This window comes from Budorcas taxicolor, chromosome 5 (genome assembly GCF_023091745.1).
Source record: "Budorcas taxicolor isolate Tak-1 chromosome 5, Takin1.1, whole genome shotgun sequence".
In the NCBI taxonomy this organism is placed as follows: Eukaryota; Metazoa; Chordata; class Mammalia; order Artiodactyla; family Bovidae; genus Budorcas; species Budorcas taxicolor.
Window position 1 is genome coordinate 49,601,056 of NC_068914.1, and position 288,358 is coordinate 49,889,413.

General features: G+C 37.8%; 1 protein-coding gene and 1 pseudogene across 1 annotated transcript; both read right to left on the reverse strand.

Moving 5' to 3' along the window:
* Window positions 1-1,727: 1,727 nt before the first annotated feature.
* On the reverse strand, window positions 1,728-236,877 carry KCNC2 (potassium voltage-gated channel subfamily C member 2). Its single transcript, XM_052640262.1, has 4 exons — window positions 236,218-236,877; window positions 9,663-10,590; window positions 7,433-7,597; window positions 1,728-1,789 (listed from the first exon to the last, which is right to left on the reverse strand). Exons 1-4 carry the CDS (start codon window positions 236,875-236,877, stop codon window positions 1,728-1,730), a joined length of 1,815 nt encoding a protein of 604 aa, XP_052496222.1.
* A 43,369-nt stretch (window positions 236,878-280,246) lies between these two features.
* On the reverse strand, window positions 280,247-281,040 carry LOC128048072 (cyclin-G2-like; annotated as a pseudogene).
* Window positions 281,041-288,358: the final 7,318 nt, after the last annotated feature.

The following is a 288,358-nucleotide window of genomic DNA, read 5'->3' on the forward strand; positions in this document are numbered from 1 at the left end:
TAATGAGTTTAAGTCAAGTAACTTTTAAGAACTTAAAACAAATCTGAGACTCCAAATGGGTCAATTTTGACAAATAGGCACTGAAAATTCTACAACATAATATGACAAGCTAGTATAAGTGGTTTATTAAAAATAAATGATACAGTTAGTGTTTGTGGATCTAACCAACAAAGGAGAAATAAAGGAAATTAAGACAGACCTATAGTATACCAATATCACTGCTTTTATGATCACAGCACAATCTACTGCAGGTCCACAAAGGGTAATTCACAGAGGTGTGGGCCTTACTGGAAGCTCCAGAGATGTTGATCGTGACTCTGGCTTTCTTTGATGTGAGATGGCCAAAGCTGTTGACCCATGCATACATGTTGGTATTTACAGCTGTTTCACGGACACCAGCCAGTCCTCAGCAGACCACTCATATGGGCAGCACCAAATGAGTTCCAGCCACAGCTCTTGCATAGGCTTCTCATGCCTCATGAAGACGCCAGGATCTCTTCCAAGTGCAACCTGGTCACGTCAGGGCACATTCAGCAGCAGAAGTCTGTTTCCAGAACAGTCCTTGGTATGGCTAAATTCCACTGTCCCTTTTTCAGCAGTCAAAAATCCATGATAAATTCTGTATAACACTGCAGTCAATAACAGCAGCACCAGACAGTATATTAATTCCTTTACCATAAAGTTGTGTTTAATTATAACTTTCTATGTGTAGTGTTATCAAAAGCATCACTGAATCTCTAAATACCAGTTGTTTACGTCTGGGTAAATACATTGCTGTACAAGGTCTCTGACATGCAGGTCATGCTCTAGGACTTGGGGATATAAAGTAATACATGTTATGTGGCCAATTCTAAAAGTGACAACTGTCTCCCTAACTGGAAATAAACATGAGCATTAGGAATCAGCAGTCTCAAGGATCCTAAATGCCTTAAAAATATTGTTTATCTCTCAATTTATAGTATGGTATTTTCTTCCCTCTCATGTCCAATACATCAGACACACTACCGCTATTGCATTTGTAGGGATGTGCAAACAGAATGTCTTCCACTTGGACAGAATAAGACACCCTGAGGGTTTCACTGGTGTGTCCTGATGAATTCTGGTTGCTAGGTAGTAGAAACTGACACTGCAGCAGGCAGTCAAATGCAACGGTAAAACTGCTGCTTAAATCCTGCTTCTCAAAAAGGTTCACAGTACTGATTAACTTAGGTAGTCTACGGGGCATCATTAATTTATACACAAAGCAGAGAGGCTGTTCCAAGTAGTGAAGAAGGCAAGGGGCAGTGGAGAAGACCCAGTACTAAAATCATGAACACCTTATCAAGGCATTTCTGTGCTTCATGGAGACAGATGGCATATACATATAAGACAGGGAGCTAAGACATACGGACAAAACAACATACAGGACAAAGCACCTGATTAAACACTGCCTGAAAACCTGATTAATGCTGTCAGTCGGGAATTTAAGGCTGGTCAAGAAAGCTTCCTGTGAACAACAATGCTCTTTGTTGTTTGCAAAAAATCTAATAAATTAAATAAAAGAAGGGGGTAAAAAAGACAAGAATTTTGAGTGGTATTTGGCACCCTGACTCTGAAAACGATGACAAATTCTGGGATTGAAAAAAAAAAAAACCATGAGTCTAGTTCCAAATAGCAATTCCTATCTGAACGATGCAAGCCTGGCTGGCAGTTACCTTTCTCTCATGTTTTGTGCCTTCCCCAAGCCATTAAGTAAGAGATCTGGCCTCGGCTTGCGTGTAACCAGTAATGACAATCTCTTTGCAGTTATCTGTGTGCAAACAACCAGAGACATTCAGAACTCCAATACAGCATTTTGGAAGAAAAGTAAATCAATCAAGAAATTAAACTATTTAAAACAAATTTTTTTTTCAAAGCCTTATAAAGAAAAAAAAGATTGTCAAGGAGAAATTCACCCTCCCTGCCCCACAATTCAACATGCAGAACAGTCAACCAGTGCTTTCACATCAGCAGGATGGTTCGATGCAAGTACACATATCCCGAGCCCTCTGCGGTCCCCGAACTCTGCGACATTGCTTTCAGGTGATAAAGACAAGATGGTCCATGCAAATGAGCTGACCAAAGTCACGTTGTGTGCATTCAAAACAGAATCCCAGACATCTTCAGAATGGTTCAGAGTCACAAGAAATGAAGTCCCCATGAAGTAGCTGGCATTTGGAAGCACAATGATATAAATATATCTCCCTGAAGATGTGTTTATGTATTAGGCTACCCGCCAATATCTGATGCTATCTGTCATTTTATTGCGAAAGGAGATCAGGGCAATTCATAAGGAGAAGTGGTAGCACTACTAGGATAAGATTCGTTTAAAGCCAGGATAAGATTCGTCAGCTACCCAAATGGCATTTCTGACTTCAGATAGTAGTATCATGCAGGATTTATACTGTATTAATGGCGTCTGGAGTAACTCTACATTTAATTTTTTCCATTATGGGGTAAACAGTACTTGAATTAAGACCATTTAGCCAACTGATGCAGTTTGGTTTACAAGATAGATGGGATGGGAGATCGAGAGCGCCTCAGAGGACAAGGAGAGTTGTAAGGTGAAGTTACTGGAGAGAGCCTCAGAGCATTGCCTGCCAAGCCCGCTATGTTGTTTAAGCTTCGGGATTTTTCATATCCTTTTATGGAAAAATGCACAGACATCAGTTGAATTCAACCAGAAAATAGACACAGACAAACAATATCATGCAGGGTAATCAAAGTGCTATTTTTGAGCTCAAAGAATTTGCTTACAAAGAATTCAATATTGAGACAATTTACAACTCTAAAAAAAAAAATGAAGCTTACTGTAGCTGTCATTTCCAAAAGATTAAGCCAGCTATCACAAATTACTATTGTAATACTTCAAAATCTATTCTTTTCCAAATATAGTTTGTATTGATGCAATTTTGACATATTCAGTATCAGAAAACTTTTAAGAATTATGCAAAGCAACTTAAGTAAGATATAAATTTGGCTAATATTTTTAAATTTCAGAATATGTCCCTGAAAAAAAAATAAATGAGCTATTTTTTCTCTTTTCATTCTTATTTTAGTATTCACTAAGCTAATAAAGCTTGCTTAAGTTTAAGAGGACAACTCTTTCCCAGCATCTTTAATCTTCCAGCTTTATGGGGTTAAAAGGATGATTCATCAATAATGGCTTTTAATGCCATTATCTAGGTGATGTAGAATGAACGCCTATTTCTAATCCCTTGTATTAATAAATAAATAAATATATAATATAAACTGAGTCATCATTTCAGTAAACTTAAATCTGATTTTGATTATATATTTTCAGCTGATTCTTCCCTGCCAGGAATGAAGAATTTGATATTAATCCACTTTTTCTTCCTATTATCTTGCATTCTAATCTTCTGTTCATAATAATCATTGACTTACAGAATCCTTCGCACTTACAGGTCTTTCCAACAAACTTTAACCCACTGATTTGCCTTAGCTGCTCAACCCACACCCCATCAAGGACACTTTTAGGAGGAGTATATATTGTGGTATTTTTTATTAGAAAAGACTAGAGGCAGGTAAACGAGGTAGTGAGTACCTACTGTAAAAGTAGAGGCAAAATTGTCTTAAAAGGCAGGCAATCATTAACTGAAAAAAAACAGGCATTATTATACAATTCAGTAAATAAATGTTCTGACAGCCCCACTGAAAAAGTGTTATAGATCCGGAAAATGAAACAGCTCTGCCGTGGGGTAAGGTTTGACTCGTAGGAACCCCCTCTCTACATACACACCCACAAACTTTCAAGCAGATTAGATGTTTTCTTTGATATTCTGTCGATGAAAATTTATGTCATCCACTGATTACAGTAAAGTTCTCTAGGACGTAATTTCTGCTAATGAGAAAATTATCTGCCTATATGTTTTATTAGTATTTTGAGCTATAAAGCATAAGAGCTGGCATATATTTCATTCTGCTCTGCTGGGTGATGGAATAGTTAATGAGAGAATGTCCTAAATAATTAAAAAGGAATTGCAAGTCATTCATTCTTACATAGGGACCTTCACATTCCTAGAGGGCTAATTATCATTACTCTTCTGTAATGTGATTGGAAATATAACTAGGACTTGTAGAAAGAATAATTTATATAAGTTGACTTGGATTTTTAGTGTAACCTAAAAATGTAAACTAGGCTATAAACATTGATTGGTTTTGATTAAAAGCAACCTCGTGAATATACATGAATCAAAGAAGTTGCTAATAACTATAAACCATCCTTGTAAAAATATACATCTTGTTCCCCACAATAACCATGTTCCCTATGAGACTTCCACAAAAGGTAAAAATCTGTTTAAAAATTTATATTAATCATGTTATTTACATGTAAATCTTGGTTGCCCTTGCAAATGTTTAGTTACTTTTCTGAATTATAGTCATTAAGATAAATATTATTTATTCTGTTTATAAGTCCTTTTAATAACTATGATTTCAGTGTCCATTTGAGAAGGGTTCCCTTATAATTTAGTAACAAGTATTTAATTAGTAAAATTATGTTTTTCATATACATTTATTCTCCCTTTATTCTGCAGGTTCATTATGATTAGAAAACTTGACAAAATTTTGCCTCATCAAGCTTTTATTGAATGGAATGACTGAAAATATAATTTATGAGAATAAGCAATACTGAACTCAATTTGAACTAACATCTAAATACACGATATACACTTTATACAGCTTTTAAAAGCACATATTTGTTTGGGGCAATATTGAAACTGCCTATTTGTGCACTATCAACGAGATGTTTGTGTTCATGTAAAATGATATATAAATAAAACTACTGTATAAATAAAATCATAGGTTCTAAGTTTTGGGAGTCCATTCTTTTAGGTAATCCACATGTTTTCCTAATGCATGCCCAACTGCATTTACACTTGTTGATAGAAAAAGAATACAATGGGAATCCAGTCATTTTTCTCATCTATATAGGGGAGAATTTACATAACTCAAAAATCAGGTCAGTGTAGGAAACGATTAGAAGCATACAGAAGATAAATATGTGAGTGGGAATAATAGAAGACATCTCTAATCTATATAAAGGAAACAGGAGAAGAAATGAATGGATTTCTAACAGACATGACAAAGAAAACACTGAGAAGATTAAGTAAAAATAGCCAGAAATGTTACCAGATCTAGGAAAAAAAAAACACAGATCTACAAAATAACTAAGCAAGAATGAAAAAGGATTTGCTTATAGTGAGAAATGATGAAAAATAAAAAGCTCATAGTTGGGTTTTCAAAGATGCTCTCATTGATAGAATTTGTATTTGTGAAATAAGATCACATGTATAATTTTCTCATATAAACACAATATCTTATTAATTGCTTTGCTATGGAATTTTGCCATTTTACAGGAAAACTATATTAATACAGGTGCTTTACAGTTTTCAAAGTCTTCTTAAATATGTGATCCCCTTTGACAGTTTAAAATTCAAAATATTATCTAACATAGAAGAAAAACATTCTAGCTAGAGTCTTAACATGTAACCCTAGTATAAATATTGCATGTGATATTTTATTGAATGATGCTTAAAATATATCCAAATATAACCACATAATACATAAAAATACATATATACACATATGGATATATGTATATACATATATAGTGATTAAGATTACAAGGCACTTTAAGTACTATATTCTATATTATTAGTTATATACATATATTTTGTTTAAGTACTGTGATAGAGTATTAATTATAAAAATATTTTAAAACTATTGTAACAATATAAAATAGTGAAAAACTAGATAATTGAAATACATTTTGGTACAAGAGATAGATGCAAAGAGTGACAGTTCTTGGAATGAAGTATAATTTAAAATATTACACGTTAAAGAAACAAAAGAAGAGTCCTCTGTCTTCTCTTTTGTATGGAGACAGAAAGAACAATGTAAAGTGCTCAGAAGAAACAAAAATGAAGCACAACATGGGTAATGAGCTATTTCAAAGGAAATAGGCTTCATAAAATAAATATTTTAGACTAAAAGTGGTAAAGTATTCTGTAGGGAGAAATTGCAACGAATAGCAAATAAGCACAATATTTTTAAAATGCAGTTGCACTAACATGAAACTTTTAGAGTGGCTTTTCATTCAAATTCAGTCAATTGCCTAAGAAATTATTATTTCTTCATAAGAAATTTGTAGTTCTTTCTCTATTCTGTCAGTAAATCGACTAAAATAACCTTGGCACTAAAGCAAATGGAATTCTCAAAGTAGAAGGTGTTCTAAGAGCATACCAGAACTTTGACAAGGGTGGGTTATAAGTGTCATGAAACTAATTTCTTGAGGATAAAAAGGGTCCAATTCTTTGGTTGGCAAAGTTTAATAAAATGAAAATGAAAACTAGCACCTAAGGAATAGTCATAGATGGTTGATACAATCTAGGGAAATAAAACCACATGCTGGAGTGGAGCTTCAGTATCCTGCTATATTTCTTAACCAAGATGCCTACCTAATACAACGTATCCATTCAACAGATATTAAGTATCTTCTATGAGCCAGGAATTGTTCAGTGTCAATTAAAAAATAATAATAAAATGATTACTACCCAGAAGAGAAATTTTGTAAGTACATTTTGTAAGTACAGTAAGTAACCTTTCCACTGATTGGGTATACTGTTCTGTATGGCCAGAGGATCATGTACCTTAGCAAGCTCCTGACATTGAGATTAATTACTGGGGGAAATTTGCCCAAACACTGGATAAGAGACCATTAAGTGAAGTTGCTCAGTCGTGTCCGACTCTTTGTCATCCCATGGACTGTAGCCTACCAGGCTCCTCTGTCCATGGGATTTTCCAGGCAATAGTACTGAAGTAGATTGCCATTTCCTTCTCCAGGGGATCTTCCCGACCCAGGGATCCAACGCAGGTCTCCCACATTGTAGACAGACGCTTTACCGTCTGAGCCACCAGGATAAGAGACCATTACAGTATGTTTAATGCTTTACTTTAAAGAAAAAGCTTTATTATTGTTTTATAATTATCAACCACGTGTCAAACAGATGCATAGAGTTAATTAGTGAGTTTAATTCATTGAAGAAAAAAGATAACTTTTCAAGGCTGCTGAATATATTATATTAAAACAATTAAATGATTGACTTAATTATTAAATACTTCATTACAATTCTGCCTATAGACAAATGAAAAACCAAAAAATAAAAAAAAAAAGAAAGAAGGGTGAAATGTCTTTCAGATATGACAATCAAGTTGGCTGTCATGATATATATTTTTAAATGTTTATAATGAGATAAGATGTAATGAGGCAAAAAGCACTATGATATCATAGTTGTTCCTAGAAAATGATGAACGAGCATTTTACGTCACTCCATACATTTGCAGCATTTAATTGCTATGTCACCTGTCAGGATGTGATGAAATGCATGCCTACCTTTCCTGATCCCTCCATCAGAAGTGCACGTGTAATCACCTGCCGTCAGCAGGAAACATGTTTCCCCTCTTCTGTGTCTGTCTCTGGTACTAGAGCGCCTGATGGGGAGCCTTTCTGGGGGTGATAATGGCGGCTCACTTCCTGCACTGTCGTCACCTGATAACACTGGTCACAGCGCCGTGCCCATTGACAGACAGTGATGATGAGGAAATGAGACAATACAAAGAGTTTACACCGAATGTCCATAGTACAGTCACTCGATAATACAAAATACAATAACCACAACATGATAAGAAAAGAATTTTCATCACTCGTCACAAAAACTTACATGGAGCAAAATGGAAATGTATTGAAAAGGAGAGAAAGGTTCTCAGGGAAATTTTAATTTCATGTTGGATTTTATCTAATATGACAACGACTTTTACAAAACTAACATGATTCAAAGTAAGTGTGATAATGTAGTAGCACACGAAATTAATATCTTTCCACTTTTGACAGGTTATCTAGATACTGTACGTCTTTAAAAATGGAGCCTACTGAAGGAAAAACTCCTAAGTAAATAATTGTCTTTGCAGTGCTAAAAGACATATGCTTTAATTATTTTCTGAAAATAATTTTTTCCAAATTTCATAATGAAAACAATCCCAAAGTTTACAGACTTTGTGTCCAGGTTCTCTGTTTTGAAGTGACATAGTATTTTTGAGCATAACAATGGAACAACATCACCTTCTCCAAACGCCCTTGAAACATTTACGTCTAAATACTTGCCAAAGACTTTCACGTCCTATAGCCTAGATACTAGCTTGTAACAGTGCTTGCCCAAGCTGAGAGTGTGTCCTCCTTTCCATGCCCTTCAGAAAAGCTCTGCACAGGTACCTCAGAACAATCCAATAAGGGCAGCAACGCAAACTTTCTTTCACAAGGACATTCCTGGACAGCAACTCTCAGATACATACTGACAGAATTTGCAAAACAATCTACTAAATAAACATAAGGACTTTGAATAAAATCTTTTAAAAAGCAGTTCAGTCCCAGTCAAGTTCCTCCCCACACCCTACCACCATTTAATCCATAATAGCTTCTGGGAGCTAAGGAGGCAACCTGTGAAAATGTCACTTGCTTTTTCCATTTGTATGCTAGTTTGCTTGTTTTGTTTAATCAGTGTTATTTCTAAATAATGCTAAATTATTCACATGAGATTGTCATAAATTATTTTTCTACAGGAAAAAGATTAAACTATTTAAGTTATAGGGAATGCATATATTTAGCATTTCATAGATGACAAAAAATTAGTTAAATTGTGAGGTCTACAATATATTTCATCTGTACTAGACATAACAGATTAGAGAAGACACTATTTATCACTTTGGCAAACTGAATGTCAATTTACAGTCAATTAACTCTAGATTATCTATGGCAATAGAGAGAAGAAGGAATTCAGCTAATTTCAAGCAGGAATTTATCCAAAATTATATTCTGGAAGGGAAAAGCGACCAATGCAGAATGTATAAAAAAGGAAATCTACAGAGAAATTCAACCTTCCTATTGATTAGCCAAACCAGATCATCTAGACCCTGCATAATGTTGGGCTGATTGTACTACACAGCACTTTACCCAAAGCAAAGGGATTATATTGAAATAGCCTAACTTAAGAATAATGAAAACTTAATCAACCCTCCATAATATTAATGAGGAAGACCTTTCCTTTCCAAAGGGCACTCTTACATATCACCTCTTCAGTGTTTAGGCCTTTGAAACGTAAACATCCATTCTTTTTACATAACTTCTTCTTGTGAATTAGGTCAAAATGCATGGCCCCGTGTGGCAGAGATAAAACTGAGACAAACACACCAAGCCAAATGATATGGAGATCAACATTTTGAGAATGAAGGATGGAAAATGTCCAATATCATACCACCACATCGTGCAGGGAAACAAAGAAACAACGGCACAAAAGCAACAAACAGGCAAAAGAAAATATTGGCGCCGTCAGCACAGGGCATTCCCGTCAAAGCAGGAGAACTCTATAGACCAGCTATGCGGACTTCTACTTAGGATTCATTTAGAAAAGCTACAGTCTAGCTATCTACGAGCCTGACACCAACAGATTTTGTAAAGGGGTAGAACTGAAAACTCCAAACATTTGCAGAAAATGAGAAGGTGCCTTCTACTTAAGGGACATACTGGTCTATAAAGTATTTAATGGCATGCATTTGAAACCGTGCCTTACCTGATCTGTTATGTTCCAGAAGCCGATTGTCTTTGCCCAGACACGTGTCACCCTGTTTGCTGTTGCAGGCCATGTTTAATTCTGTCTTGCAAAAAGTAGGCGAGCTTGCCTGAGGAGCAGGAGGGATGTGCTTCTTTCTTTTTCTTGGAAGCTTCTGCTTCGCCATTGCCAAGGAGTAGTACATTCCGAAGTTGTTGACAATGACAGGCACTGGCATGGCTATTGTCAGTACTCCAGCCAGAGCACACAGGGCTCCCACCAGCATCCCCGACCACGTTTGGGGGTACATATCTCCATAGCCCAAGGTAGTCATGGTCACTACAGCCCACCAGAACCCAATGGGGATGTTTTTGAACTGCGTGTGCTCACTAGCTGAAGGGTCGTTGGGCTGGGCACCCACTCTCTCCGCATAGTAGATCATAGTAGCAAATATCAAAACTCCTAGAGCCAGGAAGATTATGAGCAGCAAAAATTCATTTGTACTCGCTCGAAGAGTGTGTCCAAGCACCCTCAAACCTACAAAATGGCGGGTGAGCTTGAAGATCCTCAAGATCCTCACAAATCTGACCACTCTGAGGAAGCCAAGTACATCTTTAGCAGCTTTAGATGAGAGCCCGCTGAGGCCCACCTCTAAGTAGAAGGGTAGGATGGCCACAAAGTCAATGATATTCAAGAGGTTTTTGACGAATTCAAGTTTATTGGGGGAGAAAACAATACGGACTAAAAATTCAAAAGTAAACCATACCACACATACTCCTTCTACATACGTCAAGGCAGGATCTGTTTCAATTTCATACTGTGGAACCACACTGGTGCCATTGGTGACTGATTCTGTCTTGTTTTTGACAATATTGAAAGCTTCGTGTGTCTCCAGGCAAAAGGTTGTGATTGAAACCAGGATGAAGAATAAAGAAGCAAAAGCAATAAACTGTAGAGAAAAAAAAAAGAAATAAAAGAAGAAACATAGAATGATCTGAACCATAATATACTTCAATCCAAGTCTAAGAGCACTTCCTGTAGATGAAGAAGTATAAACACATTTTTTGGAGATTTCACTTGGGATGTTACTCAACTGTAAGAACTCAGACATGTAGGTAACATCCATTAGAGTTGCACAGGAAGGATGTTTCAAGTTTTTTTTTCAGCTTATATAGATTAAAAGTTTTGATTTATGTTGGAAAACAATTTGACTCTTTTGTGTAAGAAAAACAGCAAAAAATAAAATCCTTGCAATCGAATGTTAAAGGGCAGCAGGCTGAAAAAAAATAATAAATGTAGACAATGGCTCCAGATATTGGTTACGATCCTAGAAATCTTCGTGTATTAGATCCAGATTGACAACCATAAATATAAGGTGCAGTCTACACTGATGGAAATTTGGAAGCCACCCATATTTAACTGCAGGCTTCTTCTTAAATGTTCAGATTATCATGAGGTGTGAACATGAGAAAACTATCTGAGTTCTGCTACCATTTATATCAACCAAAGGTGAAGTCTTGCAAACCTAAGGAAGAAGAGTTGGCATTGAGACTGAAGGGAGAGAAACAATTGAGGAACAAATTAAGAGGCATTCTTCCTCTCCTGAAAAAGAACTTCAAATGTTAGAATAATATGTTAAAAAGTTATAAAATATATGTTATAAAGGATTTTTAAAATTCAACATTTTTTTGGCCAATAATATATGACTAATACACACACTTACTAATACAGAATAATAATAAAAGCTCCCACTTATATAGTTCTTACTAGTACCAAACATTCTTCAAAGCAATTTACATAATTAACTCACACAATCCTCATAAGGACACTACACTGTCACCTTTTATGGTCACAGAGTTTGTAACTTTTCCAAAGTCATAAGATTAACCTGATAAGTTTTGCCCCAGATTCTGTTCCCATAACTACCAAACTCTCAGATGTAGAATACAAATATGTCGAAACCTTTATTTAGTTTAGGATCACATTCTTCTTAATATGAAAGATCTGAAAATCTGAGACCCAGTGTCATGTGAAGTGCATAACACTGTTGCCAGCTGTCAGCACCGGAGGCTTTCAGAAAAGCTGGCAGATCCCTGGCACTCTCTGAGTGTGCTCAGATTGGGCATGCTCACTGAGCATCAAGAGACTCCCAAGAGTCCTTGAATATCTAAACAAATGAGTTATTCAGGAGGAAGAGGTCATCAGTCAAATAGAGGGAGATCTTTTTGAGAAATAGTATGACACGTCCCGAACCCAAAGCTCTTCCCTAATACCTGCTTCTCAACTAAACATTGAAAAGATCTAAGTTTCAAGAAGAGATTGAAATCATCTCCCTTTTTCCCTGGTTGAGTTTCAATGTAAGAGATACACAGATCTTGCCAAATACATGCAATACACAAAAAGACTGAAAAAAAAAAAAATCTTAGGACTGAGATTATCTGCCTTAAAGAAACTTCTCAAGAGGCAGGGGAAAGAGAGGGGTAAAGGATTAAGAGGTACAAACAATTATGGATAAAATAAGTAAGTTATAAAGATATATAGTACAACTTAGGGAATACTATCCAATAGTTTTATTAACTATAAGTTGAATACAGCTTTTTAAAAGTTGTAAATCACTATGCTGTACATCTGAAACATATAATATTGTACATCAAGTATAACCTCAACTAAAAAGGAAAAGAAAGTGAAAGTGAAGTCGTGTCCGACTCTTTCCAACCCCATGGACTGTAGCCTACCAGGCTCCTCCATCCATGGGATTTTTCCAGGCAAGAATACTGGAGCAGGTTGCCATTTCCTTCTCCAAAAAAGGAAAGAACCAGCCCAAATTATGCACTAGTTTCTCTGCAGTATGCTAGTAAAGTACATCATTCATATTAATATTATAAGTCATGTAAATCAAGGCTTTGCCTTATTTTTCCATTCCTATCTTCCAACTTCCCTTGGTTTTGACGTTACAGTTTGACTATGATCTTTTCCAGATATACTGTGAGATGATGGCATTTTTTTTCACTTAGCTTTTCCTTCATACAAATAAATATACTCTTTTTAAGTCAACTACTTATTCTAACACTCAATATCACTAGGACCTCAGAGATTCTTTAAAATATTACATCTTTTGGAGAAAGAATCAATTATCTTTGATCTGTGTGTCACTTCTTTACCTAATCACAGTTTCATCTCTGGATCTGAGAGTCACGCTCATTTCTGACTCCCCCCACCCTGCTCTTTTGTCACTAGAGCCTCAGCAGTGTGACATACTGAGTCCTCCACAGCCGCCCCACACATCCCACCACGGCGTCCAGAATTTCAGGCTAAGCGTCTAAGGGTTTAGTGGGCAAATTCTATCTGTGAGATGTTAGAGAGTACAAAGCAATTAAAGTAAACTGCACTTTTATCTTTGATCCCAGTGTTTCTGAGTCAGCATTTTCTCTGGCTAAACTAAGTTTTCAGTCTCAACTGTTGTCCACCTACACTCTGTAGTGAATAGAGTGGGAACTTCAACGTTGCTCATTCAAAATTAGTCCTGACTTACCACCTCTCATACAACAAAGACAGTTTTCAACCATACTTTTATGCTCATCATTATAAAGTGCTAAAATCTTTTCCAGTCAGATATTTTTTTACACTTCATTCATTAATTCAACAAGTATGTTGAGTGCCTCTGTATGCCAGGCCACAGGGATAGGGCCTTACTTTAACAGTAGTAAACAAAACACAATCCCATCCTTTGAGGAACTCACAATCCACTAGGTATACAGACATTAAATATTTAACTACACAAAATTACACAATTGCAATTATAATAAATTCAATGAAAGGAAAAAATAACCTAAAACTTTATTTAGACTGAGAGGTTATAGAAACCTCTGAGAAAATATCAATAGACTGGACTTTAAAGGATAAGCGGAGGTCAACCTGATAGAAAGGAGAGATGTGTATCACACAAGAGAGAAGTTTTAACAAAAATGTCTGGAATTTCTTAAGTGATGCCTTGAAGGGAACACCAAAGGAAGAGTAGAGTAGACTTTCCAGGTCTGCCTCTTTTGCACAAATTGTGATGAATAAATCCCAAATTAGCACGGAGATCCTCACTTTTCAAAGGTTTTAAATCAACCAAAAATATTACCTGTATTTGAATTTAAAATGAGACTGTAAGGTGACTTTTGAGGTTTGAGTGCTGGTAGAGTCCCTTTGGACTTTCTATATTGGGAGACCTATAAGAATTAACTTGTCTTAAATTATTGCACCAGCCCCATTGACTGGGATAAAGTGAAAATAAAAGATATATATATTAAGATGGCTTCTAATTTAAAGCACTATGAAAATACTTGAAATCATTATTACCTCAGTAAGAATTACTGGAACTTACTGTTTATGTTCATTAAACAAGTTATGTTACCAGGAAAAGGTCAAAAAAGTCTTAAGATACCACACTAGGTGGCTAGGATTTAAGTAACATGAATCATTTTGTACTAGGACATTATTTAAATACCCCCCTCATATTTCCAAAACTGTGCTCACATTCATTATAACACATCTGGGCTTACATAAATGTGAATTTCTTAGCCCTACATCAGATGTCAGATTCCATTGTTTGGGGAGATGGAATTTGCATTCTACAGGCTTTCTAGGTGATTGCTATGCGTAGTATAGTTTGAAACCTCTGTTTCTGTGTTTTTTCAACAGACTGATAACACAAGATTGATAATTGATTACTAAATGAATTGGAGTAGTTTTTAAATTTTAAGCATTTGTAGACTCTTAAAAGAGTTTTCCTAAACCTTAATAAGAATAGCTAACTATCTCCTATGTAATGGGATGTTTATGGCCCATGTGTGTTTATGTTAAGACAAAATTCTGGCTTCTACACAAATAACTGAGTAAGCAAAGCAACAGAACAGTTTCTAAATATACACAATTCTAAGACACAAAACTTTAGAAACCAAAAGTCTGGTTTTATGTCATTTGGATCTTTCATTTATCAAAAAATTTTATTAGAATTATTTAAAGAACCACATGATGATTTTTGCATTTGTTATTATTCTACATTGTAGTCTTTATAACTCAATATGTCTTTAGCTTTTAAGGACTTTGTACATCTGCTGGTATGATAATATTATAACATAGGAAAACATAGAGAGTATGAAAAATAGAAATAAACTTTGATATGCTTGGAAATATACAGGATTCATCTTCTAAGTAGATGATTATTTTGTTTAAAAAACAGCTAGATAGGTCATTAATAAAGGCTAAGGACACTTGGTATGGTCAAGAATAAGAAAGCTGTAACTGAAAGCCAAAGGTTACTTCATTATTACATGGTAGGGAATTAGAAGTTGGCTTCTGTCAGCCTGCAAAAGAGGATGTTAGGAGAAAGTTGAATTCTAACAAGAAGGAAATGGAAAAGGTCTCCAAAGACAAGGAGGAAAAGTCCATAATGCGAGGACAAACAATTAGAAATCCCCCCACAGATAGTCAGTAAAGAATCTGTCTGCAATGCAGGAGACCCGGGTTCGATTTCTAGGTTGGGAAGATCCCCTGGAGAAGGAAATGGCAACCCACTCCATTATTCTTTCCTGGAAAATCCCATGGACAGAGGAGCCTGGCAGGCTGCAGCCTATGGGGTAGCAAGAGTCAGACAACTTAGTGACTATACCACCACCACCACCACAGATATAGCGAAAGAACCTTAGGAGACTAACGGAGAATATTAAATTCTAAGATGATGCTCGCTTTCTTATGCCTCAGTAAAAGGTGGTTTTACAAAACAGCTTGGTGTTGAATGTGCTCTGAGTAATGAAATTCTTGGACCATGGGAGGATGACAGGAGGGCAGCAGGCAGCCAAGGAGGAAACATACATAGTCAGATTCAAAAACATAAGAGAGCAACAAATAAGAGTAAAAGGGCATTAGGAGAAATTGAGCCCCCAGTAAAGTCCTTGGAGATACTGGGAGACAAAGCTTCCCACGGAGTGAAGAATAGGATCTCAGTTTACTATGAATTTAGTTTGAGCATCAAATGAAAGGGTAGCTCCAGAAATCTTGAAGATCTAGGATTATCCAGAGGCTACACCTGGATTTCTTTAACAAAGGATTTTAACACTTTATTTGAACTTAAATCTAGGAGTCTCAGAGATAGAAAATGTCTTCCTTTGTTCCTAACTCACAGATTGCATCAAAATGAGTAAATGTGAGGTTACAATGAATAATATTAAGAAAAAGAAATACAAAAGGAAAGAAATAGGGGGAAAGAAGACTTTAATTAATTATTTATTTATTTTTCTCTCCACTGAATTGGTAACTGCTTAAGGACTTGAATATTGTTATATTCATTTCCATATCCCTTGATTCTGTCACAGTTCAGTTCAGTTCAGTCGCTCAGTCGTGTCTGACTCTTTGCGACCCCATGAATTGCAGCACACCAGACCTCCCTGTCCATCACCAACTACCAGAGTTCACTCAGACTCACGTCCATCGAGTCAGTGATGCCATCCAGCCATCTCATCCTCTGTCGTCCCCTTCTCCTCCTGCCCCCAACCACCGCCCCCCCCACCAGAATCAGAGTCTTTTCCAATGAGTCAACTCTTCGGATGAGGTGGCCAAAGTACTGGAGTTTCAGCTTTAGTATCAGTCCTTCCAAAGAAATCCCAGGGTTGATCTCCTTCAGAATGGACTGGTTGGATCTCCTTGCAGTCCAAGGGACTCTCAAGAGTCTTCTCCAACACCACACTTCAAAAGCATCAATGTATGGCAAAACCAATACAGTATTGTAAAGTAAAAAAAAAATAAAAAATAAAAAAAGCATCAATTCTTCTGCACTCAGCCTTCTTCACAGTCCAACTCTCACATCCATACATGACTACTGGAAAAACCATAGCCTTGACTAGACGGACCTTACTTGGCAAAGTAATGTCTGCTTTTGAATATGCTATCTAGGTTGGTAATAACTTTTCTTCCAAGCAGTAAGCATCTTTTAATTCCATGGCTGCAGTCACTATCTGCAGTGATTTTGGAGCCCCCCAAAAATTGAGTCTGCCACTGTTTCCACTGTTTTCCCATCTATTTCCCATGAAGTAATGGGGACCAGATGCCATGATCTTCATTTTCTGAATGTTGAGCTTTAGGCCAACTCTTTCACTCTCCTCTTTCCCTTTCACCAAGAGGCTTTTGAGTTCCTCTTCACTTTCTGCCATAAGGGTGGTGTCATCTGCATATCTGAGATTATTGATATTTCTCCTGGCAATCTTGATTCCAGCTTGTTTTTCTTCCAGTCCAGCGTTTCTCATGATGTACACTGCATATAAGTTACATAAGCAGGGTGACAATATACAGCCTTGACATACTCCTTTTCCTATTTGGAACCAGTCTGTTGTTCCATGTCCAGTTCTAACTATTGCTTCCTGACCTGCATACAGATTTCTCAAGAGGCAGGTCAGGTGGTCTGGTATTCCCATCTCTCTCAGAATTTTCCACAGTTTATTGTGATCCACACAGTCAAAGGCTTTGGCATAGTCAATAAAGCAGAAATAGATGTTTTTCTGGAACTCTCTTGCTTTTTCCCTGATCCAGCAGATGTTGGCAATTTGATCTCTGGTTCCTCGGCCTTTTCTAAAACCAGCTTGAACATCAGGAAGTTCACGGTTCACATATTGCTGAAGCCTGGCTTGGAGAATTTTGAGCATTACTTTACTAGCATGTGAGATGAGTGCAATTGTGCGGTAGTTTGAGCATTCTTTGGCATAAAACTGGAATGAAAACTGACCTTTTCCAGTCCTGTGGCCACTGCTGACTTTTCCAAATTTGCTGGCATACTGAGTGCAGCACTTTCACAGCATCATCTTTCAGGATTTGAAACAGCTCAACTGGAATTCCATCACCTCCACTAGCTTTGTTCGTAGTGATGCCTCCTAAGGCCCACTTGACTTCACATTCCAAGATGTCTGGCTCTAGATGAGTGATCACACCATCGTGATTATCTGGGTCGTGAAGATCTTTTATGTACAGTTCTTCTGTGTATTCTTGCCACCTCTTCTTAATATCTTCTGCTTCTGTTAGGTCCATCCCATTTCTGTTCTTTATCGAGCCCATCTTTGCATGAAATGTTCCCTTGGTATCTCTAATTTTCTTGAAGAGATCTCTAGTCTTTCCCATTCTGTTGTTTTCCTCTATTTCTTTGCACTGATCGCTGAAGAAGGCATTCTTATCTCTTCTTGCTATTCTTTGGAACTCTGCATTCAGATGATTATGTCTTTCCTTTTCTCCTTTGCTTTTCTCCTCTCTTCTTTTCACAGCTATTTGTAAGGCCTCAACAGACAGCCATTTTGCTTTTTTGCATTTCTTTCCATGGGGGTGGTCTTGATCCCTGCCTCCTGTACAATGTCATGAACCTCATTCCATAGTTCATCAGGCACTCTATCTATCAGATCTAGGCCCTTAAATCTATTTCTCACTTCCACTGTATAATCATAAGGGATTTGATTTAGGTCATACCTGAATGGTCTAGCGGTTTTCCCTACTTTCTTCTATTTAAAAAGTCTGAATTTGGTAATAAGGAGTTCATGATCTGAGCCACAGTCAGCTCCCAGTCTTGTTTTTGTTGACTGTATAGAGCTTCTTCATATTTAGCTGCAAAGAATATAATCAATCGGATTTCGGAGTTGACCATCTGGTGATGTCCATGTGTAGAGTCTTCTCTTGTGTTGTTGGAAGAGGGTGTTTGCTATGACCAGTGCGTTTTCTTGGCAAAATTCTATTAGTTTTTGCCCTGCTTCATTCCGCATTCCAAGGCCAAATTTGCCTATTACTCCAGATGTTTAGTTAGTATTTAGTATGACTGGATGGATGAATAGAAGGGTAGAAGAATTAATTTAAAATGAACAAAATAATAAGGTAGAACACATTTTGATCATGATAAAAATGATGTGAAAAGGAGAAATGAAAAAATACGCATGCACACTGAAGCAAAAATTCAAATTTATAGCAGAAACAAATTAAATTTGTCCAAATGTTGCCAATAATAGCTTCCATTCACTCAGCTAATAAAGCTTGTGTCTTACCTGGGATTTGAGGAAGAAAACTATACTGCCATCTTTCTCTTCCTTTTCCCCTGTGATAAGACTACAAACTCCTACAAGCATTAAATAAAAATAAAAAGAGGCATGTTAAATACTAATTAAAAATTTTTAAAGTTTTCTAGACAAGATGCTGCACGTTGCCTGACTTCATAGGACTGCTACATCACCTAAGGCAGTTTCAGGATGGGAATATCCTGCTAAAATATTGGTTTGTGGTTCCAAGAAGCAGTTACTTCTTCTCCATAAGCTCAGTGTCCATGCTTAGCAACACAGAGTGCCCAACACGCTCTAATTTTTTTTTTCTTGATTAGCATCTATGGAGAAGTCCTCAGAGCCCAGGTTGTACATGGAATGTATTATGTCTAAAAGCCCCAAAGCAAACATTCAAGTAAGATTCTCCACGTATACATAATAGGCTGAAAGAAAGGTGAGGATAAATGTGGTATAGTTTTATGTTTCATCATTTTCTTTTTCGTGTAAGTATTAAAATACATATAGCTGAACTCAAAAGCTAACTAACATTATCTACCATCATACACAAAAATAAACTCAAAAGTATTAAAGACCTAAATGTAAGGCTGAAAAACATCTAGATGAAAACATAGGCAGAACACTCTTTGACATGTCGGTGCTGCTGCTGCTGCTGCTGCTGCTAAGTTGCTTCAGTTGTGTCTGACTCTGTGCGACCCCATAGACGGCAGCCCAAGAGGCTCCCCCGTCCCTGGGATTCTCCATGCAAGAACACTGGAGTGGGTTGCCATTTCCTTCTCCAATGCATGAAAGTGAAAGTGAAAGTGAAGTCACTCAGTTACCAGGCTCCTCCATCCATGAGATTTTCCAGGCAAGAGTACTGGAGTGGGTTGCCATTGCCTTCTCCACTTTGACATAAATCACAGCAGTATTTTTTTTGGATTCATATCCTAAAGTAAAGGAAATAAAAGCAAAAATAAATAAACAAATGTGAACTAATTAAACTGAACAGCTCTGCATAGCACAGGAAACCATCAACAAAAGAAAAAGACAGCTTAACGAATGGGACAAAATATTTGCAAAAGATATGACTGATAAATGACTAATACCCAACATAAATAAGCAGTTCCTACAACTTAACATCAAAAAAACAAACAATTCACCTAAAGATGGGCAGGAAAAACTGAGTAGACATTTAGCCAAAGAGGAAATGCAGATGGGTAATAGGCACATAAAAAAATATTCAGCATCACTACTCATCAGGGAAATGCAAATCAAAACTGTGATGAAATATCACCTTACTCTTGTTAGAATGGCTACTATCCAGAAGAACACAAGTAACAAGTATTGGCATGGATGTGAAGAAAAGGGAACACACGTGCATTGTTGGTAGGAACGCAAATTGACACAACTACAGTGGAAAACAGTACAGAAGTTTCTCAAAAAAATAAAAATAGAACTACCATATGACCCAGCAATTCCACTCCTGAGTATATACCACCTCCAAAAAACCAAAATATTAATTCAAAAAGATAAATGTACTTCAATGTTCATAGCAATATTATTTATAGTTGTCAAGATATGGAAGCAACCTAAATGTCCATCAGCAGATGAATGGATAAACAAGATGGGTGTATGTATATATACATGTACATATATACATACATACAATGGAATATACTCAGCTATAGAAAAGAATGAAATATTGCCATTTGCAACACCATGGATGGACTTACATGGCATTATGCTAAGTGAAATCAGTAAAACAGAGAAAGACAAATACTGTGTGATATCACTTATATGTGCAACCTAAAAAATACAACCAACTAGTGAATAGAACAAAAAAGAAGCAAGCTCACAGATATAGTCAACAAGCTGGTGGTTACCAGTGGGGAAAAGGAAGCAGGGAGGGGGAATATACAGGGGAAGAGATTAACAGGTACAAACTATTACATACAAAATAATCTACAAGCATATGTTGTACAACATGGGGAATATAGCCAATATTTTATAATAACTATAAATGGGTGTAACCTTTAAAACTGTGAATCACTGTATTGTATGTCTGTGACCTATATGATATTGTATAGCAACTATACCGCAGTAATAAAGTTTTTTCTGATTCCACTCCCTGTGACCCAATGACTGCTCCAGAGGGATTCTAACACCTTTGGTCACCTGGACCCACATCTTTGGCACTTCTCTCAGCTCAACACCTTGGCCAGATGTTGCCAAGGAACATCGTGGTTAAGTGGAATAGCTGGAACCCTGCATGCTCTGATTCTTCATAGTACTTGGTGTCTGTGGATTGTCTACAGTTGTGCTCTGCAGCCCAAGTCAAGCCTTTGGATGGCTGTAGCTCCAGTCAGTTTCACAGCAGTCTCATGAGAGACCCTGAGCCAGAGTCATCCAGAGATCAAGCCCTGAGCCTTTGGAATGGGAGCACTGATTCCAAGACCCTAGACAACCAGAGAACTAACCTTAGGGAGTATCAAATAGTGAGAACTCACGCAAAGGAAACCACTTGAATACAAGACCCAGCATCACCCAAACACCACTAGCACCCTGTGTAGAATGCCTCATCTAAACAACAAACAAAACAAAAATACAAATGAATCATCAGCAGACAGAAGTACCACCTCACTCAGCCTTGCCCATCAGAGGAAAAACAAACAAGCAAAAGAAAAGTGAAAGTGAAGCCACTCAGTAATATCCAACTCTTTGTGACCCCATGGACTGTAGCCCTCCAGGCTCCTCCATCCATGGAATTTTCCAGGTAAGGATACTGGAGTAGGTTGCCATTTCCTTCTCCATGGGACATTCCCAACCCAGGGATTGAACATGGTCTTTCTCACTGCAGGTCTTCCACACTTTACCATCTAAGCCACCAGGGAAGCCCAAAACAAGAAAACAAGCAAAAACTCACCACAAATTTCACCCTATTCAAAGCTCACACAAACCACTGGACCAATCTTAGGACAGCAGAAACCAAAAGGAAGAAAGAATTCAATCTTTTTCAAGGAAAGAACTCAACTTTCCTTGAAACCTGGGAAAAGGAGACCTCAAACACAATAACTTTAAAAAAAAAATGAAAAGGCAGAGAAACACTGCACAAATGAAGAAACAACCTAGAAAAACATAAGTCCAAATAAATGAAGAGAAAATAGGCAAACTACCTGAAAAAGAATTCAGAATAATGATAGGAAAGGTGATCAAAAACCTTGAAAACAAAGTGGAGAAAATGCAAATATCAATTAACAAAGACCTAGAAGAATTAGAGAAAAAAACATACAGAGACAAACAACACAATGACTGAAATTAAAAATACTCTAGAAGGAATCAATAGTAGAATATCTGAAGCAGAAGAATGAATCAGTAGGCTGGAAGATAAAATGGTGGAAATAACTTCTGAAAAGCAGAATAAAGTAAAAAGTATGAAAAAAGCTGAAGACAGTTTCAGAGAACTCTGGGATCATATCAAACACACCAACATTTGAATTATAGGGGTCCCAGAAGAAAAAGAGAAAAAAAAAGGGTATGAGAAAACTTTTGAAGAGTTTATAGTTGAAAATTTCCCCAACATGAAAAAGAAAATATTCAATCAAGTCCAAGAGGCACAAAGAGTCCCATACACAATAAACCCAAGGAGAAACACACCAAGACACATACTAGTCAAACTAACAAAGACTAAACACAAAGAAAGAAAATTGGAAGCAGCAAGAGAGAAGCAACAAGTAACACAACGGAAACACCATAGGCTTAACAGCTGATCTTTCAGCAGAAACTCTGCAGGCCAGAAGGGGATGGCAGGATATATTTAAAGTACTAAAAAGGAAAAATCTACAACCAAGATTACTGTACCTGGAAAGGATCTCATTCAGAGTTGATGGAGAAATAAAAAGCTTTTCAGACAAGCAAAAATTAAGAGAATTCAGTACCACCAAACACATATAGACTGAAAGTGAGAGGATGGAAAAATATATTCCATGCAAATGGGAAGCAAAAGAAAGCTGCAGTAGCAACCCTCATATCAGACAAAATAGACTATAAAATAAAGATTATAAGAGATAAGGAAGGGCACTATATAATGATCAAGGGATCAATCCAAGAGGAAGACATTACAATTGCAAATATCTATGCACCCAACACAGAAGCACCTCAATACATAAGACAAACACTAACAGACATAAAAGGAGAAACTGACAGTAACACAATAATAGTAGGAGACTTTAACACCCCACTCACACCAAGGGACAGATCCTCAAAACAGAAAATTAATAAGGAAACACAAGTCTTAAATGATACATTAGATGAGATGGATCTCACAGATATCTTCAGGACATTCCATCCAAATGGAGAAGAATACACCTTCTTCTCAAGCACACATGGAACATTCTCCAGGATAGACCACATCTTGGGTCACAAATGAAGCCTCAGTAAATTTAAGAAAATGGAAATCGTATCAAGCATCTTCTCTGACCACAATGCTATGAGACTAGATATAAGTCACAAGAAAAAAAAAAAAGTGTAAGAACACAAACACATGGAGACTAAACTATATGTTTCTAAATAAACAACAGGCTACTGAAGAAATCAAAAGGGAAACCAAAAATTTTCTAGAAACAAACAAGAATGAAAACTCAACTAAAAACCTAAGGGATGCAACAAAAGCCGTTTTCTAAGAGGGAAGTCTATAGCAATACAATCCCACCTCAAGAAACAAGAAAAACATTGAATAGACAACCTAACTTTACACTAAAACAACTGGAAGAAAGAAGAACAAAAAAACCCCAAAATTAGTAGTAAGAAAGAAATCATAAAGATCCAAGCAGAAATAAATGAAAAAGAAATGAAAGAAACAATAGTAGAGATTCATAAAACTAAAAGCTGGTTCTTTGAGAAGATACACAAAATTGACAAACCTTTAGCCAGACTCATCAAAAAAGAAAGAATCAAATCAACAAAATTAGAAATGAAAAAAAAAAATAGGTTACAACAGATAATGCAGAAATAGAAAGGATTAGAAGAGACTATTATAAACAACTATATGGTAATAAAATAGATAACCTGGAAGAAATGGACAGATTCTAACCCAATTACAAGCACTGAAATTGAAACTGTGATTTAAAAATCTCCCCAAAAGCAAAAGCCCAGGACCAGATGGCTTCACAGGAGAATTCCATCAAACATTTAGAGAAGAACTAATGCCTATCCTTCTAAAACTCTTTCAAAAAAATTGCAGAGGAAGGAACACTTCCAAATTCATTCTATGAGGCCACCATCACCCTGATACCAAAACCAGACAAAAACAACACAAAAAAAGAAAACTACAGGCCAATATCACTGATGAACATAGATGCAAAATCCTCAACAAAATTTTAGCAAACAGAATTCAGCAACACATCTAAAAGCTCATATACCATGATCAAGTTCAGTTTATTCCAGGGATGCAAAACGAGGATTCTTCAATATACGCAAACCAATCCATGTGATACACTATATTAACAAATTGAAAGATAAAAACCATATGATCATCTCAAACGATGCAGAAAACGCCTTTGACAAAATCCAGCACCCATTTATAATTAAAACTCTTCACAAAATGGACACAGAAGGAACCTACCTTGACCTAGTAAGAGCCACATATGATAAACCTGCAGCAAACATTATTCTCAATGGTGAAAAATTGAAAGCATTCCCCCTAAGATCAGGAGCAAGACAAGGGTGCCCACTTTCACCACTATTAATCAACATAGTTCTGGAAGTCCTAGCTACAGCAATCAGAGAAAAAAAAGTAATAAAAGGAATCTAGATCAGAAAAGAAGAAGTAAAGCTCTCACTGTTTCCAGATAACATGATACTGTACATAGAAAACCCTAAAGATAGTATCAGAAAATTAATAGAGCTAATCAGTGAATTTAGCAAAGTTGCAGGATATAAAATCAATACACAGAAATCACTTGCATTTTCATATACTAACAATGAAAAATCAGAAAGAGAAATTAAGGAATCAATCCCATTCACCATTACAACAAAAGAATTAAATATCTAGAAATAAAGTTACCTAAGGAGACAAAAGAACTGTACACAGAAAATTATGACACTAATGAAAGAAATCAAAGATGACATAAACAGACAGAGAGGTATCCCATGTTCCTGGGTAGGAAGAATCAATATTGTGAAAATGACTATACTACCAAACACAATCTACAGATTTAATGCAATCCCTATCAAATTACCAATGGCATTTTTTCACAGAACTAGAACAAAAAATTTCACAGTTCATATGGAATCACAGAAGACCGTGAATAGCCAAAGCAGTCTTGAGAAAGAAGAATGGAGCTGGAGGAATCAATCTTCCTGACTTGAGATTATACTACAAAGCTACAGTCATCAAGACAGTATGGTACTGGTGTAGAAACAGAAATATAGACCACTGGAACAAGACAGAAAGCCCAGCGACAAACCCATGCACCTGTGGGTACCTTATTTTTGACAAAGGAGGCAAGAATGTACAATGGTGCAAAGACAGCCTCTTCAATAAATGGTGCTGGGAAAACTGGATAGCTACATGTAAAAAAACGAAATTAGAACACTTCCTAACATGATGCTAAAGCTGAAACTCCAGTACTTTGGCCACCTCATGCGAAGAGTTGACTCATTGGAAAAGACTCTGATGCTGGGAGGGATTGGGGGCAGGAGGAGAAGGGGACGACAGAGGATGAGATGGCTGGATGGCATCACTGACTCGATGGATGTGAGTCTGAGTGAACTCTGGTGGTTGGTGATGGACAGGGAGGCCTGGCGTGCTGCGATTCATGGGGTCACAAAGAGTTGGACACGACTGAGCGACTGAACTGAACTGAACTGAACACCATACACAAAGATAAACTCAAAATGGATTAAAGACCTAAATGTAAGACCAGAAACTATAAAACTCTTAGAATAAACATAGGCAGAACACTTGATGACATAAATCAAAGCAAGATCCTCTATGACCCACCTCCTAAAGTAACGGAAATAAAAACAAAAGTAAACAAGTGGGACCTAATTAAACTTAAAAGCTTTTGCACAGCAAAGGAAGCTATAAGCAAGGTGAAAAGACAACCCTCAGAATGGGAGAAAATAATAGCAAGTGAAACAACTGACAAAGGATTAATTTCCAAAATATATGAGCTACTCATACAACTCAATGCCAGAAAAGCAAACAACCCAATCAAAAAGTGGGAGAAAGACCTAAACAGACATTTCTCCAAAGAAGACATACAGATGGCTAACAAACACATGAAGAGATGCTTAACACCACTCATTATCAGATTTTCCCTGGTGGCTCAGAGGTTAAAGCGTCTGCCTTCAATGCGGGAGACCTGGGTTCTATCCCTGGGTCGGGAAGATCCCCTGGAGAAGGAAATGGCAACCCACTCCAGTATTCTTGCCTGGAGAATCCCATGGACGGGGAAGCCTAGTAGGTTACAGTCCACGGGGTCGCAAAGAGTCAGACACGACTGAGTGACTTCACCTTTACTCATTATCAGAGAAATGCAAATCAAAACTACAATGAGATATCACCTCACACTGGTCAGAATGGCCCTCACCAAAAAGTCTACAAACAATAAATGCTGGAAAGGGTGTGGAGAAAAGGTGAATGCTCTTGCACTGTTGGTAGGAATGTAAATTGATACAGCCACTATGGGAGATGGTATGAAAATTCCTTAAAAAACTAAGAATAAAACCGCCACATGGCCCAGCAATCTGACTCCTATGCATATATCCTGAGGAAACCAAAACTGAAAGAGACACATGCATCCTATTGTTCATCCCAGCACTATTTACAGTAGCTAGAACATGGAATCAACCTAGATGTCCATCAACAGATGAACAGATAAAGAAGTTGTAGTACATATACACAATGGAATATTACTCAGCCATAAAAAGGAACATATTTGAGTCAGTTCTAATGAGGTGGATGAACTTAGAACCTATTATATCAAGTGAAGTGAGTCAGAAAGAGAAAGGCAAACACTGTATTCTAATGCATATATACAGAATCTTAAAAAAATGGTTCTGAAGAATTTATTTACAGGGCAACAATGGAGAAACAGACATAGAGAACAGGCTTATGGCCACGGAGAGAGAGGAGGAGAGGGTGAGATGTATGAAGAGAGTAACATGGAAACTTACATTGCCATATGTAAAATAGCCAATGGGAATTTGCTGTATGGCTCAGGAAACTCAAACACGGGCTCTGTATCAACCTAGAGGGGTGGGATAGGGAGGGAGATGGGAGGGAGGTTCAAAAGGGAGGGGAATATGTATACCTATGGCTGATTCATGTTGAGGTTTGACAGAAAACAACAAAATTCTGTAAAGCAATTATCCTTCAATAAAAAATAAATTAATTAATAATAAATAAATAAAAATAAAAAGAAAGCTAGATAAATAAATAAACTTGAACTCAATAACTAATTCATAAGTTCCAAGACTTAAAAATGTAATGAGAACCAGACTGATTAAATGATCCTCTTCCACCCTCCCCTAGCCCAGGATCACTGATAATACTGTAGCACTTTTCTATCAGTTTTGTTACTGATGCTAATTCCTCATCAGCATTTTGAAGAACACTTTCACAAGTTCTTCAAAGAGAAGGACTTGATATCTATCCTTAAAACTAAGGACCAGACCTAATCCATGGCAAGAAGTAGGTGCTCAGTTCTTATGAAATTAGTAAAACAGCACATTTAAAAAATATCTGTTATGTAAAAATTATGTTGGCCAGAACACAGAATCTGTCTTAAAATTCACTTCATCTTATTAATTCACAGATATATGAACCTTCATTGCAAGTTTTAAAGGGAGAAAAAAGTTGAAGAAAACTTAAACTTGCCTCTATTTTTTAACAACAGTTAATGAGACAATTTTATACTTGGACATAAACATTATAAGAAGCTTTTCTAAGGCATATTACCTAAAATATATGCTAAGGAATTTGTTTTTACAGTTCCACATGAGGTGCACCTATTTTTAGCTTGTATTTCAAGGGCATTATATATTTTCCAAATGGGAAGGCTTCATTCCTATTATGCTCATTCTGTTTTACTCTCTTAAATAAATACATGAGAAGAGCAAGGACTTCCAACGATAAAGCATCAGAACCCACAGTGCCTCTTGATCCAAAATTTCCACTTTCAGAAATTTACTCTGGTAAAATATGTATACAGAAATACAAAGACATATGTAGGGCATTCATTTAAGCATTATTTGTACAAAAAAGAAACAGAAAAAATATAAACACCATGAGTCAATGGTATGGCCATGGTATGGTTATAAACTTGCATCACAAAAGAATGATATAACAATATGTACTGACACAGAATGATCACTAATGAAACACACTAAACAACCACCCAGCTCCTAGTAATTACTATGTACCAGACTCTATTCTGGAGAAGGCAATGGCACCCCACTCCAGTACTCTTGCCTGGAAAATCCCATGGACGGAGGAGCCTGGTGGGCTACAGTCCATGGGGTCGCTAGAGTCGGAGACGACTGAGTGACTTCACTTTGACTCTTCACTTTCATGCATTGGAGAAGGAAATGGCAACCCACTCCAGTGTTCTTGCCTGGAGAATCCCAGGGATGGCAGAGCCTGGTGGGCTGCCATCTATAGAGTTGCACAGAGTTGGACACGACTGAAGCAACTTAGTAGTAGTAGTAGTACTAGTAGATTCTATTCTAAATGGCTGTGGCATGACCATGCAGAGTTGAATCCCATTCCTTTCTTTGTGTATAACTAGTGCGTACAAATAAGTAGAAATGCTATATTCTTAGCAGCAGTTATGTTTGGGTGTAAGAGTGTGGCCTTGAGTGAGTGTGTTGCTGTTAATGGAGAATCATAACTGATTTTATCAATGCAAACCAAGTTAACATTTATCACAAAATTTTAAATTATGTGTTTTAAGTTTTAATTTTAAAACAAAACTCAAAGAAAATAATGACCAAAAGAGGATTAAACCTGCATCTTCATTCTTGATGACCATTAAGCTTATTTCATTTGTCCATAGAAATTATACATTGGCAGTTTGTAATTTTTCTTCTTTTCCACAGCATCTGAAACTCAGCAGATGCTCTTAATCATGTCTGTATTCAGATCCCATACACTAGCTCTGCCGTGCTGTTCACAGAACTGTGGTCTCTAAGGAGAGAAGTTTCTTTCATTAGTCAGTCTGTCTTCAAGGGCCAATCAAACAGGGACAGCGAGAGCCCAGTGTCTGCTGGCTCCATGCAGAGTTGACAATCACTTTGACTTCTTAAGCCAGTAAAATCAGTTTCTCTTCATCCAAGTTTATCATGAAGAAGCAGTTTCACGTACATTACTGCATTTATGGTACAGAAATAGGTTGAAGAAAGCTGATCACCTAACGTGATTACTAAACTCAGAAATCAGGGAAGAAGATTAAGCTAGAGGTAACTGTATGTAGGGGACAGTGGTGGCTCAGAGGTTAAAGCGTCTGCCTCCAATGCGGGAGACCTGGGTTCGATCCCTGGGTCGGGAAGATCCCCTGGAGAAGGAACTGGCAACCCACTCCAGAATCCCATGGACGGAGGAGCCTGGTGGGCTACAGTCCGCGGGGTCGCAAAGAGTCGGACACAACTGAGCGACTTCACTTTCACTTTCAACTGTATGTAATCATGTATGTGTTTATAACATGCTATGTGTTTCATATATACATATAAAATGAGTTTATGTATGATAGATGGGTATTATATATAGTAGCTATAGGTTAAATATAGACACAAAATATTATATAAATAGATATAGAAATAGACATATATAGAAATGGACAAAAAACCCAAAGATATAGAACAATATAAGATTTCTTAAATCAAGAAAATATACCAAAATATTACTTTTGGCTACTGAGACTTACGTGATCCCTAATAAATATCTTCCATCATGTTTTTTGGTATCTTTATCCAACATATACATGATTCTCTCTACACTTTCTTTGCAATAGACTGATTTCACTGAAATTTTAGTTGTTTGTTTATAATCAAGCCCTAGTCACTCACACCCAAATATAATTTTCCAGGATACAGGCAAAAGAGGCCTGTGTATAATATTAGTATCATCATAATGGATTGTGTTATTCAAAGATAGAGAACTAGAATTAAGTCATCAGATATGAATATACAATGTCATTTTACTTCTCTAAGTCTCACAATACAATCTAAACTGTGTCATTAATACACTTTGTGAAGATAATTTTTACAACTCTTTCATTAGACTAAAGAAAAATTCTATGCCTTTTCAGTCATAAGAATAACAGATCACATATTGTCATTTCAAAACATAAACATGAATTGTATACCTTAGATGCCAATCATTGAAAACTCTCCTCAAACCAAATTTTCCATCTTTAGCATATATTGATTTGCCTTAAATTTATTTTTTAAATGATTCAGCTTGCCTTGAAATGATATGATGCATGCAACAATGATCTAGGATTACCTAGACACAGGCAGATTTTAATCCCCATATCACATGAACCCCAGTACATCTTTCTTTAGACTAGCAACTACTTTCCAAAATGAATTACTTAAGAGTCCTTGATTTTACTTAGTTGAAAGTGAGGGAGGTGATGGGAGGATTAGATGAAGGTGAAGGAAGGTGACTAGTTTGGAAACACCTGCCAGAGATTCACTGACTCTGATAAAAATGCTTCTTTCAACACTATAGCACTGTGGTTAAAACACACTCTACCCAATGACACGCACACCTGTCTACCTCTGCGATACACAGATACAGCTATCAGAGTATAGCCTGTGGATTTATAGAGGTCCTTAGAACTTTGCCTTGGTCTATAAAATCAAAATTGACTTTGTAATAATATTAAAATAATTTTGGCATTTTTCATTGTCATTGTCTCACCAGTTTACAGAGAAGTTTTCTAGAGGCTACATGACATGGTGTGTTACAACAGACTGAATGCACAAGGAGATATGAGAATCCAGCCATCTTCTAGTAAGTCAGACATGAGATTTGCAAAAATGTAAAATGATGCCACTCTTCTCACATTTTTTTTCTTTCAGAGATGCTATTCTTTTAAAAAATTATTTTTATTAAAAATGTTTGCTTATATCACTGAGTCATGTCCTAATCCAGGAAAACAGGTATCTCTCGATCCTTCTATAATAACTAATAGGACTCACCAATGACTCTATTGTTGGTGTTCAGTTGCTCAGCTGTGTCTGACTCTTTGTGAGCTCATGAATTTCAGCATGTCGGGCTTCCCTGTCCTTCACCATCTCCTGGAGTTTGCCCATGTCCATTGAGTCAGTGATGCCATCCAACAATTTCATCCTCTGTCGTCCCCTTCTCCTCCTGCCTTCAATCTTTGCCAGCATCAGAGTCTCTTCGAAGGAGTTGGCTCTTCACATCAGGTGGCCAAAGTACTGGAACTTCAGCTTCAGCATCAGTCCTTCCAATGAATATTCAGGACTGATTTCCTTTAGTATAGACTGGTTGGATCTCCTTGCTGATCAAGGGACTCTTAAGAGTCTTCTCCAGCACCACGGTTTGAAGGCATTCTTCGATGCTCAGCCTTTTTCATTGTTCAGCTCTCACATCAATACAAGACTACTGGAAAAACCATAGTTTTGACTATATGGACTTTTGTCGCCAAAGTAATGTCTCTGCTTTTTAATATGCTGTCAAGTTTTGTCATTGCTCTTCTTCCAAGGAGCAAGTGTCTTTCAATTTTATGCCTGGAGTCACCATCCACAGTGATTTTGGAGTCCAAGAAAATAAAGTCTGTCACTGTCTCCATTTTTTCTGCATCTATTTCCATGAAGTAATGGGACAACATGCCATGATCTTTGTTTTGTGAATGTTGAGTTTTAAGCCAGCTTTTTCACTTTTCTCTTTCTTTGTGACTCTACACAAGATCACTAGTTCTCCAAGGTGATCTTTAATAGAATTATATGCTTTATTACATTATAAAATAAATAAATCATGCATTTATTACGTTAATAATTTTAAAACTATCACACATGAACTGAGCTCTAATCTAAGGAGTTCTTGGTATTCACAGAAATCTGGAATAATCAGAAATACTTGCATCCACTGATTATGTATTGAAATCTCTGGAAATCTGGTAAGCTTATTTATTTCCACAATTCCAATTACCACCAATGCATGAAATATTAATCTTCAGCTTATACTTTTTCCTTTGTGACTTGTAGTTCTCCAAATCCATACAATTCTTCCATCTCAATTAAATAACAAGTAATATGGAGGTAATCAAAACAATAACTCTCTTGGTCCAGGTTCTCTAGAGAAACAGAATCAATACAATATATCTAGGTATATAAAAAGAGATTTATTATGAGGGATTGGCTCACAATATTGCTGAGGTTGAGAAGCCCCATGATCTGCTATCTGCCAGATGAAGGCTTTAAAAAGCCAGTAGAGTCCCAGTTCAAGTTTTGTAGTCTCAGAATTAGAGTAGCCAATGATGTAAGCCCCAGTCTGAGTCTGGTGGTCCAGGAACCATGTGTCCAAATGTCCCAGGGCAGGAGAAGATGGATGTCTCCAAACAAGCAGAGAGCTAATTCACCCTTCTGGTTTTTTGACCCTCAACAGTCCATCCACACTGGTCCACTGATCTTGTTCAGTCAGTGGATAAACTAAAATGTTAACTTATTCCAGAAACACATTCAGAAATAATGTTTTACCAGTGATTAGGGCATTCCTTATCCTAGCTGACACATAAAATTAACCATCAGAGTAGATGTTATACATTGTATTACTGAAGGTTTCAAAGGAACTTCAAACTGTACTTGCCTAATATACATTCAAACCTGATATTTCTATTCTATTATATTTTCTGTTATTTTGAACCATCATTTGCCAACAAACTGTGGGAAATTTTTAAAGAGATGGGAATACCAGACCACCTGACCTGCCTCCTGAGAAATCAGTATGCAGGACAAGATGCAACAGTTAGAACTGGACATGGAACAATAGACCGGTTCCAAATAGGAAAAGGAGTACATCAAACAGTTAGAACTGGACATGGAACAACAGACAGGTTCCAAATAAGAAAAGGAGTACATCAAGGCTGTATATTGTCACTCTGTTTATTAAACTTATATGCAGAGTACATCATGAGACATGCCGGGCTGGATGAAGCACAAGATGGAATCAAGATTGCATGAAGAAATATCAATAACCTCAGATATGCAGATGACACCACCCTTATGGCAGAAAGCGAAGAAGAACTTAAGAGCCTCTTGATGAAATTGAAAGAGGAGAGTGAAAAAGGTGGCTTAAAATTTAACATTTAGAAAACTAAGGTCATGGCATCTGATCCCATTATTTCATGGCAAATAGATGGGGAAAGAATGGTAACAGTGAGAGACTTTATTTTGAGGGCTCCAAAATCACTGCAGATGGTGACTGCAGCCATGAAATTAAGACACCTGCTTTTTGGAAGAAAAGCTATGACCAACTTAGACAGCATATTAAAATCAGAGCTATTACTTTACCAACAAAAGTCCATGGTCTAGTCAAAGCTATGGTTTTTCCAGTAGTCATGCATGGATGTGAGAGTTGGACTATAAAGAAAGCTGAGTGCCAAAGAATTGATGCTTTTGAACTGTGGTGTTGGAGAAGACTCTGGAGAGTCCCTTGGACAGCAAAGATCCAACCAGTCCATCCTAAAGGAAATTGGTCCTGAATATTCATTGGAAGGATTGATGCTGAAGCTGAAACTCCAATACTTTGGCTACCTGATGTGATGAACCAACTCATTGGAAAAGACCCTAATGCTGGGAAAGATTGAAGGCAGAAGGAGAAGGGGACAACAGAGGATGAGATGGTGGGATGGCATCACTGATGGCATGCACCTGAGTTTGGGTAGGCTCCAGGAGCTGGTGATGGACAAGGAAGCCTGGTGTGCTGCAGTCCATGGGATCACAAAGAGTCAGACACAACTGAGCGACTGAACTAACTAATATTTTCTGTTATTTTGAACTATCATTTGACCGTTAACCAACTTGGTACCTAGATTCCTTATTTATTTTCCCAACACCTTCAGCTGTTGAATCACTGAGTCTTATAGTTTCTCAGACTTAAAATTTCTCTAGTATTTTTCTCCTGTCTCTCTATTCCCAGTGCCGGTGGTTTAGCTTTTAATTTGCCTTTAATGAGCTTGTCCTTGATTACTAGGAATAAGCATCCCTTTAAGGGAACAAATGTAATTATGTCACTCATCTGCTTAAACGTTTAATGGCTCTCAATTACAGGATAACACACTATGTTCTTAATATGTCATTCAAAAAATTGCTTTATGTAGACCTTACACACTTGTCTACTGTGAACCTCCCTATCCTCCATGATGCACCAGACACTTCAATCCTCATGCATTTGTACATGCATCTCTTTGCTCTGTATGACTGGCAAGAACCACTTAATATTCTAGACTCAACTCAGAGATCACTTGGTCTTTGAAATAAATCCCTAAAAATCTGAGGCAAAATTAAATACTTTCTTGATAGGTTCCTGTTCATATCTCTCCTATACCACCTCCCTCATTTCTACAATATTTTATTTCTGTTCCTTTGGTTGAATATAAGCTTGTGACAGCAGAAATCTTCGTTCCTCTTTTATTTCAATGTCATTGAGTTGGTGCTTAATAAATATTGGCAATAGCAAAGAATATGCTCACAGCAAACATAAAGTTTACCACCACTTGGGTTCACTTATTTACACGCAGCCACTTCCTTCAAATGGATGTTTAAAAAGGCTTATGAAAACAACACACATAACAGATTGGAAAGAAAAGTATAAACTAAGACTAATAAAGGAACATCTGAGTGACAAGAGCAGGGCAATGTCAGAGATGAAAAGAGAAAGAGGAAGATTCAAGGGAGAGGGATTAAAATGTCAATTTCCGCAGACTTCAAAGACGATAGAAATGGAGAAAGGTCTTCTGGATGAGATAATTAGGGCATCACTAGTTTCCCTTATTGAGTACTTCTAGTGAAGAAAAAGGAGAGAATAGATTTCAAGGGATTAACAAACTGTGGGTACTGAGAAGTATGAGTTGTAAATAAACACACACACACACAAATTACTGCTTTCACAAGGGTAAGTCAGTTTTGCTCATAGGGATTATTACAGATTTTAAATTTTTGCTCGACTTGCTATAGGAATAAACAAAACGGGCTAGCTCTGAAAAATGTAAAAAAGTTATTCAGCTAATACAGCAGCAGACCACATTTTTGAAACTGTGAAGTCAAGAGCTTAGTCATGAAAGCTAATACCAAATATCCCAAATATGATCACTGAAACTGTCCAAATCATAGACATTTTCGATCCATAACCAATCAGCAAAATATGGTAACTTGCTGTTGTTCAGTCACTCAGCTGCGTCTGACTCTTTGTGACCCCCTGGACTGAAGAACGCCAGGCCTTCCTGTACCTCATCATCTCCGAGTTTGCCCAAGTTCCTGTCCATGGTAACTACACAATTATTTTATACCATTTTTAACTAATTCCACCTCCCAAATCTAATTCAGTATTCACTGTCTTCAGCGGCATCAGGAAACTAGGAAATTGAGGGCAGTACCACCAATGACAGTTTGTAGGATTAATGAGTGATTTAAAAAAAAAAAAAAAAAAAACAACTAGGATTAGTTTTAAGATGTCAAGAGCAATACCGTCTTTGTCATATAAAAGGCAGCAACTAAAAATAATAAAAACAAAAATTTAAAAAAAAGCAATACTACTATAATAGGTAAAATTCAATGAGGATATCTGTCCTAAAAAAAAATTAACATCTGTTTTAATCCTGCAACCATATTGTAAGTAGATTTCATTATCCCATTTTAAAGAAAAGTTGCAGAGACTAAGGTCAAAGCTCTGTTTTCTAACATGAATTGATTCTCTGAATTTATCTCTTATTAAGACAAGAATCTTCAACTATACTGAATACAAATATTTAGAAAATAAGTATTACAATATTCCAACAAATAGCATTTTATACACATATATATGTACAAACACTCATGCACAGAAACATGCTAAACTTGGGTCATCAATAGTGCAAAAGTAGCTAAGCCACAAAAATAAAATTCCTAAACTTTATTCCTGATTTCTCTTATGGGTCTTTTTATATAGTACTTTTTCAAGGTCCTTATAAAATAAATAGAATAATAACCAAATGCTGATTCTTCATAAGCAAAAATAACTAAGCAAAGAGGTTTCAGGCTAGAAAGCAACTGTGTGTTCATTATTTGGACAAATCATACATTTTGCTCCTAGAGCATCTTTAAAAAGTCTGAAGCTTGCATGAGTGGACAACTATGAGCTAGGTTCTTCTCCTTTACATATTTGTTAAAAATCTATTTTTTAGCTAGAGAAAGAAATGGTTGTTTTCACAGGTTATTTAGCTCATTTAGACTTTGCAGAGCAAGGTTTATAGGACTTGCCCTTGACAGAGAGACAATGAAGGGAAGCTTCTGAATATTTAATAGAGCTAGAAAATCCTACAGTTAATATTCTCTTGAGCTTGCATGGTGCTGACTTAGAAAGAAACCCAAAGTGTCTCTTTTCCACATTGTAGAATCTTAAAAATTCTGTATGCTTTAAAATGACACTCAAAATTTGAATTGGTTTCATTCTTAAAGGTAAAACATTTAAACTATGTGCTAAAAGTCCTTAGTTAATCAGGAAAAGGTAACTTTGACCTGTACTTTATGTTTTTGTTGATGTCTCATTTTTTATCACTTTATTTCTTGTTTTTAGAGCTTCAATAATCTGGCAACAGCTCAAGGTTTATCTAGGTTTTGTTTTGTTCTGCTTTGTCACTTTTGTTTTGCTTTGTTTGAATCAGGGACACATTTTAGGAATGCTAAGCAAATCAGCCATCTAATGCCATTTTAACAGCTTTTGCACATTCAACATGCTTTGTTGATTTTGATTTTATAAATGTGAAAATTTCTTTAAGACAGTAAATTTTGAAAGAACTAGGATTGGAGAAGGAACCCCCATACAAAAATGTCCTTCTCAAATGGTTACAGTAATCCTTCACTGAATATATTTAATGACATACTGTTTTGTTTCTTCTCTGTTCTGCAATTTTATTAATTGTGCAAGAGTCTAATTCAATTTGGTAAATGTTTCTTGTTCGACTATTAAGTTGAAGCCTCTCTGCCTGAGATTTTGGAAAAACCAAGACAAGTTCTTATATACAAAGAGCATGTATTTGTGGGGGGATATAAAAAAATAAATGCTTCAGATAGAGATAAAAATAGTTCATTCAATAAGAAAGAGACAAAATATGTAAAAGTCAGCCATCCACCCACCTCATATTTCTCCAGTTAGAGCACCCAACTCTCATAGAGGTCATCAGTTGCAAGCCAATTTGAATGAATATTTTCATGTTCTCATCCTCAAAAGCAGTAAACACTAAAGGTCCTCTCTCTTTGAGATATGTACAGTAAATGATTTCCAGTCTACCATGTCCTTCTGATTTTCTCCCTACTTCTCTGGACAATACTTTCCGGTTTTCTTTGAAAGGTCCTCTCTTCCACTTGATCTCCAAATGATGGAACAACATGCAACTTGGCTGCAGACCTGTTTATATATCTAGGTGACCTCATATGATCCAATGATTAAAAATTCATCCATTTGCTTCTGATTCCAAACTTATATTCCCAGCTCTGGCCTTGCTGAACTCTAGACTGCATTCTTGCTCAATGGCTTTCTTGTCATTGTCACTAGATATGATGTCAAGTAAGTTCACCAAATTTTTTAATTTCTCTCTGATCTGTTCTTTCTCTCTTCCTCTTTATCTCAGTAGAAAGAACACTGGTAGATATCTCAGTAGACAGATCTAACCAGTCAGTCCTACAGTCCTGAATATTCATTGGAAGGATTGATGCTGAAGCTGAAACTCCAATACTTTGGCCACCTGACGCGAAGAACTGACTCACTGGAAAAGACCCTTATGCTGGGAAAGATTGAGGGCAAGAGGAGAAGGGGATGACAGAGGATGAGATGGTCAGATGGCATCACCGACTCAATGGACATGAGTCTGAGTAAACTCCAGGAGTTGGTAATGAACAGGGAGGCCTGGCATGTTGTAGTCCATGGGGTCACAAAGAGTGGGATACAACTGAGCAAATGAACTGAACTGAGAAAACTGGTGTGTGTTTGTGTGTGTGTGTATGTGTGTGTGTGTGTGTGTGTGTGTGTGTGTGCTCAGTTGTGTCTGACTCTTTGTGACCCATAGACTGCAGCCCGCCAGGCTCCTCTGTCCATAGAATTTTCCAGTTAAGAATACTGGAGTGGACTGCCATTTCCTTCTCCAGGGGATTTTTCCTGACCCAGGGATTAAAGCCACATCTCTTGCGTCTTCTGCATTGCAGGCAGATTCTTTACCACGGCATCACCTGGGAAGCCCTGGAACACTGGCACTCAAGTATTCAAGTGAAAACTGAGAGCTCATGTTAGCCCTTCCTTTTCCTTCTCACTTCAGAGTCTAATTCACCAACTCACTGGAGTCAGGAGGCAATCATCCCTTTGAGAAATCACCAGTCTTTAATTAATCTCCTTATTCCCATGCTTCCAGACACCAAAGTTATTATAGTTATCTATGGCTATGTGAATATTATCTCAAACTTAGCAAAGTAACAGATATTTATTATCCCAATTTCATATCAGTCAGGGTTACCTACCTGGGTGGTTCTGGCACAGGGCTTCTCCTTGAAATTGTAGTTAAGATTTCAGCTAGGAGCTGTGGTTACTTCAGGCTTACCTGGGGCTGGCATATCTATTTCTAAGGTAGCACAGTCATAGTCTGTTTCCAGGAGACCTCTATTCTTATTGTCTATTGAGAGAAGGCCTTAGTTTCTTACCATGTGGGCCCCTTTCCACGTGGCCTTGAGGGCCTTTAAAACATCTGCCCACACCAGGGATCCATGAGGAATACAAGAGAGAGAGAAAACAAGGAGGAAAATGTGATGTTTTTTGTGACCTAGTCTCAGAAGCTACTTTATGCACCATCACTTTTTCCACATTGTCTGTTAGAAACAAATCACTAAATCCAGCCCACTTTCAAAAAAGAAAAATCAAACACCATTTTTGAAGAGAGAAATATCAGGAATTAGGGGAACATTTTTAAACCACCACAGCCTTTCTCTGCCCAGAGTGCAGGGCCTTTATACAAAACAACCCCAAGACAATCATAACGCATGGAGAGTGGAATTAAAGGGCTCTGAAAATGACTGATTCAAGAACTGAGAGTCTGTGCAGATACCAATGCAGAGAATGCTGCTGCTGCTGCTGCTGCTAAGTCGCTTCAGTAGTGCCCGACTCTGTGTGACCCCAGAGACGGCAGCCCGCCAGGCTCTCCCGTCCCTGGGATTCTCCAGGCAAGAACCCTGGAGTAGGTTTCCATTTCCTCCTCCAATGCATGAAAGGGAACAGTGAAGTCGCTCAGTCATGTCCAACTCTTCGCGACCCCATGGACTGCAGCCTACCAGGCTCCTCCATCCATGGGATTCTCCAGGCAAGAGTGCTGGAGTGGGTTGCCAGTGCCTTCTCCGAATGCAGAGAATAATTTTTACTAAAAGAAATCTAGGTGGAAAAACCTAATGTTAACAAGAAAGACTGAAAGAGATTCAAAAATTCTCTGGGTAATTTCAATGAAAAGGGACAGTCTAAATGTATAACCTACAGGGACAAACCTTCCTTCAAATGAGGAAAGCTTCAGAACATGTATAAACTTGGCAGCGGAGAAAAAAGTGAAAAGCACCTCTTTTCAAGAAATGGCAAAAGGAGGTTCTGCTAATTAAAAGCAATCTCAGGAAAAGTTAGGTTTCATTTAGGCAAGGAGGTGGAAGAATGACAGGAAAGTGAGCTATAAGCTATATCAGTCTGGTCCACAGGCTAGGTGACTTAAACAAAACATCAGAAATTTATTTCTTGCAATTCTGGAGGCCAGAAGTACAACAGAAAGGCAGGTTGTTTCTGATAAGACCTCCCTTCCTGGCTTGCAGATGGCTACCTTCTCCCTGTGTCCTGACGAGGTCTTTCTTTTGTGTCTGCTCATTCCTGGTAGCTCTTCCTCTTCTCATAAAAAGATAATAGTCTTGTTGGACTAGAGTTCCACCAATATGGCCTCATTTAACCTTAATTACTTGCTTAAAGGCTCTGTCCCCAAATACAGTCATATTAACAGTTAGGGCTTCAATATAGGAATTTGCAGGGTCGATCAGGAGACATAATTCAGTCCTCAATACTGAACTGGTTAATTCATAGTCAGAGTGCATTGTGGGTTTCACGGGACCACGTGATAAAAGAGAAGAGCATCACAGTCCAGGTTGTTGTAGGCACAGGAGGGAGTTAGAACAGATGTTGAGAAAGTGGGAACATATAATATGGAATGAGATCAAAAAGTAAGGACACACAGTCAGAGTCAGGTGTGGAAGGTAACTGATAAATAATGGGGTGTTGATCTTCAAGCAAGAAAAAACTGCAGTGCAATGAGATGGAAAACATTCCATATTGAGTGAGTATAATAAAAAGTTGGAAATTAGAAGTTATTCAATGTTCAATGTATATATTAGAAACTTGGTTTGAATTGGAGCAAAATTATTAGCCTTCTCAGAGCATCTACCTGCCTTGTCTGAGCCTCGAAGGGAAATTCTTCTTCACACAGAAGTCATCTTCGACATCCAGATTGAAAGGACAGTGATAGGAGTGTATTAGCAATAGGCTTAGGCTGGAAGGAGAAGCAGATATGAATAAGCAGTAGCTTGTCATTTCATGAACTGAATCACCTCAAATACTTCATTCAATAAGCAATCATTGACAATGCTGGTGGTAAATTCAAGAAAATGTTTGAGATCCTTAAGCTTCTTTTTAAACATTCTGGCAGAAGAGACCTGTACACCAGAGACAGGACAAATTCTGTCACAATTTATGACAAACATGTTCAGGCAGGTTAGAAGCTGAATGAGGAAAATTAGATGCAGAAGCAAAACTGGTCAAGAATGCCTACACTTCCTTAGCATGCCAATGTATTAATTTTCACAATCAATTATTATTTTTGCCCAACATATGATTCACAATAATGTGGATGATTTTTGAAACATTCCAACTAAAATTACATAATTTTCACTTTCTTGGTGTTAAAAAAATGATTTCCCAACTATAAGTTCCTAACAGTAGGGATACAATCTTAAAAACAAAAACTACCCATCACATTTGAAACTATTATTAAATTGTTAAAACCAGACTGATTCCAGGGCTTCCCTGACGGCTCACTAGGTAAAGAATCTGCCTGTAATGCAGGAAACACAGGAGACGTGGGTTTGATCTCTGGGTTGGGAAGATCCTCTGGAAAAGGAAATTACAACCCATTTCAGTACTCTTGCCCCAAAAATCCCATGGACAGTCCATGGGCAACAGTCCATGGGGTCGCAGAGAGTCAGACACGACTAAGTGACGGAACAACAAGACTGATTCCAAGGTAAATAAATACTGAGAAGCAAAAACTGATACGCATGTCCCTTAATCTTTCTTAGATTCTACTTTGAAATGAGCTGTCATTAGCTCCTTTGTTCTTTTATTCCATTACTTCAGTACTCTAAAGTGCTATAAGATCCAATCTCTCTTTGTAGATTCTAAAAGGTTGTTCAGCTAACCCTGCCAAGTTGGATAAGCAGCATCACCTCCCCATAGCATCTTTTAGTTTTTGTGACTCGGCTCCATGTTTTGGCTGTGACTGTTGGAATAAAGCATCCCAATTTTTCTTGAAATAATTATAACTTTTCATTTCCTGGAAAAAAGCTTGAGTATACTAGAGTCTTCTGATCAAGAAGTATAGTAAGTGTTTCAGCTAATTGTATTAGGAAGACAACAAATATTTCTCTAAATTATGTTAAAAAGAAGATACAGAAATGTTAACTTTTTGTTACTGTTATTAGGTTATGATTTCTTCCCATTGAATTTTTGCTTGCTATTGTCAGCATTAGTAATTATTTTCAACAAGACAGATGCTTTCAAACGTGGCCTTTGAGATGGCAATAGAAATTATGCTCAAAAATGTCATTTGCAAGTTTACTTCCTGTGACAGGGTGTATAGCCTTTTAATTTTGAATTTAACTGATCAGAAATGTTCTCTTTTTTTTTTTTATTTTTTTACTTTACAATACTGTATTGGTTTTGCCATACATTCTCTTAAATTTTGAAGTTCCACGTTTGAATTTTGAGGACTTAACCTCAAATTAAAGTACACCATTTACAACTTTTACTCCAGGCAAAAGTTTTTGGTATGTTATTTGGATTCTGAGTGTATACACTCCACTATACACACATGTGTGTAGCATAGCACCAATATGCTATAAAAGTTATATAAAACTGATGAAATTGTGTGTATATTTTCCCAAATAACACAGGCAACTAGATAGATGGAAAAGGGAAACTAATACCAGTGAATTTCTTTACTATTTGAGCATATAATAACCTTTACCCACTAATTTTATTTTATTAGCTAGAGTTTACATTATGAAAACAAAGCACAAAATTAAATATAATTATCAGTATTTGAAAAATAGACTTCATTGGTAATGCAAGACTGAATCACTGGATTCAATGAACCCCCAGTGGGGCTGGAAACAGTAACAATCAATATTTTTTGGCCGTTTCTTCAAAAGACCCCCAAAACGAAAGATTCAACAGCAGTGTGAGTGCACTCCTTCAGTGTATTAGTGTGCCTCAGGTGAAGCCCATTTGATCTAACGTCTTAGAAACTAAGCAAGTGAGTTTACTTAAAGTTGATTACTTAATGTTTATAAATTCTATTTTATAATATTATAAATAAGCATGATATTGCCAGTTACTTGTTTGCTCTGAATTTTTAATTGCATAAATGCTCAAAGACAGCATTCCATATGATCAGGCTTTTCATGACTAACTTAATGAAATCACATTTTTGTTTTCCATTTGCTACAAACCCCATTTGCACCAATTATTCAGAATGAGAAACACAGTTATGAAAATCTCATCTCGCAACACTTGATACCAATGTCCATCTCTTAAAAATAAGACGTTATTCCTTTTTTATAGAAATATAAGAATAATTCAAGAAGCCCTAACTTTACAATAGTAATATTTTCTTCTCAGCCTTCTTTATGGCTTTTTTTATCTTTACCATCTGGCCCTATTTTTTATAGGTAGCCAATGTTTAAAGTATCATAATAAAATTTCTAGTTTGCCTTAAGTTATACTACAAATTTTGATTTTATAGGATGTCTGGTATAGTAAAAATTAATATTTTCCTACAAAGACGAAGTTAAAACTATAATGCACTCCTTACACCACATAAGAAATAGTAATTTTTTTTTCAACAGGGCAAAATCACTTATAAGTTGGATTACATAAATGTCATAACCTATGTCTGCTGCTGCTGCTGCTAAGTCGCCTATGTCTAAAGATTCCTAAATAATTTAAGCTTTGGGGCTATAATTGCAGTTGAAATAATTTATTTGCATGTAAAAATAAAAAAAATTTGGATACTAAACTAAATCCAATAATTCACTTAATGTCAACTAATGTTAATGAAATAAATAGTACTCTCTTACTATTTAAACGATACAGTCACATTACAGAGATCTGATTTTAAGCCATGTGTTCTTTCTCTTTAAGTAATTATTCATCATTTAATTAATAAACCTAAACTGTTAATTTCAATAAATCTAACATATATAAGAACTGGAATAGATATATGTATTCTTGTCCATACCAGTTAATTGAAAATAAATAAAGATTTTTCAAATTTAACAGGACATGGTTTAAAAGTGATATTGTTACCTTAAATATACCAAGTAAATGTATTCCAATTGTTTTTTGTCTATTACACGTTAACAGAAAATTAAATTTTAGAGCTATAAAGCAGTTTCAAAGCATTTTGTCTAATCTCTTCAATTCATGGATGAAAAAAGCCTAAGAAGTTAGGTCTCATGTCCAGGGTCACCTAGTTTGTGACAAAATCTCTAAGTAAACACCATAGTATTTACATAGTTATTTTAAAAATTTTAAACACAAGTAAACATATAAATTATAAAATAATGTAATATATTATGTCCGGTTTGAGAAATTCAGTGGGCTCAGTGGTAAAGAATCCACCTGCTAATGCAGGAGATGCAGAAGACACGGGTTTGATCCCTGGGTCAGGAAGACCTCCTGGAGGAGGAAGTGGCAACCCATTCCTGTGTTTTTGCCTGAAAAATCCCATGGACAGAAAAATCTGGCAGCTATAGCCACGGGGTCATGAAAGAGTTGGCCGAGACTGAGCACACACACAGTCTTCTCTACATGCATCTAACCAACATTTATTGAACACACAGAATAGGTAAGACCCATGAAAAATCAGCTAACATGACAAATATAGATAGAATCCTTCACTGGCCGAGCCACAAGGGAAGCCCAAGAATACTGAAGTGGGTAGCCCACCCCTTCTCCAGCGGATCTTCCTGACGGAGGAATCGAACTGGGGTCTCCTGAATTGCAGGTGGATTCTTTACCCAGTGAAGCCCCTTATGCACTTAGAAAGTGAAAGTGAAGTTGCTCAGTCGTGTCCGACTCTTTGCGACCCCGTGGACTGTAGCCTACCAGTCCACCAGACTGAATCCCCTCCGTCCATGGGATTCTCCAGGCAAGAATACTGGAGTGGGTTGCCATTTCCTTCTCCAGGTGATCTTCCCGACCCAGGGATCGAACCCAGGTCTCCTGCATTGCAGGCAGACGCTTTAACCTCTGAGCCACCAGGGAAGCCCAATAGAGAGTTCCTATAAAACTTCTGTTAAACTAAAGTAAACCGGGTCTAATGCAATGATCATAACGTTTATCTCTGAAGCAACAAAACTGATTTTCCAGGGAAGGAGAAAAAGTGGCAAATGTACAGAGTGTTAATAGACTCTACTAATCTGAGACAGAGTGGAGCCAATTTTGCATACTTTGAGGGTTAAACCACGGTATGGAAAGCGGTGGCATGTTACTGCACTTCTGCTTCCCTGGTAGCTCAGACAGTAAAGGATCGGCCTGCCATGCAGGAGACCCAGGCATGTCACTTGTGATGTAAATGATGAGCAACGAATTGGGTCCAAATAGGGAATGGTCTTAGATGCCGTAAGAAACATTATGTAGTCTGTGTTCACCATGGGTATCCAAGAAAAGTTGTAAACATGGTAGGGACATAATAAACACCTTTTTATGAATTCTAATTGATGACAAGGAAGTAATTTTGGGAGGGAAAAAAAACTGAATAGAGTATATCCCAATCAACTAGGCAAGAGAGGATGAAGCCATGAGTTAAAGCCAGGGCAGCAGCCGTGAGGATGGAAAAAGGAAACAGGTTCAAGATAGATTTCTGAGGTGAAACAGATAAAAGGGACGAATACATTTTGTTACGAATTATTTAATGAGGTGAATTTGTAGAAAGCAGAAGTTAGAAACAATAAGAGGAGAAGCTATACAGACAAATTGTGCTGTGCTTAGTCGCTCAGTCGTGTCCGACTCTCTGAGATCCCACAGACTGCAGCCTGCCAGGCTCCTCTGTCCATGGAGATGCTCCAGGAAATAATACTGAAGTGGGTTGCCATGCCCTCCTCCAGAGGCTCTTCTCAACCCAGGATCAAACCCAGGTCTCCCCCGTTGCAGGCAGACTCTTTACCATCTGAGCCACCACACGAGCACATACGGACAAATTAAGTATGCCTGCCTTCTGTGGGAACTGTCTACTGACAAAAAGATTATACTTGTGCTGATAAAGTTAAGCTCCAAAAAGCCAAAGGAGGAACAAAATTTGAGGAGTAGAGTATTAATCACTTCAGTCGCTCAGTCATGTCCGACGCTTGGTGACCCCATGAACTGCAGCACGCCAGGCCTCCCTGTCCATCACCAACTCCCGGAGTTCACTCAAACTCACATCCATTCAGTCGGTGATGCCATCCAGCCATCTCATCCTCTGTCGTCCCCTTCTCCTCCTGCCCCCAATCCCTCCCAGCATCAGAGTCTTTTCCAATGAGTCAACTCTTCACATGAGGTGGCCAAGGTATTATTAACTAGTTACAAATATCAGGGAGAAATCAAAGAAAACTTAAGATGGGTCTTTGGACTTGGGTAATGGGAACTAATCAATAATGAAAATGAGAATCTTTTCACGGGAGAGGGAGTATTCAGCCCAGAAGCAAACTAAGTTTAGAAATGACTAGCATATAAGAAGGGCTAACTGTCCTTCACAAAACGCACCCTAACAGGAAAACAAAGTCTTAAAGGACAGGAACATTTCAAGAAGGTCTGCTTGTCTGCCTGGTTTTTGTCTTCTTTTAGAAGATATTTTGAGTAGAATACTCAAAATAGGCAGAAAGAAAGAAATCAGTGGAAAGGAAGAGCTTGAATATACAGGAGTAAGCACACATCTATGTGAAAATATCTTTAACAATTAAAATTAAAGGACCGCTGAAACAAGTCAAAAGAGCTAAAATGTAGCTTGCTGCTTTCGTATAATCTAAAAATCAAAACAACTGTCACCTTAGGCTTAGTGTACTGTTTCCACTGAATGATTACAGTGGACCAAAATTTCACTATGCAATATTGCTTCTACACAATGACTACTGCAGACAAATTCCAATGGTTTACACAGATCTTTATTTCAGCTCTTGCTATCTAAGCATAACTGGGCTTAATTAAGCATTCTTTATTACCAAGCACTTAAAAAGATGAAAGGAAGTCTCTTTACTGTGTAAATCAAGAAAAGGAAAGCATTCCCTCCTCCACCTTCACCCTCTGGGTAGAACCTTCTTGCGGCTCTAGGGGATAAATAAAGCTTCAAGACGAGAAGGAGTTATCCTCTCTTCTCATTCTGTCTTCTCTATCTTTCAGGAAGACCCAGAGGAGTAAGGTTGGGCCTCAGAGGGTCATTTTTACGGCAGTAAAGTCAATTTCAATAGTCCCAACTATACATCAAGAAAACAATAAACAGGATCTAAGTGACTCCTCTGCAAAAATTTCATGAGTAGGACATTTCTCTCTCTGGCTTCTTTACTCATCCATAGAAATGTGGCTCTTACCGATCATTAGCTAAGCTCTATGAGTAAACTTAAGAAAATGCATTTACTCAATAAAAGAATAATAAACAAGAATATGCTTCTTGCCAGTAAAATAAACGTTTTACAATACATTTTTAGACAAGCCATAGTCACACTTTAACTTGTATAATATTAAAAATTGCAAAGGTAAATTCTTTCAAGGAGAATGAAATATTTTCAGAGAAAAATTCCTATAGTCTTACACCTACATTGCCATTTCATCTCAATCCTCAAGGTGATACAAATAGAATTTTTTTTAAAAAATGCTTGATATATTCTTAAATGTAGAATTATAAAATAATAATATACAAATGTATAAATGCATTTATAATACATTTAATTTATATGTACCTTTATAAGATGTCTATGTATTAATTTCATTTGAGAAAATGACTTTATAAATTGCAAATGTTGATTAAAACAGCATTTGTGGGAAATAAATGGATAGTGTAAATATTCTGAAAAATATTTTTCAGACTAATTGGCTAAAATATATCCACAGAACATATAAATGCAGAGGGAGAAAATTACATATTAAAATTATAAGCTTTAAAATTAATAGCCTATTTTATTAGCAACAGATGTATTTTTCACATTAATTCTTATATTTATTTTCCTAAATTCTTTATTTTCATCTTTCTCATGGTTTTCCTATACCTAATCACATTTTCATGGTTTAACTGAAAGTGAATTTTACTGGACTGAAGTTGAAACGTATCTTCACCATTTACTATCTGTGCAACTCTGGCCATTAGTGTCTCACTTTAAGGAGAGAGATAATAAAACTCTACCTAGTTACTATTTCATCTCCAGAATTACCTGATCTATGTAAAAGGCATTGCATAATGCCAGGGTTTCTTCTGGCATAAAAGATGTCTTGAAAGTAATTTAAATTAACAATAGCTTTGGACAGACTAATTTCCAAAAACACTACCATGCTTCACCAGGTCCCAGGATTTAAGGAACTGAAAGAAAGGATTTCTGATTCCCAGCGTATACCCCATGAGAGGAGCCAACACAGGCAGCACGAGTTGAAAAACCTAAATCACAGTCCTGAGCATTTATTGAGGAGGTACTTAAAATATTGTTTTATCTCCCCACTTCTACTTAGTCATACCAGGTTTAAGAATAAAGGAGTATCCTAAAAATATACGCACACTTTTAAAAATTTATGTTTTTACATAAACACTTCAAAAGGAAAGTGAAAGTGAAGTCGCTCAGTCGTGTCCGACTCTTTGAGACCCGTGGACTGTAGCCCACCAAGCTCCTCTGTCCATGGGATTCTCCAAGCAAAAATACTGGAGTGGGCTGCCATTTCCCTCTCCAGGGGATCTTCCCAACCCAGGGATCGGACCCAGGTCTCCCGCATTGCAGGCAGACGCTTTAACCTCTGAGCCACCAGGCTATTATTGAAACCCAACACATTCTTTGTTACCTTAAACAGTTAGCTTCATGACTTTTGGGGAGTTATCCTCTGTACTTTATGCATATTATATGTTTTCAAATAATTAGAAAATAATGAACTATGCTTCTTACTAAAAGCATACCCCACCAAATAAATTTCTTTTGTCCTTCAGTAAACATTTCAGAATACACCAATTCCCCAAAGCTAACACCACAGAAACAACCCTCCATCCAAGTGAGAGTGAGCTAAAGTGCTGGTTAATAGAATGCCAGATACAGAGATTATATTTCTATAAATATCTTTCAAATGAAAGCTCAGTAGGGGTATTTCTTAAAATACTGTCAATTTGATATGTGCAGCATTGCTGATATAGAATTAATGTCATGGAGCTAGCTGCAAAATTACATAGACTTCTTTCTATTAATGCCTCTGTTACTTGACTTTTCACAGCTGTTATTAAACATCATGTCATCAAAAGAGAGAAGAATTGAAGTGACTTTGACATTTGTGAGCGCTGTGGCAAGACAATGTAATATCTAATTTGATTCAGTTAGGCTTAAAATTATGCTAATTACTCATAAATAAATTCAACATAGATTATTTAAAATGATATTTATGGGAAAAAAAGCCTAATAATGGTAAAAAGGAAATTTATTCTTCTGTAATTATAAAAAAGTACTTCATAAATATATTCTTCAAGAAGATCCTTCCTGAGATCTTTCAGGAAGTCCTATTATTTAAATGTGTGTATTACAGAGGCTCAATCTCCCTGCATAGCTGAAGTCTTAAAAATAGAAGGATAACATCTGGGAAACCCAAAGATATGAAATGTCAGGATATTTCAAAGAGAAAACCAACAGAAAAGTCAAGTAAGTCCTATATACAATAGGTCATTTTATTATTAGCTTTCAGGAACTCTCTTATGGAGCTCAAAAATTTCTCTGGAACTTGCTGAGCGCCTGGGAATGACAAGCTTAACTTGCAATCTTCTTTCACTTGTCAGTTTCAATCAGACCTTTAATGCTATTTCAGTAAAGCTTTGTGAACCAAAGATCTTGAAATGGCCTTGATCTGACATGATTTTAAGACACAACTCTGTCAAATTGCCAAATAAATATAACTTGTAGACTATTCAGGGATTTAGGATCTCCTGATAAGACAGTTTCCACTGCAGTGGGCAGAATGGTGCCCATTCAAAGGAATAGAAATATACCCCTCATTACAAAAATGCCTATTTATATCAAAGGAAAACAAATATGATATAAATTGCAGCATACTGGGCTGAGAATTCTAAAGCTCATTACCTGATTTCATAACTCTGCACAGGTTGTTTATCTCTTTTGACCTGACATTCTATCATCATAAAAGAGTTACTGTCATATCATTGATCAGTCAGTCTAAGCACACAATATCTGTACAACTTTTTAGCTTCTCTGAAACAAATGTTATCATTTGGTAATAACAATATTTCTATTTTTCAAAATAAGCATACTTTTAAAGTAAGTTCTTGGCTGGCTGAATTCTGCTGAAAAAAACTTTTGACTGAAGGTGGGAAATACATTTTTAAAAAGCTTGCAAAGTCAAAGGAATATTTTTATATAAATTTCTGAAATCCACTCTCAAATTTTGTATCACTTCCTTAGACAGGTAAGATTTTCACAAAATTAAACTTATTTTGGGGCTTCTCTGGTGGCTCAGTGCTAAAGAATTAAACGTGTTTCACAACAGCACCTTAACTGAGTGTGTTAGTATGTTTAGTAGAAATTTTCCCTCATTAGTTGTAATCTTACATTAGCTTCAGGTAGATACAGATGATCATATTTTGAGTATTTTGCTTGTTTCTTTGTTTACAATACTTTTCACAATTAGAAAGCCTGCACCTAAATTTAGGAGATTGTGAATTATGCTTATAAGCTATGTGCAACCAAGATATCTCTTTAAAGAAGGAAGAATATAAAATACAAAAATAGATGATTTCAAATGCCTCTATTAAATAAACCATGGGAATCGTTTAAAATTCTAGAGAGCATAGAAATATTGTCCTAATATATTGCTGTTTCTAAATTGACAATTTTTAATTCAATGAATCCAAGTAAAAATAGATACAATTAACCTAATCAAGGTTGATATTTTATATTGGGGTTCCTCCTAAATATTCTGGGCAAGTGACTTTTCCATTTGTCAATTTCACATAATTGTTGTTGTTCAGTCCCTAAGTCGTCGACCTCTTTGCAACTCCACGGACTGCAGCACGCCAGGCCTCTCTTCACTATCTCCAGGAGTTTGCTCAAATTCACATCCATTTAGTCAGTGATGTTATCTGACCATTTTTCTCTGCCACTCTCTTCTCCTTTTGCCTTTAATCAGGGTCTTTTCCAATGAGTCCACTCTTCTTATAACATAGCCAAAGTATTGGACTTTCAGCATCAGTCCTTCCAATGAATATTCAGGGTTGACTTCCTTTAGGATTGACTGGTTTGATCTTCTTGCTATCCAAGGGACTCTCAAGAGTCTTCTCCAGCACTACTGTTCAAAAGCATCAATTCTTGAGCACTCAGCCGTCTTTATGGTTCAGCTCTCATATTTGTACATGACAACTGGAAAACCCATAGCTTTGACTATACGAACCTTTGTCAGCCAAGTTATGTCTCTGGTTTCTTATATGTTGTCTAGATTTGTCATAACTTTTCTTCCAAGGAGCAAGCATGTTTTAATTTCATGGCTGCAGTCATCATCACTTACAATGTTGCAAACATTAGACGTGAGATACTGACACCACAGAGATATATATGATATAGTCCCTAACCTCAAAGAGACTGAAGCGCTAAACAAGTGAGATTAGTAAAGTAATACTTACTGTAAAGGTTTAAAAAGTATTGTGTTTGAGAAACAGTGTGTCTACAGAAGAAAGAAAGAGGCCTATCTAACTCAGGAGGACAGGAGAACTCACGTCAAATAAAGTTCAGCTCACTGAAGGAGAGAAAGGTGTTTCTAGATCAAGAGAGAAAAGGAAAAGATACTTTAGAAAACAAGATATGCAGTATTGTTGAGGGACAGTTTTATGTGGAGGAGTAGATGAATGTCAGGCTAGAAAGATCAGACAAAAAGGAAATAATTTAGGGATCTGAATTTAATCTATAAACACTAAACTCTAAGCCCAAAATAATATTGAAGGTCTATGAAAAACAATGATAGAGTCAGACCTATACTTTATAACTCTACTAAAGTGTGAACTAACCACATGTGGTTGTTGTTGTTGTTTGGTTAATTTTGTTTTATGTATTTATCCTAAACCTCATCCCACCAGGCCAATGTTGGTAGTTAAACTGTTCCAGTCAAGATGTGCTATGATTCCTCCTCTCATTATTCCTTCAGAAGAAAACACCCTTTCAGGATCTGAATAATCTTCTTAACCTCTTTGTAGGAAAAAATGAATGTCTCTAAACATTAAATCCAAGTCTCAGGAGAACAAAACACAAAAATTCCTCAATACATATATTTCCTAATCTGAAGACTGAAAAGGAATTAATGGAAACCTCTTTAAAAAGAAAACACGTAGCTAGTCTTGAATCTATTGGGTTGGGTAGAAGGCTGCTGCTGCTAAGTCACTCCAGTCGTGTCCAACTCTGTGCGACCCCACAGACGGCAGCCCACCTGGCTCCCTCGTCCCTGGGATTCTCCAGGCAAGAACACTGGAGTGGGTTGCCATTTCCTTCTCCAATGCATGAAAATGAAAAGTGAAAGTGAAGTTGCTCAGTCGTGTCAGACTCTTAGTGACCCCACAGACTGCAGCCCACCAGGCTCCTCCGTCCATGGGGTTTTCCAGGCAAGAGTACTGGAGTGGGGTGCCATTGCAGATGACAGCTATGATTGCATTATTAGTTTCTAAAATGTTAGAGTTTTGACCTAAATGTTGAAACTTTAAAAACATGAAATTATGGTTGCATTCATGCTCTAAATAAAATAAACTGTATACCATTACTCATATTCATAACTTAGGAAGTATACCTAGGAAGAAGTAAAATACAAGATTTTTCCTCATATCATTTTACAAGCATCTGTTAGAATGGATCTAAATAAATTAACTCCTATCTAAATTTACCTTAAAGATCACTCTTCTATTTAACATTTGCAAGTGACATGTCATCATAAAAACAATGGCAATGTTTCCTAACAATCAAACTACTGGTAAAGTGCTTTCAGGTAGAGATGCTATACGAAGGCCCGAAACCCACTGAGATATTTTAGTTCCCACCAACTTAGACCAGATGTAAAAATATCAAAAAATATTGCTTATCATGCGTAAGCAATGCCAGAACTTTCTCTGGACACAGAATTCTAGAACACTGACAGAGCCTTTCTATATGCCTAGAGTTTTCAATCAACTTATCCTTTTATATAATAAATGAGTGTGACTCTTTGTGATCCTACGGACTACAGTCCACCAGGCTTCTCTGTCCATGGGATTTTCCCCATAAGGATACTGGAGTGGGTTGCCATTTCATGCTCCTGAAAATCTTCCCAATCCAGGGATCGATCCCACATCTCCTGTGTCTCTTGCACTGCAGGGGGATTCTTGACCACTGGACCACTGGAGAAGCCATAATAAATGGTAGAGTTATTGTTCGGTATAAATTTCTAAGTTCATGTTATGATTAACCTCCAGAATGTGAGACTCTTGAAACTTATTCATTTCAATAATCCCAATACACATTACTGTAGTTTCAGCATGAAAATTGTTGACTTGCTGTGTATTTTAATATCTTATTCTGCAGCTAAATATATCTATTTCACTCTACCAAATTAAATATATTAAAGCATTATTGAATTTCAATAAAGCTTAAGCGTAAGATATTTTCTGGTTTGAAATAGCTGCAAATTTTACCAAATCAATGAAAAAAACATGTCAACTCATAGTTTCACCAACTTTAAAAAGTAGATCTATTATATCAGTAGTACAGCTTGTTAATACCAGTGCTAGTTTCATTAGTATTTGCTGAGAAAAAAATCACTTTTGTCCTTATTATTTAAATAAAAATGCAACCATATCTATATGATAAACCTCATTAAAATCAGTCAATTTCCTAAGACTTAATAACTCCTGTTTTCATGGATCTGAATGACTCATACAATAATTACTTTCCACACAGGGTCATTTTGGTAATATCTCATCACATGCTGTCTGGCCAAATTTGTTTTCTAATTGGATATTCCACGGCTCCGAGTAACTTTGAGAAAACAAGGTAAGGTTTCTGATGCAAATCAACTTCTTGGCAGTACTCATTTGTTCTTTTATTGTTAGTCCATTTTAAGTTTGAAGGGCAAAAATTTCCTCTCTTCTAAAGGATTCCAAAATATACCTTAATTTGTAACCATGGACTTGTCAACTATCTTAAAATAAATATAGCAACCATTAGACTCCTGGAAGGGAAGACTAGGTTTATTTAGGCAATATCCTTTGTTAGACTAAGTAATGATAGGATAAGACCTCCCAAACATATTACAAAAATTTACAAGGAAAGGGACAAATGAGTTGAACCTCCACTTCCTCTGGCACTTAGGACAGGAAAGGAGGATGGAAAGCAGGATACTGAAGGGCAGAGTACATAGTATCCAGGCTGGGAGGCTGGTGTTGCAGAAAGATATCATACGTTCAGTTACTCTCTGAGCCATAAGAAGAGTCTACTCAGAACTCAGGTTCTCCGGCTATCTTGTTCTTGTCACTTGTCTTCATGTTCTGTGTTCTTTCTTCCATTTCTATGTGACTACGTTCTATAAAACATAACACATTCAGCCCATCTCAGGCAACTCATATAGAATATTCATTAGGCAGAATGGTCAAGAATAAGAAACCATAAATTGTGAATAAGTGTAGGAAGAAGTAGTCTGAATGAAGATTCCAGAATGCTGGGTGTGTTCTTTCACAGGCTCACAAGGCCAGAGTGGTAGTGGGAGACCAAACTGGCTGGAGTGCACTTTATAGTAACTTCAGGTTTTAGGATATATAAGTATAAAGGAGTTTAACTCCTGCCATTGCTCACACTTATGTGTCTGAACATTCAATTTGACATTTCCACATAAATCTATGTTCTCTTATTGTAACGACTTTAAAGAAAGTGGGACACTAAAGAATACAAAAAGAGTTGTTGACTGGTAATTGCAATTTCCTTCAGTACAATCAGTCTTCATCATCATAATAGTCAACACATATTGAGAGTTCTTATTACAAAACCAGTATGTTTTCATAAATATTCTATACATGCGCCAAATCCTGTAATCCTCAGGGAAATCCCTTCTATAAATGAAGTGAAACATACAGACATTAGCTTGTGCAAGTTCACATACACAAGGCTGGGATTCCAATCTAGTTAGTCAGCTTCTGTTTTAACTAGGAGAATAAATCTGGTAGGCAAAAGGAATGTCTTAGGATGGCATCACTGACTCGATGGATGTGAGTCTGAGTGAACTCCAGGAGATGGTGATAGACAGGGAGGCCTGGGGTGCTGCGATTCATGGGGTCACAGGGAGTTGGACATGACTGAGTGACTGAACTGAACTGAAAGATATTAGTGAGGATATTTTCAAACGTAATTTATATCCCTGAGATACTGGAGTTTGAACAGCCTTTTTTAATACTACAAGTCAATCAAGTTGGGTATGACTAGAGACTATTTAAGCAATGGTAGCATAAATTTCTCTAGATTCTATCTATACCCAAGCACCTCCCCAGTGGCTCAGCAGGTAAAGAATCTGCCTGCAATGCATGAGATGCAGGAGACATGGGTTCGATTCCTGGGTTGGGAAGATCCCCTGGAGGAGGGCATGGCAACCCATTCCAATATTCTTTCTGGGAAAACCCCATGGACAGAAGAGCCTGGTGGGCTATGGTCCATAGGGTCGCAAAGAGACAGACATGACTGAAATGACTGAGCACACATCTATACCCAAGTTTAACGTAAGAGCATAGAGAATTTTATGTGTATATTATTAACATCACTAAAATAAATATGTACTAAACACAAAAGCTTCATGTTTTACCATGAGAAGCTGAAATTAGACTAGGAGGTCAGAGAAATTAAATTCCATGTTTCACATAGATCTTAGAATATACCACCAAATTGTGTATGCAACTTCCAAAATGTTTTTGGTGTTGTGGTAACAGTATATAGGAATATGTTAAGCCATATTTATGGTCTGTGCCTCTGCCACTGTTAAACATGAATAACGATCAAAGGCTTGATCTTTCCTATGGATAAATTACCAAATGCTTTAGAACTATAATTTATCCATGATTCCCCAGAAGTTCTCCAGTGAACTACCTTAAGGAATGCAATTTTCTTCATTCTTGAGTGGAAAGACTGTATGTAAACTTTGAATATCAAAAAAAAAAAAAATGTTCAACTGTGAAAAACAACCTAAGGTCTCGAGATCTTAAGAACAGTGTATTTAGTATAGCAGGCATGTAATACATATCATGGAATATTTTGTTGACTAAATGAATGACTGAATGAATAAATACATTCTCAGCCCCTTTGCTAATATATCTGTGTTTAAAATAGGTATGTTTGTATGACGGTGTATATGCTTATAAGCTGTTTGATCATCATAACTAACTGCAAGGTAAATCTTATCATGAATCATAAAAATATGCAGTTTCTGTACAAGGCCAGAATTCTAAACAAAAATAAAATAAAAACTCAGTTACTGAACATCAAAATCTGGAATAAATATAAGCATATAAAAGTCTACTGAATTTAACAGCTCTTACTCAGTTTCTCAATATAAAATAACCAAATAACCAAAAGTTAAGAGAATTGTATATCATATTTTTAACATTTTAGATATGGAGAGAGGGGCAAAGTATAGCACCCCTCTTTGAAATAAAGCATCTCCTTTGTGGATGCAGTTCTTTTGGTGGGGGACAATGTGTTTTCTTATTTTTGTCTCTGAAGACTTTTCACATTTTATCAGCAGAGAGAATAAAAATGAATAAATGAGCTTAATTTTACACAACCAGTTTAATTTTACACAAAAAATTTCCTTTTTTAATTTCAACATATACTGTTTTTGTTCTTATTTTCTTGCTCAACCTTGTGATCAGTTCTGTTAGCAATGAATTACTCCTCCAAAATAACTTGAGAATTTAATTGAAGATAACTTTTAAAAATCAAGAATGCAGAAAAAGTAATTAAATAACATGCTAAGACAAGTAGATGAACTATGCAAGCAATCTTTTATCTGTGGCATTTGTGCACCAAGATTGAGGATTAGAACATCTTGTTTGGAACATGTGAGCGAGGAAATGCTTGTATTCACCATCATGCACAAGCTTCACTCACAGTGATAAAACAGAAGAAAATGCAAGACACTGAGAAAACTACTCAAGCTGTCTCTTGATATAAGCCAACTAGCCATGCATAAAGAGAACACAGTTCAATTCAACATTTGAGCTTCAGTTTTACAGTAAAAACAAAAGGCATTTTTCAATACATATAAACATCTCTATAAATGGAAATGTTGTACTGGGCTAGAATTTTACTAAACGACACATAACAGATCAAATTTTAAGACATGATTATCCTTGAAGAGTTACTTTATAAAAATAAATACGGGAAACCTCATTTAAAAACAAACAAACATAACTAAACAAAAACAGAGCCATTGATACAGAGGAAAAACAGTTACTAAAGGAGACCAGATGGGGGAGGAGAGAAACAGGGGAGGGAGACTAGCAGTACAATCTTCAGTTACAAAATAAATGAATCACATATGTGAAATGTATATTGTGGGGAATATAGTCAACAGTTACGTATCTTCGTATGGTGACAGATGATAACTAGACTTAGGGATCATTTTGAAATCTATAGTACATGCAATCAGTATGTACCAGAAACTAACATATTGCTATAGGATAAATTAATACTTCAAAAACAAACTAATAGAAAGAGAGCTCAAATACGTGGTTACCATAGGCAGGGAGTGAGAGGGGTGAAAGAGGAATTGGATGAAAGTGGTCAAAAGGTACAAGCTTCCAGTTATAAATTAGTACTAAAAATGTGATGTACAACATGATAATTAACATAGCTGTATGTTATATTTGAAAGTTGTTAAGACAGTAAATCCCAAGAGTTTTCATCAAAATATTTTTCTATTTCTTGAATGCTGTTATCTATTTAAATGATGGATGTTCATTTTATATAGAGAAAGCAATGGCACCCGACTCCAGTACTCTTGCCTGGAAAATCCCATGGACGGAGGAGCCTGGTAGGCTGCAGTCCATGGGGTCGCAAAGAGTTGGACACGACTGAGCGACTTCCCTCTCACTTTTCACTTTCATGCATTGGAGAAGGAAATGGCAACCCACTCCCGTGTTCTTGCCTAGAGAATCCCAGGGACAGGGGCTGCCGTCTATGGGGTCGCACAGAGTCGGACATGACTGAAGTGACTTAGCAGCAGTTCATTTTATAATTGCGGTGACCATTTCATGTGCATGTTAAGTCAAATCACTGGGCTGTACACCTTAAACTTGAACAGTGCTGTATGTCGATTATATTTCAATAAAACTAGAAGAAAGCACAAGTAAAGTTGGGAAGCTCTAAGGAGGAGCTCTCACCACGGATCACATACTGCGGCAGGAAGAAAGATTCCCTCCTGACCCGGCCACAAGCGTCCCACCGCCTGCAGCCAATGAAGAGCCGCCACCACTTCCCTAATTTCCTCCTGATACCTACTAAAGGCTAACCTCCCATTTGTCTTCTCGGACTTGCTACAGTTTGCCCCAGTTTGGATGACCCAAACTGCAAATTTCTCTGATCTTCACAAGTAAAGGAAAATTCATTTTGCTGGTAAAATAACTGGCTCTTTTGTTCTTCAAGCACACACCACCTTTCTCTAACCTTCTCTCCTCTGGTTACACACCAGTCACCTCTCTCTGCCACACACACACACACACACACACAAACACGACTGTAATATGCCTATACTGGAATTTCATTCCTAGATAGTTGTTTTGAGTTTGTCTTTGATCATCCCATGATGGCACAACCCTCAGTACAAAGTGCCGAGCTAAGCATTAATCAGAAGTCACATTAGTGGACTAAAATTGATGGATCAGTTATGGCTTCTTAATCTTCTTATGGCAAATTCCTCCCAGAAAGAAGATATGCTAGCATAGGGTAAAATTAGTGGTTTCAGAAATGACTTTCTATTCTCTGTAATTATATTCTATAGCCTCCCTATAACTCTACACATTATGTCTTCAGTATCCATGTCTTCAGTATCCATTCTATTAGAAGAGTAATATCTTTAACAACTTTTCCCCAATAATCTTTAAACGTCCTGGTATAGCATTCTAACTAAACCAAATCCCCTCCCAGAGAGTTTATTTTCACAGCAGGACTCTGGTATGTCAACAGATTTAAATAATCAATGTATTCTGCCACATTCAATTCCTGGGCAATTTATATTTTATTTATATCACTGTGTTCCTATTGGAATAAAGTAGAAGCACCATCTGACACTGCTTATTCTTTTCTCTTCTTCCAAATTGCTACTTTTTAAACATTTATTTTGACCTTAGAAGACTCTGGCAGAAGACGAGGTTTATAGAGACAATAAAATATAATAATGAGACCTAAGACTGACTTGACCTACCTCAAAATACTTTTGTTCTATAGATTTACAGCTTTTGTAATAATTTGGTTGCTGGGGATAGTTTGCTAAATATTTTATCTACAAACAGCCTGATTCACTTCTTGTGATAAATTTCCTCAGCTATTCTGGAAAACTCTAGCAATAAAAATGGAAGGTAATGAAGTTATACCTATATAACAGCTTGAGACCATGAAAACTATTTATACCTAAGAAGAGAGAAACATAAATGCCTCAGTGGAAACACACACAAATTGAAAATCATGACGCATAACTTTTAAGTTTAGAAAAACAAATATAATCCATACTAGCAGATGAGTGCATGCGTGTGTGTGCGTGTGTGTGCGTGTGTGTGTGTGTGTGTGTGTGTGTGTGTATCTTGTGCTCCGTCACTCAGTCACATCCTACTCTTTGCAATCCTTTAGACTATAGTCTTCCTTGGTCCTCTGTGTGTGATATTTTTCAGGCAAGAGTACTGGAGTGGGTTGCTCTTTCCACCTTCAGGGGATCTTCCCAACCCAGGGATTCAACCCACGTCTCCTGCGTCTCCTGCATTACAGGCAGACTCTCTACCACTGAGCCATCTGGGAAGCCTATTAGCAGACATCCTTTGATCTAATTGTTTGGTACCTATAAGCGTGTGCTGGACCCAAAGCCAACACAATAAGGACTGGACCTTTTTACTGGTTCCTAAGCATCTTCAAAACGATTATGTTACCAAAGGAAAAATTTATTCCAATTTCCTAGAGTTTGCATTTCCATAGAATCTCTTGAGAACCACTTAATTTCTTCTCAAGCTTAAATAAGTTGCTTTTCTGATAAGTACTTTCAGAATGTGTGAAAGACAAACAATAATACTTATTTCTTATTATTACTTCAGTGGTGTGAAGATTAATTAAAACACTGTTTGCTGACAACTTTGAAAAGTGCCATATAAACACAGGGTATTACAACTCTGAGGAGTAAGAAGCTACCTTAGGGAAGTTTAAATCCTGGGAATTAATGATTCATCAGAAGGCCTGTAATAATAATTTTACTTAAAGTTATGTGACAGTGCCCAAGCATGGCCAAGAGGAGCTACGCCACGTCCAAGGTCAGGGGCGGCGGCTGGGAGGAGCTACCCTATGTCGTAGGTCAGGGGCAGCGGCTGCGCTTTGCTGGAGCAGCCGTGAAGAGATACCCTATGGTAAAGGTAAGAGAAACCCAAGTAAGACAGTAGGCGCTGAGAGAGGGCATCAGAGGGCAGAGACTGAAACCACAATCACAGACAACTAGCCAATCTGATCACACGGATCACAGCCTTGTCTAACTCAGTGAAACTAAGCCATGCCATGTGGGGCCACCCAAGACAGGTGGGTCATGGTGGAGAGGTCTGACAGAATGTGGTCTACTGGAGAAGGTGATGGAAAACCACTTCAGTATTCTTGCCTTGAGAACCCCATGAACAGTATGAAAAGGCACAAAGATAGGACACTGAAAGATGAACTCCCCAGGTCGGTAGGTGCCCAATATACTACTGGAGATCAGTGGAGAAATAACTCCAGAAAGAATGAAGGGATGGAGTCAAAGCAAAAACAACACCCAGTTGTGGATGAGACTGGTGATAGAAGCAAGGTCCAGTGCTGTAAAAAGCAATACTGCATAGGAACTTGGAATATTAGGTCCATGAATCAAGGCAAATTGGAAGTGGTCAAACAGGAGACGATAAGAGTGAACATCAACATTCTAGGAATCAGGGAACTAAGATGAACTGAAATGGGTGAACTGAACTCAGCTGACCATTATATCTACTACTGCAGGCAGGAATCCCTTAGAAGAAATGGAGTAGCCATCACAGTCAACAAAAAAATCTGAAAGGCAGTACTTGGATGCAGTCTCAAAAATGACAGAATGACCTCTGTTTGTTTCAAAGGCAAAACATTCAATATCATGGCAATCCAAGTCTATGCCCTGACCAATAATGCTAAAGAACCTAAAGTTGAACAGCTCAATGAAGACCTACAAGACATTCTAGAACTAACAGCAAAAATATGTCCTTTTCATTATAGGGGACTGGAATGCAAAAGTAGGAAGTAAAGAAACACCTGGAGTAACAGGCAAACTTGGCTATGGAGTACAGAATGAAGCAGGGCAAAGGCTAATAGAGTTCTGCCAAGAGAACACACTGGTCACAGCAAACACTCTCTTCTAATTACACAAGACAAGACTCTACACATGGACATCACCAGATGATTGACACAGAAATCAGATAGATCATATTCTTTGCAGCCAAAGATGGAGAACCTCTATACAGTCAGCAAAAACAAGACCGGGAGCGAGCTGTGGCTCAGATCATGAACTCCTTATTGCCAAATTCAGGCTGAAACTGAAGAAAGTGGAGAAAACCACTAGACCATTCAGGTATGACCTAAATCAAATCCCATATGACTATACAGTGGAAGTGAGAAATAAATTTAAGGGACTAGACCTGAGAGACAGAGTGCCTGATGAACTATGAATGGAGGTTCGTGACATTGTACAGGAGACAGGGATCAAGACCATCCCCAAGAACAGGAAATGCAAAAAGGCAAAAAGGCTATCTGAGGAGGCCTTACAAATAGCTGTGAAAAGAAGACAAGTGAAAAGAAAAGGAGAAAAGGAAAGATATACCCATTTGAATGCAGAGTTCCAAAGAATAGCAAAAAGAGATAAGAAAGCCTTCAGCGATCAATGCAAAGAAATACAGGAAAACAATAGAATGGGAAAGACTAGAGATATCTTCAAGAAAATTAGACATACCAGGGGGACATTTCATGCTAAGATGGGCTCGATAAAGGACAAAAATGGTATGGACCTAACAGAAGCAGAAGATATTAAGAAGAGGTGGCAAGAATACACAGAACTGTGCAAAATACATCTTCATGACCCCAATGGTGTGATCACTCATCTACAGCCAGACATCCTGGAATGTGAATTCAATGGGCCTTTGGAAGCATCACTACGAACAAAGCTAGTGGAGGTGATGGAATTCCAGTTGAGCTATTTCAAACCCTGAAAGATGATACCGTGAAAGTGCTGCACTCAATATGCCAGCACATTTGGAAAACTCAGCAGTGGCCAGAGGACTGGAAAATGTCAGTTTTCATTCCAATCCCAAAGAAAGGCAATGCCAAAGAATGCTCAAACTACTGCACAATTGTACTCATCTCACACACTAGTAAAGTCATGCTCAAAATTCTCCAAGCCAGGCTTCAGCAATACATGAACCGTGAACTTCCTGATGTCCAAGCTGGTTTTAGAAAAGGCAGAAGAACCAGAGATCAAAGTGCCAACATCTGCTGGATCAGGGAAAAAGCAAGAGAGTTCCAGAAAAACATTTATTTCTCCTTTATTGACTATGCCAAAGCCTTTGACTGTGTGGATCACAATAAAGTGTGGAAAATTCTGAAAGAGATGGGAATACCAGATCATCTGAACTGCCTCTTGAGAAATCTGTATGCAGGTCAGGAAGCAACAGTTAGAACTGGACATGGAACAACAGACTGGTTCCAAATAGATAAAGGAGTATGTCAAGGCTGTATATTGTCACCCCGCTTATTTAACTTAGATGCAGAGTACATTATGAGAAATGCTGGGCTGGAGGACGCACAAGCTGGAATCGCGATTGCCGGGAGAAATATCCATAACCTCAGATATGCAGATGACACCACCCTTATGGCAGAAATTGAAGAAGAACTTAAGAGCCTCTTGATGAAAGTGAAAGAGGACAGTGAAAAAGTTGGCTTAACGCTCAACATTCAGAAAACTAAGATCATGGCATCTGGTCCCATCACTTCATGGCAATAGATGGAGAAACAGCAGAAACACTGGCTGACTTTATTTTTCTGAGCTTCAAAATCACTGCTGATGGTGACTGCAGCCATGAAGTTAAAAGATGCTTACTCCTTAGAAGAAAAGTTATGACCAACCTAGATAGCATATTCAAAAGCAGAGACATTACTTTGCCAATAAAGGCCCATCTAGTTAAGGCTATGGTTTTTCCAGTTGCCATGTACGGATGTGAGAGCTGGACTATAAAGAAAGCTCAGCACCAAAGAATTGATGCTTTTGAACTGCAGTGTTTCAGAAGACTCTTGGAATCCCTTGGACTGCAAGGAGATCCAACCAGTCCATCCTAAAGGAGATCAGTGCTGGGTGTTCATTGGTAGGGCTGATGTTGAAGCTGAAACTCCTATACTTTGGACACCTGATACAAAGACCTGAATCATTTGAAAAGACCCTGATGCTGGGAAAGATTGAGGGCAGGAGGAGAAGGGGATGACAAAGGATGAGATGGCTCTATGGCACCACTAACTGAATGGACATGGGTTTGGGTGGACTCCAGGTGTTGGTGATGGACAGGCAGGCCCAGTGTGCTGCAGTCCATGTGGTCAGAAAGAGTCAGATATGACTCAGCGACTGAACTGAACTGAATTGATAGAATGACATTGGAAGTGAGATTCCTATAACTGTACCTCCTACTATCATGAACAGGTTTCGTGTAAAAGAAAAATCTATCATAGAAACTAATCTCCAGGAAAATACTGTTACTAGCACTCATAACATCCATATGAAAGAAGGACATGCATGCAAATTCACTTCAGTTGTGTTCGCCTCTCTGTGACCCTATGGACTATAGCCCACCAGGCTCCTCTGTCCATGAGATTCTCCAAGCAGGAATACTGGACTGGGTTGCCATGCCATCCTTCCAGGGGATCTTCCTGACCCAGGGATCGAACCCCCATGTCCTATGCCTCCTGCATTGGCAGGCAGGTTCTTTACTGCTACCACCACCTGGGAAGCCCCACCCTAGAAAAGGACAGACAGCAGTATTTAATAAGTGCTATGGTGCTGGTATAGCAGACACGGTGCCAATTATTTTTACATAAAGATCTCACATGAGGTTTAAAATAATCCTTAACGCAGACAGGTATAGTTTTAACTATTTCAGAGGTGATGAAACAGTCTCAACATGTTCAATAATGTGCTCAAATCAAACAGCCTTTACCTACCAGAGCTAGGAACTCTACCCAGGTCTTCTGCTCTTTGCATTTCAACATGTTGTACTTATTTTAATGGTCATTGTCAAAAATATAATTGATATTTCTACTATTAAATGAGAATTTAAACTCCCTAAAAGTAGAGAGAGTAGACTCTTCCCTATGAGTGAGTAGATATCACCTGGTATCTAGGTAGATACTGCAATAATTAAAATTTAGTCACTACCACTGTGCAGAAGGAAAATTCAGATTGTTAATATCACACATAAAATGAAAATACAATAAACAACTTAAGAAAATGACATTTGTAACATATGTGACCTTGATTAGCATACTTGATATGTAAAAAACTTTTTTATAATTATACATTTTTAAACATATGAGTCAAAGAACACAAGCAGCGAATTCACAGAGAATACGGACGTCCATCTTCTGTTCTTTAATGTTTAGCTTCACTCATAATAAAAAAATAACACAATTCAACACCATAAGATATCTGCTGCCAATCAAATGCATATGTGAACCAATGTTTATAAAATTGGGGGAGTATTTTTCTGGTTGGAGTATAAAGTCATACAACATTTCAGAAAATTTAATAATCAAATAAACCCAAAATTTTAAAAATTTAAATTCTATTTGATCCAGAAACTCTTTGAGATTCTCACTCAAAGGAATTAAGCTTTGATGTGTATTCATCATGGTGGTGCTTTTCATGGTAAAAACATGGACATTACCTCAATATACATGTTATAAAGGATAATTAAGATAAATCCTGGAGCATTCATATATTGAATTACTTGCTAAACAATTAAAACAGCTTTTAGAAAAATACTAAATGATACAAAAAAGATTCATAAATTTACTGAAAAGTTATCAGGGTGCAAGTTACTATTGAGGATGATTGTATTTTGTTTATATAAAGACAGCATATATTTCATTTTTACATCCACAGATAGAGACATATATATAAAGAGATGGAAAGACATCTGTATAGCAGAGATAGAACCAGAGATAAATCAAGAAAGACAAAGACAGATACACCTCCTGAGATAGGTGTGGAAATAAAATACAGATAGAGGTACTTACATAGAGAAATAAAATATATCTATAGAGATAAAATTACACTTTCAGAAATACATGAATCTAGATGTATATATACATATATCTTTAAACAGCTAAAATTTAGAAGTGGCTAACTAAAGGTAATCAGAGAAGGCAATGGCACCCGACTCCAGTACTCTTGCCTGGAAAATCCCATGGACGGAGGAGCCTGGTAGGCTGCAGTCCGTGGGGTCGCGAAGAGTCGGCACGACTGAACGACTTCCCTTTCACTTCTCACTTTCATGCATTGGAGAAGGAAATGGCAACCCACTCCATTGTTCTTGCCTGGAGAATCCCAGGGACGGGGGAGCCTGGTGGGCTTCCGTCAATGGGGTCGCACAGAGTCAGACATGACTGAAGTGACTTAACAGCATCTAAAGGTAGTGAAGATTTAATTTTTTTTTCTGTTCATCTGCCTTATTTTGCTTAAAAATTTACTAATTTTAGAATTTTTTCAAAATTAACATGCAATATTATGTTTTTAAAAAATCATTTGTAAAGACAAAAAAATTATGAATAAAGGTCAGCATCATCTTATCAAGAACAGTATCACTGCTGTTTTCTGTTGGCTGTTTTAATTCACAGAAAGAAGAAAAAATCATGACCCTTTTAGATGTCTCCAATCACAATTTCTGTTTATTGACTGTATCAGTAATTAATTCACAAAAATATTTTAAAACTTTCAGGTTTACAATAGAAAGTCCTTAGAGACAACCACACTAGGTGCATTTAACTGGACAATGTGTACAGAATGCAACATTTGTAGTTAACTTGATAAGATTATTAAGGGTACATGGTAAAGCCAAAAGAGAACAGTACCTTAGAAGTCATGAAAATAAGAGCTATAATCCCACTCCTGCTGTTTTCCAGGCACAAAGCTTTGAAATGTTTCCTGAAAATTTCTATACCTCATTTACTTCATTTACAAAACTGGGCTAAAACTAACTGCCCTTGTACCTTAACAGAGATATGTAAATAAACTCTGGTAGTATGTATAAAATCTAAGAAGACTTACATAAGCATTACAATCAGTGTGATTATTATTATTTAATAATGAACCAAGAAATTGACAACTTGAGTTAATTATCATGCTTGTTAATCAGTATAAAATACTTACATTTAACACTTTAAGACTTTAAGAAATTTTACTATAATAAATACATGATTTTCTAATGTTTTTCCTACCCTTCTTTAATATTATGTATGGCAAAACCAATAGAGTATTGTAAAGTAAAATAAACTAAAAATCAAAAACATTTTTTTAAAAAATAAACTATAAATGCACTGTACTATAATTAAAATTCAGAAACATCAAGGTAAATAAAATACTTCATTAAATTCAAAGAATAAATAAGTTCATTTTTATTTCCTCTATACTATAGTCTTGGGCCAAGTGGAAAATGTAAGCACTAATGTTCCTAAATTGGAATGCACCCCTTTAATTAGAATCCTGTGTTTAATTTTTGCTTTGAGTGCTTCATATTTCTCTTGAAGTATCCTAGAGTTAAACCACCTCAAGTGTGTTCAGGAAGAAAGCTGGAAAATGTGGACATCAAAGAAGTAATTCACCCTAAAGTATCTAAGGAGCATCTTCTTTACCAAATACTATATGAAAAGGAAATCTTGCTCTCCAGGGGTTCATAATCTAGTTGATTTTATATCTGTATCTACCTATCTGGCTATCTAATAAATAAAATACATATATATAAATATATATACATACATTAAAAAATGCAAAATGGTAGAATTTTAAACCTCTCCAAAAGCTGTAGGAATTCATAAAAATAGGACATCATCTTAGTTCTAGTATTTTTTGAATTATGCTGCTACAGTTAGGGAGTGACTGAGCTAGGATTCAAACTTTTGTCATTTGAATTCAGAGCCTATGATTTTGCCATCTACACAGAGGCTGACATATTTGAAAATTCCATTAACTCTCTTCAGTCACATATATTTTACTGTGCTTAAGAGTGATTTCTCAAATGGTGTCTCTAGGAAGTTTATTGGCCCAATAAAAGGTCATTATTATTCATCTCTCACACTAGTCTCCTAAAAATAGATTCATTTCAATTGATTATGATCCCTTATCTAGTAGCTTTCCAAATTCTTATATCTCAATATACAAAGAACAAGAAAATTAGAAAATTAAAGATTAATCTAAAGCTGTGTCGTTAATGCAGTGATTGTGATGGAATAACATTATGCTGGGATTCAAAACACCTGATTTCCCCACTCTACACATTTCTTAATGAAATTTCGTTTCTGCTGAAGGTATGAGCATAACTCATGTCCATGCTAGTTCTAAAATTTATAGCTTTAATATAATTCAGCTTTTTTAAACAAATATTTTCCACCAGTAGTATGTTCCATTCATATTCTAGAAATGATTTAGGTTGTAGGAAATATCAACAGTGACTATAAAATTTCTCTACCCCAAACTTCCAGAAGCCATCATTTTGCACTTGGAAGGGCTTGGGTTGGTGTGCGTGTTGGGTGAAGTGGGAGGAAGAGTAGAGGAGACAATGGGTGAGAAATATAATCATTAGAAGACATGATTTCGTACCAAATGTGCCATAAATGGCTCCTGGCTGTTGAGCCATCTGCATTTCCTAGCATCTGTCAAGTACGCAGGTTAAGTGACTTGGAAAAACGTGCATAATGAAAGGATAATGAAGAGAATTTAGCCGAAACAAGAAATAAGATCTGTTTTTCTACCTTCATTTGCTTGTTATGTTCTGTTATCTTGGTGCTCTCCTCTTGAAATACTGAAATGGATGTGACTAACGCAGATCTGTCTAACGTGTTCTTAACCTGCATTTGGTCAGGTAATAGACAAGCTCAGGGAGGTGGTAAGTCAGCACCAGGATTCAGGGCTAAGACATATGTTTAGTTCACCTTCAAACAAGTAGAACACAGTTCCTTAAAAAGTAGATTCGCTTACCAACAAAATATAATTTAAGATAAAAGATAAGAGGAAGTTTAAGAAGCGGAAAAAAAAAAAAATGAACACGTGCAATTTCCCACATTAGCTAATAATACTATTCCAGTGAACTGGGTTTATTTAGTTGAGTCATCCTTCTGTAGTGAGGAGTCCTCAACCTCAGAATCAACCAAAGACAGACTGAAATACTCAGGCTGAGAATGGGTTGATGGGGATGCCTAATACTACTCCATTTCATATACTCTTTCAACAGATTTTGGTATCCACGGGGTCCTTGAACCAACTCCTCTCAGATACCAAGGGACAGCTGTACCTGGCTCAACCAATAAATTGGAGTTGAGTAACTAGAAAATTTTTTTTTGCAATGCTTCTTAATGTTCAACAGCACCTTTAGACTCACTTATTCATGTAGTTATTCAACAAAATGGAAATTATTGAAATAATTCTTTTGCACCAAGTTCTTCGCTGCATACTGGGGATGCAAGAATAAAGAACTTTGTTAGCCTCTACACTTATGGAGCTTGGAATTTGAGAAGGAAAACACATAAACAAATCATTCTTGGTCTACATGAAAAGGGCCATGTGAAAGAATGTTCAGTGCTGAACCACTTATCTTCAAAAAAAACCTCCAGTTAAACTTAGTTAATGTTTGCATCCCCATACTAAAGGTAGCATTGGCCTCTGGAGATATAGCAGGATTTTTTCCAAGGCCTGAGAGCTAAAGCAGAATCATAAGACTTTTCATCTCTAACATTCACCTTAGATTTAGTACATGCCCTCTCTTCCAATTAGTAAGGATAATATTCTAGAGGTTTAGATTTATAAATGTTTTGGCAATTATTTTAGGTATGTAGAGTAATATCAGCTTATATATTAAATATCAGCATCATTTTATAAGCAATTGTTCCTACAATTGGTCACTTCAATAATTTTTAAACCTCTAATAATTGCATAAAGACATGATAGTTTTTTCTTGTTTTTTAATTAATTCATTTATTTTAATTGGAGGCTAATTACTCTACAATATTGTAGTGGTTTTTCCCATACATTGACATGAATCAGCCATGGGTGTACATGTGTTCCCCATCCTGAACCCCCTTCCCGTCTCCCTCACATCCCATCCCTCTGGGTCATCCCAGTGCACCAGCCCTGAGCACCCAGTCTCATGCATCGAACCTGGACTGGTGATCCATTCACATATGATAATATACATGTTTCAATGTTATTCTCTCAAATCATCCCATCCTTATCTTCTCCCAGAGTCCAAAAGTCTGTTCTTTACATCTGTGTCTCTTTTACTGTCTCATATATAGGGTCATAGTAGATCTCTCTGGTAGCACAGATGGTAAGGCATCTGCTTACAATGCAGGAACCCAGGTTCGATCCCTGGGTCTGGAAGATCCCCTGGAGAAGGAAATGGTAACCCACTCCAGTACTCTTGCCTGGAAAATCCCATGGATGGAGCAGCATGATAGGCTACAGTTCATGGGGTCGCAAAGTGTTGGACACGACTGAGTGAGTACTGGAGAGGGTTGCCAAGGTAAGAGAAACCTAAGTATGACAGTAGGTGTTGCAAGAGGGCATCAGAGGGCAGACACACTGAAAACATAATCACAGAAAATTAGTCAATCTAATCACACTAGGACTACAGCTCTGTCTAACTCAATGAAACTAAGCCATCCTGTGTGGGGCCACCCAAGATGGGCAGGTCATGGTGGAGAGATCTGACAGAATGTGGTCCACTGGAGAAAAGAATGGCAAACCACTTCATATTCTTGCCTTGAGAACCCCATGAATAGTATGAAAAGGCAAAATGATAGGATACTGAAAGGGGAACTCCCCAGGTCAGTAGGTGCCCAATATGCTACTGGAGATCAGTGGAGAAATAACTCCAGAAAGAATGAAGGGATGGAGCCAAAGCAAAAGCAATACCCAGTTGTGGATGTGACTGGTGATAGAAGCAATGTCTGATGCTGTAAAGAGCAATATTGCATAGGAACCTGGAATGTCATGTCCCTGAATCAAGGCAAATTAAAGTGGTCAAACAGGAGATGGCAAGAGTGAACATCGACATTCTGGGAATCAGCGAACTAAAATGGAATGGAATGGGTGAATTTTACTCAGCTGACCATTATATCTACTACTGCGTGTAGGAATCCCTTAGAAGAAATGGAGTAGCCATCATGGTCAACAAAAGAGTCCAAAATGCAGTACTTGGATGCAATCTCAAAAACGACAGAATGATCTCTGTTCGTCTCCAAGGCAAACCATTCAATATCACAGTAATCCAAGTCTATGCCCCAACCAGTAATGGTGAAGAAACTGAAGTTGAACGGTACTATGAAGACCTACAAGACCTTTTGGAACTAACACCCAAAAAAGATGTCCTTTTCATTATAGGGGACTGATATGCAAAAGTAGGAAGTCAAGAAACCCCTGGAGTAACAGGCAAATTTGGCCTTGAAATACGGAATGAAGCAGGGTAAAGGCTAATAGAGTTTTGCCAAGAGAACGCATTGCTCATAGCAAACACCCTCTTCCAACAACACAAGAGAAGACTCTACACATGGACATCACCAGATGGTCAACACCAATATCAAACTGATTATATTCTTTGCAGCCAAAGACGGAGAACTTCTATAGAGTCAGCAAAAACAAGACTGGGAGCTGCCTGTGGCTCAGATCATGAATTCCTTACTGCCAAATTCAGACTGAAATAGAAGAAAGTAGGGAAAACCACTAGATCATTCAAGTATGACCTAAATCAAATCCCTTATGATTATACAGTAGCAGTGAGATATAGATTTAAGGGACTAGATCTGATGGATAGAGTGCATGATGAACTATGGATGGAGGTTTGTGACATTGTACAGAAGACAGGGATCAAGACCATCCCCAAAAAAAGGAAAGGCAAAAAGGCTATCTGAGGAGGCCTTACAAATAGCTGTGAAAAGAAGAGAAGTGAAAAGCAAAAGAGAAAAGGAAAGATATAAGCATCTGAATGCAGAGTTCCAAAGAATAGCAAGAAGAGATAAGAAAGCCTTCCTCAGCAATCAATGAAAAGAAATAGAGGAAAACAACAGAATGGGAAAGACTAGACATCTCTTCAAGAAAATTAGAGATACCAAGGGAACATTTCATGCAAAGATGGGCTCGATAAAGGACAGAAAAGGTATGGACGTAATAGAAGCAAGATATTAAGAAGAGGTGGAAGAATACACAGATGAACTATACAAAAAAGGTCTTCATGACCCAGATAATCACGATGGTGTGATCACTCACCTAGAGCCAGACATCCTGGAATGTGAAGTTAAGTGGGCCTTAGAAAGCATCACTACGAACAAAGCTAGTGGAGGTGACGGAATTCCAGTGGAGCTATTTCAAATCCTGAAAGATGATGCTGTGGAAGTGCTGCACTCAATATGCCAGCAAATTTGGAAAACTCAGCAGTGGCCACAGGACTGGGAAAGGTCAGTTTTCATTCCAATCCCAAAGAAAGGCAATGCAAAGAAGGCTCAAACTACTGCACAATTGCACTCATCTCACACGCTAGTAAAGTCATGCTCAAAATTCTCCAAGCCAGGCTTCAGCAATACGTGAACCGTGAACTTCCAGATGTTCAAGCTGGATTTAGAAAAGGCAGAGGAACCAGAGATCAAATTGCCAACATCCACTGGATCATCAAAAAAGAAAGAGAATTCCACAAAAATATATATTTCTGCTTTATTGACTATGCCAAAGCCATTGACTGTGTGGATCACAATAAACTGTGGAACATTCTGAAAGAGATGGGAATACAAGACCACCTTACCTGCCTCTTGAGAAACCTATATGCAGGTCAGGAAGCAACAGTTAGAACTGGACACAGAACAACAGACTGGTTCCAAATAGGAAAAGAAGTATGTCAAGGCTGTATAGTGTCATCCTGCTTATTTAACTTATACACAGAGTAAATGCCAACCCACTCCAGTGTTCTTGCCTGGAGAATCCCACAGACAGCTGAGCCTGGTGGGCTGCCATCTATGGGGTCGCACAGAGTCAGACATGACTGAAGTGACTTAGCAGCAACAGCAGAGTACATCATGAGAAACGCTGGGCTGGAAGAAGCACAAGCTGGAATCAAGATTGCCAGGAGAAATATCAATAACCTCAGATATGCAGATGACACCACCCTTATGGCAGAAAGTGAAGAGGAGCTAAAAAGCCTCTTGATGAAAGTGAAGGAGGAGAGTGAAAAAGTTGTCTGAAAGCTCAATATTCAGAAAGCTAAGATCATGGCATCTGGTCCCATCACTTCATGGGAAATAGATGGGGAAACAGTGGAAACAGTGTCAGACTTCATTTTTGGGGGCTCCAAAATCACTGCAGATGGTGACTGCAGCCATGAAATTAAAAGACACTTACTCATTGGAAGGAAAGTTATGACCAACCTTGTTAGCATATTGAAAAGCAGAGACATTACTTTGCCAACAAAGGTCCAACTAGTCAAGGCTATGGTTTTTCTAGTGGTCACGTATGGATGTGAGAGTTGGACTGTGAAGAAAGCTGAGCACTGAAGAAGTGATACTTTTGAACTGTGGTGTTGGAGAAGACTCTTGAGAGTCCCTTGGACTGCAAGGAGATCCAACCAGTCCATTCTAAAGGAGGTCAGTCCTGGGTTTTCTTTGGAAGGAATGATGCTAACGCTGAAAGTCCAATACTTTGGCCACCTCATGCGAAGAGTTGACTCATTGTAAAGACTCTGATCCTAGGAGGGATTGGGGGCAGGAGAAGGGGACGACAGAGGATGAGAAATATGGATGCCATCACTGACTCGATGGACGTGAGTTTGAGTGAACTCTGGGAGTTGGTGATGGACAGGGAGGCCTGGCGTGCTGCGATTCTTCGGGTCACAAAGAGTCGGACACGACTGAGTGACTGAACTGAACTGATATAGGGTCATTGTTACCATCTTTCTAAAGAGAAACATCAGTACAGTTTATTAACGTATATATATGGAATTTAAAAAGATGATACATTTTTTTAAATTGATCTTTTCCTAGTGCTTTCATTATTTTGAGGTTCCTGATCTTTAGCACCCAAAGCAATTACCATTTGGTTTTTCTTTTTGATGCTCATGACCTTAGTTCAATGTCCACATTAAACTCTTTCAAATTAAATCTTAGGGAAACCCAAGGCAACACTGCTACTTACCTGATAGATCCCCATCCATGGGTGTATGTTATTGCCAGGTTTAAAAATGCAAAGCCTGGGAAGAGGCTGGGAGTGGGCCAGGGATGAGAACATGAAAATAGGCTAGTGGAAAACTGCCTCTTCCCCCCAATAATTTGACTAAAGTGTTTCAAATGTAACTCTGTGGCCACCAGTGTCATCCTCTTCCTTTCCCCTTAAACTCTTGATTGTCTCAAGTGACAGAACTATAATTTCCATGGTAACAGAAACTAGCTTAACACTTGAGTGATGGACTTTTTATTTGATGGATCTGGATTTACATCCAGTCCATGACACTTATCAGCTATAAAGCATTGGGCAGCATGTTTATCTCTCATCTGTGAACTGGAAGTTAAAAACACTATTGATCCTGTAGGGTAATTATAAGCATTTAATGAGGCAATGAACATTGTGTTCTAGCACAGTGTCTGGCTTATAGTGAAATCAACGGAATTTTTAGCAAATTATGCAAAAATGAAGTTCTAAGTTTTAATTTCCACATCTGTGTAAGTGAAAATAAATTATCCCTTAAAGTCTGAGAATTTAATGAGGTAATACATGAAAGTATTTCACCTGGTGTCAGGTCTATAAAATGAGCTCAATAAAGGTGAACTTTTAAAATACTGCACAAGTATAAAGTTACAGTGGAAGCTTGCTTAACCTCTAATTAACTAATTGCCCAGACTAACCAAAAATTCTGTTCTTTGTGTAAAACACATCAACTGATGTTCAAAGTTTCCAAACACCATGGCTAGTAACACACTTGGCAACTACGGTAACTGTAGGCCTTAGTTTGTCTGGAACCATCATAATTTTATTCTCAAAAACTTCTAGATGTGGAAGATAAATTATATGCCTACTATACAAATAGTGTGCCTGCCACACCTTCCAGAAAATTTGTACACTCACCAAGTACTCTCTGGATTCGTTTACAGAGCTGTTTTTGCAAGTGTTCCTTATTATTATAAACTCATAATCCAAAATATTTTATAAAAACTGATGAAAATGCTATATTTGTTTCATATATGCTTTATACCTATAAAATGCTATAGAATTGAATATAATTTAATTAAAAATTTACATAAACTAATGAAAACTTCTACAGCATTGGACATGAGAGAAAAAAAAAAGATCAGAAGATGGGATTAGAGACTTTTTGAAAATGTAGAAACTTCAGCACTCTTTACTTTCCAAGTTTAAGTGCTTATTCTCATTCACTGAAATTCAAAGTAAAAAACGTAGAGAATGAAGAAAAGAAAACACTAAATTTGTCACTGGATTCATACTCACATACATACATTACCACTGCACCTCAAAATAACCTTGCAAGGAAATAATTTGTCTAAGTCCACTAATAAGCAACAGTGCTGAATCACAAACCTAAATGAGTCTGAAACTGAAGTCCTTGGTCTCAGGAGCTAGAAAATAGCTCCCTCCACTCCCATAATGAAGACACAATATGTAAAGGCTGGCTGCTGCTGCTACTGCTAAGTCGCTTCAGTCGTGTCTAACTCTGTGTGACCCCATAGATGGCAGACCACCAGGCTCCTCCATCCCTGGGATTCTCCAGGCAGGAACACTGGAGTGGATTGCCATGTCCTTCTCCGTAAAGGCTGAAGTGAGCAAGAAAATAAAATATCTTTCGAATTGAAGCCCAAAAGGCTTAATTTGTTAATTCTGGAAATGGACAATATACAATTTTTTATACAAAAGAGTTAAGGATACTTAAGGATAAGAGTTAATAAGTTAAGAATACATCATTATGCTCTATGTCAGCATTCCACTAAGATAGATAGATAGATAGATAGATAGATAGATACGGGCTTCCCAGGTGGCACTAATGGTAAAGAACCCACCTGCCAATGGAGGAGACACCTTCAGGCCCTGGGTTGGGAAGATCCCCTGGAGGAGGGCTTGGCAGCCCACTCCAGTATTCTTGTCTGGAGAATCCCCATGGACAGAGGAGCCTGGCCAGCTACAGTCCATGGGGCCTCAAAGAGTCAGACATGACTGAGTGACTAAGCACATTGACAGATATATTTTTAATTGCAAAAGGAAACAGTGAAGAGAGATTGAGTACATCCTGGTGATTTATTTTCTGTTATCATTCTACTGAAAATTAAGTGCCTATATAATTCTGTTATAACACGGTAAAGGCATATATTTAATCTGCAGTCCTGCAATATATAAACTTTAATGTTAAATACAGAACTGCCATTCATTCTCAGTGCTCACTATGTAATACTTCTAAATTGATAACCTTCTATTAGAGTACTGTGTAATATGACTATAAAATAGTCTATAAAATAGTATCCAGTTTCATCAGTAATTGATTTGGGCTCTCTTTAATGCAACCTAGTTAGATTTAAATTACGATTTATGAATTTTAAAATATTGAACTGTTTTACCTACATGTTTCCCTAATGTCAGTGGGAGATGTGCAGCTAAAAGAACATGCAACACTTAACAATTTTGTACTTAATTGGACACTTCTTTTCCATTTCCTTTATCAGTGATGATGGTGGATTACTACAAATGGAATTGTGATCTCCAAATTGTTCATAATGCACTCTGTTTTAGATTTAAATACTTATAAAATATCTAGATTTCTAAATTACAAATATAAATTATAAAATTATAAATATCTAAATTATAAGTAAGGTATTAATTTAATACATTACATAAAATGTAAAACACTCTCGACAGTCATGTTTCAAGTACTTGGTAAACACACGTGGCTGGGGTCAGCCATCGCGGGCAGCGCAAATACAAAACAGCTATTGGAGAGTCCCTATATAGGTTTTAGAAGAAACTCTTTTCAGTTTTCATTTTCCATGCATAAAAGTCCAGTTTGTGTCTTTCTAACAAACTAGAGTGGATTTTTAAAATATTTTCATTATTATTAATAAACCAGGTACCTTCTAGGGAGCCCCAAATCCTCACATCAATAGCCTGACATCTCTACCAGAAGTCTCTAAATATCCTCATAAACTCTTACTTTGGGAAACTCTATGTATCTGCCATACACAGTTCTCCAAAGCCCCTGTTTACCTTCTTCTTCTATTTATGTTTATGGTACTACCATCTCCACAGCTACATCAAAATAATTTTTAAAGTCATGCCTTTGATTACTTCCTTTACCTCTCATCATGACCTCTAAAGTGGTCACCATGCCATTTCTTCAACCACATAATTCTTTTTTTGCCTTGTCCTCTTCTCTACCCTCACTGTAACTCTTAACAATCTTTTTCTCACCTTAATCTATGTTCCAGACAAACACCATATCAGTCTTATTAAAACGTAGATAAGATGACAGATCCAACTACAAAATGAGAGGCAAACTCCTGAGCATAGCATTGCTGCTAAGTTGCTTCAGTTATGTCCAACTCTGTGTGACCCCATAGATGGCAGCCCACCAGGCTCCCCTGTCCCTGGGATTCTCCAGGCAAGAACACTGGAGTGAGTTGCCATTTCCTTCTCCAATGCATGAAAATGAAAAGTGAAAGTGAAGTCGCTTAGTCTTACCCAGCTCTTCGCAACCCCATGGACTGTAGCCTACCAGGCTCCTCCGTCCATGGGATTTTCCAGGCAAGAGTACTGGAGTGGGGTGCCATTGCCTTCATAAACCCCAACACATGTTACAGACACCCCTCCACAATGCCTTGGTAACTTCTGTTGGCATATTTTGAAGCCTTTTCCAAATAGCTAAAAATAAATTCAAGGTCTTTAAGGTTTGTGACCCTCAGTTTTTCTACCATAAGTGGAGGAAAGAATAGCTACTTTCAAGGATAATTAGAGCTTAAAATAAGCCATGTAACAAATTTTTGCTGTTGTTATCATCATCATCTTCAACCTCATCATTAATTTGGCTTTAAACCCCCACATCTCTAGTTGCATTTTCAAAGAAGTCTGCATAGATGGAGTGGTAAAGATTCCTATGTTTCATTTCACTGGTGAAGGAAAATAGGTCAGACAAGGCACCATCCACTTGCCACGACCAATCCTATCACTGAAGGGTAGCCTGAGGATCGCAATGACCTTCTTATTACCACTAAAAGTTACTCAAAGGTGTTGAGGCCCAATGCTAAAAACAATCTTAAATTATTTTTATAAGATTTCTGAATGCAGTAGAAAAATGTCCATTGTGCTCCAACACCTGATACAAAGACCACATCTGTAGTCTCTATGCCTTATTGCCCAGATAGATTATAATACTGAGTCTATCCGGTTGGTAATGTTATCCCCTTACTACTAAAGAAGAATTACTGGAATATTGTTCTTATAAGGCTTATCTCAGTTTTCATCTTTTGTTTCCTCCAGTTTTTATTTAATCGATGTACAGCACAATATAATTTCCAGGTGTACTGCATAATGGTTTGAGTTGCATACATCATGAAATGATACCACAATGAGTTCAGTGAATACCATCATCTCATTTAGACACAACATGAAAGAAATAGAAAAAATATATCATATCCTTGTGATGAGAACTCTTAGGATTTACTCTCTTAGCAACTTTCATATATACTGTACAGCAGTGTTAATTATATTAATCATTAATTATATTAAATCATTAATTATATTAAATCCCTAGTACCTGTTTTCCTTAAACTGGAAGTTTGTACCTCTCAACCACCTTCACCAATTTTCACTTTTCACTTTGAGTTTTTTTAATTCTTTAAGGTTTTCTAGCTCTTCCTGCAGCAACAATTTAGGAACAGTTGTCAATAAGATAGCTCCCTATTGATTTAATAAAGGCAACTTGTTATCAGCAAAAGCATCAAATTTGCTGAAGGATTATAACATTTGAGTAAGGCTGGCCTAGCAAATGAATCTTTGAATCTCAGCTTTCTGCACACACAGTCCTATTCTGAAAAACATTAAAAAACTGCTTGAAAACTAATTTATAAAGCACTACTTTTGTCCTCATAGAAAATAGGTGGAGAGACAGATATTAAGTTGCTCTAATTAAAAGGTGTTCAGTTTCTACAATGCAAACTATGTTTTTTTGTGTGTGTTTCATTTTGTTATTGAAACAAAGTTTAGAAGTTGTAAGAATATGTGGAGAATTCTCTCTCACTGATGACAAAACTATTTCTGGGTATTTTTGAGAAGCAAAACAGAATGCTAAAAGGCCTTAGTGTGTGTGCTTAGTCAGTGAGTCGTGTCTGATTCTTTGTGACGCTATGGATTGTAGCCCACCAGGCTCCTCTGTCCATGGGGTTTTTCAGGCAAGAATACTGGAGTGGGTCGCCATTCCCTTCTCCAGGGATCTTCCCAACCCAGGGATCAAACCTCAGTGTCCTGCACCTCCTGCATTGCAGGTGGACTCTTTAACCCCTGAGCCATCAGGGAAGCCCATAAGGGCTGTAGACAAATATAAAGTTGTGTCCTTTAAAACATATGCAAATACTATTCACTTTGGTTGTAAGACACAAACTTATGAGATGTCAGTTAATTTCGTGATTAACGGCAAATGTTCAACTCAATTGTGGTTAATGGTTAATTAAGGAAAACAATGTTGACTTTATAGTGTTTCCCTCAAATACCAACATTACTTCATTATAACCATGTGTCTCAAACTGTGTCTCCTAGATCAACAGTATCAGGTACATCTGAAACACTTGTTTGAAACATAGATTACTGGAAGAATTTGAATTTTGGAGTTAGGGCCTAATCTACATTTTAACAATCTCCTCAGATAACTCCTGGAGAAGGCAAAGACACCCCACTCCAGTACTCTTTGCCTGGAAAATCCCATGGACGGAGGAGCCTGGTAGGCTGCAGTCCATGGGGTCGCTGAGGGTCGGGCACAAGTGAGCGACTTCACTTTCACTTTTCACTTTCATGCACTGGAGAAGGAAATGGCAACCTACTCCAGTGTTCTTGCCGGGAGAATCCCAGGGATAGGGGAGCCTGGTGGGCTGCTGTCTATGGGGTCGTACAGAGTCAGACACGACTGAAAAGACTTAGCAGCAGCAGCAGCAGCAGATAACTCCCAGGTAGCCAAACTTTAAAAACAATGCACTATGTTATTTTGAATTAAAGCAATTAAGTGATAAAACCAAAGGCAGATAAAAGGTCAGGTGGACCATTTCCCTCTCTTCTTTAAATCACATGGAACAACTGAAGTCCTTACTTTAGATATAGGGTATATATGCTCAGTTGCTCAGTCATGTCTGACTCTTTGCAACCCCATGGACTGTTATCCACCAAGTTCCTCTGTCCTTGGAATTTTCCAGGCAAGAATACTGGAGTGGGTAGCCATTCCCTTCTCCAGGGGATCTTTCTGACCCAGGGATAGAACCCTTGTCTCCTGCAAGTCTCCTACATTGGCAGGCAAATTCTTTACCACCGGGCTTCTCTAGTAGCTCAGCTGGTTAAACAATCTGCCTGCAATGCAGGAGTTCAGTTCAGTTCAGTCGCTTAGTCGTGTCCAACTCTTTGCGACCCTATGAACTGCAGCACGCCAGGCCTCCCTGTCCATCACCAACTCCCAGGGTCCACCCAAACCCATGTCCATTGAGTCGGTGATGCCATCCAACCATCTCATCCTCTGTCGTCCCCTTCTCCTCCTGCCCTCAATCCTTCCCAGCATCAGGGTCTCTTCAAATGAGTCAGCTCTTCGCAACAGGTGTCCAAAGGATTGGAGTTTCAACTTCAGCATCAGTCCTACCAATGAATACCCAAGACTGATGTCCTTTAGGATGGACTGGTTGGCTCTCCTTGAAGTCCAAGGGACTCTCAAGAGTCTTCTCCAACACCACAGTTCAAAAGCATCAATTCTTCGGTGCTCAGCCTTCTTCACAGTCCAACTCTCACATCCATACATGACTACTGGAAAAACCATAGCCTTGACTAGATGGACCTTTGTTGACAAAGTAATGTCTCTGCTTTTTAATATGCTGTCTAGATTGGTCATAACTTTCCTTCCAAGGAGCAATGCAGGAGACCCCGGTTCAATTCCTGGGTCTGGAAGTTCGCATGGAGAAGGGATAGGTCACCTACTCCTGTATTCTTGGGCTTCCATGGTGGCTCAGATGGTAAAGAATCCACCTACATACTGGAAACCTGGGTTCAATATCTGGGTTGGGAAGATTTCCTGGAGGAGTACATGGCAACCCACTCCAGTATTCTTGGCTGGAGAACCCCATGGACAGAGGAGCCTGGTGGGCTACAGTCTACGGGGTCACAAACAGGCAGGCACAACTGAGACACTAAGCACAGCATACATGTAGGGCACAGTCAGTGTGTATAATTACCCTGCAGCATAACAGATCTGGTTTTTAAATCTTCTCGACAAAGTTTTGATAGTTTAAATAGGAAAACAGACTGATGCTTATATTGCCAACATAAATTTACTTGTAAAAATATCTTAATCAGTGTAGTACTTCTCTAGGGGGAAAAAAAGTTGATTTTTCATTGCCTTGCAAACATATTCAAATATATTTTACTCAACTTAACATTAAAATTCATTGATGACAACTTGTACAAATATCTTCAAGGCAAATTGAACATAGACATCTATTCCTAAAGAATGAGACTCTCCCTTCAGAGAGTGATAATTATGATAATCAGTTGTAAAAAATTCTGAACAACAATTATAAAAAAATTAAAATTTCATGGTTGACAAAAATAAAAGAATAATTGTCAATCTTCCCTTCTCCCTTTCATACTTCTGTCACAATCTCTAAGGGAAAGACATATCAAATATTACATTTAGCCTTGAAGACAATATTCTTTGAATAAAAAGAACAAATAAATAACTTTGCTCAAAATTAAACCTACTATGTAAGCTTATCATATTCAATATTCTTGCATACTGTTCAATGAGCTCAACACAAATCTTTATCATAAGATTGATGCTGACTTGAAAAGGTCATGAGTCCAGGATATGATTGTAATTTGACCTTTAGTGTTTTTTAATCGGTTGAATATTTATCTGTTCTGTCTCCTGTCCTTGAAACCACTAAGAAAATGAGGACAGCAAACACAGAGAACCAATACAACAATTGAAAACGTCCTTTTTTATTGCTTTATGAATTCACAAGACTCTAAAAACTTTGGCAAACATACACATGAAACATATGCATATTCAGATGGAATGGCAGCAATTCACAAATTAAATGAAATTCAAGAAAGTCTTCTTTTAAAATCCGTTCCCTTTTTTCACAATATCAGTTGTCTCAGTAGTGTCAACTCTACATATATTATAGGATTAGTTTATGTCCATTAAAAGGAAAAAACTGTATTCCAGTATGTTCCTTCTCTCATGCATTTCATGGAAAATCAGTCTCTGTAAGAAGCTAATAACCCAACAAGCCTGATTTCTTCAGATGCAACATCTATTCTTTAGACCTCTTCAGCACTGCTTGGTCATCCGTGGACTTGTGGAAGATTAAAAGACTTGAAACTCGGGTTTAATTTACTCAGGGATAAAGGGCTTATTTCATCCAGAAGTGTAGACAGCAACATAATACAAGTAAATTATTCGTAAAGTAAAAGGGCTAATGAAGTTTCATAGACAATTTGTAACTGGGACTGTGTTTAGGTACAGAGAACACAGCACAATCTGACACCGACTAGAGCTTATTGAACTAATTTTGCTTTGATTTAAATGACCAGCTAAGACACATAGCAATCCACAGAAGAATAAAGCTTTTCAGAAAAAAAAATTAGCTTGTAATCTTCATGATTTACAAATAGTAAACATATATGTGGGGCTTTTCAGGTGGCACTAATAAAGAATCTGCCTGCCAAGGCCAGAGGCACAAGAAATGCGGATTCGATCTCTGGATCAGGATGATCCCTCAGAGTAGGAAATTGTAACCTTCTCCAGTATTCTTGCCTGGAAAATTCCGTGGGCAGAGGAGCCTGGAGGGCTACAGTCCATGGTGTTGCAAAGAGTCGGACATGACTGATCGACTGAGCACACACTAATACGTATGTACTGACCAGTGAGAAACAGGTAACATGAGGCTGCTTTACTAGAAGGTTCCCCTTTAAGAGAGAAGTTTAGTACATTCTGAATTTATAATAATACATAGTTTCAGTATAATGCTTTACTAGGCCCCCTTTTTAAAATATTTTAAAGTAATTAAAAATTATTCTCCACTACCCAGCAATCCCACTGCTGGGCATACACACCGAGGAAACCAGAATTGAAAGAGACACGTGTAGCCCAATGTTCATCACAGCACTGTTTATAATAGCCAGGGCATGGAAGCAACCTAGATGTCCATCAGCAGACAAACGGATGAGAAAGCTGTGGTACATATACACAATGGAGTATTACTCAGCCATTAAAAAGAATACAGTTGAATCAGTTCTAATGAGGTGGATGAAACTGGAGCCTATTATACAGAGTGAAGTAAGCCAGAAAGAAAAACACCAATACAGTATACTAATGCATATATATGGAATTTAGAAAGGTGGTAATGATAACTCTGTATGCAAGACAGCAAAAGAGACACAGATGTATAGAACAGCCTTTTGGACTCTGTGGGAGAGGGTGGGATTATTTGGGAGAATGGCATTGAAACATGTATAATATCATATGTGAAATGAATCACCAGTCCAGGTTCGGTGCATGATACAGGATGCTCGGGGCTGGTGCACTGGCATGACCCAGAGGGATGGTACAGGGAGGGAGGAAGGAGGGGGATTCAGGATGGGGAACATGTGTACACCTGTGGCATACTCACGCTGATGTATAGCAAAACCAATACAATATTGTAAAGTAATTAGCCTCCAATTAAAACAAATAAATTTATATTAAAAATAATTATTCTCCAGTACACACACAAAAAAGCAAATTCTTGCCACCCTTTTGGGTTGAGGCTCAGAATACAGTCTGCACATTTAGTGACTAGTTCACAGTTTGGATGGATACAACTTTCTGCTTGTTAAAAGTAAAATTAAATATGATTTCTCTTTTAAAGTTATCTTTTGATTTTTCAATTACATAAGTATTGAACATACACAAGTACATATTGAAAGTAAAAAGCTATCTGCTCCTCCTATACTAACATCAAATATTCCACCAACTAATACTTTATGAATGGACTACCAAAGCATATGGCTATGAAGCTAATACATGGTTAAATGAATGGTCATTCTCAAGTTGAGTGAATTAGAAGTCTGTCAAAGGTGATATAGCAAAATTATTCTGCTCTTGTATGCTTATGAATAAATGCACCTATTCTCAGCTTAAAAGTGGGAACAGAATAACAAAATTCTCCCCTCTCCTCTCATATTTATATTCAGTAATATTTTGCCTTCTCATTTATATCAATTCTATATATAAACCTTCCCTTATCCAGGGAAATGTCTTACTCATAAAATTCTTGTTTCTGTTTAGCAAGAATATTCACTGTTCTAACAGCAAGGTTTCCAAAAGGATAATTCAAACAAACATTGAGAAGTTTCCAGGAATTTTTAACTGAATCAGAACTGATAAAAATTAATTAGCTACATCTGTCCTCATGACAGTCCTGATGTGGGAACAATAATCAAATGAAAACTCTGCCAACAGAAATTGGCAGTGATAAAAGACTTACTGTATCCCTCTCTCCAATGTAAATCCCCACTTCAAAGACATTACAGAAAATGATGTTGCAATGAGATGGATGGTAAGTGAACTGATGTGCTTGGAAACAGACCAATGCATCTAGGAACATCAAGCTTTTTAAAAAGCAACAATGGGTAAAACTGGGAATTAACAACACCTAATGTCCCCTTGATTGAACAAAGTCTTAAAGGCATCATGCTTCACAAAGTGAACAATACATTGTCAGCACATTTAAACAGTGAAGGAAGACTTGTGTTTATGCACTTCTGTTATACAGATAACAGAAGAAGTGTAAGGGTGGAGAATTATAAGGATGGAAAATGATTTATAGCTGATCGTTAACAAAGAAAATTATGCAACCATACTTTCTGCTGTCCTATCCAATTTATGACTTTAATCCTTAAGATGTCCCTCAGTGCTGGCAGGGAATTCTACTGTATTCTCTTTTTCACCTTAAAATGCATGAGTGTATTTGCACTTAGGACCCATGCTTGGTTTCATGCATAGCTTTCATAGACTTAAGGGTTTTTTTTAACAATTTATTAATAGGACTCTCACATTTTGCATTGCCTGTGCTAGTCAAATCTCTATATTCCTCTACTGCTGCTGCCGCTAAGTAGCTTCAGTCGTGTCCGACTCTGTGCGACCCCATAGATGGCAGCCCACCAGGCACCCCCGTCCCTGGGATTCTCCAGGCAAGAACACTGGAGTGGGTTGACATTTCTTTCTCCAGTGCATGAAAGTGGAAAGTGAAAAGTGAAAGTGAAATCGCTCAGTTGTGTCTGACCCTCAGCGACCCCATGGACTGCAGCCTTCCAGGCTCCTCCATCCATGGGATTTTCCAGCAAGAGTACTGGAGTGGGGTGCCATTGCCTTCTCTGCTATATTCCTCTACTTTCCCAATATTTATTATTGCTTTCTTTTATTCTTCTGGTGTCTTCTCCTTTCATCTCTCAGTTTGGGTATATTATTGTACTAAAAAGGAAATGAAAACAATCAAAAGAGAATTTCCACCTCCTCCTGCAACCATATTCAGCAACCTACATCTGTATACATATAAAGTTGGGTCTCCTTCTATTAAATTAAATAAATGTTTCTCATTTTATCTAAAACCACATAACCCACAGGGAACATAACTTCTACTTAATGAAAAGCCAATCCCATGAAAAGCCAATAAATCTGCCTAATTGTGGGATGCAGTATTAGGAAACCCATTTTGCTCTTGCAACTGAGCTACAATCCCCACTCCGCCTCTATTAGTACCAGAGGTAATATTTTAGGATCTCTGTCTATTCATTCATCTTATTTTTCAGAACAAAAAAATTTTAATGTTGTTTGTGAGTCCTTCAAAGACCTCAACAGAGATCTCTTAATTAAATATTTGTTGAAAGACTGAATAAGTGAAATGTGTTCTTTAACATTTGTTTACATTTACCTAATTTACCAAGTAACCTTAATTTTTAAAATTTCCTGATATTTACTTCCTTACCATAATCATGATATTTTTCTTATCCCATTAATAGTAATGTGGATGGGTATAGGAATCTGTTTCAAGTAAGACAGTGATGCTCAAAGACTCAGTTTAGTTGAGAAAATAACTTAGAATGGCTTACAGTAAAATGGTAAATTATGGATGACTCTACAGAACTGAGTTTTCACCCTCTCTCTATAACTTCAATTTACAGCTTGATTGAAGTCCTTAATTTTCTCCATATACCACAATGAACAAATTCCACAATGTGCGCTCTGTTACACTACTTCCCTGATCTGGGGCTTCCCTCATAGCTCAGTTGGTAAAGAGTCTGCCTGCAATGCAGGAGACCCTGGTTTGATTCCTGGGTCAGGAAGATCTGGGAAGATCCCCTGGAGAAGGGATAGGCTACCCACTCCAGTATTTTGGGGCTTCTCTTGTGGCTCAGATGGTAAAGAATCCACCTGCAGTGCAGAAGACCTGGGTTCAATCACTGGGCTGGGAAGATCCCCTGGAGAAGGGAAAGGTTACCCATACCCACTCCAGTATTCTGGCCTGGAGAATTCCATGGACTGTATACTCCATGGGGTCACAAAGAGTCAGACACGACTTAGTGACTTTCACTTCACACTACTTCCAACCAAGTCGATTGCAAACAGCTCAGCTCAATTTTATCTCCCTTTAGGAATAAAGATACACTTTAATTTCCCATGCTTATAGGAGTTTCAAACTGAGAAGAATGAATTAGATTAATGTTTTCTAATATTGTTGATTTCATGAAAATATTTTAGAAAGAGTTTTGGGGAAGTGGGGAAAATAGGAAAGAACTTCAGTGGATTCTATACTTTCTACCAGAGCAAATCTGTATTTGCTTTCGTTATTCATTGAGTTTTCTCATAATATTTGTTTAAGATATTCTTCTGCTAAAACTTGTCTAAGTCTCCTTAACAGTTCTAAATGATTAAATAAAATATTATTGTTGAATATAGGAAAAAAGCACAGAGACAATTTGTTACTCAAGGATCTATGTTAAAGAAAGAAATGGAACACTTCGTCAGAATAAATACTGAGTAAAAGGCAAGTGATTAATTATACAATTATAGGGGGGAAAAAAAGAATGAGTAATAAATAACAGAAGAGTAAGAAAAAGCTGGAAAAGCACATATTCATCTCTATTATCATTACCCTACTTCCCTTAAGCATTTAGGAAATGAGCTTAACCAGATTTAGGAATCTTTAAAAATTCTGCAATTCATAGATGGAGAGATGAATTTAAAATCAAGTATAACTCATTTTGCTTAGTGAATAAATAGTATCCTCATTATTTTCAGGCCTTTAAGGAATTTCCACTTTAATATTAAGGGAGAATAATTTAATTTACATAAATGTAAACCTAAAAACAGAACTACCTTATGACCCAGCAATTTCACTCCTGGGTATATATCTCAAAAATACAAAAACACTAATTTGAAAAGATATACACACCCCAATGTTCATGGCAGCATTATTCACAATTGCTAAGATATGGATATAACCTAAATGTCATAAATAGATGAACAGATAATGAACATGTGGTATATATGTGTGTGTGTGTGTGTGTGTGTGTGTGTGTATATATATATATGAATTCTTTACCAGCTGAGCTACCAGGAAAGCCATATATATATGTATATATTTATAATATTCCATAATATTCCATTATGGAATATTACTCAGTCATAAGAAGAATGACATTTTGCAGTTTGTAACAACATGGATGACCATGGAGAGTATTATGGTTAGTGAAATGAGTCAGACAGAGAATAACAAATACTGTATGATATCACTAATATGTAGAATCTAAAAAATACAATGAACTAATGAATATAACAACAACAACAAAAAAAAACCAGACTCACAGATATAGAGAAGAAACTAGTGGTTACCAGTGGGAAGAAGAAAAGGGCAGGGTCAATATAGCAGTAAGGGATTAAAAGGTACAAACTGTTTTGTACCTCTTAATTTTATATTAAATAAGTTATTAGAATATATTGCATAATATAGGGGGTCTGGCCAAAATTTCATAATAACTGTAAATGGAATATAACCTTCAAAAATTGTGAATTATTATATTGTATACCTGAACTTACATAATATAGTTATATAATAGAGTTACATAATAGAACTTACATAATCCAGTGTAGCTCAGTAAAAATATGTAAATAAATAAAATAAGGAATGAGATATGTTCATGCAAAAACCTGTATATGAATGTTAAATCAGCTTTTATTTCATTTCTAAAACTTGGAAGTGACCAAGATATCCTTCAATAAGTGAATGTACAAACAGGTACATTTTTACAATGGAATATTATTCAGTGATTTTAAAAATGAGCTATTGAACCAGGAAAAGACATGGAAGAAACTTAAATGCATATTGGTAAAAGGCCAAACTATAGAAACAGCAAAAGATCAATGATCCCCAGGAGTTTGGGGTGGGGAGGAAAGGATAAATGGATGGAGCATAGGGGATTTTTAGCACAATGAATATACTATTATAATGGCAGATATATGTCATTATATATTTATCAAAACTATAGACTGTACAACACAAAGAGAAAGTGTGAGCTGAAGACTTTAAATAATAATAATGTGTCAGTATTGGCCCATCAATTGCAAACAAACGTACCACTTTAATGCAAGAAGTGGAAATGGGAGGACAGGAGGGGAGATGCCAATGGGAACTCTGCACTTTCTACCCAAATTTTCTGAAAACCAGAACTGTTCAAGAGTAAATAAAGTCTATTTTTAAGGTTCATAAACATGAGAAGAGAAAAATAAAAGTACACTAGTGAAGTAATTTTACCTTACAAAATAGCACTAGAAGCCTATATATACCATGATTTCTAACAGCAAGGATTTTGAAGAGAGCTCAACCAGCATTTCAACTGAAGCTTTGCTATTTACCACCTGTTTCACCTTGGAGAAAAAGTTTTAATCACTCAAAAACTAAGTTCCATCATGTACAGGAAAAAGATGATATTTGTACCTATTTCCCTCCTTCTGTTTTATCTCAACATGAAATATTAAAATAACCCAATAATGTCCTTTTATTTGTTCTTTTGGAAATAAAAACAGTATCATGTTATGAGATGGTTCAGTTTGAATCATTGTTTTAAATTACTACCTTCTGCCTACTCAAGTTCTATAGTAAGAAAGCTTATTATTTACATTATTATTAATATGTATAATTAAGAAGTCTTGCTCATTTTCAAGCCTTAAAGAGGCGGTGAATTTAGAGCAATAAAGCTCCAAACTGAGCTTCATTATGTAGATGCAGTTCTCATCCAGATAAGGGCAACTTAGAGACATGATAATATTATTGAATATTTCATGTTAAAATACATTACCAGCATTTATGAGAAGCCTTTTAAGCACTTACATGTTTCACTGGGCACTTATATTACTGTGCAATCTGTTGCTATATGTAAAATATTTATTTCACATCACTTTGGTTTGTTGATTCAAGTTTTATTTCCATGGAGAACTACAGAGAAGCTTTTCAAACACTTTCTAAAACTACCTTAAATCCTCCTTATCTGTGGAATACTTAAATTGTGTTGGTCTGGTGCAGGGAATTATTTCTCAGAAATCATCCTGGAAGAATTCTGAAGCGATACAAGAATCATAAGCCAGTGTGGTCTGAGAAAGGCTGGTAGAGCTGTTGATACACAGAGTAGGGCTTTGCCCTCAGAGAACATGGAAAGATTCCGCTCTCAGTGTCCTGCTGATTCATTGTTTGACCTCTCTAAAGGACTCTTCCTTACTAGTTGTTGAAAATGAGCAAAAGATGTCAGTATCTTCTACATTCTTTAGTGGCAAATTATAAATTAATAACCTTAACTTATGATACAAATCTGAAACAGACATATTGCTAAGAAATGCAAAGCATTATCATTATTTATGCAAAATGTGATAAAAACCTGAACGTATTAATTTGAAGAATTATGAGTAGTGTCTAGAGGAATGACACAATGCAAGGCGTCATTTGTTCTGAGATAAATTTACTTTCCATTTCTAAGATTCAAATGAGAGAAAGAACTTGAATATTTCACCCACAAACACACAACTCTACAATGCATCCAGGGATTTTGGAGTTGAATTTAATTCACATTCAAATAAAGTTCAGTTTTTGCACATTTTTGCTTTGTTTTGTCCATGAAAGGCCCAGCTGCTTGCCCAGCTGCCTATCAGTCATTCCAGATCATAGCTTTATTTGTGTGATTCTGTACTCCTGCTGTTCCCTTTGGAACTAAAAATTGTAGATATATATTTTCTTTGTTTTAAGGTCATACGAAAAGCTTCTGACTCTATGAACATGAAGATTATAAAGAAGACATTATTTAGAGATTCTTATACAAACATAAGGCACTTATAAGAATTCACCCTGATTGAGTTATTATGGCTTCCTTAGCTGTTGAATGACCAATCATCTCAAGATAAAGAACTCAGCTTGTGCTCAAATAGTAGATTTCTATCATTCCATTTCACTCTCAAGTCTCCATCGAATAACTTCTAGTTAAAAAACAAAATATATCACAAAAAATGTCAAGTTTCCAAGACCCATAACATTTGTCAGAATGAACAAAAGAACTGTGGGCTGTGGATAAGTGAAACAACAGACCAGGATCAAAAGAGCTTTCTCTGACTCCAAATGGTGCTAAGACGTTGGGAAACTATCTGGACATCCATTTACACATAACAGCTAAGGAAAATAGGCTAGATGAATGTTTTTCAAATTGAATTCCAGAACATCTGGGTTCTGTGAAGGTATTTGAAAGGAAGGCTAAGGCAGAAAAAAATAGAGAAAGAAAATTTCAGATGGGTAGGATTTTTGCTCCCCTTTTCATTAGAATCACTCTGCACTAATCTTTCTTTGGTTTAATAAAAATGTTTTCTATACATGCATTAAATAATTGGGTTATTTCTATAGTCTTTTTCATATCTAAGAGTCGAACCAGAGAAAAATTGATGAATTTCAGACAAATCCTGATCAATATGTTCCTCAAACAGGTTACATCAAAGGGTTGCTCCTCCTTTGGTTTGTTTGTTGTTATTATGGTCTTATGTACTTAATGTACAAATTTCAGCATGTCCACACAGCAAAATACATTCTGGAAATCCAAACCAACTAACAAAGGCAGGAAGACAATGTAAAACTATATTAATAAATAAATTTCCCTAAAGAAATTACTGATATAGAATTTTGCATACTGAATTGATGTATAATTTTACATGGAAATAATATTTATATAAAACATATGCACATCATAAATTTTTGGATATCATTAAGTACTCCACTTTGCTCTTATTATGAACCATACTGCTACTACCATTTCAGTGGTCCTCTTTCCTTACTGCCTACATATAGATAGTCTTAATGTATATTCATAATGATTACAACAAATCCAAAATTATAGTATGAAATGTTGACTGCACATATTTTTAATACATTTTTGTCTTAGGGACAAACTTGACAAATCTAAATATCAAATTAATATTCCTTAGATCATAAACTACAAACTCCATACAAGCAGTTAACGATAAAGGTGAAATCAGGAGTTTAAATAATCAGATAGCAAGAGAAATACAACATGAAAAAATAGTAGGAATTATGAAGCAGTGGAAGTGTTTAAATAAAGCAGATCTCCAAACATCATATATAAGTATCAGCTCAATTTGATGATAGACTTAAAGGTAAAAGCAAAACTACACAATTTTTAGGGACTTCTCTATAGCTCAGATAGCAAAGAATTTGCCTGCAATGTAAGAGAGCCAGGTTTGACCCCTGGGTCAGGAAGATCCCTTTGAGAAGGAAATGGCAACCCACTCAGCATTCTTGCCTGGAGAATCCCATGGACAGAGGAGCTCAGTGGTCCATGGGGTCACAGAGTCGGACACAACTAATACAGACACAAACACACAATTTCAAGAAAATAGTTTTAAATTATCTTCACAAAATTCTGTTAGACTCATCCTTAGGACACAAACGAAGGAGTCTTAAAAATAGATAAATAAAAATCTATCAGAAGTAAAAATCTTCTGTTTTCTCTTTTCATGCTAAAAACATGTCACAATAGGCAATAAACTATAAGAAAGTAATTACAAAATGCATTATTAAAGGACTTAATCCACAATATGTAAAGAACTCTTATAACTCAATAAAAAACCAACAGTACAATCTAAAAAAGAACAAAAGATCTGAACAGACACTTCATCAGACAAGAGATGAAAATGATGAACAGGAACATGAAAAGACGCTTAATATTATTAGCCATCGGGGAAATGCAAATTAAACCACAGTGAGATACTACTATATACAATTACTAGAATGGCTAAATTATGTTTTTTTAAGTGCAATATAAAATTCTAACATGGAAACTCTCAAACATTGCCTGGTAAGAGTGCAAAATGGTACTACTTTGAAACCAGGTTGACAGTTTCTTATAAGATTACAATCATATCTACCATGTGACCCAATAATTCATAGAGTAATTACCCAAGAGAAATGGAAACTTGTGTCAAAAAAGGCCTATATACATATTCTTCACTCACAATTGCCCCAAACTGGAAACAACCCAAACTTCCATCAGCAGATGAATGGATAATCAAATTGTGACAGGTTCATACCGTGAAAACTTTACAGCAATACAAAGCAACAACAGTGATGAATCTCAAAAGCATTATGCTGACTGAAAGAAAGCAAGCTACGCACTGTATGATTCTATTTATTGGACACATAGAATAGGGAAAGCAGTGATTTCCAAGGGTGGGATGACTGGGAGCAATGAAAGAAGTAAGACTGAATCCAAAGGGGCATCACACTTTGGAGTGACGGAAATCTTCCTGTTTTAATTAAGGTGTTGCTTCCAAGTGTATACATTCACCAGAACTCATCAAACTTTGACCTGAAAAGAATGTTGTTTCATTCATTTCTAAAATGAATAAGCATATCTTTTCAAAAAACAGATCTACTCTATCTGTGGTTCAACAATAGAGAGCTATTTTTTTCAAGTCATTAGAAAAATATATGCATAGACAGAAAATTCATGGACTCTTTCAGTTTATTCAGAACTTTTTCAGTATCAGTTAAGAGAACCACATGTGATCTGAACTTCCTTGAAAAATCCTATGTGAAATTACAATAAGAAAAAAATAAAAATGAAAATGGAAATTAACACAGAAATACTGGTAAGAAAGAAACTTAGAAAAACCATAATACAATAAGTGCTGTGGCATATCGTGCATATTACAAGAGCAGTAGGGCTTTGCTGCTGCTGCTGCTGCGAAGTCACTTCAGTCGTGTCCGACTCTGTGCGACCCCAGAGACGGCAGTCCACCAGGCTCCCCCGTCCCTGGGATTCTCCAGGCAAGAACACTGGAGTGGATTGCCATTTCCTTCTCCAATGCATGAAAGTGAAAAGTGAAAGTGAAGTTGCTCAGTCGTGTCCGACTCTTAGCGACTCCCTGGACTACAGCCTACCAGGCTCCTCCATCCATGGGATTTTCCAGGCAAGAGTACTGGAGTGGGTTGCCAGTGCCTTCTCCAGTGGGGCTTTAGGTAGCACAAATTCTTAGGACCTCTATCTTGATTAACTCCGGAGTGCCTCTCATGTCACACTCCCCTTCCTGTGGCCCTTTCATGGCCGCTGAAAATGGAAGAGCATCTTCTTATGGGATTTACTATTCTTCTTTCCCCTCAGTTCTTAAGGAGTTGACAACAGGGCCCTCCTAGTCAGACCACAGTAAGAGTAAGCCATCCAGATTAATTTGATTAGGGGGTGATAAATTTGGGAGGACTACCCTATTAATGTATTTGCATGTTCCTCTACTGGTTGCTTTTGGGGGGCACAGATAATATAGTTTGCTCCATTAAATAACTGCTGATACAGTGTTTTGAGAAGTCCAAGGAATGACAGGATTGAGCAAAGCACAATGAAAATCTTACAAAGAAGCTTCTACTCTTTCCTTACAGTGACAGACGCTCTGCCGTCCCCAACTCTTTGTGACCCCATGGATTGTAGCCCACCCAGCTCCTCTGTCCATGGAATTCTCCAGGCAAGAATTCTGGAGTTGGGTAGCTGTTCCCTTCTCTAGGAGATCTTCTCAACCCAGGGATCGAACCCAGGTCTCCCTCATGGCAGGCAGATTCTTTATTGTCTGAGTCACTAGGGAGGCCATCTCCTGACAATATACGGACCTAAAGGCCTGGAGGGCTAAACAGCTGTCTCCATTGATAATACCAAGGGAAAAAAGGTGCACAGCTCTTCAGTTGCCCTGACATATGCTCACACATGAACAACGATACCATACTTTGGGGGAGGTATTTGATATTTGATATTGGTCATGAAAACACAGACTTCCCAAATGATTCAGAAAAAAAGGGGAATGTTTATCCCAGAAGATATGAATCAAGATCACTCTGAAACTGCAAGATCATCACACCAGCGTGTAACCACACACACACAAAAAAGTGGTAATTCCTAAAGTTTGGGTTTCATGCATATAGTCAACTATTTGCCTTAAGTTTTGTTTTTTCTTTCCTGAAGCTTTAGGTGAATCATTTTGCATTCATTCCACATTCTTCTCCTACATATGGGTTTTCTAACCTTGGGTCTGAACACAAGACTATATGGAAATACTACTACACAGAGCTCAGGAGATCTAAGACCTTATTACCTCTGCAACCTGACTAAATCAATTAACTGCAATGACACTCAAGTTTCTTTTTAAAAGGTTCTTTAAATGCTAAAAGATATCATTCTATTGGATGACAAAGGAAGAGGAATAAAATGTAGTTTTCTGAGCCATTTATGTCATGATGCTGAATTTAAATTACATCAATAAAATCTTAAATTTTTAAGTCTTTAATTTTTCAAAGTACTTTCACATACCTCATTTTTAGTCCACAAAATTACAGTCTAAAATTTTGTCTTTGGTTTTATATATATTAATCAACATAGCATTAGTGAAAACTAAACATTGATCACATGTAAGTATATACATATAAATATATTTTGCTCATATATTTATCAATGTAATTAATGAGTTACATTAATTACTGCTGAATAGGTTAGAGTAGAATAAGTGTATCCTATATGTTGTCAATGCAGTATGATCTAGATGATTCCTGCTTTTTCTGAGCAACTGTAATTGTATTAATATCTCTGCTTTGGAAGAATACTTAGTCAGCATCACCTACATATATAGAACACAATTTTCTGTTGCATTGGACAGGGAATCAGCCTTGTCCTCCAAAGAAAACTGGTTGAGAGACATCTCCAATCACATTTACTAATGGCATATTAGCAAGTTATAACACTAAATTCCATACAATATCTAGCTTTTAGGAAGAGAAATTAGGGCTTCCCCAGTGGTTCACTAGTAAAGAATTCATCTGCAATTCAGGAGACGCAGAAGACTAGAGTTCAACCCCTGGGTCAGGAAGATCCCCTGGAGGAGGGCATAGCAGTCCACTCCAAATTCTTGTCTGAAAAATTCCATGCACAGACGAACCTGGCGGGTTACAGTCCGTGAGTTCAAGAAGAGTTCAACTGCCTAAGGCTGAAGGGACTGAGCCCCCACGCAGAAAGAGAAACTATGTCTTAAAGAAAGAATGATCCCTTTCTTCTATAACAAGAGTACGGAGTGGTGGCTGTGTGGCGCATGAGCTACCTCTCATCCAAGGCAAGGAGCAGCAGCCGTGAGGAGCTACCGCACGTCCAGGGTCAGGAGTGGCAGCCTTGCTTTTCTGGACCAGCCATGAAGAGATACCCCACATCCAAGATAAGAGAAACCCAAGTAAGACCAGGAGGCACTAAGAGAGGGCAACAGAGGGCAGACAGACTGAAACCATAATCACAGACAACTAGCCAATCTGATCACACGGACCACAGCCTTGTCTAACTCAATGAAACTAAGACATGCCCGCGGGGCGACCCAAGACGGGCGGGTCATGGTGGAGAGGTCTGACAGAATGTAGTCCACTGGAGAAGGGAATGGCAAACCACTTCAGTATTCTTGCCTTGAGAACGCCATGAACAGCAAAAAGATAGGACACTGAAAGATGAACTCCCCAGGTCGGTACATGCGCAATATACTACTGGAGATCAGTGGAGAAAAACCTCCAGAAAGAATGAAGGGATGGAGCCAAACCAAAAACAACACCCAGTTGTGAATGTGAGTGGTGATAGAAGCAAGGTCCGATGCTGTAAAGAGCAATATTGCATAGGAACCTGGAATGTCATGTCCATGAATCAAGGCAAATTGGAAGTGGTCAAACAGGAGATGGCAAAAGTGAACGTCAACATGCCAGGAATCAGCGAACTAAAATGGAACGGAATGGGTGAATTTTACTCAGATGACCATTATATCTATACTGTGGGCAGGAATCCCTTAGAAGAAATGGAGTAGCCATCATGGTCAACAAAAGAGTCCAAAAGGCAGTACTGGGATGCAATCTCAAAAACGACAGAACGGTCTCTGTTTGTTTCCAAGGCAAACCCTTCAATATCACAGTAATCCAAGTCTATGCCCCAACCAGTAATGCTGAAGAAGCTGAAGTTGAACGGTTCTATGAAGACCTACAAGACCTTTTAGAACTAACACCCAAAAAAGATGTCCTTTTCAGTATAGGGGACTGGAATGCAAAAGGAGTAAGGCAAGAAATACTTGGAAAAACAGGCAAACTTGACCTTGGAGTACACAATGAAGCAGGGCAAAGGCTAATAGAGTTCTGCCAAGAGAACGCACTGGTCATAGCAAACACCCTCTTCCAACAACACAGGAGAAGACTCCACACATAAACATCACCAGATGGTTGACACTGAAATCAGATTGATTATATTCTTTGCAGCCAAAGATATAGAAACTCTATACAGTCAGCAAAAACAATACCAGGAGCTGACTGTGGCTCAGATCATGAACTCCAATATTGCCAAATTCAGACTGAAACTGAAGAAAGTGGAGAAAACCACGAGACCATTTAGGCATGACCTAAATCAAATTCCTTATACAGTGGAAGTGAGAAATACATTTAAGGGATTCGATCTGATAGAGTGCCTGATGAACTATGGATGGAGGTTTGCAACACTGTATAGGACACAGGGATCAAGATGATCCCCAAGAAAAAGAAAAGGAAAAAAGGCAAAATGGGTGTCTGAGGAGGCCTTACAAATAGCTGTGAAAAGAAGAGAAGCAAAAGAAAGTAGAAAAGGAACAATATAAGCATCTGAATGTAGAGTTCCAAAGCATAGCAAAGAGAGACAAGCCTTCTTCAGCGATCAGTGCAAAGAAATAGAGGAAAACAACAGAATGGGAAAGACTAGAGATCTCTTCAAGAAAATGAGCATTACCAAGGGAATATTTCATGCAAAGATGGGCTTGATAAAGGACAGAAATGGTATGGACCTAACAGAAGCAGAAGATATTAAGAAGAGGTGGCAAGAATACACAGAAGAACTGTACAAAAAAGGTCTTCACCAACAAGATTATCAGTATGGTGTGATCACTCACCTAGAGCCAGACAGCCTGGAATGTGAAGTCATGTGGGCCTTAGGAAGCATCACTACGAACAAAGCTAGTGGAGGTGATGGAATTCCACTGGAGCTATTTCAAATCCTAAAAGATGATGCTGTGAAAGTGCTGCACTCAATATGCCAGCAAATTTGGAAAACTCAGCAGTGGCCACAGGACTGGAAAAGGTCAGTTTTCATTCCAGTCCCAAAGAATGGCAATGCCAAAGAATGCTCAAACTACTGCACAATTGCACTCATCTCACTCCCTAGTAAAGTAATGTTCAAAATTCTCCAAGCCAGGGTTTAGCAATATGTGAACCATGAAATTCCAGATGTTCAAGCTGGTTTTATAAAGGGCAGAGGAACCAGAGATCAAATTGCCAACACCTCCTGGATCATCGAAAAAGCCAGAGAATTCCAGAAAAACATCAATTTCTGCTTTATTGACTATGCCAAAACCTTTGACTGCATGGATCACAATAAACTGTCAAAAATTCTGAAAGAGATGGGCATACCAGACCACCTGACCTGCCTCTTGAGAAACCTGTATGCAGGTCAGGAAGCAACAGTTAAAACTGGACATGGAACAACAGACTGGTTCCAAATAGGAAAAAGGGTACATCAAGGGTGTATATTGTCACCCTGCTTATTTAACTTAGATGCAGAGTACATCATGAGAAACGCTGAGCTGGAAGAAGCACAAGCTGGAATCAAGATTGCCAGGAGAAATATCAATAAACTCAGATATGCAGATGATACCACCCTTATGGCAGAAAGTGAAGAAGAACTAAAAAGCCTCTTGATGAAAGTTAAAGAGGTGAGTGAAAATGTTGGCTTTAAGAAAACTAAGATCATGGCATCTGGTCCCATCACTTCATGGGAAATAGATGGGGAAACAGTGGCTGACTTTATTTTTGGGGGCTCCAAAGTCACTGCAGATGGTGATTGCAGCCATGAAATGAAAAGATGCTTACTCCTTGGAAGGAAAGTTATGACCAATCTAGACAGCATATTAAAAAGCAGAGACATTACCTTGTCAACCAAGGTCCATCTAGTCAAGGCTATGCTTCTTCAGTGGTCATGTATGAATGTAAAAGTTGGACCATAAAGAAATCTGAGTGCAGAAGAATTGATGCTTTTGAACTGTGGTGTTAGAGAAGACTCTTGAGAGTCCCTTAGACTGCAAGAAGATCCAACCAGTCCATCCTAAAAGAGATCAGTCCTGGGTGTTCAGTAGAGGGACTGATGTTGAAGCTGAAACTCCAATACTTTGGCCACCTCATGTGAAGAGTTGACTCATTTGAAAAGACCCTGATGCTGGGAAAGATTGAGGGCAAGTGGAGAAGGGGACAACAGAGGATGAGATGGCTGGATGGCATCACTGACTCAATGGATATGCATTTGGGTGGCCTCCAGGTGTTGGTGATGGACAGGGAGGCCTGGCTTTCTGCAGTTCATTACATTGCAAAGAGTCGCACTGACTGAGCGACTGAACTGAACTGAACTGATCAGAGATGTTATGGGGAGGGAGGTGGGAGGGGGGTTCATGTTTGGGAACACATGTAAGAATTAAAGATTTAAAAAAATAAAATAAAATAAATATGTGGAAAAAATTAAAAAATAAAAAAATAAAATGAATGTTTCACCTGAGAATTGTTATTTCAGTGGCAGTCTCATTCGCCATTTTTGATATGTTTTCACATACATTTAGGTATGTGGTTGGGATTTCAATCCCTAATGTCTACTCAAAAGTCAATCCAGCACAATCTAAGAGGGCAGTTTTACCTACTTTTATTTGATAAAATGACTATTACAATTAAAATTTTCACATTAATGAGAATGGTTAAGCTCAAGATTATACAGTATTCAGAGATTTGCCAATTCATTATGGGGCAGTTTCATAGGGTGGAACTATTCTGGGAATACAGAAGGCTAGGTTACATGTGATTTGTAAAAACAAAAGGAAAAAAAAAGAAAAAAACCTTGTTGCAGAGTTGGGTAGTTGATCTGTTATACCTTTTGAGGGTACAGTTCTTAGTTTAAAAAGGCAACAATAGCAAAAAGAATTAATTAATTCAGTAGGTGAGCATAAATAAACCTTGATTTCCACAAAAAGAGTATTTCTAAAAAAGAGAAAACTTGACTAGTTTCTTAAATAACCTTTTCTTCCTGAATGTAAGCATACTCTTCCTTAAGAAACTAAAAGGACCAAAAATAAAGATTCCATATTGTCTGCTTTAATACCAATTTCCCAAAGCTTTAGGTGCAGTGCTAGCAATTATGTGGGATTTTCCTTATTCTTAGCACCAGTGATGAAAGTAAGAACAGAAAAGAAAAATAAAAATTGCATATATATTCCTCTATGGCCAAATTTAACAAGTCTTGAAATTGCTAGAAAATGAGATTTCATTCAAAAGGAAGAGATGGCATTTAAAACACCAAATCATCAAGTTCAAACTGCTTATCCTAGCAATGCAAACTGACAGCATATGCACACACATAATCAAATGGGAAATAGTAATAGTACATCTTAATAGACTGCCCAGCACAAAAAGTCAACGGCCCAAGGGATATGTCAAGAATAGTTTCTTCACATGCATTGCTCCCATGCTGTGCTGTGTCACAGAGTGATTTCATCAATGGAGAGTATACGAAGCTCTCAGGCAACGAGACTACATCTTTATTCACACCCAGCTTCTTTACGTGGGAAGAAGAAATCAGGTTACCTTCTTAAAACAAGCAGCTCTTTTCTTGGAGTTAGCAGTGAAGGCTTTTTCTAAAAACCATATTTCTGTGTATGCATAGGAATCGAAAGGGAAGGAAAAGGAACTATTTTCCAAAAGTGAGCGGAGACAAAAGTATATAGTGGGAGAAGATTTGATCCTTTTACAGAGGAAAACTCTATCATTTGGAAGTTATTTCAAATATAATCATTAAATGCAAATTAGATAACTAGGGTGACATCTGCACTGGTTACAGACCTCTAATTTTGGAGAGCCCTAGTAGCTAGCCCAGAACACCACATCAGCAGCCAAAACAACCCTCAATAAAAGCTAAAGCAATGCAAACGCTATCTGGACATTTCTTGAAGGCCTATATTTTTTAGAGTTCTCCCTCAAAATATTTATTACCAATAGGCAAAGAAAAGATTTCTAATTATAAGTACGCTGTGCTTAGTCGCTCAGTCATGTCTGACTCCATGGGGATTCTCCAGGCAAGAATACTGGAGTGGGTTGCCATGCTCTCCTCCAGGGGACCTTCCCAACCCAGGGACTGAACTCACGTCTCCTGCATTGTGGGCGGATTCTTTACCATCTTTGCCACCAGGGAAGCCCAAGAATACTGAGTGTATGTGCATATGTATATATACAGATATATATATATACACACACATTTCTAATTACACATACATACAGGTTAAATTGTATGTACATATGTAATATATAACTATGTGCTTGTGTACATGCTCAGTCTCTTCAGTCATGTCCAGCTCTTTGCGACGCTATGGGCTAAGGCCCACCAGGCTCCTCTGTCCATGAGATTCTTCAGGCAAGAATACTAGAGTGGGTTCCCACGCCCTTCTCCAGGGGATCTTCCCCACCCAGGGATCAAACCTGCGTCTCCTGCCTCTCCTGCATTGGCAGGTGGGTTCTTTACCACTAGAACCACCTGGGAAGCCCAATTATATAACAGTATAATATATTAATTATAAAATAATATTATATAATAATTATATATACATATAGTTTAAATTTGGCTTCCCTGGTGGCTCAGATGGTAAAGATTCTTCCTACAATGCAGCAGACCTGGGTTTGATCCCTGGGTCAGGAAGATTCCATGGAAAAGGGAATGGCTACCTACTCCAGTATTTTTGCCTGGGGAATTCCATGGACAAGGAGCGTGGTGGACTATACAGTCCATGGGGTCACAAAGAGTCGGACGGGACTGAGTGACTAACACACATAGTTTATATACGTATATATTTCTGTGGATTCATGTCAATGTATGGCAAAACCAATACAGTATTGTAAAGTAAAATAAAGTAAAAATAAAAATTTTTAAAAAAATTAAGAAAAAAGAATACATACATATATGTCTATGTTGTTTTTAAGATCGAAGAGTTGTCTCTTAATGGAGCCAATTAGGGGACTACAGAAAAAATTAGGTTCTTTTAACATGGTGAGCTTTCAGAGTTTTCAGAAAGCGGCATTGCCCATGGAACATGTCCCCTCCCATACAGGTTTATTGATAACGGATCTTTTAATAGAGGACAATGCCTTTGATTTTACAAGATAATTTCTTTCAAACAGCAGTCCATGGAATGGAATGTTTTGATTTGAACTTTTCCCATATAATATAAAAATCTGTAACTAACACTTCCTCAGTGCAGGTCTTCACAGTTTGAGAAGAGCCCTGGGATGGAAGATGCCTCCACCAAGTGCAAGTATGAAAGACAAACCCGGGTGCCCAGAGGTGAGATTAAGAATGCTGAGACACATGCAGCTTTCCTGAAGAATGTGCTGAATTGCTGAAAATATCACCTTTAAGGACAAATCATAAGCTCTCTAAATGAAAATGATTAAAAGGGTTAAATTTAACTCCACGGAAAACAAACAAGCCAAAGAATGTACTTGGACATCTCCAACCATAAGTCAGACTAGATGTGGGGCTGAGGACCACTACTGTCATTTCCAAACATGTGAGGGGTTTTCCCTCCTTACTGTTGTTATATAAAATTGTTAAGGAGGGCCTATTATTTGTCCTTATCCATTTGTTTGAAATCTGCAAATATAGCCCCTCATAAAATCCCACTAGTTACTTTCCGTAAGATACCAAAGCGAGGACAATATTTACACATTCTGGGGATTGATCCTTATTCTTCACTGCCAGGGTTACGGAGTAACTGTTCTACTTAGCATCAACCATTCTTCAAGATCGTCTATATCTGTTACCTCATTTGCATATTATACTAGACCTTTATGGTACAAAAATATCCTCATTCTAAAATGAGGTGGATAAAATTTAACATTAGTAACTGGAATCCACATGGCTAGTGGGAAGACTGGAACCACAAATCAGATTCCAAAAATCCACACTCATTGTATGATATGACATACATCGAGTATACAGGGATCAGTCCAACGCACTCCCCACAAAAGAGGCACCGAAAGAAACAATACTGATAATCAGTACAATCAGCTTGTTCTCTGGCCACCATTATATCTATGTAGTTTACTTCTGAGCATAGTTTTGAAACATATCTAATTTATATATCAATTTAATAATACTCCTTGTGCAATGTGTATATATATATATATATATGCATATAAGGAAAACGACAGAATAATTAACTGGTCTAAGGTCATACAAAGTAAATGGTAGAGCCGGTTTTCAAACCTCGGCAATATGATTCCAGTCTAAAGAATCTTACCAGTAGCTTACACTGCCCTTTACAGAATAAAAGCATGTTCCGAGTTTAATGCCATGAAATTAAAAGACACTTACTCCTTGGAAGGAAAGTTATGACCAACCTAGATAGCATATTCAAAAGCAGAGACGTTACTTTGCCAACAAAGGTCCATCTAGTCAAGGCTATGGTTTTTCCAGTGGTCATGTATGGATGTGAGAGTTGGACTGTGAAGAAAGCTGAGTGCCGAAAAATTGATGCTTTTGAACTGTGGTGTTGGAGAAGACTCTTGAGAGTCCCTTGGACTGCAAGGAGATCCAACCAGTCCATTCTGAAGGAGATCAGCCCTACGTGTTCTTTGGAAGGACTGATGCTAAAGCTGAAACTCCAATACGTTGGCCACCTCATGCGAAGAGTTGACTCATTGGAAAAGACTCTGATGCTGGGAGGGTTTAGGGGCAGGAGGAGAAGGGGATGAGAGAAGATGAGATGGCTGGATGGCATCACCAACTCGATGGACAAGAGTTTGGGTAAACTCCAGGAGTTGGTGATGGACAGGGAGGCCTGGCGTGCTGCGATTCATGGGGTCACAAAGAGTCGGACACAACTGAGCGACTGAACTGAACTGAACTGATAATCCACTAATTCAATAGGCTTTGATCTAAGTGCCTGAGATGAAGCTAGAATCAAAACATATCAAGGTCCCTGACCTCCAAGAGGCTGTATTCTAGTGGAGAAATCAGGAAACAGGCATTATCAGTAAGTAAAATATATGGCATGTCAATGCTTTGGATAAAAATATAAATAAGTGAAATAAGAAAGTTTAGGTATATAAGAGGTGAAGATATGCTGTTTTAAATTTCTTACTATAGAGATGGCATTTAAAGAGAGAACTGAAGGAGGTGATGGTAGTGGTTTAAATTTGGTGGTAGAAATGGAGAGAAATATCAAATTCCAGATATATTTTTGAAAGCAGAGGAAATAGAATTTCTTAAGGGCTTCCCAGTGGCAGTAGTGGTGAAGAACCTGACTCTCAATGCAGGAGTCATAAGAGATGCTGGTTCATTCCCTGGGTTGGAAGATCCCCTGAAGGAGGTCATGGCAACCCACTCCACTCTTCTTTCCTAGAGAATCCCATGGACAGAGGAGCCTGGAGGTCAAGGTCAACAGGGTTGCAAACAGTTGGATACAACTGAAGCGACTTAGCACACACACATACATGCAAGAATAGGATATAGGGAGTGAAAAAAAAGGAGAGCTTAAACTTGACTCCAGTGTTTTGGAGTCACAGAATAAAGTTGCCATATCTTGAGGGGGGAATGCTTTTCAAGTAGCTGTTTTAGGGCTTACCAGAATTTCACTGAGTCATGTTAAGTCTGTAATGATGGCCATAAGGCAACAAGGAAGAGATGTCCACTGCAGCAGCTGAATACAAGAATCTAGTTTGGAGAAGAAGACGATATGAATGAATGTTTAGAATTCGACTTTTTTAGACTGGAAGAAATCACCTACAGAGGAAACTAGAGAAGGTGAAGCTTTGAGGGCTGAGTTCCTGGAGACTCCACCATTAGGACATTGGGCAGAGGAGGAAACAGCAGAAGAGACCAAGAAGAATTGAGCTGATCGCTTGTGTCAAGTGCTGCTGGTAAGTGTTAGTGTTGCAAAGATTAATGATTTCACCTTAGCTAGAAATCACAGGTGACCTTGAAAACAGCAGTCTCTGATATTGAGCGCTGAAAGCCTGAGAGCAGTAGGTTCAAGCATGACTGGTAAAATGGAGAAAGTAGAGAGAGAAAACAGACAACTCTTGAGAAAATTTTATGTAAAAGAGTGCAGAGAAATAAGGTGGTGGCAGGAAGAAATTATAGTATGCTGATAAAGATTATTCCTGGCTAAGAGAAAAAGCAATGACAACTAAGAGAGAAGGGAGAATTGCTGGGGTGGTGTCATTGAGAAGAGGAGATGAGCTGGATTTATTGAAGAAGAGGAGAGACTGCCACCAGATGGGAAGAGGGAAGACCCACTCATGGAAACAGGAGGGAAAGCAAATGATGAGGATATGGCCAAAAGATGTAGACAAGCACCTAGAAGCACATGTAGGTTTCTTCAAATTGCTACAATTTTCTCAATAATATATAAAGGGAATAAAATACAATATCAATACAATCACCACTAATAGAGACGGAGCATCAGCTGTGTAGCAGGCACAGGGCTGGGTCCATTCATTATGTGATAATACCTCTTTTAGTTTAGATACTATTCTTACATCACTGGGCGTCCCTGGTGGCTCAGCTAGTAAAGAATCCTCCTGCAATGTGGGAGACCTGGGTTTGATCCCTGGGCTGGGAAGATCCCCTGGAGAAGGGAATGGCTACCCACTCCAGTATTCTGGCCTGGAGAATTCCATGAACTGAATAGTCCATGGGGTCGCAAAGAGTCGGACACAACTGAGTGACTTTCACTTCCACTTACATTACTATGGAGAAAGCTGATATCAGCAAGAAAACAATTCATATATTCAATTTCAAAAATATGTTTTTAATTCCACACAAACTAATATTTAGGGAAAGTCAAAATTAATAGAATAACAATATATAGTAAGGAATAGCAGATTTTAGAATCAAGTCAATCTTCTGTTAGCAAATTTATTCTTTTTTCTTTCATATTAAGAAGATAAGCCCCCTAAAATATCACAGGGATATGAACAGAGTTGAAAGAGTAGGAATAATAGCTCATTGTAAAAAGCTTTTCTAATAGAGTTTATTATGAAATCAAAAGAACATAAAAAGTAAAATAATATTTTCCATTATTATCTGATGTATTTATCTGAAATGCTTAGTCTATTTTACTAACTTCTGTCAGGAAAGGAAAAATTTATCTAAGATTAATCTCCAATTAATAACAGGGCCACTCAGTCTTCTCAAATCTCCGTTAGATTTATGTTTTCAACTGAAGAGCAGAAGGAAAACACAAAGTGCATATTTTTATTTGAATATGTTTCTTGTAAATATCTTTCATGTAACACAGCTATAATTTTTAAGTTTAAAAATCAGAACAGTAAAAGGAATGTGATGATGACAACCATAAAGAATATAAATTTTAGAATAAGCTGTAAGAGCAAACAAAGAAAAACAAGGTCCAAGTCATTAATTTTTACCTTTTCCAAACTATTCAGGAAAATCTGGAAAAGAATTACTTTTCCTGCATGCATATGAAAACATAGAGCTCTCCAGATACTCTCATTTTCTGAAAGTAGCAGAATCCTGCATAGGAACCTAGTTTACTTTTCAATTCTTTATTCATATCACACAACATGAAAAAGAAAATAAAAAACAAAGCAGGGAAGAGAGAGGACAATTGCAGAGGAGAAAATAAAGCTACCAGAGCTGTCCTTAGACCTGTGACCTCTAGGAAGTGACACAGTTCTTCAGTCAATAGTAAGAAAGAATGTTTGCTGAATAAATCAATAAATAAACACCAAGCAGATATTTGGTACAGCATTTTGGGTTATTTTCCACCTACCTCTTTAGAAAATGACCTCTCTGAAGCTAACTGAATATATTCCAGAAAAATTAATTAACAGCCTGGCTTTTGATTCAGAATGACGAGTGTTTTACAAAGCAAAGATGCAAGAGGCCCATGTGACCTTGGGCAAGCTGCTTAACCTCTCTGAGCTCTAATTTCCACATTCATTAAATAAGAAAAAAGATTATTACCCTGTAAAAGCTTTCCCAGCCTCACTGTGATGATATATTTCTCTCTTTTACTTCATAATTTTAAAAGGTTCAGAAATATCCATGTCCATTCTTTAGGAACACCATCTCCTCGGCTACTTAGTCCCTTATATTATCATATGACAGTGAAATTGAGAACAAATTTTAATTAAAAATTAGAGAAGGAAACTGCAGTGACTAAAATTTGGTTCTGATTATAGATACATAAAATAATTACTAATATTTGCATTTTTTTGTTTACCCTGTGTTTTCTATGAGTATTCAACTGAAGACTATTTAAGGGCAAGAAAAGGAGATGCTGCCACCTATTTTTTTTAACCCCCCAACTGCTTCAAGAACAATTTGTCTAATAGTGTTGTTTACCCATTCATCTTAGAAGCAATTATTTTAAAAATATATCTAGAATTGAGACTAAAGTTTACCATGACTAAGCCTTTAACTGCCTTTATCCATTCCAAAACAGCTGCTAATTTCATAAAGCCAGCAATTACAACTTTCTCACTCCCCCAAGCCCTCACAGATTCTTACAAATGGATTATTAGCTTAATTTCATTCTAAACCAAATAAGAGTGTTTTCATGAATCCAATGTGGTTGTTTCAAGGCTGAGATGGTCTCATTGGGGCATTTTTTTTTCTAAACTGAAATTCAAACTACAAGATACAGTCACTTTACAGTAAATATCATCCCAAAGGAACACATGTGCTAGAAGGAAAGAAGGGAATATCACAGCAACTGTCACAATTCTTCTGCAATTAAGTTCAGGGTAACTCTGAAAGTAAGAGAGTTACCTTCTGGAAAGAGTGCAAAAGTCTATAAAGTCCAGAAAAAAGGGAGTCAAAACCTTAGCCACTTACCCATGCATCTGTGAGCAGGTTACTTCTTTATCTAAACCTCAGTTTCCTCACTTTAAGTGGGGCAATTACTATATACCTCGAGACACTGATGTGATGATTTAAAAGTAGATAAAGCCTGACACATAGGAAACCCCACAAACAGTACTATCTTTTATGTAAAACTGATCAGTCTCATAAAAAGTTCTGGGAGATTCTGGAGAGATGACATCTCCTGAACTTAATCCTTAATGCTCGCACCATACTCCCTCTTGCTCTATGGTTCCAGACAGCAGCCACGGAAGACAAACCGTTCACTCTCCTCTGTGTTTTGACGGAAGCCAGAAACCACTGGTCCGGGGTGATTATTTGGACCTTTGTACTCCCAGAGGTAACGTCACCCTTCAGAATCTGTAAGTTACTGTAGGGAGGTGATGCTTAGGTGAGGTCTGAGCAGCCATAATTGCAGCCACACGGCTAACTGTCTTGAAAGCTATTAAGTGCAGTATTAAGACTTGCATTGCACCCCAGAAGGTCTAGGAGCATCTGAGAAGCCCCTCCATGGGACCCCATCAGATTTCAAGTCCCCTGTCTGTTCACAGGTCTAAAGGAACAAAAACCTACTGGGCTCTCTTCGCTGGCTGGCCAGCAATGACAGGATCCTAACAATCTGACCTGATGGCTACCAACAGGCATTGGAGCCCAGATACCTACGGGGAGGACTTTCAAGTAGATGATTCCAAACTGAAGGCTTTTACACAGTTCCCTGAGAAGAGTCTGCTGATGACTTGAAACTAATAAAAAAGGCAGTAAGACCATATAAAGATATCCTTTGGGTCTTAAAAAATAATCTGAACTTTTAAAAAATCAGCAGCAGAGGAAATGAAAGAGACAATGCTTAGGCAAAGATCAACGAACAGGAATATCTAAAAACATACAAAAAGAGACAGGAATATAAAAAGTCATGGGAGAACAGTTAAGAGTCTGAAGGAAAAATACAGGCGGCTGGATGTGCAAATAATAATTTCAGATAAAGAGAAAGGAACAGACAGAGGAGAGAGAATAATCAAGCCAACAACAGACAAAATGTTTTCTGAACTGAAGAAACATTTGAGCCACAGATTGAAAAGATTCACCACATCCCAGAAAGGACTAATAAAAAAAATATTTTTATATGTACTCCAGTAAATTATTCTGAATTCCTAAAATGAGTTAAATTCTTTTAAGCTCCAAACAAAGTTACTTTCACAATAAAAAGAACTGGAGTAGCATTCAAATCATCTGAAATTCCAAAAGTTAAAAGAAACTCCTATTCACAGCCTGCTGAGAATGGACAATAATCAATAACCCATATCCAGATGATACTCCTGTCACCTGGGAAAAGAAAAGAAGTCTATCTCTGCATATCTGAGAGATTCTGAGATTACATCACTCACGTATTCCCATTTGAGGAAAATTTGAGAAAGTATCAAACATCAACTGAGGAAGACTGTAGACCCTGGGATAGAAAAAGATGAAAAGAGGAGAGCAGTAAGCCAGGAACATTGTTGAGCACACAGGGATGTGTGTATACATAAAGCACACAGCACACAGGGATGTGTGTACACATAAGGCACACAGCATATGGGGACGATCTCCATGAAGATGTAGATCACTGATATGTTGTAAATATGCTCTTTCTTGAAAATATCTTAATGCAATGCTTTTAGTTATAAAATATGCATATAAAAGTTATAAAGAACAATAAGAAAAAGAATATCCATGAACCAACTACTAGACCACTCCAAAAAACTCTAGGCTACAATACCTCTGCCTTACTGTACCAGCAGTGTTGCGTTAGCCGCTCAGTCATGTCTGATGCTTTGTGATCCCATGGACTGTAGTCTACCAGGATTCTCTATGGGATTTTCCAAGCAAGAATACTGGAGTGGGTTGCCATTCCCTTCTCCAGGAGATCTTCCCAACCCAGGAATTGAACCCAGGTCTCCTGCATTGAAGGCGGACCCTTTACTGTCTGAACCACCAGCAGAGACCATTATATTTTTCTTGCTCTTTTTGGAATTTATGTTTTAAACAATATATGCATATTTCTATACATTTTTGTTTTTGCTTTTCTTGTTAGACTCTGCAACTTTCTGAAACTTGCTTTCTATGCAGTAATATGCTCATTCAGTTCATGAATGTTCTTCTTAGATGATCTGCTTTCAGTGCAAGACATACCCATGGAAAAAACTCATGGCACATTTTGTCTGTTTTTTGGTTGGAGAAACTTGGTGGTTAGTAATCATGAACAATATTGATATAAACTATTTTATTTACATTTACTGGCACAATAGTTTCTCTAGAGAACATACCAAGATAAATATTTTAATTTTATCTTAATATAATAAATATATGTTCTACAAGGTAATGCCAATTTCACTGTCTCCAGTAGTGTATATGTTTTCATTGAAAGTTGTCAAGATTTGGCATTGTCAAAAGATAAAGTGATTCAGGAGAAAACATTAAATCTGGAGTAAAGAATATTAAGCTATCTCCTCAAAAATCTAAAAACGTGAAGCAATTTAGGAAAAGATAGGAAATGCATGAATTTTTAAAGCACATGAATTTAAATATTCATTTTGTGAGCAGAGGAACATCATATGTGTTTCTCTTTTAAGTAATAATTACAAAATATGAATTTAAAAATTAGTGATTAGAATGGGAATGTAAGCACCAGCAGAAATGAAAGTTGTTTTAAAAAGCTCTAAATTTGTCAGTTTAGACAGGATAAATTCCTTACCATTTTATAAAACAAGAAATAACAATGAAAATAACTAGAAAAATTCAGAAAGCAGAATTAAAAATCACTCATAAAGCAATCATTACCTCCATTAAACATGACTGACTTGACTGCTGATCTCCCTAATACAGGAGAAGGGCCCCCAAAAAAGGCAATAAAACCCTTCTATTTGTTTCTTTCACACTACACATAAAACAAAAGGCTTAAAATAAAATGAGAGCCAGCGACTAGATAAATGCAAGCAGAACCAAAGCAGAAGTGACAATATCAGTAAAGCAGAATTTAAAGTCAAAACACCAAATAGGATAAGAGGCATGTGAGGTAATCATAAAGACACAATTTACAAGTTGCTTCTATAAACTTTGCAGCTAAATATAAAAAATCAAACTTACTCAAAGTACAAGGTGACCTTGAGAAACAATTACAGTGTGAGATACATCTTTCTGAATAGAACAGAATACAGAGAAAAAACATTTTGTTAAGGAATGAAGGGGTCTGAAAAATACAACTAAAAAGTTCAGTTATATTGATTTATATTTTCTATCCATATCTGTATATAATTATGTCTTATACTATAAGCACTGAAATGCTATTCATGTCTTATGATGAAGGGACATTTATAAATATGCATCATATGCTTAGGAATTAAAAATCTTCAATATATTTTAAAAAAGAAGAAATCAACAAATATCTTAGAAATAATAATATCAAGAAACAGAGTAATTTTCCTTATAATTGCATCCAACTGATTAAGAAAAAATGTACATATTCTTCAAATAAAAGGCCACATTATAGAAAATATATTAATGTTTACTTTTAATCAATCAACCAATAAACTTAAAAAATGAATTTATTGTAACCATACAAAGAATGAATACTGCTAAAAGTCAGCATGACAGAAACTAAAAATTTGAAAATATGGGAGATATATACTGTGAACAAATGTCTAGGGTATAAAGATACTCAGTCTTTTCTTGACAATTAACCTTCCCCTGATATTCAAATAATTGGAATCACCCAATAAAGTTAGAAATGATAAAAGGACAATCAAATAACTTACGACAACAGCATTTTCTAAATTTTTTCCTAATCCCTGGGTCAAATAAAAAACCCGAACTAAATATACAAAATTCACTTTTTTAAAAAAAGATTTATTTTATAAAGTGATCAAGATCTACACAGAGGAAATCTGACAGATTTGAGTATCATCATTGCTAAAAACTGGAACTGACAAAAGTAACTTGTCACTCATTTTAAGAAAAAGAAGATAAAAAATAAATAAACCAGGAAAGTACAAAGATGTAATTAATACAGGTAAATACAATTGGCCCTCCATATCTGCTGGTTCTACATTTCCAGATTCAAACAACTGCAGATCAAAAGCATTCAGAAATATAAAATTCTAGAAAGTTCCAAAAAGCAAAACTTGAATTTGCCACAAGCCAGCAACTATTTACATAGCATTTACATTGTATTTACAATTATTTACATAGTATTAGGTCGTAGAAAGTGAAGAGGAACTAAAAAGCCTCTTGATGAACATGAAAGAGGAGAGTTAAAAAGTTGGCTTAAAGCTCAACTTTCAGAAAACGAAGATCATGGCATCTGGTCCCATCACTTCATGGGAAATAGATGGGGAAACAATGGAAACAGTGTCAGACTTTATTTTGGGGGGCTCCAAAATCACTGCAGATGGTGACTGCAGCCATGAAATTAAAAGATACTTACTCCTGGGAAGGAAAGTTATGACCAACCTAGATAGCATACTTAAAAGCAGAGACATTACTTTGCCAACAAAGGTCCGTCTAGTCAAGGCTATGGTTTTTCCTGTGGTCATGTATGGCTGTGAGAATTAGACTGTGAAGAAACCTGAGCACTGAAGAATTGATGCTTTTGAACTGTGGTGTTGGAGAAGACTCTTGAGAGTCCCTTGGACTGCAAGGAGATCCAACCAGTCCATTCTGAAGGAGATCAGCCCTGGGATTTCTTTGGAGGGAATGATGCTAAAGCTGAAACTCCAATACTGTGGCCACCTCATGCGAAGAGTTGACTCATTGGAAAAGACTCTGATGCTGGGAGGGATTGCGGGCATGAGGAGAAGGGGACGACAGAGGATGAGATGGCTGGATGGCATCACGGACTCGATGGACGTGAGTCTGAGTGAACTCTGGGAGTTGGTGATGGACAGGGAGGCCTGGCGTGCTGTTATTTATGGGGTTGCAAAGAGTCGGACATGACTGAGCGACTGAACTGAACTGAACTGAACTGAGGGAGTATAAGTAACCTAGGGATGATTTAAAGTACACAGGAAGTTGTGCACAGGCTGTATGCAAATACTGTTACACCGTTCTATTTCTGTAAGGAACCTGAGCATTGGCAGATTTTGATATCCATTGGGATCCTGGAACCAATCCCTCACATATATTGAAGAATGACTGTATTAAAATAAAATAAGTAAAAAATAAAAAAAAAGAACTTGTAGTTTCTAAACTATCTTTTAGTATTTCATTCTGGCTGCCTTTATCGTCAGTGTCCATTAAAGTTAACCATTAATACCATAACTCTTATAATAATAAGGGGTCAGGAGTTTTTAGCAAGAGAGGTGGTCATAATTCATTATTGCTACATCAGTTCAGTAAAACAGGTCAGACACCCAAATGGCTAAAGAATTCAGATGAGTGACATAATTATTGCCTCAAGACAGGTGAGGGTACAGTAGGGAAAGAGGTCACTACTGTGGCCCGGAACACACAGGCTGATTTACGGGGGATGCTGCCCGCTTCAGACAGACGCTGTCACGTGGGAGTGTGGGCCACTGCAGCCAGATCTTCCAACTTTTCAAAAGATGCCTGTTAAGCTAGCTTTGTTTTATTTTGCTCTTACATGATATTACTGGGAAACCAATTGAAAAGTTTTAAAATACAGGGAGAAACTATGCTAAGTGAACTAAAATGGGTGGACCTAGTGCGTGCCTGCTCAGTCGCTTCAGGCGTGTCCAACCCTATGACCCCGTGGACCAGAGCCTGCCAGGCTCCTCTGTCCATGGGGATTCTCCAAGAAAGAATTCTGGAGTGGTGGCCACGCCCTTCTCCAGGGCATCTTTCTGACCCAGGGATTGAACCAGCATCTCTACTGTCTCCTGAATTGGCAGGTGAGGTCTTTACCACCAGCACCATCTGGGAAGCCCAGTGAAACAGATCAACAGCTAAATTCAGTCCATGGACTACTTGCTATCACCTTCTTCCTTAAACCCCAAAATTAATGTTCCCTGGAATATTATAGCAAACATAGAAACAGCAGATACAGCAATTTCATCTTTAAAGTTCCTCAACAAACCATCCCATCTGTGCTGCGTGGAAAAAAAAAAAATCAGACAATTTTTAAATACTCTCATTGTTTAAAAAAAATTCTACAGACAAGATAAAGAAAATTATGAAAATACTGAAATCTCCATCCAATTCATATTAGATTTTTTATCTTAATTTTTAGAAGTCTTTTCTACTAAAATACAAAATATCTTATAATTTCATTTATTTTTTTTTAAAAATTATTTTGTATTGAAGGGTAGTTGATTAATAATGTATTAGTATAGCAAAGTGATTCAATTATACATATACACGTATCTACTCTTTTTCAAATTATTTTCCTATTTAGGGAAAATTTCAGTAATCTATTTTTGCAAATTCACAATATCTCTATTGTATTGTGAGGGGAGAAAAAAAAAAAACCTTTTACTTGTATTTTGATTCTCAAGCTTAGTCCTGTTTGTGTTCATTACAGGACATTATTAGTACATTCTCTTGCCCTGGGTCATAAGAATCATGCTGATGCTAAGACAGAGCATCTAGACATTTAAACATCTCCTCTAGGAGTGAGAATTTTTTTTAACTAACAGAATCCAACTTACTATATAGCTTATTTATTTTAAATCTACTTTTCCTTCCCCAAAGTAACTCCCACACTCATATTTACTGTTTATGAAAGTTTAATTTCATAGATAAGTAAAAAGAAAAATAAGTTCATTAATCTAACTCATTTGAATGTGACTCAACTGAAATTTTACTTTGAAACAGAATGAAAAACTCACAAAATATGATGGATAACAGGTAAAGCAGTAAACCAAAAATGAGAGTTTTTCTGACATTTTGACTTAGAGATTCAAAACCAGCTATGAACACATGTATTTTAGTATCAGATATCACTAAACAAAAAAATCCAAAATTTAAAAATAAAATTGTAGATGGCAGCCAGTTTTGACTCTTCCCTCTTTTTGTACCCTACAGCCAATGTGTCAGCAAAAATGATGGGTTCTTGTTCCTAAATATTTTTCAGGCATTATTAATTTACTTAATAAATATATAGAGAATATTTAATAAATATCAGACACTGTTTCGGCAGCAATGACATAATAGTGAGCAAAACGACTAAGTCTTGGCCTCTTGAGCATGTGTTCTATGATGCAATATTGCTATCGGAAAAATAAATCAGGACAAGGAAATGATAGAGAATATTTCAGATAGGGGATTACAACCCATGGAAGTAACATTTGATCAAAGCATAAGTGATGCGTAGAACTGAGTCTTCCTCAAGGTGTGTGCAAAGGACCTGGGATCCTCTTGTATCAAGAATTATATTTAGTATTTCCTTTATTTATACCTTTGCTTGTAACTAAAATGCCCACCACCCTCTCTGCTGCCTTTTGGAATCCAATCAGTTCCTTGCACACTTCCAGGACCCTGTCTTAGAAAACTCCAGTCTGTACTCAACTTCTGTCATTCATGGCCAGCTCTCTGACTTCCTGTGACCTGCACCAAATATCACTGCACTTAGAATCTAAAAGAGAAATGAAGTGAAACTTTTAGAACCTCTAATATGAGCCATATCCTTGCCCATAGCCTTTTATATATTATCTCACTTAACAGTCATGCTACTTCTGCTGCTGCTGCTGCTAAGTCACTTCTTCAGTCATGCCCGACTCTGTGCGACCCCATAGATGGCAGCCCACCAGGCTCCCCCGTCCCTGGGATTCTCCAGGCAAGAACACTGGAGTGGGGTGCCATTTCCTTCTCCAATGCATGAAAGTGAAAAGTGAAAGTGAAGTCGCTCAATCGTGTCCGACTCTTAGCGACTCCATGGACTGCAGCCCACCAGGCTCCTCCATCCATGGAATTTTCCAGGCCAGAGTACTGGAGTAGGGTGCCATCACCTTCTCCAATGCTATTTCTAGAAGGTAGCTATTACTGTTCAGTTTTACCGAAGTGGGAACTCACCTAAGAGATTCTGACCACACAGAGATTCTGACCACAAAGCCAAAATCCATATTCAGTTTTATACAATTTCATATATCTATTTTAATTAATTTATTTACTTTTGCTCCTACATAAAAACAGTTTGCCCCATGTCTTTATTTCCAAGTGAAGGAGGTAGATGATTTTCAGTGCTTTTGCCTAGAATTCTGTTAGGTTTCTTCTCTGCATATCAAAATTTTCAGGGCCCAGCATGCTACAGTGCTTTTTCAAATAGTTAAGACAGTATTGATCTCTTCTTGAATTCCCGGTACACTTGGAATCAGAATGGCACAGACTGGAACCTGTTTATTTCTCTGCTTGTGTGGTTCTTAATCCTTTTTTCTAAACAAAATTATTGAAAAATCTAATGTGAGCTCTAGATACCCTCCTCCGAAAAATAATGAATACAATTACACTCTTGTGCTTTCCTGAAGCTCATCCTTTGGACTTCCGGCTTTGAATGCATTTATTTAAACCACGCAAGAAAATTACATGCTCCTTGAGAACAGCAACTATGATTTATTTTCTCTTGAGTTCCCTGCAGTGCCTGGCACAGTGCTGAACAAATATACTAAGTGACATACCTGTCAAAGAATCTTGTGCTACAGAGTATGCCAAGTGATAGGTTTTCAGCATAAGCTCATCTAATTCCAGTTTGCAAAATAAGAAAGTTGGATGTATTCTGCAGAACCAAAAGACCAGGAGATTACAGTTTCTAACAGGGAGCACAATAGAGTTCATCTCCACCATTTCAAGGTCGTTGAGCTGTGAATTCTCAACCTGACTGCAGAATCCAGATTTTTTTCCTTTTATTTTTAAATTAATTTTTACTGGAGTATAGTTGACTTACAATAATGTTAGTTTATGCTGTACAGCAAAATGAACTTATTGTAAATAAATATATATCCACTCACTTTTAGATTCTATTCCCATACAGCTCATTACAGAATACTGAGTAGAGTTCCCTATGCTATACAGTAGGTCATTAGTTATTTATTTATATACAGTACTGTGTATATGTCAATCCCAATCACCCAGTTTATCTCCCCCGATTCCCGCTTATCCCTTGGTATGCGTAAGTTTGTTTCCTACATCTGTGATTCTATTTCTGTTTCATAACACTTTTTTACGATTCCACATAAAAGTGGTATCATATGATATTTGTCTTTGTCTGACTTACTTCACTTAGTATGACAATCTCAACATCCATCCATCTTGCTGCAAATGGCACCACTTCATTCTTTTTTATGGAAGAGTAATATTCTCTCTCTCTCTCTCTCTCTCTCTCTCTCTCTCTCTCTCTCGATATGTCTCACATCTTCTTTATCCATTCCTCCATTGAAGGACATTTAGGTTGCTTCCACATCCTGGCCATTGGAACCAGTGCTGCAGTGAACAATGGGATAACACGTGTCTTTTCCAATTATGGTTTTCCCTGGATGTACACCCAGGAATAAGACTGCAGAAGTATATGGTAGCTCTGTTTGCAGTTTCTTAAGAAACCTCCATACTGTTCTCCATGGTGGCTGTACCAATGTACATTCCCAGAAACAGTGTAGGAGGGTTTCCTTTTCTCCACAACCTTTCCAGCATTTCTTGTTTATAGATTTTGTTTGATGATGGCAGTTCTTGACTGGTGTGAAGTGATACCTCATTGTAGTTTTGTATTTCTCTGATAATTAGTGATGTTGAGCACCTTTTCATGTACCTCTTGGCCGTCTGTATGCCCACCTATCCCTCCGTTTCCCTTCAGACAGTCCTCTTGAGCAGGAATCCATATTATAGACATACAGAAGCAGGGCTCAAATGGGACTCACATTCCCTGCCTTAAAGATAGCATCAGACGTATAGTTCCTCATGGTTGGAGGAAGTCCTCCTATTGTTGGACTTGCTCATTATAAAATAATAATAAAGCAAAGGGAAATATTATTAGGTTTCAAAATCAAGCTATAAAGGCCGCTACTAAAAATCACTGTTAGGAAGTCTTCCAATTCACATAATATCATTTTCTTATTCAGTTTCAAATGAAATGAACATTCTCAGGGAACTGGCTGACTATACATATTCCAGCAGGAGAAAATACTGCAAGAGCAAACCAACATTCAGAAACAGCCAAATAAGCACAGTAGGAACAAAAGACAAAACACAATATTTCATCCTAAAATTTAGATCACTAGATAATAAAACAGTATTTAAAAGTGGAACAAAACAGTAATGAATGTAGGAAAGGTTAAGCTGCAAGATGGCCCTGTTCCTAACATTCTCTATCTGGGCAACCTCAGTCCAAATTTTGTACCCACTCCTTAGCAGACCCCACATACTGACCCCTATACACATGTGTCCAGTTCACAGTTGATGAACTTTTCCCTACAGCCCATCCACCGCCAAATAAACAGCTTTACTTTAAATTATCTAACAGTAATAGACGGCACCTCACTTGCTTCGGCTGTAATTTCCAGCCTAGCATAAGAAAGTTTTCCCTTACAATTGCTCTCCCTAAAATTCCATTCACATAGCAACACATTTTTTCTTCTGTTTTGGGCACATTTACTCCATGACACTCATTATCACTGGTAATTGGGCTTTTTAATTTTTTTTTTTTTTTTTTTTTGCATTGCACTTTCTTTCTTTTTAAGGAGAAGAAAGAGAAAACAGAAGGAAATAACTTCCAGATTTAATTACACATTTGTCTCCATACATTGAGAAGTTTCTGGGTGTAAAGGCTTAAAGTTTTTTGTTCTTTCTAATGCTCTGAGAAGGTTTTCTTTTGAATTCATTTTGCCTGCTCCTTTCAAAACATACAAAGGAGAAAGTCTGGGGAAGATACAAGCTGCCTTATCAACAGGCTGGCCCTGCACTGCTTCTATTATCATGACTGCAGCCACCAACAGGACACTGTAGACTGTATATAAGCTGTATACATATACACTGTAGACACTGTATATAAGCTACCCATAGCAATTGCCCCCCTCCCCAAAAAAACTGTAATGCGGATAATTCTTCTTTTGTGCAGTTGTTAGAATCATGGATAGTCTTGGGAGCTTTCCAAACCAGGGGTCGAACCCATGGCCCCTGCACTGGCAGGTGGCATCTTAAGCACTGGCTCACCAGAGAAACTCCCTCATCAGCTCTTCAGGAATATCATGTGAGTTAATATTTAAAAGTGTTTAAAACAATGTGTTACATAATTTAGGGAAATTAAGCTGGGCTTAACATACCACCAATTGAAAAGTACCCCCGGAGCTGTACAGTTTAGCAGCCCAATATAGTGACCAACGTGTGTCAGTTACTCGTCCAGTCCTTGCCAACCTCACTGCATGGTGCACTCTTCAAAACAGGCCCTGTCCTTCATCCTTGGACCTCCGCCCAAGGCAAGTCCTGCAAAGGCGGATGCTAACATTGTCAGAGAGTATCACAAAATCTCTGAGAACTAATAGATAGCAAAGATGATTAGTATTCTCTGTAGACAAATCAGGAGGCTGAATCTCAGAAAGGATAAGTGACTTAATCAAGAACTTTCACTTAAATGATCACTGGCCATTTCTGAACACCTATGATGTGCCAGACTCCAAGGGCACAGCCAAGGATAACACATAACCGTTACCACAGAGGAGCTAACATTCCACTGGGGAGAAACAGATGGAGAGCATGGAAGTGAATAAAAGAACTTCAGAGACTACTGATAAGAAAAAGGAGTAAGGTGGAGTGGTAGGGTCTAGACTGGCTTGGTTGGCAGGTTTACATAATGTACTTGGGGAAGTCCTCTTGGAAGAGGTGACCTTTGCGTTTCAACTGCAGTTCTGAAAAGACTGCCTTGTAAGAAGCAGGAGAAAGCATCCCAAGCAGAAGGAAATCAAGGATCAAGACCTGAAAGAGCTGGAAAAGAGAAGAAACCCAGAGAGTTTGGAATGCTTTCAGTACAGAGATTTTTAGGAAGAAGTCAGAAGGAAAGGTCGGGCATTAGAAGTCATGGTCAAGGAGGTAGACTTCTTTCTGGTGACTGTGGAAATCCACTAGATGGCTTTAAGCAGGGAAGCAGTGGGATTCAATTCAAACTTCAGAAAGCTTACTCCAGATAACTGTAGAAAATAAGGTAAGAAACGTGCATAAAGTTCAGTTAAGGGCCCAGTATAGTGTGGAAAATTCTTCAAGAGATGGGAATACCAGACCACCTGACCTGCCTCTTTAGAAACCTATATGCAGGTCAGGAAGCAACAGTTAGAACTGGACATGGAACAAAAGACTAGTTCCAAATAGGAAAAGGAGTACGTCAAGCCTGTATATTGTCACCCTGCTTATTTAACTTATATGCAGAGTACATCATGAGAAACGCTGGGCTGGAAGAAGCACAAGCTGGAATCAAGATTGCTGGAAGAAATATCAATAACCTCAGGTATGCAGATGACACCAGCCTTATGGCAGAAAGTGAAGAGGAACCAAAAAGCCTCTTGATGAACGTGAAAGAGAAGAGTGAAAAAGTTGGCTTAAAGCTCAACATTCAGAAAATGAAGATCATGGCATCTGGTCCCATTACTTCATGGGAAATAGATGGGGAAACAGTGGAAACAGTATCAGACTTTATTTTGGGGGGCTCCAAAATCACTGCAGATGGTGACTGCAGCCATGAAATTAAAAGACACTTACTCCTTGGAAGAAAAGTTACGACCAACCTGGATAGCATATTAAAAAGCAGAGACATTACTTTGCCAACAAAGGTCCGTCTAGTCAAGGCTGTGGTTTTTCCAGTGGTCATGTATGGATGCGAGAGTTGGACTGTGAAGAAGGCTGAGTGTCGAAGAATTGATGCTTTTGAACTGTGGTGTTGGAGAAGACTCTTGACAGTCCCTTGGACTGCAAGGAGATCCAACCAGTCCATTCTAAAGGAGATCAGCCCTGGGATTTCTTTGGAAGGAATGATGCTAAAGCTGAAACTCCAGTACTTTGGCCACCTCATGTGAAGAGTTGACTCACTGGAAAAGACTCTGATGCTGGGAGGAATTGGGGGCAGGAGGAGAAGGGGACAACAGAGGATGAGATGGCTGGATGGCATCACTGACTCGCTGGACGTGAGTTTGAGTGAACTCCAGGAGATGGTGATGGACAGGGAGGCCTGGCGTGCTGCAATTCATGGGGTCGCAAAGAGTCAGACACGACTGAGTGACTGATCTGATCTGATCTGATAGTAATTCAGGAAAGAGATTATACTTTGCAGTACATTCCTTTCTACCCCTCTGAGAGAAAGAACTTCTAACTGGACAGAATGCAGTGCTGAATGAATATGATATCCCAACTTTTATGCTTTTATAAATTTACAAGCACAGAAAAAGGGAGTTTGCTAGCAAGGCAAATGTGGTACCTGCACTTCTTATCAACTTCACTCTAAGTTACCAGGCCTTATCATAGTCCAGCTAAATTGCAGTGAGACAGTGAAAATATGAAGAATAAAGCAAGCATCAATTACATTGAAATGTTATATGGAATATGTTTGCTGGATATCCCTTTTCATTGTATCCCTTCAGGTTTTTTACTCAACGCCTCTTTTGAATAGATTAATATTGAATGCACAACTTAGTACCTGCAAGACTGGGATATTGAGGCTGCTCACATTCATTCTCAAAAATACAACAACAAACCCTTGCAGAGACTGCCAAGTGAGCCATTTCACATATAACTTCTAAATTTAGGTTTTCTTTAAAAAGTGGTCTTGACCAAATCAAATCACAGCTAGGAAGGTAGACATTCTTTCTCTCTAGTGGAAACAGTGAAAAGGGTTTGGCTAAAAATAACTAATACTATGTATCAGTTTACTATTTGTAAACTGCTTTCCCATCCAATGCCTCATTATGATCCCTAAGGTAACACTGCGATTTAGGGTAATAATAATTATTATTATCTCTAATATAAAGATGAATAAGTAAGTTTCGAGAGTTAGTGACCTAACCAAGAAAACCCAGCCAGTGACTGGTCACCTGGGTCAGAGCTGTCACTCACCATCATGCTAGTTCCATCACTCTCTGCAGCTTGCATTCAGTAAAGGCTCTCTTGTCCTGGAAGCTGCACGTTCCAGTGATAAAAACAGACTTTGAGGTCAGATATAGCTCCACGGATCTATACTCTAGCTCTCTTATCTCACCGGCACTCTCGGTGCCTAATTCTTTCCAATGTTCTTACATGTGAAATGGGGACACTAAGTTCCAACTCAAAGATCTTGTTTTGAGGATTAAGACAATATATAGAAAGAGTTTAGCATACTATCTTAAGCAACAGCAATAACTTAATAAATGACAGTTTCAGAAGTGGATGACCCCCACAACTAAATGAAGCATACACTCTAATTGTCTTTAGAATACAACTGTAAAACCAAGTCAGGGATAAGATGACACAGACTATTATGGTACTCTGCACAAACTTTCAAAGACGATTTCCAGCCCATCCTCTACATCTCACTTGTAATTAATAGAAGGCTGGGGATTTAAATGCAATACGTACAGAATGAATACAATAGCAAATTAAGTCTCTTACGAGCATCAGTTGAATAGTTCTGGTCATCTGCATTTAAGGGGTGTTTGGAATAACTCATTTCCAATTAACCCCAAATATTCTATCATATTAACAGTTGCAGAGACTCCCTAGCATGGCAGCAGTGTCTCATCAATATTCAGGACTGATTTATGTTGGAGTACATGTTGGAACACAGGGATTCCCCAGTGTCTCAGCAGTAAAGAATCCGCTGCAAAGCAGGAGATACAGGAGATGCAGGTTCAATCTCTGGGTTTGGAAGATCCCCGAGAGGAAGACATGGCAACCCACTCTAGTATTCTTGCCTGGAGAATCCCATAAACAGAGGATTCTGGTGGACTACAGTCTATGGGGTCACATAGAGCAGAACACGACTGAAGTGACTGAGCACATAGGCACACACAGAGGATGCTTAGCATCTTCTTTTCTGAAGGCATGGATCATGTCTATTTTGCAATGATATGTCCTTAGCATCTCATCCTATGCCCTGCCCTGAGCTCAGTAACTAGTTGTCAAATGAGAAAGGGGTCTTGTTAGCAAACTGTCCATTGGATTATCGAAAAAGCAAGAGAGTTCAAGAAAAACATCTGCTTCTACTTCATTGACTATGCCAAAACCTTTGACTGTGTGGATCACAACAAACTGTGGAATACCAGACCACCTGACCTGCAGAGAACAGGTCAAGAAGCAACAGTTAGAACTGGACATGGAACAAAAGACTGGTTTCAAATCAGGAAAGGAGTACGTCAAGGGTGTATATTGTCACCCTGCTTATTTAACTTATATGCAGAGTACATCATGAGAAACGCTGGGGTACATGAAGCACAAACTGGAATCAAGACTGTCTGAAGGAATATCAATAACCTCAGATATGCAGATGACACCACACTTATGGCAGAAAGCAAAGAACCAAAGAGCCTCTTGATGAAAGTGCAAGAGGACTGTGGAAAAGTTGGCTTAAAGCTCAACATTCAGAAAACTAAGATCATGGCATCTGGTTCCATCACTTCATGGCAAATAGATGGGGAAACAATGGAAACAGTGAGAGACTTTATATTTTGGGGGCTACAAAATCACTTCTGATGGTGACTGCAGCCATGAAATTAATAGACACTTGCTCCTTGGAAGAAAAGTTATGACCAACCTAGACAGCGTATTAAAAAGCAAAGACATTACTTTGCAACAAAGGTCCATCTAGTTAAACTATGGTTTTTCCAGTAGTCATGTATGGATGTGAGAAAGCTGAACACTGAAGAATTGATGCTTTTGAACTGTGGTGTTGGAGAAGACACCTGAGAGTCCCTTGGACTGCAAGGAAATCCAACCAGTCCATCCTAAAGAAAATCAGTCCTGAATATTCATTGGAAGGATTGATGCTGAAGCTGAGACTCCAATATTTTGGCCACCTGATATAAAGAGTTGACTCATTAGTAAAAACCTTGATGCTGGGAATGATTGAAGGTGGGAGGAGAAGGGGATGACAGAGGATGAGATGGTTGGATGGCGTCACCCACTCAATGGAGATGGGTTTGAGTAAACTCTGGGAGTTGGTAATGGACAGGGAGGCCTGGCATGTTGCAGTCCATGGGGTCACAAAGAGTCAGACACAACTAAGGAAATGAAATGAACCGAACTGAATTGAGTTATGTAGTATTAGGAATTAGGGGTGAGAGGAATTAAGATCTGGAAATATCATAAAAGCTAGGGATGGAAAAATAGAAGTTATCAAGGACAAACTTGGCATTGTGGATTATGTGGCCCAGAGAGAGGTGTACAAAGAGGTCTAGAGTAGATAGAAGGAAAATGCTGTACAAGAGTTTGCTCTTAGTGAGTTGTACATATTAACTCATATTAGCTGCAGAGAAGGGGATAAATTACAGTCATCATCTATTGTTGAAAAAAATGCATAAAGTAAATCTCTTGTGGATTTATCATCAGAGATAGTGTTTAAGGAAAAAGTGTCACAAAAATTAAAAGGAAATAAAAAGATGTATGAAGCTAAAATGAACTTCTCAGAGCTATATACTCAGAGCTAAGGTTTTCACAGTAGCCATGTACAGATGTGAGAGTTGTACCATAAAGAAGGCTGAGTGCTAAAGAACTGTGGTGCTGGAGAAGACTCCCAAGAGTCCTTTGGACAGCAAGGAGATCAAACCTGTCAATTCCAAAAGAAATCAACCCTGAATATTCATTGGAAGGACTGATGCTGAAGCTGAAGCTCCAATACTTTGGCCACCTGATGCGAAGAGCCAAGTCTTTGGAAAAGACCCTGATGCTGGGAAAGACTGCAGGTGGGAGGAGAAGGGGACGACAGAGGATGAAATGTTTGGATGTCATCACTGACTCAATGGACATGAGTTTGAGAAAGCTCCAGGAGATAGCGAAGGACAGGGAAGCCTGGTGTGCTGCAGTCCATGGGGTCGCAGAGTCAGACACGACTGAGTGACTGAACAACAACATAATCACATAATCTCATAACCTTCAGAAAAGAGACACGTGGAGCCCCTCTCAGGTAATTCCTGCAATTCATCTGAAAGAGACACTTTCTGAGGACCACCAAGCGTCTACCTTTCCTGGAGGACAATTAATAACCAATTGCCAGGGAATGTTTTGTTAGAGACTCTCCTTGTTGCCAAAATCTTTCATCAAATTTAGCACTTTTGTGTTTAGGGGTCAGGACATTCCTTTGATGGCTTTGGCCTCATTTGTGGCTTCCGTCTATGCAGTTTCAGAATCTTAAAAGGGTGTCATTCCCTAGGCCTTAGGATGTAGTATATGGATTTGTTCCAGCTATGAAAAGAACTAGCTGGACTCAAGGCATGGCGTTATAAAGAAGCACTGCTCCATATAATCCCAGCTGTAAATCCTGCTTGATTTAGAATCCTGGGTCAAAGGAGGCCAGCAGGGGAGGTGAGGGCTCCTGGTGGGAGGCAGGATGGGAGTGTCTGCCAAACCTGAGTGCCAGAATGCCCATAGTCTTAGCATCCTTCAGGAAAGAGGATGCTAGGCAAGGAACCACATACATAACTAGAAAGTGGAGGTTGTGATGTGCTAGTAAAAAAGGAGAGGAGGTGGGAGGGAGTCATAGAAGGCCCCTGAGCAAGTGATTGCCTTTGTCACAGGACCATAAGCAGTCTTTAATTGCACTTTTTTATGAGCTGTTGAAATCCAAATGCTGTATTAGTTTGGTTAATATTCAGCAAGTGACTCAGATACTCTTTAGTTGTGCCTGAAGAGCTTGGTCCTGTTTCTTTTGGAATTTCCAGTGGAACAGAAGCATTCGTTTCCCTTGGCCATATTGGATGGATTAAAATAAGTGCAACTCATTTGTCGGCTCAGTTGAAGCAATGCCACAGTGAAATTCTCCATTTCATATCTAGCATTCACTGATATCCTTGGCCTCCTCCCCTGTATGGAGGGGAAAACTGAGGTCCTCTGTGTTTAAATGATCTCACCAAAGGACTCCACAAGTTTATGATGGAGAAAAGGTCAGAACACAGAGCCCTAGGTTATCAGTTCCTGTACACTGACTCAGCTTCTACACTCGGTGACCGGAGGCATCCCACAGATGCTGCTGCGGACACTGCTCAAGAGTCTCACACCCCTCAATGCACCAACCAGAGCACATACAAGGATGGTATGTGTGTGCATGCTAAGTCACTTCTGTAGTGTCAGACTCCTTGTGACCCCATGGACTTCAGCCCACCAGGCTCCTCTGTCCATGGGAATCTACAGGCAAGAATACAAGGAGAAGTTGTCATGCCCTCCTTCAGGGGATCTTCCTGACCCAGGGATTGAACCAGCATCTCTAAGGTCTCCAGCATTGGCAGGTGGGTTCTTTACCAATAGCACCACCTGGGAAGCCCAGAGGGTGGTACACTGAAGAAATTGAAAGTCACGTTCCACCATCACCAACACAAGAACATTAGCCTTCTTTCCAGAAAAAAATGGAGTTCTCTCTGCCCTCCCTAGACTCATAGATAGTAGAGTTCAATTGTTAGTGTGAAAGGAGATAGGAAATGGGAGCTATTTTATACAGTCATGACCACCCAACAAAAATCATCATCCAAATATTTTAACAGCCCTAGGATATGGGATATGGTTTTACAGATGCAGAAACTGAGTCCCAGAGCCATTTATATGGTGAGAAAAATCAGCACTCATTTTAGTACCCACACAAGTGGGAATCCAAAACTGCCAAGTTTCCCATTACACCTACCAGTGTTGAAATACAGGGTATGAATTAAGAGCTAAGTTTGTCGTATAACTCTCCTTGAGGAGTACCCTGTTCTATATATTGACTTAACAACAGAACATTTTATTTTTAAAAAGTCAGAACAGGAAATAGAAGTTCAAAGCTGATGACTCTGAAGCTCAACATACTTGGGTTTTTATCCTGGCTCTGCTGCTCACTAGACATTTTGTCACCTGTAAAATCAGGTCAATAACTTGTATCATTCTGTTTGGAATCTTTCAAGTATTTTTTTTTTTCAAAATGTTTCAAGTATAATTTTTTAAGTATCAGTGTCTGGCACACACCCAGGAAACATTAGCTATCGTTTTATAGTCTATATTCACATGAATGAAATTGTTTTCAAGCTGTGTTAAGTGACTTTTGAAAAGGTTCAGTTAAATGAGTATACATCATAACACATTTTCAGTAAAAGTTCAGTTCCACAGTACATGTCCTAAGGTCTTTAAACCTTTCATTCCATCGCTTAAGTCTCAACTTTCTAGAAAACTTAAAGCAAAACATAAGCCACGCAATAAGTAGATGACAGATTCAGAATCCAAAGACCAAAGTTCAAGTCTCAGTTTTTCCCATTTGTGGCTTTGTGATGTTATATATTTATTTAATCCTTATGAGTTGATCAGTAGCCCTATATTTAAGAAAAGGAAAATAGGATTCACTCCCTCCACATGGCTTCAGTATCAAAGTAAATCATTGTTAAAACAGAGAAATCTATTAAGTATGCTTTTCAGTAACTAAAACAGAAAAATTCAAGGACTGAATGTTCTTATTTGATCTCTTAGGCCAAATAAGCACGAAATACAATTATAAGGCATCAAAACAAAACAGAAACACGAAGATTTTTGTTGTTGTTCATCTGTGGAATATTCATTATCTTCTAACATTGGCTTCCCTGGTGGCTCAGAGGTTAAAGCGTCTGCCTCCAATGCGGGAGACCCGGGTTCGATCCCTGGGTCAGGAAGATCCCCTAGAGAAGGAAATGGCAACCCACTCCAGTATTCTTGCCTGGAGAATCCTATGGATGGAAGAGCATGGTGGGCTATAGTCCACAGGGTCGCAAAGAGTCGGACACGACTGAGCAACTTCACTTTCTTTCACTTTCTAACATTTGCTAAGATTGTATAATGAAACACTAGATACTAGTTAAAATCAGAAAGCTGGAAGAATATCAGAGTGCTGTAGGTCATAGTTTTACTAAAAGAAATTTATTCTTTGAAACTCAGATTTATTTTAATCACAGGATATTTTACTTCAGGTCTTAGGCCAATCTGTTTTGATAATTCATAAAGATATTTTATGAAGTATTATGGCTTTTAAATTGAGTGTTTAGCAAATCCTAAATGAAATAAAATCTCTACCTAACCAAATCAGATAATTACATTAAATTAAATATATTTCTTCAAAAGTATAAATTTTGTAGAAAAAAAAATGAAGATTGGTATATAGGTCTTGCTCATTTGTAAAGGATAAGTGCTCTTTAATATCATTATATAAACTTAAGGTACCACTTAGGACAAAAATGGAAACACTTTCATAAAATTTCTGTTTCAAATTTGGGTATAGCAGAGACAAGCATAACAAAATAGTCTTTTTTTCAAGGCAATTTTTAATGCATCGATTAAGCCTAAACATTAAGTTTATGTTAATTGACTCAGAATCAGTGACATGTAAATCTTAGAGTATCACTTGAAACCAGTTCTATTCTTAATAGTACAAAAATAGGCACAATGAAATACTTCTCTAATTAAATGTTTTAAAAATACATTTAAGAAGCAGAGCAAAACAAACAGATTGGTATCCACCCACCATTCCAAGCAATTACTTTTCCTAAATGCCTCTTTGGGGGCTGAATAGGCAGTATATTTGTAATCCTTCCTTCTACCTGAGGTCCTCTTCCCTGATCATTCATTCTGCAAAGAAAACCAATAGGACAGCATCCCCTCCTTCATGTGGGAACAACAAGACTTCATTTGAGGACACACTTTAAGGTCTTGATCCTAGACCAATTAAGTCAAGGCTTAAAAGCTAACAGGTTCCCTGACCTTCATTTCAGTCCAATACAACCTGAATATGGTTCTTCCTCTGGGGTATAAACCCGTCCACATCTCTTTCTCCTTCAATTCTTCCCTCCTGTGGTAGAATGCCTGGGGATCTGATGGTCTTAGAACCTCAGCAATCAGTGAGCATCACCAGAATCACATAGAAAATAGCAGAAACTTCAAAATCAGCAGCACTTGGAACACTGCACTTAGAGGAAACTGACCAGAGGAGGACGCAAAGGGTATTTGTCAAAAACCAAATCTGAATACCACTTCTGCAACACAAGGGAGCTATCCTTCAATAAACATTACATCTTCTAAGCCTTACATGTTCCCCATTTGAGTGAAGGGAATGAAATTTCACCTAGGATTGCTAAAGGAAGAAAGTACAAAATTCCAAAAAAAGAGTTCAAACCTTTTAAATCTTTCTAATAACATTTAATTACCTTCTGAATTCAGGATTTGGTTCTACATGAACTTAAATCATCCTCATTCCCCCAAGTCACTTTTCACCATGTATATAACTCCAAAATAAAAACCAGTCTGTCCTATACTGATCAATATTCATGCTTTAAATAAACCCAACGATATGATTATCCACACGTCACAAAACATATTCAGGGGATTTATATACCCTAAATTGCCTTTACACCACATTCTTTTTAAGTTAAAAGTCTGCACATTTACTCGATCATAATCATCAGCTCTATAGAGATTTACTATAAAGAAGTTTTATGCCCTCACTCAGGCCGGTACAAGAATATAGACTGCAATGAGAAGGCTTTTATGAGATTTAAATATGAATTGATGGTAAACAGGACTTTTAAGATACTTTGATAAGTAATTAAGGATTAACTCTCTGAGATGGCTTAAATATTTAATCATAAACAGAGACAAAAAATGAGCTCTGGGGATCCCTTACAGACCTATGATTCTATAGAAATGAGCCAGGACACAGGTGAGTCTTTTAAGATAAAGATGTTTACTACAAGTCGAACAAGGATTAAAGATGTAAAATTTGCATATTCCATGATTAAATCTCTATCTCCTACCAGGCTCATAATACTTTAAAAACAAACACCAAAAAATTAAAATAATTTGCTTTCTCATTAGTGATTACAACATTCTGCAAAGAAGTTCATAATATTCCCATTGAAATTTACCATCCTTCATATCTTTATTACTATCCTATTTAGGAGATCTTAATCAAAATGCATCAAAAGTTGTGGGCAAACATAATGACCAAGCTGGCAAAGAACATCAAAGAGGTTCAAATGATTGGTGTATGGTCCACCACAGAGGGAAAATAACTAAGACATTTGACAAACTCATGAGGCCACCATTCTCCTGCAACGAGTTGTTCACAATGTGAGTGATAAGCAGATTAACATAGCATGTAAAAGTACACATCTCAATTAAGTGTTTAGGAAAATAAATTTGAAATCTTGAACTTGAGCCAAACTCAGACCAACCCACGTTAGTCAATCACAAAACAGTTTAGGTTCCATGATTATACTGTTATTCTTCTTAACAGAAACTTATCAATAAATTTAGTTAAAAGGAATATCAGCTGTGTTTTCAGTAGACGATCCAAACAAAGTGAAGAAGGAGCAGATGTTTCTTAGCAGTAGTATATGCATATATCCTTAAGAAATGGTGGAATCTTTCATGTTTGGCTTTCTCTTTCAGAAAGGAATCATTCTGACTCTGAGCCACAGCTTCTGTTTCAAGATCACCTTTTGTTAGGTATCTAGCCAAGACTATTAGAACGTGTAGGAGAAAATTTTAAGTCATTGCTATTTTATGTGTCGAACAACCCTTCTGCACTCCTTTCACCTTTTTGCATTCACTGTTATCAAACTCACACACACTCGGGCTACGGGCCAGGACCCTCAAACTAAATGCACTTATTTTTCTCATTCCTCATCAGAATACTCCCTTTCATAGAATCATACATTGGGAAATAAAGTGTTCAATACAAATTTCTACTTGAATATTGCCCATTGGAAATACATAGACAAATGGATAGATATACAGATAAATATATAGAAATAATGAGAGAGAGTGAGATCTCATTTTGCTCCTTATGATAATCCCATAACATGAATGTTATTTTCTTCTTTTTAGATGATAAGGGAAATAAGGCCAAAGGATGGATATCTAGTGAGCTGTGAAATCAAAACTAATACCCAAGTCCCTCTTCTCTTAAACTGAAGGCCTTATTGCTTTACAAAATAGTAAAATAATAATAATAATAATCTTTATAGCCTAGCCCAGGGCTACATGAACTAGTTTTAAAAGTTGCATTGAAGGAGGTAAAACTAATTGAATTTACATGTCATCTCATTTATAATATTTTGCATTTTAAAAGAGAATAATTAGGTAAATTAGATCTTTAAAATAGGAAAATGAACTTCCAATGTTGAAATATCAAGCATTAATGTATTCATTCATACATTCATTCAACAAACTCTTACTAAGCTCTGTACAATGTGCAAGTCACTGTATAAGCTATTAAGGATACAATTTGAATAAGCTGTTTTTACATCTCTAAGTATTTTGTATCAGGGCAGATAGAAAACTAAACATCATTGATTACTGTGGAGTGATATACGAGAGGTTTACATAGGATGCCATGAAAACAAAAGGAGTTTGGAGAAAACATACTATAAAGGTTTCATGTGTAATGTGACAAATGAGCTGATTGCTTTAGGATGAGGAAGTTGGTGATATTAGAGAAAGAATGTTCCAGACACCTGGGACTGCATGAAGAAGGCACAGGTGTGAAACAGCCTGAACAAGGAAGGAAACACAAGTCACTCAAAATGGCTCTGAGTGATGTGCAAGGCTCAATGTACAGACTGAAAATGAAGGGTCATAGGCTAAACTGAAAAGTCTGAGCTTCACCTTGAATCCTATGGGGACATCAAAGGGTTATAAACAAGAGTGTTCAGAATAAGATCACTCTAGCAGTGTTAGAAACATGCCTTGGAGAAGGAGTTAGGGGCAGAAAGGGTTTCCCAGTGTTCTCAAATCACACTTTTGAAGAGAGTCAACTCTTCAAAACGACCTGGATATGTTAAAAGAAAAACTCATGCATAATAATCAAACATTCCAATAAAGTTTCCATCATGCCTACTAAAACACAATATACCATTATATATTGTACTCTATATTGTGTGCACTGTATAATGTATGCTGTTAAAAATTTTTGCTTTTTAGTTTGTCTCAGTTAATGTTTTGGGTTTGCCATTTGTCTCAAAGATTTATGAATGAGAATTCACTATGGAAATTACAGAAGACAGGTAGCAACAATCTTTCTGTTCTGGTGAAATCCACACTCTAATAAAGTGAGAATTAGTAGCTGCATGACAGCACTAGCTGAAAATGTAGCTCAAATTAAATTCAAACATATAGAAAATTATAGGATCTCTCACTTGCTTTCAGAGAAAAAGGTCAGTTCTCCTACTGCTGACAGGAAGAAAAAAGGGAGCTTGATATTTAAGGAAAATTGCCTACGGTTTTAGGGAACCATTGAGAAAAATGGCAGTCTCAATGGTATGTTTAATTTAAGTCAAGTGATGGTTTGGAAATAATAACTGAGCATGCCAATTGGAAAATATAAAGAAAAAGGATGGGGGAAAAAACTAGTCCTTTATTGAATAATCAAAACACATAAATTCTCATTCCCAAGGTGAAAAGCTTTGAAGAGGATGATGAGGCAAATATACACATTGCCCTTAGGAATGAAAATAATAAAGACTAGAAATGATGAAGTGAAAAAGGGAAAACAAATCATATTTCTCTAAAAAGAGGAAGCAAGTGGAAAAGAATTTCACACTGAAAATGTGAGCATGTTTGGAAGACAAATGTAATGAGAATAAAGTTTAGTCCACTACAAAAACTCAACAGAATATTCATATTTCACAAATCAATGTCCCTTTTCAAAAAGTTATCAATTATGGAAGTGCTAATGGAATTCCTTTATCTTTAAGAAAATATTAAAAGTTTTTCATCGTTAACCTGGAGAGGAGCAAAGACTATCATCATCTAAAAATATATGGATACAACTTTTCTTCGAACTAAGAAAAAACATATCAAGCCAAAACCTTTATTATTCATTAGAACGTCTCAATATTAAAGTGGTATAGCAATGAAAATGTCTAGTAATCTAATAAAAAGTCCCAGTTTCAAACATGATGTCCAAGGAAATTCTTATTACAAAGTACTCCCTACAGTAAATTTTCCATTACCTTTTCTCCTAATTAATCTACTTTCTTATTATCTTTAACCCCCAAATATTTACAATTCAGATTTTAAATGTGCATTGGAATGATAAAGGAAAATATTCAGTATAATAGCCATAAAACTAGTCAATAAAGAATAATAACTCAAATATGTTCAATCTTCTGTGGCCCACAGTAGAAATCTATTGTATTATACTCATTTATAAGTAGAAATATATTCAACATTAAAAATGCATGTAAATTCCTAAGCCTATTTCTGCAGAACACTGTCAATGACCAAAATAATGAGAGGATATTGGAGGGGGTAAATAAATTCTTACAAATCAGCTTCATATTCAGTGTACTTTTAAACATGCCAGAGTATGTGGACATTTCACATACCTCATAATTAGTTCCTCATAATTTTAGGATCTCAGCACCTAGTTTATAAAATCAGTTAAAATGGCAAGTCAACAAACTCTACCACTGAATAGGTGTTGTTTACAATGCTCAGAGAATGAGACTCCCTACTCTCCCTATTTACAGACTCAAGGAAAACACAGCGACCTCTGTTCATATGTTCAAAGAAAGCAGTTCATATTTGCATTTTCAGGAATTTTAGACTTTAACATTTATGCATACTGTGAAGAAAGCTGAGCGCCGAAGAATTGATGCTTTTGAACTGTGGTGTTGGAGAAGACTCTTGAGAGTCCCTTGGACTACAAGGAGATCCAACCAGTCCATTCTAAAGGAGATCAACCCTGGGATTTCTTTGGAAGGAATGATGCTAAAGCTGAAACTCTGGTACTTTGGCCACCTCATGCAAAGAGGTGACTCACTGGAAAAGACCTCTGATGCTGGGAGGGATTGAGGGCATGAGGAGAAGGGGATGACAGAGGATGAGATGGCTGGATGGCCTCACCGGCTCGATGGATGTGAGTTTGAGTGAACTCTGGGAGTTAGTGATGGACAGGGAGGCCTGGTGTGCTGCAATTCATGGGGTCGCAAAGAGTCGGACATGACTGAGCAACTGAACTGAATACCAGTCTTATCTAGGGTTTTGTCTTTCAAATCCTACAAGAGACAAATAACAGATATTCAAAAGCCTCAGGAAATTTTTCAGACTCTGGTAATATTATTCAAAAAGAAGGTTAAATTTTAAACTCATTAATTTCACACAGAAGGCAAAGAGAAATGCATACAATCAGATAATCACCAATAGTGAGTCCCATTATTTGTTGATTCGTGCTTTATTTATTTTCATGTTTTCTCTAGAGAAGATGCAATTAGCCTCTCACCTGCTACTCAAATGTGTGGTTTCATGCCTCTCAGCATTTCAATTTATATTGATTCAAGAAACCAAGGTCAGATTGTTACCAACTTGAAAATCCTCTCCACAGACTTCTACAAGCCAAATTATTATCCATGTATCAGAAAAGTCTTTAAAAAAAAAAAGAAAGAAAACTTTAATAGTCATAAAAGACATCTGAGTTTATTTTTTATTGAAATATGGTTGACACACAATATAATGTTATTTTCAGGTGTGCCCACATAGTGGCTTGACATTTGCATACATTATGAAGTAATCAGTACGGCAAGCCTAACAAACATCTGTCCCCAACAAAATTACTACAATATTACTGACAGTACTTCTACGCTGTGTATGATATCCCCATGGCTTACTTATTTTATAACTGGAGGATTGTACCTCCTAATCCACTCACCCATTTCTTAACTGGTTTTTTTGATGTTGAGTTGTAATGAGTTCTCTGTATATTTTGGATTGTTGTGCTAAGTTGTTTCAGTAGTGTCTGACTCCGTGCAACCCTAGGGCTATAGTCTACCAGGTTCCTCTGTCCATGGGACTCTCCAGGCAAGCATACTGGAGTGGGGTGGCATTTCCTTCTCTAGAGGATCTTCCCAACTCAGGGATCAAACCTATGTCTCTTATGTCTCCTGCATTGGCAGGCAGGTTCTTTACTACTAGCGCGCCACCTGGGAATTTAACCGCTTACTGGGTATATTGGTTGCTAAAATCTTCTAATCAGCAAGCTGACTTTTACTTTTGTTGATAGTTTCCATCACTGTGCAAAAGCTTTTTAGTTTGATATAATCCCATTTGTTTATTTTTGCTTTTGCTTCCCTTGCCCAAAGAGGCAGATCTAAACAAATATTGCTAGGACCTATTTTACAGTGTTTGCTGACTATCTTTATTTCCAGGAGTTTTATAGTAACAGGTTTTACTTACATTTAAGTCTTTAACCTATTTTGAGTTTATTTCTGTATATAATGTGAAAAGGTAGTCCACTCTGATTCTATTATATGTAGGTAATACACTACTTTCCCCAACACCAAGAGGCTGTTTCCCCACCACTGAATATTTTTGTCTTGTCACAGATTAATTGATCATATAAGTGTAAGTTTATTTCTGGGCTCTCTATTCTGTATCATTAATCTATGTGTCTGTTTATGTGCCAGTACCATACTATTTTGATAGGTGTAGCTTTGTAGTTTAGTTTTAAATCAAGGAGCATGATCCCTCCAGTTTCGTTTTTCTTTTTCAAGATTGCTTTTGCTATTTGGGGTCTTCTGTGTTTCCATAAAAATTTTAGAAATATTTGTTCCAAGTTCTGCAAAAACAATCCCCTTGGTATAAGACTGCATTGAATCAGTAGATTGCTTCACATAGTATGGTCATTTTAACATTGTTAATTCTTCCAGTCTATGAGCATGTTATATCTTTCCAGTTGTGCTGTCTTAAATTTTCTTATCAACATCTTATAGTTTTCAGAGTATAAGTCTTTGACCTTTTGGTTAGATTTATTCCTAGGTATCTTATTATTTTTAATGTAGTATAAATAAAATTTTTGCTTAATTTCTATTTTTGATAGTTTGCTATTAGTGTATGGAAAGACAAAAGATTTCTGTATAGTAATTTTGTATCCTGAAACTTGACTGAATTCAGTTATTAGTTCTAATAGCTCTTAGGTAATATGTTTAGGATTTTCTATATATGATACCATGTCAGCTGAAAAAAGATTTACTTCTTTCTTTCCAATGTAGATTCCATTATTTATTTATTGTCAGATCACTATGACTAGGAATTCCAATATTATGCTGAATAAAAGTGGCAAATGTGGGCATCCTTGTCTTGTTCCTAGTTGTAGAAGAAATGCTTTTAGCTTTCTACTATTGAGAATGAACTGGCTTTGAGTTTATCATTCATATTCTTTATTACATTGAGGTATGTTCCCTCTGTACCCACTTCACTGAGAGTTTTTATCATAAGAGGATGTAGAATTCTGTTAAAAGTTTTTCCTGCATCTACTGAAGTAACCACATGATTTTTACTCTTCAATCTGTTAATATGGTGTATCTCACTAATTGATTTCCAGATACTCACCCATTCTTACATCTGTGGTATAAACCCCACTTGATCATGGTATATTATCCTTTTAATGTGTTGTTGAATTTATTTTGCTAATATTTTGTTTAAAAAATTTGCATCTATGCTCTTTAGTGATACTGGTGTGTAACTTTCTCTTAATGTGGTGTCCTTGTCTGGTGTCAGTATTAGCATGATAGCATCACAGAGTGAGTTCAGAAGCATTCCTTCTTCTTCGACTTTTTGGAACAGTTTAAGAAGGTATGTGTTAATGCTTCTTTTTTTTTAATTCACTTGTGAAACTGTCTGGTCCTGGACTTCTGTTTGCTGGGAGTTTTCTTTTTCTTTAATTACTGTTTCAATTTCACTATTAGTAATCTATATATTCGTATTTTCTATTTCTTCTTGATTTAGTCTTGGGAGATTATACATTTCTAGGAATTTATTCATTTGCTCTAGGTTGTCCATTTCATCGGCATATAACTGTTAGTAGTAACCTCATGATCCTCGGTATTTCTGCGGTGTCAGTATGTATATTCTCTTTTGTTTCTCATTTTTATTTATATGGGCCATCTCTCTCTTTTTTCTTTATGAGTCTGGCCACAAGTTTATCAATTTCATTTGTCTTTTCAAAGAACTAGCTCTTAGTTTCATTGATCTCTATTTGTCTCTATTTCATTTATTTCTGCTCTAATCTTGATTGTTTCTTTCTTTCTACTAACTTTGGATTTTGTTTGTTCTTCTCTTTGATAGTTCCTGTAGTTGTAAATTTAGATTATTTATTTGAAATTTTTCTGGCTTCTTGAGGCAAGCTTGAATCACTTATAGGCTTCCCTCTTGAAACTTTTTGCTGCATCTCTTACAGTTTGGATTGTTCTGTTTCCATCTTCATTTGACTCCCAGCATTTTTTTTTTTCTTCTTTGACTTTTTTCAGTGACCTATAGATTGTTTGGTAGCATGATTTATATTCCATGTTTGCAGGGTTTGCTCTTTTTTTCTTGCAGTTGATTTCTCCTAGTATCATAGCACTGTGGTCAGAAGAGATGCCTGACATGATTTCAACCTTCTTAAATTTATTTAGGCTCATATTGTTGCCTAGCATGTAATCTATCCTGGAGAAATTTCTACATGCATTTGAAAACAAATGTGCATTCTGCTTGGCTTTCTGTATATGTCTATTAATTCTATCGAGTCTAATTTGTCATGTAAGACCACTGTTTCCTTACTGATTTTCTGTCTGAATGATATGTCCACTGATATAGGTAGGGGGGAAACCATTTAAAGCATGAATCAACACTGAGGTTACCAATATGTCAACTTGGAATTCTCTAAAGCCAGTTATACTTTCTCTCTCTCATGGTTATGTACTTCACTTTATATATAAACTTCTTGCAGTTTTGCATGAGTATATAACCACTTGCAAATCTACTGTCTTATCAAGGCAAGCTATAGAAGATCTCAAAGGGAAATGAGAAAATGGTAGCAAACCAGCACAAACAAGTACATTAACACCACGGGATGAACAGCTCCTCAAACATACGTTCCAGCCATCCAAGAGTCGTGGCACTAACATTTTGTGAGAGAGTCCCAATTTCCCACTATAACTCTGTCATGGTAGCCAGTTACCCTGGATAACAAGTCAGCACAAATATCCAGTGATGGCTTTCATGGACAAAGTGGCTTACATTGAGCTCACTTTTCCCTACCATTCAGTTTACCAAGTGCCAAAATATTAAATAATAGAGAGCATTGTGCTTTCATTGGTATTTATATTTGACTCTTGTCTACATTCTAATTTCTTTAACTGTTTCTTACTGTTTTAGGTTCCCTTTTCATTGCATACCACACTGTTTGATGTACAAGAAGTGTTTTAATGTATACACCCTGAAATAAAGGAAAGTAAATAGAGACAATAGAAAAAAGAGTGAGGGAAGAAATCTAGATGATTTTCTGTTATCTGTAGCACTATATAGAAATCATGCAGAAAAAATGAGGATTGGAAGTGTCTGATAGAACATTCTGAAGAGTCCTGATAATCATTATACTGACCAGATATTCATAGAATGTAATGATGCCCAACAGCTTACCATATTTTAGGAGACTGAAAAAATTATAGAAGAATGTTAATTTAATTATATATTTGCTTCACTAGGTAAATAACTTATCAGAAGACATATGCAGAAATAATCTCATGTATAGTCTTAAAATCATTAACTCTATATAACGCTGTTTAAGCTATGTGTAGTATCCATGATATGCTAGTAGGCTTAATTTTTAAAACTACAAAACAGTCCTAATCAGTTGCTATATAGATATAATTGCTTATTACATATTTTAGCCTTAGTTCATATAATTATATGAAAGTACAAACACCACACAAATATTTATATCTTTTGAGTCTTTAGGCCTCAGTTAGGTCCATCTCTTCTATGTTCCTTTAATACTCTTGATCAAAGCACTCATTACTGTATTATAATAAATTTATTTGCATGTTGTTCATTTCTGTTTGTCCATAAACTTTTAAAGAATCTTTTCCTGATTTATCTCTCTTGTCCCAGGACTTAACAATGACTAATATAACATAGGGCCACAATATCCCTATGCAAAAATAAGTGAATGAAAGGATTAAATAATCAAAATTGAGCACATGTTTTGTACTAGAATCAGTATTAGGAAATGTCAGGGCTGTAAATATGAGTCACATTTAAACCATGACCAGAATGAGCTTACAGAAATTATTGTAACATAGAAAGTGATAAAGCAATCGACAAGAAATTATTATAAGGATGGGATGAAGAACTAATTCATTTGCATCAATGTGGATATTGAAAGTATGTGTTATCCATACTTGTGAGGGCAAGAATGTTTTTTATTTGACTTGGATACTTCCACTTAAGCCATACAGGGAAGCTCAGATTCAGTCTACCCTAGAATCTACTTTAGTTCACTGGCAGTTCTGAATGAATGACCAATATCTGTGATTCACAGATAAAAGCAATCCCATCTGTTGTGTCTTCTGAATTTTTGCTGCTTGGATGCACCAACAGAATGATGTGTGGAATACCCTTCAGGATATAACTAGAATAAACATATATTGAGAAAAGACCTAAAGCTTCCAAGCAGTTGTGGCCTTTTGTATATTTCCATGAAAATAAATAAGACTAGATGATAATAAATTTTCAGATATGCAATGCAACAAGTCAGCTGCTGCTGCTACTGCTAAGTCGCTTCAGTCGTGTCCGACTCTGTGCGACCCCACAGATGGCAGCCCACCAGGCTCCGCCGTCCTTGGGATTCTCCAGGCAAGAACACTGGAGTGGGTTCCACAACAAGTCAGCTAGAATGCCTCAAATAAAAACAGAATGACTCACAGCCTATGAAAGAGAATATTTCACAGGGAAGAGGACCACAGTTTTTGGTTTTCAACATATATCCAGAAATCAAAAGGTAAATATAAATATTATAATAATTTCTCACAGATCTTACCCTCAAATATTAATTAAATTCTTTATAATTTACTCAATAAAATTTTTGATAATCAGGAACTCTTTTTTTAAAATAGGACTACTGAAAGCAATGGCATATAACTGTGATTGCAGCAGGCAGAGTGAACTCCTTAACATAGTCAGACTTGTGAATATGTACTTTACATAACAACAGGGATTTTGCAAATGTAACTAAGATTATAGATACTAGAATAGGGAGATTACTCTGGTTTATTGGAGTGGATCTAATCTAATCAGAGGGGTCCTTAAAAGCAGAGAGCTTTCTCTGGCTGAAGGTAGAGAGATGAAGTATTAGAAAAGTTAGAGATATTCAGAGAATGAGAGAAATTCAACTCATCATTGCTGGAGTGGAGCCATACAGAAAGTTTAAGGAAGTCAGCCAACGTCTAGGAGCAAAATGGCCCCGTTATGGATAGTCAGTAAGAAAGGAGGACCTCAGTTCTACAACTGCATGGAACTTAATTTGACCAACACATGACTGAGGTAGAATCTTCTGCAGAGCTTCCAGATAAAGAGCCAACCCAGATAACACTTCGATTTCACCCCTGTGAGACCTTAGACAATGGATCCAGATGAGCTATATTCTGCACAGATTTCTGACCCATGAATCTAGGAGATAAATGGATGTTGTTTTAAGCTGATTGTGATCATTTGTTACAGCAACAATAGAAAACTAATACAGAAGCTCTTGTTCTGGAATTAAGACTCTTTAGGTTCAAATCACAGCCCTACCACAAAGATATAATTGGAAAAAGCTTACTAGTCAACTTATATAAGTTTTCTAATCAACCTTGCAAGTTGACCAACCTCTACAACTAAGAATATTGGGAAAATTATGCTTCCATAATTAAGGGTCTGTATTTTCACCTGGAAAGTTTATTTAATAAAAACAACATCTTTCTCATACTTTGATGGGTGTATCAGTAAGAAACCACAAGTAACATAGTTAAGTGCCTCATATAAAATAATGTGCTGATCAAAGATTAGCTACTTCTATTTAAAGTCAAATGCACTTGAAATATTTAGCCAGAGTGTAAGTGTCTTTAATTAATCTTTAAATGTATCAAAAATAAGCAGATTAATGATAGACACTGGGTTGGATAAATGGATAGATATATGAAAATCCAAGTATAATATATAGTTAATGGCAGAAGGGAAGTGGGTAGATGGATGCTCCCTGTGAAATTCCATCCAACTTTTGTGTGCTTGGAAATTTTTATTACAAAAATATTGGGGAGAAAAATTCATGCCAGTGGTCTTTTTTGAAGAAAACACCTTATATTAAAACACAGATAGTGTTATTGTTAGTAAAATTACAAACTTTGAGAAGAAATCTTGGTTTTTTGCCCTTGCTTTTTCTCTCTGGCCTGTCTCTTCTGAGATGTTAAGAAAATCAAATTATATGGAAGCAAATTCTCAATGCAAAATAAAAGTGTTATATGGTATCTTTTTATTATATAATTAATAATTCTTCACACAGTGAAGTGATACATTGAATGTTCTAAAATAGACTCATTAAATCAAATTAAATGATTCTGTAACATTGCTGAAGAAATGACGTAAATTTAATGACAACTGCCCTGCTAATCTGTGCTCCCTGACACTGCATTATCACTGCTGCTCAGCTTCACTCTCATTCATTCCTTATTGACTCCCTCTCACATTGACAACTGCATACTCGAATTGATTAATAAGCATGTGAGGTTATTTTGAGCCTTGAATCACTGTAAATTTTGAATTATTAAAGAAAAATTAATAAAGCTACTATAAGATCAATGGTAGTCTTTCTCAAATGTATTACATACTTCACTTTTATCCAGATACCAAAAAGCTTAATAATTCTTCTTTTAATTATTAGCTGCCTGTAACCAAAGATTTTAGTTTTCATCTATTCTAGATGGTTTGGTTTAAGAGTTCTGAAATTGTAAATATCTTAGCATGACCCCTTACCTTCACATGTAGACTGTATACAAAATTTCTACCACTTAGCAGTTGGATTTTCATGAGTATTCTTACATAATATGGCAAATTTTTCCTTTAAGTTTTACTAAATCTTATATAGTTTGAAATATAACACCAAAAATATACTCTATGATTTATATGCAGGTGAACTGGATACTAAGTTGGAAAGCTAGGGAAAAGTTCACAGGCTTTAATAATCAAGTGATAATTACAAAATTCTATCTATGTAATGCATGCTCTGAATGCTAAAAGAACTGATAAATGAGTGCAACACCAGACTGCAAAACCAAGTCAAGATGAAAGTATAAGCACTGGCTTTGATGTTCACCAGTTCTTATCAGCAACCCTCCAAATAATACTCAACAGACCTACTTCTAGTATAAGCTAGAACAAAATTATGCATACTCCTTTCAGATACATGTGGAGAAAACTAAATAGACATTTTTCTAACTCATCTATAATAAATTACTTGCTCTCCCAAGTGAGCGGGAAAATGATATTTCTAGTGTTTACATTACAGTGGTTAGGATTGATTATTAATTAGATTTTCTTTAAAATATGCATTCCCCAAATCAGATAAAATGTAAAAAAGAAATTTAACTCAAGGACAATATATTTCATCATAATTAAAGTAGTGTTGGGGAAATCCATTGATTCTAGGAAGTTCATAGTGAACAAAAATAACCTAGCTGCTAAGAGCTGAATACAGATGTGATTCAGTTTTCTACTTGTACTCCTGATCACAATATTTCACTTGTAGAGAGACCATTTGGATCAAGTCAAGAATCATTCCATATGTAGAAAGTCAGTACATATAAGCCAAGTGAATCAGCTCTATTCCCAATTCAGGAGCACTATTTATATAAATAGTGAATAAGTAGGGAAGGCCCACAGTTTATTGTGATCCACACAGTCAAAGGCTTTGGAATAGTCAATAAAGCAGAAATAGATGTTTTTCTGGAACTCTCTTGCTTTTTCCATGATCCAGCGGATGTTGGCAATTTGATCTCTGGTTCCTCTGCCTTTTCTAAAACCAGCTTGAACATCAGGGAGTTCACGGTTCACATATTGCTGAAGTCTGGCTTGGAGAATTTTGAGCATTACTTTACTAGTATGTGAGATGAGTGCAATTGTGCAGTAGTTTGAGCATTCTTTGGCATTGCCTTTCTTTGGAATTGGAATGAAAACTGACCTTTTCCAGTCCTCTGGCCACTGCTGAGTTTTCCAAATTTGCTGGCATACTGAGTGCAGCACTTTCACAGCATCATCTTTCAGGATATGAAACAGCTCAACTGGAGTTCCATCACCTCCACTAGCTTTGTTCGTAGTGATGCTTTCTAAGGCCCACTTGACTTCACATTCCAAGATGTCTGGCTCTAGATTAGTGATCACATCATCGTGATTATCTGGGTCATGAAGATCTTTTTTGTACAGTTCTTCTGTGTATTCTTGCCACCTCTTCTTAATATCTTCTGCTTCTGTTAGGTCAATCCCATTTCTGTCCTTTATCGAGCTCATCTTTGCATGAAACGTTCCCTTGGTATCTCTAATTTTCTTAAAGAGATCTCTAGTCTTTCCCATTCTGTTGTTTTCCTCTATTTCTTTGCAGAGATCACTGAAGAAGGCATTCTTATCTCTTCTTGCTATTCTTTGGAACTCTACATTCAGATGCTTATATCTTTCCTTTTCTCCTTTGCTTTTTGCCTCTCTTCTTTTCACAGCTATTTGTAAGGCCTTTCCAGAGAGTCATTTTGCTTTTTTGCATTTCTTTTCCATGGGGATGGTCTTGATCCCTGTCTCCTGTACAATGTCACGAACCTCATTCCATAGTTCATCAGGCACTCTATCTATCAGATCTAGACCCTTAATCTATTTCTCACTTCCACTGTATAATCTTGAGAAATCTGTATGCAGGTCAGGAAGCAACAGTTAGAACTGGACATGGAACAGACTGGTTCCAAATAGGAAAAGGAGTACGTCAAGGCTATATATTGTCACCCTGCTTATTTAACTTATATGCAGAGTACATCATGAGAAACACTGGACTGGAAGAAACACACGATGGAATCAAGATTTCCGGGAGAAATATCAATAACCTCAGATATGCAGATGACACCACCCTTATGGCAGAAAGTGAAACGGAGCTAAAAAGCCTCTTGATGAAAGTGAAAGAGGAGAGTGAAAAAGTTGGCTTAAAGCTCAACATTCAGAAAACGAAGATCATGGCATCTGGTCCCATCACTTTGTGGGAAATAGATGGGGAAACAGCAGAAACAGTGTCAGACTTTATTTTTTTGGGCTCCAAAATCACTGCAGATGGTGACTGCAGCCATGAAATTAAAAGACGCTTACTCCTTGGAAGAAAAGTTATGACCAACCTAGATAGCATATTCAAAAGCAGAGACATTACTTTGCCAACTAAGGTCTGTCTAGTCAAGGCTATGGTTTTTCCTGTGGTCATGTATGGATGTGAGAGTTGGACTGTGAAGAAGGCTGAGCACTGAAGAATTGATGCTTTTGAACTGTGGTGTTGGAGAAGACTCTTGAGAGTCCCTTGGACTGCAAGGAGATCCAACCAGTCCATTCTGAAGGGGATACACCCTGGGATTTCTTTGGAAGGAATGATGCTAAAGCTGAAGCTCCAGTACTTTGGACACCTCATGCGAAGAGGTGACTCACTGGAAAAGACTGATGCTGGGAGGGATTAGGGGCATGAGGAGAAGGGGACGACAGAGGATGAGATGGCTGGATGGCATCACGGACTCGATGGACGCAAGTCTGGGTGAGCTCCGGGAGATGGTGATGGACAGGGAGGTCTGGCGTGCTGTGATTCATGGGGTTGCAAAGAGTCGGACACGACAGAGCGACTGAACTGAACTGAACTGAACTGAACTGAGGGAGGGCCCACGTGGTCCTAGTGGTAAAGAACCCCCCCCCCCCCGGCCAATGCAAGAGACATAAAAGACGTGGGTTCTATCCCTGGGTCGGGAAGATCCCAAGAAGAAAATGGCAACCAACTCTAGTATTCTTGCTGGGAATCCCATGGACAGAGCAGCCTGGTGGGCTACAGCCTATGAGATCACAGAGTCGGGCATGACTGAAGCAATTGAGCATGCAGGGAGGGCCAGGGTAAAGCAGAAGCCTGCTGCTGCTGCTGCTAAGTTGCTTCAGTCGTGTCCGACTGTGCGACCCCATAGACGGCAGCTCACCAGGCTCCCCCATCCCTGGGATTCTCTAGGCAAGAACGCTGGGAGTAGCTTGCCATTTCCTTCTCCAACGCATGAAAGTGAAAAGTGAAAGTGAAGTCGCTCAGTCGTGTCTGACTCTTCACGACCCCATGGACTGCAGCTTCCCAGGCTCCTCCATCCATGGGACTCTCCAGGCAAGAGTACTGGAGTGGGTTGCCATTGCCATCTCCGAAGCAGAAGCCTAGGAGAGCACTAACCTCAGAAACACCTTCAGCCAGTGAGCTGGGAGCAAACTTAGGGAATAAACATACCAGTGATATTTTTGTCTCTTCAATCACATTTTCACACTTTCACATGAACAGTAACAAGACTAACATCAGGGTCAGATGATTTGAATTGTAATTAATACCTCTGCATTTGAACTAGGTGATATCTTAATTTCTCCCTGTTATCAGTTAGATGGACCATGCAAAATTGAATAATTGAGGATAATTTAATGCAGAATGGGGGGGGGCATTTATACAGGTACGGGAAAGGTTTGGAAATCCATGACAGATGGTGAATCACCTGGGGTTGGCAATGGCAGAACGTTGTTCCCATCATTAGGCTTAGAGACAAAGGATGGGACAGTATCATGGAGAGCTGCAGCTACAGGGGAGGGACCTTTGGTCAATGATACAGCTATTACCAATTTAAGCTCCAGCAAGGAGGGAGAAGAAGGAATAAGTACAGAGACTTCCGGTCTTCTTCTGGTCTCTTGCCAGTCCTTCCAAATGGCTAAACTCCCCTGGGATACAGAGAGCAAGAAGGGAGCCTGCTCAAAGTATCCCCAGGAGAGAGGTGGGGAAAAGGAGCTAGAGGAGCAAAGATATCCTACACATTACCTGTCACCCAACTTGACTCATTCTTTTAAACAGTAAAAAGGGATGAGGAAAAATACGAAGAAAGAAGCAAAATGTGGTGCTAGAAATCTCCACTGCTCTCCCCCAGAGGCTAAGTGGCTAAATAACTTCACTAAGATGGACTGACCCAACTCAGTCCTCTCTCAAACTAGTGAAAATGGTAAAATGTAAGCCTGAAATGGTAAAAGGGAACTGTTCCCCATCCCAATGGAAAGCTCTCAGGTTTTGACCAATAAGATATTAGCTACAAAATTTTCTTAAATGCACTTTAACTGTGTTAGGTGCTCAGTTGTATCCTACTCTTTGTGACCCCATGAACTGAGCACCCCCCAAGTCCTCTGTCCATGGAATTTTCCAGATAAGAATACTGGAGTGGGTTGCGATTCTCTTCTTCAGGGCACCTTCCCAACCCAGGTCTCCTGCATTGCAGGCAGACTCTATATCATCAGAGCCACCAGGGAAGCCTGGGGATATTCACTTTTATTCTTAATTAGTGAAAATTTTTTATCACGAACTAAGATTGCTGTTTGTTCATCTACTGAGAAAATTATACCATTTTTGCTTTTCAGTTTGTTTATAAGGTGAGTTACATTGTTTTGTTCTCAAATGTTAAAACTACCTTGCATTTTGGAGTAAAACTCAGCTGGTCATGATACATATATATATATATGTATACACACACATATAATGTATTACTAAATTCAGTTTTCCAATATTTGATAATGACTATTCATGAGAGATACTGATCTATAGCTTTCTTATGTTGTAATTGTTTTATTTTGAATTTGGACAAAACTGGCCTCATAAAATGAAGTGGGAAACATTCCCTCTTTCTCTACTTTCCAGAAGGATTTTTGTAGACTTGATATTATTTCTTCCTAAATGTTTTATAGACTCTAATAGTGAATGTATCTAGAATTTTTTTGATAGAAAGGTTTTTTAGGTATTAATTTCTTTAATAAATTTTAGGCTATTAATACTATCAATTTATTTTTAATGATAATCTTATTTAGATAATTCATCATTTTGAAGCATACAATTCAATAGTATTTAGTATATCTATAGTGTGCAACCATAACCATTATTTAATTTTAGGATATTTTAATCATTCCACAAAGAAATTCTATACCCATTAGCCAACATTTTCCATTTATTCTTCCCCTGAGTCCATGACAACTACTAATCTAATTATTGTCTCTATGGATTTACCTATTCTGGACACTTTGTATCAATGGATCAGACAATATTTGGCCCTTTTCATTGTTGCTCTTTTTTAAGTTTATTTTTAATTGGAGGAAAATTGTTTTACAATGTTGTGTTGGTTAACATATAGCCTTTTGTATACGGCTTCTTTCACTTGGCATGGAGTGTTCATGGTTCATCCATGTTGTAGCATATATCAGTTCTTCTTTCATTTTTATGACCAAATCATACCAAATTTTATTTATCTTTCCATCAGTTGATGGGCCTCTGGGTTGTTTCTACTTTTTGTGTATCATGAATAATGCTGCTAGGAACACTCATCTTTACGTAGACAATGTTTTCAATTTTCTTGGGTATACAGCTAGGAGTGAAATTGCTAGGTTAAATGATAACTCTGTGTTTAACCAATTGAGGAAGTACCAAACTCTTTTCAAAGTAGCTACATTTTATATTCTCACCAACAATTTATGAAGGTTCCAATTTCTCCAGTATCCTCCATAATACTTATTTTCCATCTTTTTTGTTACAGCCATCTTCATAGATGTAGATGGTTATCTCATTGTGGTTTTTATTTGCATTTCCCTTTATTTCACTTATATGCAGAGTACATCATGAGAAACGCTGGACTGGAAGAAGCACAAGCTGGACTCAAGATTGCCGGGAGAAATATCAATAACCTCAGATATGCAGATGACACCACCCTTATGGCAGAAAGTGAAGAGGAACTCAAAAGCCTCTTGATGAAAGTGAAAGTGGAGAGTGAAAAAGTTGGTTTAAAGCTCAACATTGAGAAAACTAAAATCATGGCATTTGGTCCCATCACTTTGTGGGAAATAGATGGGGAAACAGCAGAAACAGTGTCAGACTTTATTTTGGGGGGCTCCAAAATCACTGCAGATGGTGACTGCAGCCATGAAATTAAAAGATGCTTACTCCTTGGAAGAAAAGTTATGACCAACCTAGATAGCATATTCAAAAGCAGAGACATTACTTTGCCAACAAAGGTCCATATAGTCAAGGCTATGGTTTTTCCAGTATGGATGTGAGCGTTGGACTGTGAAGAAGGCTGAGCACTGAAGAATTGATGCTTTTGAACTGTGGTGTTGGAGAAGACTCTTGAGAGTCCCTTGGACTGCAAGGAGATCCAACCAGTCCATTCTAAAGGAGATCAACCCTGGGATTTCTTTGGAGGGAATGATGCTGAAGCTGAAAATCCAGTACTTTGGCCACCTCACGCGAAGAGGTGACTCATTGGAAAAGACTCTGATGCTGGGAGGGATTGGGGGCAGGAGGAGAAGGGGACGACAGAGGATGAGATGGCTGGATGGCATCACTGACTCGATGGATGTGAGTCTGAGTGAACTCCGGGAGTTGGTGATGGACAGGGAGGCCTGGCGTGCTGCAATTCATGGGGTTGCAAAGAGTCGGACACAACTGAGTGACTGAACTGAACTCAACTGAATGGCTGATGACACTGAGCATCTTTTGATGTGTTTACTGGTCACTTGTGTAACTTCTTTGGAGAAATATCTATTCAGATTATGTGCCCATAAATAAATTGAGTTATTTGTCCCTTTTGTTATTTAGTTATAAGACTTCTTTTTGTATCATGGATACCAGTCCTTATTGATATATAATTTGTAAATATTTTATTTCAACATGTGGGTTATCCTCTTTAATTGCTTATGACTTAATATTCACTGTATTTATTTTGCTATGTTTCATTGATTTTTCTCCTGATTATTGGGCTGTCTTATCCTACTTCTCTGTGACTTTTGGTCTTTCCACTTGTCCTTGTTGAAACATGAGCTATGGCCAGTCCTCTCTGACCTTTGGGATTGTCCCACCTTCCACTTATCAGTAGTTCTTTCCTTGTATATGCAAATGAATACTCAACCAAAAACTGAAGGAAACTCCTTTGCACAGTTTGAGACAATCTGTGTTGTTCCACCATCTTTCATATTTTGCTCTGCAAATTACAGCAGCCCTGACACATCAGACTCTGCAGCCTCTACTGAAAGGGGTTGTCTTGGGTTTTTTTCAAATTCTTCCTCCTTGCCTGTGGCCTGGAAACTCCAGGGAATCATCTAGGGCAGTGGTAGAAATCACCTTATTTGTGTTCCTTCTCTCTGTGGCTTAGATATAGTTGGGAGAAAAACCAAAAACTTGGAAAATGAGTTTAGGAAGTCATAAAATCATAAATTCCATGCTAAGAAACTTACCTTTACTATTTTTATTGTTTTCTGTTGTTTTTCCCAAAAAGGAACATAATCAGTTAATTACATGATGAGAACATCACCAAGTAACAATATAAAGGATGAATCACAGGGCAAAAGTTATCATGAGGACCTGAAACAGGGTGAAAATAGATGAAATGGTGAAGGACTGTAATCACTCTAGAAAGAAATTTATTCTGATGGGTATACCACTGAATCTGGAGAAAGACACAAATGAAAGTGCTCACCGTTATACTAGGTTTTGTAGCTTAAGAAAATTGATGATAATGATTCTAGAGAAAGCATTAATGAAAGCAAAAGAAGGAGAAATATTTTCTATGGGGGAAGAAGCTAAATAGTTAAAATCAGGATACACAGTGTTAGGCATTCTATGTGATACAAAGATATATGTATTAAAACCCCAAAATGATTCTCTTTGACATCTGGTTACCATATTTTATTTGGTTATCCTATATTATACAGTGGTCAAAGGCTGAAATTTGAGTAAACAGTGACTTTTCATTCCTTACAAGCTTTATTTAAATCTTCATTCATTAGTAATTTCTTTATCAAAATAACTGCCCAATCGCTCATCTTCCTGTTTTAATTGCAGCACAATTCAATTTTAGATGCTTCAAAATTCTGCTTCGAAACCAGTGTGGATCACCTTTCATCTCCCTTGAGTCTACTTATGAGGTTTTGGCAGAAGTGTCAGGCTACCTAAACAGAGTGTCGGAACCTTTGAACAAACTAAATTAAAAGATGTCTCTACTTAAGCAGATTCTTAAAGAAAAGTTGATACAGAATTTTTAAATAAAACCTTCTTTTCTGTATTGCCAATAGGAAAAGAATTTTGAAAGATATTCTGGGCAAAAAAATAAAAATAAGAAAATAAAGCATTATGTGCTGATGGTTGGATAATTCCCCAAACTGTAATGTCTTTTCTAAATTCAATAGGCACTGCAAGTTGGCTCCATATCGAATGAGGGCCATAATTCATCAAAATTGCCCTGATCTAAATTTTTGTCTCTTATCAAAGGAAAATGAGTTCAACCAACATTTAGATTGGAATGCCAAAACCTTTCCCTGATTAATCAACTGTTCATTTCTGGCTGCAAGACTCCTTTAAAAATCTTCAATATGTCTAAGCCTTGGAGCCTTGGAGACATACACCTATAAATCATGATATTTTAAACAAATGATAAGAATTTCAGCAACACTGTATTATAGACATCTAACAGGGACTTTTTTTTTTAAGTTTTCTATTTGACTGGCTTTTACTCCCCCTAGAACTTCTACTGGCTGGAGAAGTTTGAACATTTGTTAAAAGTTATAAATGACCTTCTGATTTCATCCATCACTGAAGAAATGTCTATTTGGATCTACCTTTAGAAATAAAAAGTATTAAATTAATATTTTTAGGTTTAAATGATGTACAGACTCAATAACTTCAAATAAAACAACTTATACAAGTTTATAAACTTGTATAAGGATTTTGCCCAGTAATTATCCTTCATGCTTAAAAAAATCTTCAAGATTTTGCCACCAGCATCATACAAATAAAAACTTGTGTTAAAGAACAGTTCATAAACCAAGTACTGATATTGATTGAGGATTGTCTTGGTAGGGGGTTTGTAGTTAAGCTCAGAAGCTCAATGACAGTGTGTCCCCGTCATTTAGGGTAGATGAGCATTAACTGCAATTAATGATTTCCATAAAAGGAAAGCTTTCAAGAATCCGCTCAAACCAATTTCAAAGTTTACACTAAGACACTACCAGGAAAATCTTCCTTGTGTATCTCTTCATATTTCCAATGCTAGGTCTAAATCATTTCCCTTAATTTTTTTCTCAGTTGAGATGATTAATAGTATCCTTTTTTTTTTTTTTTGGTGAGACTTCTTCAACAATTGAAGATCAGTCACTAAACTCTGTGTGTAAAACTGGTTACCATTTCGAGCAAATAGTATTGAATAAGGCCCAATGGAGGAAGGGACAGATAGACTCTGAAATATAAGAAACAGATTCTGGTTATGTCTCTATAAAGTTGAGCAAATATTTTGATTTCTCTGTAACTCATTTTTTGATAAAATGGGAATTCATTCATCCAACAAATATTATAAAACATGTGCCCTGTGCAAGAAACTGGGCTAGATAGCTGTGACAGGGACCAACCAAGACATGGTTCCTGCCATCAGCAGGAGAGTAGGGCAACCAACTAAAATGAGAATATTGAGCAAAAATCATAAAAAGGAAAAAAGGCACCAGAGGTATGACAAGAGCATGACAGTAGGCATTGATTAATATTTATCCTAATTTCCTCAAAAGTTTGCTGTAATGTACATGCATGAGAGCTTGAAACAAGTAAAACTTGTCACACAAATGAAAACCAATCTATTATTATCCTCCATAGTGATTAAAATGTGTCTGGACAGTTGTCAGACTCACCTGGCAGACTAGCCATCATCCACTAAAAATAGTATAATTAAAATTAAAGCATAATGAACTGCCTATAATAAACATCAAGTGATTACTTGCTGACTAAAGTACTGTGATACTCCAAATATATAATTATATGTTTCTACTCATACCATGAAATAATATGATCAATGCAGACACATGCTTTTTAGTAACACAGAAGGTGTGATATCTATATTCTCTGAAACAGGAATATGCAATTCTATTGAGCATAAATTATTATTTTTTAAACATGATGTTCAGAGAAGGCAATGGCACCCCACTCCAGTACTCTTGCCTGGAAAATCCATGGACAGAGGAGCCTGGTAGGCTGCAGTCCACGGGGTCGCTAAGAGTCGGACACGACTGAGCGACTTCACTTTCACTTTTCACTTTCATGCATTGGAGAAGGAAATGACAACCCACTCCAGTTCTTGCCTGGAGAATCCCAGGGACGGGGAAGCCTGGTGGGCTGCCGTCTATGGGGTCGCACAGAGTCGGACACAACTGAAGCGACTTAGCAGCAAACATGATGTTAGAATGACAGAAAAATAGGTATGGCTATCTTTATGATGACTTAAAAAAATGATTCACCATCTAAGTTCATGTTGGAGGCTGTTGTGATGCACATAAACATGTACTATACATGTCTGTAACATAGCCAGCCCCAACCCATCCACAGACCATAAATGGCATTGTTATTCTCTTTTCATGGGCCAATCCAATGTTTTGAGTTAGATCAGAATAGATTATGCAAGGCACTAAGATTACAAATTCTTCTAAAGTATCAGTCTTTCTAGAAACAACTATTCACAGATAATTAATGGATACAATTATAATCATTTTATAATAGATGGTGTTTCTTAAAGCCTACTCTTAGGAAACACTTTCAATCTAATATTAAATGCAATGTTCATCTGCAAGTAACAAAATCACATTTGCTTTAAATGTTCTGAAATTCAGATTTAAACTAGAGTTCTCTCTAGTTAGTCTGATTAATCAGGTTTCATACAATTATAATTACACTCACAAAAATAATTGTTTCTAGTAAACTTATTCATAACCAGTATCAGGCCATTTTTCTCTAAATAAATACAAAATACTTTCCTATTTGCTTTCTCAAATGTTACACAGCCCCAGTCACTAAATCAAGATTATACTGATTCTTACGACCTCGGGTCACAAATATCTGTTCTCCTTAGAATCCCTATCCACAGTGACATAGTGAATGGGAATAAGTCCAGGATAAAACAGATGGAGAATGGCTGGGTTCATTAGGCACCAGGCCAGGTGTTTGTTTCTGGCAAAACTGTAAGAAAAAAATGCCACTGAATCTCTATTATGGACTCACAGTTGTGTGTGAATGTGATAATGTGGTAGTTAAATTAATGTGTCTTCTTTACTACCAGGCAGGTTGTGTTACTTCAATCACACATTCAAACATTTACTGCATGGAAACTCAATGTGCGGTTTCCTATTATTAGTGTCCTAAAATTCTCTCTAGAGAAAATAAGAGAGATAAATAGTTAGCTAAACAAAGAAATGTGTGTGTGTGTGTGTGTGTGTGCGCGCACACGCGCTCACTCAATCATATCTTTGTGACCGCATAGACTGTAACCCACCAGGTTCCTCCGTCCATGGAATTTTCCAGGCAAGTATACTGGAGTGGGTTTCCTGTTCCTACTCCAGGGGATCTTTCCGACTCAGGGATCAAACCCCCATCTCGTGCATCTCCTGCATTGGCAGGCGGATTCTTTACCACTGTGCCACTGGGAAGCCATCCTCCCGACCCAAGGATCTAAGCCAGGCCTCCCGCATTGCAGGATCTTTTACAGTCTGAGCCACCAGGAAGTCCAAACAAATAAATACAATTTGTTTGTATTCAAATAAGTTGAATTTAAATTCAAACTTGAATGTTGTCTGAATTATTCAAACTGCAGAAAACATTCTGAAAATAACTATTTTTAGTCCAAGAGAGAATTTATAAACTAAGCTGTACAACAGATGTTACAGCAATACTTTATAATTGCAGAACTTTTGATGAGAACTTATTACTGAAAATCAGAGGGAGAAAATGTAAGGACATTCTACATATGTTCTGTGACAAATAGCTTCCCTTCTCCACATACCACAGAACTGTGGCTATCACAATGGACATGATCTCTGTTTACTCATTTCCTCAAATCAATGACTCATCTGAGCTCTTTAAAATAAAATAATTGGTTCATTATAATCCCACATTTTTGACGATTAACTGCACCAGATTTAACGGTACCCTACATCTACCCTGAGCATGTTTATTTTCTAATTTAACATGGTTTCTTCTTTGACAAGTGTGTGATCTATAGAGAAAAAACAAAGCATTTTTTATTACACAGATTAAACTTATCTTCAACTCCTTTTCTCTAATCTCAGAGGAAAGGTGCCCCTCCCGTTAAGATTAATCTGTCAATTTAAGCACTCAGAGATCCCCATATTATCTAGGGGTTTTTCACGTGGCTCAGATGGTAAAGAATCTGCCTGCAAAGCAGAAGACATGGATTCAGTCCCTGGGTTGGGAAGATCCCCCAGAGAAGGGAATGGCAGCCCACTCTAGTATTCTTGCTGGAGAATCCCATGGACAGAGAGGGCTCAGTTCTTTCTGTTAATATTATCCTTTCTCTCCTTGTACATATAACAACCTTCTTCACTGTCACCTTCTCTTTAGCCTGACAGGAAACCCAAGTTCCTTCTATTTGTTAAAAAATAAGGCCATTTTTGCTTTGCTCTGTATGATCCCACCACAATCCACTGCAACCTCTTCTCTTCCCTTCTCAACCAAACTTGCAATAACTTACGCTAGCTATCTTCCTTTTTTTTTTCTTTCAAATGAATACAGTAAGTTTTTTCCCAAAAGCCTTTATTAAGGTCTGATCACCTAATAGTTTAATCTAACGGACTCTTTTAGGGACTTTCTTCTCTCTTTGGCCCTCAGGATATTGTTTCACCTAGATCTTTCCTACCTTAGTGGTCATTCCCTTTAAGCGTACAACAGTAGGCTTTTTCCCCTTTTTGTCACATACGTATTAATTCCTCAAGGATCTCATCCCCAACTCTTTTCACACATTACATGTACCACCTGGAAAATCATATAACCTACTGGTTTTACCTACCACCTCTATAAGAGCATTTTTACAACTGCATCTGTGACCCTGGTTTCTCCCCAAAGTCCCAGGATCCTATGTACAGTTGCAAATAATCTCCATACATTTTATTACTGTTGTTTATCTGTCATAACTAAATTCTTTAAGAAGACCATGGAAAAACTGGACTAATCACATTTATGAAAAAATAGAATAAAGAAATGATGACATGGTCAAATCCATTAAAAATAGCAGCATTATCATCAATATTTTGTCCCATCACACTGTTGTTATATATATCTTCATGCTGAAACATTTCTGCATAGATCACTCTTATTTCTGAATGAAGAAAGCTTTACAGTCAATATGACCTTTTAAGAAAGGATACAAAGGAGACAAAGTCATATTAAATTCCCTTCCTCAGTTCACATCTCCATTCGCAAATATCTATCACCATCAAATATTCTCACCTCTTCAGCATGGGCAGAAACAGAGGACCAATACCTCTGATTCAACCTCGGTACACAAGAATGTGCTCATGAGCAATTTACATTTATTTTAATAACTACAAAAATGAAAGTACAGTGTTGAGTTTATTTCCTAAAGAGAAAAATCTAATTCATCAAGATTATGAGCATGACTGAAAGCCCACTATGCGAATGCAGTGGTTGTTTAGAATGAAAATGAAAGTGAAAAGCACTCAGTCACTGTCTTACTCTTTGCGACACCATGGACTGTAGCCCACCAGGCCCCGCTGTCCATGGAATTCTCCAGGCCAGAATACTGGAGTTAGGTAGCCATTCCCTTCTCCAGGAGATCTTCTCCAGGGACTGAACCCAGGTCTCCTGCATTGCGGGCAGATTCTTTACCCTCTGAGCCACCAGGGAAGCCCAAGAACACTGGAGCGGGTAGCCAATCCCTTCCCCAGTGGATCTTCCTGACTTGGAGTCTCCTGCATTATAGGTGGATTCTTTACCAGCTGAGCTACCACGGGTTGTCATTTGGCAGTCAACCATGCTGTGCCCTCACATGGACTGACTCACTGATATGGACATAAACAGAATCCTGCTAATTCCATTTTTTAAAGCAATGCTCATTTTAGGAAGACTGCCTATCTGTTTCCTAACATGAAAGCACAGCAACCACCTGAATATTTAGTCATTGCATTTTGTCTTTGTCAAGGGAAAAAAATCCACTGTTGAGTCACTTACTTGTTAGTGGCTCAGTTGGTAAAGAATCGGCCTGCAGTGTAGGAAACCTGGGTTCAGTCCCTGGGTCAGGAAGATTCCCTGGAGAAGGGAACAGCAAACCACTCCAGTATTCTTGCCTGGAGAATTCCATGGACAGAAAAGCCTGGCAGGCTACAGTCCATGGGGTCACAAAGATTGGACACAACTGAGTGAGTAACACTTCACTTCACTTCACTGTCTTGTATCCATCACAAAAACCTCTATCACTTAATGGTCTCACTATCTTTATCATAGGTCTTAAAAAACTGTTTATACATATGTGTGACTTACCAATACCAATTAGAAGATAACAATATAATTATATCTAAATTTATAAAACTATGGTTTAGGCCATTTCAAAATCACCTGGATGCTTTTTAAAAAATAAAACACAACAAAAACAGATTCCTGGAGCATCTCAGGAAATCCACACAGTCCAAAGATTTGCAGTGAATCAAGGGTCTCTGGTTTAGTGGACTTCCCTGGTGATGTTTATGCACACTAAACTTGAAAACAAGACTTCCTCATTGCTTTTACTAAGTTGACTTTGAACAAGAAATCAGAAAGAGGGACTGAAAGAGAACATTGTCAAAAATGTTTCACTTAAAAAAGGAGAGAGATCTCATTTACAAAAGGTTCAAGGAGATTCCTGCTAGCGCTCCTCACCTGAGAAAAAGCCAAATGAATGAAGGCATTTTAGCATGGCGGCCTAGAGAACTCAACACCTAATAAATCATATTATTTACTGTCTACTTCTTTAAGATCAGCTTGACTGCCTTTTCTCTCTTTAGAGTTAAAATAACCAATTCACTTCTCTTCCTTCTGCTGCACAAAATCAGTTGCTTCAAGCATCCAAGTTGGCCCATATAATAATAAGGCCATGCCTTGAAAAGGAAATGAAAAAGAATAAAACATGAACCAAAATTGTACCTCTTCCTCAAAGGAAGCTGTGAATTATGGTTAGAAATAAGCTGATAAAATTGTAGGCAATGCTCTGCTTTAAAAACAGCCCAAGTGAAATACAATTTGGCAGCCAGAGAGAACACAAAATTCTTTAGAAAAAGAGATCACTATTGAGGGTGAAATTTCCTTATGTGAACAAGAATTTCTGTGTAAATTCAGTTCAGCTCTAACTGCTATTCCAATCCATAAATACTATCCTCACTCAGGCTTTCTCTCTTTTTTTCTAAGTATATGTTCTGATGATGGCTAATACAACTCTTCTCCATACCGAGGAAAAGATGTCTTAGCAGAAATACACTATAGCTACTTTTTCAAATATAAAAGAAAATAATTTTGACTTTGGAAATATGACTCATATTTTGTCTTAGAATTTTTAAAAATTTCTAAAGAACTTTATGATACCATATTAGACTTTTCTTCTAAATCTGCTGAAGGAATTAATAAAATATTATAGAAGAAAACCTAGTAGCAACCCTATAGATTCCTCATGTGTAAAACTGAGACAAAATCTTCCCTAATTGGTTCCCAAGGTTGATATACCCAGATGCTTCAAAGAGCAATATGTGTATCAGTCACCTATTGCTGTATAACAGATCATCCTGGAATTTAGGCATCTAAACAAAAACAATCTATTGGCTTTGTATTCTTCCTTGGGATAGATTTAGCTGAGGAGTCTTCTAATCATCTCACCCATGTTTTTGCATGAGGGGACCTTGCAGGTGTAGATGGTCCATAGCAGACTCATTCACATGTCTGTTGGTTCACCGGGACTTCTGTTCTGGGTACTTTTGTTCTTTGTATAACTTCTCCAGGATGTTCCAAGGGAGCAAGTCACATGAGCAAACACCAAGCCTCTGCTTGCATCACAATGATGAATACACAGTTGGTTAAAGCAAGTCACACGGCCAAGTGGAGAAGTCACAGGAGGGGACTGTACAAAGATGTAGACACCAGGGGTGTGATTCATCGGGGACTGTTATTATCATAATCTAACAAAGATGTATTACAATTATTTGGTAAACTATAAAGAATCATACTAATATAACAATTATAACATTACAAATAGTAAAAAAAATTAATAAAAATAGTAAAAAAATAAAAGTAAATTTGGACTGTCTATCAATGCATTCCTCTCTTGATCATTCCTATAATGCAGTAAATTTGACGGATTCAAATCTCATTACTTTTTAAAATACCACCTGGAGTACATGTCAGTGGAAACATTTGAGATATATATCTGCTCAAGAAAAAGCGGAAAGACTAAGAGGTAGGCCAACAGAAAGAGATATCTGCTACTTAACAAGCAAGAAAGAAAAATAAAAACCTTAGGCAAATGACTAGTCACAAACTCAACTGAAATAAAAGTTAGAAGTAGAGATATATAATTTATCATTGTTTTAAAAATGGAGTGATTAATGTTATAGACCCAGAAAGATAAGAAAAAAATTAAGGCATTGTTTACCTCCTCTAGAACACTATATAATGCCATTTCAAAAATTAAAAAATAAATCTATACTTTTTAAAAAGTGAACCAAAAAATTCATCCCACTCAGTAGTCTCTTGCTGAGGGAAGGATTTATTTATTTAATTTTTTTTTTGCATTCAACCTACGCTACTCATGGTAAAACTCGTACTAAACATCTTTGCCCATCTTTGGGCATGAAATCTACATGAAAACTGGTTACCTCCTTCACACAACCCCATAACCCTCCATTCACCTGAGGGATATTCCAATGATATCTCTCTTTTTTCCCTTCTATTATAGGACTAAATTTCCCCTAAATCACTTTCACTTTACTCTTCTAAATCCTCTCAAAATTTTTAACACTCATCTCAAGAGAATAAGGCTCCTCCACGTTGGGTTGTGATTAAGCAAATGCAACTCTAATGCAGTTAACCTCTCCAATATTAATTGTCTTGAGGATTAAATAAATTATTTTAGAATGAGTTTAAATAGTAACCAGTGTAAATATGGCTAGCAAGCAGTTGTTATATCAACAGTCACAGTGATAACAGATGTTTGGCACATTAATTTTAAACCTTCTCATGTACTGGCATTTCTACTAATAATATGTATTGTATTATTGGCTAATATGTAGCTTCTCAGTAAGTATGACTACTAGCCCTTCTTCAGACTGAATCAATGATTTCCCATTTGAGTATTCCATTGTTTAAAGTTTTTTCCATTATCAAAGTCATTCAGAATTTGAATCTATCTTTTTACTTTTTCATGTCTGAGTAAGGTTGTTAACTAATATAAATGTATTATTATGGGTTGAATGAGCTATGAGGTTCTGAGAAGGAGTTGGGAGAAGGACAATGCTGTTCAGAAGATATTGCTATATACCTGAGGAGAAAATAGCTGCTTGTTTTGAAGGACCGTATGATTTAATTCCAATAGTAATAAATGACAAGGAGGGATTGGGGGCAGGAGGAGAAGGGGACGACAGAGGATGAGATGGCTGGATGGCATCACCGACCTGATGGACGTGAGTTTGGGTGAACTCTGGGAGATGGTGATGGACAGGGAGGCCTGGCGTGCTGCAATTCATGGGGTCGCAAAGAGTCAGACATGACTGAGCAACTGAACTGAACTGAACTGAACATGTTTTGAGTATTTACTATGTTACATACTGTGCTATACAATTTACATGAATTAGTTCTTTTATCTTCACAAAAGTATAATGCTATAGTAGGTACTTACACTATTCTCATTTATCAATGAGAAAGTTCAGTCTTAGATAGATAGTGTGACCGGCCTAATGCTGCAGACTTTTTAAGTGTCAATGTCTGATAAATCCAGGTCAGACTCTAGAAGCTGAATGTCTAATCCTTAAATAAACTTCCTGTGCAACTGCCACAAAAAGTCTTGTAAGAGCGTTATTGGCTCTATTTCATAGGTCAAGCAAATTGAGACAAAGAAAAGTTAAATAACTTGTCCAAGATCTCAACATAAACGGCAGACTAAAGATTTGAACCCAGGGCAGTTTGGCTTCAGATAAAACAATAACAACAAAAACACAGTAAAAACTGTGGTTCCAGAAAGCACAAATCCACAAATGTAAATTTCTTGTGATGCTATCTGGGTACACTTGTCATTCACAAGTCCAACTTTAAGCTTTAGAAACAATGAAACTTGTATGCTAAACAGTTTTTGAAATTCTGATTATAGGGACCTTCACTCAAGTAAGCAAGCACACGGTATCCAGCATGACAAACCACCCCCAAAACTCAGTGGCTTACAACAACAGTCATTTATTTTATTCATGGATCTGTAGTTTTGAGATGAACAGGCCATTTCTGCTCCACACACCATCAGCTGTCAGAGATCTGAAAAAGGACTTGACAGTCTATTTCAAGATGCTTCTGTAGACTGGCAGCTTGGACTCAGCCGGGTATATCAAGCCCCTTCCTGGACTGCATGGCGTCTCTCATGGCATAGTAGCTAGATTCCAAAAGTGAGCAACTCCAGGGAGCTATGTAGAAGCAGTGTTATCTGTTATGAGTTAGCCTGGGACACAGGGACGCTTTGCTGTGTTCACGAGTCAGCCTGCCAATGTTCACAAGATGAGAACATGGCCACCCATCTCTTGGGAGGAGTGTCAAAGCAATAAAGTACTTAAGTTCCTGCACTAGCGTTACTTTCAAAGCTTCAGTCCTTCAACCCTGATTAATAACTTCAGTCTCATTCTCAATTCTCATATCAGCTCTGTCTCTAGCAAAGCAGATATACAGAGCCATGCTGAAACAGTTCAGCAGCTTTGTGAGGCGTCAGACCTGGAGGCCTGTAGAAATAATAATGTTGTTCAAAGAACATTCATCCTGGAAATCAGGCCATCCAAGATCAACTGGGGATTGGGTCTCACTAACTGATGGTTAAGGACTCTGCAGGCTTCGGTTCTCTCATCTATAAAAGGGCTGTTGGTCTAAGCCACCTCCGAAGCCTCTGAGATGTATGATGAAAGTAACTATTTTTCTACCTATTCTCCCATATTTTATGTCCTATACCTCATATGCTAGTAGCCACCCAGACACAGAATTTGTCTGCCTCTGAAAACCTACCTTTGTGAATAGGCACCTAGTACCTACTCCTACAGAGAAGGTGATGGCACCTACTCCAGTACTCTTGCCTGGAAAATCCCATGGACTGAGGAGCCTGGTAGGCTGCAGTTCATGGGGTCGCTAAGAGTTGGACACAACTGAGCAACTTCACTTTCACTTTTCACTTTCATGCACTGGAGAAGGAAATGGCAACCCACTCCAGTGTTCTTGCCTGGAGAATCCCCAGGACGGGGGAGCGTGGTGGGCTGCCGTCCATGGGGTCGCACAGAGTCGGTCACAACTGAAGCGACTTAGCAGCAGCAGCAACCTACTCCTACAGCCCTCTCAGGGGAAAACCTGCCTTCCAGGATTTCTACCACACGTAACTCTGTCCCTCAGCTATCCCACTTGACTGCAAAGATAGACCTGAGGTTTGGTAACTCATCTGGATGAGGTTCTAGCAACCTACTCCTTATGTAGATTGACTTGTCAGGGATTTATCTTTAGACTCATGTCTGCATACCTCTACCTAGAACAGCAGAGCCTGTCCTTGATCCCCTGCTCTCCTTGACCTTCACATGGCCAAGAAGGTTCTAGTCAAAATCTCTGACTTTGTGGCTCAGAATTCCCCAGTCACTTGTCCTGGGTTCTTATGTTTCTTTCATGCCTTTCTTTTTCTGTTACCACAAGGGCTTCCCTCGTGGCTCAGCTGGTAAAGAATCTGCCTGCAGTGTGGGAGACCTGGGTTCGATCCCTGGGTTGGGAAGATCCCCTGGTGAAGGGAAAGGCTGCCTGCTTCCGTATTCTGGCCTGGATAAGGTCACAAAGAGTCGGACATGACTGAGTGACTTTCACTCACTCTGTCCATTGTTACCTTTAACAAAAGTATCCAGTGAGTTCTTGCGTTTTTCATCTTGATTTTTGCTTCTTTTTGTAAAAATAGTGAAAAAACCCTTTCATAAAATTTTATGTTAAGTCAGCTTGAAAACTCCTATTATGCATGATATGCTTTGATGGGAGTTTTAATTAGACATATAAAACTAATTTAAGTGTCAGCAATATTTTTTCCAATATGGATGTAGACATACTTTTCATCTGACAATAAAACCAATACAAAAGGTAAAGAAAGAATTATTGTATGGAAGTAAAAATTGCCTAAGAAAACATTGCAATTCATGGTGAATACCCATTTTTGTATGACTGACATTGCATTAATAATTATTATAGTTTTACTTGTCACTGAAACAAGAAAAAACAATATTAGCTCTATTGTACAAAGATAGATTCACCAAATATATTGTCTTATGAGTCTATATTTATTTTTAAAATTATTCAATATCATCTGCTTTTTAATTAGCACATCTTAATATTCCCTGGTGCTTCAGATGGTAAAGAATCCGCCTGCAATGCGGGAGACCTGGGTTCAATCCCTGAGTTGGGAAGATCCCCTGGAGGAGGGCATGGCAACCCACTCCAGTATTCTTGCCTGGAGAATTCCATGCACAGAGGAGTCTGGCGGGCTATAATCCATGGGATTGCAAAGAGTTAGACACAACTGAGTGACTGTGCACACTGCATGATATCCGCAGGGCACTAAATATTCTGGAACACAAGTTACTGAAAGACATGGTTGTTATCCTCAAACATCCATAAAAGACGCAAATCTACGACTTATTGTTACACCTTAATTTAACAAAGTCCCAATTCAATCTTTTACATGGCTAGTGAAAAAGTAATTAGGATAACCTCTATCCACATGGATAAAACCTTATAGCTCTTCCATGACTGACATACAATCTGTACCAATTATTCATTTAAAATGAGCTCTCAGGTGATATTCTTCCTCCTTGTCTTGCTTTTAAACTGCTGGGCATACACACCGAGGAAACCAGAATTGAAAGAGACACATGTACCCCAATGTTCATCGCAACACTGTTTATAATAGCCAGGACATGGAAACAACCTAGATGTCCATCAGCAGATGAATGGATAAGAAAGCTGTGGTACATATACACAATGGAGTATTACTCAGCCATTAAAAAGAATACATTTGAGTCTGTTCTAATGAGATGGATGAAACTGGAGCCGATTATACAGAGTGAAGTAAGCCAGAAAGAAAAACACCAACACAGTATATAGCAAAAGAGACACAGATGTATAGAACAGACTTTTGGACTCTGGGAGAGGGAGAGGGTGGGATGATTTGGGAGAATGGCACTGAAACATGTATACTATCATGTAAGAAATGAATCGCCAGTCTATGTTCGATACAGGATACAGGATGCTTGGGGCTGGTGCACAGGGATGATCCAGAGAGATGATATGGGGTGGGAGGTGGGAGGGGGGTTCAGGATTGGGAACTCATGTACACCCGTGGCAGATTCATGTCAATGTATGGCAAAACCAATACAGTATTGTAAAGCAAAATAAAGTAAAAATAAAAATTAAAAGAAAAAAAAAAACTATACATTCTTATAGGTCAGGAGGTCTTCCTGGTCTCAGTTGTACGGGTAATTTATAACAAGTGTTTTGGCCATTTTTTTCTTCTGGATATATCTTCCTAAGGTTAAAAATAGTCATTTGCATCAAAAGATTAACTTAGTGACTATGATTTCAGTATTTCCACTTAGCATATTAAAAGATGTCTTAAATGTTTTATGCTGTATTTTATAGGTAAAATAAAATTGCATTATTTAATTGTTTTTACCAAAAACAATGGAAGGTTAATGGCAAACATTATTGTAGTTTTTTTAATGTTTTTAAATTTTATTTTTGATTGGAGGATAATTGCTTTGCAATGTTGTGTTGGTTTTGCCATACAACAACATGAATCAGCCATAAGTATACATATGTCCCCTCCCTCTTTAACCTCTCTCCCAACCCCTGCCCCAGGCTGTCACAGAGCATGGGCTGAGAGCCCTGTGCTACACAGCAACTTCCCACTAGCTATCTGTTTTACCTATGGTAATGCATATGTTTCAAGGCTACTCTCTCAACTGGTCCTGCCCTCTCCTTCCCCTGCTGTATTTTTATATTTCTCCTCAAACTTTGGTCAAATTCTTCAAAGAAGAATGAAATCCTTTTTTGTCTTAATTCTCCTTAATATCTGTCTAGGGAAGCAAGATTATTTCAGCATTGTCAATTCAGTTTTTTGCCTCAGTTTCACCTCAACAGTTTCAGGATTTCCCATCTGCCAATGCAAACATTTTTTAAAGTGGTTTATTTCTTACACCACTTCTTATGTCTCATGGCATTTCACGGTGTCAATGAATGTGAAAAGCTTTTTGGTAACTGATTAACTGGGGGAAAAAAAAAGATTCTTGGTGGAAACTGAACATTGATACCATCTTATCACTGTCTACCAGAATATTAAAATGTGAAGTACAAGCAACTCAATGAATCAAGGATGCAATTTAAGGAAACCTTTATCTAGTCATTAAAAAAGGTAATGATGCAGAAAAGCTGCAGGAACCTGTGTGTGTGTGTGTGTGTATGTGTGTGTGTGTGTGTGGAGTATGCATTTTATAGTTTTCCCACTTATTCTACTCCTTATATTATTGGGCGTCCCTGGTGGCTCAGAGGTTAAAGCATCTGCCTCCAATGCAGGAGACCTGGGTTCGGTCCCTGGGTCAGGAAGATCCTCTGGAACAGGAAATGGCAACCCACTCCAGTATCCTTGCCTGGTGGGCTGCAGTCCATGGGGTCACAAAGAGTCAAGCACATCCTGCATCTACATACTTTCATTCACAGATCAAGACTATGTACTATTTCTCATTACCTTTTAGGCATCTGAAGATCACGTATTTGCCTCTCCTCCAAAAATTATTCTGTAATATGGTGAAAGCCCAAATATGTATACCATTGTAATTGTGAACCGAACCTACACTGCGGAAGTTTTCCTTATCATCCTGCCAATCCATACAAATGAAAAAAGCAGTCACTAGTTGTGGCATGTCTTTCCACAGGTATTCTCACTCAAATCTCCGGTTAGTCACCTTTAATCTTCATTATGTATATATGCTTAGTCCCTCAGTCGTGTCTGACTCTTTGTGACCCTTTGGGCTGTTTGAGACCCTTTGGACTGTAACCACCAAGCGCCTCTGTCCCTGAGATTTCCCAGGCAAAAATGCTGGAGTGGGTTGCTATTTCCTCCCCCAGGGGATCTCCCCAACGCAGGGACTGAACCTGCATCTCCCGCGTCTCCTGCTTTACAGGCAGATTCTTTACCCGCTGAGCCATCGGGGAGCCCTTAGTCTTCACTGGTGCTCCACATTTGTGAATTAAACAGCCAGTATTTGTCTTATGTTTTGACCTGTGTCCAAAAAGTTAAAATATTGGAAGACATTTTAATTATCTGCTAAGAAACAAAAAGTCAAGTATAATGACTACTAATAATAATCACCTAATAATATTTTTAAAGAAAGATAAATCAAAATACATGCATATATTTATTAAATTTGGACAGGAAAAAAACTCAACAGTTTCTTACTGAAGTCATGGACGTCTTAACTAAGAGATACAATTGAAGATTATTGAGATATTTCAGCAACAATTTCTATTTTATTCAACAAGCAGATACAGTGCTATTGAAACACTACATTTAAATATTGTTCAGTTGGGCAAGGACTCAATTAATCACAGCGCCCTCATATCTTACTATAAGCCATTGCTTGTTACCTGCCTGACCCCTGAAGGCGCTTGACTGCAATAACTGCAAATATAAACCAACACACTGATCCTCCATTCAGAGTCTACTAGAGCTCACTTCTGCTAAATATGTATTTCTGCATAGGCTTTGTTCTATTGCCTGTGTAACTTTTAAAAAAAATCAGAAAATCATTCCATTTCAATTATGTAAATGATTTTTAAAAAATAACTTTAGTGACCTCTGCTTAACGACTTTTTCCTTTTTCACTACACCCTCATCATCCACACTAACACACTATACACTGTCTAGTAATAGTGAGCTTAGAGTTCTATATTATACTGCTCTGCATACATCACTATGCCTTTATAAACTATTGTCACCACCATCTCCAAGGTATTCACTTGGTAAATGCCTATTACATATCAAGACTTCTCTTAAAAGTTCCTTGATTCTCACAGGCAGACTGAGTGGATCCTTCCTCTAAACACCATTAATATGTGCGTGCATTTTGAGGTATCTAGTTACTTGATTGCATGGGTATCCATTTACTAAACTATAAGCTTCATCAAAGCAGGAACATTCCATGAGCTTTGGGAAATCTTGGGACATAGTAAGCATTCAAGAAATAATTTTCAAATGAAGGAATACATTGTTACATAAATATCCTCAATTTTCCAAGTCACTTAGAGAATGTATTGTAAATGTATTAGTATTAGTAAATGCACTGTTATTTAAGAAAATTGGATTCTGAAGCCGTACTGTCTGGGTTCTAAATCTGGCATGGCTACAACTAACTGTGTAAATATGGGTGAGCTACTCAGACTCTCTGACCTCAGTTTTTTCATACATATAACAAGTATTAAAGAGTACCTTCCTCAAAGGGTCATGACGAGGACTGAGTAAATAAATTTTTAAAAATTTAGAACAGTCTCTAGCGCACAGAGGTGTTCAACGAAAGTTAGCTATTTTTATTACTGAAGAAATAATGACTTTTTATGGACACTATAAACAAATCATTCCTAAAGTTAAACAAATGAAAATGCATAATTCTCACAGTTCCTTGATTTTTAACAGAAGTTTTTAAAAACCTGGAAAGGCTTATTGGCCAAGTACATCTTTGTATATACACATGAAACACTGCAAAAAAATTTACATGATCACATTATTCTAATAAAAGATTTTATAGTTATATTTAATATAGTTATATTATATTTAATATAATATGTTTAACTATATTTATAACTATATAAATATAGTTGTTTAATATATCAATAAGTTATATATTCACTTTTAATAAATTATGTCCACCTGAATATCAACAATATTTCATTCACTAAATTCATCTTCATTTGGTTTCAAGAAAAAAATGTACATTATTATATAATAAAACCTCAGCTATGTAAAACATTCCCTTCAAAATCCTACAATAAAATTAGGTATTAAAATCAGTCTTTATGCATTTGCAGTTCTTAACACCCAAAATATCTAGTTCCATTCTTACAGCGGATTATATACCTTCAGTGCCTCAGATGGTAGAGAATCTACCTGTGATGCGAGACCCCAGGTCAGGAAAATCTCCTGCAGAAGAGAATGTCAGCCCACTCCAGTATCTTGGCTGGAGAATCCAATGGACTAAGGAGCCTAGCAGGCTACATGAGTTTGCAATGAGTAGGACAGAACTGAGAGACTAACGCTTTTACTTTCATATACCCTGCCTGATGCTCCTGACTGAGCAATTAAAATTATATGTAAGTGTGTGTGCCAGTGTGCATGCCTGTGTAATACATGTTATTCTGAACACATCACCAAACTCATGCAAAAATACAACAGAGGAAGCAAGAGCTCTGGAATGTAAGGAAATACCAAAGGTGACATTTTACCTGGACATTTTTTGCCTGAAGCCAAAAGACTTTGAGCTTCCATTGTGATTACTGCACAAAAGAACAAAACTGGTAAAGCCTGAGGTTCTCACAATGCAGTGAAACTAGTAAGAAAGCTTTGCATAGATGATTAAGCACAGGGGAAATAAACCCTTCTGTCTGGAAAGCTCACAACTGTCTAGATACTGGATATGGGTGAAGAGAAAAGTTAAAATTTCTCCTGAGCATCTCTAGCCACAGATGAGTTTCAAACCAGGTTTGGAGTTGGAATTCACACTATCTGTTTAAACCCAAGATCCTCATGTGGATAAGGTTAAGGTGTCCTATAGGGGTGATGGCCCTACCAGATGACTATAAACTCTCTCTAGTAGAGCTCAGTTTCAAAGAGTCTCTACAGGTAAAAATTCCAAAAGAAGTGAATAGCTCACAGTCAAAATTCACAACCTGTGCCAGAACAAGAACCAGCAGATTGTAATACATAGATGGATAGATGAGGGAAGGAAAGAGGGAGGGGGAGAAGGAGAGAGAAAGTAGATCAGACAGATAGATATACAGAAAAATAAATAATACTCAAATCAAAACAGACAATGGATTCTGGAATTATCATATACTCAATATATTTAAAGCAATTAAAATCCTAATAAAAATATATGATAATATGACCAAGAATCAAGCAGATCTGAAAAAAAATAGTATTTAGAGAAATGAAAAGTATAATAATAGAATTAAAAACTTATTAGCAAGACCAACTAAATGCATTAGTTTAAGAGAAAATTACTGAACCACAATAAACATCTGAGATAGTGTTCAGAATATAAGGCAAAAGGTTAAAGAGAAGGAAAATATGAAAAAGAGAAAATGTGACATGGAGATGGTGGAAGCAAGTCTAATGTAAAATTGTAGGTCAACAAAGTAACCAATAAAGAGAAAAGGGAGTAAAAAGATACAGCTGACTACATTTCCAATGGTTAAAGATTCAATCCTCACATCCACAAAGCTCAATGAATCCTAAGCAGAAAAATAAAAAGAAATACAGTAAAATAAAAAGTACCCAAATGAATGGGAAGATCATAATATTAGTGAGAGTAAAAACAGACAATCTTAAAAGAATGACTATTGAAATATTTGCTGGCTTTTGAACAACAGTAGGAATCAGAAAAGAATGGATGCCTTGGTTTACTGAGAGTAAATAATGGTTAATACAGTTCTAAAATTTCCAGTATTGCAGATTTCAAGTCATATTCAAACAAGTAATAAACGAGAGTTTCAGATATGCAGATGATACCACTCTAACAGCAGAAACCAAAGAGGAACTAAAGAGCCTCTTAATGAGGATGAAGGAGGACAGTGAAAGAGCTGGCTTAAGATTAAATATTTTTAAAAAACTAAGATCATGGCATCCAGCCCCATTAATTGAATGGCAAATTAGAAGGGGAAAAGGTGGAAGTAGTGACAGATTTCCTCTTCTTGGGCTCTAAAATCACTGCAGACGGTGACTGCAGCCATGAAATCAGAAGATGACTGCTTCTTGGCAGGAAAGCTATGACAAACCAAGACAGTGTGTTGAAAAGCAGAGACATTACTCTGCCGACAAAGGTCAGTATAGTCAAGGCTGTGGTCTTCTCAGTGGTCACATCTGGTTGTGAGAGCTGGACCGTAAAGAAGGCAGAACGCCAAAGAATTGATGCCTTCGAACTGTGGTGCTGGAGAAGACTCCTGAAAGTCCCTTGGAAAGCAAGGAGATCAAACCAGTCAATCTTAAGAGAAATCAACCTGGAATACTGGTTGCAAGGACTGATGATGAAGCTGAGGCTCCAGTATTTTGGTCATCTGATGCAAACATATGACTCGTTGGAAAAGTCCCTGATGCTGGGAAAGATTGAGGGCAGAAGAATAGGGCATCAGAGGATGAGATAGCTGGACAGCATTACCAGTGCACGGACGTGAACTTGGGCAAACTCTGGGAGATGGTGAGAGACTGGGAGGCCTGGTGTGCTGCAGTCCATTGGGTTGCAAAGAGACACGACTCGACGACTGAACAACTACGATAGGACCAAAAGACCCTCACTGAAAGAAAATGTTATCTAAATCCTTCAAGACAAAGGAAAATTATCCCATATGCGAGATTTGAGAGGTAAAAAAGAATGGTAAACACAATAAATATTGGGGTAAATTTAAACAGTGATTGTCTACATTAGCTGCAAAAATTGTTACTTTTACGTTGGTGTGGAGAAGAGGGTAAATAGGCTAGAATTAAAATACCGAGCCAATAATAAATTAGAGTGTTCAAGGTAAAGAATTCTAAAGTATCTGATTAGTTGTAAAGAAAGTTATGATATGGCATAGTAATTTAGAGGCCTCAAGCAAACTATGCTCGTTATATGTACTAAGAGAGGCACTAGAAAAACAGCGTAGACCATAAAACTTGTAAAAATTAAAGGAGAAATATATAATAAGAAAAATAAGTTTGAAAACTCAATTTGTCCCGAAAAACTGGGGCAAGAGTGGGGCAAAAGGAGAGCAGGAAGGCCGTCTACAACCAACATGCGTGAATTACAGGATGTTACGTTGAGGCAAAATCTAAAGAAATACTCTACGATTTCATTTAGCATTCACAAAAAGCTAATACTAAACCATATCATTTAGAGATCCATTTAAAGGAACTGTGATTTGGAATGATAGACACTTTTGAGGAAGATATGCTAGCATGTGATGGGACAGGGGGTCATGAAGGGTTTCTAGCATACAGATATGTCTCAGTGATGAGACAATGATGTTTACCATTTTTCCTGAAGTATGCATATAATTTTACACAACCTAATTAGAATGGTGTAGTTCTTTTCTTATTGGAGCATAATCGCTTTACAATGTTGTGTTATTCTGCTATACAATGGAGTGAATCAGCTACATGTCTACATATGTCCCCTCACTCTTGGACCTCCCTTCCACCCCACCCCCATCTCGTCCCTCTAGGTCATCGCAGAGCACCAAGCTGGGCTCTCTGTGGACTGAACCAAGCAGGTGCCCACTAGCTGGCTATTTTACATGTGGTAGTGTATATATGTTGGCTTCCCTCGTAGCTCAGCTGGTGTATTTAGCTGAGCTCACCTCAGCTCCACCTGCAATGCCAGAGGTCCCGGTTCGATTCCTGAGATGGGAAGATCCCCTGGCGAAGGGATAGGCTACCCACTGCAGTATGCTTGGGCTTCCCTAGTGGCTCAGATGGTAAAGAATCCACCTGCAGTGAGGGAAACCTGGGTTCAATCTCTGGGTCGGGAAGATGCCCTGGAGGAGGACATGGCCACCCACCCCAGTACTCTCGCCTGGAGAATCCCATGGAAAGGGGAGCCCAGCAGGCCACAGTCCGTGGGGTCACAGAGAGTTGGACACGGCTGAGTGACTAAGCACAGCGCAGTGCACATATGTCAATCCTAATCTCCCAGTTCATCCCACCCTCCCCTTCCCCCACTGTGTCTGCATGTCTGTTCTCTACATCTGCACCTCTATCCAGGGTTCTTTATAAAGGCACTTACTTTCATTCCATTGAGTAGTTTCATGAGGGAAATGACAGAACAGGGCACCCTGAAGTAGACAGTTCCCTGGGGTCCAGGCTGATATTTAATTATTTGGCACAACATTCAACTACTGCACTTGTTGTAGCAGGAGAAATAATCGTGGAAGATTTAGACAGAAGCATCTGAAAGACTGGCATCTTAAATAGGTCATATTCTTTAGACAAACTGACTGCTGTGGACCAAACACCTGAGATCCGGGAAGCCTTCGCTGAGGTCTCCTGCCCAAGGGTCATCATGCCTGTCCTCACAGTTATCCATTTCCAGACTCGCAGCCTGATGCTCTCACGGACGTTCAGGGGCTCTCATATTACGCAGCTTTTACACCTTAGCAAATGTCAGGCATTAGGACTCTTCATCTCTGCCATTTGTGGTGTGTGGAAAATAAGTGACAATAAATCAAACTGACTAAATTTCCTAATCCCATCTGGAGCTACTGCTGCACAGATAGATGCAATCATGTTTTAAAAGAGACATCTGACTGGCAATGGGGTGTCTTGGGTCATGAAATGTGTGAGCTGGTCACCCAAATAAGTAAGAGAGGATAACTCACTTAGAGCTTTTATAATTCTGAGCTATTTTCATTTGATGTCATTTCATAAATCATACGGTACTGGTGCTACAAAGCTAAATACACAATATATAAATAGATAATAGAAAACTCTTTGGTTTTCTACAATAGTTACAACACGGCAACTGCTATGTGAGATTTCTTTCACATTTTAACCATTTTGAAAAACTAAAACATGGTTCTTTCAATTTTTTTCTCTTTACAGTCTCTATTGTCAAGAAGTACCTTTCAAGTTCCAACACATTTTTTCACTGATATGCCATGCTGTGTGCTAAGTATAAAGAGCTTCAGAACCATCACCAAACAGTTTGGAGTTCAAAGTTCAGGGCAATTAACATTAGATTCAGTCTTGTCTTCCAACTCCCTCTTCCCAGAACATTTCCCTTCTTCATCATGTCTGCACAAGCCGCTGGCTCAAGTGTTACCATAACAACTATCAATGCACAGACTGGATTAGGGCTGCTTCTATAAACTGAGGGATTTGTATTTTGTGGTGCCCATGATGAAGCCATGTTCTCTCATGCACTCTTTCAACAGCGGATTTAGAGGCAGTGGAACAAAGTGAAAACAAAGAACAACTAAGCACAGCAACAATCCTTTCCCCTCCCCACACACTCAAAGCTAGTCTCAAATCCAAACGTCAGGGGTAAGAAGGACAAAGGAAAATAAACTCACAGTCACTCAAGAGAAGAAAGTCAGTGCCAGCATGATTGCCCAAAGATGGAGCCTCAACCAATTAATGCAGGTTTCCTTCAAAAGATAATTTGTGTTTATGTTATCAAGGCTTTATATCTAACCCTGACATGTGAGTTCATATGCTACATCTGCCGACTGATGACAGAAAACAAGAGGGCTTGTTAAGACTGCAGGTGACCCTAACTTGAGAGGGTGCTTAGCAAGGAGAGGATGGAAGGATTAATAGGTTAAATATTAACCTATGAAGAGAAGCAGAGCACCATTATATAATGACAAGGTTAAGAAGCTTCGAGTCACTGGGTTAAGTGCTTTTTACATAGTTTAACATTTCTTCTTGCAATAAGACTTCAAAGTAGGTAACATTTACAGAAGAAGACAACATAAAATCCCAAAGACATAAGAGTATAAAGAAAGCTGAGGGCTGAAGAATTGATGCTGTTGAATTGTGGTGTTGGACAAGACTCTTGAGAGTCCCTTGGACTGCAAGGAGATGCAACCAGTCCATCCTAAAGGAAATCAGCCCTGAATATTCACTGGAAGGACTGATGCTGAAGCTGAAGCTCTAATACTCTGGCCATCTGATGCGAAGAACTGACTCATTGGAAAAGACCCTGATGCTGGGAAAGATTGAAGGCTGGGAAAGACTGAAGGGGACAACAGAGGATGAGATGGTTGGATGGCATCACTGACTCAATGGACACAGAGGTTTGAGTAAGCTCCAGGAGTTGGTGATGGACAGGGAAGCCTGGCATGCTGCAGTCCATGAGGTCGCAAAGAGTCGGATACGACTAAGTGACTGAACTGAACTGAACTGACAGTAAAAAAAGGGCTTCCCGGATGTGCTACTGATAAAGAAACTGCCTGCCAATGCAGGAGACTAAAGAGGAGCAGGTCGATTCCCTGAGTTGGGGAGATCCCCTGGAGGAGGGCATGGCAACCCACTCCAGTATTCTTGCCTGGAGAATCCCATGGACAGAGGAGCCTGGGGGGCTCTAATCCACAGGGTCACAAAGAGTCAGACACGACTGAAGCGACAGCACAGCACAACACAGTAAAAAGGAAGAAAAAGGAGAAAATGTTGTCATTAGGGAGCATAAACAAAAAATAAACACCTACCATATAGCACTATGTAGTTAAAGAAAGTGGAGTTTAGCTTCAAAGTTTAGAAAAATGCTCTAATGGTCTGATTTCAGATTACCAAGAACAGTGGGTGCATATTTCTTCCTCATACTTTTTGAGGGTAGAGACAGTGCAGATATCTAGGAAATGCCAGTTGAATATATCTACAGCAGCTAGGTATAGCAGCAAAGTCAAATACGGCAGATTCAGAGCAGTGATCAGCAAGCTATGACCCATGGACCAAAGTTGACATCCCTGCCTGTATTTTTGTACAGTCCACAAGCGAAGAATGGCTTATACATTCTTAACTGGTTGAAAAATATGAGAACAAAAGTGTTATTTTATCACATGTGAGCATTACAACTCTTGCAATCTAAAATCTTTACCATCCAGCCCTTTACAGAGACAGTTTTCTAACCTTGCTCTGAGTCACTGGGTCTTGAATTCAAATCCTGATTAATGTCTAGCTAAAAACAATTTCTTTCAACCTCATATCTTCATCAGTAAATAATATCCATCTTGAAGGCTTATTGTGAGACAAAATGATAAACTCAGAGGCTCAGTTGTATCCAATCTTTGCAGTTCTCCCCGCCCACCCACCACCCCATGGACTGTAGGCCACCAAGCTCATATGTCCATGGTATTCTCCAGGCAAGAATACTGGACTTGGTTGCCATTTCCTCCTCCAGAGGATCATCCTGACCCAGAGACTGAACCCAAGTCTGTTGTGTCTCCAGCACTGGCAGGCGAATTCTTTACCACTAAGCCACCTGGGAAGCATTCTACCTCAAGACTTCTTGGCAAACCAGAAAAATAAAGCCTTCCATTTATTTTTTCATTTCTCTGTTTCTTATAGCAAAATCCAATCTTAACTAATATATTCACCCTCGAGGAACCATTTGATCCTTATCCTTCAGGCATCCAAACATCAAGACTACAGTTTAGTCATTTTAATCAGTTTCCTGTCATTTTTTCATGAGTAATATTATGTAACTTACTAGCACCAAGCATCAAAAGTGAAAGAAAAAGATAAAGAAACAGGAAAAAGGAATTTGAGATGCTGAACTTTGAATGAGACTCCCTGCCACTAACTACTGACAGTGGTGATCTTAATTAACAAGATCTCTGATTTGGGAGCTTGAACTCTGTACTGCAAACCAGCAATATAATTAAGTTATCACTTCAAGACATTTTCAATGGAAACTTCAAACTTCACAGACCTTTGGTTTACCCACTCCTCTGGAAACTTCTCTCTCTTAGAAAGATTAGATTAAATGGCAGGGAGGCTTTATTGATGTCAAGTTCATTTAAGTCATAACTCAGGAAGGTCACTGATTCAAGTTATATTTGTATTTGGCCAAACTTTGTCATTAATCTGATCCTATGAACTTTACTTAAAAGATATACATTTGAAGTCAATAGAAGTCAGTGGGAGACTTATTTATGTTTTCTCACAGGTTCAGTAATGAATATATAAAATTTTACCAATCTCTTAGTTTATCAATTTATTGTCTGAATAAGTCTGCCATCCAGCAAAACTCAAGATGTGAATGGAACAGAAATAAAATAGTGTTGCCAAAAGACTGTAGTTCTAATTTTCAACTAATAGAAACTTTTAACCATAATTAAAGTGGGGGGAAAAGTTACCAGCACAACTTTGCTGCCCACCTTTAATAAGAAGGAAACCATATGTATATCTGGAAATTATTCACTGTATTACTGAAGATTATATTTTCAGATATACTTCAAGGAGAAAAAAGGAAGTAGCCACACATTTTTAGTTAAAGCAAAAACAAAGTAATAGACTATATCCTCTCACCTTTACATCGGATATTACCTTGGTTTTCCCTACCAAGAGGGCTTGATGCTTTGAGATCCAAACCAAGGTTTTTTTCTTGGTTATGAAATTCCCCATGACATTTATTTTAAAAAATCAATCTGGCTTTTCAAGTACTGGAAACAGGGTCTTATGAAATGAGGAAACCATAACAAGGCTTCAACCAACTAAGTTACTTTGATTTTTTTTTTTTTTTTTTTTTGCCCAAAAGCCTTCTGAGAAGCTTTATCTGAAAATGGATCTAGTAATATATCAAAGGCAAAGACCACCTAAGAGCCTTTTTATTAACAGCAAGATTATCTTCTACAGATTTAATTTTAGTTCCCTGAGACTCTGAATATAATCAAGTCATAGAGTCAATACTGAGAAAAATTTAATTTGGTCTTGTCCCAATCAGACCCAAAAAATGAAATAGGAATGACAAAATTCCTATTTAAAAGGCTTAGAGGTATGAAGTGGAAATGTGGCCTCAGTAGGGATAGAATGAGCAGCTAAAGATCTGTGCAACATCTTTAAAGTATATCTGAAAAGTAAATTATCCAATATATATATATATGTACATATATATATATTTATATACACACATATATATGGGTCTTGATTTGGTTTTCTCCCAATAACACTTCCTAAGCCCAGTAAAATTTAAGAAGTAGTTTGCTGATGGCTTTGGAAGCACTACTATGTTTGGCAGCTGCATATAAAACTCTAATGAACCCAAGGTGACAGCTGAAGATTATTGCATGAAATAATCAAGTATTTATTTACATTAGGGAAACACAGAGCAAGGTTCAACCCAACTTCCTACTCAAACTAGATGTGTAATCTCGGGCAAAACACTTGAGATTCTCTGAAGCTTAATTTTTATCATTAGGACCACAAGGCACAATGACCACAAAAGGACTCAGTCACCTACAAAGCACCTTTTAGATTTTCAGTTATCATTTTCCATTTGATCAGTGGAAGCCAAACTCCCATTATCTCCCAGAGAATTCTTTTTAATAACTACATAATTCACAGCCCACTCTGGGAGATCCTGACATATTCAGGGTCTGAATATTTTAAAGTCCTTCTGGTCACTCTGTCATTCTGTTATGTAGTCAAGTTTGCGATCCACTGTCACTACATTATGAGTTAACTGAGGGCAGGGGCAAGTGTGACAGTCAGATGCCCTGAGCCTAACACAAGTGTCTGCCACAGAGTAGGTACTTTACAATGTGTGTGCTCAGTCGCTCAGTCGTATCCAACCCTTTGTGATCCCACTGAACGTAGCCAGCCAGGCTCCTCTGTCTGTCCATGGAATTATCCTGGCATTAATGCTGGCGTGGGTTGCCATTTCCTGCTCCAGGGCATCTTCCAAACTCAGGGATAGAATCCCTATCTCCTGCGTCTCCTGTACTGGCAGGCAGATGTTTACCACTGAGCCACCTGGGAAGCCCAGGTACTTTATAAGTGAGTGCTAAATGAAAATACATAAATGACTGAACAAATCGTGAAAACACCTAGTTACTATTATGACTCCCTCAAAATTTATATGTTGAATCCCTAACCTTCAGTATCTCAGAATGTGGCTACTTGGAGACAGGGGCTTTAAAGACGTAACTACCTTAAAATGGAACTGGGCAGGCTCTAATCCAACATGACCGTTGTCCTTAGAAGAAGAGGAAAGCTGGACATATAGGAAGATACAATGGATGTGCCAGCACACAGGAGGTGTGTGAGGACACAGAAAGAAAGTGGCTTGTCTGCAAGCCAAGAGAGGCCTCAGGAGAAACCAGACCTGCTGACACCTTGACCTTGGACTTCCATCCTGAACAATGGTGAGAAAATAAAGTTCTGCTGTTTTAAGTCACCCAGTCTGTAGTATTTTGTTATGAGAACCCTGGGATTTGAACACTGGCCTAGCAGTTATGTTATTATAACTCAAACCCTTTGCCTACTGTCCTATGGCATGGAATGTGCTCTATTAACAAACCCAGAATTATAACCACCTTTGAAAGATTGATCCAGTCTGTAAAAAGACTAAAGTGATCTGTTCAGAAACGACATGCTTTTCAGGATAACATCTTTGTCAAATACACATTGATATCTTCTCTCTTCAGATTCTCATTTGCTAAATCATAAGATAAATGCAACCCACTCCAATATTCTTGCCTGAAAATCCCATAGAGAGAGGAGCCTGGTGGACTACAGTTCATGGAGTAGCAAAGAGTCAGACACGACTTAGCAACTAAATTACCCAGATAAACACACTCAAGGCTTCATTAAGATCTTTAAAAATACATGCATTTAACATCTCAGTTAAATGCATTATCATAGTTTCACAAAAGATATGTATGGTAGGAGATAATAACCACAAGAAACAGAGAAACAGTCTTAAGACATGTAACAAATTTTTCAAGTTCATTATTGATTTGAAAAGTTTCCGTCTCCCATGAAAAGCAAATGATAGGTTGTGTCAGGTTCAGTTCAGTTCAGTCATTCATTTGTGTCTGACTCTTTGCAACCTCATGGACTTCGGCACACCAGGCTTCCATGTCCATCACCAACTCCCAGAGCTTGCTCAAACTCATGTCCATTGAGTAGGTTATGCCATCCAATCATCTAATCCTCTGTTGTCCCCTTCTCCTCCTGCCTTTGATCTTTCTCAGCATCAGGATCTTTTCCAATAAGTCAGTTTTTTGCATCAGGTGGCCAAAGTATTGGAGTTTCAGCTTCAGCATCAAATATTCAGGACTGATTTCCTTTAGGAGGGACTGGTTGGATCTTTGTTGTCCAAGGGACTCTCAAGAGTCTTGTCCAAAACCACAGTTCAAAAACATCAATTCTTCTGCACTCAGCTTTCTTTATAGTCCAACTCTCACATCCATACATGACTACTGGAAAAATCATAGCTTTGACTAGATGGACCTTTGTTGGCAAAGGAATGTCTCTGATTTTTAATATGTTCCCTAGGTTGATCATGACTTTTGTTTCAAGGAGCAAGTGTCTTTAAATTTCATGGCTGCAATCACCATCTGCAGTGATTTTGAAGCCCGAAAAAATAAAGTCTCTCACTGTTTCCATTGTTTCCCCATCTATTTGCCATGAAGTGATGGGACCAGATGCCACGATCTTAGCTTTTTGACTGTTGAGTTTTAAGTCGACTTTTTCACTTAATTGGTGTATGCTCAGTTGTGTCTGACTCTCTGCAGCCCTGTGGGCTGTAGCCAGCCAGGCTCCTCTGTCCATGGAAATTCTCTAGGCAAGAATATTGGAGTGGGTTGTCATTTTCTACTCCAGGGGATCTTCCCAACCGAGGGATGGAATCCATGTCTCCTGCCTTGATAGGTGGATTCTTTATCACTGCACAATCGGGGAAGCCCAAATACTAATCTTTGGATATCAACCAGCCTGTACCATTAAAGGTTGTAGGTACTCGATATCTTTAAATATAAACTCAAGATTGCCTTTGCTTTCAAAACAAGCATGATAGCAACAATAATAAATATTCAGAACTTTATATTTTCAAAGTTAAATCAAAGTAGTAATCTAAGCTATTGTTTTGAACATCTATGGATTCACCCTACAAACATACCTTTAAAATGTAAATGACATCTACTCAAGTATTTAATTTAAATTGATATCAACTAATTTTACCCAAAGCCATATAGGAAGCTACTTTCAAGTGGTAGTTCAAAAACAAAGAGTTCAAAGAAACAAAAATAATCTGTCAAATGGAGCACAGTGACATCTTCTAAATGAAAACTCCATCTTTATCTAATATCAAGGTCTTTTACAGAATAAAAGTTTTGCAAAATTTGAACATGAAGTTAAGGCATCCTGATTTCTGCTCGGCGGAGAACTTTACTGCCATTTCTCCTCCAGCAATGTGAAGAAAGAAAAGTGATTACTCTAAACACCTTGGTAAAATTTATAGTTCTGGCAAATTTTACAATCCAGAGCTGTCACATACACTCACGCAGGTTGGCCGCTACCCAGTTCTAGAGACTTGAATGTGAATTGCAACCCTCTGGAGTCACGTAATGCTTTCTAACTGGGAAATACATCTTACCTCTAAATTTTTTTTACTAAGAAAAAACAGCTTTATTCCCCTACCCATGGTAGATTACTATGACTTAAAGTGTAGGGTAGAAAAGTGAACATCACTCAGTCAAGTCCAACTCTTTGTGACCCATGGACTATACAGTCCATGGAATTCTTTACCAGCTGAGCCACAAGGGAAGCCCAAAGGCTCAGGGTGGAAAAGGCAGTGGCAATTGAGAAGCAATACTTGGGGAGAGATATGAAAACATGCTGAAGAAGGGAAGTGATACCATTAACAGAACTGAAATCTTACAGTAACTAAATTCCTTCAAAGTCATGAATTCTGTGCTTATAAAATCCCAACCCATATACCTTCCAACATTCATCAGCCAATAATGATGGGATCCATGATGAGCAGAGAGCTATGTGAGGTTCTATTAGGGATTACAGAAAATAAAGACATTCCAGTCATGTTCTCATTCTCTATTATAGACCGAATGCCTGTGCTCCTGCAAGATTTGTATCCTGAAACCTAACCCCCCGTGTGATGGTATTTGGAGATGGGGCCTTTGGGATGTGATTAGACCATAAGGATGGAGCTCTCATGAACAGAATTAGTGCCCTTATAAAACAGACCTCAGCGATTTCCCCTATGCACTTCCCCATGTAAGGACACAGAGAAGATGACAGTTCACGAACTAAGAAGCAGGCCCTCATCAGACATCTCTTTCTGCCAGTACCTTGATCTTGGACTTCCTAGGCTCCAAAACTGTGAGAAATGCCTCTCTGTAATTTATGAGTCACCAAGTCTATAGTATTTTCATTATAGCAGCCTGAAAGATTAAGGTATCCCCCCCACACCACCCACTAAGTGAGTCTTTTTGCATAATCAAGTTTTCCAATGAGCCAGCTTACTTCATTACAAAACACAACATCTTGCTTTTAAAAAATTAATGTTGTATGAACATCTCTATAAAATGTATTAAATATAGCTTCTTTGAGAGAATACTTGACCTTAGTTTCTTCGCTTATAAAAGATTTAGGTTATGTGGACTCCAAGGTCTGCTTTTCAAATTTTCCTAAATGATCAGCATTGTTGGTCTCAACCCACTGATAATTCTTTCCCAAGACAGCCTGAGGCCATCAGGGTTGGCTCAAGTTTATGGGACCTTTGCTAGTCCACAGATTGGCACCTGGTGGCAATGTCTTTTGAATTATTAGATTACATCTACACTTTTGTTCTTTCTTCTCTTGCTGTCACACTGTCAGAGGCTACACTTTGCTCTGCTGAACACCGTTAAGTGCTTTCTCCTTCACTGATTTCCCATCTTAAATCATAAGCACATTTACAATTGGACAACCATGCCTGCTAAAACTCCACAAAAAGAGCCTTGCCCTGTAGGTTAGATTTTGAAGAGTAAGAACAGATTGACTAACATCTGTGTTGCCTACTCATCATCAGAAAACCTCACTTTCTCCCTTTCTGTTCACTCCATTTTTCACAATAGGTAACTTCTCCCCCCCTGCAGATTAGTGGAAGGCAACGTTTCTAGCTCCTTCGCTGCTGCTTAGTCACTTCAGTCATAGCCAACTCTGTGCAACGCTGTGGACTGCAGCCTCTCAAGCTCTTCTGTCCATGGGATTCTCCAGGCAAGAGTACTAGAGTGGGATGCCATGCCCTCCTTCAGAGGATATTCCCAAACCAAGGATTGAACCCAGGTCTCCAGCATTGCAGGCAGAGTCTTTACCACTGAGCCTTAAGGCAGAGTCTTTACCTTTCCCACCAGGGAAGCCCCTTTCCAGCTCCTTTAGGAGTCCCCATCTCAAGACATTCACACAGAAGGTGTATTTAACCAGAGATTTAAAAGTCTAAGGCATTGACCTACTTCCTCTTTATTTCCTGTAATTAAAGGCAGAAGATCTCTCCTGCAATTTGTCTTCACAGAGCAGACCTATTTAACTGATGTAAATCCTGGAGATTTAGAGATCCACAGATCTCTGTGCAGGCAAGCTTGAGTTTCAGTTCAGGGGAAGATGGCATACTCCATTTGCCTGAAAACCTGAGGCTGGTACTGCAGCTTCCCTGAGAAAGCCAGCAAGGAGGGAGTTGGGGATCAGGAGGCGGTGAAGGAAGAAAAGTGAGACGTGCTGTCATCCTGCGCTTTTCCGTTAATTAATAAAGCTGATATTTTATTTACTTTTTGTCTGTAACTTCTTGACCAAAAACCCAGAGGGAAAAGGATTGACAGGTCATCTCCAGGTAAAAGAGATTTTACTGAGAAATCACTGCAGGGAGTAAACAGAGGGTTGCTGAGAGAAACCTATTTTCTCAAGTGGGATTCCTAAGCTGAAAGTCAACCAGATGGCGAAAAAGAACACTTCCCATTTGGAACAAATGCATTTAGTTTCTACACATTAATAATTTGTTTTAGTATCAGCCACTTACAGATGAAAAATTCTGAGTGTTAATTATGACACTGAGCACACACCTACTTCTATAGACTGTTAAACTTCAAAAATATGAAATAGATGTATAGCCTATATAAGAAATATCTATTGCTGCTTACTCATTCCAACCATTTTGCTCTATTTGTTTTTTTTAAAAAGCTAGTGACATAATCATGAATATAATTTAGAAAATCACACTACTACATTTGGAGAACTGTAACATCAATGACTCGAAAAATATAGGTTACATTGCGTAAAAGGAAAGATGAGCTATTTTCCTGAAACCTAAAAATTTGACATGCTAAGTGTTGATGTTACAACACTTATACTTTTGCCAGACTTTCTCCAAACTGTAAACTCATTTTAAAACTGCCATGAGATTTCCTGCAAAGATTGTTGCTACTACTGTGAAGCAAATCCCAGAAATTCTTAAACTATGTTGGGGAAAATTATACTTCCCTTGGTTGTAATTTGCAAGAAATATATGAAAGAAAGCAACAGAATGATACCTGAACTCAGGAATTCTCAGAACTAACATAAGAATTACCTTTTATATATGACTTAAGCTCCTGTTCCATAACTTTTCTTTTCTTCAGTCATTTGAGGAGAATATAGGCCCAGCATCTGAACATCATTAGCCTCATGCTTATTTTCTATTGTATTTTTTAAATATATTTTCATGGGAGAAATAGTTTGGACTTAATGCATGTGTTGGCCCTGCTTATGTTCACTCAGCCCAGCACAACACACTACCATCTAAACCAAATTTCTTTCACTTCATTTTGAATGATAAATCAGCAACCAGTGTAGGGACTACTCTGGTTATGTTATTACATGAATACCCCGGGGTATAACAGGTCAAATTATATTCTTAGCCCCACACATATTCTAACACATTTCACACTGTGCCCTCACTTGAAAATTCCAGTTCCTAGAAACTATTCAGATTTCTGATCCTTTGCCAGTAGCCACTGTCACTTAATGCATTTGGGCATAACTATTGATCCTTAACCAGAGTGCATTCCTCTGGACTAAACTGTTGCCAGGTAGATTTTGGGTAATGGACCCACCAGGCATCTGCAAGGAGACCACAAATGTTCTCTGGGTAAGTCAAATGGAGTCCCTTAAACACACACCTGTAACAAATGTTGTTTTGTTTCCCCTCCCAAATCTATTTTTTATGTATGAGGACAGCCAGTGGTATGGTGCCTGAAGTTTTATATTTATATTCATAGACCAGAAATGACTGAAATAAAACTATCTCCATCTGCATGAGTTATTCAAAATTTTTGTTTGATATTCATTAATATTTTAAAAGCCCATTTAACAAATTCTGTCAATATTTCATTTATATGCTTTCCTAACTTCACCACCCAAATATCCACCAGCCTACTGGAGTTAAAACCATTATTCTTAGGCCAAGCCATGGCTGCTACACATACTAAAATTCCTATTTCATTTCTTAGTGATTTTAATTTGTACAAGTCAAGATAGTGATCAAGATATTTTCCTGGCAATGTCTCCCGAATCCATGGGGCCCATTTGTGAACATTCTAAGGGGAAGTGATGGAAGGAAGTCTGCACTGTTATCTTTGAATCTCATTAAAGCGTTTATAAAATCTACCCTTTAACGATTATTTTCCCATATTTTATCAGTGGACCAGACAGAAAATCTCAATAGAACTAAAACAAGTAATGAGATTTAAGTATTAATTTTAGAAGCTACCCCCCACCAAACAAACAAAAAACCCAACTACACAGTTTCGTTAGTGAACTCCATGAAATATTTAAAGAATTAATGCCAGTCCCTCACAAGCTGTTCAAAAACAGAAGAGAAAGGAACATTTTCCAATCCTTCCTGTGAGACCATTATCGTCCTAATACACAGCCCGAAAAAGATATCTTTCTCTCTCTCTCTCTCTCTCTCTCACAAACACACACACATACAGAACAATATTCCCTATAAATATAGACCAGAAAATAAAATTTTCAACAAAATACTCAGAGATGAGTAAAATATAAAAAGGATTATATATCATGACCAAGTGGATTTATCTCCACAATGCAAGATTAGATTAAATCTGAAAATTAACCAATGTGATCAACATTGATTAATCAATTAATCAACATTCTATTAATAGAATATAGGACTCTATTAATAGAATATAAGACAAAAGCCACATGATCATCTTGACTAATGTAGAAAAAGGCATTTGACAAAATCCAATAATCTTTCTTGATAAAAAGTACTCAAAAAAAAAAAAAAAACCTGGAAATAGAAAGGAACTTGTTCATCTTGATAAAGGGAATGTACAAAAAACACTTACATTTAATGGCAGAAGCCTAAGATCAGGAACACTCTAATCTCAGGAGTAAGACAAGAATGTTCCCTCTTGCCACTTCTATTCAATATTGCACTGGAGGCTCTAACCAGGAAAATTATACAAGAAAAAGAAATATAGGGCATTGGTATTGAAAAAAGAAGTATCTGTAGATCACAAGATGATGATGATAAGGAATCCACTGAGAAATGTTATAACTCATAAACAACTTTAGCAAGCTTGCAGGATACAAGATAAATATGTAAAAATCAATTGCATCTCTACACACTACCAATGAACAAACTGGAAATAAAATTCAGGAGGCAATTCCATTTAAAATAGCATCAAAAATACTTGAGAATAAATTTAATAGAAGTGTAAGATTTGTACAACGATAATTACAAATATTTTAAAAGAAAACTAAAATGTCTAAAAAATGGAAAGATAAGTCATGTTAACGGATAGAAGAGTTAATACTGCTAAAATGGTAATACTTCCCAGTTGATCTACAGATTCAAAAAAATGCTAGCTGCTTTTTTTTACAGACATTGATAAGCTGATATGCTCAAATTAATTTGGAAATTCAAAGAACTAGAATAGTCAAAATAATTTTGAGAAAGAACAAAAGTTGGAGGACTCATGCTTCTCAGTTATAAAACTTACTAAAAAACTATGGTAACCAAGACAGTATAGTATTACCATAAAGACAGACATATTAATCAATGGAATAGGATTGATATTTCAAAATAAACCCTTAAATTTATGGTCAACTAATATTTGACAAGGGTGCTAAGACCATGCAAAGGCAGAAACAACTGTCTTTTCAACATATGGTGCCAGAATATCCACATGCAAAAAATGAAGTTAGTTCTTGGACTCTATACAAAAATTAACTCCAAATGGATAACAGACCTAAGCATAAGAGTAAAACTATAAAACTCTCCAACACAAGCATAAATCTCTGTGATCTAGAGTTAGGTTATGTTTTTTTAGATGCTATACAAGTGCACAGAACAGTGCCTGACATACAGCTGGGTCTTTATTTCTTAAATCGAGTTTCTTTTTCCCTGTAATTATCAGAAACTTGGATATTATGTGCCTGTGAAGTCGTTCAGTTGTGTCCAACTCTTTGTGACCCCATGGACTGTAGCCTGCCAGGCTCCCCTGTCCATGGGATTCTCCAAGCAAGAATACTGGAGTGAGCATTGTGTGCCTGCTGCTGCTGCTGCTAAATCGCTTCAGTCGTGTCCGACTCTGTGTGACCCACAGACAGCAGCCCATCAGGCTCCCCCATCCCTGGGATTAGGGTTAGGGTTTAATTTTTCTCACTTAGGGTTCCTTAAACTTCTTGAACCTGAATTTCACCAGTTTTGGAAAAGCCTCAGTCGCTATCACTTTAAAGTGATTTAAAGCATTTAAAGTATTTAAATACTATTTCTTTCATTCATTCCCCTCTTTCTAGTACTCTAATTTCCAGATGTTTACACCATTTATTATGCCCCAAATATCTCTTAACTTTTTTCTGTTCTTACTATTCTCTTTTTCCTCTCTGTGTTCCAGATGTGTTTTATTGATCTGCCTTTTGATTTCATTTAACCTATGTTCAGCTATCTCTATTATGTTGTTAATCCAACCTAATACACTCTTAAGTTTAGAATTAGTATTAACAGAATATTCACTGGAATCTGATAGTTCAAAAGTCTATATTAAATTCTCTAGTTTTCAAATTTCATCCTTTTAAAATTCCAATTTCCTTTATTTTTAAAATATATCCATTGTAGTTAAAGATTTTGTTTGCCAACCCTACCATGTAAATTATCTGTGTGTCTGCTTCTAAAATTTTCCCTTAATATTCTTTCCTTTTTACTTATAAGTTTTCATTTATATGTCAAACATTGTGCCTTAAAAAAAAAAAAAATCTAGAAGCTAAAATTGAAAATCTCTTCCCTAAAGCAGATTCATCCTTTCCACTGTTAAGACAGATAGTTTGAGGAGCTAAATACTTAACCCAATAAGGATCTGAGACGGATTAGAGATATTTTGCATTTTCTATATGATTCACTACATCTCTGATTTAAATGTCTAATGCAGAGACTTGTAGAGTATTTCAGGCCTCTCCCTCCAGCAGGAATGTGTTTCATCAGCAATGAGATGGTATACAAGATTTCATTCTGCTTTTCTAGCCCAAGGTTAATCTTAACTTTATAAACGTTATAGTTTTTATCACTAATCCATTAAATCCTCACAACCATAAGTTAATTACTATTATAATTACCATTTTACCTGTGAGGAACCCCAGCAACAGAATGATTTAAAAACTTTCGCAAAATTATTCATCCATGAGTGGCAGAGCTGACATATGAAAAAGGGAAATCTAGATTTAGGACCATGCTCTTAACCATATCTATTACTACCTTTCAAAAATATTATAAACGTTCAAAAATGGTAATTTGTTAAATATACAGTGTAGCTTTCTATGAATATTATGTAGCCATTAAAATTACCATGTAGATCTATCTTTAGGCAGAAATAATAGTATATGTATGCTGCTGCTGCTAAGCCACTTCAGTCGTGTCTGACTCTGTGCGACCCCATAGACGGCAGCCCACCAGGCTCCCCCGTCCCTGGGATTCTCCAGGCAAGAACACCAGAGTGGGTTGCCATTTCCTTCTCCAGTATATAACACAGTTTTGTTTTCTTTTTTACCTAACAGTATACATATACTATACATATGTATACAACAGTATACATATACTGTTAAGTAAAAAAGAGAACAAAACTGTGTTGTATGATTTAATTTTTGCAAAATAAAACTGTGTGGTACAGACACAGAGAACAGACTTTGGACACAGTGGGGGAAGGAGAGAGTGGGATGAATTGAGAGAGTAGCACTGAAACATATGCACTACAATGTGAAACAGATAGCAGCAGGAAGTTGCTGTAAAACACAAGGAAGTTGCTGTATAACCACACAGTTGCAGTGTGGCACTCTGTTTCAACCTAAAGGCATGGGACGGGGTGGGAGGTGGGGGGAGGCTCAAATGGAAGGGGGCATGCATGTACTTGTGGCTGATTCACATTTGTTGTACGGCAGAAACCAACATAATGTGTAAAGCAATTGTCCTCCAATTAAAAATAAAATTTTTTTAAAGTATGGTTTATACACTCATGTATATGTGAATATATTAAAAAGAGAAATCAATGTATGTCCAAATAATAACAGTGGTTATCAGCAGGCATAGGGTTATGGGCGAATTTTTACTCTATTATCTGTATTTTTTTCTTCTTTGGTTTCTATTTAGTAACTATCATGTAGCACTTATATAAATGTTTCATTCATAAAATAAAGTTTATGTAGTAAATACTACAAAGAGTAAAGTTTTCTCAAAAATATAAAACAAAAGTTTCTGATGAGTCACATTTTCTTCTTTAGAAATAATGATAATTATAAGCTAGGAATCATTCATAAATATAATATATGAAAAGAATATCATAGATAAATACTGGAATGACACAGTGAAGAAACTACACAAAGATAATAACCTTGAGGTTAACATATGTAAAGACACATGAAATTAAAAACAAACACAAGCTGATAACTAGAGTTTTCTTAGCAGGGAGGTCTTTCTCCCACCAATCTGAGTTGTAATTAATGCATTGTGATTACAGGTCTGTGTTTCTGGCATTTCCATTTTCTCAAAAGTACTGCTGAGAATGAGTTAGTTACTAAATCATGCACTCTCCTGAATAATTTTTCATCCTTTTCACTTTCAAAATCCTCTTTCTTTTCAGATAATTCCTATTTTATAACAGGATTTAATCACGGCTATGTATATGACAATATCTCAAGATTTTCTGACACACTGATGGCCTTTAATCTATAATGCATAAAAAAGTTATCTTAAATTCTCAATCATCATTTCCAATTTTGCTTTAATCTCCACATTTTATCTTCCACATTTGAATGATAACTCTTTGTTAAAAATGTATAATATGAGACTGCCAAAGACCAAAATGAGCTCCACATGTCCAAGTGATTTGGAGTACCTATCTCCAAAACGCTAATCTCTTCTTGCTGTTCATCATCTCCCCTCCTGTAACTGACAAAATGAATGTTGGGCTTTTGATTTTGTTTAATGAACGACGAGAAAACTGAAAGGCATGGTGGACGTTGGGCTAATCAATCAAGCAGTGGAGGAAAACAATTCTTCAATGACTTTCATATCTCTTATTTTGAATATTTACTATGTGTATGTCTAGTAGGTATACATGGTAAATATATTTGATAAGAAATAATAATGAAGGATTTCCCTGGTGGTCTAGTGATTAAGACTTCACCTTTCAATCAGAGAGCAGAGGTTCGATCCCTGGTCAGGCAGCTAAGATCCCACACGCCTTGTGGCTTTAAAAATCAGATCATTAAAAAAAATATGGCTGGTAGCTTGAAGAAAAAAGCCAGGAGCAATAGTGTAACCAACTCACTTTTAAAAAAAGAAATAATAATGGACTGCTTATTATGCACGTCTCTCTTTGCCAGGTATTCTGTTTAGTCCTTACACAGTAAATAAGAGCACCAGCCCTGTTTTGCAAACTAGAAAACTAAGTTAAGGAAGCTGATTTCCCAGCATCATCAAGAAGCTAGAAAGTGGTGGTACCAGGATGCAGAACCAGAGATTTGGTCTAAGTCCTATGCTCTATAATTATAAATTGCATGGTTTCCATACAAACAATACATTTAATTTAAACTCACTAGGAAAATATAATGAAGTAAAAAACAAAACACAACAATAATTATTTGATTGTTTTATTTTGACAATAGCATTTTCTGTTTAAAGACATACCAGCAGAAGGAGAATTGATCAAATATTTTTTAAAATGTTTATTCCTTCATGAAACTTCTCGCCAAATAATTTTGTAATAAGTATGGGTTGTAAATAATGTATAAGTCTGTAAATGGCTAGAATCTTTTCAAATATCTTTAACTCAGCCAAAATAAATATTAAAAATCTGTTTCAATATTTTTGGAAGAAAAGTAGTTCACACAATCTTCATTTAAAGATTCTCTTACTTGGTTTAAGCCATTGCTATGACTATTTGTAAAGATTTGCTCACAAATACAATGCAAATACTAAGACTAACAGAAAGCCTTTCCTTTGCAAAAGTCAGGTAAATGATGCTTTAAACCATCAATCTTCTGTTGAGATAGATGCCAAAAGAAAGAGCATATATTTTTGTGGTCAAAGTTATCTCTCTACCAAGGAATTACTTTACTATGTGTAGCCTCCATTTTTGAAGGCCAGAAACCAATGTAATCAAAACTAAACCATAGTAATTAAAATAATATCTTTCGAGCATAAAGCTAACTGGGACTGCCTTTGTCTGAGGCCTTGACAGTCTTTCCCAAGAAAATCACTATACTAGCACCTAGCATGGTGCCTAGCACACAGTGAGCACTGAATAAAAAATTTTTGAATAAATGGATGAATCATTGATTATCACAAAATAGATATAAAACTGCAACCACTCTGAAAAAACTGGTAGAATTAATTATAACAAATGAAATGGCAAAAATTATTCACAATGTATCTATAAAAAGATATTCAATGATGTTCCATTACAAGTGATAAGATAATGTCATTTAGGGTACAAAATAAAACTTAAAATTTGTGAAATCAAATGTGGTTTTATATATATATATATATAAAATATATATATATATAAAATATATATATATATCTTCTTAATGAACCAAACTTGATTTATACTTTATCTTCACTGGGCAACAAGGTTAGGAAAAAAAGTTGGGAAAGAATTTTAACCAATACAATCATTTTCAGGGTACTTTCATATCCTTCTCTTCTGAGTTTCATTGTTTTAATCTTCAGAATGCACATAATCTTTCTCAACAACAACAACAACAACAAAAACAGTCATTTTAGCAATAGTAGTTTCTTTAGTGGGGCTTCCCTGGTAGCTCAGCTGGTAAAGAATCCACCTGCAATGCCGGAAACCCCGGTTCAATTCCTAGGTTGGGAAGAACCCCTGGGGAAGAGATAGATTACCCACTCCAGGTGGCTCAGATGGTAAAGAATCCACCTGCAGTGTGAGAGACCTGGATTTGATCCCTGTGTTGGGAAGATCCCCTGGAGGAGGGTATTCTGGCCTGGAGGATTCCATAGACTTTATAGATAGTCTCTTTAATACAGATTTTGATTGAATTTGAGTTAAATATTATTCTTCCTCAGAGCTCTAACATTTTTCCCACCTGGTTCCTTAATCAGGTGATCAAAATCACAGGAAACTTGAATATCCCAGATTATTGATTAAACTTGATCAGAATTCTTAAATATTATTCACCACATGACCAAATCGTCATAAAACAGGTGCTAACTTTTCAAATGTTCTTAAATAGAATGATTGGAGGACCATCTTAGTTACTTCTGATGCTCTGTCTTTATGGCACATGGATCCCCTAGTGAATATAAAACAGAGAGTAGCAAAAACCCATTTTATTTTGCTTCATTCTCACCACAAGAGAGATGGACACTTTGCAGCACTGTCATATCGTCTGAAAATCTCTTATTGAGACACAAATTAATTTCCCTCAACGTAATGAATGTGTTGCCTCTGATCCACTCCTTTCATATATAAAAATGATCATTTAAATCCAGTCTTTACTTAAGAGTTTAAATGTATTTAGCAAAATATATCTTTTCAGTTTATGGAAAATGAAGTCTGGATTTCTGGCAGAAATCCACCAAGATTTGTTATTTATCCCAAAGGGATTCAAAAAGAAGTCTCATTTGAGTAGTCAACATATTTTTCTATACGTTGTATAGAATTAATTGTGGTTTTGTACACATGTGTTTATTTGTGAACATCTGTTTATCTGACCTGATTGAAAGGATAGTAGAAAAGAAAAAGGTTAAAGGAAATTAATATCAGATTAATTCCTCTAAGCTAGAAACAGCAGTAGTAAAAAGATACAAACAGAAAAGAATTTTTAACGTCCAGAAGCAGAGGACTCTTGCCTGCCATGTAGAACCTCTGGGTAAACAGCCTGGTAAATGAGGAGCAGAGAGAAGCCCGTATCTAAAGGACCAATGAAGACCACAGCTGTGTACATCTCAAGAGTAAAGCTCAGATGAAATCACACCTCACACAGCGCTGGGACTAGAGAGAGGTGCTGTTGTTGTTGCTTAGTTACTGCATATCCAACTCTTTTGCAACCCTGTGGGCTGTAGCCTGCCAGGCTCCTCTATCCATGGGTTTCTCCAGGCAAGAATACTGGAGTGGGTTGCCATTTCCTTCTCCAGGGGATCTTCCCAACCCAGGGATCTAACCCACGTCTCCTGCATTGGCAAGCAGATTTTTCACCACTGAACCACCAGTGAAGCCTCAGAGAGAGATGAGTGAGGCACAAATGTAAGATGAATTCAACACACATGGATTGAAGTTATACTCTCCGTCAATATAATTCTAGGTTCTGCCTCTCAAATAATTTATCCCAAGAAGATTAAATAAGTAGAAAATGGTTAAACTGCAAATTAAAATAAGATAAATATCATTAGGAAATTACAAATAAATTCCAAGGGGCTCTAGAAAGGGAAGATTACACCCATGGGGAATTGCACCTAGAAATTACGTCATTTCTGCTTTCCCTAGCTCCAGTCTAGCTCCAGCCCTCTCTTTCCCAAGATATGATAGAACTGAACTCTTATTCCTCTTTAGCTGATGGCCCCCAAAGACTTTTCTGGCCAATGAGTTGCAAATGGCAATATGTTTGTTACATTCAGACCAGAGCAATTAATTGCTAATGTGAAATTCTGCAAAGCTCTCCCTCTGGCATCACTTAAAGCAACTTTGAAATGGTAGTCTCTGAAGAACTAAATTAAGAGGGCTTCTCTGCTATGCTGTAAAGTACATGTAGCATAAACAGGAAATAAAGCTTTGTTGTTTAAAGTCTCTAAGACTTTGGAGTGGCACAACAAAACCTATGCTCATTGAAACTTTAGTGCTCATTGAAACTTGAGCACTAAAGCACTAAGCTGTATATTAATTATAGCTTATTAATAATGTTAAAAGATAAAATTCTGGGCTTGCAGATGAATCTTAATTTTAATAAACAATGAAAAGTAGTAAACTATGTCCCATCGTTCTACTTTTAAATTATTCATTGTTTATCGGAAATTCAAATTTGAATAGACCTCCTGTTTTTACTTGCTAAATTTGACAGCCTTATTTATGAAGGCAGTAGTATCTGAGATGAATCTTAAATCATGAATAAATTTTGACATGTAGGACAGAGAAATGCTCAGGCAAAGGGCCAAAGAGAAAAAGTATAGAAGAATCTCCAAAGATCAGGAAGTCTAACTTAACTGAAACACTGTGTACCTAGAATGGCAGATTCCCTTGCATTTTGCTGTTTCCTAGAGTTCCATCCATGGTACTGCTCTCATTTGCCCTAAGCACTGTCATCCACTCCAGCTTCCTCTCATCTGAGCTGGAATGGGACAAAATGGCAGACTGGGCTATAATTCACTTCAAGAACTTCCTCTCTGTTGAGAGCCACCATATCTAGCCTATATTCTTACAACAGCCCCCTAACCCAGATTCAGCCCTTGCTGTCACTCCTACAATGTTTCACAATAGTGACCACAATAATCATTTTAAAAAGAAGCCGTCTGTATGTCTTCTTTGGAGAAATGTCTGTTTAGATCTTGGGCCCATTTTTTGATTGGGTCATTTATTTTTCTGGAATTGAGCTGCAGGAGTTGCTTGAATATTTTTGAGATTAATTCATGTCAGTTGCTTCATTTGCTATTATTTTCTCCCATTCTGAAGGCTGTCTTTTCACCTTGCTTATAGTTTCCTTTGTTGTGCAGAAGCTTTTAATTTTAATTGGGTCCCATTTGTTTATTTTTGCTTTTATTTCCAATATTCCGAGAGGTGAGTCATAGAGGACCCTGCTGTGATCCATGTCAGAGAGTGTTTTGCCTATGTTTTCCTCTAAGAGTTTTATAGTTTCTGGTCTTACATTTTGATCTTTAATCCATTTTGAGTTTATTTTTGTGTATGGTGTTAGAAAGTGTTCTAGTTTCATTCTTTTACAAGTGGTTGACCAGTTTTCCCAGCAGCACTTGTTAAAGAGATTGCCTTTTCTCCATTGTATATCCTTGCCTCCTTTGTCAAAGATAAGGTGTCCATAGTTGTGTGGGCTTATCTCTAGGCTTTCTATTTTCTTCCATTGATCTATATTTCTGTCTTCGTGCCAATATCATACTGTCTTGATGACTGTGGCTTTGTAGTAGAGCCTGAAGTCAGGCAGGTTGATTCCTCCAGTTCCATTCTTCTTTGTCAAGATTGCTTTGGCTATTCAAGGTTTTTTTGTATTTTCATACAAATTGTGAAATTATTTGTTCTAGCTCTGTGAAAAATACCATTGGTAGCTTGATAGGGATTGCATTGAATCTACAGATTGCTTTGGGTAGTACATTCATGTCATTTTCACTATATTGATTCTTCCAATCCATAAACATGGTATATTTCTCCATCTATCAGTGTCCTTTTTTATTTCTTTCACCAGCGTTTTATAGTTTTCTATATATAGGTCTTTTGTTTCTTTAAGTAGATATATTCCTAAGTATTTTATTCTTTTCATTGCAATGGTGAATGGAATTGTTTCCTTAATTTCTCTATGGTCTCATTATTAGTGTATAGGAATGCAAGGTATTTCTGTGTGTTGATTTTATATCCTGCAATTTTACTATATTCATTGATTAGGCTCTAGTAATTTCCCAGTGGAGTCTTTAGGGTTTTCTATGTAGAGGATTATGTCATCTGCAAACAGTGAGAGTTTTACTTCTTCTTTTCCAATGTGGATTCCTTTTATTTCTCTTTCTGCTCTGATTGCTGTGGCCAAAACATTCAAAAGTATGTTGAATAGTAGTGGTTAAAGTGGGCACCCTTGTCAACAAACACATGAAAAGATGCTCAACATCACTCATTATCAGAGAAATGCAAATCAAAACCACAATAAGGTACCATTTCACACCAGTCAGAATGGCTGCGATCCAAGTCTACAAGCAATAAATGCTGGAGAGGGTGTGGAGAAAAGGGAACCCTCTTACACTGTTGGTGGGAATGCAAACTAGTACAACCACTATGGAGAACAGTGTGGAGATTCCTTAAAAAACTGGAAATTGAACTGCCTTATGACCCAGCAATCCCACTGCTGGGCATACACACCGAGGAAACCAGAATTGAAAGAGACACGTGTACCCCAATGTTCATCACAGCACTATTTATAATAGCCAGTGCATGGAAGCAACCTAGATGTTCATCAGCAGACAAACGGATGAGAAAGCTGTGGTACATATACACAATGGAGTATTACTCAGCCATTAAAAAGAATACATTTGAATCAGTTCTAATGAGGTGGATTAACTGGAGCCTATTATACAGAGTGCAGTAAGCCAGAAAGAAAAACACCAATACAGTATACTAATGCATACATAAGGAATTTAGAAAGATGGTAATGATAATCCTGTATGCAAAACAGGAAAAGAGACACAGATATATAGAACAGTCTTTTGGACTCTGTGGGAGAGGGTGAGTGTGGGATGATTTGGGAGAATGGCATTGAAACATGTATAATATCATATGTAAGACGAATCACCAGTCCAGGTTCAATGCAGGATACAGGATGCTCAGGGCTGGTGCACGGGGATGACCCAGAGGTATGGTATGATGAGGGAGGTGGGAGGGGGGTTCAGAATGGGGGACACGTGTACACCCGTGGCAGATTCATGTTGATGTATGGCAAAACCAATACAATATTGTAAAGTAATTAGCCTCCAATTAAAATAAATAAATTTATATTAAAAAAATTAAAAAGAAGCCAGCTCATGTCACTCGTCTGCTTAAAATGTTTCAATGAGTCTGACCCAGAGTAAAAGCTGAAGTCATTACAACAGCCTCAGGCCCTGCAAGATCTCCTGCCCTGCAAACCCTCTGGCTCTGTTTACCACTGCTCTCCACCATCCCCACACCAGGCTAATGGCCTTCCTGATGCTCCTAAAAAGCAATAGACACACTTCCCAGCGTGGAATCTTTGCACTTGCTCCTGTCTCCACTTGAAGATACTTTTCACCTAAATTTTTGCACAGCCTCCTATCTTACAACCTTCTGGTCTTTGTTCAAATATCCACCTTCTGCTGTAGCCTTTTCTTCTAGTTATGACATTGAAGCCCTCATTTCTTGTCAAACATTTTCTCCATACTTTTATCACCATATAATATATGGTATATCAGTTCAGTTCAGTTTAGTTCAGTCACTAAGTCATGTCCAAACCTTTGTGACTACATGAATCACAGCATGCCAGGCCTCCCTGTCCATCACCAACTTCGGGAGTTCACCCAAACCCATGTCCATTGAGTTGGTGATGCCATCAAACCATCTCTTCCTGTGTTGTCCCCTTCTCTTCTTGCCCTCAATCTTTCCCAGCATCAGGGTCTTTTCAAATGAGTCAGCTCTTCTCATGAGGTGGCCAAACTATTCGAGTTTCACCTTCAACATCAGTCCTTCCAATGAACACCCAGGACTGATCTCCTTTAGGATAGACTGTTTGGATCCCCTTGCAGTTCAAGGGACTCTCAAGAGTCTTCTCCAACATCACAGTTCAAAAGCATTAATTCTTTGGCACTCAGTTTTTTTTCACAGTCCAATTCTCATATCCATACATGACTACTGGAAAAACTATAGCTTTGACTAGACGGACCGTTGTTAACAAAGTAATGCCTCTGCTTTTGAATATGCTGTCTAGGTTGGTCATAACTTTCCTTCCAAGGGGTAAGCGTCTTTTAAGTTCATGGCTGCAGTCACAATCTGCAGTGATTTTGGAGCACAAAAAAAATAAAGTCAGCCACTGTTTCCACTGTTTCCCCATCTATTTCCCATGAAGTGATGGGACCAGATGCCATGATCTTAGTTTTCTGAATGTTGAGCTCTAAGCCAACCTTTTTCAATCTCCTCTTTCACTTTCATCAAGAGGCTCTTTAGTTCACTTTCTGCCATAAGGATGATGTCATCTGCATATCTGAGGTTATTGATATTTCTCCCGACAATCTTGATTCCAGCTTGTGTTTCTTCCAGCCCAGTGTTTCTCATGATGTACTCTGCATATAAGTTAAATAAGAAGGGTGACAATATACAGCCTTGACGTACTCCTTTTCCCATTTGGAACCAGTCTGTTGTTCCATGTCCAGTTCTAATTGTTGCTTCCTGATCTGCATATAGGTTTTTCAAGAGGCAGGTAAGGTGGTCTGGTATTCCCATCTCTTTCAGAATTTTCCAGTTTATTGTGATCCACACAGTCAAAGGCTTTGGCATAGTCAATAAAGCAGAAATAGATGTTTTTCTGGAACTCTCTTGCTTTTCCCATGATCCAGTGGATGTTGGCAATTTGATCTCTGGTTCCTCGGCCTTTTCTAAAACCAGCTTGAACATCAGGAAGTTCATGGTTCACATACTGCTGAAGCCTGGCTTGGAGACTTTTGAGCATTACTTTAGTAGCATGTAAGATGAATGCAATTGTGTGGTAGTTTGAGCATTCTTTGGTACTGCCTTTCTTGTGATTGGAATGAAAACTGACCTTTTCCAGTCCTGTGGCCACTGCTGAGTTTGCCAAATTTGCTGATATATTGAGTGCAGGACTTTCACAGCATCATCTTTCAGGATTTGAAATAGCTCAACTGGAATTCCATCACTTCCACTAGCTTTGTTCATAGTGATGCTTCCTAAGGCCCACTTGCCTTCACATTCCAGGATGTCTGGCTCTAGGTGAGTGTGAGTGATCAAACCATCATGATTATCTGGGTCGTGAAGATCTTTTTTGTACAGTTCTGTGTATTCTTGTCACCTCTTCTTGTTTATTTTCTGTCTACACCCTCAATAAAATGTAAATCCACAAGGGTAAAGGTTTTGTTTGCTTTATTCATTTCTGTATTTCCAGGTCCCAAAATAGCAAGTTGCACATGAAGATACTCAATATTTTTAAATGAATGAATGTATCAATTACATGGACCACAAGAATAATGTTGGCTGGTCGGAAGTCAGTTAGCATACTACCTGAGCTGTACTTTATTAATATTAGTAACAGAGTTAAAGGGTACCCCAAATAAATGACTTCTTTAAAAAGTTAAACCATAAGTATAGGGAAGTCTAATAAAGTTATCTTTTCCAAAATGTTGCTTTCAATGTATTTATCTTTTATTTCTTTCTATGTATTTTAAAAAATATCTAATACCAATTTTTTAAGAAAAATAAATGCTCCATCTTTCCCAGTATCTTAATACTCCCATGAATAATCAATGCAAGAGAGATAGGAAGTTCATTGTGGAAGCTATTTCTGTAATATCAAAAGAGCAACAGTTGTGGGAATAAGAATATGATGTGAGAGAACAACAAAATAAAAATTTAGTTATCAAATGGATAAGGAGAAAATTGTAGAAAAATGTTTAAGGTAACTCTAGAGTTTGAGACCCATGTGATTTTACTGGCAGTTGGAATTTTTATGCTTCATGGACTACTCTTCCTTTGTTTAGTCACTTTTTAAAGTCCATAATGTATCTCTTAACAGACCATGACTCCATCAACTTTGCTCATCCCTAGGCCATGTCAATGCTAGCAAACTGTTTGCACTATCCTAAGAATATAAGAGCAGTTTCATTGTAGCCCAATTCTCAATAAATAGAGACATTCTTCCATGACATATGTGACTTTCATTTTTAATAAATTTTAGATAGTATAGGTTTATTTCAGCTATTATGCTTCCTTGTTCATACTATTAAAAAGTAATTCATGCAATGATTTATTATTAAAACAGATAAAGTAATATAAAAGTCTTATACAAAACGTAGGGGAAAGGAACCATGATGTTGGATATGGCAATTATTCTTTACATATGGTACCAAAAGCATAGTAAACAAAGGAAAAACTATATAAATTAGACTTTATCAAAATTAAAGACTTTTGTACATCAAAAGATATTATCAACAGAGTGAAAAGGCCACCCTCAGGGTGAAAGAAAATATTTTTCAAATTGTATATCTGATATAGAAATAATATTTAGAATATATAAGAAATTCTACAAGTCAACAACAGCAGAAAAGAAAACCACCTGATAAAAATATGGGCAAAGGACTTAGACATTTCTCCAAAGAAGATATACAAATGGCCATTAAGCACACCAAAAGGTGCTGAGCATCTCTAGGCATTAGAGACATGCAAATCAGAACCACAGTGAGACAACAACTTCACACACATTTAAAATGGCCAGCGTGGTTAGGGGCGCATGGGTTCCATACTTGGCTGGGCAACTAATATCCTGCAAGCCATGTGGCATGGCCATTAAAAAAATATATATATAGTATTTTTTAAATGACTATTATCAGAAAAACAGAAAATAACAAGTGTTAGAAAGAAAGTGGAGATATTGGAAACCATGAGCATTGCTGATGGGAATGTAAACGTGTACAGCTGCTAAATGGTATGGTGATTTCTCCCTAAGCTCAGAGATTAAAGTATCTGCCTGCAGTGTGGGAGACCTGGGTCCGATCCCTGGGTTGGGAAGATTCCCTGGAGAAGGAAATGGCAACCCACTCCAGTACTCTTGCCTGGAGAATCCCATGGATGGAGGAGCCTGGTGGGCTCCAGTTCATGGGGTTGCAAAGAGTTGGACACAACTGAGCAACTTCACTTTCACTAAACATTTCTCACTGAATTAAATGTGACCTAGAAATTCCATTTCTGGGTAAGGATCCAAAAGAGCTGAAACCTGGAACTTGAACAGATATCTGTATACCCACGTCCACGGCAACATTATTCATAATAGCCAAATATTAAGCAACCCAAGTGCCCACCCAGAGATGAATGGATAAACAAAACGGGATACATACATACAATAGAATATCATTCAGCCTAAAAAGGGGAGGACATTTTGACATATGCTATATAACACAAATGAAACTTCGGGACAGTGTGTTAAGTGAAACAAGCCAGTCACAAAAGAAAACACAATGTATTATTCCTCTTACATGAAATTTCTAGAGTGGCCTGATCCACAGAGACAGAAAGGAGAATGACAGTTGCCAGGGGTAGGGGAGGATGCGAAGGGAAATTAAGTGTTTAATGGGTACAGAGTGTCAGTAGGTAAAGATGAGAATGCTCTGGAGATGGATAGTGATGAATGTTGCAGAACAATCTGGATGTACTTAATTCCATAAAATTGATCACATAAGAATAATTGGAATGAGGAACTTTACATTATTTGTATTTTACCATAATTTTTTTTAAAACAGATAGCCTGTATCCAATGTGTACTATACCCGATTCACTTTGTTCAGCTTTGAGTTCAAATCCTCTCATTAAAAAAAATACAAAAATTGATAACAACATGCCATACACTGAAGAAAAATCATACAACATCCCATATTCCTTGGCAATGCCCATTCACTGTCATCTTAGTGAGACGGAAATCAAGAGATTTGCCCTAATCTCCCTCTCCTGTCCACACTCATCTTTCTTCATTGAGAAAAATCTCCAAACACAGATAATATTATAGCTATGCAGTAATCTTTCCTCATGATAAATTTTCTTTTTCTCAGTAGTTTAATATGTATGGTACAAGCTTTTCATATCCTCTCAAATGTCCTATTCAACTTCTCACCTTCTAATTCATCACAAAAACCAAGACCTCAGATATAAACTGGCTCATCTCCTGACTTATTCAGAATTTACCTACGTTTACACCTAATACTATACAATTATCTTCATTCTCAGAGGATGTGTGATTCTTGTGCTATTCACTAATCCTTCAACTATATTCACTCATTTATTCACTAAGGAAATATTGAGTCAACCATGAGTCATTTCATTTTCTGCCTTTTCTTTGACTCATTTCAAGATCCTTTTATTTTCCTTTTTTCCAATTTATTGATCTCTCCCAGCTCTGAATACGATCAAGTCATCCGTGTATGTGTGCTTAGTTGCTTCAGTAGGGTCCAACACTTTGTGACCCCAGGGACTGTAGCCCACCAGCCTCCTCTGTCCATGGGCATTTCTAGACAAGAATACTGCAGTAGGTTGCCACGCCGTCCTCCAGGTGATCTTCCCAACCCAGGGATCGAACCCATGTCTCTTCTGTCTGTTGCATTATAGACAGATTCTTTTACCCCTGAACCACCAGGGAAGGCCCATGATCAAGTCATATCCAATCTCAAACAATATCCTTTCTTCAATCCAAATCTACACTTCTCTGAACCTACAATTCTTTCTTATTAAAACTGTATCTTTCACCTTTGTTTCATAGACAATCTTTTTGAAATAATGCTTTATACCAGACTTTCTTATTTACCTTCATCCTACTGGAATATGGAAACTTCCCACACAGAAACTGCTCATTCTAAAATCATCCATAATCACCATGTCTATAAACTGGATAGCCACTTTTCAGGCCTTATATTATTGGACTTCTAGACTGTACATGACATGTTCATCTTTGTTTGAAATCTTTATAAATATTGTATTCCCTTAGTTTGATGGTTGGCTCTATTGTGGGTGATGATATCTTACCTCGAAGTACTTTGTGAGTCCTCTTTGCCCACTCTACATTTTGCCACCTCCCAGATTTTATATTTAGAATAACTCAGAGGGCTTCCCTAGTGGCTCAGACAGTAAAGAATCCACCTGTAATACAGGAGACCTGGGTTCGATCCCTAGGTTGGAAAGATCCCCTAGAAATGGAAATGGCTGCTACCCACTCCAGTATGCTTGTACAGAACTCCATGGACAGAACCTGGCGGGCTACAGTCCATGGGGTTGCAAAGCATCGGACACAACTGAACGTCTAACACACACACTAGTCTCACTACTCTAAATGCTTACTCTTGCCCCTGTAATACATTCCAGCCTTTCCTTGGGCATATATTCAAATGCCTGATGGACACATGCATCTGCAGAGCCCACGAACACATCAATTCACACAGCTAAACTGCATTTATCATCTTTCTCTTACAGCCTCCATCTCAATAATGACACCTGTCACTCAGACCAAAACCTAGGAGTTATCTTACTCTCTCACTCCCTATACATAATCACTGTGGCATTGTGTTAAGATCATATCCTTAACATATTTCAACTCCAAGTTCCTTTTTCATGTTTATTAGCATTGCTTTAATTGAAATAATCATTATAGCCAAAAATAACTGGTGAAACCTCCTACCCCTCTGCCCTTCTTGCTTTAATTTCTATAAAGCCGTCTTCCTTACTATAGTAAGGGTGATCTATTGATCTGATTAAACTCTTTCCCCACTTCAGTTAACACTGAATCCCTACCATCTCAACATGTTCTCAATCATTTAATTTGTAGCAGTGAAAAAAGAAATAGAATGATGGAATATTGTGTTTCATCAGAAAGTATAAACAGAATGACTACATAAATATTAAGTGTTAAGAAAGTTCTGTAAAACAATGCTCCAAGTTATTATACACTGTACTTCAACTTTGCACACTGGAAAACAGAAGAAATGAAACCAACTGTTTTACAACATAGTAGTTTGCTACAGAGGCTATAGTGAAACATCACAGTCTGGGTGACTTTAGCAGCAAAAATTTATGTTCTCATAGTTCTGGAGGCTATGAGCTAAGCCTGGAGGCTATATGACCAAAATCAAGGCATTGGCAGGTTTAGTCTCTCCCATGATTTCTCTGCTGGATTTGCATATGGCCACCTTCTTGCTGGGTGCTCACATGGTTGTTTCTCTATTTGCTATCTTTGTGTCCTAATCACTTCTTTTTTTTTTTAATTTTTATTTTTACTTTATTTTACAATACTGTATTGGTTTTGCCATACATTAACATGAATCCACCACGGGTGTACATGTGTTCCCAAACATGAACCCCCCTCCCACCTCCCTCCCCATAACATCTCTCTGGGTCATCACCGTGCACCAGCCCCAAGCATGCTGTATCCTACATCAGAGATAGACTGGCAATTCAATTCTTACATGATAGTATTCATGTTACAATGCCATTCTCCCAAATCATCCCACCCTCTCCCTCTCCCTCTGTGTCCAAAAGTCTGTTATACACAGCTGTGTCTTTTTTGCTGTCTTGCATACAGGGTCATCATTGCCATCTTTCTAAATTCCATATATATGTGTTAGTATACTGTATTGGTGTTTTTCTTTCTGGCTTACTGCACTCTGTATAATCGGCTCCAGTTTCATCCATCTCATCAGAACTGATTCAAATGTATTTCTTTTTAATGGCTGAGTAATACTCCATTGTGTATATGTACCACAGCTTTCTCATCCATTCGTCTGCTGATGGACATCTAGGTTGTTTCCATGTCCTGGCTATTATAAACAGTGCTGCGATGAACATTGGGGTACATGTGTCTCTTTCAATTCTGGTTTCCTCGGTGTGTATGCCCAGCAGTGGGATTGCTGGGTCATAAGGCAGTTCTATTTGCAATTTTTTAAGGAATCTCCACACTGTTCTCCATAGTGGCTGTACTAGTTTGCATTCCCACCAACAGTGTAGGAGGGTTCCCTTTTCTCCACACCCTCTCCAGCATTTATTGCTTGCAGATTTTTGGATTGCAGACATTCTGACTGGTGTGAAGTGGTACCTCACTGTGGTTTTCATTTGTATTTCTCTAATAATGAGTGATGTTGAGCATCTTTTCATGTGTTTGTTAGCCATCTGTATGTCTTCTTTGGAGAAATGTCTATTTAGTTGGCCCATTTTTTGATTGGGTCGTTTATTTTTAGAAAACTATAAAACACTGATGAAAGAAATCAAAGAGGACACTAATAGATGGAGAAATATACCATGTTCATGGATCAGAAGAATCAATATAGTGAAAATGAGTATACTACCCAAAGCAATTTACAAATTCAATGCAATCCCTATCAAGCTACCAGCCATATTTTTCACAGAACTAGAACAAATAATTTCAAGATTTGTATGGAAATACAAAAAACCTCGAATAGCCAAAGCAATCTTGAGAAAGAAGAGTGGAACTGGAGGAATCAACTTGCCTGACTTCAGGCTCTACTACAAAGCCACAGTCATCAAGACAGTATGGTACTGGCACAAAGACAGACATATAGATCAATGGAACAAAATAGAAAGCCCAGAGATAAATCCACACATGTATGGACACCTTATCTTTGACAAAGGAGGCAAGAATATACAATGGAGTAAAGACAATCTCTTTAACAAGTGGTGCTGGGAAAACTGGTCAACCACTTGTAAAAGAATAAAACTAGATCACTTTCTAACACCGCACACAAAAATAAACTCAAAATGGATTAAAGATCTAAATCTAAGACCAGAAACTATAAAACTCCTAGAGGAGAACATAGGCGAAACACTCTCAGACATAAATCACAGCAGGATCCTCTATGAGCCACCTCCCAGAATTCTGGAAATAAAAGCAAAAATAAACAAATGGGATCTAATTAAAATTAAAAGCTTCTGCACAACAAAGGAAAATATAAGCAAGGTGAAAAGACAGCCTTCTGAATGGGAAAAAATAATAGCAAATAAAGCAACTGACAAACAACTAATCTCAAAAATATACAAGCAACTTATGCAGCTCAATTCCAGAAAAATAATCACTTCTTCTTACAAGGACTTCAGTAATACTGGATTAAGGCCCATCTTAATGACCCTATTTTAGCTTAATTGTCTCTTTAAAGTAGCTAAGTCCATTACAATCACATTCTGAAGGTTAAGGCCTCAACATGTGAATTTTGGAGGGGTTATAATTCAGCTCAAAATGTATGGTAGTGATACAGAGCCTCTGTTTGAGTTTCCTGAGCCATACAGCAAATTCTCGTTGGCTATCTGTTTTACATATGGTAATATAAGCTTCCATATAACACTTTCCATATATCTCACCCTCTCCTCCCCTCTCCCCATGTCCATAAGTCTATTCTCTATGTCTGTTTCTCCACTGCTGCCCTGAAAATAAATTCTTCAGTATCATTTTTCTAGATTCTGTACATAAGCGTTAGTATACGATATTTATCTTTCTCTTTCTGACTTACTTCACTGTATACCTATGACTGATTCATGTTGAGGTTTTACAGAAAACAAAATTCTGTAAAGCAATTATCTTCAATTAAAAAATAAATTTAAAAAATACAATAATCAAATTATAGTTGAAATGTTTTTTATTATTTTGTCTTGTAAATAGTATAATCAAAAAACATAAAAATAAGATCTACTTTGGGAGAAGCTGCTATGGGATGAAGTGAGAATTAAGGAGGAAGATTTAATAAACTTATATTAGAGAATTTAATAAAATATCTATTCCCCTATATCCTGGCCAAAAAAAACAAAAAACAAAAAACAGTGGGGAAACACCAGGAAGAGGTAATGCTATCCCATGAGACAGGGTTCAGAAAATGTATTTTAATTCTATAAACTTACTGTGGAATATTAATTATATATTTTTTTCTTTAAAAAAAAGAATCAAAATGCAAGGAAATTTGGAAACTGTGTAAACTAAGAGATTTCAGCTGCAATAAAAAAGAAATACTGACTAAATCTTACTTAAAATGTAGGAAAATTCATCTTAAATTTTATGAAAACCAGGAGAAGCTTCGAGGCTGGTTGATTCAGCAGCTCACCTAGTGGTCAGGTTCATTTGATTTTTCTGCTCTAAGATCTCCTTGTGTTCATTTCATCCTTCATCAAAAAACTATTTCAGTCATGGTATCTGGACATAATATTACACAGAGAAGGAAACTTAAGTTCTAACCTTGAGGCAAACTCTTTGGAAGGAAGATAATTTCTCCAAAATTTCCTTGAAGACCTGCCCTAAAATTCTGTTGTTTTTATTGAGCCATTCATTGACAAGAGATATGGGATTGTTCTTAGACCATTTAGGTCCTGCATCTAGGCCGAGGTCAACATCACCTGTAACATACAGCTGTATACGGATAATGGTATCTCCCTGAACAAAATCAGATTATTTTATAAAGGAATAGAGGGAAACAACAGTGTTCATATTAACACACTAAAGACGATATCTGGACTTGTATATTAACACACTAAAGGTGACATGCATAAAGACTAAAAACCTTGCCCAAGAATTGAGTGACAAGGCCTACCATTGATGCCCATGTCTTCTGGAATGTGGAGTGCCCAGTGAAATATTGATTAATCCTCTCAACTTTCGTAATACAATTATCCCCAAGAACACACTGAAGGCATGGCCCAGAAATGAAACACTAATGAAGCAGTCAGGATGCTCTTCTACTTTCATCATTACTACAAAATTAAATAGTTCAGTTTTAAACTTGAATCAGAGCACTAGTAAAAGAAAATAGGCTTTCTATAGGATATGATACAACGTTTTATTGTCTATAAACATTCAGAAGCAAATAAATTTTGAAAGCAAAAACCAATTGCTCCTTAGAAAAAAAGATCATTTATCATTTTTATCAATCTCAGTTTTATTTCCCTATTTTGGTTAAAGTATAGAAGAAATCTAATTAGTTAAAGAAATATTCCTTAAATCAGAGAACAAGAATAAATTTACAAAGCTTTAAAAACAATCCCACATGTTGTTGTTTGTAGTTGTTTAGTCGCTTAGTCGTGTCCGACTCTTTGTGACCCCACGGACTGTAGCCTGTCAGGCTCCACTGTCCATGGGATTTTCCAGGCAAGAACACTGGAGTGGGTTGCCATTTCCTTCTCCAGGGGATCATCCCAACCCAGGGGTCAAACCTGGGTCTCATACACTGGCAGGCAGGTTCTTTACCACTGAGCCACCCGGGAAGCCCCAGTCCTAGAGTTGGTTCCCATGCCCTCCTCTAGGGGATCTTTCCAACCCAGGGATCGAACCCAGATCTCCCACATTACAGGCAGATTCCTTACCATCTGAGCAACCAGGGAAGCCCAGGAATACTGGAGTGGGTAACCTATACGCCTCCATCCAACCTATAGCCCTCCATTTAACCTTTTTTTTTAACTTTTGCATAGAAATTACCACAAATATAGAATGCAAAATTATAAATGGACAACTTGCAAGTTGAATTTATATTTTAAAACATAAAAAATATAAATAAGTCATCAAGTTCCTTATTTTACCTTGGGGATCATTTTCTTCAGTACTGAAGATTGTCCAGGAAGGCTCTCTTTTCAAGTATTTATTGTAAAGCATTGTACTCAACAAGCTGAAAGTGAAAGTCACTCATTCATGTCTGACTCTTTTCAACCCCATGGACTATATACAGTCCGTGGAATTCTCCAGGCCAGAATACTTAAGTGGGTAGCATTTCCCTTCTCCAGGGGATCTTCCCAACCCAGGGATTGAACCCAGGTCTCCTATGGAATCCCACTCCAGTATTCTGAGAGCCAGTATTCCTGGACAATCTTCAATACTGAAGAAAATGATCCACAAGGTAAAATAAGGAACTTGATGAATTAAGTTTCCAGGATTTCCATGGAAATAGAAGGCAAAACTCAAAGGTCAATTCATTTAAAATGCAAGTGACTTATGATCCCAGGTACAAAGGTTAAAGACATTTGATTTAAAAAATAATAACAACAATTCCTCATCCTCAGTTTAAGAATAATGAACTGTGTCCATAAAGTAAACAGTTTCCCTACTTGTAACGATATTACTGTTCACTTTTTCCAATGCTTAATCACCCTTTTAATCACCTCTTTCTGTACAGGACATACCTGCACATTTACACCAATGCAAATATGACCAATCTTAAGCAATACTGTAGAGCAGCAAAGCTATTCTGAGCTAGCTAGGCTTCAAGCTAGGCTTCAGCAGTATGTGAACTGAGAACTTCCAGATGTACAAACTGGGCTTAGAAAAAGCAGAGGAATCAGAGTTCAAGTTGCCAACATTCAGTGGATCATAAAGTGAGGGAATTCCAGAAAAACATCTACTTCTGCTTCACTGACTACACTAAAGCCTTTAACTGTGTGGATCACAACGAACCATGGAAAATTTTTAAAGAGATGGAAGTACCAGACCACCTCCTGAGAAATCTGTATGCAGGTCAAGAAGCAACAGTTAGAACCAGACATGGAATAATGGACTGGTTCAAAATTGGGAAAGGAGTACATCAAGGCTGTGTATTGTCACCCTGCTTATTTAAATTATATTCAGAGTATATCATGTAGAATGCTGGGCTGGATGAAGCACAAACTGGAATTAAGATTGCCAGGAGAAATATCAATAATCTCAGATATGCAGATGGTACCATTTTAACGGTAAAGAGGAACTAAAGAGCCTCTTGATGAAAGTGAAAGAGGAGAGTGAAAAAACCAGCTTGAAAATCAACATTCAAAAAACTAAGATCGTGGCATCTGGTCCCATCACTTCATGGCAAATAGAAAGGGGAAAAACTGGAAACAGTGACAGATTTTATTTTCTTGGGCTCCAAAATCACTGCAGATGGTGACTGCAGCCATAATTAAAAGATGCTTGTTCCTTCAAAGGAAAGCTATGACCAACCTATACAGTATATTAAAAAGCAGAGACATCATATTGTCAAACAAATTTCCATATAGTCAAAGCTATGGTTTTTACAGTAGTCATGTATGGATATGAGAGTTGGATCATAAAAAAGGCTGAGTGCCATAGAATTGATGCTTTCTAGTTGTGGTGTTGGAGAAAACTCTTGAAAGTCTCTTGGACTGCAAGGATATCAAACCAGTCAGTCCTAAAGGAAATCAACTCTTTAGAATTGGAATATTCCAATATTGTTGGAAGGACTGATGCTGAAGCTAAAGCTCCAATACTCTGACCACCTGATAGGAAGAGAAGACTCATTGAAAAATATCTTGATGCTGGGAAAGATTGAAGGCAAAAGGAGAAGTAGGCGGCAGAGGATGAGATGGTTAGATAGCATCACCAACCCAATGGACACGAATTTGACCATACTCTGGGAGATAGTGGAGGACAGAGGAGCCTGGCATGCTGCAGTCCATGGGGTCACAAATAGCTGGACATGACTTAGAGACTGAACAGCAACAACAACAAAAAATTATACTTAATACTTTTATTTCAGCCTTTGAGTTCTGCCTCCTCCTTTTAATATACCCAACTAAACTTTCATGGATGATGAGGGCCCCCGACTAGAGTGCCCACCCCGACTTTCTCTGCTACTGCTACTGCTAAGTCGCTTCAGTCGTGTCCGACTCTTTGCGACCCCATAGACAGCAGCCCACCAGGCTCCCCTGTCCCTGGGATTCTCCAGGCAAGAACACTGGAGTGGGTTGCCATTTCCTTCTCCAAGACTTTCTCTAAGCAGCCTCTTTCTCCCAATATTTTAATTGCAAGCAATTCATTAAAGCACCCCTTTTTACAGAGAAGCAATAGAGTACAACTGTGAAAAGAGGAGACCTGATGACATCACAGGTATGGATTCTAACTCTTCTTAACGACTTTCCTGCTGTGTGAACACAGGCAAGCTATCAAACTTCATCGGATCTGTTTCTTCATCTATAAAATGACGCTCATGGTGCCAATATCACAGTTTTATCAAAATGATTAACAATAATAACTCTGTGAAACATAGTTATAAGTGCTTTGCATCTCTTTAATCATTTAATTTCCATTACAAGCTTATTAGGGAAATTTTATCTCTCTGTTTTGAGATGAGAAAACTGAAGTAAAGGGAGGGAAAGGATAGTACCCAAAAGCATTCAGAGGGTTAAAGAATGGAGATGAAATTCCAACCCAGGTAGTTTAGCGTTCAAATTGCCTGCTCTTTCTACCCTGCAAAACCACCTCTCATTATTAACAAAGTTATATGTGCTAATACTCAAGTGCTCCACCTGACCTGTGGGAAGTGCTGAATATCTGGTACTTTCCAAGATCTTCGGTTTCTTACTCAAAACACTTATAGCCAGGTGTATTTCTGAATTCTTTTTTAGATTTTACAAAGGCAATACAGTATCTTTAACACATGTTACGTAACATCTCCAGCAGGGTCTGGGGCAGCGTCCCATAATCAAGCACATTAATATTTCTGCAGCAATCAAAACTTTCACACTAAGTGGGATAAATAAGGACTATAAATAGCCTCACCTCACTTCAGGACAAGCTTTACAGCAAGTCAGCTCCTAAAAAAAAAAAAATGTTCTCTTTCCAGAGCTTCTCTTCCCTCCAGGATCTAAGAACTGAGGACTAGATACTGTGGGCTATTTTATGCCAGGCACTGCTCTGGGTGCCACGGACATGAGATGCCTAACAGCAGACCATGAGAGGCAGAATGAAGACATCATCCTTCCCACCCCCTATCCCCAAACAGAGTGCTTCTTGCTTCTGACTTCTTCCAGACCCTCACTGACAAGCAGTTAGCAATCTGACCGCTACTTTAGCATAGTGTTTGTGGCTTAAAAGAGCCCAACAAGGTCAGCTCTCTCAGGAAACATATTTATATGCTATGAGACATTCCAAAATCACAGTGCTTTGATTTAAAGGAGTAACTTCTACTGCTGACTGGAAGTTTTTTTACAAACAAGTTTTTTTTTTCTTTAACAACATAACGTAGAGATTTTGGTGCCCTTAGTTCAAATATTCCCCACAGACTATTCATAGAGAGACGTCAAACCTAAATCTGAGAAATCCTTTGTGTTAACCAAGTAGGAGCTCCAGTAATCACGACCATTTCTAAAAAAGAAAGAAAAATGTAGTCTATTACAGCAGGTATCCACCACAATAAAAATACTTAAACTTTCTTTTCAGTGTCCAATCCAAAAAGCAAAAAATACAGAAATTACTGTGTCCAATGCACCAAAATCATCACTCATAGTCAGGAATGAAATAACCAGTGACTGAAAAGACCAGGAAATGACAAGGCCCTAGAGATGAAAGCAAACTACATTTGAAATTTCTGTAAGGCTTTGATGTGTCTTTGAAATATTATCTACATATGTTAGAAATTTTAGCATAATCATTACGCTTCTTTTAAGTCCAACTGAATGATATCTTTTTCTCCTCTCCATACAGGGATGTAGGAATATGTAATGTCAGCTCTCCTGGAGATGGTTCCAAAACTTTAACAAAGAATCGATTTAATAAAGAAATTGATTTTACTCTGGAATTTGAAAGGAAACTGAATAATTTTATAATATTTTGTTGGTCAAAAAAACAGTGAAGCTGCTGTTTTCCCTGGTTAGAAACATAGAAGTAAAGTCCAGATGGTCCAGTTTTAAAAAAAAAAAAGTTGTTTTGCTTTTAAGTAAGCTGTTTGCTATTCACCGTATACACTTCTAAATAGGCAAAAACACTCTATAACAACAGTCATGAAAGGGAAGTACACTAAGATGCTCAAATATTTTAGGAAAATCTTGCCTAGATTAGTATAATGCCTCCTTCACTTTTGACTCTCTTTACATTCTTACCCTTGCTCTTTTATCCATTCTCCAATGTTGTTTCTAAACCTCACGATGGATTTTGTCACTCACTTGCCACAAATCCTTCACTGAATACTCACTGCTCTTAGGATAAGCCCAAAGTCCTTTACGTGGCTTACTGGGCTCTCCACTGTCTCCATCTGCCTTTGCAACCTCACCACCCTCTCTCCCCCGCAGATTCTTAGAGCCCTAGCTTTGCTCAACTTTAGTCTCTTCCTCAGGCATGTCACCGCTCATCCACCTGATAACTTTTCTGTCTTACAGCTCACACATGTTTCCTGTTCACAACCACTTCTCTTAATCCACACCCTTCCTTCATGAATCTATACGAATTTTAATTCCTGTAGGTTTTCTTTGATCATCTTTGGCTTGGTTAGATCTGCTTTCTATATGTTCCCCATATACCCACTATTATAACAATTATCATATTTGATTGTAATTATTGGTTCTCATTTTCTAGATGTAAATTCTGTAAGGATTTATATAGTAACCCATGTAGCCCCATTAGTGACAGTCTTCCATTTCACAGAAACACAAAATGAATAATTTTAATAATCATGCATCACTTTGTAGGAGCTAAACATTTTTGTACTATTCAAGAGCAGATACTTATTAGTGTCAGTTTAATCATCTGAGAATCTTCATAGATGTCAATCAGCTAGGCTAAGGAAATTTGGGTTAATAGTACTAGATTTAATCACTAATAATATTATGAAGCATTAGATAAGCACCTTCTATGCAAAGACAATTTACATATTTTTCTCACTTCAGGTTCAGTTCAGTTCAGTCACTGAACAGTATCCAAGTCTTTGTGACCCCATGGACTGCAGCATGCCAGGCTTCCCTGTCCATCACCAACTCCCAGAGCTTACTCAAACCTCTATGTCCATTGAGTTGGTGATGCCATCCAACCATCTCAACCTCTGTTGTCCCCTTCTTCCCTCGCCTTCAGTCTTTCCCAGCATCAGGGTCTTTTCAAATGAGTCAGTTTGTCACATCAGGTGGCCAAAGTACTGAAGTTTCAGCTTCAACATCAGTGCTTCCAAAGAACACCCAGGACTTATCTCCTTTAGGATGGACTGGTTGGATCTCCTTGCAGTCCAAGGGGTGCTCAAGAGTCTTCTCCAACACCACAGTTCAAAAGCATCAATTCTCTCTTAACCTCTAACTATATCTCTTTCAACAAGGAAAGCAAGGTAACTTCCTGGAGATCAATAATTTAATTGGCAGAGCTGATACGTAAACCCAGGTCTAATTCTGCCAGGCATTTTTTATACTTAGGTTGACTAGCAGGATGTGCTGCCACAAAGCATTTCTTCCCAGAATTAAGGAAACAAAAGATAGAAGTCATGAGACACAATGATCTCCTTTAATTATCTCGTAGAACCTAAGAAAGATTATATTAAAAATATTCATCTAGTCCTGTATGATTCATTGATTGAAGAGCCGCTAACATATCTAAGTGCCTATTTGGGAAATGATCTGTGAATCCACAGAGATAGAACAGAGTTTAAATACTCATGATGGTTACATGCCCAATCTTCACTGTTCAAAATCAGATCTGAGCATGGCCACGACAGTCCATATTCTCATGGGAAATTTTTAGTATGGAAATATCCATTAGTGGACACATGAATGCAGGCTCTCTCTGAAGGGAACAGAGGTGTAGAGCTGGAAAATATAGAGAATATATTGGAATGGTAAGAGTAGATACTCCATCTGAAATAATATCTGTTGAATCCTCATAGAAGAAAATGAATAATCAAGTTACAAAGAAAAACAAAACTTGATGTGTAACCCTTTATAGGAATGGTAACAGATGTGCTTAATAGAGGACAGAATTATGAAAGACATCTTTGGACTGGCACAGTGGTAATACACTTTACTTAGTTTCTGTGATTTGTTAGTTTGCATATTAGTAGCTGAGCACTGAGCACTGCAAGCATGCTTAGTCGTGTCCAGCTCTTTGTGGCCCCATGGACTGTAGCCCGCCAGGCTCCTCTGTCCATGGGATTTTCCAGGCAAGAGTACTAGAGTGGGCTACCATTTCTTACTCCAGGGGATCTTTCCAACCCAGGAATCAAATCCACATCTCCTGTGTCTCCAGCATTCCAGGGGGTCTTTACCATTTGAGCCATCAGTTACTTACTCAGTTTGTATGCATTTCTGAAAACAACACTATAAAATCTGCTACCTATTAAATAAATGTACTATTGTAGTCTCCAAAACTGTCATTTTAGTTATTCATTTCAATTTTATTGGAATGCCAATAAGGAAAATAGAGTTGTATCAGTGAAGACATAGTACTAAAGATCCTACAATTCTAGACTATTGGAAATTTTCTTTGAGAATGATCCTTAAAGTGCTAGAAACATTTTAAGGAAAAACACTGGGCTCTCCCTCACCATTCCTCCCATGCCTCAGTACTCTACTCAAGCCAAAATGATTGATTTGTGGGTTGTTCTCAAATTTGATGCAATCCCAGTGTTGCCCGCTCTATCAGGAACATATGTCTTCTTACTCTCCTCCCTACATGGAACCTGTGATTTGACTCAGCTCAGGTGTTGCCTTCTCAAGTAAATCTCTTCTGATTCTTAGGTCTGGATTAGACACTCATGCTATGGGTCCTTACGATATACTGTGTGTCTCTCTCATGAATTTATCAAAATGTGTAATCATTTGTTTACCTGCCTGCTGTACCTCCAAACTCCAGTTAGACTGTGTGATTCTTCAGGCTAGAGATAATCTCCAGCACCAATAGTATTTAGGAGGCATGAAGCTCATTAAGTGTCTAATCAATAAAAATATAAAAATTAAACTGGGTATTTATTTTTTCTTACTGAATTTCTTTCTGCAGTATACATTAGAGTTTAAACATTAGAGCTGAGATTTTTTATAATTTTACTAATTCCTTTAAAGCAGAAAGACTTACAGAATTTCCAGCCAGCTACATCTTCAGTGCTAAGAGCTTTATTTGCACACACTGCTATACCTTAGAAACATGCTTTTAAAATTGGTACATTCATGTTTTTTATAAAGTTAACAAATGACCACTGGACAAAACTGAGAAATACATCATCTTTTTAGGATGAAAAAGTAAATGATCTCAAATCTCTATAATTCTGTTATATAAAAAATTTTTTACTAGTTTTCAGTTTATTCAATGTATATGAAATAAGCAAAATTTAAACCTGCTATGATAATGTTTTATAAATAGTTTTCCATATTACTAAGATTTTTTTCATAAATATTATTTTTCAAAGAACAATAATATTCTATTATGTGGACTGCCATAATTTGCATATATCTTTTATCTCCCTTTATTGGAAATTAAAGTTATTTCAAATTTTTATGAATATAAAATAATTATTCAAGGAATATTTTTGTTCAAAGATTAGTTTCTTCATATTTAATATACTTTTAAAAATTAATCCTAACAGATGTCTAGATTGAGAAAAAAATTGCTGACAAAGTTGACAGCATTTCACCAATCTTTTCTATTTTCTGTTAACTTGCATGAAAACATTTTTCTTTGTTACTTTATTTTCTAGCTTATTAAATTTCTTAATTTATGATGGAATCATGTAATCAAACTCCTTAAGTATTATCTTGTACATGCATGTTCAGTCATTCAGTCATGTCCAACTCTTTGTGACCCCATGGACTCTAGCCCATCAGACTGCTCTGTCCATTATCTAGTATTATCCAGCAAGAATACTGGAGTGGGTTGCCATTTCCTCTTCCAGGGGATCTTCTGGACCCACCAATCAAACTCACGTCTCCTGTGGTTTCTGTATTGGCAGGCAGCTTCTTTTCCACTGAGCAAGACTGGAAAGCCCAAATATTATCTTGAATGGTGGCCAAACTCAAAGGCATACAAAGTTGAGCTGAACTTTCATTTCACAAAATTGTTCTTTTCTCATTTCAGTCCTGCACTCTAACTATTAGATGCCTGAATCACAGGTGTCATTTTCCTTCCATCAGCCATTTTAACACCTTTCCTGCAATATGAGACACTAAAGCAATGGCTTTAAAAACACACAAACCAAAACTCAGATAAGCAATGACATGATCTCCTTCTTTTACAAACATGCCCAAAGGACAGTATTTTTTGAAAGACACTCCATGAAACTGTATGTTTGCAGGGGGAAAGTAGAAGATAGGTACCTTTCCTTTCTGTTTTATTTATAATTAGTGGGATTTCTCAGCGGCCTAATGCACAATATGTCCTGTGAATCAGCAAGTGGAGATAGGGTGTGATGTAACAAGAATTTGCTTTTTATAATGCAGTATCTCAAAGGACTTATGTACTAAAGAACACACTTCTGCTTGAGGAGATCATACCCTTAGGAAGACACTGCCATGGTTTAAAACATATTTAGAAGTCCTCTGCTGGAATCAACTTCAAGAAACAATTTACCACACTAGAAAAATCAGTCTTACCAAATTACAGTTACAGGATATGCTCTTTTGTTCCAATCTCTTTCTTTGTCCTTAGTTCCTCTGCTGTATTCCTTCACTTGCCTGTTCTTCACCTACTGAACCATGCAGAACTCACAGTGGGGCACGCTGGCTCTGTTCACAAGGACAGTTATTTGTAGAAGAGACAGTGAAGGCCAAAGGGAACGACTGTAGGAACCAAACTGAAGGCACAGGCAAGACGCACCTCTGCCCAAAGTACATCATGGAGCAGACTCTTTAATTGCCCACGGACTACTGCCTGCCTGAAACAGCACAATTACTAACATAAATAACCTGAGGGTTATAACATAAAATTATGAGAAACCAAATTTCCAGAAGTTAGGAATGCATACACCCGTATATTTTAAAACACATCTGAAATAAGATGAATTTCTCTATACCTCAGTAGCAGCTACTAAGTTTTCCTTAAATAATATAGCCTTTGTGTACAATTATTTAGCAATAATTAGAAGTCCTCTTTTTGGCAATCATCATACCTGTATTGAGTAAAATATACTAGGAAGAGGCTATTGACATGCAAACAGAAGTTGTATGAAAGCCAAGAAGAGAAAAAAATACAGAAATATGTTGGCCCAATAACATCTGAATGAAAATGGTATTAAATTCCACCCTTTCTCCAGCTCTGAGAGCACAGAAATGACCTCTGGCAAAGACCCAACCATCTTTGTTGTTGTTCTGGCAGTGATGTCCCTGGACAGCTGGAGAAGTTATCTATCTCTATTTGAATACTAACTGCTTCAAAAATTAGAGCAAGTGCTACAGTAGACAATGCATAGCGCCATGAATACATTCAGCTGGAAAATCTGTGTTTGAAACTAAACGTAAAACAGTAAGAAAGGCTGCAAAATACAAGCACCAAAAATCTATTTCTGCATTCTCTTTAAAATGCAATGCAGCGTTGCCAGATTGAGCAAATAAAAATTATAGGGTGTCTGTTTAATTTGGAATGTCAGATAAGAAACAGAATGCTTTTAGTGTTAAGTATGACCCATAATCTGGTACACACATTTATCCTAAAAGCACTTACTTTTTGTTTATCTGTAATCAAAGTTATCTAGGTGTCATATTTTATCTGTCAAACCCGCAGTCATAAATACATATAATACAATACCTGACAAAATTTGAGGACAAAAACTTACAACATGCCAGTATCCAGGAAAGTGTATACTAATTAAAACATTTACTGATGAAAATAGTTAAGAATTGATGTTCATAGCAGCTTTTGCTCAAACTCTTAAAGCAAATGAAACAACTGACAAAGGATCAATTTCCAAACTATACAAGCAGTTCTTACAAGTCAGTATCAGAAAAACAAACAAGACAATCAAAAAGTGGGGAAAAGACCTAAACAGACATTACACCAAAGAAGACATGCAGATGGCTAACAAACACATGAAAAGATGCTCAAGATGACTCATTATTAGAGAAATGCAAATCAAAACTACAATGAGATATCACCTCATACAGGTCAGAATGGCCATCATCAGAAAGTCTGCAAAATACAAATGCTGGAGAGGGTGTGGAGAAAAGGGAACCCTCCTACACTGTTGGTGGGAATGTAAATTGATACAGTCACTATGTGAGACAGTATAGAGACTCCTTAAAAAAACTAGGAATAAAACCACCATATGATCCAGCAATCCCACTGCTAGGCACATATCCTGAGGAAACCAAAAATTTAAAAGACACATGTATCCCATTTGTCATTGCAGCACTGTTTACAATAGCTAGAACATGGAAGCAACATAGACGTCCATTGACAAATGAATGGATAGAGAAGCTATGGTACATATAAACAATGGAATATTACTCAGTTGTAAAAAGGAACACATTTGAGCCAGTTCTAGTGAGACGGATGAACCTAGAGCCTATTACACAGAGTGAAGTCAGTCAGAAAAACAAATATGGTATACTAACATATATATATATATATGGAACCTAGAAAGGTGGTACTGATGAAATGTGCAGGGCAGCAATGGTGACACAGACACAGAGAACAGACTTACGGACACGGAGACGGGGAGGAATGAGAGAGTTGGGTGCGCGGCAAGAGTAACCCGGCAACTTACATTACCATGTGAAATTAGCCAATGGGAATTTGCTGTATGACTCAGGGAACTCAAACCGGACCTCTGTAACAACCTAGAGGGGTGGGACGGGGAGGGAGGTCAAAGAAGGAAGGGAGATATATATATATTTATACCTAGGACTGATTTATACCTAGGACTGATTTAAACCCACTCCAGTACTCTTGCCTGGAGAATCCCATGGATGGAGGAGCCTGGTAGGCTGTAGTCCATGGGGTCAGGAAGAGTCGGGCACGACTGAGCGACTTCACTTTCACTTTTTACTTCATGCATTGGAGAAGGAAATGGCAACCCACTCCAGTATTCTTGCCTGGAGAATCCCAGGGACAGAGGAGCCTAGTCGGCTGCCGTCTATGGGGTCGCACAGAGTCGGACGCGACTGAAGCGACTCAGCAGCAGCAGCAACAGGACTGATTTATGCTGATGTTTGGCAGAAACCAACACAATTCTGTAAATCAAGTATCCTTCAATTTAAAAATAAATAAATTTAACAGGTCACAGATAATCCCCCCCCACCCCTCAAAAAAAAAGAACTGAGTTCATAGCATCTCATGCTCAAACTCCTGAAGTGGTGGTTGGGGGAAGTGAAGACTGGCCAGGATTCGAGAAACATGAAAACTGCCTTAAGCTTAAAAGTTACAGTAGATTCAGGCTTTACCTCTGACTAGGAGAATGACATTAGCCAAAAATCCGTCCACCAATAATGGTTTAAAGAACGGGAACTAATTAACAAGAGGGGAGGACTTTACTTCTGTAAAAGTATGAGTTGCTTGTTACTCTTTTGATAGCTCAGGAGTGGAGAGGGTTGCCAGCGTGACATGCTCTCCTCCAGCAGCAATGTAATGATGGTCGAGGGTCCTCCTATTCCTTCCGCCAGCGTGGCATGCTCTCCAATACCGGCAATGTAACAATGGTCGAGGGTCCTCCTATTCCTTCCGCCAGTGTGGCACGCTCTCCTCTACCAGCAAGGTAACGATGGTCGAGGGTCCTCCTATTCCTTCCGCCAGCGTGGCATGCTCTCCTCTACCAGCAAGGTAACGATGGTCGAGGGTCCTCTTATTCCTTATTGTCCAATAACCATCCCAGGGAGCCACAGAGCTGGGGGAAGAAAGGTTTCCAGATGCTTCCCTCAGAGACGCATTGGTAGGTGAAGCAGCAGAAGCCTCTGGAGAACTGCATGCTGGCAAGTATGCACATGTATGTGCATGCGTGCTTGTGCGTGAGTGCTTAGTCACTCGGTCATATCCAACTCTTGCAACCCCATGGACTGTACCCTCCAAGTTCTTCTGTCCATAGCATTTTTCAGGCAAGAATACTGGAGTGGGCTGTCATTTCCTTCTCCAGGGCATCTTCCCCACCAAGGGATCAAACCTGGGTCTCCTGAATTGCAGGCAGATTCTTTACTATCTGAACCACAAGAGAAGATTCGTCCCAAGATCTAAACATAAAACAAGCATTTGAAAGATGCCACTAATTATTAGACTGAAGATTTTGCACATCAGCCTGCCCTCTGGCTTCATATAATAATAGTCACCATTTTTAGAAGGCTTGGGCTTCCCAGGTGGCACTAGCGGTAAAGAACCTGCCTGCCAAAGCAGGAGACATAAGAGACACTGGTTCAATCCCTAGATTGGGAAGATCCCCTGAAGAAGGGCATGGCAACCCACTCCAGTATTCTTGCCTGGAGAATCCCATGGACAGAAGAGGCTGGTGGGCTACAGTCTATAGGGTCACAAAGAATCAGACAGGACTGAAACGGCTTAGCACGCCCACACACACACAGAAGGCTTAGTTTTTGTTAGGCGTCCTACTATATGCATTAAATGCACTCTTTTATTTAGTTCTATCATTCAATCCTCGTAATACCCAGCTTTTGAGGAAGTTCTTTTACAAATAATGAGACAAAATATTAAGGAAGTTAACGATGTCATCCAAGGTCATGAAACCTAATATGTCGTAGGGCCATAACCAAATCCAGATCTGCCTGATGCCAAGATTTCTACTCTTAGCCATCATATATGCTGCTTCTTAAAGAGAGGTTATGCTAGAACTTAAATGGATTAGGAGTAAATTCAGGTCCATTCTAAGTCTTGGCTGAAGAATACTGAGAGAATTGGAGACTAAAGGTGGAAACAGAAGCAGAACTTGCAGCAAGAGATATCCTACTTGGGGCCAAGATTTGTTTAGTGCTCCTGCCTGTGCTTATTACACATGGGAATTTCCCTATCATTGTTTCATCTACATTTCATTATTTCTAAACATAGAAACAGAAGATTTTAGTAATCAAAACTGGGTATGCAAAAGTTCTAAACTTAGCCATAATTTTCATAGGTCAATGCAACAGAAAGATATCCTCAGATACATAAATACCCACAAAAATATATCATACTCATCAATCCTGAAAAATAAATTTTAAATATATATTAATAGCATATCACAAAAAATCCAAACTGACTAAAAAATGAGAAATAACAACAAAGTAATAGTGGTAATTTGTTAAATAGGTAGAAATATATCTGTAAATAAAGACCATAATATAGTTACAAATTATATACATATAATAAAAATTAAAAGAGAAAAAATATATTAGTTGAAACTATTAGAAATTATAAAATGAATTATCACTTACATATGTGGCATATCCAAAAAAACCTAAAACAATAAACTGAAATGCTATTTCTGTCGATGAGTATTCAATAAGACAACTATTGTCGCTAAGTTGAGTCCTACTCTTCTGCAACCCCATGGACTGTAGCCAACCAGGCACCTCTGCCCATGGGATTCTGAAGACAAGAATACTGGAGCAGGTTGCCATTTCCTTCTCCAGGGGATCTTCCCAACCTGGGACCAAAGCCTAGACTCCTACATTGGCAGGCAGTTCCCTTACCACCGAACCATCAGGAAAGCCAAGGTAACTACACATATTATTAATACACTAAAGTGAAGTGAAGTCGCTCAGTCGTATCCGACTCTTCGCGACCCCATGGACTGCAGCCCACCAGGCTCCTCCATCCACGGGATTCTCCAGGCAAGAGTACTAAAAGTAGTAGTTTATTCATACGCCATCAATAATTAGTTAAAATGTAAGGGACAGCAAGACCCCATTCCCAATACCACCTAAACATAAAATATACAGTAATAATACTTGAAGTAAACACATAGGACAAGTATGAAGTAAACAATAAAATTATTTTATGAGATGTAAAATCAGATTTGAATTAAATCAGAAGGTACTGTGTTCCTCATTACAAAGATTAAATATTGGATAAAGAACTCTCTATACCCCTATGTAATTTAGAATTATCTTACAGGAAATAAAAATAATTATACTAAATTTCTAAAAGCCTTTGGGGGATAAAAGGGCTATTTTCTTCTTTAGCATATTATAGATATTCCCTTAATTGTCCATAATCAGAACATTTGCTTTTAAGATTTAAGACTATTTTTTTATTTTAAAAATAAATTACAATGAGCCCTCATCTTAAAACCATAAATTTGTTCTAAAATTACTGTTTTAAGTATCATGATTTATTTTACAATTTTTATTTTATTTACTATCTCACAATGGTTTTTCCTAAAAACAATACAGCTTTGCTTAATCTCTACAATACATACAATGTGTGTGTATAAATGAAGGCTTTTTCTCATTCCTTCCATTTGCATTACCTCTATAATATATGTGTGCCTGTGTGCCAGTGTTCAATCTCTCACTACCATGTATCTGTTTCTTTAAATGTCTTTCTCAGTCTTTCTATTTGCCACAACTCAGAATATCTGAGCAGAATTAGCTTTTAGATGTAATTATCTTCATTACTGCACTGGTTTGATAGTGTATTCTAGGTAGCATGGGGAAAAATTCACCTTTGGATATTTCCCTTTTATTAAATGAAATGAGATAACAATACTGTGATGAATGGGAATCTTTTTTTTTTCCTGTCCTTCTTGTCTAATTTCCTTGCTGCTGACACATCCATTCTTTAGCATCTTTTCTTAGGACACAGCACCCTTCATGAAGGCCCAATTTCCATGTAATTAGCAGGACAATCAGTGCCATCTATTATCATCAGTCAGATGTCTCTCTACAAAATAAGGACTAACGCATGTGGTCTCATTGGCAATGTCTCGGTGTAAAAAATTAAAGCAGGCTAACAGGTAAATGTTATTTCCGCTTGACTCTATTGCTTTATTGGGGAAATTTAAATACCACAAACATCTGTTAAACCATCAAAGTTCATGTCCTTACAAATGTATTCTCAGTGGGCAAATGATAAATTAACGTGTCACTATTCTCCAAGTAATAATTTTCTAGGATTTTGTATTAATGTTAGTCTAACAAGCCTCTTATAGTCAATGATAAAATCACACACTATACATCAGCTTTGAATTTCTTTTTTTTTCCATTTAACAATTTTTCTTTTTTTAATTTAAATTTATTTATTTTAATTAGAGGCTAATTACTTTACAATATTGTATTGGTTCTGCCACACATCAACATGAATCCGCCACGGGCGTACACGTGTGAAGCAGAATAGATAAAAAGAAGATGAAGGTGGGCCCAAAGAAGATAAGAAACAATGACTTTGCAAGGAAAAATCATAGAGGAACGCATCCTTGTAGACAACGGAACTCATGGAATTGTTCATATGATAATTAAAAAAAAAAAAAAACTCACTTAGGAAACTACCAGATGCTGTGCGCTACTCTGGAAAATGGCAACAAGAATGGAATGGTGCCCCCATGCATGAGTTCACAACTAGTGCAAGGAGCAAGGAGGCTATATACATACAGTCAAATTCTACTTGGAAGATAGTACACTTCATCTCCTTGGTCAAGTCTCGTTAAAAATCATGAAAAATTATCACAGGGATAGAAAATAGGAAACACTGGTATCATTGACCCAGAAATAATAAGATATAAAGCAAACAGAATTGAGATGCAGATTCAGGGGAGAGGGAGAATGGAATTCAATATAGGTGCAAGAGAAAGCTTTTCCTGAAGTTGGTCAAGTTCTTCCCAGAGAGCTACAGAAGCCAGAGGCATCTCAAACTCAGAGGCAACAGGCCCGAGGACAAGAGTCGGCTGTCGGACAACTTCTTGGAAGACCCTGACTTCCTTCAGTGCCTCCTAAAGAATTTACCCTCAGGCTATAGCCAGCAAGAATAACTCTCTAGTGGGCCTCCCAGGTGGTCCAGTGGTTGGAAGTCCACCTGCCAGTGCAGGGAACACAGGTTCAATCCTTGGTCCAGGAAGACGCACATACCACAGGGCAGCTAAGCTGGTGGGCCACAACTCCTGAGCCCACTCCCCCAGAGCATGCGAGCTGCAACTGCTGAAGCCCACGTGCCTAGAGATCACGCTCTGAAACACGCAAAGCCACTGCAGTGGCCAGCCCGTGCACAGCAACAGGAGAGTAGCCCCCACGCCTTGCAACTAGAGGAAAACAAAAGAGAAAGACCACACACAGCAATGAAGACACGGCACAGCCGAAAATAAATAAATAAATATTCTTTAAAAAAGAAGAGCTCTCTAAATTACCTAGAGAATCAACAGAAGACAGTTTCTAATTAGGCTTGCTGTGACAGAGGACAGTAATGTAAATTTCTTAGTGTCTCATATTTACTCAAAGTGTACAGAGAAAAAGGAGAAAGGTCACTCTGTGTTAATCAAAATTCATTAAATTTCTTTCCCCAAATACAGATTCCTTTCTTGGACCCTGAGAGTGTCCCTAATTTACCCAACCTGGTCCTCCCTATCCACCCTGAAGGGAATTCTTTTTTCTGCACAATCCTGTCTGTCTACCCACAAAACACTACAATCACTGCCAACTTCTTTTAAAGGAAAAGACACCTGAAGAAAATAAATACTATAAAAAGGGACAAAAGTGAAAGAATAGAAAAAAATCTACAGAGGAACCCAGAGTTAATACCAGAAATGAAACAGAACTTTGAAAATTATCTAACTAGTATCTTCATAAAGATTCTTGAAGACATCGTATCCATTAAGTGAGAACATACCAAAATGGAAAAGGAGAAATCAGACAATAAAAGATTTATCGGATACTAGGAAATTGTTGCCCAAATGGACAAATTAGCATCCTGGGTTAAATGGTATCTCCCCAAAACGCATGTTCAGCTCAAACCTCAGAATGTGACCTTATTTTGTGACCTCTTTGCGGAGGTAATTTAAGTACAGCCCACAGTAATCCAGTATGACCACATCTTAATTTATTTAATTTACTCAATTTATTTAAATTAGCATGTGGTCATACTGGATTACTGTAGGATATAACCCCCCAAATTGGTATCTTTTAAGAAGAGACACCTGAGACACTCCAGGACAAGAACTGCCAGCAGACTTTTCCCTCAAAACCCCAGAAGAAACAAATTCTGCTGAGGCCAGGATTTCAGACTTCTAGCCTGCAGAGCCATAAGAGAATAAACTCTCTGGTTTCAAGTCATCAAGTTTGCGGTAGTTCGCGACAAGAGCTCAGGGAAACTAATGCAGCCAGTTAAATGCTACAATACTATAGCTACAAAGGGATATAGAAACTCAGAGGAGAAAACAAACTGCTTTTGAAAGAGTTTAGAAGGTGCCAAGTAAGACTTGATAATTTTACAAACTACTGAAAGATGATTGAGTCCACATGTAAAATCGAGGAGGAGAGAGTGCAGCCTGTGAGAATAGTGTACAAAAACACAGAACATTGTGAACACATCTCTTACACTCAGGAATGGCAAGAGCATGCTGTCTGAGCAGTAGAGTTGCGGGAGCTGTTATTGCATTTGTAGATGATGGGCAGATTCTGGAAAGCCAGACTAAGAAAAACACGTTTTAATATGTAGCCACTAGAAAAGGATAACAAGCTTGTAAGCAAGAAAATGGCACGGTACAGTAATGCTTCAGAAGGAGCTACTCTGCCTTGGATCTGAACTCACCACATTCTTCCCAGTTTAATTCCTTTGGTGCCTGTTCCCATTTTTGTTTTTCTTCCTCACTACCTTTGCTCCTTCCTGGACTTTATCTAGAGGAAATGTTAATTTAAAACAACTTTCCAAAGAGCCACAGAATGTCATTCTAGTTCAATTTAAGCTTCTAACTTTGGAATCTACATGAACTACTATACTGAATGAGTCAGTTACATGTCAAAAAAATTATACAAAAATTGATATTTTCTTGGGCATGAAACCAAAATAATCTATAGCAAGACAAAGCTGACATTTCTTTTAGAGAAGACGTATCTCTCACTATCTTTTATGGTGGTGAATTACTGCAACCAAAAATTTTAAGGGGCATACTCTGCATAATTTCACAACAATAAAATCTATGAAATAGCTATTAATAACTGAGTAATTGGTACTGAAATATAAAAGAAAAATCACAAAACATAATACAAAACACTACAGTGTTAAATCCATAAAAGAATAACTACTGATTTCTCAAATCATATAACCACTGACTCTTGAATCAGAAAAAAGTCATAAAGGTTGTCTTGTCCCATTGGGCAAACAGAAGCTAGGGAGACATTCTTGACTTCTCTCTCTGCCTTACTCAAATGGCACCTAATTAATCAACAGTTCCACTTTAAGTGTCTTTATTTCACTTCATCACTCTGGCCACTGTTTTAATTGAGATCACCAGTATCTCTTGGGCTGGTGGCTCAGATGGTAAAGAATCTGCCTGTAATGCAAGAGACCAAGGTTCAATCCCTGGGTCAGGAAGATGCCCAGGAGGATGAAGTGGTAAGTATCTTTTCCAGTATTCTTGCCTGGAGAATCCCATGGACAGAGGAGCCTGGTGGGCTATAGTCCATGGGGTCGCAAAGAGTCAGACACAACTCAGTGACTAACACTTTCACTTTTTAGTATCTCATACCTGGATTACCACACTCACATGCTAAACTATAGCTCTTGTGACAAACTTGCACTCATTTTCCCCAGCCCAATCCTGTCTTCAAGTATAAATATTTCAGAATAATAGTTCCAACTGCAAAGATGCATGCCATTGCTCTGCTTAAAATCCTTCCAAAGCTCTCCAGTCCCAGAGAAAGACCAGACCTTCCAAACAGAGCTTGCCAAGGCTTTCAATCCAACCTCAACTCGTTTCTGGCAACACCTCCACATCCCATACACAAGGCGGGGGCTGTCCTGAATTATTTACAGCGTCTTGCACAGGCCTTGCCTTCTTTCCCTTTTAGGATTTTATTTCAACTCTTCTCTTTAAAAAGTCTGGCTATCTCCTCTGGTACCAAGACAGGTATATTTCTTCCAGGAAGTTTTTTCCCACCCTTGGCAACCTTCTACTGGAGCTCTCCTGACACTGCACTTTCATTTCTTTTCTATTGTTCTCTTCCAGGACACTACAGCTGCTTAAAAGCAGGAAATAAACCATTATCTTACTACTTGTAAAATGTTTGGTAAAGGACATATACATGTTAGATATTGTTCTAATTAATTACCATTTATTCATGTGGAATAGAATTATTCCTACAATTTCCCAGATAGCTATCCAATATTCATACATGAAAAAAACCTCAGCGATAGACAACTTACTTTTTTATGAACAATCTAAATGCTAGAATGTTCCCTTAAGGTACTCTATGTAACTACCCAATCCCTCTCAAATAACCAGTGCTTGGCATAAGGAATAGTGACGATTGTGATGATGATGATAATAGTAATAACGATACAGCTAAAACTGAGAGAACTAGACCCTGCTGGCTTCTGAACATGAATATGCACAATCCACCCTCATAACAATTATTTGAGTCAGATACAATTATTATCTTCCCCGTCCAAATGAAAAGAGGGAGGCTTAAAGAAGCAACATTGTGAAAGCGATACAGGCAAGCGGTACACTCAGGATTCAAACTCAGTGAACTGAGTGCAGTCCTTCACATTAATTCACTCCTGTCTCAAAACCAACTGTCAGCTAGTATTTTGACTCTCTGCCCTGAAAAAGAGAAGTAGTAAAAATGATATCAAGAAGAAGACGACAGACTGAAAAATAAAAATCTAATTTAAAATCTTTATTTTAAATTAGTTTCCGAATTCATCTGTCTATGGAACTCTTTTGAGGGCAACACCTGTTAACATTCTGGATTGCTATAGATCTAGAAAACACACTTTGAGAAATATTGGTTCAAGCATGATTATTACCCTGTTTCAATGTTAAACTGTATTTGCTTTGGCAGCAGTTACATCACAGTACTGACATGAACCGGGTCAGCAGCCAACTACAACGCCAAAGATGTTCATCTTATCTGAATCCTATCCAAATCCTATTGGAGTGAGACCTGGGAAGTCAGAATTCTAGTCATCATCTCAAGTTATTCCTAGGCACATCTAAATTTTAGAACCACTATCTAACTGGTTAGTAACACTATTTTCAAATACACTGAGATAAACATTCCTGCCCTGGACTAAATATCCATCTCATCAGAAAAATCTCAGTTATAAACCCAGAGGCCCTCTTTTCCTTTCAAACCTATTCTCCTGCATTCTGGTCCTTTTATTGCCCCTTATGGCATGGCACAGCACCCTGTGTCAAGCCCCCATGTTTGCACACTACTCTGTTGACCTAATCCTTGACTGCTGGAAAACACATCTCTTGCATGTTAACTACTAACATCTCATCTCCTCTTTACAGGACAGTGGGATCCTCCCAAATCTGTGTGTCCACAGTATGCCAATATCTATATTATAGTTTTAATGCATTATACTGTAACCATGGACAGGCAGTTGTTCTTTTCCAATAGAATACAAGTGTCTTGAAGGTAAATGACAAATTTTAACCCTTACATTCTCTGTACTAACCTAGTTTTGGCCAGTAGTTAAAACCCACGAACTGTCAGCAGAGAGATTCAAAAGCATTTGACAGCTTTCATCTTTGAGGCTTGGTTCTCGTCCAGTTGGTTTAATTGAGAGAAATGTACTAATACCTAGCACGTTATTTCATCAACCAAGCAATGCAATCAGTCCTGAATATTCATTTGGAAGGACTGATGCTAAAGTTGAAACACTAATACTCTGGCCTCCTGATGTGAAGAACTGACTCATGGATGGCATTACCGACTCAATGGACATGAGTCTGAGTAAGCTCCGGGACTTGGTGATGGACAGGGAAGCCTGGCATGCTGCAGTCCATGGGGGCACAAAGAGTCGAACACAACTGAGTGACTGAACTGAAGCAATGCAAGCCAAGGCAGAGGAAACACAAAAGGTTGCAAACAAAGAAACTCAGCACTGAAGCACAGCCAAGTACTCAAAACTAAAGACAGAGAAATTTGAGATGAATTAAACCAATGAGTAATACATCAACAGAAAAATGAATAGGTATTGGAAACAATCACTAAATTTTAAAGACTAAAGAATTGATAGTATGCACATATTACAACTAAAAACTAAGCAGTGGGCTCTCATAAGAAAGTGGAACAATTAAAGAACCTTGTTTTTTGAATTGAGACTAATCTATTTTGAATGTCATTAAAGCCTGTTAGTGCATTAAAATACATTTAATTTCATTGCTTGGCATGAATTTTATATCTCTAACATTGTACTCTAAATATCAAAGCACAGTGAACACCATCTTGAACCTGGGAATTAAGTATAAGTTCACAAATGCGTCTCCATCATGATGAAACAAATATGATGGTTGTTCAACTTTGATGCACCACTAATCATTTTATGTAACCCTGATAGCTCACTCAGGCCTGATAGTAAAGTTGTAGCTTAAAAAAAAAAAAGGCTACTTGGTACTTTAGAATCTCTTGGCACAAAAAAAGGGCTAGCTAAACCTCTGTTCTGTCCATTTCCTACTCAATTTATATATGAAAGATGGGTCTCACTAAGAATATTATAATTTTCATAATTGCCCTCTCACTGTTCACCTCAAGAGGGAAGCAGGACAATTGAAACAATAAATCAAACTGTAATGATGTCTTGTTCTGCTTTCCTAAATATCAATTTTATCCAAATTAGTATAGTAAGGAAGCCTCCTTTTGCCAGTGTTTCCAATGCCATTATTTTGTCCTTGTTTCCAATACAGTTATTATATAATATTCACTTTAAGCAAATGGCATTTTATCCTTAATCAATAAATATAAAAATAAGCAACCCCATATCTGAATTTATGCAGCAAACTTACAAACAAGATACAAAATTTACAGAAATTGTGAATAATCCTCGGCCCTTTCATTGAACCCAATCAGACAAACTGCTCTAGGAATAACTGAAAAGTGAAAGTGATAGTTGCTCAGTCGTGTCTGACTCTGCAATCCCATGGATTATAGCCCACCAGGCTCCTTATATTCATCCAAATAGATTTTACATCAACATGTTGTCTTAAGCTTAGAATTAATAGTATCATTTGGATATCTTGACAATATTATTTAGAATCACTTTATATAAAAAAGTTTTTGCATTTTATCATTTAATGAATGACTTTAAAATTCTGGACAGTTTTGGTATAAAGGAAGAGAATATCTGTGGCCAAAAGGTGGTATATTTTCATCACTGAGACTTTCTCCATGGAGACAACTCAAAGGAGAACATCTTCCACTGCTGAGGCTAAATCACAGAACATTTGCCAGGAAGGGCTATCTTGAATTTTGCTCCAGTTTTTAAAGATATCAACAATGTTGTCAGATGCAGAAAGAATGGCAAAGCTCTAAGTTCTGATACAAAATCCACCAGTGTCTTCAAACAGAAAATTAAGACACTGAGATTCTGCATAGGGTTCTCTTAATACATGAACACGGAGGAAATGTCAGGTTACACAGACGTCTCTATCATTATGAGCTTTCAAAAGAAAAGGTCAGTCAAGTAGCCATAGCAATTATGGAGTACTTTTTCCCCCAATACTACCAGCAACTTCTTCTGTTTGACTTCTATAAAATGCCTTCTTCTGTTTGACTCCTATAAAATGCCTTCTCTCAAACACACACAAAATTATAAGGCTGCTTTACATTCCACCAATAGGGAAGGAAGCACTACCTTTGGCTAACTATCTACTAAAGCAGGTTGAAGGAAAAGTTTTTTAGTCTTGTATTTACTGACCTCACTAAAACATAAATCTCATTTTAGGTCTTAAAAACAGTTCCAACCATCTTTATTCTAATTTACCAGTTATCCATGTGTAAACCCAAACAAAATGTTGGGCTCCAAAATCACAGCAGGTGGTGACTGCAGTCATGAAATTAAAAGACGCTTGCTCCTTGGAAGGAAAGTGATGATCAATCTAGACAGCATATTAAAAAGCAGAGACATTACTTTACCTACAAAGGTCCATTAAGTCAAAGCTACAGTTTTTCCAGTAGTCATGCATGGATGTGAGAGTTGGACTATAAAGAAAGCTGAGCGCCAAAGAATTGATGTTTTTGAACTGTGGTGCTGGAAAAGACTAGAAAGTCCCATGGACTGCAAGGAGATCCAACCAGGCCATCCTAAAGAAAATCAGTCCTGGGTGTTCCTTGGAAGGACTGATGCTGAAGCTGAAACTCCAATACTTTGGCCACCTGATGTGAAGAGTTGACTCATTGGAAAAGACCCTGATGCTGGGAAAGATTGAAGGCAGGAGGAGAAGGGGATGACAGAGGATGAGATGGTTGGATGGCATTACCGACTCAATGGACATGAGTTTGAGTAAGCTCCGGGTATTGGTGATGGACAGGGAAGCCCAGAGTGCTGCAGTCCATGGGGTCACAAAGAGTCTGACACGACTGAACGACTGAACTGAAACCCAACCATGATCTGGTTAGTTACACGTGAGAAGAGAATGCTTTATAAACATTAACCATCACCAGTAGGTTGAACGAGGGCTGCACTTAAAAATTCCAAAGGCAATAAAGCCAACAAAAGTAGAAAAACATATTACAAAAGACACACACACACAAGGATAAAGGGATAAAATAGGAGGTAAGTGAAAAAACTGGCAGGTTAGTTTTGATGTTTTAAAGGTAGAACATTAAGATGTAGAACTGGTAGAGAAGGCAGCAATGGAAGGATGCATCTGAGGGGATCTGGAAATAGAATAATAAGATAGCAAACTTTCCCTGCTATTGTTGAACAATAGGACATTGAAGAGGACAGACCCTACCCCAACTATTTCCAACAGGCTTGCTACTTTCCGAAAGCTAAAATTTGTGCAGCTGATATTAAACCCAATCCAGACTAAGCAATCGAGATGGAATGGGAAGAGTGCCGGGAGTCAGAAGGCCTAAATTCCAACCCTGCTACTGAGACTAACTAGCCATGGCTATGAACAAGTCAGCTGCTTTTTTTGTGATTTAAGGTTTCCTGACACAATGACCAGTTTCCTTCCATCATCACTTTCCTTCTAAGTCTCATGAGCAACAGAAGGCTGTTATACATACCAATGTCACTAAAAGACGGTGTGGTGTGGTGGTGTGCATGCTCAGCTGTGTCTGACTCTTTGCGACCCCATGGGCTGTAGCCTGCCAGGCTCCTCTGTCCATGGGATTTCCCAGGCAAGAATACTGGAGTGGGTTGCCATTTCCTCCTCCAGGGGATCTTCCCGACCCAGGGATCGAACCTGCATCTGCATTGGCAGGTGGATTCTTTACCACTGAGCCATTAGGGAGGCTGCATTCAAAGATTATATACCACATACTATGTAATACACGCATGCTCACACACAAATATTCTCAATCAAAACTTTAAGCCATATTCCCACGAGTCTCTTCCTTCACTTATCCATATAAACATTTCATAAATATATACAAACACAGAGTATGTATCTACATTATGATAGTGAATATATCTTTATTATGTAAATATGTATAGGCTGAAATAGAAAAACTATTTTTTCTCAAAAGAGAAATAGGGTGTACTATATAATACATATCTATTTTTCTCTTGAAATATTCTTCATTAGTGAGTACATTAAAACACAAACTTACAAAGTGTGCGTACTATTCTCTATGCTTATCCTGACTGAGTTATGAAAAAGATTAGAACTGAATAATTTGACACTATTTGGTAAACACTTAAATGTGCTAGGCATATCTGTAAATCCTCAAGTGAATAAGACTTTCCCTTCTGTATAAGATATGGGAAGGGGAAAAGGCTGGTGTCTTTGACAAGGCGCTTTTCAAATGGAAATAAAACTGAGATTACCTAATCAGTTACCCTTGTGGGTGGATGGCTATACACCTGCACTGAATCTTAGACTTAGCAGATGACAGAGCCGATCATCTTTATGGGTTTCATGACAGAGCCACAGCAAAATGATTTCCTGAGATCAATATGTGGTTGAAAGAAAGCTGTTTTCAATGGAAACAGGAAGCTAGGAGCCAACCTGTTTCTATGGTAACCAGAGCAGCAGATACCCAACAGCTGTAGGAAAAGAAAAGGGCAGCAAGTTAAAATAAAAAAAAATAAAAAATAAAAAAACAAGAGAAATCCATACTAGTTTACCTTATTAGTGTGATGGTCCCTAGAGGACAATCAAAATGAGTGCAGACATGCTCTTTTCCTACCCAGGGATTTTCAGCAGTCACTATGCTTGTTTTTTCCTCTAAACTTCAAAATCTTGGAGCTGGAAAGAAGTTTGAATACGCATCTAGTCCAATGTGTCATCCCCATTTTTTCTTTCAAAATAAAGCCAAAGGAAATCAAGAATTAGAAAGACAAAGTAAATTCTCAAAGGTCACACAGCTAGCTGTGAAATCAGAGTTAGTGCCTAGGACTCATGAATTCCAACTCAGGCATTTTTCCAATGCTCTTTCCATGTATTCTCTACTCTGCTCTCTTTTCCTCCCAAAACCCACAGTTTAGTCACTTTCTGTGAAAATTTTGACCACACAGTATTAAAATTAATCACCCCCCTTCAAACTATAAGCAAAAGGCAATGCTATCCTGTCATAGAAAAATCTTGACTGTTTTTCCGAAAGAAAAGCCCTTCATACTTCAAAAAGAATTGGATTAAGTTTACATAATCCACTGACGGTTACAGTTTAGATTATCTTGCCATTATATATTTCCTTATAGAGACCTGTGTTTATACTCTATCAGTCCTTTCGTGCTATTTACTATTTCATTCAGATACATTTTTAAAGGTTGCCATAATAAAAAAGGGTAAATGATGCAGAATTTGAGAATAAAAATGAGATCTGAAAACTGCATTTACTTTATTTGCAGTAGTTAAAGTAAATAGTAATGATACATATTTCTAAATGGGAAAGGTTGACCTGCTTATAAAAACTACACTTTTCCTCGTTTTCAGTTGCTTTGAAAATAAGCTTCTTGACAGAGAAGAAAAATTTCTCTGACTCTCATTTAGTTTTGTCAGTTTGGGTCTACAAATGAGCTCTTGGGAAAATATAATAGAAAAAAAAAAAAAAACCCATACATAAACTGTCCAACTATTCACCTTTGGCATGATAATGCCCCAGCAACAGATTAGGTCACCTAGTTTGGGGTCAAATACACTACCAAAAATACAGTTCTACTAAAGTTACTTGCTTTTTTAAATTGTGTTGAATGAGGCACTCTCTAATGTTATCCAATGCTCAGAATATATGAATAAAATCAAATATATCTGTGAAGTATATAATTAGTGGCCTGGAAAAAGTCAAGGGAGGCTTAGATGCTTATATAGCAAATGCAAATACACCAGACTCTTAACTGCAGACTCTTTTTAGGCGTCCGAAGTTTGGACTTGCATTGCCATGTGGTTAGCCATAACTTTTAATTGTGAGATTAAAAAGATGGTTAGATAGCATCACTGACTCAAAGGAAACGAAACTGAGCAAACTCTGGAAGATAGTGAAGGACAGAGAAGCCTGGCAAGCTGCAGTCCATGGGGTCGCAAAGAGTCAGACATAACTTAGTGACTGAACAAACAACAAACTTTTAACTAAAATAGAAGGGATGAAGACACTCGAACACACTGTAAATAATTCAGTTGTTTTCTCTGCAAAGAATTCAGTTTTTAGATATAAGTACAGTCTGTCTCATACTCTTCAATAATATTGCAAAGAGGGAGCCTATAAATCACTCCGAAAACAGAAAAATCAAGGCTGAAAAAGCCTAACACGTTCATAATAAAATGAAGACTAACAGAAGCATAAAACTGTCGTTTCTTTTTTTTTTTTTTTTTTTTTTGGCCACACCCCACAGTTTCCAGGATCTTCGTTCCCCTATCAGGTATTGAGCCCCAGTTTCTCCTAACCAGTGGACCACCAGAGAATTATCAAGATCATCATTTCTAAATGCAGTATTTTCCTGAACATCTCAAGCAACATTTCCACATGAGTTTTGGTTTTTTTTAAAGGAAACATCTTTAGTATCTCTGCAATTCTGCTTGTTGTTATTCTGTTGCACTTTTAATTGAATAGATAATATTTTAGGAAATATTTTATTATAGAGTGGTGAGCTTACTGAGGGCAAAGTACTATATCTGCTCATGCACTTCTAGTATCTTATATAGTTTCTGGTCTACAATGACTGCAAAAACAATATTAATTGACTAAATAAAATTCTAAAATTTTAATAATTAACAACAATATTTTACAAACAAGTTTATTTGGCCATTATTTCTTTTAACTGGAGCAAGGCTCACAAAACAAGAATTAATACGTTTTCTTTCTTTAATCTTAATGTGTGACTCAAATTGTCCTTACCATATTATACTTTTTAAAAATTAAATGCTACATCTAAACCTAGAAAATAGTTATTGAGATCATTCCTTTCCTGTTTTGTACTTTGAGGTAGAGGAAAAAATGTCCCATAAAAAGCAAATTACATATATGCAATTCTGAATCCAATTCTAGATATTCAAATTTAAATTTTAATAGTTTTAAGGAGTATATTTTAGTAATTCTGTGGAAATAAAACCATTTAAAATGCTTTTTACTATTTGTAAATATCATCCAATGCCATCAACAGGATAATCTCTCTTCTTTCCAGATCTCATTTTCTCCACAACAGGTTTCCATGACAACTTCTATTTAAATTTTTATAAATTTCTAATATATTTTAAGGATACAATTCATAAATGCAAAATATAAACTTATTTACCAACTTAACCTGAACAATTTAGACTGCTCAAATATGTATTTACATCATAAATTAAAAGCAACAGAGGAGGGGGAGATACCAACCAAAATAAAAGGCAAAAATACAATGCTGTAAAATTAAATTAATTATCTAGTTCCTATCACTGTTGTTTCAGTCTGCCACTTCGGACTATAAAAGTTAGAAGTAAAACAAATCTACTATATAATCAAATCATTTTCCTCAATACTGGGAAAGGGCAAGGACAATGATGAAACGAGTGTAACAAAATGAAAATAGAATTTGCAGTTAAAATTGTTCATCTCAAGTACATCAATAAAAGATGAACTAATGTAAAATAAAAAGTAAGAGGGTTTATAAAAGTTAAATACTTCTATTAAGAATGACATCAGTAAGACCACAGCTGAAACAAACTACTTGATAATTGATTTTATGTCTCCTAGAATCATGTCCATGAAAAATATAATTTCATCCAGTGACTTCCCAATGTAGTTCTATTTACCAAAGTAGTCAGATAATATTGTCAGTCAATCATCTGAACTAAAAGTGTACATAAAAAAATATTCAATCACATGTAAATGGAATGGTGACTTCTGAGTACTCTTTTTTAAGCAACCCCTAATAATTTGAAAAGCAATTTTTCTGAAGACAAGTCTCATAAATGTTAGCCAATCTGAAAAAAAAAAAAGGAAAAACATTACATATAAACTGGTCAATAAAAATCAAAAGTTAGAACAGTGTTCATTTTAAGAAAACTGGAATCCCATATTTGCACTCTAACGTTGGGTAGTACAGCCAAAGACCTGGAAAAAAATGTATATGTATGCATATATATATACACACACACACACACAGAGATATGTCACAGATGACCTTTCAAAGTTAGAAGACTAAGGACTCTCCTACGCTGCATTAAATCTCAAGAGCAACACTATCTGCAGAGATTTCACAAGCCAGATAGTCAGTTATAATCAGTGGTTGCGGTGGAAAGGGCCTGGGCAGGGTGTCATGAGACCTTCAGCATAATTTTGGCTTTGCTAATAACTTGCTCTATGACCTTGGCCATCACTTAGCATCTGCAGTCTTCATTTTTCCCATCTACAAACTACAGGTTCCTCATGAGGTGACCTCAGTGAAATTTTCCAGGTCTCTCATTCTCAGCTGATTCTGTTTCTAATGGCTCTTTGACCTTAAATTAATCTCTAATCTATCTGTGTTCTTTTCCTCACCTTAAATGGATGCAGGTCAAATTCTTAATATTATTACAATAAACTCTTGGTAAGATTTTTAAAAAACTATTTTCAAGTTAATGGGCTACCCTTAGACCATTAATTCATAGAATCAAATTCCATAGCAGTAATAAAAATTGAACGCCTTGAAGCTTTTCCTGTGCAGCCTAGCCTCCAAAAACTGCATTTTATTAACATAAATAAAGATAATAAAGCATCCTGGTTTTTTTAAACCACATAAAATAACACAATTATATGATGAGTCGGAAAACAAATGCAGATTATCTTTTTAGCCGCCAATTGGAAAAAGCAGTATGGCACACAGCTGGAATCCAAAACAACAAAGATAATGGTCATGAGTCTGTGGTTTAATTTAAATAAATAAATAAGTCTGCACTTTTTTTTCCTGAATGCCAACTCTTGCTGAATTCATAGACTGGTCTTAAAAGCAAGATCTCAGAGTTGAAGTTATTAATTCTATATTCAAATATGAGAATGTGGACATACTAGAATTTATGTGCGCACTTAAATACCAGATCCCATAAAGTAGCAATGCTTTAAATTGTCTCTTTGATAGTCTATATCAAATTGCAAACAAAATACATGCTCAGACTTCTAAAGTGGTATCAGAAGCACATCTTCTGACATGTTATCAGACAGCTGCAAAATGTCTCAGAGGGAGAGACTTCTGACATGCAGAGGAACACAATAATGAGAATGGAGCCAAACTCAAGCTGGGAGAAATCCCATTCTGCCCAAGGAGGTTCTTTCCTGGGTGTCAGAAGGAAACCAGACACAAGCAGTTGCAAAGATTTAACTAAATACAGTACTCCATTCTCACATAGAATTAAAAACCATTCACATACTGCATAATCTGAGGTTATTGATACCTTTTATTTCCTTTAAAATTAGAGAAACCATTACTAGTTACTTTTATCATCTCTTCATTGGGATTTTGAAGAATTAATTCGACTAAATTTAAACTGTCACTCAAACTAGAAACTGAAAAGAAATATTGAGTATGGGATCAAAACGTATACAATAAAATAAAGTTGCCTACAGTCTAAATTAGAGACTCCCACTGAACCAGGATCACTGAAGTGTCCAATCGGCACTGAACCTGTAAAACACAGAGCGCCAGGGGAAAGACCACAGACCAAAATTCACTGTGCAGGTGGACTATCCCGTCAGCTTACTGGGGCAAGCAGACTCAGCACTGCTCTCCCTTGGATGGAGACAAGCCCAAACGATATTCAGGAGGTTCTCTTTCCAAGATGAACCTGTTCATCTCCCGGCCCAGCCACAGACATGTATTCCGTTTCCCTCTATGGCCCTAAGTAGGGCCACTGCTCTGCATGAGTCAGGCCTGTCAGACCTCACTGGAAAGATCAAACCGTGATGATCCGGAGGTCTGGAGGACCCTCGGAACTCAAGAAAAGGTTGGAATAAAAGAGAAATAGAAATTCCACATCATGAAGCGTAGTAGCGATTTCAGAATGAGCTTTCAACAGACTTGCCCAGAGCAGTGGACATTTGCCCTGCTGGTCCCACCTGGGGAAGTAAATCTAGGTTTGATTTGAGGAGGAGAGGAGGGGGAAGCGGAGGGGAACGGGGGTAGAAAGGGGACGAGGGAGGGGGGCCCTGAGTTTGCCCTGAGCGACGGGGCCCCCGCCTCCCGATTCGGGACACCCCGGCCCGCTCCCCCCGAGGCCCTCTGCTGAGAGAGCAGGACGTCTCGGAAGGGGTGGGGAGAAGCTGGACCAGCAGGGAAGGGGGCGCCTCTGGCCTTACCCGGGCGGCTCTGGACGAGTAGGGGTCCTCGAAGAGAGCCCACATGCGGGGCTGCAGCCTCCTCCAGCGGCCGGACTTGCCGTCTGGGCCCCCCAGGCCCGCGGCGTCCTCGATGCCCAGCCTCTTGGCCGCCAGGTCCTCGTCGTCGCCGGGGTCGCCGCCGAGGAGGTCGGGGGCCTCGAAGATGTCGAGCGCCTCCTCGGCGTCGCGGTGCTGCCGGTAGGTCATCCAGCAGCAGGGCTCCACGTCGGTCTCGTCGATGCCCCAGAAGGCCAGCTCCTCCTCGAAGAGCGGCCCGCACACGTCGGCCGGGCAGTGCAGCTTGCCGGTGCGGTAGTAGTTGAGCACGTAGGCGAAGACGCCCGGGTGCCGGTCGAAGAAGAACTCGCGGCCGCCCCCGGCGGGGTGGTCGCCGCCGCGGGCGCTGCAGTTGCGCGCGCCGCCCTCCAGGCAGCCGCCCGGCCCGGGGGACCGCGGGGGCGGCCGCGGCGGCGGCGAGCGCGCAGGGGGCTGCGGCGGCAGCGGGTCGCCCTGGGGCTCGGAGGCGGCGAGCAGGGCCAGGCGCGTCCCGGGCAGGGTCTTGAGGGTGCTGCGGTAGGTTTCGTGCCGGGTGCCCCCGACATTGAGGATCACCCTCTCGTTGCTCTCGATCTTGCCCATCTCTGTGCCTCAGACATGACTGGGGGGAGGCGAACACAGCGCCAAGTTAAAGAGCGCGGCTGGCGGAGCCGCGCTGTGACCCCCGCCCCCACTCCCAGCCCCAGCGCCCCAGGATGCAGCGTGGCCCGGGAGGCGAGGGGCCAAGGGGCCTGCCGCGAGCAGCCCGACGCCCAGCCCTGTCCCCGCCTCAAGCAGCACTGAGCCTTCCCCAGGTTTCTAGAGAACTCAGGAGACAGCAGTCCCCCTCTTCCTCCACCTCTCACGACCCCTCTCCCCCAGCCTCACACCTCTCTCCCTCAGCTCTGCCTCCTGCATCTTCTCACCCCTCACCTTCTCTCGAGTTGAACCCGTTTCCAGTCCCTACACCTCCCCCGCTCTCTCCCCAGGCCCCTCGTTTTCCCCTCCGAGGTCCTCCAGCGTATTCCTCTTCCGCCCCATCCTCTCCCCCAGCCCGCTCCCTTTCCTCCCTCACACAGAGACCCGCTTCCCCCCTACCCTCTCCGGGAGGCAGTTCCCTTAGGCAAGGAGTTCTCTGTGCCCAGACAACTTGACAGTGCTGGGTGAGAGACCCCCGGACTGGGCGGCGAGCCCCCCTCAAACGCGTACCCTCGGTGAACTCTGGACGGCCCGCCGCTCCCAGGCTCCCGGGGACTGCCCTCTGCACGACCTATTCTCGGTTCACCTCTACTCTCCCTTCCCGGGCCAGGCAAATAGACCGAACGCAGAAGTCGGAGCGAAAACAAACGTCCCTGCTAGTGCCTTTCACCAATGAGCCCTCTGCCTAATTTCCTGATCCAGTTTTCTTTTCACATGATTGCTGTGAAAATTATTATTACTTGGGAAAGGAAGCAACTAACTAGAATCCATTTTGGAGAGGAGAAGTGATCCATACATCTCACCCCATCCCCCTTTCTCAAGAGAAACAAACGCCTCTCGGGTGGAGAGTCGGGGGCTGCTTCCTAGGAGGGGCGAGTAGGGTGGGTCCCCGAGGGAAAGCTGCTGGAGGCACGCCCCCTGCACCCCGGAGTTGGGAGCCCTGATGACGGTGTCCCCGTTTCCGACCTCCCAGCCACCTCTCCCAGTCCAGGAGCGGAACGGAGCGGGGATGCCTGCCTCGCGGGCTCTTGCACGTCCTTCCCGGCAAACCCGCCCCTCGCCCTCCCGCCCCTAGTTACCTTAAGGAAACCGAGAAGAAAGTGCTGCTGCTCCGGCGTCCGAGCGGACGAGGGGCTCGGGGCAGCCCGACTGAGTCCCGACGCCCAGCCCAGCCGCCCCGCGCCAACGAGAAACTACTTGTTGGCGTTTTCGCGGTGCAGGTGGTTGGGCCGCTGCCCCGGGTGCAGGGCTCGCAGAGACAGCGCCCGCCGGCCGCGCGCCGCGCCGCCCGCCCTCATTCCGCGAGCGGCGGGCGCGCCCCGCGCAGACCTCGGCGCCGAGAGGCAGCATCGCGCGGGGCTGGGCGGACCATGGAGCGCGGGGCGGGCCCCGCCGGCGCGCCGCGACCCCGCCGGCAGCGGCCGCCGCGCCGCCCACCCGAGTCCGGGGGGCTCATCCACCCGCAGGCGAGCCCACCCGGCCCGACGCGGACCGCAGGTCTCCTTCCGCCCCCGAGGCGGCCGCCCCCGGAGCCGCCCCTCCGCGCCGCTCGCCGCCGGCCTCTGCGCCCGAGCCCCGAGCTCGCGGAGCGGCGGGTGGGCGGCGGGTGGGTCTGGGGAAGCGCTGCTGTACCAACCAGGTTCAGCTCCTTTCCTTCAGGGAGACTCTGTCCCCGCCCTCTCTGGAGCGGCTGTCTGCCTTATTTACACCCCACTCTCCACACCCTTTCTCTTCCCGCTCCCCCACCCCTCCCAACAAGTGAGAGCGAAAATCCAAGACCAAGTGTGTTTTTTTATGCGTTTGTTTTTGTTTTTTTCTTAATGGCAGCTGAAGGGAGCAAGCTCTACTTACAGGTGACAAGTGAGTCCGGTCTCTTGCGTCTTACCCATGGCTATGGCTTGCTCTTTTCAGTGAAATGTAGGTCTCCAGTCACCACATCATGGTTATATAAAACAAAACAAGTTTTAAAAGTTTATTCCGGGTACAGAAGGCTCTAGCAAGTGAAAATTCAGGTTTATCAGAAGCTTAAAAAGACAAACTACAGACATCCAAGTACCAAGGCAGAGATCTCATTAGCCAGTTTCTCCCTTTCTAAAAATTTTATTGGGCCCTGTATTAGTTCGCTAGGGCTGTCAATAAGAGTGCTACGAACTGGATTGTTAAACAGCAGATATTTATTATCCCCCAGTTCTGGAAACTCAAAGCTCCAAATGAAGGTGTTGTCAGGGTTGGTTTCTTCTGAGGGCTGTGAGGAATGGATCTCTTCCAAGCCTTTCTCCTTGGTTTATAGATGGCTGCCTTCTCCCTTTGTCTGCACCTCATTTCCCCTTTATGCACGCCTGTCTCTGTGAATACATTTCTCCTTTAAGCACATACTGGATTAGGGCCCGCCTTCATGATTTCATTTTAAATTAATTACCTCTGTAAAGACCCTAACCCCAAAGAAAGGGACACTTTGAGCTACTGGAGGCCAGGAGTCCCACATGCCTTTTTTGGGGCCGTGGTGATTTGGGGGAGGTTTGAAGGGAAGCCTGAGACACAGTTCAACCCATATTAGATCTTACCCCCAAATAGAGGGTGTGTTTCCGTGACTGTGCCTATATTTCTAGAAAGAAATGGATGGAAGAGAGAGACCATAGTCCATGGAGATAGTTTGATAGGCATGAAGTCCATGGAGTAGGTGAAACACCAGGTTGTATGTACGAGGAAGTGCCTGAAAGACAGATACTAACACAGACACTATGGAAAGAGCAAGAGTTGTGAGTTACTAATGGGAGTGTTTAGCAATATACAAGACTACAAGATAGGCTGTTAACTATAAACAATTCACTAAAGAAAATTCCTACCTGCTATGACTGTAAATACCTAAACAAAGTGAAGAAAGATCTTTGGAAAGGCACTGATGTCTAGGAAACTAATGCATGAAAATATGGTAAGTATACATTTGTAAGAAATTTACTAACAGTATGGCAGTCAATGTGTAATAATAACCTACCTAGCCTTGTGAAAGTATAAATTTGTTTTACTAACATGTAAAGAAACGTAACACTTAAATACTGAGGTAATAATTCTAGTTTTACAAAGTCATGGAGGCATTTCTTAAAAGAACAGTAATAGTATATTCAGTTGTCAGAAATTTACAAAGAAAAATTATATTCAAATTCCAATATGCATTCTCATATTGTCTAGATAGTTCCTTATATAGCTTTAGTGTAAATTCAATAGGGAGAAAAGGGCATATGGTTTGCTTTAAAATAAATTAGCAATAGTAAGTTTAGTAGCAGCAGCATTTATAATAATAGCATTTTTTGAGAGCTTACTATGTGCAAAATGCTTTACGTAAATTACTCCTGTTGACTTAAATAGAGGAAATATTTATACTAAATTACAAGACTTCCAGAAAGATAACTCATACAGATGGCAGCAATCAATAATGAAAGCCTCCAGCTTGATAATGTTAAGGCTGTATTATAAAGGCTCTATATAGAAACCAAAAGAAAGGAGGAAAATGATGCAGAGGACTCATGGGCGAAAGGAAAAGAGAAAGACCTAATGAATCAAGTTCAGTCTGAGATTATATAAGCTTCTCTGGAAATAATCACATTGGCCAAAGGACCATCTTTTAGAAGAATTCAGAATTTTCTTGTGATTCATAGAAGAATAGCTGTGAAAAGAGAGATTTTGGATAAATCTGAAAACAAGAATATGGGAAGATAAAAGGATAAGATGCCCTTATCAATGGAGAACTGATAAATGAAACAATGAATGAGATACAGTCTCATTTTTTTCCTCTTGGTCAATATAAGAGAGGAAAAGTGAAAGTGAAGTCACTCAGTCCTGTCCGACTCTTTGCGACCCCATGCACTGTAGCCCACCAGGCTCCTCCGTCCATGGGATTCTCCGCGCAAGAATACTGGAGTGGGTTGCCATTTCCTTCTCCAGGGGATCTTCCCGACCCAGGGATCGAACCCAGGTCGGGAAAATCCTAGAACAAATATCCAGGCTTCATATATAAGACAGGAGAGAGTAGAACACCCCTCCCCCACCCCTCAGCTAACTAACTCCACTGATCCTGCTGTAAAAGACCCATAAAAGTGGGAGGTGGAAGACGGAAAGCAAATCTTTGAAGGATGGCAATGGAACACCTAGGGGGGAAAACAGTTGTGATTTCCTGTGTTGGTGTGTGTGGAACAAGAATTCAAAGGACTCAAGAATTCAAAGTGGACATTACTTCTTGCAGAGAAGCAACTGAAATGCTCCTTCCTTTGTACCCTTAAGTCAGCATCACAGCAGGCTACAGAAACTGAGCAGTGCATCACCGCTAGAAATGGGATCTCATGAAACTACATTGTGACTGCCAGATGGCATACTTGTCAGATTTTAACATTTGAACAAATTAACTATTTTAAAATCCAGTGTGAGGATTATTTAAATATTATTAACCCTACTTAAGGTAGCAGCATGTTCATAAGCAAAATTTCTCTGCAGTAGTCTTAAATGGCTGTGTTTTCCCATCCCTTCCTTTAGGTATGCCCTTTTGTAATGTGATTTTGCATCTTCTCCCACTAGGTCTGTTTCAGTCAGCCCTTGAATCTTTGCATCTTGCTTTAGCCAACAGAAAAAGTGGAAGTGATTTTGTACCAATTCAACGCCTTGGCTTCAAAAGGTCTTGCATGCTTCTGCTCTCTCTCTTTTTTGGAACCTTACCTTAGAGCTATGACAAGTCTTATCTGACCTGCTTGATGGAAAGAGTTACATTTTCCAGTGTCCTCCCACCCCACCTCAAACACACATCTCTTTGGTGCAAAGAAAAATAGTACTAGAAAATAAGTAAGAAGACATAATAGAGCAAGGATTTAAAAGAAAGAAACATCTAAAAGATATAAAGTACCCCCCACCAATAGCTAAAACCTCATCTCTGCCCCTGGAGGATAGCCAGCTAATCTCCAGAGGGAGAACTGCCTTGCTCTTATGAGTGTGTCCAGAAGAGCTGCCCCAGACATGTTAACACACAGAATCAAGAGCTAAAGAGAAAACTATGTATAGAGGCTATTAAGTTTTGGAATGGTTTGTAATACAACCTGATTCATCCTCTAAGTTCCCTTCATCTGAAAATTAAAGGACATGAACCTACTTACCTGCCCTCTTAACAATAACTAACATTTATATCATGTATTGTGAATTATAAAAATCCCCAGCAATATATGATACATATTCTTCCTCAAGCTATAATTTTTTGAAAGGTAGTAATTCATGGTGGTTAATTCCACAGGCCTTGGAGACAGGCAAAATGAAGTTTTATCTTCTGAATGTTGCTTGCTAGGTATCTGACCTGGAAAAAAGTACTCATCTCCTTGAGCCTCAATTTCCCTTTCCATAGAATAAAAAGGATGTCACTATAGTTACTATGGGGATTCAATGGCACAAGGCCAATCAAATGCTTATGTTTCTAGCATATTTTAAGCATCTATGGATAGTAACTTTTATTGTCAAATGAGGAAGAAGTCTCATCCCAAAGTCACCTAGTTAATAATTGGCAGGAGCCGACCATAACCCATGTTTTTTGATGGCAGTTTTAACCCTTAACTGTTACAGCACACTATCCTGTAGAGAGGTCAAAACTAGTTCAAATATTGAATAGTCCATAAAGATGTAATGAAACCAAAACTCTAGAATATTTGCAGTTTGTCTGCATTCGTCTCAAATTATTTTAATTCAAAAATATATGTATTAACCATCTTTTAATGACTTAGTTTATGCAATACACTTTCTACTACCCGACATAGTTACTTGTAACAATTATAAGATAGACCTACATACAAAGAATTCATGGATTACTACTTTTACAACTTGGTCATTTGATTTGTAAGAAATGCATATTTGTGTTGGTTATCAAGAGTCAGAGGCTTTGCATAAATACTCAGCATGACAACATAGACATTGAACCAATTTGAGCTTGTCATATGCCTAGAAAATTAATATGCAAGAGTTCTAAGAAAAGGCACTTAGATTGAAGAAAGAGAAAAAATTCCTATGAACATAGGATAATGTTGACTGATGAGCATTAAAAGCAAGAGTTGAAGATAGCCTTCTCATTTTGAAACATTCTTTATAGTCCTCTGCGTCATCCATTTAAACAAATGCTGATACTGATGATGAAGATAAACAGGTAACTTTGGTAAATGGAGCAATGCATTATTCACATTACACATCTTGATGTCATTTTAACTTACACGGGGGCCAATGTGCAGCACTTTCTCCTGGTATGACTGATTGTTTTACTACTAAGGGTTAAATTATTGGCAGATACTGATAAAGTGCACTTTACTTCCTATTGCCCTTGTTCCTCAATAGGTCATGGGTGCAAGATAAGATGTTTCATTAAAATTTTATAATCTGTATTTTTAGTTCTTCCCTGCCTTCTCCTGCTAATTCTTTCATATGTGTATGACTTACATTATATACATTTATAGATTCCCTCTCTACATTTTCTGCCTCACTCCAGACTGGAGAGTTCTATGCTTTGAAGTGCATCAGACTCCCCTGAGAAGGCTTTTAAGATGCAAGGCTCCACCCTGAGTTTTTGTTTCAGTTGGTTTGGTCTGCACCAGTTTCTGCAGTCAGAAATCTGTGTTTTTAAAAAGCATCCTACACTTTATGAAATGTCCATAAGAAGCTGTATGGAAGTGAGTGTTTATAAATATATAACAAGGAATTAGCTGAACATTGCACCTGCAGAATATATTAGAGAGGAGTGGAGCAAGAAGAGAACTAACATTTATTAAGGACAAACTGTAGATATTATATATTATTTCATTATTATTGCAGTAAGTGTAAGAAGCAAGTATTGAAATACTAATTTTCTTCATATTAGGTCAGGGATTGTCAGAGTAACAAAAAAAATTGTTAGCAACTGCAGTAGTCAAAACTTTTTTAGGTAATTAAGAGCAAAGTAAAAGGCAGAGAGGGACTTCCTGCTTGGTCCAGTGGTTAAGACTACAGGGGGGACAGGTTAGATCCCTGGTTGGGGAACTAAGATCCCACATGTAGCATGGCCAAAAGATTTTTTTAAAAGGCTAAGAGCTTTAGATGTAACTCATTTAATCCTCAACCTATGATTTTACCCACGTTTTACTAATAAGGAGACAGAATTTTAAAATAAGTTGCCCACTATCACACAACTAATAAGACATAGCTGGTACCATTCAACATATGTGCATTTAATCTCAATACCTGTGTTCTAGTCAGAGAGTAAATAGTAGAGCCATGATTTGAATATATGTAGAACCATGATTTGAATCAGAATTAAAAGACAATAGACATAACAAAAAGTAAATAACAAATTTGATGTATACCAATTGTTTAGATAATTGAAAACCCTTAGGTTTTAGATACTGTGATACTCATTATCACAGTATCTCAGAGCTATATCTCTCCCTTCGGTTTAATAAATAGCATATTAAAAAAAGCAGAAATCAAAATAAGACGGTAAAGCAGATTTTTAAAAGGACTTTGGATTTATTTAATGCAAGAGGAGAAGAATGGAAACCATGAGTCACAAATATTGTTTTGCAAAAAGTTAGAAATAATCTGATAGAAATAATCCCTAGAAAATAAAGTAAGAGCTCAAAGAATGAGGAAAGCTTAGAGAGACTTGCAATAAGACTAAAGCAGATATAAGCACACCATTTTAGCTTTATTATTTGGAAAGATGTCTAGACAGGCAGAAAAGCAAGCTTCTGGAAAGTCACTATAGCAGATTTCAAATGGAGTTGAGGGAAGTTAAAATAATGTCAGGGCAAAGGAGGAGTTCTTATTGAAAATCTTTAACTGTACTGTGGAAACCTGCTCTTCAGTTTGTATTCGTTTATTTCTTTAAAGAAATGGAACTAGGGGGTAACATAGAATATCATGTAAGTTTGGGGACAGAAGTGAAAAATAATTTAAAACTCCAGTATGAATTAACATGACAAAACAGCCTCTCAGAGAAAATGTTAAATCCTACAATAAAACACACTGTTAATTGTTTCCAAGAGATATAAAATACTTATCAAATTTTTGTCAGAAACACACATACACACACATCAATTTTTAACTCCATAGTAAGATATATAAATTTTAAAAGTCCAGTATTCTGTGAAAGTCCTGGATCTATTTTATTGCCATAATTATGCCATAATTAAATTTGGACTGTTAGTTAAATAGATTTAAGAGTATCTTTAGCTGATTTCATTTCATTACTGTGATGTGTGACACAATTTATTAATGAAATATTAAACCAAGAGAATACTCATATACTCTTCCCTAGTCCTAAAGACAATACTTTCTGCTTTTACTAGTAGCCATTTCAATCATTTTGTCCCCTTTTAGGCAAAGACAAAAAATCAGGGACGATAACAAAAATAAATAAATAAATTGTCCCAAAGGCATGGCAAATAGCATTTCTAGAACTAACCTCATCAGCCATCGACTTCAGTCTCCAATTCAGCCTTTCCAACCCCTCCTGAAATCCGTGAGTGCTACTGATAAGCTCAAAGTGAAAACTTGGGAAACAGTCGTGACTCAATCCCTCTATATCTTATACCCAAGATCAACTCTGTCACCAGGTTGAAAAAATTCTTTCTCCTAAATAGCTTTCAAGTCTGTTCACTTCCTTCCATTCTTGACTGTCCAGGCAGTCAACATGTGTTATCTCCATAAAGTCCACAGCTACTAACAGAGTTCTCTGCCTTCAACATTGATACTAAAAAAAAAAAAAAAAAAATTTGCATGTTGCAGTCAAAATGGTCTTTCAGAGAATAAAGACACTTATGCTGCCCTGTCCTATTTTATTACTTATCAGTTGCTATTCCTTGCATCTAGGATAAATCCAATTTCCTTAAGATGTCCCTATACATCTCACCTGCATCATTTCTTTCTCTTGCTTTCTTCTTGTGTGTACTACCTCAGGCTAGTCTCAGATACTGTTCTTTTTTCATAGAAACTTCCCTTCTCTCCTCACATGTCTAACTGCTACTCAACCTTCGGATCTCAGTTGCAACATTATCTTGTAAATAATGTTGTACTCTGTGGATCCCAAACTATACACGTGTACATAGCATGCTATATTTTCTCTATCAGAATACTTATAAGTCAGAATTGCAATTATTTTTTAATTGCTTATCTCCCATGACAGACTATAAGGGCTGAAATCAAGTGTGTCTTGGCTACAATTATATCCCCAATGTCTAGGTTAATGTCCGCTTTACAATGATCAGTGATGGTGATGGTGATGATGAAGAAATAACTGCAATTGTGATCATATTACATTTGATTATATTATATTATATTATTGTATAACTACCATCTTCCAGATTCTGGGCTAAATAATTTATATTTATTCCTCCATTTAATTATCACAACAATGCTTTAGCATATGTATTATGATTACTCCTATTTTAGAGATAATGACTCTTCCCATTTTAGAGATAAGAGCATGCCGGAGTCCAGCTCCAGCAGCCAGGGATTCGACCTGAAGGGAGAGACAGTATCAGCAAGTAACGAGGCAGCCTCTCAATTTTCTTGGACTGCACCTTTATTTCAAGTTTAAGATTCTCTTTTATACTTTCACAAAAGCATTAGGTCAGAGGTTTGACATTTTCAGTTCCCCCTCACCCAGATTTATTATCTCCATAAATCATTGTTGCCCTTCAAACAGAGTTCCTGCTTCAGCAAGCTTTACCATCTATTATCTACTTCCTCTTGTGTCTTATAGTTAACTTGTGATTACACTGTAACTCATGCTACATTCCTCAGTTTATTTGTTATCTTTCTAAATCCTGTTTACCCCTAAAATCCTGAGCTCACTGTCTCTTAAAAAGGCTTCTAGCTATTAGTATCTCTAAAATTCCTATAGTAAAATATGCTAACATTACAACTTTCCTTAAATCTTTAATCACAAGACCTAACTCCTTCATCCCGGGTCTGTGCCTACAGGATAAAGAGAGGGGGTTGGGGCATGCCTCCATTTTGTCAGTAATGCCTAACGCAGCTCCCAACAAGAGCATGTAAGTATAGAAAGGTTATTAAAATTGCCTGAAATCAAACCTCTAATAATTTAAAGAAATAAGACTTGAATCCAGGTGTTTTAGCTGCAAAAGTTGTCTTTTTCAGTAATATTTGTGTTAAATGTCACTGAATGTTACAGGCCATGTGGAGAAAATTACTCTCTATGAGTTTGAGTTTCTACAACTGAGAATTTTAGATATTGCATTCTTATTCCATTGGGTTTCTGATGTTTCCATCTTATTCATTCACAATGTAATGCTAGTGCTCTCAGCTCTGCTTCTTGTTCTTAAGAATTCTAAATGTAGTAATTCTTTGGAAAATTACAAAACTCATACAAGTTTACAAAGTAAAAGTGTTTGAATGGATATTCAGAAGTTTATAGTCAAAGTCCTTCTAATTTTAAAATTAATTTAATGATACTATTTTTCAGTCAATGTCTTGTTCTAATATTAGTCATCTATATTCAATAAATAAGAGAAAAGCTTCCAAAATATAAGGATGCTTCTCAACTTGCTTCTTACCTGAAGTTGGTTACAGTCCAAAAGCATCTTTCATTTAGAAATTTACCTGCCCCTTTCAGTCCAAGATAATATAATTCTTTTAAAATTTTTGTGCATCAAATTAAGATCTATTAAAAGATATATTCATATTTTTTTTTCTCAAAGCCCATATAAACCTTGGGTTCCCAGTGAGGCTACTATGATACAAAACCATTAATAGTCTTAGTTCTATTGTTTTAACAGGGAAAGTCTTTGTGGCATGCCCGTAAATTCTTTAGATGACTTGTGTCTAACTGAAAGTATCTATGAGACATAACAACTTATATCTTTGGAGGCTTTTAATAAAGGATCGTATAGCCCTGTCTGAATTTGATTTGTTACTTTGGTAGTCTTTTGCTGGGAAAGACTGAGAAAAGAAACAGTTTTATTTTCAAATCCAGCAAGTTCTAGTTCATGTAATCTCTCTACATTAAGCTCAAAAATGTAGAGGCTTCTTTGGTGCATCTATTCTTCTCCTATTTTATCACAGCCACTAAAAAGAAGCCAGTTGCCACTTTGTACAGTTTGCCCAAAAATCTCCCCAGCCAGATCTGAGTTCATTGGGTTTCCTTCCTATTTTTCATGTGACCATAGGCAACAGTACTGTCAAACTTTCTTCCACTATGTAACAAGAATCCCCTTGTTTTCCAATTTCCAATAGTATTTTCCTCGCTTTCCTTCAAGCCTTCACCAGTGGTTTCCTCAAGGTTATTTCTGGATTTGGCTAACAGTCTTCTTGAGATTCTTTCTGCTTTGGTCAACCACTGGGTCTCAAAGCCAGTGGAAAATGCTTTGGGTTTTTATTACAGTAGTGCTAGAGGAGAGTGAAAAAGTTGGCTTAAAGCTCAACATTCAGAAAACTAAAATCATGCATCTGGTCCCATCACTTCATGGCAAATAGATGGGGAAACAATGGAAACAGTGGCTGACTTTATTTTGGGGGCTCCAAAATCACTGCAGATGATGACTGCAGCCATGAAATTAAAAGACACTTGGTCCTTGGAAGAAAATCTATGACCAATCTCTATAGCATATTAAAAAGCAGAGACATTACCTTGTCAACAAAGGTCCGTCTAGTCAAGGCTATGGTTTTTCCAGTGGTCATGTATGGATGCGAGAGTTGGACTATAAAGAAGGCTGAGCGCAGAAGAATTGATGCTTTGAACTGTGGTGTTGGAGAAACTCTTGAGAGTCCCTTGGACTGCAAGGAGATCCAATCAGTCCGTCCTAAAGGAGATCAGTCCTGGATATTCATTGGAAGGACTGATGCTGAAGCTGAAACTCCAGTACTTTGGCCACCTCATGCGAAGAGCTGACTCATTTGAAAAGACCCTGATGCTGGGAAAGATTGAGGGCAGGAGGAGAAGGGGATGACAGAGGATGAGATGGTTGGATGGCATCACCGACTTAATGGACATGGGTTTGGGTGGACTCCGGGAGTTGGTGATGGACAGGGAGGCCTGGCATGCTTCGGTTCATGGGGTCGCAAAGAGTAGGACACAACTGAGTGACTGAACTGAACTAAACTGAACACTTAAAGAATCAAACTCTGTTTTGCTTAGATATGCAGCACAAACTACTCCATATACTTTGGGGCTTAAAACCAGAGACATCTTATTATCCGTAATGGTTCTGCAGGTCAAGCACCATAGCAAGAGATGGTCCATCCTTGCTTCATGATATCTGAGGCTCCAGATGGGAAGATTGAAATGTCTGTGGGCTAGATCTGCCGAGGCTGACAGTGAGTTTGCCATCTACCTAATCTCAGGGTCTTTCCATGGGATGTCTTCTTGCCGTTTTCCAGTATGTCAGCCCAGGAGAATCATATACTTTACATTGAAGCTCAGAGTTTCAAAAGCAATAGACCCAATAGGTGATAGCATAAACTACAGGATTCCTATGATGCTACAAAACTAGCCTTAAGCGTCACTCCTAGTAGTTTTATTTATATTCCATAATGTACTAAATTAGTTCTATCTTGGGACCATTTCATTAACTGTTTCCTTTCCGGAATTGTTATTCTACTAGATCTTTTCCTGGATTGCCCTTTATGTCATTCAAGTCTCTGCTCAGACTCATCATCACACAGTGACTGTCTTGACATAGTTACCTCCTGCATCAGTCACCCAGAATCCAAGGAAGCATGTCACTTTTCTTAATGAGATTGGAGGGTGTGCAGTGGAGAGGTCAAAAGGAAAAAGAGAGCCCTCTATTGCAGGTGGTGAGATACTGCAATTACTTATGACTATTTTTTCCCCTCTGTGAATCTTTGTGGTCTTATGAAAAGCAAAATGATATACAATCTAATCATATATCACTTTGTTTCTTGCCCTTCACTTAATAGATTTGGGGAAGATGTAATTATAAAGGGCTTCCCTTGTGGCTCAGATGGTAAAGAATCTGCCTGAGATGCAGAAGACCTGGCTTCGATCCCTGGGTGGGGAAGATCGCCTGGAGAAAGGAAAGGCTACCCACTCCAGTATTCTGGCCTGGAGAATTCCACGGACTGTACAGTCCCTGGGGTCACAAAGATTTGGACAGGACTGAGTGGCTTTCATGAAGGGCTTCCCTGATAGCTCAGTTGGTAAAGAATCCACCTGCAAGCAAGAGACCCTAGTTCGATTCCTGGGTTGGAAAGAAATAAGTTAGAATCTAGCCTTTAAAAAGTGGGGAAACAGAGCAGAATATTCAACCCTTAAACTCCTCAACTTGTTTCTAATCAACTGTGTCAATTACCATCTTCCTGTTTTGTTTTACTCCCATACCCTAACCAACAGCAGCAATAGTTGAAAGATAGAAAATATCCAGTATAAAACAAACGCTTATGCATTTTATTCATTCAAATACTATTTCTTAAACTCTAATTATTTCTCATCTGAAAAATAGAATGTCAAATGAAATTGCAAGTTTGGAAATTATATTAGACATAGAAATATCTGATTTCAATGGTTTTAAGTACAATGTGTTATGTTGTCATAGCAGATGCAAAGAAATTATTAGAAAGCAATGCCTGGATCAACTTGGATGAACTCTCCCTTCAGGCAATAGAGGAAACTAGAAATTTAATTGTAGTCTTGTCCCCATCTTAGAAATGTGCAATCAAAAGGGAATATCATTAAACACCAAGTTTCATCATTTCCACCAGGATTTAGAAGCAAGTTAATTTCACATGCATTTTTTTCTTAGTAAGGAAAATGTTTCCACAGAATCTAACTCATGGGAATCGTACTAGAATCTATTACACTGTGAGAAAAAAGTAATATAGAAATATCTCTGTGCCATTGCTAGACTAGAAAGCACAGGCAAAGCTAGTAACACATAATCCATTAAGAAAGTGTACCCAGAAGTCCCATACTCAGGCTAGCAAAATAAAAGTCTTGAATCTCTTCTTGTGAAGATAAAATTACTTTCTTGGAGTAAAATTACTTGCAATGAAATGGAATGGAGAAACTCTGACTATAAAGGACAGCCAGAAATAGAATTTGTCAAATTATATATTAGTAGCCAATACCACCCCACTCCAGTACTCTTGCCTGGAAAATCCCATGGACAGAGGAGCCTGGTAGGCTGCAGTCCATGGGGTCGCTAAGAGTCGGACACGACTGAGCGACTTCACTTTCACTTTTCACTTTCATGCATTGGAGAAGGAAATGGCAAGCCACTCCAGTGTTCTTGCCTGGAGAATCCCAGGGAGAGGGGAGCCTGGTGGGCTGCCATCTATGGGGTCACACAGAGTCAGACACGACTGAAGTGACTTAGCAGCAGCAGCATATTACCATATACTACTACCCTGGAAGAAATAAGAGACTCCACAGGGCTGGACATTTTGCTTATAGAAAAAAAAGTGGCAGCTTTCTCTTAATATGTAATAACATTAAGATTTTGTTTCTGATATCTGGGATAGCTAGTGAATGTTCTGATTGTTCACATTTTCAAGTCATGTAGTAATTATTCCTTTAGATTTCAAATATTTACTTTTCAATATTTCTAGAAAAGCTATTTAGAATATATTTCACATTTTCTGCTTTAGTAAATTCTGTGAAGAAGCTTAATTTATCTTCTCTGTTGATTTAGAAGGAAAATACTTTATTGTTCTATTCTCTTATATTTATTTTATTATTGGCAAATTTAACTTACTTGTTAAATATATCTATTTAGTTACATTATATGTATATTAATTTACATTATATATACAAATATATACACATATATATGTGTATATGTGTGTGTCTGTTGCTGAAATAAGCTATAGATGACTGTATGTTTTATCTCTGATTACTTCAGTATGTGTTTCCTATAAATTAATACATTCTCTTATATGTATAATACCTAAGAAAATGAACAATTCAGTGATGTCTATGTAAACATTCCATGTTGAATTTTTCCCATTTGGGGATCTAATTATGTATGAAGTGTGACATAGTTTTTTTACATAGTTGAATGTGTTCATTATGTCTCTTTAATCTCTTTTCATCTGGAACTTGTTACCCTTTCTTTGTTTCTCAAAGAGACCTGGCCATTTGTCTTGCAGGACATCTGATGGTCTAAACTTGTCTGATTGCTCTCTCATTATCAGATTCAACTACACATTTTTGAAAAGAATAGATGGTCTAGCCTTGTTTTTTATTGTATCACATCTGAAGATATGCAATAGCCAATTGTACTACTGTTGATGCTAAGGTGGTCATCTGGTAATCAAGCGACCACCAAGTCCCTTAAGATAAAGATACATTGCTGCTGCTGCTAAGTCGCTTCAGTCGTGTCCGACTCTGTGTGACCCCATAGACGGCAGCCCACCAGGCTCCCCCGTCCCTGGGATTCTCCAGGCAAGAACACTGGAGTGGGTTGCCATTTCCTTCTCCAGTGCATGAAAGTGAAAAGTGAAAGTGAAGTCGCTCAGTCATGTCCAACTCTTAGCGACCCCATGGACTGCAGCCCACCAGGCTCCTCGGTCCACATTAGACTATAGTAATTAGTGAATAACCTGTGGATTATTCTTTGTGATCACATCAAAATTCTTTTTCCCAACACTATTTTTTTTAGCATTCATGGATAATCTTTATCTGACTAATTTTAATTAAATTAGTTGTTATAAGAAATCCTAGAAATAAAATATATAGTAAATTATTACATGAGACATTAGACACAGCTGATGAAGTGATTAGTGAAGTGGAAGTTCAGTCAACTAGTAGAAAATATCAAGACTGAAACACATAGGGTAAAGGAGTAAACATATAGGGTAAAGGAATAAAAATGAAGAATACAGAAATTATGGAACACTATAAAAGGTCTCATAAGACTTAAAAGCACTGAAGGAAAGGAAAGAAAAGGGAAAGTAACTATGCTTTTCCAACATACATGATAGTTTCCTAAAATGAAATGATGTTATTGATCTGAAAGAATATGGACTTAAAGTTTAAAGTTTTTACCTCTGACGTTACTAGTGTCTGCTCATGGCAAAAATGTCTTTATTCATAAGACATATCATTCAACTTTAATGGTCTTCAGTAGCCTTTTCTAAATGGTGATTTTAAACAACACATATTGTCAAGAGGAAAAAATATGTTACTATTTTACAATTATTGTTCTTCATAGAGAAAAAGTCTTGTCTTCAGATAACTTAATATGCCAAAATAAAGTCCTTTTTTCAACAAATTTAATTGAAAAGAGTGAATTCAAAATATGTAGCTATTGTTCAGTCTATCCTTGAATAACCATGCCTTGATTTACATATTGTCAAGGTATTATTTGGAAAACATCAGAAAAAAATCTTTATCAGAACTACAAGATCATTTACAAAGTAGTTTGTACACAAATCCATTCTCTTAAAAAGTTATTGTTAGTTATGCATATGTTTGCTTTTTTAATAATGTATCTACCTTTGAAGAGTCAAAGTCATGAATGGACTTAAAACTGCATAAACCAAGTTTATAGTTTATAGTTTTTCTTTAATTGTTAGGTATAAGTAACAACTTTGACCATTTTTAAGAAAAATTTTTAGGTTTGTAACATACATGTAAGGTTAAGGAAGAAAAATTTCCAACATATCCAAAATATTCCTTCACTGCCTTGCCAATCATTTCACCTTGGCTTCCAACAACAAATATATCTTTGTTATTTTGATGTTATTTAAAGAGCAACAAGGAACTTCCCTGATAGCTTAGTCAGTAAAGAATCTGCCTACAATGCAAGAGACTGGAGTTCAGTCCCTGGGTTGGAGAGATCCCCTCGAGAAGGAAATGGCAATCCACTCCAGCATTCTTGCCCGGAAAATCCCATGGATAGAGGGGCCTGGTGGGCTACAGCTCATGGAGTCGCAAGAGTTGAGCCCAACTTAGTGACTAAACCACCAAAGAGAGTCATTCAATATGTATCCTTTCATATCTGGCTTATTTTCTTGAACATTATGTTTGTGAGATTCATCCACATTGCGGAGTATAGCCATAATTCATTTATTTTCATTTTTTAAAGATATCTTATTTTTAGAGCAGTTTTAGGTTTACAACAAAATTGAGGAGTAGGTACAATTTCTGTTTTTCTGAGAAATTTTCTATTTCTCCTTCCCTTTTGAAGGATAATTTCATAGGGTATAGATTTCTAAATTGGTTAGTTTTTTCACTCATTCCTTTAATTATTTTACTCTACTTTCTTATATTTGCATGGTTTCTGAGAAAAAGTCAGATGTGATCATCTCTGTGTCTCCTAAAGTGATGCTTTCCTCTTTGTTCTTTTAAGATTTTTTTTATCTTTGACTTTCTACAACTGGAAAATAATATGCTAAGGTGTAGTGGTTTATTGGTGTTTATCTTGCTTGCTGCTATCTGAGCTTCCTGGATGTGTGGTTTGGCATCTGATTAATTGGGGGAGATTTACAGTCACTATAGTTTGAAATATTTCTTCGGTTCCTTTCTCTCTTGTCGTTCTGCTATTCATATTATACATGAGTCACACCTTTTGTAGTTGTCCACAGTCCTTGGATATTCTATTCTGTTTCAGTCACTGTTCTCTCTGCTTTCAATTTTTGAGAATTCTCTGAACTGATTCTCTAGGTCAGGGATTTTTCCCTTTGCCACATCCAGTCTAGTAATAAACCCATTAAAAACATTCATTTGTGTTACAGTGTTCTTGATTTCTAGCTTTTATTTTTGGTTTTTTGTTAGGATCTCTGTCTCTGCTTAATTGCCCATTTGTTCTTACATGCTGTCTATGTCACTCCTTAGAGCTCTTTAAGCATAGTTAATCAAAGTTATCTTAAATGTGGGGTCTGGGACTTCCTTGGCAATTCAGTGATTAAAACCTTGCACTCCCATTGCAGGGGGCAATGTGCAGTTCCTAGTCAGGGAAATATCCTACATCTGCAAGGTGCGGCCAAAAATTGTTGTTGCTTAGTCACTGTATCTTGTCTGACTCTTTGTGACCTCACAGCCTATAGCCTTCCAGGCTCCTCTGTCCCTGAGATTTTCCAGGCAAGAATACTGGAGTGGATTGCCATTTCCTTCTCCAGGGCATCTCCCCCAACCACGAATGAAACCGCATCTCCAGTACTGGCAGGCATATTCTTTACCATTAGGCCACCAGGGAAGTCCTGTGGCCAGAAATAAATAAATAAATAAATAAATAAATTCTGGGTCTGATGATTTCAATGTTTCTGCCATGTCTGGTTCTCTGTATCTTCAAATTACGGTTTTTGCTTTTTTGTTTTTTGTTTTTGTTTTTCCTGATAGCCAAGCATGCTGTACCAGGTAAGACAGACTGCTATAAATAGGCCCTCACTAGTATGGTAGTGAGGATGGGAGGGTGGACGCATTCTGCTGCTGCTGCTGCTGCTGCTAAGTCGCTTCAGTCGTGTCCAACTCTGTGCGACCCCATAGACGGCAGCCCACCAGGCTCTGACATCCCTGGGATTCTCCAGGCAAGAACACTGGAGTGGGTTGCCATTTCCTTCTCCAGCGCATGAAAAGTGAAAAGTGAAAGTGAAGTCACTCAGTCGTGTCCGACTCTTAGAGAACAATTAGGTCTGAGTCTTTTAATGAACCTATGCTTCTGAATTATGACCTTCACAAATTTCTCAATTTTCTTCTCCAATAATGGGACAAAAAGGACAGACTGAGCTGGATTTGGGTATTTCCCTTCTCAGGATCAGTTAGACTCTCATCATACTCCAGCTGCTTAGGCTCTGATTAACTAGTTTCACCTGCAGGCACGCTGTGTTGAGAAGAGTGCTCTGGATGGTTCAAATTGTTTCTTTTTCCCCCTCCCTCTACTGGAAGCCTTAGGGGATTTTCCTCTGACTGTTGTTCAGTCAGTCAGTCGTGTCAGACTCTTTGTGACCCCATGGACTGCAGCATGCCAAGTTTCTCTGTCCTTCACCATCTCCCAGAGCTTGCTTAAATTCATGTCCATTGAGTTAGTGATGCCATCTAACCATCTCATCCTCTGTCACCCTCTTCTCCTCTTGCCTTCAAGCTTTCACAGCATCAGGATCTTTTCCAATGAATTTACTCTTCACATCAGGTGACCAAAGTATTGGAGCTTCAGCTTCAGTACCAGTCCTTCTAGTTAGTATTCAGGTTTGATTTCCTTTAGGATTGAAAGAGGAGAAGGCAGTGGCACCCCACTCCAATACTCTTGCCTGGAAAATCCCATGGATGGAGGAGCCTGGTAGGCTGCAGTCCATGGGGTCGCTAAGAGTCAGACATGACTGAGTGACTTCACTTTCACTTTTCACTTTCATGCATTGGAGAAGGAAATGGCAACCTACTCCAGTGTTCTTGCCTGGAAAATGCCAGGGACGGGGGAGCCTGGTGGGCTGCTGTCTATGGGGTCGCACAGAGTTGGACACTACTGAAGCAACTTAGCAGCAGCAGCACCAGGATTGAAACAGGTTTGATCTCCCTGCAGTCCAGGGGACTCTCAAGAGTCTTATCCAGCACCACAGTTCAAAAGCATCAATTCTTTAGTGCTCAGCCTTCCTTATGGTCCAACTCTCACACCTGTACATGACTACTGGAAACACCATAGCTTTCACTGTATGAACATTTGTTGGCAAAGTGATGTCTCTGCTTTTTAATGTGCAGTCTAGGTTTGTCATAGCTTTACTTTCAAAATGCAAGAGTCTTAATTTCATGGCTGCAGTCACCATCTGCAGTGTTTTTGGAGCTCCAAAAAATAAAGTCTCTCACTGTTTCCATTATTTCCCTATCTATTTGCCATGAAATGATGGGACCAGATGCCATGACCTTAGTTTTTTGAATGTGGAGTTTAAGCCAGCTTTTTCAGTCTCCTCTTTCACCTTCATCAAGAGGCTCTTTAGTTCAGCTTTACTTTCTGCCATAAGGGTGGTGTCATCTACATAGCTGAGGTTATTGATATTTCTCCCAGCAGTCTTGATTCCACCTTGTGCTCCATCCAGCCCAGCATTTTGCATGATGTACTCTGCATATAAGTTAAATAAGCGAGGTGACAATATACAGCTTTGACGTACTCCTTTCACAGTTTTGAACCAGACTGTTGTTGCATGTCAGTTCTAAGTTTTCTCAGGAAGCAGGTAAGGTGGTCCGGTATTCATGTCTCTTTAAGACTTTTCCACAGTTTGTTGTGATCCACACAGTGAATATCTTGTCATGCCCCTGGAGATGTATTTCACACCACTGTGGGAACCCCTCTGTGGCTTGGTTCCCTTGGAGTTTAAAACTCTCGGAGTTGTCCACACTGAGCCTCCTGGAGTCTCTCAATTCGAGTTCAGTTTTTCTCTTACTCCTAGGACTAATTCCTGCCACTGTTTCTGCTTGTGATTCTCTGCTCCAGTAAGCCACTACTCCCCGACTCTACAGTCTTGGGGACAGCAGTTTGCCCTGTGGCCTCTCTCTCTTGTGTATCCTAGAAAAGTTACTGATTTTTCAATCTGTTCAACTTTTTAGTTGGTTTAAAACCGGATAGGTAACTTCCAAGCTCTTTTATGAAGAACCAGAAACTGGAAGTGTTTGCATTTTAGTCATTATTAACATAGAATTACTGCAATTTAAAGGAGATCAGTCCTAGGTGTTCATTGGAAAGACTAATGTTGAAACTGAAACTCCAATACTTTGGCCACCTGATGCAAAGAGCTGACTCATTTGAAAAGACCCTGATGCTGGGAAAGATTGAGGGCAGGAGGAGAAGGGGACAAGAGAGGATGAGATGGTTGGATGGCATCACTGACTCAATGAACATGGGTTTGAGTGGACTCCAGGAGATGGTGATGGACAGCGAGGCCTGGTGTGCTATAATTCATGAGGTCGCAAAGTGTCGGACACGACTGAGCGACTGAACTGACTGACTGCAATTTATGTATTAATTTATGAATAATGATAATTTTATTGTTTTTTCAACAGTCTTGACTTATAAAAGTCTAAAATAACATATTTTTACCTCTTCTTGAAAAAATGCAAGGGTTTTAGAATACTTTAAATTTGTTTATTTAGATTTAAATTATATTGTCATTCATTACATATACAGAGATATAACTATATGACATACATATGTATAATGTGTATCATATATATTAAGTGTATGTATACAAGTATTCTTGCTGGGAAAATCCCATGGACAGAGGAACCTGGTCAGCTTCAGTCCATAGGGTCGCAAAGATTCGGACAGAATTGAGTGACTGAACACACACAGTGACAGTGTGTATTAAACTCTATAAGATATTATTCTTATTCTGTACAGTCACTGTTTATATATGTCCATGTGTTTCTGTCCATTACTCTTTATCCTTCCATCTCAGTGCTCCTTACAATCTTTTTCCTTCTTCCAGAATAACAGCCTTTACTATTTCCTTCAGAAGTCAGCTGATGACAAATTTTTCTAAGAATGCCTGTATTTTATAATCAGTTTTAGAGGATATTTTAACTGGGTTTAGAGTTCTCACTTGGCAGTTTTATTCTTTCATTACTATGAAGGCATTATTCTATTATACCCTGATTTTTAATTGCTATTGAGAAATCAGGTATCATTCTTGTTCTGTTTTTCTGTTGTTATAAAACTTTCTATTTGTATGTATTAGTTTATATTTTTCCAGTTTTACCTTGAGGGATCTCAATAAATCTTTTTATTATTCATCCTTTTCTGTGTTGGAAGGGCTTCTTGAATTTGTATATTGATGTCTTTCATTAATTTTAGATCTTTGTAGCTATTGGGTCTTGAGATATTGTTTTTGCTCTGCCCTCATTTCTTTTCTCCCATTAATACAGCTGCACTTATTTAAGATCTTGTCACTGTATTTCTTATATCTTTTGTATTGCTTTCTGTGCTTTTTCACTATGTTGTTTCTCCATGGCTTGTTATGAACATTTTCTTTTGACCAATCATAACAATAATTTTCTTATAATATGCATAATTAAATCTATATATTAAACACTTAATTTTGATTTTCAGAATTTTTCTTTGTCTGCATTTTTTTATAGCTTCAAGTTTTCTGTCAAAGTTTTCAATCTTTTTTTAAATTTCTGGACAAGTACTACATAGTTATTTTAAAATCTGTAACTCTATTATCTCTATTTCTTATTGATCTATTTCTATATTTTATTGTTTCTCTTGGTTTTAAATCATGTTGATTGCCTCCATTAGTTACTCAATCTTTTTTTTTTTTTAATCTTATTTACAAACATCATGTGCTGTGCTGCGCTTAGTCACTCAGTCATGTCCAACTCCTTGCCACCCTGTGGACTACAGCCCACCAGGCTCCTCTGTCCACGGGGATTCTCCAGGCAAGAAATGTCCTCTGCCAGGGTTGCTCCCAATTCAGGGATCAAACACAGGTCTCCTGCACTGCTGGCAGATTCTTTACCATCTGAGTCACCAGGGAAGCCCAAGAATACTAGAGTGGGTAGCCTATCCCTTCTCCAGGGGAACTTCCCTGCCCAGGAATTGAACCAGGGTCTCCTGCTTTGCAGGTGGATTCTTTACCAGCTGAGCTATGCAGGAAGCTTAAAAACTTCATAAATGAACTTTTATGGAAATAACCTGAGGCCTATGATGACATTAACTTCTACTTTTGCTAGCTTCTCTGTTACTGCTCTATGATCTTTTGCTACACATTGCTCAAAAACATGGATTAGCTGTTCTGATTTAGCAGTTATACAAAGAAGGGCTCAACGATTTTATTTGGCTCATTTTGGAAAAAATTTTAATATTTTAGTATATCCATTATTCATCTACATAAACAATTATTTATTGTTAAATAGTCATTAGATTCGTGTATCCAAGAAAGCTAATAATAGATCACTTACATTCCTTTACAGAGATTAAAATGACTTGATCTCTTTCTTGAAATGCTTTTCTACTTCTGATTCAACTTTATTCTAGGGTGCATTCTTTCACATTCTAACTCAAGATGGAATATTTGCCAGTGCTATTCCTTCCTGATAAATTCTTGATAGTAATTTGCCTCTCTAGTCCTATAAGGCTATTTAAAACTCTGCTCAGCCCTTACCCTCTGAGACCCATTTCTCAGAATTGGTATTGCCATATATTGCCTGTAAGACCAGTGCCCCAAATGTCAGGATTGCCTCTCTCCTTCATAATTCTGCATTACCTTGTTAATTTTCTGTGCCTTCAAGCAATTTTGATCTGATACTTTATCTATATTTTTTCTGGATGCTCTATAAGGCCTGCATTTCGTTGCCTGCTATTATTAGAATCACTTTTTTTGAATAACCTTTACTAAAGGTTATTCAAAACAAGTATGAATTGGCTGTTCTGATTGAGTAATTATGTATCACAAAGAACTTCTCTACAGTTTTCTTTAGTTCATTTTTGCAAAGAACATGCTATTTTAGAATAGCTATTACTTACCTATTTAACAATTATTTATTGAGGATTTACTATGCACAAGTATGAAATAATGGGAAAACACACACTTTTCCCACCTCAGCATTTACTTTCTCATTGGTGTAATATACTAAACAAACACATAAGTATAATAACCTCAGATTGTAATTAGTACTATGGAGGGAATAAACAGCAGGTTATCATAGAAAGTAAATATCAAGTGGAAACAAAGACTGAGAAGGAACTCACTCTATAGAATATTAGAAAAACAGTGTCCAGGCAGAGGAAAGTAAATAAATGAATGCCCCATGGAAGAAAACAGCTTGCTGTGTCAGCAGATCATGTGAAGTGGGAGAGCAGACTAGTATGAATTGAAGTTGGAAAAAAACAGCATCTGGATTATACAGAACTCTGGGCTGTAGAGCTCTGGGCTATAGTAAGAATAACTTGTCTTTGGTCTGTAACTGTTTTAATACAATATGGTGTGAGTTAATTATGGTGCTGTGTTGTAGCTAAGTTAACTATCATAATATTTCTACCCAAATGACTACCAAAAAAAATGTTCTCAGGCCACTAAACTGGTAGAGTGCCCTGAACTGTCAAATTAGTTAGTAATATCTGAATGCAGAGTTCCAAAGAATAGCAAGAAGAGATAAGAAAGCCTTCCTCAGCCATCAATGCAAAGAAATAGAGGAAAACAATAGAAAGGGGAAGACTAGAGATCTCTTCAAGAAAATCAGAGATACCAAGGGAATATTTCATGAAAAGATGGGCTCGATAAAGGACAGAAATGGTATGAACCTAACAGAAGCAGATATTAAGAAGAGGTGGCAAGAATACACAGAAGAACTATACAAAAAAAAATCTTTACAACCAAGATAATCACAATGGTGTGATCACTCACCTAGAGCCAGACATCCTGGAATGTGAAGTCAAGTGGGCCTTAGAAAGCATCACTATGAACAAAGCTAGTGGAGATGATGGAATTCCAGTTGAGCTATTTCAAATCCTTAAAGATGATGCTGTGAAAGTGCTGCACTCAATATCTAAGCAAATTTGGAAAACTCAGCAGCGGCCACAGGACTGGAAAAGGTCAGTTTTCATTCCAATCCCAAAGAAAAGCAATGCCAGAGAATGCTCAAACTACCGCACCATTGCACTCATCTTACACGCTAGTAAAGTTAATGCTCAAAATTCTCCAAGCCAGGCTTCAGCAATACGTGGACCGTGAACTTCCAGATGTTCAAGCTGGATTTAGAAAAGGCAGAGGAACCAGAGATCAAATTGCCAACATCCGCTGGATCATGGAAAAAGCAAGAGAGTTCCAGAGAAACATCTATTTCTGCTTTATTGACTATGACAAAGCCTTTGACTGTGTGGATCACAATAAACTGTGTAAAATTCTGAAAGAGATGGGAATACCAGACCACCTGACCTGCCTCTTGAGAAACCTATATGCAGGTGAGGAAGCAACAGTTAGAACTGGACATGGAACAACAGACTGGTTCCAAATAGGAAAAGGAGTATGTCAAGGCTGTATATTGTCACCCTGCTTATTTAACTTATATGCAGAGTACATCATGAGAAATGCTGGGCTGGAAGAAACACAGCTGGAATCAAGATTGCCAGGAGAAATATCAATAACCTCAGATATGCAGATGACACCAGCCTTATGGCAGAAAGTGAAGAGGAACTAAAAAGCCTCCTGATGAAAGTGAAAGAGGAGAGTGAAAAAGTTGGCTTAAAGCTCAACATTCAGAAAACGAAGATCATGGCATCCAGTCCCATCACTTCATGGGAAATAGATGGGGAAACAGTAGAAACAGTGTCAGACTTTATCTTTTTGGTCTCCAAAATCACTGCAGATGGTGACTGCAGCCATGAAATTAAAAGATACTTACTCCTTGGAAGAAAAGTTATGACCAACCTAGGGAGATATATTGAAAAGCAGAGACATTCCTTTGCCAACAAAGGTCCGTCTAGTCAAGGCTATGGTTTTTCCAGTAGTCATGTATGGATGTGAGAGTTGGACTGTGAAGAAAGCTGAGCACCAAAGAATTGATGCTTTTGAACTGTGGTGTTGGAGAAGACTCCTGAGAGTCCCTTGGACTGCAAGGAGATCCAACCAGTCCATTCTAAAGGAGATCAGCCCTGGGTGTTCCTTGGAAGGAATGATGCTAAAGCTGAAACTCCAATACTTTGGCCACCTCATGCGAAGAGTTGACTCACTGGAAAAGACTCTGATGCTGGGAGGGGTTGGGGGCAGGAGGAGAAGGGGACGACAGAGGATGAGATGGCTGGATGTCATCATGGACATGAGTTTGAGTGAACTCCGGGAGATGGTGATGGACATGGAGGCCTGGCGTGCTGCGATTCATGGGGTCGCAAAGAGTCGGACATGACTGAGTAACTGAACTGAACTGAACTGGATAATTTTACCTTTAGAGGGTAGTGGAAGCAACTTGGGAAATTGCTACTCTGAACTTAATAATGACCAAGAAGGAAAAATTGGTTGGTAGAACATAGAAAAATTGGTGACAAGAATCTTGACAACAGGTAACAGTGCTACCCTAGAGTCTAAAATCACAACGAAAGAAAATTCTGGATACATTCAGACCACCTTTTTTTTTTTTTTTTACGTTTTTGAAGAAAAGCTTGTTAGTCTGTTTAAGAAGAAAGTGAAATTGAACTCAGGCCATCAGAAGCTATAAGGTAAGACATCTGGACTCTTTAACACCTGAGCCGCCAGGGAAACCCATCAAAATGCTCCACAAGGTATAATTCTGCTTATGTTGTACAGAAGAGATACTGATAAGAAAAAATGTGGGGACAGAAACAACATAGTATTTCCACCAAAAAAGCTTTCTGATACATTTATTCAAAAATGTATTCAAAAAGGCAAACAAAATAGTCACAGTATTATAACAGTAGCACTTAAGAATGTTTTCAAGAAGTCTTATTCACAATACATTTAAAATTACAAAAATATTAAAGGCAACTAAAATAATTCTTTGCTTGTTTTTGGAGCAAAAGACAACCAAAGGAGAAAGAGCTTGGAGAAATGTTAAGGTATTATAAGAAGAAAATGAAACAACTATTTTTCATTTGTAATCTCCTACAAGGTGAATTACTATATTTAGGGTAGAATAAATATGCCAAAAAGAGGGAATTGAACGCCAGAATGTAAGATATTAAGGAGACATAGCAACATCTCAAAATGAGGCCAGTTCTCAAAGACCAGGTGAATTATTGAAGTGGTAAAATAACTTGGAAAGAATCTGCTGAAGGATGTATGCTGGGCATTAAATCTTTGAGAAATCTGGTGGATTCATGAGCTTCCAGAAGCCTGAAGAGAATCAGGTTTCTCTAATATTCCAAAAGGCAAAGAACAAAGTGAAAAACCTAGAAGACTGTCTTATCTGAAGAACATTTCTAGAACAAGAGATAATGGTATAATTTCTAAGCTTTGCGAAATGAAGCTGTAATTATTAGGAAATTATTAGGAAACAGTAGGAAGGTTACTAATGACAAGCAATTTAATGTTAGCATTCTTCCTTTCCTCTTTGCTCTCTATGCTCCCACCATAGCGGGTTACTTTTCATCCAAAACCCTGGCACATAATAGAAACCAAGTACATTTTTGTTGAGTGGGTGACAGTTTTCATTCTCAGTCTCTCTAGTATGATATCCTCCAATCGGTTTTTCCATACATGGCCTCCGCACATGCTGTTCCTCTGCCTGTAAACAGCTCGCTCACTCCCTTGACTGAAACTCCTTTAAGTCTGACAGCTTTAACCTAGCCAACTCAATTTGCCCTTCCAATTCAACATTATTTATATGAAATCCTTCCTAATACCACTTTCCACACAGAAACACAAGCATTGGACAGAATCCCCTGTTACAGCCTTAGTTCTTCATTCATAATATTGTCACCTTTATAATTGATTCATTGTCTGCATAATTATTTGTCTAATATTTGTCTTTCCCACCAGACTAAACCCCTGTCAGGATGAGAAACATGTGTGTCTTGTTCATCTCTATACACTAGGCATCTGGGTCAGGGATATTTACGGATCGTAAGCTCTTGGTAGCATGGTTTGTGGATGTAGGCAAGGTCTTTTATACAAATCTCTAAGAAGAGATAGTGAAATATGAGCTGGTCATGGTTCAGCTAAACTGAATAGCAACCTTGGATTAAACGACTGCATCTGGGGTTAGAGATGAAAGAGTCACAGTATATATTGTGTGTTCACTGTCACATGACGTGATAAAGCAGCAATTCACTGTCTCCAGTGTAATTGCCAAAATAAAGGTAGACTCAGGACCCCATCCCCAGCAACCCAGCTTCACGAAGTTCTCTGTGCTCTGTCCATGGGGAAACTTTCTAAGAATTTTGTGGTTTTCAACAAGGTCTCTGTAATAGCACAAGGGCATTCTTTCTCCCATTGATCTTCTTCTCTCAGGCATACTCAGTTACACATTCCATTAGTAAGAGTCCATCTTGGTGGCTTTTCTATTTTAAGCTACTGTATGAATGACATACAGGATAGAATTTTAAAAAAAAATTTTACTGGGGGAGGGGATATATTCCCAGAACAGATTTTTTTTTTTAATCTTAGTTTATAGTAGTTTTAGATATACAGAAAAATTGAGACAGTAGTAAAGAGAGTGTCCACATATCCGTACCGTGTTTTCACTATTAATAGCATCATACATTATTAGGGACAATTGCCACAATGAACTAACGATGATTATTATTATTAACTAAAGTCTATATTTTATTCATATTTCCTTAGTTTTTAACTAATGTCTTTTTTGTTGCAGGATTCTATCCAGAATGCCAATTATATTTAGCTGTTATATTCACTTAAATTCATTGTGACAGATATTTCTTAAGTTTCCCTATTTTTTCATGACTTTGACAGTTTTGAGGAGTACTGGTCAGATATTTGGAGAAGGCACTGGCAACCCACTGCAGTACCCTTGCCTGGAAAATCCCATGGATGGAGGAGCCTAGTAAGCTGCAGTCCATGCTAAGAGTCGGACACGACTAAGCGAGTTCACTTTCACTTTTCCCTTTCATGCATTGGAGAAGGAAATGGCAACCTACTCCAGTGTTCTTGCCTGGAGAATCCCAGGGACGGGGGAGCCTGGCGAGCTGCCGTCTGTGGGGTTGCACAGAGTCGGACACGACTGAAATGACTTAGCAGCAGGTCAGATATTTTGTAAAATGTCTCTCGATTTGGATTCTTCTGATTCATTTTTTCTAATGATTGGGCTGAGGTTATAGGTTTTTAGGAGAAAGACCACACAGGTCAAGTCCCATTCCTGCCCCATCATATCAGTGGTAAAACAATCAACATTTCTTATCACTGTCGATGTTAACCTTGACCCCCTCAGCTGAGGTAGTCTGTGTCAGATTTTTCCACTGTAAAGTTACTCTTTTTTTTTTTTTTCCCTCGCATTTCCATATCTTATTCTTTGGCAGTCACTATGATAGATCACACTTAAGAAGTGGAGGATTATGTCCCAACTCCCTGAGGACAGAGCATAGTTACTTGGAATCTTCTGCTTGAAAAATTTACCTATTCTCTTCTTTTATTTATTGATTTATTTATATCCATATGGCTCATGGACATTTCATAGCATGGGTTATAATGTAATAGCTATTTATTTATTTATATTTTTGCTCAAATTGTTCTGGCTTTGGCCATTACAAACTGCCATCACTGTGGAGTTTTGTGTTGTGTTTCTGACAAGAAATCAGCCATAATTGTTATACTTATTGCTCTATAGGAAGATTCTCCCACCTCTTCTTCTTGGATATTTTCAACATTTTCTTTTGATTTTCTGAGGTTTGAATATGATATGCATAAATGTGGATTTTTAATATGTATCCTGCTCTGCATTCTATAAACTTCCTGGATCTATGATGATTGTCATTAATTTTGAAAAATTCTCCTAGATGATTACTTTAAATATTTCTCCTGCTTTGTTTTCTTTTTCTCCTTCTGCTTTTCCAGTTACAAGTATGTTATATTTTTTGAAGTTGTTTACAGTCTTGAATGTTCTGCCTGTTTTTTTATCATTCTTTTTCACTGTGAATTTTAGTTTGGGAAGTTCTTGTGTACCTATAATCACTAACATAAAGAAACACTGATACATTGTCGTGAGACATCTGGTTGCAGCATACCCATAGAAAAGAACTGGCAGAATATATTTAGTCATTTGTGTTTTCAGGTAACACCTGTTCCATTTATCATTGCATTCTTTTCTATTTAATTTGTGCTTAATCGCTCAGCCGTGTCTGACTCTTCGCAACCCCATGGATTGTAGCCCGCCAGACTCCTCTCTTCATGGTGATTCTCCAGGCAAGAACGCTGGAGTGACTTGCCACGCCCTCCTCCAGGGGATCTTCCCAACCCAGGGATCAAACCCCAGTCTCCCACATTGCAGGCAGATTCTTTACCATCTGATCCTCTAGAGAGGCCCCTATTTAATTTAGGAGGGTAAAAATATTACTACATTGTCAGTATTCTGTATAATCCAATACACAGTTCTTTCCTTTGATTGCATTTTCAAAATCCAGCAGGCATAATTTTAATCTCCAAATATACTTCTTGCATCTTTAATGACTCCTTACTCTAGTTTTCTTGAACTTTAAGACATTTATAAATGATAGATTTCTCTAAGTTTCTCTTTCCTATGAGTATGTTTATTTTGGGGGAGGGGCATTTGTTTTACTTCCTCCTAATAGTCTCAATTTAAAGTGTATAGTTTTCCATGCATCAGTCAACGTTTTGGTTTACCTAACCCTAGAGAAGGAAACTTATGTTTGAATAATGTTGAGGTTGAGATGAATTGTAAGAAATTGAATAAGTCCCTGTGCAAATCATAAAAGCAAGAAAAGAAAAACATAGCTTTATTGTCATTTTACTTTGGAAGATTAGTGATCAAGGACGTTATAGTTGGATGCAGTCATAGCGTGGATTGTCTCTTCTTTGCTGAAGAGTTTCTCCACTGTAATTATGGAGTAGTCCCAGCACTTTTCATGAAACTCTTCTCACTGGTTTGACAGCTCTCACTGGGCACCAGCCTCAGCTGTCTCCCTGATTTAGTTAAAAGTATAATATGAGAATAATCTGTACAGCAGGTCCCTTCCCCTGCATAAACTCTGGCATCCAGAAAATTTCTGGTGGTATGTTTAATTAGGACCAAGTTATACTTCTTACCAACTGCTCTGCAACCCACACTTTTATTCAGCACATGCCATTCAAACTTAGGTAATGGTAATAATTGTTTCAGTTCTAAGATAGGCTACAGTGTAATATGCAGTAAATGATAGGGTGACATAGCTTCTCTATATATTCTTATCTCTTCCGTGGCCTGCAGACTTCTCAAATCTTTGAAACAAGAACTGCAATCTTTTCCAAGTTTCATCATTCCAAGATCCATATTTTGCACTATATTATATTCCCTTGGTAATTTAATGATGATTTTATGAGAGAATAATGGTACATGTCTTAAAAAGTGAGGGTTATTGTTTTTTACTTTTATCATTATCTATGTTTAAAGTTTTAAGCCAATTAAATGCACCAATCACAAATGTTATATTCATCTAAATTTTACCACAGTGAAGTCCTCTCTCTTGATTTCCTCTAAATGCTTTTGAGATTTTCTCCTTACCTGGTTTTCAGCAACTGGATTAGTGTTGTTTTCTTAAAGGTTTCCCAGGTGACCTAGTGATGAAGAATCTGCCTGCCAAAGGAGACACAAGAGACTGCGGGTTCAACCACCGGGTCAAGAAGATCCCCTGGAGGAGGAAATGGCAACTTCCTCCAGTATTCTTGCCTGCGAAAATCCCATGGAGGAGCCTAGCAGGCTACAGCCCATGGGGGTCGCAAAAGAGTTGGCCACGACTGAGCCCATAAACGTTTATCTTGTTTGTAGTTTGTTGAGATTCTTGAGTCTGCAGATTTGTAGTCTTTCACAAACTTGGAAAAATTGTCAGTTATTATTTCACTTTTTTTTCTCTCATCCCCTATCTTCCTTTTCTCCTTTTGAGGCTTTGAGGCCACAATTGCATGTACATTAGACTGTCTGATATCATTCCACAAGTCAATGATGCTGTTCATTTCTTTTTTCTTTTTTGTGTCTGTGCATAACTTTGTATAATTTCTATAGCTCTGTGTTCAGGTTCACTGACTGTTTTCCTTCTGTGTCTGATTTAATATGAACATTATCTGTCTTAGTCTTCTCAGGCTGCTATACAGTAAAAATACCATAGACGATTGGTTTAAACAACAGATTATTTATTTCTCCTAGTTTTAGAGGCTGGGAAGTCCAAGATCAAGACACTGGAATATTTGTCTACTGACTGCCCACTTCCTAATTCATAGATTGCCTTGTCGTGGTAACTAGGGCATAGGAGCACTCTGGGGTATCTTTTCTAAGGAAACTAACCCTTTCTTATAAGGGTTTCACCCTCATGACTTAATCATCTTCTGAGGTACCCACCTCCAAACATTACATTTAGCATTAAGATTCAGATATATGAATTTGCAGAGAAAATAGACAGTTAGCCCATATCATGATCTATTTTATTTTTCATCTCAGATACTGTGTTTTTATCTCAAAAAGTTCAATTTAAGTCTTTGCGTTTTTCAGTTGTCTCTTTTTCATGGCCATGCTTTTCTCTCCGTTCTTGTGCATCTGGGTTGTATTGACAATCAAAATAGCTGTTGTGATGTGCTTCTCTACTCATTCCTTCATCTCTTCAATTTCAGAGCTGGTTCTAGTGAGTGATTAAAATTCTCTTTGCATTAATTCAATTCCAATATGTCGTCTAAGAACCTCAAACAAAAAAATTATCAGAGTCAGTTACTCAGGCGAGATCAGGTGCATTCCAGGTAGTATGGCCATAAATGAAGCCAATCGTTCATAGTAACCAGAAACTAGAAAATAATCCAAATGGATAGTCAAATTTTGGTGTATTTAGTCAATAAAATACTTTTGGTAATAAAAGGGAGCAAACTGCCGATACGCCCCAAAACAGAAGTTCACATTGAGTGAACAGATCAGACAAATCTTTCAGAGTAGATATAATCAGAGTAGATATAGTAGAATTCTATTCAATGAATTTCTACAGCACAGAAATCTAACCTGTGTTGCTAGGAATCAGAACAATAGAGATCAGCAGGAAGCAGGGGAGAGGGGATCAACTGGAAGGGGATAGAAAGGAACTTTCTTCAGTGATATAATTGAACTCTACAATGATTAGAATGTTAGTCACATGGATTTACATAGTTGCCAGTTCATCTAACAATACTCTTTAAATCTGTGCATTTCACTGTAGTTTAAGTATAGCTTAATTTAAAATGTTATAGAAATTGCACTAAAAAGCTGTGGTACATATACACAATGGAGTATTACTCAGCCGTTAAAAAGAATTCATTTGAATCAGTTCTGATGAGATGGATGAAACTGGAGCCGATTATACAGAGTGAAGTAAGCCAGAAAGAGAAACACCAATACAGTATACTAACACATATATATGGAATCTAGAAAGATGGCAATGACGACCCTGTATGCAAGACAGGAAAAAAGACACAGCTGTGTATAATGGACTTTTGGACTCAGAGGGAGAGGGAGAGGGTGGGATGATTTGGGAGAATGGCATTCTATCATGTATACTATCATGTAAGAATTGAATCGCCAGTCTATGACGCAGGATACAGCATGCTTGGGGCTGGTGCATGGGGATGACCCACAGAGATGTTATGGGGAGGGAGGTGGGAGGGGGGTTCATGTTTGGAAACACATGTAAGAATTAAAGATTTTTTTAAAAAAAGAAAGAAATAGTTCAAAATGTGAAAACCAAATGAAAAAATTACAGCCTACAATACAAAGAGTCAAAATCATAACTATCAGGAAAATTGGGGACTCGATAAGGAAAAGATGCCTCTCTTATAGAGGATTAAGGAAAAAGAATAAAAACATGTATTTTTCCAAAGAAGTTAAAATTACATGTAGGATGGTAAACTCCCTTAGAAACTGGAGAAATTAAATTTTAGATCACATTGAGATATATATTTTTTCACCTTTCAAATGTGTTCATTTATTATAAATATCACATAGTTTCATATTTCAATGCTGTAAGCCCCCTACATACAAACCTTCAAGTTGCAAACTTTTGAAGATGCAAGTATCCATTCCGTCAATATCAGGCATGAGTGATGTTGCAGCTTGCCCTCTGTCTCCTAATTGCTCACAAATCTTCAGCTCTACCATGTCCCAGCTCCTCTCACCCCTCTCATCAGTAACTTTCCTTGCCTTTTACTAGATGCCAGTCCTGTACGCCAGCTGTTGTACAGTACCACTATACTTTTCAAAGCACTATACTGGAAGATTAAAAATGTTTTATTTTTTACATTCATTTTCTATGTTTATTTGTGTGAAAAGTATTATAAATCTATTATAATACAGTAATATATAGCCAATTGTGTCCATTAGGTGCCTAGGCTAACTTTGTTGGACTTACAAACATGCTTTCAAAATGGAACTCATTTGTATGTAGGGGCTTACTATACTTTTTGTATGGTAGACCCTCACCTAGTCAGTGAATGAATAAAGTAATGTTAATTTAATTTAAATAGCCCATGTTTAAATTAATTAATATTAAAAGAGTAAATTGTACATTTTTAATTTAAAAACTGGAATACATCCTTACAATTTAACAATAAAACATGTATCAAATTATATAACAGCCAAACAAAACTGTGACAGAAGTATGAATTTCAGAGCTTTCATTATTTTAAATAATAAAGAGAAGTTTAAAACAATCATAAAAAGTAAACAAAAAATTATAAATAATTTACTTAACAGCAATAACAGGATTGATATCAAGAACTGATTCTTTGAGGCAGTAACAGTAAAATTAAAAGTGCAATGGTAAACCTTATAAAAAAAGAATTATAAGCATAAATAAAATAATACTGGAGAAGTGAAGTGAAGTGAAATGAAAGTTGCTCACTCGTGTCCGACTCTTTGCGACCCAATAGATTATACGGTCCATGGAATTCTCCAGGCCAGGATACTGGAGTGGGTAGCCTTTCCCTTCTCCAGGAGATCTCCCCAAACCAGGGATCGAACCCAGGTCTCCCACATTACAGGCAGACGCTTTACCAGCTGAGCCACAAGGGAAGGCTACAATACTGAAGAGAGCATAAATTATAAGAAACATGCTGTTCACATTTGAATCTAATAAATTTCAAGTAGATTTACTTTTAATTATCAAATGTTAATTTTAAATGATAAATTTCAAGTGATAGTTTTAAATTATCAAATGTTTCTGAAGAAGAGTCAGAAAATTTGAAGATAAAAATGATCAAGGATGATAATGAAAAGTTAAAAAACCCCAAAGAGTGAGGAATAAAACTATGGGAGTTTACTGAAGACCCGAAAGATCTGGAAAAGGAAGAGATATGTCGTGTATCATGAGGAGCAAATAAATCTATGTTTAAATATCACCTCAACCAATGACAAAAGAAATTAACCAAGAGCTAATTCTAAAGTTCATAAAAAGAATAAAGTAGGAATCTTATAAAAAATATAGCTATAACATTTTTTTAATTAATGAAGAAGGACATGAAAGATAGAAGTTAAAATACATCACAAAGAGCATCCATAAAGAGACCTACATATCTATTTTTATTTAGTTTGTGGTGAATATAGTATTTCAAGTAAAAATGAAAATATTGACTATTTTATTACAGTATTTTAACAACTGGATATGCATATTTTAAAAATATTATAGGCCTGTGTGCCTGTGTAAATTCCAGGTTAATTTAATTAATATCACAAAAGTCACAGAAGAAAATACAAGTTAATATCAGTAAGGATCTTTCCTAAGTCAAAGACATAAGCCAAATTAAAACACCAACAGATTTTATTTCATATACACTAAAGTCTCCCTAAAACAAAATAAATTATAAATAATGTTAAAATTTCAAGAAAGTTCTGGGGAAAAAAAATTTTTACCTTGTATTACTGAGAAAGATTATTAACCAGAATATACACAGAGTTCCTAAAGTCAATTTAAAAAAATACATAAAAATAATGGGCAGGATATAAAGAAACAAGTCACAAAGGATAGTTGCAAACATCTACATAAATATATATAGAAAGCTGCTCAACCTGATTAGTTATAAGAAAATGTAAATTAAAAGGAATTGTTTTTCATAAGTTTGACAAGAATCACGGTGATGATATCATGCCCTGGCACGTATACAAGAAATAGTACTTTTGTACACTTTTAGTGGGAGTATAAATTGAAGAAACCATCCTGGAAACCAAGTTGACAGTCTATCAGAATAAAATTGTACATTTCCATTGACTCAGCAGTTCTGCTTCTAAGAAACAATTCAAGAGAAATATTCACAGATGAGCATTAAAATGTACATAATAGAATGATTTCTTTGTTGTGGTAGTGAAAATTGGAAATCTAAATGTCCATCAATAAATTATTTTTACAATATTTTAATTATACAACTTTTTAAATGAACAAGATAATTTTATGTACTTATACAAACCCTTACCCCAACTCTATAAAAATAGAAGTTACAAGATACAAAGACTGAAGATCAAAGTATAAATTTCCATCTGATAGAAATTCCAGAAGGAAAAAAATAAATAAGAGAATAGAGAGGGAAGAACTTAAAGATACCACATGAGTCAGTTCAGTCACTCAGTCATGTCCAACTTTTTGCAACCCCATAGACTGCAATATGCCAGGCTTCCCTGTCCGTCACGAACTCCCAGAGCTTGCTCAAACTCATGTCCATTGAGTCGGTGATGCCATCCAACCATCTCATACTCTGCCACCCTCTTCTCCATTTCCCTTCAATCTTTCCCAACATCAGGGTCTTTTCCAATAAGTTGGCTCTTGGCATCAGGTGGCCAGAGTACTGAAACTTCTGCGTCAGTCCTTCCAATGAATATTCAGGGTTGACTGGTTTGATCTCTTGCAGACCTTTAGGATTGACTGGTTTGGTCTCCCAGCAGACCAAGGGACTCTCAAGGGTCTTCAGTGCCGCAATTCAAAAGAATCTATTTTCTTGGTGTGCAGTCTTCTTTATGGTCCATAAGAAAGCATCTATTCTCCAATTAAAAAAAAAAAAAAAAAAAACCTCACCCCATCCCTTATTGATTCCCCTTCCACTTCTCTAACTGCTCTATTATTTTATTTTTCACATTTTTAATCCATCTCTCTACTGAAAATCTCTAAACTTGAGCCATATATTTGCCTAAAATGCTCTTTAGATTGATCATATACTCTTTCATTTTTAGTTTTTTATTGAAGGATAATTGTTTTACAGAATTTTGTTGTTTTCTGTCAAACCTCAGCATGAATCAGCCATGGGTATATACATATCCCCTCCCTTTTGAACCTCCCTCCCATCTTCCACCCCATCACACCCCTCTAGATTGATACTAGATTAATCACATATTCTTATAGCTTCTCTATATTATCGATTTCCAAATTCAAATCTGTTTTTTCATCTGGATATTTATGCTTTCATAGCATTCTACTACCTCAAACTCAACATAAATCAATTGAATCTCATTATCTTCTATCCCAAAACATCTCCCATTGCCAATTATTGTTGGCATCTCTGGATACATTGCTATCCCAATTGACTTTAAAAAAGATTCATGTTTGTTTTGCTCTTTTCCTTCTCTGATCAATCACATCAACTCCCATAAATTCACAACTGTATTAATTTCCTATTGTTTTAATAAAGTATTGAAAACTTAGGGCTTAAAACAACATCAATTTATTATCTTACAGTTTTAGAGGACAGAAGTTTGAAATGGTACCAGCATGGCTGCATTCCTTCAGTTCAGTTCAGTCACTCAGTCATGTCCGACTCTTTGTGACCCCCATGGACTGCAGCACTCCAGGCCTCCTTGTCCATCACCAACTCCTGGAGTTTACTCAAACTCATGCCCATTGAGTCGGTGATGCCATCGAACCATCTCATCCTCTGTTGTCCCCTTCTCCTACCACCTTCAATCTTTCCCAGCATCAGGGTCTTTTCCAATGAGTCAGCTCTTTGCATCAGGTGGCCAAAGTATTAGAGTTTCAGCTTCAGCATCAGTCCTTCCAATGAATATTCAGGACTGATTTCCTTTAGGGTGGACTGGTTGGATCTCCTTGCAGTCCAAGCAAAAGCATCAATTCTGCGGCACTCAGCTTTCTTTATAGTCCAACTCTCATATCCATACGTGACTACTGGAAAAACCACAGCCTTGACTAGACCCTTTGTTGGCAAAGTGATGTGTCTGCTTTTGAATATGCTATCTAGGTTGGTCATAACTTTACTTCCAAGGAGTAAGTATCTTTTAATTTCATGGCTGCAACCACCATCTGCAGTGATTTTGGAGCCACAAAAAATAAAGTCTGCCACTGTTTCCACTGTTTCCCTATCTATTTGCCATGAAGTGATGGGACCGGATGCCATGATCTTAGTTTTCTGAATGTTGAGCTTTAAGCCAACTTTTTCACTCTCCTCTTTTACTTTCAGGTTCAAGGGAAGAATTCAGTTTTTAACCTTTTCCATCCTCTTTAACCTTTTCCTTCTATTCACATTCCTTTGTTCAAGATCCCCTTCTAACAACTACAGAGCTGGCAATGACCAATTGAGTCTGTTTTATGTTGCCATTTCTCTGGTTCTCTTTTTTTCTGTGTCCTTCTTCCTTATGACCCTTTAGATTACACTAAGCCCACCTGGATAATCCAGAATAATTTTCTACATTAGCTGATTAGCCATCTTAATTGCAATCTCAACCTTAATTTCCCTGTCAGCAGGTAACATTCACAGAATCTGGAAATTCGGATTTGGACATCTCTTTATGTCCAAATCATTATTCTGTCCATCACATTATCTAATCCAAGTCAATTCAAATATCACCTCAACCCCCCCCCCCCCCCCGCTTCTTTGCTTTCCTCCCCTTATTTCATAATTCAGGAAAAATTCTATGTAAAATTTTTTCGCTTCCAAGCACTTCTGGGAGTCCCACCAGCTCCCTTACATGTACTTAAACCAAGTCATATTCTTTAATGCTCCTCTCTTTTCTTCCTCAGCCTTGTTCATTAAATGCAAGCATGTCTTCTTGGTAGCAATGCAGCCTCAGAGGGTCACTTCCCAGCCCTGCCCATCGTTTCTGCTGATGCTGCAGCAGAGGCACTGGTGTCCCAGAAACAACAAGTCTTTGAATTGAGGGAAAATACCCTTTTCCACTTTTTGTACTGTGTTCTGCTAAAGGATAACACAGCAGAGTTACTTGTTCCCATCTTAGAGACTTAAAAACCAGGTTTTACTTTAAAATTGAGATGTATGGAGGAGACAAATCTAACTGGCAGAAATGGTGTGTACTGAGTATCATTATGCCCCAGGGATGACAGATGCCTGGTTTGGGTTCTGATATCTACAGACTGAGTTATTGACTCCCTCTTCTCTCTCATCAAGTTTTCATCCAAGAAGCCTCCTCAGTCAGGCTGGCCAAACTCTGGCAGACCTAATCAGCAGCATACAGAGCAGATCTGAAACCAGGGGTGGAGACAGTTTGGCTTAAATGCAGTCAGCTGCAACCACTACCTCTCACGCCCATCACTTCTTTACTTTGCCATAATCACGAAACTTGCCCAACGAGGGAGGTTTACTTAGTATTTAGATAACTGCAATAGCCACCACCATCACCCTGGTGTCTATATATAATCCTCACCCATCCAACATGACATCATTGATTAAGATTCCTAAATCAGTGCTAGTTTTCCATTTGAGGATGTATAGTATTTTTCTGTTACTGTTTAGATAAAAACCCAAACAATCCAATCTGTCATTTAAATATCTTCCTTATATTTATAATATGGCTTCCATTATTTTATTGTTAGTTATTGCCTTTCTTCACTCTAATCTTTAGTCACACACTTTCCTTTTCAAATCATCTAAGTCACATCATATTTAAGTATCCACAACAAGTCCCCACTTCCTCTCAATACAGTTGAGAAATTTTCTAGGGCAATTTTACGTCTTTTTAAAAACTTGGTAAATCAGTTGATATTTAAATGATTGAAAAAGTATCAGTTTTGTTTAAAAGATGTCACCCGATGCTTTGTTGTACTTCAGTAAGAATGCTGCTGCTGCTGCTGCTGCTGCTAAGTCGCTTCAGTCATGTCTGACTCTGTGCAACCCCATAGACAGCAGCCCACCAGGCTCCCCGTCCCTGGGATTCTCCAGGCAAGAACACTGGAGTGGGTTGTCATTTCCTTCTCCAATGAATGAAAGTGTAAAGTGAAAGCGAAGTTGCTCAGTCGTGTCCAACTCTTAGCGACCCCATGGACTGTAGCCCTCCAGGCTCCTCCATCCATGGGATTTTCCAGGCAAGAGTACTGGAGTGGGGTGCCATTGCCTTCTCCACTTCAGTGAGAACAGTATCTCTTAAAAGTAAAAATTAAACAATTCATCCTAGAGTTGGCAGTATTTTATTATTGCTTCCTCAGGCTAGCAAACCACTGATAACAGCCCCAGGTGTTACTCTGTCCTTTCTTGCTGACTTAAACTCAAAAATTCAGGTTAAGTCTCATCCTGATATCCTCAAAAATCCAATTTGGCAATTCTGTTATTTCCTGTCTGTACCCAGTACCCTTAACAAGTCTCCTTTCCTGAGGCCACTGCCTGCCCTTTTAGAAAAAATTTCCTTTTATCCATTTCTCCAACCCCACAATATTTTTCAACTGGCTTGCCTTTAGTCCTTCTGGAAATGACTGCAGCTCTTTCAAACTAGGGCAAAAATACATTTCTTGAAATTCCAAAATTTCTCATAAAAAGATTTTTTTATTTCACCATTTTCAGCCATACCAGGTCAAAGTACTGAGAAATGATTATTAATAAATCATGAAATTAGTTTATCTGAAGATAATGTGACCATGTTCACTGACAGGGAAGACAGGGACTATAATTCAGTATCCTCAACATTTGAGGAAGGAAGTATTCTTCACAAAGCTTTCTGGTTGAAAAATGCCGCATAATTTTAAGATAACAGAATCATTTTGGCAACAGGGGGAAAGAGCTTCAAGAGTTCTGAGGTATGGCTTTACTCATGCATTTTTAGAGATCTCTCAGGAGGATGAAGTAACCCTTACGGAGGAAAAAAAATACCAGTATTGCTATAACTGTTGATAAAAGCAAATAGTACCAAAAAGACACTGTGAGCAGAAGGCCAAAAGATCTGATATTTGGGCACTTTAATGGTAAATTTGTTGATAAACTTCTTGTTACCTGTTTGCATGTACTGTCCTACTGTCTGTCCTAAAACCAATTTTTTTAAAAAAGAAAGATCGTGTTTTGGGGGGCTTCACTCTCAGCCTCTGACTTGACAGAAAAGAGTTACTGGGCTTAAGTAAGTCACCATTTCAGTTAAATATAAGACACCAGGAAAGTTGTGATTAAGGGACTGATTCCAACACCATGAAAAAGCTCTGGATTTTTCAGCACTCTTAAAACTGGTTGAAATCTCCTCACATATAGTCCTCACTACATGCCTAAGACAGGCAGAGTACAGTACTGCCTGCACAAAAATGAACTGTGCAAAAGTTAACATGGAAAATATCCAAGAACAATCACAGGTGAACAATCTTCATTCTTATTTTTCTTAATCACTGAAAAACGACAACATCCCACACTTTCTCCTCTTCTCTTTTCCTGGGCTCCTGTACTATTACTATTTTCAAATTTCTTTTCCTGATCTTTCTGTTAAACAACCCAACCCCCACCTTACTCACTGCCATGCAAGGCTCCTTTCTGTGGATAACGAATGCCTCGTGTTCTTTTCTTTTCTTTTCTTTCAGGGTCTCTTCCCCTCCCCTTACCTCCTAGATAATTTTAAAGTTTTTTTCCACATAGATGACAGTGAAAAGAGAATCTTTGAATAACCAGAGGACTAGCTCAAAGCAGCATTTCATAAGTGTAAATTTTCTTTGACGTTTGCTGTTTTATCATTAACATGTGCATAAATTTGGCATCCTACTTCAAAATGGATCTGAGTTTCTGTTAATCTGAGGTGTATGACATTGTTTACCAAGCATGGAAATTGATGCTACAGGAAGACGTGCTAAGCTGCTTCAGTCGCATCCACTCTTTCTGACCCCATAGACTGTAGCCTGCCCAGCTCCCACTGTCCATGGGATTCTCCAGGCAAGAATACTGGAGTGGGTTGCCATGTCTTCCTCCAGGGGATCTTCCTGACCCAGGGATCAAACCCTCGTCTCTTATGTCTCCAGCATTGGCAGGTAGATTTTTTACCACTAGTGCCACCCAGACACTACAGAAAGACAGACCTTGATTAATTATGGCTTTCAGTATTCCTATAAGCCTCTCTGTTGAAAGCTATTCTTTTCCCCATATTCACAGGAAAGTGGATATTAACAGATAGGGAGGTGACATTTCCTTGAATCCCTAATTCTTCTTCCTGACCTTTACTCTTCCATCTGACTACAGAAATCCATCCTCATTTAAAGCTATTTGTCATATATCATCCAGTTGAGTTCATTTCATTGAAGGTAGCCTTTTGGATCTGGATCACAGTCTTTTTCTGCAATACTTCTGCCATAATTCTACAAGGTTTTAGTGTTCATGCAGACAAAAGGTGGCATCCTAACTTCAAATTCCCTAGACCTCTTTCACCTTATCCTTTCCTTCTCTGCACTACAGCCTTTTTCCAAAGAACACATGTTGATAGTTCACTCAGAAACTGTGAATTCTATACTTTGTAAACAATTTTTTTTCACCTCTCTCATACTATCCTTTCCACCAAATCTGCATAACAATTTCCACAAACCATCCAGTACCTAGATTCCGCATTTTGGATTTATCAGTTCCATCCTGGGCTACCCTTCTTACTTACTGAGCTTGAACTTCAGGGTTGTTTGTCGAAAGTTCATCATCATCAGCAACCTGTAAAACCCAAACCCTGGAGCAGTGACACTTAACCTTTTTTGTTTCTACATTTTGATATTTGAGAATACCAGATAAAAACCCCCTAATTCTTTGATTTGACACTACTTTAAATTCATGATTTTCAGCCTTGACTAGAACCTCAGGATCACCCTCTGTACTCGCCCTTGTTCCCCCTACGTTTCCCCTGAAAACATATTTCAGAGCTTGCACTTCCCTCAAAACTCATCTTCACTCAAACTCTGCTCTCTAGTCCTCAGCAGATTCTAGTCTTCTACTTTGTATTTCATCAACGGAAAAAAGATTCTCTCTTTGACTCCCTATATCCTTACTGATGAAATATACTATCCATATGGAAAAATAGCTACAAATTATTTAAATAAAAAAGTGAAAGTATCAACATTTAAAGTATTTTCAATCATTTGAGGAGTAGGGTCCTAAACCATTTAATGGGGGGCTTCCCAGGTGGCGCTAGTGGTAAAGAACCTGCCTGCCATGCAGGAAATGCAAGAGATGTGGCATTGATCCCTGGGTCAGGAAGATCCCCTGGAGAAGAAATTGGCAACCCACTCCAGTATTCTTGCCCGGAGAATCCCCGTGGACAGAATAGCCTGGCAGGCTACAGTCTATGGAGTCGCAAAGAGTTGAACACAACTTAACAAGTAAACCACCAACAACCTATTTGATAGCTTAAAATATGAAAATAGACCAGATCTGATTCGAATAATTATTGACAACAGGTATTTCCGTCTTTGTATTCCTGCCTAGATAGGGACTGGACCAAAAACTTCCTACTTTCCTGTTTATTACTCATAAGCTATATGCATACTTTAAAGTCTGACCCAGTGCAATTAGATTTCTAAGACGGAAAGCACAGAGGCTGTACGACTTTCAAGCTGAAAAAGACAGCATGTCTTTGATCACTGAGCTGGGGAGAGAACTGCTGAGACCTGATTCTCTGAAACTCAAGTCTTCCAAGGCTTCACTTTCACTTTCATCAAGACAACAATCCTCTGGTATTGTTGGCAACTCGGGAACATTGTATTTGCTGTCTTGGATGGTCTGGGCTCTGTACCTGGAAGTAATCCAAACCAGTTCCTTGCAACATTCAAGAGAAAATATTCAGCTAGTCTTTAGAAGCTATTTCCCTCCAGTAAAAGGACTCAGTATCATTAATTTTTGAATACTTTATAACAAGCCAGAGGAATTGCAGTAATAATGAATTATGTTTCTACTTACGGATTGAAAAGGCACAAAACTAATACAGATGGCTTTGCTTTTCAAAAGACTACCAGAAAATTGCTAGCTTTAAGCGGAGCTTCCAATTTATCAAGGCTCAATATTTCTTTCCTTTCTGAAATATGAAGTATAATAGTCTTGGGTAAGCGAAAAAAAAAAAGTTTAATAAGCAGGATGTTCCATTTCATAGTTCTGATTTTTTTTTCCAAAATTGTTTTTTTCCTTTGTTTTCTGTCAGAAGCAATGCATTTACATTGACTAATCCAGATTACTTCTTGAGTAGATGAAACATTGCATTCTTTTTCAGCTATTCTGGCAGCCAGCAAAAGCAACAGACTCCAGTGAAAGACAAATTTTAGGGTCTACCTTCATAAAAGCCAAGAATCTGTCCAAAATATTGACAGCCAGGATAAAAGTTTATGTGCGAGACTGAAAATTTTAAAAGGTGCTTAATTGGGCTCCAGAATCACTGCAGATGGTGACTGCAGCCATGAAATTAAAAGACGCTTACTCCTTGGAAGAAAAGTTATGACCAACCTAGATAGCATATTCAAAAGCAGAGACATTACTTTGCCAACTAAGGTCCGTCTAGTCAAGGCTTTGGTTTTTCCTGTGGTCATGTATGGATGTAAGAGTTGGACTGTGAAGAAGGCTGAGCACTGAAGAATTGATTCTTTTGAACTCTGGTGTTGGAGAAGAGTCTTGAGAGTCCCTTGGACTGCAAGGAGATCCAACCGGTCCATTCTGAAGGAGATCAGCCCTGGGATTTCTCTGGAGGGAATGATGCTGAAGCTGAAACTCCAGGACTTTGGCCACCTCATGCGAAGAGTTGACTCATTGGAAAAGACTCTGATGCTGGGAGGGATTGAGGGCAGGAGGAGAAGGGGACGGCAGAGGATGAGATGGCTGGATGGCATCACGGACTCGATGGACGTGAGTCTGAGTGAACTCCAGGAGTTGGTGATGGACAGGGAGGCCTGGTGTGCTGCGATTCATGGGGTCGCAAAGAGTCAGACACAGCTGAGCGACTGAACTGAACTGAACTGAACTGAACTGAAAGCCCTTAAATCTCAACGTGTCTCTGTCTTCAACACACCATGTTATCATTCTCAGAAGTAGCCTTCATCAGGCTCAGTCATTTTTTGTGGTTGGAACTTCTGTTCCTATTCCAGGTAGAGTTGCAGCAACTTAAGGAGCGGACCTTCTTCCAGACTCCCAAGACCTGTGCTGCCACACCCTTCATCAGGTGGGAGAGGGAGCGTGGGGTCTGGAGATGGGTGGGCACAGAGGAGCATAGGGACCCTTCCCTGGGTCAGCGGCCCACCAGCGCAGCAGTCCCCCAGCAAGCACCCACTCCTCCCCTGCCTCTTCTGTCCCCTCCTCAGCTCCACAGTTGAGCTCGGTGCCACTGCCAATGCCCACCCTCTCACTGGCAGCAGCTCCTCCTGCAGACTCCGCTTTCCCAGCAACTCTTCAGCAGAAGCTGGAGCAAAATTCTTCTTGCTCAGCATATTTTTAAATTCCAAGGTAAAAAATTGCTCTTTGATTTTTCTTTTTTATAAGATCCCATTTTTGTCTCATCAACAAATAATCTTTTTTTTTTCTACTCTTGATGATATAAACTATAACTTTCTTTTGGTTCTCGGTTCCATTGATTGCTTTTGTCCACATTTCTTTTCTTCTATTTATTTTTGGCTCTGCTTCTTGAGTTGTCTTTTCTCAAATGTCCAGTGATTATCGGCACTCCTTCATGTGTGAAAATGAGAAGTTGATTGGAGGACGTGCCTAGGTGTGGGTTGGTGGAAGGTAAAAACCCAGCTGTCTAACAAAGCAGAAGCAGCCTCCTAGTCCAGCATTTTAGTATGTAGATGTTTATATAATGCGACTGTTCTTAGCATCAGCAGTCACCCCTACCTTTCCCTGTGTCTGTTGTCGCTGAATCCAGAGCTCTGTGGCGTAGTTTCTCCAGACTGCACCTGTTGCCCTGAAGGATGGGTGTGGTGAGGTAGTTCCCTGACTTCTCAGGGAAGTGCAGGGGAGCAGGCAAGTTCAACCAATTGATGTACAGGCACTAAACCAGTCAGGTCTTGTTGTAGGCATTCTGCAAGGCAAATTAGATCAGTTCTTATAGGTACTTCACCTCCTGTAGGCATTTGGATTTCTATTTCTCCTACCCAAGTCCATCACATCTCCCCCATCGTTTTGTTGTCTAAACATTTTTTGAAATCTTTCACCCATGTTGTCTTTATCCTTGTGGTTAACCCTTTTTTGATTCTTCACTGGTATTTTAGTGAAGTTTTTGGAGGGAGAGCTAACGGACAAGCTAAACTTAACTGGAAGGGCTCAGTGGTTAGCAGTCGCTATTTCTAAAACATTGGACGGTATCATAGCATGCATACGGATGGGCTGGAGGTCATACATATTGGTATATATCATTTGCCCCATTAGAATATCATTTATGACTCTACCTTCAAAGTATGGTCAAAATCTGAACACGCCAGAAGCTGTCATCCTAATTTAGTGATGTCATTTTAAACCAGGACACTACCATCTGTCATGCGGACTGAAACAGTGTAGCAGATGAGAAAAGCCAATCTGGATTTATCCTGACTGCCTGAAATCTGCCCAATAGCTGACTTCAGCTCCAAGTTATGCCTGCTAGCCTTCAGAGGAGAGGACCTACTAAGGCTTGAACTGTTCAATGAGTACCATACCTAGCAGTCATTTCACGGAATAGGCTCTCAATTTCCCCCCAGATTTAAATCTGACCTAACATTCATTTCCTGCCTTACTATGTGCTCACCAGCCCCTTAACTCCCTTTCATTTCTGCCTTCTATAGAAGGGATACAGACCACTGACAACCATGTATTCTATGGCAAGGGAAAGAGTGTGGAATATAAAATGGAAAAGTCTCTTTAATGCAAGAAAAGATCTTTAATACATGAGCCTTCACTGACAAGAACAATCTCGGTTGATGTTTTGTGGGTTTGTCAAAATACATGCAGTAAACTTTCATTGAGTAACCAGCCTTCTCTTGCTGATTGTGTAAATACCGTTCCTCAGCAAACCCATAAAGAAAGATGGGAATCCCATCATCCTGAGAGGAGGTAGCTGGTCCAGTACTAAGATTAGGAACTTAGCCTTGAACAGTTGACCACAAGTTCAATTAATGCAGCTGGCAGAATGGTCCTGGGAGCACATGAAATACCACTTTCAAGCCTACCAGAATAATTTGGGAATGCTTCAGAGTGAGCTTGTATATATATATATATATGTATGTATATGATTTTATTTATTTAATGTAGTTGTTTATTTTTGACTGCATGGGGTCTTCGTTGCTGTGCAGGGGCTTTCTCTGATTGTGGGCGAGCGGGCGCCACTCTTCACTGCGTGCACAGCTTCTCATTGCAAGGGGTTCCCTTGTTGAGCAGCGTGGGCTCTAGACGCTGGGGCCTCAGTATTTGCAGCGCTGCAGGCTTGGTAGTTGTGGCATGCAGGCTCCAGAGCACAGGTTCAGTAGTTGGGGCATGTGGGCTTAGTTGCCCTGTGGCATGTGGGATCCTCCTGGACCAGAAATCGAACCCGTGTTCCCTGCATTGACTGGCAAATTCCTATTCTCTGCACCACCAGGGAAGTCTAGGGGCTTTTTTGAAAAACAATGGACACAAGTGAAAATGCACGCCCCCCTCCATTTTTACCCCCAATTTTTCTAACCACAAGAGAGACCTGCCAACAATTAGGTTACGCCCATTCTCAACCACCTGAACTCTTTTTCCAAGAATCTTAAAATTCATCGTGTATACCACTGACCCCATCTTGTCCCAAGCTACCTACTACACCATCAGTACCTCATATTTTTCAATCTTCTCTTTTACCTTATCATTTTTATGTAGTAACCTTGTTTTATTCTCATAAATGCTTTTTGCCTTACTTTATTTTGCCCAATATTAATTCGGCCAGATTAACTTTTTTGAATGGTATATGTTTCCTCACCCATTTCTGTGTAATTTTGTCTTAGGTGATTAGTTATTTAATTTGGGTGTCCGTTATAAGCAGAATGTGCCTAAAATTTTTATTCTTGTTATTCAGTGTGATAAAAATCTGCCTGGTAAAATTAGCCCAATTGTATTTATTATGGTTACTACTATATTATGATTTTATTACAATCCTATTTTGTGGTTTCTATTGTTTTTGTTTTTTTTTCGGCTTCTCTTCATTTTACATTTTATTCTATAGCATAGTAAAATTAAAGTTCTCATTAATTTAAAAGTCACACATTTCAAAACTAATGATTCTGTTTATCCAAAGTTTTTCTTAGATTTCTTCCCTACTTATCTTCCATTTGATAAATATTGTTTAACTGTTTTATTTTTTATTGGGGTATACCTGATTAACCAACAATTTTGTGATAGTTTCAGCTGAATAGCAAAGTGACTCAGCCATACATATACACGTATTCATTCTCCCCCAGTCTCCCATCCCCTCCAGGCAGCTGCATAACATTGAGCAGAGTTCTGTGTTCTACAGTAGGCCCTTGTTGATTATCCATTTTAAATATAGCAACGTGTATATGTCCATTCTTATGTTTTCTTTTTTCTGTGATGATTTTTAAAGCTGTAGATTGCATTTTTATTCTTTTTGGTGACGTCAACTAAAACGTTGACATGAGTATTTCACTTTAATTTTTAGCAAAATTTAATGGTATTTTTACCTCTACCCCAACCGATCATGTCATCTTTCACAATCCCTTCCCACACAATTGTTGTTTAGAATTTTCATTTTATTATTTTAAATGCACATACAAATAACTTTTTATCGTCCATTAAGTTATTTTAATATTTTGTCATTTGCTCACATTTGGAGCAGAAGAGATGAACTGCCTTTGAGTGGAAGCCCTTTAATCTATGAACACGTGTAAGTCTCTCCCCGCTATTCTGAGGAGTTCCAGTGCTGTCAGCAGATTCTCAAAGGGGAATGTTATTGAAAGATTAAAATTCACTCACCTTTAGCATAAACTCCAAGTCCCTTTATAAGGCATGCAAGACTATCCAGGACCTGCTCTTACCAATCCCTCTGGCCTTCAGTCACTCCTTGTTGGACCAGTCAAATTCCAGCCAAAGTAAACTGGGAACACACACACACACACCCCACCTCCTAGGCGGGCCCTTACTTCTGTGCATCTGCTCTTGCCTTTCTCTTCCACGCTTCTCCCATCCCTGCCCCGATACTCACTGACTCTCCTCGTCCTTTAAGAAGTATCTCTGGGTTCAATTCCTGTAAGCATTTTCCTCTGGTTAGCCACCACCATCACAGGGCTGGGGCTTCCATAGTTCCTGACATTTTATAGTTTGGTTTATATTATACAACACAGCTGTTTCCCATGTGAGATAGTCACACAAGTGTAGAAACTCCGTGATTTGTGTTTGCGCACCCTCAGTGCATAGCACAGTGCCTGACATACAGTAAGCACTCAGTATAAACCTGCTGAAGAAAGTAACAAGAACCATGGGCCTGCTTAAGGGTAAAAAGCAATTAGGCTAAACACTTTGAATTAAGATTAGTGTTGATCTATAGCTTCAGAATTAGCCAGCCATAAGGAACACCAGTGAGACTCTTGAGGAAGAAACTAGAATTCAGTGATTTAGTTGGAAAATGATGCTCTGCAGGGATTGGACAAAATAAATGTGTATGTAAACATACACACAAGGCATATGTTTTTATTCCATTTTTCTAAAAGAGGACTTCTGACCGAGTCCTGAGGAAAAGCTTACTCAGAAGATACAATTGATAGGTCCTAACCTGGGGATGGGACAGTGGAGCTTTCAGAGTAACAGAGGAAACCTGGGAAACAATAATCTGACTTCACTGAGAAAGATCTTTAAGCCAAGGAAAGGACTACCATTGCAGTCCAGCCTTAAAATATGCAAAGAAAACTCCAATAGTAGAGCCAAATTGATAATCATTATAATATAAAATTCTGAAATTAAAAATAACCAAAGTGAGAAATGGGAAAATTAGAAAATCTCCAGTGTTAAATGAACAAGCTGAAGTCAATACTGGGATATGTCCTAATAAAAGTCTTACATTTCAAGGAAGAAAAAAAAGAATTCTCTAAACTTGAAAAGCAGGAGAACAGTAAACAGCTTCCTACCAGAAAACCAAATTGAAGAGTGCTTCGGACTACCAAAGACAGTGGACGGATGTCTCCAAAAGTCTAAAGAGAGAGCAGGTGACGTAAGACTCCAATCTTAAGGTGTCCCTACTGCTTGGTGACTATCGGAGCCATGCTGAAAGAGACCACCTAGGATACTGATGACTGAATGTTACACGGAGACTCAAAAGCTACATCTGTAGATGTCTTATAAACTGACTACTCACTTCAGCGATTCCTAAATAACAAAGAGGAGAAGATAAAAGTGATCACTTAAAAGGGTGAGAAGGAAACATTCAGAAGGAGAAGTCGGTGTGGAATTTAAGTAGCTCTAGTCATTTTTGTAACATAACTTACAAAAATGTCAGCTCTTCACAAAGAAATCATAAAAAATATGACAGGACAGACAAATAAATATATGATATAAAAATGATCTGGAACTCATGTACACCCACGGTGGATTCATGTCAATGTATGGCAAAACCAATACAGTATTGTAAACTAAAATAAAATTTAAAAAATAAAGAAATAAATAAAATGTTTTATCTGAAAAGATAAATAAATAAAAATGATCTGAAAGTATTGGGATTATTGAGGTAGATAAAATTTTAGTATTATGTCAGTGAACAAATATTTATTTTGTATTTATGCTCCAGACACAAAGCCAGGAACTGTGCCAGACAATGAGAATATAGTAATGAACAATTAAAAATGTCAATTGTCTTCTTAAGGAAGATAACTGATTTAGACAATACCAGTGGCAAAGTGATATAAAGCGTAAAGAGAATGTTATGGACGGTATAAAAAAAAGGAGTCCTAATATTTCTGACATTACGGATGAAACCTGAAAGTGGTTTTTAAATTGTTCACAAGAAATTTCAGAAATAGATTAGTCACCTTCTAAATGATACTAAAATACAAAAGAAAAACATAGATAGGAAATGCATCAAAACTTAGCCCCTGCCTTCCAGCCTTCATGGCCTTAGGTTGCTCCATTTCAACTTGTTTATGTATCGTCTTATCTTTTCCCCTTTTTCATGACACACACACACACACTTATTTTTTCTATATGTTGGCAATCACAGTTATTATAATCATTGACTTCTGGATCTGCAGTATCCAGGACCCATAAGCCTGCTTGAGGACAGAAAGCATTTTTTGTTTGTTTGTTTGTGTTGTTTTTAATATAAATTTATTTTAATTGGAGGCTAACTACTTTACAATATTGTATTGGTTTTGCCATATATTGACATGAATCCACCATGGGTATACATGTGTTCCCCATCCTGAACCCCTCTCCCACCTCCCTCCCCATCCCATCCCTCTGGGTCATCCCAGTGCACCAGCCCTGAGCACCCTGCCTCATGCATCATCAAACCTGGGCTGGCGATTCGCTTCACATGTGATAATATACCTGTTTCAATGCCATTCTCTCAAATCATCCCACCCTCGTCCTCTCCCACAGAGTCCAAAAGACTGTTCTATACATCTGTGCCTTTTTTGCTGTCTCACATGTGGGGTTATCATTACTACCTTTCTAAATTCCATATATATGCGTTAATATACTGTATTGGTGTTTT

Coding starts and splice junctions, on each gene's coding strand:
- KCNC2 (XM_052640262.1), bottom strand. CDS start 236,877: ATGGGCAAGATCGAGAGCAACGAGAGGGTGATCCTCAATGTCGGGGGC. Junction 10,591..236,217: donor ACTCGTCCAGAGCCGCCCGG/GTAAGGCCAGAG, acceptor TTTTCTCTACAG/TTTATTGCTTTTGCTTCTTT. Junction 1,790..7,432: donor TGATGGAGGGATCAGGAAAG/GTAGGCATGCAT, acceptor GTTTGCACACAG/ATAACTGCAAAGAGATTGTC.